General features: G+C 46.4%; 3 protein-coding genes and 2 long non-coding RNA genes across 9 annotated transcripts; 1 reads left to right on the plus strand and 4 right to left on the minus strand.

The window, feature by feature from the left end:
* Positions 1–7,308: 7,308 nt before the first annotated feature.
* Positions 7,309–8,756, minus strand: LOC123329067. The gene is made up of 2 exons (XR_006544209.2): positions 7,881–8,756; positions 7,309–7,620 (listed from the first exon to the last, which is right to left on the minus strand). It is a non-coding gene; the product is annotated as an uncharacterized LOC123329067 (long non-coding RNA).
* Positions 8,757–27,654: 18,898 nt separating this feature from the next.
* Positions 27,655–85,064, minus strand: RPRD1B (regulation of nuclear pre-mRNA domain containing 1B). The gene is made up of 7 exons (XM_006051740.4): positions 84,521–85,064; positions 79,340–79,469; positions 71,131–71,264; positions 62,718–62,830; positions 61,039–61,165; positions 54,942–55,117; positions 27,655–30,321 (listed from the first exon to the last, which is right to left on the minus strand). Exons 1-7 carry the CDS (start codon positions 84,669–84,671, stop codon positions 30,172–30,174), a joined length of 981 nt encoding a protein of 326 aa, XP_006051802.1. The 5' UTR covers positions 84,672–85,064; the 3' UTR covers positions 27,655–30,171.
* Positions 85,065–85,074: 10 nt separating this feature from the next.
* TTI1 (TELO2 interacting protein 1) lies at positions 85,075–126,901 on the plus strand. 4 transcript variants are annotated; one of them, XM_044927658.2, is made up of 9 exons: positions 85,121–85,211; positions 94,591–94,816; positions 96,558–98,900; positions 104,063–104,272; positions 107,160–107,308; positions 110,710–110,850; positions 113,143–113,347; positions 113,639–113,726; positions 126,168–126,901. In XM_044927658.2, exons 3-9 carry the CDS (start codon positions 96,599–96,601, stop codon positions 126,349–126,351), a joined length of 3,279 nt encoding a protein of 1,092 aa, XP_044783593.2. In that variant the 5' UTR covers positions 85,121–85,211; positions 94,591–94,816; positions 96,558–96,598; the 3' UTR covers positions 126,352–126,901. The 4 variants fall into 4 exon arrangements, with proteins under 4 accessions (XP_006051803.4, XP_044783594.2, XP_044783595.2 ...); XM_006051741.4 differs by lacking the exon at positions 94,591–94,816 and having other exon boundaries at positions 85,075–85,211; XM_044927659.2 differs by lacking the exons at positions 94,591–94,816; positions 126,168–126,901 and adding an exon at positions 123,418–123,679 and having other exon boundaries at positions 85,075–85,211.
* A 640-nt stretch (positions 126,902–127,541) lies between these two features.
* LOC112578715 lies at positions 127,542–132,345 on the minus strand. Of its 2 annotated transcripts, none has more exons than XR_003103035.2 (6): positions 132,219–132,345; positions 130,579–130,791; positions 129,186–129,248; positions 128,726–128,759; positions 127,900–128,073; positions 127,542–127,820 (listed from the first exon to the last, which is right to left on the minus strand). It is a non-coding gene; the product is annotated as an uncharacterized LOC112578715 (long non-coding RNA). The 2 variants fall into 2 exon arrangements; XR_006544385.1 differs by having other exon boundaries at positions 127,900–128,294.
* Positions 132,346–158,528: 26,183 nt separating this feature from the next.
* VSTM2L (V-set and transmembrane domain containing 2 like) lies at positions 158,529–196,554 on the minus strand. The gene is made up of 4 exons (XM_006051739.3): positions 196,209–196,554; positions 170,468–170,637; positions 168,498–168,548; positions 158,529–158,801 (listed from the first exon to the last, which is right to left on the minus strand). The coding sequence occupies exons 1-4, from the start codon at positions 196,327–196,329 to the stop codon at positions 158,529–158,531; spliced, it is 615 nt and encodes a 204-aa protein (XP_006051801.1). The 5' UTR covers positions 196,330–196,554.
* Between the last annotated feature and the right edge of the window lie 12,890 nt (positions 196,555–209,444).

The raw sequence follows: 209,444 nt of genomic DNA on the forward strand, positions 1-209,444 counted from the left end.
AGACATTAAGAAATGAAAATTAAAACCACAAAGACTCACCACTTCATAGTAACCAGATGGCTATGCTCAATAAACAGATAATAACAAGTATGGGTAGGATGTGGAGAAGCTGGAACCCTCCTACATTGCTGCTGGAAACATAAAATGGTGCAGCTGTTTTGAAAGAACAGTTTGACAGTTCCTCAAAAGGTTGAACATAGAGTTACCATTTGATTCATTAATTTTACTCCTACTGGAGTTAGGAAAAAAAAATTAAAAAACATAAGTCCACACATAAAGTTGAACATGAAAACTCATAGCAGCATTATTCATAGTAGCTTAAGAGTATAAACAACTGCCCCCCCAACAAGTAGGAAAAAACCTAAATGTCCACCAACTCATGAATGGGTAAATAAAATACGGTACATCCATACAATGGAATATTATCCAGCAATAAAAAGGAATAAAGTACCAATACATACCAGAGCATGAATGAAATATGAAAACATATCCTAAATGAAAAGACCACACATACTATGATTCTATTTATTCATGATGTGTCCAGAATAGACAAATAGATTAGTAGTTGCCTAGGGTCAGGGAATGGCACCCCACTCCAGCACTCTTGCCTGGAAAATCTCATGGATGGAGGAGCCTGATGGGCTGCAGTCCATGGGGTCGCTAAGAGTCAGACATGACTGAGCGACTTCACTTTCACTTTCACTTTCATGCATTGGAGAAGGAAATGGCAACCCACTCCAGTGTTCTTGCCTGGAGAATCCCAGGGTCGGGGGAGCTTGGTGGGCTGCCATCTATGGGGTCACACAGAGTCGGACATGACTGAAGTGACTTAGCAGCAGCAGCAGCAGCAGGGTCAGAGATGGGAGGGTGGAGGTAGGGTCGAGAGTAGGGTCAAGAGTATAGGGAATGACGGCAAATGAGTGTTTTCTCTGGGGGATGATGGACATTGTTCTAAAGTTATATTATGATGGTTGCCCAGCTCTTCAATACACGTAAAACCATTGAATTGTACACTATAAGATAGATAAACCTTATGGTATGTAAACTATATCTCAATAAAGCTGTTTAAAAATAAAAGCATATTCCATTCCTTTTTTCATACTTTTCCCATACCCAGATTGTCCCTACCTTCTGCTAGTTCTCTGAATGCCCCCAAAACAACCGATTCTAAGGCCCAACTCGAATGCCATTGCAAAGATCTCCTTGATCTATTTCCACTAGAAATAATTTCTCTCTCCTCCGAATGCCCACGTTAATTCACATCGTTCACTCAGGGATGATTTATAAGGCATATATCACGTGTCTGGCGCTTATTACATTTCACAGGATTATTTAAGACCTGATTTCATCTCTTTTACTCTGCTGTGAAATTTTGGAGGGAGGAGATTACATCTTGTTCCCTTTTGTGTACTCAGAACCCAGCTATGTGACAGGCACCCAAAAGACATTCAAGGAAGGTATGTAAAATTCATTCTACATTTCCTTTTTCTTTCTTTAAATAAATATTTTACTTATTGGGCTTCCTTGGTGGCTCATTGGTAAAGAATTTGCCTGCCAACGCAGGAGACAAAGGTTGGACCCCTGATCTGGGAGGATCCCAGATGCTCTGGAGCAACTAAGTTCGCCTGTCACAGCTAGTGAACCTGTCCTCTAGAGCCTGAGAGCCACAACTACTGAGGCCACATGTCTAGAGCCTGTGCTCTACAACAAGAGAAGCCACTGGAACGAGAAGTTGGTGCACCTCAAGTAGTGAGCAACCCTTTTCCCCGCAACTAGAGAAAAGCCAGTACAGCAACGAAGACTCGGCAGAGCCAAAAATAAATAAATAATATAGTATAGTATTTTAAGCATATTTTTAAAAATATATTATTTATTTATTTATGTTAATAATATTTTGTGTATTTATTTTTGGCTGTGCTGGGTCTTTGTTGCTATGTGTGGGCTTTCTCTAGTTGTGGTGAGCATGGGCCAGCCTTGCTTGCAGTGCTCGGGCTTCTCAGTTGTGTCGCTTCTGTTGTTGCAGAGCACAGGCTCTAGAGCATGGACTCAGTAGTTGCGGCACACAGGCTCAGTTGCCCCACAGCATATGAGATCTTCCTGGACTAGGGATCGAACCCATGTCCCCTGCACTGGCAGGTGGATTCCTAACCACTGGACCACTAGGGAAGCCCTACATTCCCTTTTCCTCAAATCAGCCTTCTCCCAGGATACAGCGTCTCAACATCAGGTTGAGGCATCATTGTCTCCTCCATAGGAACAGCCTAGCACTTAGTATATTTTTTTGTTGAGTAAACAGAAAACGATTAAATGATGAAGATGGCTTTAGTTTCCATTGTGACTATCCAGTGAAAGGTTTTGAAAAGAAATGAGACTTGTCTCCAGGTGTGGAGGATGGAGAGGGATAGATGAGGATTTGCAATCCAGATGGGGAACAGAAGAAGGAAGGAGTGTGATCCTGAAAATATCTGCATGGTACAGGAAACCGTAGAAGGTGCCCCAAATCCCACAGATGCTTCTAGGGAAAGTGTGGAGGTAGCATGTGCACGCTTGCTCAGTTGATCAATTGTGTCTAACTCTTTGAGACCCGCATAGACTGTAGCCCACTGGCTCTTAAATCCCTTAGCCCAGAAGTTACACATATCACTTGCATTCACATCTTTTGCTAGAACTGGTCACACGTTCTCTCCCATCTCTAAGGGTCCTGGGAAGTGTAGTTTGCCTATGTTTCCAGAAAAGAGAGGAAAACCAGGTAGGAGAGAGCATTTATACTCTCTACTCAGAGAATTTAAACAAAACAATGAACAAACTTGACCTAATAGACACATATAATTCTGCATCCAATGCCTTATTTTCAAACACAAAAGACAATTTACAAAATTTGACTATAACTTGGGCTACAAACCCAGTGTTACTAAATTTCAAAGAACTAAAATAGAGCTTATTATTTAACTAGTTATTTCTTATAATTAAGGTATAAATCAATAAGAAAGCATTAGAAATTTCCATATTCTAAGAAATTAAAATACACTCCTAGGGACTTTGCTGGTGATCCAATGGTTAAGACTCCAAGGTTCCAATGCAGGGGGCATGGGGTTGATCCCTGGTCAGGGAACTAAGATCCCACATGCTGTGTGGTGCAGCCAATAAATTCATGGGGGGAATTTTTTTTTAAATACACTTCTAAATAATGCATGAGTTGAAGAAGAACTGACAAAGAAAGCTAGAAAATATTTTGAATTTATTGATAATAAAGAAAATTCATATCAAAATTTGTAAGTGTAGGTAAATTGTACATATAAGGGAAATTTATAGTCTTAGACACATATGTCAGAAAAGACAAGAAGCTGAAAATTGATAAAAATAAACATCCACCCCAAGAAGTTATAAAAAGAATGTCAAGACAAATCCAATAAAAGTAGGAAGAATTAAATAATAAAGTCAAGAACAGAAAATAAAGTAAGAAAGCAAAGATTAAACCAGAGCTAAAAGATGGTTCTTTGGAAATACAGCAAAATTGAAAAACCCCTGAACGAAGTTAGTCTAGAGAAAAACAGAACTGGCACCAAAAAAACAATATTAGGAATAAAAAGTGGAACATCACTACAGTTGTTGCCAACATTAAAGGAAAAACTAGGGTACTTTGAACAACTCTGATCAACACATTTGAAAATTTAAATGAAATGGATAACAACTTAGAAAAGTACCTTATACCAACTTCAGCGCAAGACAAAATAGAAACTCTAAAGAATCCTCTAACAATTAAGAGCCCTGAGAATCTCTTTCATTAAGAAAACTTCAAGTCATCACTGGCATATTCTATCCAACATTCAAGGAAGAAACAATTTTAGTTTTCTGGAGACTAGAAAGAGAGTAATATAATCCCTAATTCATTTTAGCAGATTAACATAAGCCACAGACCAAAACAGCACAAAGATAAAGCAAGAAAAGAAAGTTACAGGCCAATTTTATTTATAAATATAAATGAAAATATTCTTAATAAAGTGTTAGCCACAAAAATCACTATGTAAAAGGATACTACAAAAGTAGGCTAATCCCAGAAACACAAAGTTGATTTAACAATAGAAAATCTACTCATACAAGTCAGCACATAAACTGACTAAAGGACAAAAACTACATCCAGAAAACCATTTGATAAAAAATTAATATTTATTCATTATTTTAAAGCTAAGAAGATGATAATCTACAACATTATGAACAGAAGGAAATTTCCATACTTTGATAAAGATGATGTCTGTGGCTATCATAATTAACGGTAAAATATTGCAAGCTTTTCCTCTTGAGATCAGGAAGTCAAGGATGCCTACTGCATCCGTTTTATTCAACATTTTACTGGCAGTCTTTTCCAGTGCAGTGAGACGGGAAAAAGAACTGAAAGATGTAAGATTTAGAAAAGAAATAAAAATCCTCTTTCAAAGGTGCTACAGTTAATATGTATAGAGGAAGGCAAAATGTTCTACAACTATGTTATCTAAATTAACGAGAAAATGTAGCATTTTTATTGGACTCAAAATAAACATATTGCAAATATGTTTCCATACAACCACCCACTGAATTATTGAAGGAAGCTACCACAGGGAAGATTTGCACTTGGAGGACAAGATCTTCTGAACATTCAGAGATAAACCTGTGGGAACGGTTTACTCTGTGTGTGAGTGAGCTTCCTGTCAGTGGAAGGGTTCAAGCAGGGACAGGATGAGCTGCGTCCAAGGGGGCTGAAGGCTGGTTCTCCCCAGGCTGGACCTCAGCTCTTCTCACACTTGGCCCCAGGAGGCAGCCTCTCTCCTTTCTTTTGGCTCTTGTCAAAATTAACTTAATGCTTCTGGCAACGTAGGTAAAACGAGCCAGGATTTACGGCTCCAGAATGCAATTGCTAATCTTATCCACTTCCCTTGCCTAGGCTCCCCTTTCAGACAAAACCCACAACGGTTCTCTTGCCCTGCCTCCTGCCTTACATCCCCACCCCACCAGACTTATCTACCAAGTCTAAGTTCTCTGGCAAACAAAACAGCTCCCCCTAGGGGGATGAGTGTTGGCCTAGGGGTTTTCCACAAGGGAAAACTGGAGGTTTACCCTGTTCAAAACCTTTAAAAGCTCCCTGATGCCTAGAGTCAGGGCTTTTTCCCCAACACCACAGACCCCTTGAGAAAGGCAAATCCTTCCTTGCACACAGCACTCTACTGAGATTTACTCTGTGTCCAGAACTGCGCTTAGGCTTGACTTCACTGACTACCCCCTGAGACTCCATGAGGTAGGATCTATTATTAGCTCCAGGTCACTAAGTGAGAGCTTGGGACTGGGTCAGTCTCACTTTAGGCCACACAGTCTGAAACACCATGTTAATCTGGGTTTGTTTTTTTTTTTTTTGGTTTTGGTTTTGCCCCCACATTATTGTCTTCCTTCCTTTTTTTTTCTTTCTTTCTTGGAGTATAATTGCTTTACAATGTTGTGTTGGTTTCTGCTGTTCAACAAAGTGAATCAGCCATAAATATACATATATTCCCTCCCTCTTGAGCCTCCCTCCCAGCCCCCATTCCACCTCTCTAGGTCATCACAGCACACCAAGCTGAGCTCCCTGGGCTACACAGCAGCTTCCCACAAGCTATCTATTTTCTCACTGAGAGTTTATATAAGTCAATGCTACTCTCCCAGTTTGTTCCGCCCTCCCTCCCTATGTCCACCTGTCTGTTCAGCATCTCTATTCCTGCCCTGCAAATAGGTTCATCTGTACCATTTTTCTAGATCCCGTATATATGTGTTAATATGCGATATTTGTTTTTCTTGGTTTGCTGTTTGTAACTGTTGTCCAAGTGAAGCTTGACATAGTCCTTTAAAGGCACAGTCATGCCTGGACTGCTAGACTTTTCCACCTCATTCTCCGAAGCAGCTCCCTCAACGGGCACTCAGCCACCAAATCCACCGTCCTCACAGGAGGGGCCCAGGAGGCAGAGACATATGGCTGCAGACTTTGGAGTCAGACCTGTGCTCTCTAGTTACCTGAGCTTAAGCCTTGGTTTTCTCACCTGAAAAATGGGGCTAAGGCCTTCCTGCTTTTGTAGGGTTATAGTGAGGATTAACCATGATCGCTAATGTAAGGGCTCATCACCCGGGAGGTGCTGCATACATACCGCCTGCAGTTATTGGCAGTCTATGCGGTTTGGGGTAGCTCCTCAGCACCTCCTTCTGGACTCCCTGATGGCTCAGATGGTAAAGAATCTGCCAGCAATGTGGGAGATCTGGGTTCAATCCCTGAGTTGGGACGATCCCCTGGAGAAGGGAATGGCGACCCACTCCAGTATTCTTGCCTGGAGAACTTCATGGACAGAGGGGCCTGGGGGGCTACAGTCCACAGGGTTGCAAAGAGTCGGACACGACTGAGCAACTTTCACTTTCACCTGCTGTTCTTTCAACACCATAAATCAAGGGCCATGATCTCTAGAAAATGCTGTGACCAGGAGCTGAGGCAGCCCTGACCCCTGCCGGGGACATGGCCACAGAGCCTCACTGGCTTTCCTTGCAGCTGTAGCATCCGGGCTGATGTAGGGAAGCATGGCTGTGAATAAATCTGTCAGTTTCCTGGATGCCCCCCATCTTCCCCACCCCTATAGGGGACCCCTGCCTCATAGGAGGGCTGAAGTCTAGCTGGCAGCAGAACCACATGTTGGCTGAGCCGCTAGATAACTCTGTAATGAACTGAAGGCGTTAACCTTGCTGCCTGGGCCCTGGGGTTAACCCTTTCACTTCCCAGCCCCAGAGAAGCTAAGAGCAGAGCAAGTGTAAGGGAGGACTATATTGATTATCCCTTGCTGCCGAACAAATTACGCCCACATTTAGCAGCTGGAAATAACTATTAACGTTCAGCTTCTGTGGCTCAGGAATCTGAATGTGGCATCACTGGGTGGTTCCAGGTCAAGAGATTTCATGAGGCAGGAAGCAAGATGTCAGACACGTCGAGGCTTGACTCTGCGAGGATTGGATTCCACCCTCACTCGTGTAGCTGTTGGCCAGCTTCCGAAGAGCTATGACCAAGTTCACTCACACGTGCCTGTCCACGGAACTGCTTGTGTCAAGGCAGCTGGGCTCCCCCCGTGCCCTCCCTGCTCCACCTCTGCATAAGAGGTGAAGAGGGAAAAAGACAAGCATTCAAGGTGGAAGGCACAGACCTTTAATAACTCACCCTCCTCACCCACCACTTGTGATGCTGTTGCAGGAAGGGGGGGATCCCTTCCTGGGCCGAGAGTGGGCTCTTGTCTGACACTCGGAAATGAATTGTCTGAGGAGACACACGTGTTGACAGAGCAAGAGACTTTATTGGGAAGGGTTGCCTGGGTGGGGGGCAGGAGGGTAAGGAGACCCAGGAGGACTGCTCTGCCATGTGGCTTGCAGTCCTGGGTTTTATGGTGTTGGAGTTACTTTCTGGGTTGTCTCTGACCAATCACTCTGACTCAGGGTCCTTCTTGGTGGTGCACGCATTGCTCAGCCAAGATGAATTCCAGTGAGGATTCTGGGAGGTGGTGGGACACGTGATATCTCCTTTGGACCTTTCCTGAACTCTTCCGGTTGGTGGTGGCTTCTTAGTTCCATGTTCCTTTCCAGTACCCCCTGTGGTAAAATGTAAAATAACTCAGGCAAATCGTTACTATGGTGCCGGGCTAGGGTGGGCAGTTTCAGTCAGTGTGTTTCCCCTGCCAGTGTTTCCTATTTCTTAGCTGTGAGTCAGAAAGCCCAGCCCACACTCAGGAGGGGAATGATATGAGGGTGGGAAAGCCAGGGAGCCGGGGGTCACTGGGGACCATCTCACAAGGCGCCCACTTCAGAGGGGCCGCAGCTAGGACACACAGGTAGACCTAAGGCTGACTCACCTTCAGATGAACCTGTGCAGAGCTGGGAGTTGGCCTCGACTCCTCATTCCATCTATCACCAAATCCTGTTAATTCAAAATCCTAAATCGTATCCGAGTGTGACCACTCTGGACTGTCATGGCTCCAATCAGGCCCCCATCATGTCTCACGAGGATGTCATCACTCCATCACCATCTCCTCACTGGTCCCCCTGTATCTACTCTGCTCCTCTCTGCCCTCACCATCCCTTCCACCATCACCTGTCCCTTCCTAATAGTATTCAGAGGAGGCAAAATGCTGACTTGATGCTGTCTTCCTTTGCTGAGAATTCTTCAGAGGCTCTCCGTGATCCTCAGCATGAGAATTCTCCACAGACAACAAGGTTCTGCAGGGTCTGACTCGCCCGGAACCTCGACAGCCTCACCTCACAACACTGCTGGCCCCTCTCGGTGCCTCGAACGGGCCCTGTGCCCTCTTGACCCAGGTTTCCCACATGCTGTGCCTCTTCTGGGAACACTTTTTTTTGTACCCTTCACCTAGTCAGACCCTCATTACCCTGGGGATATTGGTACAAGAGTCACTTCTTTGAAGAAGCTGACCCTGGCCGACCCTGACTGAGTTCAAGTCCTCTGTTGAAAACTCATCCTCTAGTCATAGCGTGTTGCCAGGCCCACTGTGCCTTTATCTGACTGGTCACTGTCTGTCCTTCCCTGAGACTCTTAAGTGCCATGATGGCAGGGACCGAATCTGGTTTTGCTAGCTGCAACCATTGTGCCTGTCACCAGTGGGTGCTTAAGAAACATATATTTAAGGGACTTTCCTGGTGGTTCAGTGGTTAAGAATCTGCACTTCCTTTGTAGGGGGGCATGGGTTCGATCCCTGGTTGGGGAACTAAGATCCTGCATGCCACTCGGTGCAGCCAAAACATTAAAGAAAAAAAAAAGAAACATAGAGAATTAAAAAAAAATTAAAGTCCTTGGGAAGATAAAACTACAATTTTAAAACAGAATTCATTAGAATCATAGAATTTTGGGGCTCAAAGCGGGCTCAGAGACTAGCCAGAGGAAATTAAGGCCCAGAGATGAGGAAGGGCTTTCTAGGCTGCAGAATGAGTGGAGACCAAGACAAAAAGACAGGGCCCCGGATGACCCCCTCGCCTCCCACTTTCCGTCTGCCATGAGCCCCACTAACCTCCTATTACCACCTAAACTTCACCAATGGCCCCTGACAAACACTAACAGATCACCTACGTCAGTCCTCAGACCTCAGCACAAAAACTCCAGAAGCTGCTGACAGAGCCTCCCTTCAGGTAAATTCTTTTCTTAGCTCTGCAACTACCAGTTCCAAAGATGCACAGCCAGTCTGAAAACAGCCATTTCACCCCACATCAAGAACAAGCCCTGCCTTTGAAAATTCTCCATTTGGGGCATTCTCCATTCCTTGCAAGTGGAACTTTCAACCTTTTGGTTTGGCCAGGACCTAAGAGGTTCTTGGCCAGTTCCAAAAGGGAAACTGAGGCCAGAGAAGAGCAGAGACTTTTGCAAGGTCACTCAGGGAATCAGTGACAGGGTGGGGACCGGAACCCAGGCCTCTCCACTCTCTGGCCAGCAGCCCCTGTGTCTCTACAGTAGGCTGCAAGAAGTTGGACTGGATTAACTTGAAGGTTCTTACAGGCTCTGATCTGAGGCTAATAGATTCTTCTTTGAACAGAGATTCTTCCTCAGACTGTGCTCAGCTGTGCAAATTTCTATCTCAGGTCTTTAGCCGAGAGTAACTTTCTAAGTTCTGAAATGAAAATATGGCATTCCAAAACAAATCAGCTTTCTGAGAACAAACCAACCAACATTCCAAAAAAAAAAAAAAAGAAAAAATTCCAAGCTGGTATTCAAATTAGTTGCCAACATTTAAAAACGAAAATATTTTTACATGCAAATCTAAGTTCCCACATTCTTATAGAAAAATCAGCCAATCTGGTATAATCCTGATCTTCCCCTCCAGTGTGTGACACTTGGCTAAACTAGCCAGCGGCCGTCACACTCTCGCCTGTCCACAGCTGGCCACATTGCCTGCTTCATGTTGCCTTCCCAGGTCCTGAAGGCATTTGAATTTGGAGCCCCTGTTCCTTCGGGGTTTACAAATTCCCTCTGTAACTATTCCCCAGGTAATGGGTCACATAGGCACTGTTTGATGCCAATAGAGACAAGTGGTGTCCTTCCAGTCTGTTCTGTGGCTGGCCAAGTAGATGGTGGTGGGGAGGGAGAGCTTGATTGAAACCATGGCTTATCTGAATCCATGTATAACAGGTCATGCTGTAAGGTACTTCCAAATTCTAATGAACTTTAATTACCTCAGAACCAGGACAGTCCATGCTTGTTTTGGTTGAGACAGATAAGAAATGACTCTAGGAAATGACTTCATAGACTTTCAGGCCATCAAAATGAAATCCACATGCCATCGCATTCTGGCCAAACTGGGGACCAGGTCGGGATGGTCTTTTTGAAGTTTTGAAGGAAATCCGTGCTGATATCAAAAGAGGGTTTGGAGGTCTGTCTTCGGGTTCTTGAGCAACGACAGTGCTCAGATAAACTGCCTTTCTATGACCCCGCCAGGATCTGTCATCACTGCCTGCCCCATGTTTCATAATCCATGGGTGTGGGGGGAGTAGAGGGTGGGGGTGAGGGAGGGTGCTTAGAGTAATGTTAGGCCACTGAGCACTTCATCAGGAGGTGGCCCAGAGAATCTGGGCAGATGCTCTTACAGAGCTCTTGGCAAGCTTCAAACTTTGGAACTTTAAAAGCAATGGCTCTGTTCTCACCACACTTATCAGTAGTCAAATCTCAAAGCCGGCGGAAACATTAGAGTCCAGGACTATATCTCAAAGCCGGCGGAAACATTAGAGTCCAGGACTAATCAATACGGGAGGGCCCTTGTATGTTTCAACTCATCTAACTCTCCACCTTAATTGAGTAGCTTCCAACAGCACCCCAGACAAGAAGACTCAGCCAACCTTGGTGGGACATCTTTCTGATAATGGGTCAGAAGCTCTCCCCATTGAAACCTCCAGCTTCTGTCCCCAGTTTTATCCTCAGAGTTAGGACCATGCTTATGCCCTTCTTCATCTATGTATATTGAGCATCACCATATTTACTCTCTCATCACCAGGCTACACTGTTTCAGGTCATCCTTCCTGGGAGACCTTGATAGAAAGACCTAGCTTCTCCCATACACTTGGCCCATGCCTCTCTCCAGCATCTTTTCACATCAGCTATGACTTTAAGAGGACACAGCTCTTGCTCTATGATTTCTAGAGAAGAACGGCTGAGTCCAGCTGTACCACATTTCAGGTTGACATGCCCAGAATTTGCACAAAGTGTTCCATATTGGTTAACAGCTTTTATTTACTTAACAAATACTCTTGTAGCTCAGCTTACTTTAGTAATATTCATTAAATCCCCATAATCCTAGGTGGTGCTAGTGGTAAAGAACCCGCCTGCCAATGCAGAAGACCTAAGAGATGTGTGTTCAATCCCTGGGTGGAGAAGATCCCATGGAGAAGGAAATGGCAACTCACTCCAGTATTCTTGTCTGGACAATCCCACGGACAGAGGAGACTGGTGGGCTATAGACCATTGGGTTGCAAAGAGTCGGGCATGACTGAAGTGACTTACAGCATAGCACATCATCATCCCCAGTGTACAGATGATGGAGCTGAGACACAGAAAAGTAAAGTCACTTGGCCAAGGTGTCAGTTAAGTGGGGAGATTGGGATTCAAACTCAGATCCTTGAAGTTTGGAGCTGAAGCTCCTAACCTCCCTGTGCTGCTTCTCCATGACGTTTGTTCATGTTAAGCTTGAGAAGAAAGATCTCCAGGGAGGTCTGGAAATCTACCTCATCCTGATAAGGTCAGCCTCACCCTAAGATGTGAAGCGACTTATCTAAAGTCACTCCATTCTGCAGTGATGGAGTTGGGACCTCAACTGGTTTCAAGTCCAGGGCTCAAACTGTGGAAAATTCTTCAAGAGATGGGAATACCAGACCACCTGACCTGCCTCTTACGAAATCTGTATGTAGGTCAAGAAGCAACAGTTAGAACTAGACATGGAACAACAGACTGGTTCCAAATTGGGAAAGGAGTACGTCAAGGCTGTATATTGTCACCCTGCTTATTTAACTTATATGCAGAGTATATCATGCCAAATTCTGGGCTGGATGAAGCCCAAGCTGGAATCAAGATTGCAGATGACACCACTCTTATGGCAGAAAATGAAGAACTAAAGAACCTCTTGAAAGTGAAATAGGAGAGTGAAAAAGTTGGTTTAAAACTCAACATTCGAAGCAACCTAGATGTCCATCAGCAGATGAAAGGATAAGAAAGCTATGGTACATATACACAATGGAGTATTACTCAGCCATTAAAAAGAATACATTTGAATCAGTTCTAATGAGGTGGATGAAACTGGAGCCTATTATACAGAGTGATGTAAGCCAGAAAGAAAAACACCAATACAGTATACTAACGCATATATATGGAATTTAGAAAGATGGTAACAATAACCCTGTGTACGAGACAGCAAAAGAGACACTGATGTATAGAACAGTCTATGGACTCTGTGGGAGAGGGAGAGGGTGGGAAGATTTGGGAGAATGGCATTGAAACATGTAAAATATCATGTATGAAACGAGTTGCCAGTCCAGGTTCAATGCACGATACTGGATGCTTGGGGCTAGTGCACTGGGACGACCCAGAGGGATGGTATGGGGAGAGAGGAGGGAGGAGGGTTCAGGATGGGGAACACATGTATACCTGTGGCAGATTCATTTTGATATTTGGCAAAACTAATACAATTTTGTAAAGTTTAAAAATAAAATAAAAAAATAAAAATAAAAATAAATGGATGAGCCACATGTAACACAAGCAGCTTTAAATTCAGGTTTGGGGAAGGACCTTACTATGCTGAATCTTTTGAAAAGTAAAAAAATAAAAGTTTATTAAAGCATTAAAAAAATAATAATAAATAAAACTCAACATTCAAAAAACGAAGATCATGGCATCTGGTCCCATCACTTCATGGCAAATAGATGGAGAAATGGTGGAAACAGTGGCAGCCTTTATTTCCTTGGGCTCCAAAATCACTGCAGATGGTGACTGCAGCCATAAAATTAAAAGACACTTGCTCCTTGGAAGAAAAGTTATGACCAACCTAGACAGCATATTAAAAAGCAGAGACATTACCAACAAAGGTCCGTCTAGTCAAAGCTATGGCTTTTTCAATAGTCATGTACAGATGTGAGAGTTGGACTAGAAAGTTGAGCACCAAAGAATTGATACTTTTGAACTGTGGTGTTGGAGAAGACTCTTGAGAGTCCCTTGGACTGCAAGGAGATCCAAGCAGTCCATCCTAAAGGAAATCAGTCCTGAATATTCATTGGAAGGACTGATGCTGAAGCTGAAATTCCAGTACTTTGGCCACCTGATGTGAAGAACTGACTCACTGGAAAAGACCCTGATGCTGGGAATGATTGAAGGCGGGAGGAGAAGGGGATGATAGAGGATGAGATGGTTGGATGGCATCACCAACTCGATGGATGTGAGTTTGAGTAAGCTCTGGGAGTTGGTGATGGACAGGGAAGCCTGGCATGGTGCAGTCCATGGGGTCGCAGAGTCGGACATGGCTGAGCAACCAAACTGAACTGAACTGAGAGCATGCTGTGTGCACTTATCAGATTCAATCTTACCTATGGAAGTGAAATGCATTCTAAACTGGCTTTGAGCCCACATGCATATATAACACACCACAGTTAACCCAGTAGGTTCCTGGGCCAGGGAGAGGAGAACTACCCAGCCTAGGCTTCTGATAGTCCTGGGCCCTGCTCTCCAGAACCCTGTCCCCCAGAACCCTGCCCCAGGCTGAGTGGGGGCCAGAGAAGGTCACCATGTACCACACACCAAAGAAGGGGGTCGGCCTGGGGGTGGGCCACATAGGCAGCTTCTTCAGCAGCCTCTTGGCAGCAGCCCCAGCCTTCCCAAAGCAGCAGTGCCCCCGGGCTGGGGCCCAACCTAGAAGGCAGGGGTTGATTTAACAAAAACATAACGTTGACTTTTTTTCCCCGGTGGGGCTTATTCTGTAACATGACTTGCGGATATTTATATAAAAACGAGTGTTACAATGAGAAAAAAAAAAAAGAAAGTGCCCATGTTAGAACATACATGGAGACCTCATTCATTCATAGTCCATTAATTCAGAAGGCATCATGGTCTCTGTTGGGTTGAAATGCACATTACATTAATCCAAAGATGGGCAAACTTTGGTAAAGGGTCAGAGAGTAAGTATGTTGAGAAATCAGTCATCCATTGCCTAGTGATTGTTTTGTTGTTGTTGTTAAGGTGTACCAATCCTTTTAAAAAAATAATTAATTTTTGGCTGCACTGGGTCTTTGGTACTTTGCACAGGCTTTCTCTAGTTCAGCAAGCAGGGGCTACTCTGTTGCAGTGCATGGGGTGCTCATTACAGTGGCTTCTCGTGGATACAGGCTCTAGGGTTCATGGGCTTTGGTCACATACAGGCTTCGATAATGGTGGCACACTGGTTTAGCTGATCTGCAGCACATGGAATCTTCCTGGATTGGGGATTGAACCCATGTCTCCTGCACTGGCAGGCAGATTCTTATCCACTGTGCCACCAGAAGTCTCAGGCTGGTGATTCTTGCACAGTTGCACAAAAGTGTTCCTGGGACCTGAAACATTTCCTTACGGGAAGGTAAGGAGCTCTCATAGCCAGTGTTGGGCAAAGCACTTGTTTGCAAATATCTTTTCCCTGCGAACAGGCTTGATGTGTATGTCTTTGTGCTGCTTGAGTGGCACCTGGCCAACCCCACTGCTTCTATCTGTTCCTGGGGAGAGGGAACAGGGTCCTCCCCCTGCAGCATGAAAGGGGAGCAGGCAGACCATCTTTCTGTGTCAGCTGCAGGATAGGACCTGCTGACCATGGGAACCAGTGCTCACTCTTAAAGCAGACTTTGCTCTCTTCTCTCTGAGTCAAGCATCATTCCATCTAATGCCTATGTGAGTCGTGTCTTACTTGGTGACTCCAACACCTGAAACCATACACTTTAAATTTCTTATTATTGGGAATTCCCTGTCAGTCCAGTGGTTAGGGCTGTCACTGCGAGGGCCTAGGTTCTATGCCTGATGGTGCTGTGCTGTGCCTAGTCACACAGTTGTGTCTGACTCTTTGTGACCCCATGGACTGTAGCCCGCCAGGCTCCTCTGTCCATGGGGATTATCTGGGCAAGAAAACTGGGGTGAGTTGCCATGCCCTCCTCCAGGGGATCTTCCCAACCAAGGGATCAAATCCAGGTCTCTCACATTGCAGGCAGATTCTTTACTGACTGAGCCACATCCCTGGTTGGGGAACTAAAATCCCACAAGCCATGATGTGTGGGTCAGTAAAAAAATAAGCAAATTTCTTAGTATCTGACTTTTAACTGAGGTATTCAGATGTTTAATGTGATTACTGATATGATCAGATTTTAACATATCATCTTGCTATTTGTTTTCTACATGTCTCCTCTATTCTTTGCTCTATTTTTTTCCCTTTAACTGCCTCCTTTTGGAATAATTGAATACTTTTAATGATTTCATTGCATCTCCTTTGCTTATTAGCTACATACAGTTCTTCAGTATTTTCATGGCTGTTTTAAACTTTTTAGTGTATATCTTTATCTTATCACTTTTTACCCTCAAGTGTCATTATGTCACAAATACTATGATCCTTTTAATCTCATCTCTCCTCCTGACTTCATACTATTGTTGTTGTAAGTTTTGCTTTCTTTCATAAAATTCTAAGTAGATTATTATTTTTGTTTAAATAGCCAATTATCTTCTAAGGACATTTAAATTATAAGAAAAATTATATACTCCCCCATGGAGTTATTTTCAGTGCTCTCCGTTCCTTTGTGTAGATCCAGATTTGTATCTTGGTATCGTTTTTCTTCAGTCTGAAAACCCTCCTTTAACAGTTCTTATTGTTCAGGTCTACTGGTGATGAATTATTTCAGCTTTTGTTGCTTTGAAAACATTTTCCTTTCGTCTTCATTTTTCTCACTTTTTAAAAACAAAGTAAAATTGACTTACACTATTAAATTAGTTTCAGGGGTACAATATCATGATTCAGTATTTTTATAATTACAAAGTGGTCATCATGATAAGTCTAGTTACCATCAGTCACCATCAAAGTTTTTCCAAAATTATTGACTATATTCCCTGTGCTGTACATTACATGACTTATATTTATTTTGTAACTGGAAGTTTGTACCTCTTAATCTCCCTCACCTGTTTTATACACCACTCCTTCTGGCAAACACCAGTTTGAGCTCTGTATCTCTGAGTCTGTTTCTGCTTTGTGATGTTTGTTTTGTTTTTTAGGTTGCACATATAAGTAAAGTCATATGATATTTGTCTTTTTCTGGCTTATTTGACTTGGTATAATACCCTCTAGGTCCACCCATGTTGTCACAAATGGCAAGATTTTTTTTTTATATAGCTTAGTAATATTTCATTATGTGTACATGCCTCATCTTTATCCATTCATCTGTTCATGGGCACTTAAGTTGCTTCCATATCTTGGCTGTTGTCAATAATACTGCAGTGAACACAGGCGCACATAAATCTTTTAGAATTAGTGCTTTTGTTTTCTTCAGAAAAATACCCAGAAGTGGAACTGCTGGATCATACAACACTTCTATTTTTACTTTTTTTGAGGATTCTCCATACCGCTTTCCGTAGTGGCTATACTCATTTACATTCCTACCAACACTGCATGAGTGTTCCCCTTCTCCAGTTCCTCACCAACGCTTGTTATTTCTTGTATTTTTGGCAATAGCCACTCTGACAGGTATGATACCATATCTCATTATTGCTTGATTTGCATTTTCCTGATGATTAGTGGTATTGAGCATATTTTCATGTATCTGCTGGTCATTTGTGTGCCTTCTTTGGAAAAAAAGGTATATTCAGGTATATAAGCCCATTAAAAAAAAAAAGGGGTTGTTTGTTCTATAAAACTCTTAGAGGAAAACATAGGCAGAACACTCAATGACATAAATCAAAGCAAGATCCTCTATGATCCACCTCTTAGAGTAATGGAAATAAAAACAAAAGTAAACAAGTGGAACCTAATTAAACTCAAAAGCTTTTGCACAGCAAAGGAAACTATAAGCAAGGTGAAAAGATGGCCCTCAGAATGGGAAAAAATAATAGCAAATGAAACAACTGACAAAGGATTAATTTCCAAAATACACAAGCAGCTCATACAACTCAATACCAGAAAAACAAACCCAATCAAAAAGTGGGGAAAAGACCTAAACAGACCTTTCTCCGAAACAGACGGCTAACAAACACATGAAAAGATGCTCAACATAGCTCATTATTAGAGAAATGCAAATCAAAACTACAATGAGATATCACCTCCACTGGTCAGAATGGCCTCCATCAAAAAGTCTACAAACAATAAATTCTGGAGAGGGTGTGGAGAAAAGGGAACACTCTTGCACTGTTGGTGGGAATGTAAATTGATACAGCCACTATGGAAGACGGTATGGAGATTCCTTTAAAAACTAGGAATAAAACCACCATATTATCCAGCAATCCCACTCCTAGGCATATACGCTGAGGGAACCAAAATTGAAAGAGACACATGTATCCCATTGTTCATTGCAGCACTATTTATAATAGCTGGAACATGCAAGCAACCTAGATGTCCATCGACAGATGAATGGAGAAAGAAGTTTGGTACATATACACAATGAAATATTACTCAGCCGTAAAAAGGAATGCAGTCCATTCTAATGAGCTGGATGAACCTAGAGCCTATTATACACAGTGAACTAAGTCAGAAAGAGAAAGATGTATATCATATTCTAACGCATAGATACCGGAGAAGGCAATGGCACCCCACTCCAGTACTCTTGCCTGGAAAATCCCATGGATGGAGGAGCCTGGTAGGCTGCAGTCCATGGGGTCGCTAAGAGTTGGGCACGATTGAGCGGCTTCACTTTCACTTTTCACTTTCATGCATTGGAGAAGGAAATGGCAACCCACTCCAGTATTCTTGCCTGGAGAATCCCAGAGACAGAGGAGCCTAGTGGGCTGCCGTCTATGGGGTCACACAGAGTTGGACACGACTGAAGCAACTTAGCAGCAGCAGCAGCAATACATAGATACGGAATCTAGAAAAATGGTACTGAAGAATTTATTTGCAGAACAGCAATGGAGAAACAGACATAGAGAATAGACTTATGGACATGGGGAGAGGGGAGGAGAGAGTGAGATGTATGGAAAGAGTAACATAGAAACTTACATTACCATGCGTAGAATAGATAGCCAATGGGAATTTGCTATATGTCTCAGGAAACTCAAACAGGGGCTCTGTCTCAACCTAGAGGGGTGGGTGGGGAGGGAAATGGGAGGGGGGTTCAAAAGGGAGGGGATATATGTATACCTATGGCTGATTCATGTTGGTGTTTGGCAGGAAACAACAAAATTCTGTAAAGCAATTATCCTTCAATTAAAAATAAATAAAATTTAACATTATATATATATTTAAAGAAAAAAAAAAGGCTTGTTTGTCTTTTTGATGTGAGTTTATTTTGATGCAAGTATTAACCCCCTTTGGCTATATGGTTCACACATATGTTCTCCAACTGAGGCTTTTTTTTTTTCTTTTAAACTTTTTATTTTATATTGGAATATAGCCAATTAACAACATTGTGATAGATTCAGGTGGACAGGCAAGGGACTCAGTCATACATATACATATATCCATTCTCCTCCAAACTCCCCTCCTATCTAGGCTGCCACATAACACTGAGCAGAGTTCCCTGTGCTATACAGCAAGACCTTGTTGGTTATCCATTTTAACTATAGCACTGTGTTCAGTAAATTCCTAACTCCCTAACTCTCCCTTCCCCCCAACCTATCCCCCTGCCACCACAACCATAAGTACATTCTCTAAGTCTGTGAGTTTGTTTTGTGAATAAGTTCATTGGTACCATTTCTTTTTAGATTCCACATATAAGGGATGTCATACACGCTATTTCTCTTTCTGACTTATTTCACTCAGTATGACAATCTCTAGGTCCATCCATGTTGCTGCAAATGGCATTATTTCATTCTTTTTAATGACTGAGTAATATTCCATTGTGTGTATGTACCACATCTTCTTTAGCCATTCCTGTTGTTGGACATTTAGGTCACTTCTAAGTCTTGGCTACTGTAAACAGTGCTGCAGTGAACACTGGGGTGCATGTATCCTTTCAGACCATGTTTTCCTCTAGATATATGCCCAGGAGTCTCCCACTCAAGTTTTTAAAAAATGTCCTCTTTGATTTCTTCAACAATCCATCATTTGCTTGCTTATTTATTTAGGCTGCACCCCACGGCATGTGGAACTTCCCCAACCAGGGATCAAACTAATGCCCCTACAATGGGTGACCTACCTGAGGGTGCGGGTCCTGGTTACACTGCATCTTCACCCCTCCTGCCGTCTTGTTGTAGTTCTCTACGTCTTTAGTTGTGAAGAACCTATTCTGCTAGCCTTCAAGTTGTTCTCATAGAGAGTTGCTCTCTAAATAGTTGTAATTTTGGTATGTCTGTGGGGGGAGCTGAGTTCAGGGTCCTCCTACTCCACCACCTTGGCCACACTACCCATTTTTGAGGGATGTTTTTGCTAAATACAGAATTACAGACTTTCCCCCTGTAATGGGGGGACTTTCCAACACATTAAAGAGGTCATGGCATTCCTTTCTGGCTTGCATAGCTTATGACGAGAAGTCTGCTGCCATTCAGATATTTGTTCCTCGGTGTATGTTTCTTTTGATTCATTCTCAGTGGTTTATCAATTTGACTATTATGTGTCTTAGGATGTAAGTTTTTTTTTTTTTTCCATATGTATTCTTTTTGAGGACTACTGAGTTTCTTGGGTCTATGCCTTTATCATTTTCATCGTATTTGGAGAACAGTCATTATTTTTTCAAGTATGTTTTCCTTTTCTCTCTCTCATCTCCTTCTGGTATGTATTTTTGATACTTGGTATTGTTTCACAGCCTCTTCTGTTCATTCCTTTAAAAGTATTTTGTCTTTGTGCTTCATTTTGAGTATCTATTTCTGGGCCTTCAATTTCACTGGTATTTTCTTCTGTGTGATTACTTGTGTCTGACTCTTTGTGACCCCCATGGACCATAGCCCACCAGGCTCCACTATCCATGGATTTTTGAGGCAAGAATGCTGAAACAGGTTGTCATTTCCTACTCCAGGGAATCTTTCCAACCCAGGTATCAAACCTGCATCTCCTGCGTTCCCTGCATTGGCAGGTGGATTCTTTACCACTAAGCCACCTGGGAAGCCCCCATTCTTCTGGGAGGGTCTAATTTCTTCTGCTGTCAATCCTATTCAGTTTAATTTCAGATATTTCACATATCATCTCCAAAATTTGACTTGGATTTTTAAAAAAGTATATGCCCTATGCCTTTCCTCATTACGTTCATGCTTTCCTTTATATATCCTTATGTGTTTATATTATCTGTTGAGGTCTTTGTCAGCTAATCCTATCATCTGTGTCATTCTGGATCTGTGGAATTATTTTTCTCCTGACTCTGATCATATGTTGCTAACGCTTTGCCTGGTGAATTTGTTTTGCACCAAACATAATAAATTTTACATTGTTGAGTGTTGGGTTTTGTTGTATTTCTTTAAACATGCTGGACTTTGTTCTGCCAAGCGGTTAAGTTGCTTGCAGATCAGTCTGAGGATTAACATTGAGCTTGTTTTATGGCAGGCCAAAAGCAACCTTTACCCTAGGATTACTTGAGCCCCACTTCAAAGGCATGACCTTTGCAGGACTCTATCTATCACTGTGTGTTAGAATGTCTCTTCTCTGGCTGGCAGAGACTTCAACTATTCCCAGAACTATGGGAACCCTGGGAATTACTTGGCATGCAACTTTCTCTTTTTTCTTTCCCTGGTCTCATGGAGTTTCATCCCATGTCCTGATCAGAGCTCACCTAGGGGTCCAGGAAACCCTGTGGGATTTTCTGAGCTCTATCTCTGTGCAGCTACCTTCTCTGTAATGTTGTTCAGTTGTTCAGTCACTCAGCTGTGTCTGACTGTTCGTGACCCCATGGACTACAGCACGCCAGGCTTTCCTGTCCTTCACCATCTCCCGGAGCTTGCTCAAATTCATGTCCATTGAGTCGGTGATGCCATCCAATCATCTCATCCTCTGTCTTCCCCTTCTCCTCCTGCCTTCAATCTTTCCCAGCATCAGGGCCTTCTTCAATGAGTCGACTCTTTGCATCAGGTGGCCAAAGTATTGGAGCCTCAGCTTTAGCATCAGTCCTTCCAATGAATATTCAGGGCTGATTTCTTTTAGGATGGACTGGTTTGATCTCCTTGCAGTCCAAGGGACTCCCAAGAGTCTTCTCCAACACCACAGTTCGAAAGCATCATTTCTTCAGCACTCAGCCTTCTTTATAGTCCAACTCACACATCCATATATGATTACTGGAAAAACCATAGCTTTGACTATACAGACCTTTGTCAGCAAAGTGATGTTTCTGCTTTTTAATATGCTGTCTAGGTTTGTCATAGCTTTTCTTCCAAGGAGCAAGGGTCTTTTAATTTCATGGCAACAGTCACCGTCTATAGTGATTTTGGAGCCCAAGAAAATATCTCTGTTGCATGTCCATGTAAATTTTAGCTGCCTCGGCCTTCCTGTACCCCTACCTCTGTCTCTTCAATTCAGTGATACAGTGGGTGTCAGTTTCCCCATCTCTGTGCTGAAGGTTGGAGGCATCCTAAATGAGTAAGATTGGTAATCACCCCTTCCTGTGCATTTCCCGTCTCTCAGGGAGTCACAGCCTGTGCTTCCTGATGTCCAATGTCTAAAAACATTTGTTTTATGTATTTCATCTGCTTTTCTGGTTGTTTATAGTGAAAGGCAAATCCCACGCACTTAATCCTTCATGGGTGGAACAGAAAATCTCTATCCTAGTTGTTTTCACCATTGGTTTATACTTTAAAATATCATTTATTTAATAGATGGTGGCTTCATTAAAAGTTGTTAGAGACAGTTTAAGAAAATTGTGTTGGGAGTTAGTTCATGAATATTTTTGAGTTTTACAATTCTATCAGGAAGTCAGGCTCTGTGAAGATTTTGTGAAAACCTGAACTAGGCAAAGATCTTCAAGGTTAACTCGAATTGATCAAGACACAATGCATTACTTAACCTTTAAATTTGTTTTCTTAAAGCATTCAAGATCTTGACAAGGATGCCAAAACCATTCAAGGGGAAAAAAATAATCTCTTTGGCAGATGGTACTGGGTGAGATAAATGGATATCCACATGCAAGAATGAAGCTGAACTCTCACCTCATACCATACACAAAAATTAACTAAAAATGCAGCAGTGACTTAAATATAAGAGCTGAAAGTATAAAATTCTAGAAGAAATCATCTGTCTCAATATCCTGATGATTTTCTCTGGAAAACCCTAATATAGCAGTTCTCATCCACTACTCATGGATATGTACATGGTGCCACCACTGTGGAAAATCATTTGGTGGTTCTTCAATTAGTTAATGGAGAAGGCAATGGCACCCCACTCCGGTACTCTTGCCTGGAAAAATCCCATGGATAGAGGAGTCTGGTAGGCTGCAGTCCATGGGGTCGCTAAGAGTCGGGCACGACTGAGTGACTTCACTTTCACTTTTCACTTTCATGCATTGAAGAAGGAAATGGCAACCCACTCCAGTGTTCTTGCCTGAAGAATCCCAGGGATGGGGGAGCCTGGTGGGCTGCCGTCTATGGGGTCACACAGAGTCGGACACGACTGAGGTGACTTAGCAGCAGCAGCAGCAATTAGTTAAACAGAGTTGTCATATGACCCAGGATTTCCACTCCAAAGTATATTGCCAGAAGAATTGAAAATAGATGTTCAAACAAAAATTTGTACAAGAATATTCATGGCAATACTACTGACAATAGCCAAAAGGTAAAAAACAACTCAAATGTTTGTTGACTGATAAATACTGATGAGTATGTGGCATATCTATACAATATTATTCAACCATAAAAAAAAAAATTCTGATAAATGCTATAACATGAACGTTGAAAACACTATGCTGAATGGACAAAACCAGACACAAAGATCACACAATGTATAATTCTATTTACATTATAAGTATCCAGAATAGGCAATGTCATAAAGACAAAAAAGCAAACTAGTGGTTGCCAGGGGCTTGGCACAGGGGCTTCCCTTGTGGCTTAGCTGGTAAAGAATCTGTTTGCAATGTGGGAGACCTGGGTTCAATCCCTGGGTTGGGAAGATCCCCTGGAGAAGGGAAAGGCTACCCACTCCAGTATTCTGGCCTGGAGACAGTCCATGGGGTCGAAGAGAGTCAGACACGACTGAGCGACTTTCACTCACAGGGGCTTGGAATTAGGAGTGACTGCTTAATGACTATGGGGTTTCCTTTTGAGGGTGAAGATATTCTAAAACTAAGCTGTGATGGTTGCACAATATCATGAATGTATTAAATACCAATGAATCATACACTTTTAAAATGGCTAAAATGGTTAATTTATACCATGTGCATTTTACTACAATTAAAAAATGTGTTTAAGTACACAGAGAAGGATAATTCTTGAAATTACTAAGAAACAAATTAAAGATACGGATGTGAACTTTTTAAGTTAAAAAAAAAAAAACAGTGAATGAAGAATTAGAGGGCGTAAAATAAATCACGTGTGTAACCGTAAGGAAATGGCAACCCACTCCAGTGTTCTTGCCTGGAGAATCCCATGGACAGAGGAGCCTGGCGTGGGCCACATGTAGTCCATGGGTCACAAAGAGTCAGACATGACTTAGTGACTAAACAACAACCACCGTTATGATAAACAGGCAGGCTTGTAGAGAATTACAATCACAAAGCAACTTTATTTTTGTCTCCTACTCTCCCTTAAAATCCAACTTGAGACTAGTGTATCCCTTAATTCTAGAAGAAAACTCGGGCCTCTGCAACTTCTCTTCAGTCATGTCCAACTCTTTGTGACCCCATGGACTGCAGCATGCCAGACTTCCTATCTTTCACTATCTCCCGGAGTTTGCTCCACTTCCTTAGTGCGTCTTAGTATCATCCTGTAGTCACATTTGGGGCCCACAGGTGGCACAGTGGTAAAGAACCTGCCTGCCAATGCAGGAGACACAAGAGATGCCGGTTTGATTTCTGGGTCTGGAAGATCCCCTGGAGAAGGAAATGGCAACCCACTCCAGTATTCTTGCCTGGAAGATTCCATGGACAGAGGAGCCTGGCAGGCTACAGTTCATGGGGTTGTAGAGTCAGATATGACTGAGCACGCACACACACACACAGTTACACTTAAGGTGTGTAACAGTCTCAGTTCAGAAATTTAAATGTCCAATTCCGTTGTAATCAAAATGGCTTATCACTTGAAGTTGAGGCTTCTCTGGGCCAGCTGCAGACTAGGGAACTGAGGTCTTGCTTGTGTACTAAGGTTTCTGACCCTTCCAGGATTAGGGCCGTGGGAGTGAGGAAATGAAGGCAAAGCAGGAACAATATCCTGAGTTGAGGTGTTGTGGTAACTGGACGCTGACCTGGCAAGAGTTTTAACTGTGTCTTTCTCCCGCGGACTCCTCCTTCACCCCTCAGGGCAGCTTCTCCCTCCCAGTCCTGCCATCTTCATGCCCAGAGATCCCTCAGGAGTGATGACCACCCTGTGGCTCTGCTTTCTACTCCTTTGTCCGCACCGTGAGCCGAAGTTCACCTCCTGGAGGAAACACTTGCCTCTTGTTCAGGCTCTGAGATGACTACGTGTCGGTTCCCTCGCACGCACACAGCCTACATCCGGTCCTGGGAGGTATGCACACACCCCCCTCTCCCGCTCTGCCCCATCCAGGCTCCAGGAGTAGAGGCCATACTCACCTCTGTCATCTGCTCCATCATCAAAGCACCCAGCCAGACACTGGTAGCTCATCCTTTAGATTTTTCCAGGCTGGGGTCTGTGTAGTCCACTGGATTGTCACCCTACAGGAGACGCTCATTAAGTTTCCATCCAGGCCCCCTTTCCTTGGCCTTGAGGTGAGGGGCAGCTAACACTCACTACTCTCCCTGAGGAGACTCAAAACACACGAATGGCTCTCTCAAAGTCACACCAAGAACTCTCCTCCTTCTAACTCTTCTTTTACACCTTCAGTGTGGGTTAGGGAGTTAAAGAGGGCTTCAGGTTTTTGACTATCTCCATTATAAATTCAGTATATGGTATAGGTATGTAGTGTCTTCCAAAAGACATGTATTTTAACACCTTGTTACACGCACATTTAAATAAGTACAACCATTATTGAATACAGTTAACAGCCACTGTTGAGCCCCTAATTTGTCCCAGACATGGTATTAGGCCCTATTTTACATCTCATTTAAAGTCGGAAGGACTGATGCTGAAGCTGAAGCTCCAATATTTTGGCCACCTGATGCAAAAAGCCAACTCATTAGAAAAGACCCTGGTGCTGGGAAAGACTGAGGCAAAAGGAAAGGGGGGGCGGCAGAGGAGGAGATGGTTAGATAGCATGCCCAATGCAATGGACATGAGTCCGGGCAAGCTCCAGGAGACAGTGAAGGACAGGGAAGCCTGGTGTGCTGCAACTCACGGAGTGTCAAAAGATCCAGACATGCCTTAGCGACTGAACAACATTTAAAGTTATTAGCAGTTTAAATTCACTGAAAGTTATTAATAGTTATAATTACCTTGATTTATCAATTTCATGAGTTCCCACAGATAAGTGGCATTAAAAATCTACAGAGTGAGGTGGTATTAATAAGATTCTCAATAGGAAGAAATATTTTGAAACCCTAGCTGCAGAACTGTAGATCTGGAAATGATGGCAAAGGTTATTCAACCTCACTCATTGCCCTTAAGAAGCAGCTGAGGTCCCGAGAGGCTGAGGGACGTGCCCAAGGTCATCAGAGTGACAGGAGATTGGAAGATGGGGGCTGCCATTTGCTGCAGCTCTTGTGTGTGTAAAGTATTAGATACATTCTGATGCATACTGCTAACTTTAATATTTATCAAACCAGTGGTAGAAATGACTTCTTAATTCAAAATAACTATTTCAGAGTCTTAAAAAATTGAACAATCTGGGCTTTCAACACGAGATAAAGCTGTGAGAATCCTAATCTACTGTACAGGAGAATAATGGATTCTTAATTGAATCTGTGCCTCAGAGTGGAAGAATGGTTTTTAAATGGAAAATCTCACAGAGGTGGTGATGAGAAATGAGTTTAGCTAGATGAATGATCTCAAGAGAAAGTAAGACAGCAAAGCCAGGATGGAGAGCGGCTTTTTCTTAAAGATTTCAAATAAACCAAATACAGGCAGTTCGTACCCAGATAGTGAACTACCGTGCTTACTCTCACCTTCCTAGTCTTGGCACTGTCTCATGTTCTGACCTTTATTGGCTACAGTACCCCAGGGTTTCACAGATATTTCTTAAGAAATAAGTATATATGGTATAATGATGATATTATTACTCTATTTATCAAGTACTGTTGGCAAGCCAGGACATGCCATTCAGCATTCTCAGACTTCAGTCCTGCATTCACTTCCTCAAACACAACAAATCATATGCTTCAGGGCTGGCAGTGTGTCTAGAAATAATTTCAACCAATACAATTCAAAGATGGGAAAACTGAGGCCCAGAGAGGAAAGTAACTTGCCAGGAAGGTCACACAGTAATGGCTCCCATCACAAAAGTAACGCAGTTTGACAGATTCATGAACTCTTGGGTAGTTCCACCCTCAGCTCTGAGGACCTTGGAGTCACATTTTGTAGCCTGAAGTGCTAATTAAACCTGAGGAATTATGGACTTATTATTTATAGGTAGGAGTGAAGACATTAACTAGGCCATGAAACCTGGGGACACAGAAGGAGATTGTCTCCTGAGATTCACATATTACATCAAGCCTTTATATTTTAAGGAAGAACTTGGTTAATGCCATAGTCTCAACTTTCCAACTCAGATCTTCATCTTGAGTTGCTACGTATGTAGCCCTGAAGGACCATGACTGCAGCAGTTTTTTGCATCATGAGATAAACAGGTAACTGCACTTCCGATAAAGGCTATTCTCACCAATAACAAAGGTTAAAACCATCCTTCTAAACGTATCAATTGCTTCAAAGGACTGTATTTCAAACCATTTTTCAATATTTTGAATTTTAACTGGTAATAGTCAATATGCTCTCATGAATGTAAAAGTGAAAAGGAACCCACAAAAAAATACTTTTTTATCTCCCATGTTTCTTTTTACTGTTCAGAGTGGCTTTCACTGTACCGCCAGCATGAAATCTCTCTTAGGAGGCCTGGTGGTGCGAACAAAAGCACTGAAATCAAAGAACTTCCAAGTTTTAATCTGTCAGAGACTGTGTGGTACTAGGGAAAGAGTCATGTGACCTCTCCATCAGTCCCATTTCTGTACAATGAGGATAAAACTCTGGAGGTACCTCTCCTGGATACTGTGTGGACTGGCTAACTGACCCCCTGGAAAGAACCAAAAATTCTATGTAACAGCTGAGTATTTATGGGCCACTAACAGTCACAAAAACTCCTAAGAGACAGGATTCTATAGAGATAGTACAATCTCTATTGGTGATTACTAATTACCCACTGATTACAAAGAAAGTTTTGAGGGTTCCCTAAGAGGGAAGGGAAAAGAAACACTGTACAATGTCGTTCAACAACACCATCTTTATTCAAAAATATATATCTATGAGACATTTCAGAATATACTGCTACCGCCAATGGCAGCCTATACTTCTAAATAAAGTCCTAAATTAATATACAAATTTAAGCTTTAAAAATATTCTTTAAGAAAAAAAAAAAACAAAAACAAAAAACAAAGGAAGATTGAAGACTTTCTGAGGAACATGACCTAAAGGAAAGGTCTTGGAGGCCGATGGATGTCCTAAGTGTAGGAAAACACAAAACAAACCCCCCACCCCCACCCGACCTGGTCACCTCATACATACAAGGAGAAAGGGTCATTTAAATTAAACAAATGAAGTAAAAAGTACACTTGGGGAGGATGTGGGAGAATTGAGAGTTAAAAAACAAAAGCATTTCATTGGGGAAAAAAAAAAAACAAAAACAGGACTAACCTCCTTATAGGAAGTCTACTAGTAACAGGTGTTAAGAGGCCAACACATTCATTTACATAATTGCTACAGTTTCATTTCTTGCTCTTGCTGTAATAATTATGCACCAATCTCTAGTCAAAGACTCAATCAGATAAAACACAGCAGTGGGCAAAACCCATTATGTTATATAACATTTTCATCTAGCTGATGAGACCAAATGCCTTCTCCACCTTTCTGGTTGGTTTGTGGCTGCTGAGATTCTGCTTCCTTTGAAAGCACAGAGTGCGTCCACGGCGATCTGTTTAGAAGCAGCTCGCCTGCAAGACCACAGCAGCACACCACATGGGGAGGGGCTTATATGCAGATACAGCAAAGGCTGGAATTCATTTTGCAATTGTGGTAAAGTCATTTACTGCCCTATGGCCTCTGGGAGAAACACTTTACAGACAGACCCATTAATTTAATAATGACAGGACGACAGGCAGTGTCGATATGTAACCAACACACAGTCTGTATTCAATCTGAAAAATAGCTTAAATGCTACGAGGTTCTACAGAGTTAAACTGCATACCTGCTGTGACTTTTCCTTGTTTTCTCTTCATGGCAGGCAGGAGAGCTTCCTGAAGGGAAGCCTGTTACACTTCTAAAAACAGACATCATCATGCTCTAACACGTTGAACATGTAGAATCACACGTAATTGGCTTTTTTGGTAATCCTGAAAAGAGCAACTCAAAATGATGGAAATTCTGAAGCCCCCTCCAAGGAATTCCTTTTATAGCTTTTGGATTTCAGCCTCCGGGCTCTAATTCCTATTACACTATTAGGGCGAATTGTTTTCTGCCCTTTCCAATGTCAAAAATCAGCCCGCCAAATGCGAATGATTTACAGACAGCAGGCCTAGCCTTTACTAAAAGTAAGATAAAAATCCTAACTACATCATACAGTCATAACGTCAGCTGGCATGATAATGGAATTAAGACCCCCCCCCCCCCAGTTAATATCCCTCACTCTCCCCCTTCCCGAGATGGGTTAGTCAGCGGCACCTGACACAAAGCACTCCTCCTCCCCGGGGCACAAGGACACGCACAGTGACGTGAACTGAAGGACAGGCAAGCATGCAGCGTGTCGGGTCTGCAGGGGAGAGTTTCAAGTTTAGTCACCATGCTGTGGACAAGCACCCACGCAATGAATTAATTGGTAGTGTGTGCCCTATTCCCCCAAAGAAGGGGTCAAAGCAACAGCAGAACCCGGACTCCCAGAAAGCCTTCAGTTTCAGGGGCCCACTGTGCCATTTCTAATAACTGCCTTCAAGCTTTCACAATGTGGGGCAAGGATGTTTCTAGAAACGTGCTCCTGACCAGAGGTTGGGACCCTTGATCAGAGCAGCCTGGGAAGGTTGATAGGAACCTTGAGGAAATACCTTATTTTTGATTCATGCTTGTGATCCCCGTGAGTCTGTCTGTCTCAGAACTGTGGCTTGATGTCCCAGATCAGCTTTGAATCTTTACTGCTCGATTCTCTAGTATGCTCACAGAACACATGCACCTAACCTCTGACAACACATTGTCAGAAGCCACAACAAGGGAGAATCTGAGATTTGGCAAACTCTTTATGGCGAAGACGCTCAAAACAGTTGTGCCTCCAACCTCTGGGGTGGATGGCAGCCAGGAAAGCCAACGATTCCAGACCTGAGTCCCTTGGCGGAAGCCTGCCCTGAACTTGAACAAGCCCAGCTCGAAAAGGAGCAACTGCTTTCATGACACAATGTCGTCATGAGGGACAAGATTCTTCTACACATGATTTTCATAACTTCTTAGGTGTACAGAGAGGGCTAAAAAGGGAAAACCAACAGGGGCATGGAAACATGAAGTGAGTTTGTATTCTTTCCAAGTATACACTGAAACTGGATTCCATTTGCCACTGTTCTCAATTGTGCTCGACAGAGGAGAGGCCGGAGAGGGAGGAGAATCAGAGTCTGTGGTTCTTTCTTGAGGATGGGGGCCGACTGAACGAGGGACAGAACCAGGGGCTTCCAGGTTATTTCCAACCATGACATGCCCTCTTCTTTCTGCTGGTACAGATGGAAATCTGGGGCATGACACCTGCCCTAGTCAGTTGAAAACAGGTCACCAGCAGAGGGCAGGGGGGCCAAGCCCCCTGTGACGTTGGGCAGCAACGAGAGGTCTGGCAAGCTCTGAATGTGGGACTTGAGTTCCTTGCGGACCTGGGTTACCCGAGCAAGCTTCTGTTTATATTCCTGAGGAGACAAAGAGTTATATTAAGGACAACGAGAAAACAAGCTTCTGTTTATGTTCCTGAGGAGACGATGCAGTTATGTTAAGGAGCTGATACAGATACTTTCAGCCTCCTGGCCTGTGCTCCTGACCAGAGAGCCCCTCACACATTCAGCTAAGCTACCAGGCTCAGGTTTTCAAATGCTCAAAAGCAAGACTGTACACAAAAAATGAAAGCTCTAGAAGTTGGATACTGGCAACAGTGAATTAAATGGTATTTAACTGAGTGCTTGAGATCTGGAAGTAAAAAGTGATGTTTTGTATTTGTAGTGTCTTTGGTGCTTATCTATTTCAAAATACTCTGTAAGATAATGCTTGAGCTTTACAATTATTTTGAAGGCTCCACCTAGACATGACTAGGAAAACCACTCTAAAGCTAACTGTATTTTCTGTGTTAAACTTAGATTAACCCAGAGTTAGCATCTTCATAGACAAGGACTTCAGAAACTCAAAATTCCCACCGCCACCGCCTGGTTCAGGACTTCCTCGTTCCACACGTAGGCACTGTAGCAAGGCCCTGCTGAAGCCTTCTGGCAGTCACCCCTAAACATGCCCCTGGACTTATCTTTCAGAAGCCCAGCTTTCATCAAGTCCCTCCTCTGATAAAGGGAAGCACGGTGCAACACTACCTCCATGACTGATCTGGGTGCAAGGTCTTCTAAAATTCGCTCCTGCCCACATGCTGCACAGGCCAGAGCCTGCACTGGCCGTTTGTTCAGGATCCCCCTAAACCTGAAGGGCTCTCTTTCTTCTCCTGGTCTCGGCAAGGTCCTGACTTTGCTCCTTCGCCAACTGCTGAGTCCTATCTCTCTAGGAAAATCTTTCCTCCTCATCCAATACACTGGTCCCTCTCTCCGCTGGCCTTCCTGGGCACTGCGCCCCTAACGGACTGCTCTGAGGTGCTCTCTCCCCATGTCAGAGTTCTACGTTCCTCTAAAATACGACTCCCTTGATGACAGGAACTGAATATACTATTTTCTTTCCTCAGCTCCCAGCTATAAGGTCTTGGGTAACAACTCTAGGTCAGAGGACATCTGTGGTTTATGGCTCCTTTGGGGCTAGACTTTTTCTTTTTTCACCCTCTTCGGTGTTTCTGCAAAGACAAGGCGGCTCCTGAGACTGGGCCCTTGCTGACTAAAACCTCTCCTACAGGAACATAACAGAGCACTGGGCTGCGACACAAAGCCCTGGGCTTAGTCCTGGCTCTGACTCCCAAGTTCCAGTGTGACTGTGGAGGTGTTCCCTCCTTTCCTCCATCCTTCTTTATCTGAAAATGAGGGAAGTGGAGCACCCATAAGGTTTTTCTTCATGTTCTAGATTCCTTCATGCCAGACACTTTCCATATACTTAGAGAGGCAAAAGGTTTGAAGAAGAGTGATAAGACAGGAAATAGGTTAAAAAAAAGAACACTTAGCTGAAGTTGTAAAGACAAATTCCAAGCAAGGAGTGGGAGAGGGAAATGGGGAAATGAGCAGGGAGGCTCTGCCCCCATATGACTGCTGGCGGTCAGCCTTCCCCCTGAAGTGAGAGCTGCTCACACAAGCCCTCAAACAGAGACAAGGGACAAGTAAAGAAAGGAAGCTCTCCTGACAGTCCCTTCCTTTCCTCTGAGACTTAGCACAACTAAAATAATGACTTCTATAAATTATTCCTAGTGACTCCCCCAACAAACCAGTAAGCATCAGAAGGCAAGGACCAAACCCAACTGCCTCCCCAGCATCCACCATGCCCAGCAGTGCCCTGCAAACAGTAAGTATCTACACAGCTGCCCAATGAATTAACAATATATAAAAGATAGGATTATGTACCAGTAATTACCTTTCATTCTTGAAACAAAAAACTGATTTCAAATCTGAGGATCTATTAATAAAATGTCAAAGTTCTCTGCTCTTCCTTCTACAAACAGTTTTCTCCTTTGGTTTTACAGATGTCACAAGAAGCTAACAGAGGACACCTATTCTCTATTACTGGACATGGATTCATTTATTGAACTTCTCCTGAATTCTAGGTACAAAAAGGGTAATAGTTACCCCTTGCTCCCTGTGACCATCCTCTGACCAAAGCTGACACATGAAAGCCACCTCAACTCAGAGCCATCCAGAGTAGACAGAGAGCACTTCAGTTGAAAGAGGAATTCCTCAAGGACAGTTTGAAAGTCACTGAGTCTCTGGAGAGGTGACCTAGGATCAGAATCCAAGGGTCCGTACTCTCGGGTGATCCTCAGACTAATTTAGCAAGTTCACCTGAGATCAAAAGGTGGTTGATTGGATTAACACTCCCACACCATCTTAAATTCAAACAACTCTCATCTTAAAAAAAAATCTTATTTGTTCCTCTTTAGGAGTACAAGAGGTGGGAGGATATCTCATCATGTTTCAGTTCAGTCGCTCAGTCGTGTCCGATTCTTTGCGACCCCATGAATCACAGCATGCCAGGCCTCCCTGTCCATCACCAACTCCTGGAGTTCACCCAAACTCATGTGCATTGAGTCGGTGATACCATCCAGCCATCTCATCCTCTGTCGTCCCCTTCTCCTCCTGCCCCCAATCCCTCCCAGCATCAGGGTCTTTTCCAATGAGTCTACTCTTCGCATGAAGTGGCCTAAGTATTGGAGTTTCAGCCTCAGCATCAGTCCTTCCAATGAACACCCAGGACTGGTCTCCTTTAGGATGGACTGGTTGGATCTCCTTGCAGTCCAAGGGACTCTCAAGAGTCTTCTCCAACACCACAGTTCAAAAGCATCAATTCTTCTGCGCTCAGCTTTCTTCACAGTCCAACTCTCATATCCATACATGACTACTGGAAAAACCATAGCCTTAACTAGATGGACCTTTCTTGGAAAAGTAATGTCTCTGCTTTTGAATATGCTATCTAGGTTGGTCAAACTTTCCTTCCAAGGAGTAAGCGTCTTTTAATTTCATAGCTGCAATCACCATCTGCAGTGATTCTGGAGCCCAAAAAATAAAGTCTGACACTGTTTCCACTGTTTCCCCATCTATTTCCCATGAAGTGATGGGACCAGATGCCATGATCTTCGTTTTCTGAATGTTGAGCTTTAAGCCAACTTTTTCACTCTCCACTTTCACTTTCATCAAGAGGCTTTTGAGTTCCTCTTCACTTTCTGCCATAAGGGTGGTATCATCTGCATATCTGAGGTTATTGATATTTCTCCTGGCAATCTTGATTCCAGCTTGTGCTCCTTCCAGCCCAGCGTTTCTCATGATGTACTCTGCATATAAGTTAAACAAGCAGGGTGACAATATACAGCCTTGATGTACTCCTTGTCCTATTTGGAACCAGTCTGTTGTTCCATGTCCAGTTCTAACTGTTGCTTCCTGACCTGCATATAGGTTTCTCAAGAGGCAGGTCAGGTGGCCTGGTATTCCCATCTCTTTCAGAATTTTCCACAGTTTATTGTGATCCACACAGTCAATGGCTCTGGCATAGTCAATAAATAAAGCAGAAATAGATGTTTTTCTGGAACTCTCTTGCTTTTTCCATGACCCAGAGGATGTTGGCAATTTGATCTCTGGTTTCTCTGCCTTTTCTAAAACCAGCTTGAACATCTGGAAATTCACGGTTCATGTATTGCTGAAGCCTGGCTTGGAGAATTTTGAGCATTACTTTAGTAGCGTGTGAGATGAGTGCAATTGTGCAGTAGTTTGAGCATTCTTTGGCATTGCCTTTCTTTGGGATTGGAATGAAAACTGACCTTTTCCAGTCGTGTGGCCACTGCTGAATTTTCCAAATTTGCTGGCATATTGAGTGCAGCACTTTCACAGCATCATCTTTCAGGATTTGAAATAGCTCAACTGGAATTCCATCACCTCCACTAGCTTTGTTCATAGTGATGCTTTCTAAGGCCCACTTGACTTCACATTTCAGGATGTCTGGCTCTAGGTGAGTGATCACACCATCGTGATTATCTGGGTCGTGAATATCTCATCATGTTTAGATTACTATTATATTCTAGATATCATTAGAGAAAATTCATTTTAATGAAAGGAACTATGTTCCACATTAAAGTCCTCTTTTCATAGCACTCTGAAAGTGGATGGATCAGGCCCAAACCTCCTCGTGACCCAGGGAGGTCTTCTTGTTTTCTACCCACAGACATTTCTATTTTAAGAGCAGGCTCATGAGCCTAGGAGGAGGGCATCACTAGACAAAGGATGAAAGCAGGAGCCAACCAACAGGATTAAAAAAAAGAGTTGCAAGATACAACATTAATATATAAAAGTCAATTGTTTTCCTATATATTGGCAATGAACTAGTGGAATTGAAATTAAAACCCAATACCATTTACATTAGTCTTAAAACAATGAAATACTTAAGTATAAAGCTAACAAAATATCTATGACATCTACAGGAGGAAAACTACAAAATTCTGATGATCGAACACAGAAGAGGTAAATAAATAGATATTCCATGTTTGTGGATAGGAAGATGCAATTCTCTTACAATGTCAGTTCTTCTCAACTTGATCTGCAGATCCAAGGCAATCTCAATCAAAACCACAGCAAATTATTTTGAAGATATGAACAAACTAATTCTAAAGTTTATATGGTGAGGCAAAAGATTCTGAAGAGTCAACACACTATTAAAAGAACAAAGCTAGACACTACTTAACTCTAAGACTTACTTTAAGCTGTTGTAATCAAGAACGCAATACTGGCAAAAGAACAGACAAAAAGATGAGTGCAACAGAACAGAGGGCCCAGAATATATAAACAGTCAACTGATCTTTGACAAAGCAGCAAAGGCAATACAATGGAGAGCAGATAGTATTTTACATACAACATCAACAACATGATCCATGAAACAAATGACAAACTGGATTTCATTAAAATGAAAAATTTCAACTCTAGAAAAGACTGCCAAGAGAATGAAAAGATAAGCCAGAGAGTGGGAGAAAATGTCTGTGAAAGACATCATATGTCATCAGGGAAATGCAAATTAAAACAATACCGAGGGCTTCCCTGGTGGTCCAGTAGTTAAGAGTCCACCTTGCAATGCAGGGGATACAAGTTTGATTCCTGTTCCAGGAAGATCCCACATGCCTCAGGGCAACTGAGACCATCTGCCACAACTACTGAGCCCGTGCTCTGGAGCCTGTGCTACTGAAGCTCACACACCCTGGAGTCTGTGCTCTGCAGACACTGCAGTGAGAAGCCCCCACACCACAATGAAGAGTAGCTCCCACTCGCTACAACTGGAGAAAGCCTGCACACAGCAACAAAGACCCAGCACAGCAAAAAATAAACATTAAAAACAACAACAGCATTGAGATACCACCCCATACCTGCTAGAATAGTCAGAGTGCAGAAAAGACATCACCACATGTTGGTGAGGATGCAGAGCAAGAGGAAGGCTCAAATACACCACTGGTGGGAATGCAACATGGTTCAGCCACTCTGGAAGACAATTTGGTAGCTTCTTACAAAACCAAACATACTCTTACCATACGACTATGCTTGCTGGTCTTTATCCAAAGGAGTTGAATATCTGTGCCCACACAAATACCATCACACCACCGTTTACAGCAGCCTTATTCATAATTACCCAAAGCTGGAATCAACCAAGATGCCAAGTAGAGGAGTGGATAAACTCTGGTACATCCAAACACAGTATTATTCAGCACTAAAAAGAAATGAGTACGTCAAGGCTGTATATTGTGACCCTGCTTATTTAACTTCAATTAAATAAGCAGAGTACATCATGCAAAATGCTGGGCTAGATGAAGCACAAGCTGGAATCAAGATTGCTGCGAGAAATATCAATAACCTCAGATATTGATGACACCACGCTTATGGCAGAAAGCAAAGAGGAACTAAAGAGCCTCTTGATGAAAGTGAAAGAGGAGGTGAAAAAGCTGGCTTAAAATTCAACACTCAAAAAACTATGATCATAGCATCCAGTCCCATTGCTTCATGGCAAATAGATGGGGAAACAATGGAAACAGTGACAGACTTTGTTTTCCTGGGCTCCAAAATCACTGCAGATGGTGACTGCAGCCATGAAATTAAAAGACGCTTGCTCCTTGGAAGAAAAGCTATTACAAACCTAGATAGCATATTAAAAACAGAGACATTACTTTGCTGACAAAGGCCCATCTAGTCAAAGCTATGGTTTTTCCAGTTGTCATGTATGGATGTGAGAATTGGACTATAAAGAAAGCTGAGCGCAGAAGAATTGATGCTTTTGAACTGCGGTGCTGGAGAAGACTCTTGAGAGTCCCTTAGACTGTAAAGATATCAAATGAGTCAATGCTAAAGGAAATCAACCCTGAATATTCATTTGAAGGACTGATGCTGAAGCTTCAATACTATCGGCCACCTGATGTGAAGAGCTGATTCACTGGAAAAGACCCTGATGCTGGGAAAGACTGAAGGCAGGAGGAGAAGGGGATGACAGAGGATGAGATGGTTGGATGGTATCACCAACTCAATGGACGTGAGCTGGCAAGCTCTGGGAGATGGTGAAGGACAGGAAAGCCTTGTGAGCTGCAGTCCATTGGGGTTGCAGAGTCTGGACATGACTGAGTGACTGAACAACAAAAATAAATGAGCTATCAAGCCATGAAAAGATAGGGAGAAACTTTAAATGCTTATTATTTAGTGAAAGAAGCCAATCTGGAAAGGTTAACTACTGTATGACTCCAACTATATGACATTCTGAAAAAGGCAAAACCATGGATACAAAGGCTGGAGGGAGGAGGTAGGGATGAATAGGTGAAGCAGATGATTTTCAGGGTAGTGGAAATACAACAGTGATGAATTACACATGGTCCAAACCCACAGAATGTCCAACTGCGATGTGAACTCAGGTAACTATTAATATAGTGTCAGCATAGGTTCATCAGGGCTTCCTTGGTGGCTCAGATGGTAAGGAATCCACTTGCAATGCAGGAGACCTGGGTTCAATCCCTGGGTTGGGAAGATCCCCTGGAAAAGAGAACAGCTACCCACTCCAGTATTCTAGCCTGGAGAATTCTGTGGACAGAGGAGCCTGGCGGGCTATAGTCCATGGGGTTGCAAAGAGACTGAACAACTTTTACTGCTCACTATGCAGGTTCATCAGGAGCAAAAATGTACCCCATCTGGAGGACGTAGACAGTGGGGGAGACAATACAGGTCTGGGGTAAGGGAGTATATAGGAAATCTCTGTACCTTCCTCTTAATTTTGCTGTGAACCTAAAACTATTCTGAAAAATGGTGAATTGGCCAACTGGTTAAAATGTATCAGCAAGAGCCACTAGGTATATACTCTGAATATCTAAATACAGGTAAAGACTGCCTTTAACACTGTTAAAACATCTCTGGACAGGGGGAGAATAAGATCCCACAAGCCATATGGCACAGCCGAAAAAACAAACATAAATAAACAAAAAAAACTGTTAAAATATGTAGCTGCTTAACTGGGACAGCTGAATGACCCCACTTAATACCTTGAGGAAAGACAAACAGGTTACAATTCACCCCAAGCTCTAATTAGGTCAAACTGAGGCTATAGTAATTTTATAGTCCCCTAAATAAAGGAAATGGCAACCCACTCCAGTATTCTTGCCTGGAGAATCCCATGGATGGAGGAGCCTGGGGGCTACAATCCACAGGGTCGCAGAGAATCGGACACGACTGAGCAACTCCACTTTCCAAATAGATTTAGTAGTAACTGACTCTGTGATATCCTAACCCTTTTTTTTTTAATTAGAGTCAGCCTTTTCCCAAGTGTATATATGTACAGCTTGTGTCAGACTCTGCACAACCCCATGGACTGTAGCCCACCAGGCTCCTCTGTTCATGGGATTATCCATGCAAGAATACTGGAGTGGGTTACCATTTTCTCCTCCAGGGGATCTTCCCAATTGAGGGACCGAACCTGCACTGGCAGGTAGATTCTTTAATACTGAGCCACCTGGGAAGCCCTTAATGCTGCCACTGACCAACAGAAAATTAAGCATGAATCCAAATAAAACTACTCCCCCAGACACAAATCCAGCCTTTACCTGTCTCCACTTCTTCCCTCAGTTGGGGCAGGGCACACCCTTGATAGCTGCCTTCCTGTTATTCTCTTAGGTTCTAAACAGGCAAAGGAGACAGACCGCAGGAGAATCCAAGCATCTTTTTCCTCAAGGTACTATTCGGCTTTCTGACAACTAAGACCCACAAACTCGGCAAGATTCCACACTGAGCCCTCGGGAACTCCTGTTCTCAGCAGAAATCAAGAATTCTTTTCAAGATACCATGAAAACCAACTTCCAAGTGATGAGACCCATTCAAATTCTTTTGACTCACTGAAGTGTGCTGCACCCCACAATCTCTTCAGCACATAGATAAATGATGCGACAAGGTGGTCACATGCTGCTTGCTTAAAATACCTTAGACTTGTATATAACAGAGGACTCAGCCTTTAATCTAAGGCTCCCACTACCCTGCCTGGTCCAGGAACTCGAGAGATGGAGCCCTGCACCATTTACACCAGCAGATGCCACCCCTGCCCTACTCCTGTTTCTCAGTCTTCTCTCCCCACCAGCTGATTGACCTCACCCACACGTCACACGGCTCTTTTTCACACTCGTATCTTCAGACACTTGCCTTTTCCTCCACTACCAGGCAAGCAAGAAAAGACAAGACAAACCCAGGAAGCGCTGTTGCTTTGCCTTCCCTGCTCATGCATAATTTACACTGGGGTGGTGGCAGAGGCGAAGCGTTGAGCTGAATCGCCGTTCGCTACAGGCACTCACTGCAGCAAAACACCCCCCCCACCGCCCCCCACCATGGGGAGCCATGAAACAGGCAGGTGTTCTACCAGACTTGCGGCTACTGCTGCCCTGGTGCAGGATCCTGGAGGGGAGGTAGTGCAGGGGGAAGCAGGCACGCATGATGAACTGCCTGGGTTTCTGTGATCGCCAAGAAATGCTGAAAACAGAGAAGGTAAAGGATGGAGGTGTGACTCTCAGACTGAGCCTAGGATTTATGTTCCTGGCCAAACTCTGGAATCTCGCCTCAAAGATTCTTCAAACCAGAAGTAGAAAATGTGTCCAACATCCCCCTGCTTCCTATGGATCCAGCTGACACTGTGGGAACACAGTCCAGCACAGCACATGGAGACAACTGGCCGAGGGAAGCAAGGCTGACACATTCTTTGCCTTTTTTGGTTAGAGGGGTAAGCCAGAGCTGACACGCTGCAGATGAGCTGGGGGATAAGACGGTTAGAAATGACAGGGGCCGACATCGCAATGACCTTTCGAGGGGAATTTCACTTTCAAAACAAACAAAAATTGTAAGCATTTCCTCTAGCAACTCGTGTAAGAAATACAGATCAAAATGTAAACTGTCAAACCTACTTTTTTCTCCTTGCTAAGAAGTATTTACACAACAAAAATTATGTTAGAAATAACACCAAAGGCAGGGGCTTGATTTGATAAGATTTCCAGTAACAAGATGTCTGTTTTCCTTTATCTTGCCCTGTTGTGCTATAGGACATATGGTATATAAAAATCACCCACTGCCCAGCTACTTCCAATTAAGAATTATAAAGGGTTATTATGCATGAAGAAGTTTATGAAGGGCCCTGTTTGAAACGTGACCTGCCACACTGAATTAACGTCAGAGAACGGCTTCATTACAGGAACTCCGAGAGAGCCAGGCAGAAAGGGAAAGCTGAATCTTGCCCCAAGGTTACTTAACATGCCCCCTCAGCCCTCTTGTCTTTCCAGGAGGCTTAACTCTATAGTTGCTGATGCTATAGACTTAGAAATCTACACTTAGAAATCACAGCTTCAACTTAAACTACAACTAATTAACTCATCCATTTTTTATGGGAAAATACAATATCTCAATCTTTGGGCTGAAAATAAGAATGCTGCTTTTAATTTTTCTTCAAGGATCTACATGGGAACATTAAAAACCCATCGCTGACTCGCACCTCTCCCCCAGCCAGCTCCATTGCTCCATGTGACTTGGCGGCAGCTGCGCCATTTCAGAATGGTCCCTTCTGAGGTGTCAGCAGGGCTGCGGCTGCTGAGTTAAGATGCTGGGAAGATACAAGGAAAAGAGAAAGCTGGGGCTCTGATTCTAGTCTTCAGTGGCTTTCAGCTCTGTTACCAAAACCAATAATAAAGGGACTACTACTGTTGGGGCTCCGAGTGGGCTACCCCAAAATGGCTATACCATGGCATATTAATTATTTGAAGTTGCATGAAAAGCACTGATATAAGAAATTAAAAAACAAGAAAAACTCTGATCCTCTTCTGTCTCCCTGAAAAGCAGGAAATAAATCTCTCGAGTGAAAGGTTCACTTTCTGCATCTGGAGGTGGAAAGACAGACACCCTTATTGTCAGAGACAGGAATTCAGAGCTGAGGAGCCTGTATAAACAAACTCTGTTACTTCTCTGATTCACTACCCCACACTCAAATTCTGTTTAGATTCTTTTCTAATTAAGCACCCAAAGCCTAAGTTTCTTTGTGCTGTCCATTCCTCACAAATTTACTGTGTAAAAAGTATAAAAGCTGCCTGCTTTGGTTACTTCTTAGGTCTCATTTTTAGAAGATCTCTGTGTATATGAAAAAAAAAAAATTTCTTTTTCTCCTCTTAATCTGCCTTCTGTCCTTTTTGTTTTTTGTTTTAGTAGTACAATCACAAGAACTCAAGAGGAGCAGAGGGGGAAATCCCCCCTCTCCAAAAGTACACACAGTGTTTCCCAGGAGGGAAAGTGACAAAATGACTAATTTGAAGTATTCGCAGAGCAATACATTACTTCACCAACAAAGGTCCGTCTAGCCAAAGCTATGGTTTTTCCAGTAGTTATGTATGGATGTGAGAGTTGGACCATAAAGAAAGCTGAGTGCTGAAGAACTGATGCCTTTGGAGTGTGGTGTTGGAGAAGATTCTTTAGAGTCCCTTGGACAGCAAGGAGATCAAACCAGTCAATCTTAAAAGAATTCAGTTCTGAATATTCATTGGAAGGACTGATGCTGATGCTGAAGCTCCAATATTTTGGCCACCTGATGTGAAGAACTGACTCATTGGAAAAAACCCTGATGCTGGGAAAGATTGAAGATAGAAGAAGAAGGGGATGACAGAGGACGAGATGGTTGGATGGCATCACCAACTCGATGGACATGAGCCGGAGCAAGCTACAGGAGTTTGTGATGGACAGGGAAGCCTGGCATGCTGCAGTCCATGGGGTCGCAAAGAGTCAGATACAACTGAGGGACTGAACTGATTGGCGGAATCAAATGGGAACTGGCTTCTTAAGCTGGAAATCATACCACAAAGTGTTTTTGGAGTATTTCTTTCTCCCCAGAAGACCCTCTACACAAAAGGTTTAAGGGAGCTTCTACTATCACAACAAAAACCCCCTTCTGAGAGGGATTTGCAAAAGCAAGGGAAGAAGAATGAAAAGTTACTATGTATCATGTCCAACTCTTTTGCAACTACAGCCTGCCAGGCTCCTCTGTCCACCCCATTCTCCAGGCAAGAACACTGGAGTGGGTTGCCATTCCCTCTTCCAGGGAATCTTCCCAACCCAGGGATCAAACCTGGGTTTCCTGCATTGCAGGCAGATTCTTTACCATCTGACCCACCAGGGAAGCCCAACACACATAATTAAACTAATAAAAATGAAACTAACAAAAATAAAATCCATTTTGCGTGCATGTGTGCGAAGTCACTTCAGTTGTGTCTGACTCTTTGTGACCTTTGGGACTGGAGTCCACCAGGCTCCTCTGTCCATGGGATTCTCCAAGCAAGAATACTGGAGTGGGTTGCCATGATCTCCTCTAGGGGATCTTCCCAACCCAGGGACTGAACCCACATGTCTTATGTCTTCTGTATTGGCAGATGGTTCTTTACCACAAGTGCCACCTGGGAAGGCCAAACTCCATTTTGGGACTGGGCAAATTTTCAAATCTTAATGTAATCATAAAGCTAAAATTTACAATTGAACAGATGCCTGTGAACGTACTCTAAAAAGAGACTAATTTTAAAATGCACCTGGGTCCCTCAAAAATGCTTACACCAGTTATACAATGGGTCCCTCATACAAAACCAGGTAAAACCAAACCACTAATGCACAGGAAGTATATTTACAATTAATTCATTTTTTAAAAAGTTAACCTTCAAAAAACACAAGCTTTATGCAAATAAAGCCCCCACAAACTGATTTCCTTAACAATCATTTTAATAAAAAACCAAGTTATTGATGTTGTGCAAACATGAAAGGTGCAGGCAGACCTTTCAGCCGTTTCTCTTGTCGAGCCCAATACTGGTGGAGTCAAGTATTCCTGCAGGGCAGCAGTGAGAAGCAAAGGGTAGAAAGGAAAAGGGCATTTTTCACACAAAATAACTTTAAGCAATGTTTGTGATAATTTAAAGTGCTGAAAGGTCTGCCTGGAGCAAGGTGGCCTGTAGGTTACTGCTTTGCATTTGATACAGCTCTCTCTACAAGCAATAAAAAGTTTTCACTTCCTCCCGTTAGCAAAAAAAAAAAAAAAAAAAAAAGGAAGTAAAATGCATTTCCTAACTCTCCCAAAAGACTGAGGGTACGTCACCCTCCCATGGGAGGGAGGTCTCCATAGTAGAACAGAAAAAACTTGGAGTCAGAAACTCCAGATTCAGGGATTTTCCTGGTGGCCAGGTGGCTAAGACTCCACTTGGTGCTCCCAATGCAGGGGACCTAGGTTCAATTCCTGGTCGGGGATCTAGATCCTACATGCCGTAGCTAAGACCCAGCTCAGTCAAATAAATAAATAAGAAAGAGTTGGACATGACTGAGTGACTGAGCATTCACACACTCAGGTGAGAGATGGTGTCAGTTTGGACTACACCGGTAAGTGGAGACAGAGATGAAGAGGAGGACAAATTCAAGAAAAACTGAGGAGATAAAAATCACAATGGCTTGGCAACTACTCCAATGTGGAAGAGAGGTGACGGGAGGCTGTCTTACAGAGCTGCAGCAGTGGAGCTGAAGAAGCGACTGGGACATCAGGTGAATGAAGTGACTCACGTGGGAGGTGGGAAAAGCACAAAGAGAAACACTGGATGAGGCCCAGTGTCTGGCTTTGATGAATGGCAGTTGGAAGGGAGAAGATGGTGAATGTGATCATATTAAGTATGAGGTGTCTGTGGAAATTAGATACATGGGTCTTAAGTACAAGGAAGGATATAGGTATAGACCTAGATTGAAGCCATCAGCATAGAGGTGGTAGCTGAAGCCACTTCAGAGAATGAGAATGAGAAAAAAGCTAAAGGAATATCCATTTATTGGGCAAGAATAGAGAAAAGCATATTAAAGGACAAAAAGCCTAGAACCAGCAGAAGGTGGGATCCAGAAACCAAGAGAAGGAAAACACACGAAAAGTAATAAACAGTATTAAATGCTATAGTTTCTAGCCTCTAGCCCTTGCTGGTCTGGTGGCTAGGATTCCTGGTTTTCGTGTAGATGACTGTTAGTCACTAAGTCGTGTCCGACTCTTTGTGACCACATGGACTATAGCCTGCCAGGCTTCTCTGTCCATGGCGTTCTCCAGGCAAGAATACTGGAGTGGGCTGCCATTCCATTCTTTCTCCAGGAGATCTTTCTGACCTAGGAATTGAACCTGGGTCTTCTGCATTGTAGGCACATTCTTTACCAACTGAGCCACCAGGGAAGCCCCCATTAAATGCTATGCTACTGCTGCTGCTAAGTCACCTCAGTCATGTCCGACTGTGTGACCCCATAGACGGAAGCCCACCAGGCTTCCCTGTCCCTGGGACTCTCAAGGCAAGAACACTGGAGTGGGTTGCCATTTCCTTCTCCAATGCATGAAAGTGAAAAGTGAAAGTGAAGTCGCTCAGTCATGTCCGACTCTTAGCGACCCCATGGACTGCAGCCTACCAGGCTCCTCCTTCCATGGGATTTTCCAGGCAAGACTACTGGAGTGGGTTGCCATTGCCTTCTCCAATTAAATGCTATAGAGAGGGCCAAAAAGAGAAAAGAAAAAGAGAGCCAGAGACTGAGAAATATCTTTAGGCTTTTGAGATTAGACTACTGGTGTGTGTGGGTGCTCAGTCATGTCCAGCTCTTTACGACTGCATGGACTGTAGCCCTCCAGGCTTCTTTGTCCATGGGCTTCTCCAGATGAGAATACTTGAGTAGGTTGTCATTTCCTCCTCCAGGGGATCTACCCAACTCAGGAGTCAAACTTGAGTCTCCTGAGGCTCCTGCACTGGAAGACTGATTATTTTACTGCCGAGCCATCTGGGAAGCCCTAGGCTACTGGTGGGGGATTCTAAAGACAGTAATGGAGATGTACCTGCCAAGCTGCAGTGGGGTAAGCAGAGGCAAAATGGGGAGCCACGATGCAGTGATGTGGTAAAAAGGGAGAGTAGTAATGACGCGGGGTGTGCTCGTGTGAACGTGATGTAAAAACCATATTAGAGAGGCAAGGCATGATACACCTGCTGAGAAGGAGCCCTTCAGCCAGCCTACTGGAGACTCTTTACACAGAAAGGAAAATAACTTGGTCCTAAAGGTCCTGTGCGCTAAGGAAAGGCAAACACTAACAAATGAGGTTGGACAAGGGCCGGAACCTCTTTGTTACAGGTGAAGGTAAAATTGTTATTTTATAAATGAAAAACCATGCCAAAGATAGGAGGCTGCCAAAACCACTGACTGGCCTCAGTAGAGAAAGGCACAAAGAGCCTGGAATGGGCACTGTGGATCCTCATCACTAAATCCTGACTGGGGTTAAATGGTATATTTCTGGGAATAACTCCTTATGAGTCTTATGTCCCACAGAGCAGAAACAATGGTGGGCAAAATAAAAGCACCAAACAGCGCCTACCAGACGCCATGAAGGAAAAGTGGGATGAGTCTATTTTAATCATTATCAAAACCTCAAGAATGCTTAGAAAGCCACCAGCAAATTTTTGCTGAATTGAAGTTCGCAAAGTTACTCTGCTTAAAATTCTCAAAGAACCTCATGACTGGAGTAAGAGAGATGTCCATACTTTTTCCTAAAGATGTTGAAAGAATCTGAATAAGGAGGAGAACAAATAAGGAGGCTTGCAGAGTCATAGAGAAAGTTGACTGGTACCATCACTTCTTCACGTGAAGCATGCCATACCTTTGGGAGCTCAGGGACTTTGTAAAGGTTTCATGTTGACTCCTTATTATAAGCAAGCAAATTTTTGCTCTAAACATGGAAAAAGACTCATTCTGACCTTACTTTAAGCCCTTCATTTTATAAGGGAAAACAAAGTCAGAGATACAACTTGCAAAATTGCAGAGCATGCCATAATCTAGTTTCACCTTCTTCAAAAACCACAACTTACGGTAGGAGCAGAAGGCCCACCTGAACAGGAGTAGGAACATTCATAAAAATCAAAATAGAGCTTTGCTCAACATAACATGCACCCCTTGGGTCAAACAGACCCTTAGACACAAGAGCTCAAATGTCTGTAATCTGAACTCTGCTCTCAAAGCTATGCTCACTCAAGTCAATGTTATAATAAGTAGTTGCCATCTTCACACAGCTGTTTCAAATATAAACAGTTAATTTAAAACCCAGAAGAGAGACCCATTTGCCTAATTTGTCTACTTCAATGTTCACTCCTTCATAAAACAAAGATTAATCCTTAACTTGTGGGTATATACACACATTACACACATACCTATGTATCTTCTACCTATCTGTCTATAAAGCTCAGTGAAGTTCTAGTCTACTTAAGATGCTTTGAAAAAGATCAAGAACCCATAAGTCAGAAATGCCTACTGAAGGCAAAGACCTTGAAATACATATGACCTGGAGTATACTTAAAGACAAGCAGACATCTGCATACATACAGAATCCATTTTTTAAAATTTCTAGGAATTAAAAAATCCAGATACTAAATGTTAGCCCAAAGTTAAAAAAAAAAAAACAACTTCAATAAAAGTAATTGAATATCAAACCATATTCAAGAAACCATTTAAAATGTTTACAAAGTTTTTTGCTAATAAGGGAAAATAACCACGTAAAGTTTTTAAAGGCACATATGATCATTTTAATTTTAAAACAGGAGGAAAAAATAAAAGAAATATATCAAAATTAAAAGTAGATATCTCTGAATAGTGAGATTACGAATTTTTTTTCTTTATATTCATTTTTTTCTAAGTTTCCTGTGAGTGCTTCTTTTGTAATTCAAAAAAGAAAAAGAACTGAATATTAGTTGAGTAAGAATGAATGTTTGGGGACTTCTCTGGTGGTGGGGTGGCTAAGACTCCAAGCTCCCAATGCAGCGGGCCTGGTTCAATCCCTGGTCAGGGAACTAGATCCCACAGGCTGCAACTAAGACCTGGTGCAGTTAGGCAGCTAGCCAAGTTAAGTTAGTTTAAACAAAAAAAAGAAAGAATGAATATTTTGGCAGACAAAGCAGTGATGCAGGGCTCAAATACTGTTTTTATTCAATGTATATATGCACTTCATAAATAAATCTGAAGAATTAGTGCTACACACACTAGCTAAAACTCAGTGGAGCTGTTCCAAGAAGGAGGAGGAACCATCAAAAGTTGATAAATAGGAAAACAATGCTGTGGCTAAAGGTATGGATTTACAGCTGGGAGAGCTTTGAATTCACGTCACTGTTTTCAAAGTAAAGTTTCAAGTGTCAGGGAACCATGCCCTTAGATCACCAAGTAAGTGAAGTACATTATATGGGGCCTTTTCTCTCCTGGAGTAATGAGAGATTAATATCGAAAGACACACACACACACCCGTAAGCGCACACACCAATAGATAAGAGCTCCAGCTACAAATCTGGCCTGAGCTAGAAGGGTCAGCAGTACCTAAAAAGAATGGAAGGAATCCAAGGATTAAACACAGCCTCCAAACTCCAAATCACTTATAGAACCATGCAACTCAAAAAGTCCCCACCTACTGGAGGGAAACTTTAAAAAAAAAAAGAAAAAAAAAAGGGGGGACATACATCAAAGCAGGGGTGAAAAAGCAGTGAGCGAGCCAAGGCCTGCTGTGTGGGGAAGGACACAAGTACAACCCCATCCCACCAGTCCACCATTGATCAAGTGACCAGTGTGAGCAGACTGGCCTGCTTCTGCCCATGGTGCTGACAGCCTGCTGGTCTGGGGGGGACACGCTAAGGAAGGGAGTAGAACAGAGGGCCCACAGGCAGGGCCTCTCAGTTCCCAGGGAACACGGTAGATGATCACTGGGGTCAGGATTCTGCAGACTGGGGTTCTCTCCTCACTGACTTCCTTCTGTGACCCTGAACTGCTCAAAGGAACACTGAGCTCTGTCTTCTCATCTAAAAGGGGGATTATATCGCCTGCTCCCATCTGCCCTGACTGTAATGGACAATGAGATATTGGCTTCCCTCACCATGGAGAAAGGGGAGGATTTGTCCAAAGCTGACCAAAAATGGAGCTCTCTATCTCTACATACTGCCCATCCCATTACTGGAATGAACACCTCTCACCATCTGCACCCTGCGGGGAGGTGGGGGATGCCGCCAGAAATAACAGATGCCGTTAGTGCCCCCTGAGCTGTAGCCCAAGAATCTTTCAAGTTTGTTGGAACCAAATTACAAACAGATATAAGAAGTCACAAGTCAGTGCTGGATTCTGGGCCATTTCCCCCTTCCCAGCTGTGCTGTGCTGTCTTAAGTGAAAGTGAAAGTGTGAAAGTGTTAGTCACTCAGTTGTGTCCAACTCTTTGTGACCCCATCGACTATACAGCCTGCCAGGCTCCTCTGTTCATGAAATTCTTCAGGCAAGAATACTGGAGTGGGTAGCCATTCCCTTCTCCAGGGGATCTTCCTGACCCAGGGATCGAACCCATGTCTCCTACACTACAGGCAGATTCTTTACCATCTGAGCCACCAGAGTCTCAAAGGAAAAGTCACATGTACTCTTGAGTATTCATTACAGTGGAGGGCGACCTACCAAGTTTGGGAGACACAGAAACAGGCCCAAGTTCAGTGACCAATTTCTCCCTTCTTCTCTGAGTAAGAGAATGCAGAGTTATCGCAGGAGGGTACTTAGAAGCTTGGTGGCAAAGTGCGCTCTCTCAAACTCAGAAAGGTTTTCTCAGGGGCCATTCCAGAATGCTTTCCTGCAACAATTTTAATGCCCCTATATAAGACAGCATGTCTCTAAAATAAGATTCTTGGGACTGCTGAAATGATCAACTCTGGCTACTCTTCTGTATAGAGTGTCTTTCTGCTGTGACCTGACCTAATGAAATAAATAAATAAAAATTTAAAACCACAATAAATAAACCAAAACACAAACTTGATAAAATGACAAGATGTCTGCTTTAAATTGTATTTCTGGTCTGGACTAACTCTGGGTCTGAAGAGAAGACTATATGATTCAGAAGCTGGACTATACACCTCCTGAGGTCCTATCCAGCTCCATAATCCTGTTAAAGACCTTACCTAGACATCCAGGCCTCTCCTCTGCAGAATAAAGCTGGCAGTCTTGCCTGTGCCCTGGTGACTTTGTTAAACGCACATGTGTACACACGCAGGCCTTCCAGAGGTGGGTAAACACTGCCTACTGTAAGGAGAGGCGCACACTGCCGTCCACTGCGGCTCCGGACACTGAGGGCCCCTAAACAAGGCCTCGTAAAACCAAATGCGCTGGGAAACGATGCTCTAGCATGTCTGAAAATTCTGCAGCAGAAATTAAAGAATTATCTAACTAAATGGGAAGACATTTCACGTTCAGGGACTGGAAGGCTTAAGACTTAAGATGGCAATAGTGCCCAGATTCAACACAACTCCTATGAAAATTCCAACAAACTTTATTGGAATGGAAAAGCTGATCCTCAAATTCCCACAGAACTGAAAGAGGCCCTGAACAGCCAAATGACACTAAAACAGAACGAAGTTTGAGGACTCACATTTTCTGATCTTAAAACTTACTATGAAGCTACAGAGATCACTTTAAAAGTAGTTGTGTGTGATACTGGCATAGGACAGACACACAGACCAGTGGAACAGAACAGAGTCAAGAAATAAACCCATACATCTATGACCAATCAATTTTTAACAAAAGTACTAAGTATTCAGTGGGGAACGACAAACAGTGCCAGGGCAACTAGGCATCTATATCAAATAAAGGAGGTGCGCTCACACTCCCCTGCCCACCTCACATCACATACAAAAATGAGCTCAATAACCTCAATGTAAAAGCTAGAACTAAAAAACTCCTAGAAGAAAACACAGGAATAAGTCCTCCTATGACCTGGATTTTGCAATGGATTCTTAAATGTAACACCGAAACGTAAGCAACACAAGAAAAAGCAATTTATTATTTTATTTATTTTTTTTTGAAAAAACAATTTAGATCTTATCAAAACTTACTGCTTCAAACAGCATACTGAAGAAGGTGAAAAAACAACTTACAGAATGGAACAAAATATTTGCAAAGCATTTAACTGGTAGAAGTCTGATATCCACAACATACCAAGAACTCTTACAATTCAAGAACAAACAACTCAGTTCAAATTTGGGCACAGGACTTGAACAAACACGCTCTTAAAAAAGATACACAAATGGCTAACAAGCACATGCTAAGATGCTCATCCTCGTTAGTCACCAGGGAAATGCAAATCAAAACCACACGATACGACTTCACATCCGCCAGGATAGCTAGAACTTAAAAAGGGCAGACAACGCCAAGTGTTGACAAGGATGTGAGAAAAGAAGCCTCATACACTGCTAGTGGGAATGGGAAATGGCACAGCTGCTATGGGAACCAGTTCTGGCATCTCCTCAAAAAGTTAAACATAGACTTCACTTTACGACTCAGTAATTCTATTCCCAGGTATACATATACCCAAGAGAAATAAAACATATGCCCGCACAAAAACGTGTACACAACTGTTTATGGCAACACCATTCATAATGGCCACAAGGTGGAAACAGCCCAACCGTGCATCAGCAGATGGACGGGTAGACATTTTTGCATATCTATAAAATGGACAATTCAGCCATAAGAAGAAATGAAGTACTAATACATGCTACAACCTGGATAAATCCCAAAACATGCTAAGTGAAAGAAGCCAGACCCAATTATATGAAATATCCAGTGCTGGCAAATCCATGGGCACAGAAAGCTGATTGGTGGTTACGAGGGGCTGGGAGGAGGGGCACACAGGGAGAGACTGGTTAATGGGGTACAGGGTTTTCTTTTGCTCTGACAGAAAGCGAGCTATTTTAGAATTTGATACAGGTGGTGGTTACTCAATACTATGAATGTACTATGTGTCGCTGAAATGCATATACTTTAAAAGGATTATTATTTTCATGTTTCACCTCGTATTTTTAAAACATCTGCAGACAGGAACACAGTTCTCCAGAGTTCGTCTCTGTGTGGCATACAGTCTGTGTGTGTACCACTGGCAGGGACATCACACACAGATCTGTCTCCTTTCAGTTCTAGAGCTTTGCTAGAATGTCAACAAACATCATGATGTTTAAAAAAAAGGACCAATGTGTCAAAATTATGAGCACCTTCCCCATTTTGATTTTTTTCTTCAATGCATGTACAAGTAAGATTTCCCTCCCTCTCTCTCTTTTCCCTTTGCATATGCCCAGATGGAATATACCATATCAGGCTTTCTCCAAAGTGACAAGGCTGGAACTCTGTCCACCCTACTCTATGGCTTGTGAGCTTCTAGCAATCACTTGGGGTTAATGGTCACCTCTATCCCCCAGAAACAAATTCTCCCTTTGCTCTAAGAACTGAAGTTTTAGAGGCTTTTCTGGCTCCTTTTCCTTTTTTGAATTCACTTTCTTCTACCTCTTCCACATTCCTGATCCTCCCTTTCAGGCTGCTATTTGTGCTTCCTGCTGCATGTCCTCTTTCCCATTTCTATGTTTTCTCATGTTCACGACAAAAGCATGACAAATATTAAGCAGCTTTCCTTCTAACTTGCCTGGAGTTTAAGGCCAATGTCTATTATAATATCCAAAAGCAATAGCATGGGGAAAAAAGAAAAGAAAAAAAGGTAAACAAAGAAAAAATGAATCATGATTCTCTTTAAAGGAAAAAAAAAATACAAAGCAGGAAACCCACAGTTTCCATCAAATACTCACCTTTCTTTACTAATATAGTCTTTACAACCAAGAATTAGTTTTTAAATGTAACCTAAAAAACCCTCTTCATTGAGTAAGGTTGTATCAGGTGATGAATTTCACTCCCAGAACAAATATTTACTGAAAAAAATTACGTTTCTGATACTGGAAGAGCTGCCAAAGAACACCTATTCTAGTGAACTCTGGAAGACCTGCTGAAGGCATTTTTGTTGAGTTGCTAGGTTGCATCTGACTCTTTGCAATCCCATGAACTGTAGCTTGCCAGGCTCCTCTGTCCAAGGGATTTCCCAGGCAAGAATACTGGAGTAGGTGGTCATTTCCTTCTCCAGGGGATCTTCCCCACCCAGGGATCGAACCCATGTCTCCTGCATTGGCAAGTGGATTCTTTACCACTGAGCCACCAGAGAAGCCCACTGAAAGCACAGCATTGTTCAAAAACTGTCTGTGCATTTTATAATTCACTTCTATTTTAAATAAATGTCTGATTGATAGTGTATTAAACAAATAACATTTTCAACTTTCCTCAGTTGATTTTAGCTTAGACATAGTGAGTTAAGGTATTCCCCTTATTGAGAACATTTGTCACATTCTACTTTAACTTCATTCTTGCTTCTACTAGAGTGGAAGCTCACTAAAGGAGAGCATATATCCTGCTCATCTCCACTTACCTCCTGCCTGGCATGGGTTCTGCTAACTTCATGGCTGAATGAGCAGCTGCTAAAAGAGTTTTGTTGTTGTTGAAAGAGTATGACACCTAATTCCCACAGGAGGGCCCTGGGACCCCGCTTCCTGTACCTTCTGTCTTTGTCTTCCTTTACTCATGTGTCTGCACCAGTGTGGTTGTTCTCCATTTACAAATGTATTTCCCTTCTTCAGTTGCTACTTCCTCTTACGAAAAGTCTTTACTGCCTGCCCGGAAGTTTAGACTTAACCTTAAACCACAATCGTAAGTGCAACCACAATCCTAATTGCCAGCTGCCTCCTTGATCTAGATTACATACAATCCCTTGGTTTGGTTTTACGTTCAACCATCCTGTTTATGCAAAAACATTATTTCCTTGAGGGCAGAAACACAATTTCTCTGGGAGCCATAACTCTTGTCTTCTACGTCTCAGGATCTGAATCATCCTAGGCTCTGAATCATTATACTTCCTATCCCAAAGTTCAGGAGACACTGAGAATCTAAGATAAAATTCTCAAGTGAAAGAATAAAGAGGTACACTCATTATATAAGGAAGATATAAACCTGTAGAAAAAAATGTTATGTGTTACCAAATTAGAACTCTGGGAAGAAAAGAGACTCTCAAGCAAGTAACAACAGTTCCAGAGTTCTAAGAATTCTATGTTCATACACTGATGGCAATGAAAAGATTAAAAAATAAAAGTAGATTTCATTACTCTTCTGATGTGGCAGTTTTAAAACAAGGACTAGTAATGTTAAAAAAAAAAAAGAATGTTAAAAAAATACATATACTTTATGTACTGTCCCTATCAATAAGACATTTTTGGAAGATTTAGAAGAAATCATAGTAATAATGTGTCTTTCAAGTGGCACATACTTATTAAGTTTTATCATCATCATAAAGATATAATGGAATTAAGATCAGTCTATTATGGGATATGAGAAAAAAATCTCAGATTCTAGGGAGCAGATTGTTCATATTTTTAGCAAACATGGATAAAGAATGAAAGCCATTTCTCAACATCTTATATCTAACAGTTTGCTTTTTTAAAATGTAGCAAATTTAGCTCCATTTTTACAATGAATAGTTTTCACTCATGTGGCTGACAGACATGGTTTGGGATAAGAACTGGGAGTTCAGAGTCTATACTTTCAGGTGATGGGACATACCTGTTCTGATTCTTAAAGTGATGGAATTCCAATGCCCAAGTGAGTAAAAAAATTGGGGCTGGAAAGCAACGGATCCAAATCTCTGATCCATTTCTGCCCTAATAATCTCCTGTGGCATTTAGCAAACCATTGGTTCTACAGAAACCAGGAAGATTCCCCCAGAAGAAATATAGGGAGGAAAGTGCAACCATGAGGAAAGGAGACGAACAAAGGGTTAATTCACTCTACCAACCCAATCTCCTTCTCAAAGACTCTGTCCTCTATGGTAGCCTGCCACGTTCCACCCAACAGCAGCTGCTCATGATAATCAATGTCTGACAGATCAGAGAAAGCCCTTAATGTGTCGCCAAGGGGCAGTTCAACAGATGGTATGGTGACTTACAACCAGAATCATTAATTACACTCTCTTATTAGTCCCGGGGCACAGGGCTGAAAATGCTTCCTCAGTGAAAGATGAGCATTTCAGATAAATGACCGTCTGGTACTGCCTATGAAACTCCCTTTAGGATTTCTGGTCAGTGTTGATTTCTAAATCTAAGCCATACTATTTTTATATCTCTTTCCCATCTTCCACTTTCAAGCTGGCTAGGAATATGAAGTTCCCCCTACCACTACCCATCACAGCTCCCGTAATCATTGCAGTAACGACATGGCAAGAAGCGCCATCTTTCATTTCCCTGCACAAGTCAAATGACTGTGTTGAAAGGCAAACATAATCATGGCAGCCTCAGGGCTAGCTCACTTTTCCGTCCCTCTGGGCCAGAGAAAGCGTTTCTTGAGTGCAGGGTTGGCAGATGGGGACAATCCCCTCCCTCCCTGATCTACTCTTGTTTCCTGTAAGAAGTGACTGATTCTTCACCTCAAAACTGTCTTCCCTTCCCAAGCCACTGGTTGCAACTCTTCTCTATATATATTTGAAAAAAAGAAGGGCAGACATTCCTTAAAAGGAAGCTTAGCTGCAGGATGCAAGCAAAAGTTCCCAGATATCCACACTTCTGGTTCAGTTATCAAAGGACTGAGATAAACCACCAGGTATTTAATTAAGCCAGACAAATGCATGGAGAGAAACTAGTTCTGGAGCTGCTCTCCAAGGGCATTCAGACAATGTCAACTCAGGGTAAAAATCAGCTCCTTCTCAACAGTTTGAGAACTGGGCTCCACAAACATTATTAGATTTATGTGGAATTTTAGAACAGACTGCAGACAGAGCTTGGAGGCACACTACTTACTGGCCTTAGAAAGGATACAAGTTGGAAATAAATCTCAATATAATCCAAAAGAAAGTTTTAAGCATTTCCCAAATGCAATCATTCCTTGGCTGTGCTGAATGCCTATTCTTCTCAAACCTCAATCTACAATTGTTTTTCTTGAAATATGAGTTCAAACTAAAGCAATGAGACCCTAAATGCTGTGATTTAAGACTTCATTGCTTGCTTTCTGCATTCCACTTTGTTCTTTCCTGGACATATAAAAAACATGACTTCAATTTTCAACTTGGTTTAAATCATTACAGTATCTGATGGATGTTCTCATCTCATGAATGTTTTAAATAAAAAAGTGCTAATTAAGGCATAATAAAACCCTCCTAACGTGGGCTCCAGGAAGGTAAACTTGGGGAGTTTGGGTCTGCCTTGCCGTGTACTCACTTCCAGTTTTTTCTCCTTTTCTGACAAAACGTCTTTCTGGTTCTGGGTGTACTCCACCAACATCCGAGCCAGCTGGCGTCGGTCTTCCAGCTCCGCCGCCAGGCGCCCGTTATATTCGGCTAGTAACAGACATGCTTCATCTACTGTTTTTGAAAGACGTTCAGCTGCCTCTTTGTCTAAATACAAGTGAGACCAAAAAGAAAGAAACAATAAATAATGACACAGGCATAACTGCAAAGACTTCTGGGGGAGGTTAGCAGTTTCTCCCCTAACACCCAAGTCCAATAGGCTGGAACCTGTAGACAATGGACTGGCTGGCAAAAAAATCAAAGGCACTTACTCCTGTCAACAAAATGGGACCTTTCTGAACTACCTGAAGTGAGGCAATTGTACAAAGAGGTGAATCTGACAAAGGACTTCAAAATGCCTATTCCTATAAAAGCTCTACAAATAAACAGAGAGATTTACAGTCATATATGAAATAATATTGCCCCATCTCTGAAAATTTCAAAACTGCTTTCTTCATATTACGTCATTAAATACTCTTTGCATATCCATCTGAAATACAAAAGTAAGCACCCATTTCTTGAGTGTGAAAACTAAGACAATAAAAGCCACACAACAGATTCAGTATCGTGGGCTTCGCTGAGGAGCTGTGGACTCAAAACCATAGCTCTAAAATGGACCTACAGGGACTTCCCTGGTAGTCCAGTGGTTAAGACTTCACCTTTCAATGTAGGGGGTGTGGGTTTGATCCCTGGTTGGAGAGCCAAGATTCCACATGCCTCATAGCCAAAAACCCAAAACATAAAACAGAAGCAACATTATAACAAATTCAGTAGACAAAACAAAAAAAACTCGATTAAAAATAAATAAATAAAATGGACCTTTAAGATTATATTTCTTAATCTGTGTAAGCATTAAACCTCTTGTTCAGCAAAATATACAGTCTGGTAAGACAGAAGTTTTTAAATGCTTTTGAATGTGACCCATGCTAAGAAATACACTTTATATAAATATATATTAAAAAAGAAACCAAAGTTTCATTAGACAATACTTCCTTCAGTGTGTGCAGAGCATTCTATCTGCCATCTCATTTAAAAAAAAGAAAAAGGTTGGTTATTATCTACCAGACTGACTTCAGGCCCAATTAATGGGTTGCAACTCATTGTTTGGGGAAGAAACTGCAGAAGAACCAAAGCATAAGAAAGGGTATCCTTGGGAAAAAGTGGTGAACCACACTCAACCTCAGGAAGTAAAAAAAGACAAAGGATGATTTGTGTTTAAAAAAAACTGATGTAATTAATTACATGTGGGGATGGTGAGATTAACACTGAAGTATGTATGTTGTTGTTGCTGTTGTTCAGCTGCTAAGTCGTGTCCAACTCTTTGCAACCCCATGGACTGCAGCACACTAGGCTTCCCTGTCCTTCACTATCTCCCTAATTTTGCTCAAACTCATGTCCATTGAGTCGGTGATGCCATCCAACCATCTCATTCTCTGTCGCCCCCTTCTCCTCTTGCCTTCAATCTTTCCCAGCATCAGGGTCTTTTTCAATAAGTCAGCTCTTCACATCAGGTGGCCGATAGTACTGAAGCTTCAGCATCAGTCCTTCCAATGAATATTTGGGGTTGATTGGTTTGATCTCCTTGCTGTAAAAGGGACTCTCAAGAGTCTTCTCCAATACCACAATTCAAAAGCACCAATCCTTTGGCACTTAGCCTTCTTTATGGCCCAATATTAGTACATGACAACTAGAAAAACGATAGCTTTGACTATACAGACTTGGCAAAGTGATGTCTCTGCTTTTTAATATGCTGTCTAGGTTTGTCATAGCTAAAAAGGCTTTAAAGGATCAAGAGAGTTCGGTGCTTTGAAACAAAGCACTCGAGACGCCAGTAGTTCCATGGGATAAACTGAAAGTGAGTGTCCGTGATACAGATTTTGCTTCCTCTGAATGCAGGTGGTCAAGGTGAGAGAGTTCAGCACAATCATAGGTAACCCAGATTTAAGAATTCCCCACAGAGTTTCTCTGGCAAACAGTGTCGGACTATTAGACGCTGCCTCAATATGAATACTGGAAGGTGAACTGTTGAGGGATTCCAAATTAGGCCTGATGCCAAAGATCAGGTACTTCTAGGCTCCTCGGGGACAAGGAAACAACAGCATGTTCTTGGTGGAAGGGGAGTGAGCCAAAGAGAAAACAAAGGAGAGAGACAATTTCAGTCACCGAGGGTAAAAAGGACAGTGAAACTTATTCTTCAAGACTGGTGGCACAGTCTAGGAACAAGCTGCTGGGGTCGTTAGGTTGGTTACCTTCATCACTGCTGAATTATTTTTGTAATGGTTAATTTCATTAAAATGTTTCAGGGCCTGTGGCAGAAAATGACAAGTAAAACACTACTTTTTGAGATTAAAAAAAAAAAAAAATCAATTCTCACACTCCATGAAGTTGTACAAGGGAAATAATTCATTCACACAAATAATTACAACCCAGAAAAAGAACCTGTGATAGTTTTATGAGCCAAAGAAAAAAATGCAGTTGAAACGCAGCAGTGAGATGCTCACTTTGGGGAACTTACCCATGGCCACCCTCAAATGCTCTGCCCTCCCAAGCCCACAGACAAGCGCTGTGTGCCTCCCTCAGCCACTCTGTCACTTATGCACGGGCACCCCATCTGCTGCCTCCAAGACTCAAGTGTCTGGGACTGGCACCTGCGGGTCCCCAGCCGTCTCTCCCTCCGGAAGCATTCCCACTAGCACGCACACACACTGCTCTACCTTCTGACCACGTGTCCCTCCCCAGCTACCGTGCACATGCCTGCTCCCCTTACAGCGGAACTACTCGACAGAGCTGTCTCTCCTCCTGGTCCCCACCCTCTCTCCTACCAGGTCACTAAACTCACTCCAATCAGACTTTTATACCCCAACCCTTCCAAGCAGCCTGACATATATGTGGACTCTTATTGTGTGTCCAACACTGTTCTAGGCTCTGAGCCAAAAGGTAACAAAAAGACCAAAACTTTCTGCCTTCAAGTTTACATTCAAAGAGAGAAAAGAAATAAATAATACACTATATTTTACTTATTTACCAGCTGAAGATAAGAACTCTAGAGAACAAAAAGGCAAAGCATTTGGAAGGAGGTGGTGCGAGAACAAGTCATGTGACCATCTGGGGAAGATCATTCCAGGCAGAAGAAACAGTCAAGTACAAGGGCCCTTGGAGAGTGCTTGGCAAGGAACCCACATGACTAGAGTGTTCTGAGCAGAGTGGGGCATGATCCAACTTCTATTTTAGTGGATCACTCTGGTTACTATGTTGAAGACAGACTGATGGCTGGAGGACAAGAGGCAGCAGGGAGAGCAGACAGGAAGCTACTGGGATAATTCAAGTGAAGATGGTGGAGACTCCCACCAGGTGGCAGCAGCAGAGGTGGTAACAGGTGTCAGATTCAAGCTGTAGTTCAGATCAACAGGAATGATGAGAGGGTCCATCTACTGAGATAGGGAAGACCATGAGACAAATTTGGGGGGAAGAGGAAGAGTCTGGTTTGGGACAGGTCAAGTCTGAAATGTCTTTCAGGATATCCAACTCAGTAACACTCAGAGCAGGAGGCTGGATGTATGGGTCTCAAGTTCAAGGAAGAGGTCAACCCTAGAGATGTAAATTAGGGGATCATCAGCACAAAAATTGTTATTTAAAGTCATCAAACAGGATGAAAGGAACTGTCAGTGAAACTAACTAGGGAAGAGAGCTAATTACTCAAAATTAAGAGGAGAAGAAGGGAAGAATCAACAAAGGAGCCTGAAAAGACAAGAGACTAGAGAGGAAAGTTAGAACATGTGGCGTCCCAGCCTCCTCCTGCTGCCAGAAACACAGCATCAGAAACCTGGTGGCCTAAAACAACATAGACGTAGCATCTTGACATTTATTGTAGTATCATGGCCCTTTCCTTCTATCTTCAAAATGCATCTCTCCAACTTCTGTTTCCCCAGTCACATCTCTTACTCCTGCTCTCCTTGCTCTTCTAAGGACCCAGACCACTTGACTAACCCAGGAGAATTACCTCCCCACCGCAAGATCCTTCACTCAACCACATCCACAAAGTCCCTTTTTCTATGTAAGACAATATATTTGCAGGCTCTAAGGATCAGAACATGGACATTTGGGGAGGACCATTATTTTGCCTACCACACCAAGTGAGAAAGTATTTTTAGGAAGAAGAAATGATCAACTGGGCCAAATTAAGAATGGGCAAAAATATATAAGGCCTTGATAAGACTAGTAAGGGGGGCACTCTCCGTCCCCCTTCTGATGTCTATGTCAGAAACTGTCTCTGTTTTTATATTTTAATAAAACTCTGTGCCCCCCACCCCCCCAGACACACACACACAAAAGAATGGGCACAAAAAGTTCACCACTGAATTTAGCAACATGGAAGTCATCAGCCAACACTGATAAGAGCAGTCAGTGAAGTGAAACCAAAGGGTGGTGGGGGGCGGTAGAGAATAGGGACAGATGAGTATACGCCATCTATTTAGAATGTTTAGCTACACAACAGAGAAAGGAGACAATAGCTGGAGGAAGGTACTAGGCCAAGAAATAAAAAATTTTCCCACATGAGAAAAAAAATATGTATTTTATGCTATGGAGAATGGCCCAGTAGCGGGGGTGGGGATGGACTGGAGATGCAGGAGAAAAGGGGAGGATTGTCAGAGCAGTGCCCTTGGGTGGGTAAGAAGAAATAGGCTTACTAGGCTAACGGGCTGCTTTAGAAAACAGCATGTTCATCCACAGAAATAGAAAGAAAAGTTAGCCAATGTTAATCATTTGTTTTGCCCAGCCACATACAATTGTGAGTGGCGGCCGCCAGGAGCTGGGGGGTGGGTGGGGATATTTATATTTTATAAAAATATAAAAACAGTGAATTGTTACTTTAATGATAGACAGCTTCAGTTCTGCAAGATGGAACGAGTTCTGGAAACTGGCTGCACAATGTGAATGTACTCAGCACTTCTGAATGGCGCACCTCTGAATGGCACACTTCAGAATGGTTAAGATGGCAAGTTTTGTTAGGTGTATTTCACCATAATTAAAAATCAAAATAAATACTTTTTAAAAGCCATGTAAGTCCTTTAAGTCAGTGAAAACAGACAAATGCAACTACACATGCTGCTGATTTTATGTTAACTTGTTTTCAGTTTTGCAGACTGTGATTCAAAAAGTTGAGTTTTTCCAGAAGACTATAGGGAGAAGGGAAAAAAGAGCAAAAGGCACTCAGGGTGTGTGTGAAGGGTGATTATAAAGACCCGAAGCCGAGTAACAGAGAACATGAGGCCAGGAGGGGGCTAAAGGCTGGGAAAAGGGGGAAAGATCAACAGCCTGTGCGCTCAACAGGTTGTTCGATCCAGTGGGTTTGATTGCTGGGGTGGGGGGAGTAGAGAGCGAGCCAAGAGGCCTGGCTGTGCTCTCCAGTAACCCACTCCTGCCTGAAGGGCTTCCCGCCCCCTCTGTCTGGGCAGCACTGCCTTCCCTCACATGTCCTCATAGCTTGCTTCCTAAATGGAGGAGGTGGGGAGTTCACGCTCACTCTTTCCTCTCGACTGACCAAGCATAGAGCGGGAAGAATGTCAACTGCCCCTCCCTGTTTAACTGGGGGTTATCATCACAAGGGCAAGGTGATAAGATTAACAATACAAACCTCAAGGGGGCGTGGTAGGGTACAGTATAAAAATCATGACACTGAGTCATACATTTTTTTTTTTGTTAAGAGGGTCATGAGTTTAATGCTTCCCCCTCCTTTGCCCTCCTGCACACAGTTTGTACCGATTTCAAAAGACCTTACTTGAACTGAGTACCACAGGCTGTGGCACGCCAGCATTTCTGCAATATTTCCTAGAGTCACTATTCAAGCTCAGACTATCCCAGCAGCTCATTTGTTCAGTCTGTGAGTTATGTTTGCAAATCTCAAGACAATAGAGTACCCAGCCCCAGGTAGAAGGTCTGTATCTGCAGACGTTGGCATGTCCTGGGGTCTGATGCACTGGAGATATGTTCCCCTTCCCTCATCCTTCACCTGACCTCTAACTTCTCACCTGTTATTTTTTCCAAAAGAGAAACATCTTGCACTTCCTGGGGTAAAGAAGCAATTTTCTGTCGGACAGTAGCATCCCCCGATGCAGCATTTTCTAGGTCCTGCAAAGCTTTGATCAGCTCCTCAGTCTGTACAAGGAAAACAAAGATAACACCATCCGTGAAGATATGTGGGGATGTGGGGTTTAGAGAAACTTAGCTGGAGTTCAACAAGGTGAAGGCGAATTCTAAAATTGATCATCCCTGACATTTAAAAAAGAACCACTGTCCCTACCCCAGAGTGTATACTGAATCAGTGATATAAATTCTAAGAGAATGCACATAGTATTTCTAAGTGTGAGGCAGAACACAAATGAAATTCTATATAACTGTGGAAAAGAATTTTTTTTAAAGAGTATGTTTTTGGAAACTTAAGAAAATGGAGTCTGGTTCACACTGCTTAGTTTCAAAGGATGCATGGTCTCTAGTATAGAACGGCCTCCAGTTTATAGTAAAGGAACACGTATCAAACGCTCCAGCAACCTGATTAAATGAAAGGACACTACCTACTTCAATTCTTTCCTGGATTTGCTCTACAAAATGAATGTCACAAAGATGATGTTTTTGATTTCGGCAGCCACTACCAAAACTAAATGTGTCAAGCTCATTAATTATAAACAAAGAGGAAAGAAAACAAAAACAAACAAAAAAAACAAACCAAGAATGCATATTCTGTGTATACCAAAAAAGGGTTTTTTAATTGTCAGGAAAACATACAACATTGACAGGTTAGCTAGTTCACAACGACCCCCAGAGTGCCCTGGAGACAGCAGTCAGGTTAGCTAGTTCACAATGACCCCCAGAGTACCATGGAGACAGCAGTCAGGTTATCCTGAAAGTTGGTCATTTGGGCTGTTCTCTTGCAAGTTTTTAAATGCAAAGATACATGGCCTAACACTGTTTTCATTTAACTCCCAGGCTAATTTGACATCTTACCATAACACAAATCAGACATGCTTTCTATTTACACAGGCCTTAAGCACACCCATGTGTAATAAAATAAAGCTGCATTAGGCAGAATGAGAGGCAGTGCAACTCAGTGAAATGTGTATGGGCTTTGAAGTCAGCCAGGCCCAGATTCAATTCAAACACCAAGTAAGTTACTTAATTTGTCTCCTTGAGACTCACTTTCTTTGACTGTAAATGAATACATAAATAAACAAACAGCTAAAACGAACCAACCATACAGAGTTCATGAACTAACTTACACAAGGGGGTCAAACAATGCAAATATATGGCTAAAAACTCAGTCAATGCTAGCATCTGGTCTAATATTTAAATAGGCTATAGTGTGGCAAATTTGCTGTTGCTACACACACTATCCTCAGATACTAACACCTTGTTTACTTATAAGACAAGCCATACTAGAGGACTTCTGAATGTCTTTGTAATATCTACTGGTTTACAAAAACTACTTTTAAAGAATATTTTAAATTTCTAGGAGTGAAAAAACACCAAATCCAATTACTCTGTAAAACACAAATCCAAAGCCTGCTTCACGAGTGGATCCTGCACCCAGTGCCAAGAGCTCCCGTCTGGTGATTCCACACTACTGATCACTAGCTCCACCTTGTGGCCAGAACCTTCAACTAGGGGTCACTTCAAGCCATTCAGCCCGATGCTCTGGGGGGTCCGGACGTACCAGGAGGGGCCCTGCAGAAGGATCCTGGGGAGAGTAGCTGCCAGGATAGTCGTCATCCTCCTCCTCTTGTATTTGCTGAAAAGTCCGCTTCAGAGATTTCTTCTCCTCTGTTGCTAGAGGAAAGAAAAGAGTGGCACACGTGGGTCACTGCAGCCTGAAGAGGTAGGTCAAATGCTAAGCACAACGGGTCACAAGTAAAACAGGGTAGAAGGGTGCACCTTTCCAGAGATGGCTTAACATTAACCCTAAATGCCACTTATTTTCAAGTGGTGGTCATTCCGTACATTATTGAGAAGAGTCAAAACGGCCTCAGTTGGTCGTCTCAGATTGACTCACTGGAAAAAAGCACCTAAAAGTGAAACTTACCAAACTAACATATTTCACTAAAAAACCTCATTATCTTTAAAAGAAAAGAAGTTAACAGGGAAAGTAAAAAGGTAACAAACCTCATGAGAAAACATAATGAAGCAAGCCAACGTGTGCCAAGGCCTGAATAGACTATACCGTGTGTATAGTGAGAGACTTGACGCTTTCTGGGATCATTTCAGAAAAAAGTAGTAGAGAGACCCATCGATAAGACTGTGTCAAAAGCTCTAAAAACAAATACCCTTTAAATCATCCTTTTAAGAACAAAACAAACCTAGTTTTACACTAAAATTTAAAATAACCATTGCTGAGCATGATGATACTACTAAGAGAAATGACCTAGGTCAACATTTAAAATTAACCACTTTTGAGGCTAATGGGTTACATTTTTTAATTATCTGTATCATGTGCTCTTAAATTTTTATGATGGATGTATTAATTCCAAAATCATTCCTTTTGCATCAAATTGGACAATACAAAATAAACACCAAACAACTGAGGGACATAAAGATAAACGAGAAATTCAGGTTTGGAAAGTAAAGAAACTACTGGACGCCTAACGTGTGCCAGGCATCCCAAGAGCCTCTTTACATTTGATCCTTTGAACAATTCTAAGGCGTGGTGTGTCTCCATTTTATAGGTGAGAAAATGAAGACCCAGAGAGGCTGAATAACTCATGTAATGGTATGATTTCAAAATCTGTGTGCTTTCCACCGAACTCAACTAAAACTTACTTAGTGCCAACACAACTATCCTCTCCTCTTGTCAAGGGAGGGGCACCATGCACCTGCCTCAGATTTCTGTGCGTTATAAACAGGACACGGATACTTCCTGCTTAATTCAACATTCTCTTCTGGACCCCAGGATGCAGCTTCTGTTCTCTACCTTACATATTAACTGAGCGAACTATGTTTGACGTGAAAGCCAAGTCAATATTGTGGGTTTCATTTTTTTTTCTTAATGTTTTGTTTGCTCTGCTAAAGAAGAGAAACAGCAGCATCTGTATGACGGGCAGTCCTGTCTTCGTGCTATTCTATTATGCACAGATTTATTACCATGGTTTGGTTAAATGACACCATTCCCCTAACAACACACTTTAAATTTCAGTTGTCATGGCGTATTTACTCGGAGTAACTGCATCAACAACAAACCTCGCTGCTAATTTCGGTCCACAAATCACTACGTACATAACAAAAGGGCATCATGATTAGTGACCGCATCACTTCTTTCAAGGTAAGTAACTGGTCACTGTTATTCAGTTCACACATAGGCAACAAAGTGTTTAGTTGTGTTGTTAGTCTCCCAGTGTCAAAATCCACATGACATTTTATAAAAATAAATAATCAAAACAGGGAACTGACTGACAAAGATGAAAGAGAAACAAAGAAACTAAAACTAAAATTAATGCTGGAAATGAAATTCACATGAAACATAAACAACATAAATGGGGCTGTACAAGAGACTGGGGCTGTAGGGATGCGGACCCTTGTCATGTTCTTCAGGAGACTCTGGATTCATAGCCAGAGGGAACTTAGTGAAGGCCAACTTATCAACATAAATGAAGGAAGTGGTTGTGATGAAAAGAATGTCCTAGAGGAAGTAATGTTGACAAAATTCACTTTAGAGGAACGCTTAAGAGATACTTCACAACACTGACAGCACAAAGGCTAAAATGTTGGAAACTGATCCAAAGTGAGAAAGGAGCATGACAACGATGGAAAAGATGCAACAAGCTTCGTTCAAATCACTCTTGGTAAGTCTGTTACAGAAAAATAAACATTGCAACTCATGTTTCTAATTTATGTTAAAACATGCTAAGTGAATCTTTATTTTACTTTTTTGTTTTCTTATACAATTGAGATCAACAGTGAGTTTTTCTTTCTTTGACAAAAAAATTTTAAAAGTCACAGAACAATTGTAATTTTCCACATTGATTATTAAGATCACTTTGATGGTATTCAGCTTGACCAGTCATTTTTACAGTCCTGCACTACGCAAAGCAAGGATGGCTGTATTTTTCAAACAGAAAACCTGTAAGGCTGTAATTTGCATATGAAATGTCTTTGCAGACACTGGCTGCCTAAGTAGTGTGTAGCGTGTGGTATGATCCTGTTGACATTCAGTCACCACAGCGTCAAAGTGGCTATGTTTGATTAGTGGCCACAAGAATGTAAGCACAGGAGCAAAAATGAATTTATAGTATTGTTCTGTTCACTTCCAAACACCTAGAAGAGAATGCTCAAAAAATAACTGTTAAAGACACTAAAGAAGGTAGAAAAAATTATAAAACTTCAATTTTCCAACTCTCATACAGAAATTATTACATATAAAAACCACATATCACTGAACATCTCAGGACACTAGGAACCACTGAATTCAGATAGTGGAAGCCCTTACACATATCTATGTCTTTGCTTTCCCCACTGCTCCCCACCTCATTTTTCATGAGAATGTCAAGGCCCATCAGCTGAGGTTTCTCTAAAGCCAGAGACCTTGTTTAGTAAGTCTGGGTCCCACAGCAAAAGCTTTCTGTCTCCTAAGCGGGAGTTCTTGCTGTCACTCACTCACAGCAATGCAAAACTGAAATCAAACTGATGACAATTTTTGGGCTGTTTCCATCCTTCACATCCTGATGGAAGAGGGTGTAATAGGAAGTAACCATCATCATCCTATGTTTCCGGTTCTCTCCTGTCTCCACTTAGAGGACCTACTGGAAATAAATCATTTATCATTTCCCCCACAGGGCTCCACCTTTCCTGAGCTATCTAGTTCCACTGGCTCCATCTTCTAAGTACCATGCCTTGGAGAATAGCAGAATCTCTCCCCGAGTCCCAACTTGTAACAGATTCCACACCTGTGAGGAATTCTTCCATATGCCCGCTTTCTGCTTCTTCCCAAAGCCTCTTATCAGCCACCTGTCCTCTCTCATGCCTCATCCAGACCGCTGTCCCAACTGCATCCTGCCTCTTCCAATCACTCCTTCTCCAACATGGACTATACTCTCTCTCTTACTAAAGCTGAGCTCTGGCCCCATCAGGCCTCTATTCAAAACCCTGGAAAGGCCACCGAGGTTCAGTCTACTTGGTAATGAATGGAAATGGCAGCATCACTCTCAGCACTCACTTTCAACCATCACCATCTCCCTCTAACCCCATGGGCCTCTCTTTGAAAGCAGTTGGCCCTGCTACTTTGCATGGCCGTTGGCAGGCCACAGACCTTCTGTGCTGACAGAAACCTTGAGCACCTTATTCCTTTACAGCCCTACGATGCTCAGGAAAGTATCAACACACCTGAGCCTGAAACCTCCCGAGGGCAGAGGAAGCACAGTGCTTGGAAAGCCCCAGGGCTGTGCCACAAATGACCATCCCCACTGTCCTTTACACGAACCAGACTCTCCTCTGCTCATGTACAGGGTTAGCAGTGAGGATGCCCAGAATCCTCAATTGAGTCACACAACCATTAAAACGACCCAGGCATCTGCCAGGCCCGTTCCTGAGTGGATTTCAGACCAGGCACCTTCCGCTATCCATTCGGCTCTGACCACAGCAGTTCCACTCATCCCCTTTTCACGCCCTCACTCACTCTGTTCATAGGCAGGCAAACACCTCGGGGGCAAAGTTCCTTCTGTCCTCATCTTGCACACCTTCTGTTCCATCCTCCAACTCATTCCCGTGTCTCCAGGGGGCCTTGCACTCCACTAACCATCAACTGCTCTGGTGACCGAAGGGTTTATAGTATGCATAGACCTGACTATGATAGAATTTCCGACAATAAAACTAATTCTAAGGCAAAAAGTTAGCCCGAATGGTCCCCAATCACATTAGAAAATGCAGTCATCTACCCAAAAAGCTGGACCTTCTGAAGATCTACTAAAAATTTCTAAGATTAAAAAAAAAAAAAGAAAAGAAAGAAAAAAAAACCCCACAGATTTTATATTACTTTTATAATGAAAAAAGAATCAGGAAATACTATTTCTAATAACTCCCTCATTCTTTGTTCCCTCCCTGCAAAAGAGACTTTTCTTTTAAAAAACACATTAACTTCTACTTGTGGGGAGAAAAAGATGTGCAGCAAACCAAGGGCTGACACTCAAGGCACAGTTCTGGAAACACCCGACCCGTCTCATCTCACTGGACTGAACCGCCAGGTCCAGCCCTGAACCCAGGAAGCTAAGCCTAGAGTGTGCGCTCTGAACCACCATGCTTTCCAACCTCGCGCAAAGTCTCAGGGACTGAAAATACTAACAAGATTCTTCCTACTTTTGCTATTGGCTTATATTTAGAAACTCAGAATATTAGATATTAGAACTGGGAGGGGGTGCCAAAAAGAAGCCATGTGATCACATTAATAACTTCATATCTACATGATCTCAAGTAATCCTCACACAGGCCTATGAGGTATTACTATCAATAGCCATACTGTACAGTGAGGAACCTGGGGCTCAGAGAGGTCAAATGCCATGCCCAAGGTCACACAACTTGCAAGCGACAGAGCTAGGATTCATACTCTGGAAGTTTGCTTTCAAACCCTTGCCCTGAATAGCTAAACTAACTATACTAAAGGTCCAGGGAAGCTGAGTGACCTACTCATGAATTCATAACCTAATTCAAATCAACTGAATCCATGTGCTTGCAAGGAAAAGTTAAGGTGTGAAGAAAATATGCTTAAAGTTATACAGACCTGAGTTTATATAGACTTACTTATCAATTGTATCTACTTGGACAAAAGTACTCTATCCTTTCGAGTCTTAATACTGTCATCTGAGATACAATACTAAATACATATAGTCCTTAAGTACCTAAAATAAATTAACAGGAAAAGAAGCCAGCAGAGAGACTGGAGTTGAATAAATGCTACTTCCTTTGTCCTTCCCTTTCCCTTTCAAAGTCTTCAACCATAGGATACTGTGTGATTCATGCGGGACTCAAGTAAATGGTGACGTTCCACCCAGACAAGCAACGACTTGAGTTTTCCCAAGAACAGAGAGACAACTTTAGAATCCCTGGGTCCTGTACCTGAGAGACAGGTGAGCGAGTCAATTCCTAGGCAGGTTGATAAGAAGTCCGGGGGTCCCCGAGGAGAGAGGGGTCTGGGGTTCTCAAGGAGGAAAGAACAAACTTTTTTTTTCTCTACATTCATTAGTCTTAGTCATATACAACGTTTTTTTCTTTAAGTCTGTAACTGATGATTACACAACAAACAACTCAGTTTAAACTCTGCTAAGGATTATATAACAATAATGTATCCTGCTTGAGGGCAGTTCTCCTTCCTGAAAACCTCTGGCTAATCCTGTTATCTTAAAATGTAAATTGTGGGAGTGGGTCTGGTAAAATTTTCACAAACTTGAGACAGTCTTTTGATTTATTGTAATAATTAAAAAGTATGTAACTCCCTTGCTAACACTAGCAAGGGGGGCATTCTCCATCCCCTTCTGATGTCTATGTCAGAAGCTTTCTCTGTCCCTTGTCTTACTTTAATAAAACTCTGCTACACAAAAGCTCTTGAGTGATCAAGCCCGGTCCCTGGTCCCGTATCTTCTTCGGAGATCAAGAATCCGACATTGTTCACCATAAGCTATCACAGGTATATAAACTCAAAAAAGGTCCAATTCTAAAAATTCCTAAACTCATACATTCTAAAAGATTAGAACTGCCAAAGTTCCACGAGAAAATTTTTATTCCAAGGGTAAACTCTTATAAAGCTGTCTGCAGACAAAGAATTACTCATGAATTAACACTGCAATATAAATGGACTATTTAATCCTGGAAATAAGCTTCTGGAAAAATTCATCAACATTCTGAAAGGACTGTGTAAAATATTCTGGTAACTGAAGTCTGAAGAAGACAGTGAGAAGACAGTGAGTTAGCTGAGACGAATACACACGTTGGAACCTTTTGATACGTGTTTTCATCTTTACAAACTAGAAAAAGAGAAATTATCTTTGGATCAGCATCATCCTCCACAGTAAAGGAATATTGTCTCTATTGTTAATGTCTAGACACTACAAAAAAAAAAAAAATCAGAAACCTAATGGAGCTATTTTCAAATCTACTGCTACCACAAATCCCCCAATTAGTCTGACTCCTCCCTGAGTGCAGAACTATTTCTCACTCCTCTCTGCTCTTTCCTATACTGTCTAGCAGAGCTGTTTACTCATAGCATATGTCTGGCAAATGTTTGCTGAATTGAAATTCAACACTTGGCTTCAAACATCATCTTTCAGAGCTCTCCTACTTGCCCAAAGGTGTTTTTAAGAAATCAGTACTGTTTACCAATGAACTTGAAGTCAGAGGAGAGAAAAGAATGCTGGATAATTCGCCGACACTGTGCAGAACACCTCCAAAGAACACAACACTAACACGGCCAGAATCCAAAGTAGGAAATATCTTGCTCTTCGGAGTGACCCCAAAATTGTCTTCTGTCAACTCCAAGTAAAACAACAATGATCTGCAATCTGAAAGCACTTATGCCATTCTTATCAAGCCTCTAAACTATAATTTCACAGGAAAGTTACCCTACCTTAAAACACATATAAACTCAGATCTGGAAGGGATCATGAAAGGTATACAATAAAGAGTTGTTGAATGAATATCATCACATATGCTGCTGCTGCTAAGTCGCTTCAGTCGTGTCCAACTCTGTGCGACCCCACAGACGGCAGCCCACCAGGCTCCCCAGGCCCTGGGATTCTCCAGGCAGGAACACTGGAGCGGGTTGACATTTCCTTCTCCAATGCATGAAAGTGAAAAGTGAAAGTGCTAATCATGGTTAAATTCTATTACAGACGCATGTACAAAATACTAGAGGAACAAGGAGGGAATTGGCTACCTGTGCCCAGTCAAGCTGGCAAAGATGTCAGAATGAGAGTAGCATTCTTGAAGAGTAGGTTCACCACGTACAAGGGGGCAGAAAGACATTTTAGGCAGAGGTAACAGCAGATGCAACGGAGAAGGCAATGGCACCCCACTCCAGTACTCTTGCCTGGAAAATCCCATGGACAGAGGAGCCTGGTAGGCTGCAGTCCGTGGGGTCGCAAAGAGTCGGATATGACTGAGCGACTTCACTTTGACTTTTCACTTTCATGCACTGGAGAAGGAAATGGCAACCCACTCCAGTGTTCTTGCCTGGAGAATCCGAGGGACAGGGGAGCCTGGTGGGCTGCCGTCCACTGGGCTGCACAGAGTTGGACACGACTGAAGTAACTTAGCAGCAGCAATAGCAGATGCAAAGGAAGGGGAACCACAGAGCATTCAGAAGGGAAGTTGTTAGGAATGGCCAAATATGGTACATGTGAGGAAATGGGAGAAGAATCTGGAAAAGGAGACTAGTTCACATTATAAAGAGAACACCATGTGAGGACTCGGACTTGATCCTCCAGGCAATGGGTATATATGCAGTCACATGAGAGCTGTGCCAACCAGAATTCAATCACAACTAACCAGAAGCCAAAGAACCAAATAATGTTTGGTCTTATTCCTCCTCTTCAAAGGAAAAAACAAAATAGCTTTTAAGGACTTGGCAAAATTCACATACATGCATGTACACATTACCTGAGGATATCCTTGGCTCAATAAAGACCAAAACCAATTTTTGATGACAGCTGACACCCGTCAAAAGTACATCACCAAACCACATGAGTATTTAATGAAACCAAGTTCCAAAAGGGCTAAAGGACTTATTCAAGAGCCTATAGTAGCTAACGGCAAAGCTAGGACAAAATCTTACCCAGGGTACTTCCTAGTTCCCTAGAACTCTAAACAAGTTTGTCGTTCGTTTCCCTTGCGCAAGGAAAGTCTCAGAAAGGCAGGAGCGACCCAAGGAGAATAGAGAGCAAAAGGCAGGGAACGAGATGATGAACAGCATGAATACGAGAACCAGGCTTACACGCTGCAAGCACTACATAAATTCTCACCATCATTTATGAGCATTTCTCTCTGAAGAATCATACAATCGCTGGTGGTTCACAGCAACCCCTACTGCAGCTTTTCATATTTGATTCGAAAGTAGGCAAAGACCAAGGGCTGTAAGCATGTGGTGATGTCTCTACCTTTGGGGGGAGGGCTCTTGGAGTCCTCCATAGACAGCTTCAGCTGCTGGATGAACTCGCCGCCATACACACTTCTTTCTTGCCAGATGTTCAGCAATCTTTCTAAAGGTTTTTTACAGCCTTCATCTGCCTCTCTGCCCAGAAAAGATGAAAAGATATATATAAGCTTAAGATTTTTTATTTTAATTAGGACACATTTACTTAAAAAAAAAAAAAAAAAACAGAAAACACCAACAACTGACTACATGATTTACATATTTAAAAACAGAAGGAAGAGTAAGGTACATACTGTAATTAATGGATACTCAAAACTTCACCAGAAACTATATTCTTCCTGTGGTGTGTAGGGAAGAGAGAGGGATTATGTTACAAAAGTAATTTGTGTCTTTTATCCTCTTTGAAAGGCAAATAGGGCAAAAGCCAAAGGCTCATTTTCACTGACAGAAAATTATCAAAACCCAATCATATCAATTGTGACAGCTTGCTTTTTAGAATGCATTAACTTAAATCTAGTGCCAGACATACTGCTGGAAAATTAAAGCAGGCCAAAACTTTTTAGGATGAGAAAAAAATTATTAAAATCAAATGTTTAAAATGGGGAATACATTTGTAACAACGCATCAATGCTAACACATCAACACCTCTAACATGCACAAATACAACTGTACACATACATATGTCAAGACTAATCTCAACTTTATACTCACTACTTCATAATTATTTTCATTCCTTGCTAGGTCTACATTCCAGGTTCACACAAAGGTGTGGAGCAGATAATCTTAGAACACACGGAGCATAATACAGTTCTTTGTAATTTATATCTGAATGAAAGAAGCTAGATAGTTTTATTCTTGACATATTACTCTTCTTAAAACAGACCATTTTTCAGGGCAATGACCATAGCTCACAAGCAGTGTTAGACAGTTGTTTACTATCAAGTGTCAGACAGCAAGTGGAGGCGTCGGGGAAAGACTTTTCGAAAGGAAAACAAATCCCCTCACCATACGCTGCATCACTATGAATTGTTCTGTTCCGTGAAGCACTGAGGGGCTTTACACAAGAAAAAATACCCCGACATTTTAGCTTCTAAGTCAATAAATAGCTTTAACAAGAACCTCAAAAAGTGGTGAGTGAAAGTCACTCAGTCCTGTCCGACTCTGCGACCCCATGGACAGTAGCCCCCCCAGGCTCCTCTGTCTAGGGGGATTCTCTAGTGGGTTGGAGAATCTGGAGTGGGTCGCCATGCCCTCCTCCAGGGGATCTTCCCAACTCAGGGAAGTTGGGAAGTCCTGCATTACAGGCAGATTCTTTACCAACTGAGCCACCAGGGAAGCCCTCCATACCAAGTTCAACTTAGGTGGGAATTTCACCCACCACCAGCCCTGACAACACTTTTAAAAAAACTTAAAAGATGAGCTGAGGTTTTGGCCTCATCTGGTCAGACTGTATTACTTACGAATTATTAGTGACAAATTTCGCTAAATTGGGGGGGTCAAAGTACTAACTAAATCAGGACACATGCAAAATTAATTGTTCTTTTGTTCAGCCTTTTTTTAAGTCAGAGGTCAGGATGAGGAAAAGGGGGGAAAACTTTCCACTGATAGCTTATAAAACTTAAAGATATGACCTTGATATTTATAACAAAAACATCTCTACTCCATCTTCAAAATACACCTAGAAACAAATTCCTTCTCTTTCTCTGCTATCAGCCTGGTCCAAGTCGCCATCATTTCTGGTCTAATGGCTGCAGCAGGCTCATTACTAGTCCCCCTACTTCCACCCTGTCCTCCATCTAGTCCCAAGTTTTCAAACTCCAATCCTACCTGTCTTGTGGAGGCAGTTCACGTCACTTTCTTTCTCCAAACTTTCAACAGTTCTTCCCCTTCTCCCTCAGAATAAAAGTGAAGGGCCTAACAGAGCTCACAAAGCCCTTCTCGGCCCAGCCCGTCATCTCCCCGACTCACCTCCCATCCTCACTCTCCCTTCCCTCCCCAGCAGCTCCCTGGCCCTCCTGCCTCAGCGCCTTGCCCAGCTCATCATCTCCCCAACTCACCTCCTGTCCTCACTCTCCCTTCCCTCTCCAGCAGCTCCCTGGCCCTCCTGCCTCAGCACCTTGCCCAGCCCATCATCTCCCCAACTCACCTCCTGTCCTCACTCTCCCTTCCCTCCCCAGCAGCTCCCTGGCCCTCCTGCCTCAGCGCCTTGCCCAGCTCATCATCTCCCCGACTCACCTCCTGTCCTCACTTTCCCTTCCCTCCCCAGCAGCTCCCTGGCCCTCCGGCCTCAGCGCCTTTGCACTTCGCCTGGAACCACATTACCCGACACAGCTCAGGCCCGACAAGGCCCCTCTGCTCTCCTCCTTCAGGTGTGTCTGTTCACACAGCACCTTTCCAGTGAATCCTTTGCTAATCTTCCTATTTAAAAGTACACTCCTTACTCCTGCTTAATTTTTCTCCACAACATTTAATATTTGGATGTGCTGTATGTATAGTTTCCCTGTTTATACTCTTTCCATTTGAATGTAATTTTCACAAGAGCAGGGATGTGTCTTCCCCCAACTGCTATATGCCCAAGAATAAACACAATAAATGTTGAACTGCCAATGTTTTTAATAAAATTTTAGATAAGTTTCACTAGGCCAGGCAATTAGTTAGCTTTCAAAGACTATTTTACCACATGGAGGTCATTCATGTCAGATGTCAATTCAATTAAATATTCATCTGCTCATTCACTGGGGTTTGTGAAATACCGTGCTTGGAATACACTGAACAAGGTCTAAGTCCTCACCTCTAGGGCTTGATCTAGCAGCACCCCACCTCTCCACACCTTCACATTCTAGAACACTCAACCGTATTCTCTACTCAGCATTTTGCTGCCACTGGTAAATGTGACTGTGTTCATGCTATCTCCGCTCCCTTGAATGGAACCCCCAAAACGGAACAAGGTGAAGAGCAAGAAGCTATAATTCAGGTAGCTGAAGTGTATAGGGAGTATGTAGAAACAGCAGAAGAAACTGGAGGGATAGAGACAGAGTGGCCTGAGATTACAGAGGACCTTATTTTGTTGTTAAGTCGTTATGGCCTTTATCCTGGAGGCAACAAAGTCCCTAATGTGATCAAATGTAGGCTTTAGAAAAATAAAGTCATTTTAACTATTCTAACAACAAAATCACAACTAACCAGAGTTTAACTGGTTGGTATTTTAACATGAAATCTGTTCTCTTGGGCTTCCCTGGAGGTCCAGTGGTTAAGAGTCTGCCTCACAATGGAGGGAATGTGGGTTCGACCCCTGGTAGAGGAACTAAGATCCCACATGTCAAGGGGCAACCAAGCCCACGTGCTGCAACTAAAGACTGTGTGCCCCAAGGAAAGCTCCTGCTGAGCAACGAAGACAGCTCACAGCCAAATAAATAAACATATGTATTTTTTAAATTAAACAAATAAATAAAATCCATTGTCTGCAAATTTTCCTAAAAGAGAAATCAATCATGTCAACAAATTCCTGAAAGGACTGAGGGACAGCTACCCAAACACCAGCGCCGCGCCTGAGGCCGCGCCTGAGGCCGGGGCCTGGTGCTCCACTAAGGCCGGCAGTGCAGCTGCAGTCTCAGCACCGACAGTGGGTACTGACGCCCAAACCTGTCATCACCAAAAGACCTTCAAAGGCTGTGGCCACTAAAGTGAAGCCAAGTTGCTCAGTCGTGTCTGACTCTTCGTGACCTCATGGACCGTAGCCTACCAGGCTCCGCGGTCCATGGGATTTTCCAGGCAAGAATACTGGAGTGGGCTGCCATTTCCTGCTCCAAGGGATCTTCCCAACCCAGGGATCGAACCCAGGTCCCCTGCATTGCAGGCAGACACTTTACCGTCTGAGCCACTAGCCCAAAAGGGCACTCTAGTTTAATGAGTGAACTAATTAACCGTGATAGGCTGATTCCTTGAGCACTATAGTAAAACAAAGTTTTGCCACCTAAGGTCCAAAGACAGAGACACAACAGTCAACTAATCTTTTTACAGATGGGGTTTTGCTATAAGTAGCTCCAATGAAGCTGAAGTCACTTTAGTACCTGAACTGGATACAACCAAAGCAATAAAATCATTTTATGACAGGAGGAGCTATCTTTTCAAGTTGTACTAATTCCATTCTAATTAGAGATATTTAAGTGAAAAAACACCAAAAAACCCCTTGCCACCTATCAATGAATAAACTGAGAGATAAGTATATATATAAGTTATTTTGTGGAACACAACTTAGTATGTATCTTAATTCTAATTATTATAAATTCAACCACTGAAAATCTGATCTAAAAAGTGAAAAGTATGTATTATACCCATGTGAGACTGCTGATTGGAGTGTCAGCTGGATACCCGAGGGCCTGCCAAGCCAGGTTACAGGTCTTCCTCTGCAGTGCTAAGGGCACTGCCTTCCTTGGCACACCCACCATAGCTCGTGTGTTTCTCTCTAATCCCATGCACAGTAGGCCAATGGCAGGCCTACTCAGGACAGAAATGCTAAGTATCCTCAGCACTTCCAAAAGCACCTCATGTAATGGCAGAGCAGAAACAGTTCTTTGCAATTGTGTAGAAAACGTGACGGATAGGAAAGCCTGGCGTCCATGCAGCCCATGGGGTTGCAAAGAGTCTGACATGCCTGAGCAACTGAACTGAGAAAAGAGTTAACACGGCAGGCCTGAGACTGCTGCCCTGACAAAGGCCTGCTCACAGGGCTGGCCCTTGACTGGCATCTGGGAACTTGGATTTCAGACATGGTCCCATCACGTCCTAATGGAAGAGGGTGGTTTTCTGTGCTTAAACTGTTTGTACAAACAGTATGGTTTTATGCTGAACACTTGCTTTTCTTCTGGGAGTCTAGAATTTTGGCCAGGAGTGCCTGTGAGCAACCCCAGCAAAACCCCTAGGTACTAAATCTCTAATGGGCCCCCAGGTAGATGACACTTGGCGTGTGCTGTCACAGCTCAAAGTGGGAAGAACTGAGTGTGTCGCGTGGGACCCACCAGGAGTGGACCCCAGGAGCTTATGCCTGGCCTCCTCTGGACTGCAGCCCTTGCCCCTTTTCCCTCTGCTCATTTTGCTTTATATCCTTTCACTGTAATAACTCACAGCCATGAACACAACTACCCACTAAGTCCGGTGAGTCCTCCTAGAAAGTCACCAACCTGGAAGTGGTCTTGGGGACCCATGATTGTTATAACAGTAAATAAATATGTATAGGGGGATAATTCCAAATTCATGTCTCCAGAAATTAATTTCCTACTGAGCTTCCAACTATTTCATCCATCTGCCTATCTGGCATCACACCTTGGAATATCTATCAGCCATCTCGAACTTAATACAGCCAAAACAAAATTCCTGATTTCCTCTACCAATTCTTGACCCCAATCTCCATCACAGTAAGCAGGGCCATCAGTCATCCATATACTCATGTCAAGAACCTAGAAATATGCGCTCTTTGACTTCTCTTTTCCCTCACTACCAGCTCCCCCTTAATTCCCACAAATGTTCTCTATTTTACATGGGAGTGGGCCACACAAATCTATCCATACATATTTAATAAAGCTGTAATTTTCTCAACGCTTCTGAGTCCTAGCCAATGTCATCTCTAGCCCATGCAAGTGCAAGACCCCCCATGCCCATGTCCCTGCCCTTTATAATTCATTCTCCACCCCAAAGTGGAGGGATGCTAGAACAAAAGTAATTGGAATACATCATTCGCCTGCTTAAAATCCCTCACTGACATCCCATCAGGACAAAATCCTAACACTCTGCCAAGGCTCACAGGGCATATGTGACTGTCACCTGGCTACCTCTCTGGTTACTTAAACTGCTATTCAAATTATATCTACTCCCAGGAGCTTGGGTTCCACCCTGTAGCTTAGATGGTAAAGAATCTGCCTACAATGCAGGACAGCCGGGTTCGATCCCTGGGTGGGGAAGATCCCCTGGAGAAGAGAATAGCAACCCACTCCAGCATTCTTGCTTGGAGAAGTACATGGACAGAGAAGCCTGGGGGGCTACAGTCCAAGGGATCAAGGAGAGTCAGACACAAATGATGGACTAACACTTATCTACTTACAAGCTTGGCAAGCTTTCCCTGACTTGAGAGGTTTGTTCCCCTCCCCCTACCCTAGGTGGCAGGGGGTTTGAAGGAGCAAGTAAGAAATTATCATCAAGAGATTCCTAATCAAAATTTTAGTCAATATTAATGGGTCTATCTTTGTTCATTAATTGGACACAAAAAGACAATACAGAGAGCATTTCTCATTGTTGATAAGGTGCCTTGGGATCAAAGTGGAGTGGCTGGACTTTCTATCCTAATAATGGCAGTGGGAGTAGGGAGGGAACTTAGAAACATGGGGATCTTGGAAATAATATCCAAACAGAACCTTAAAAGAACTAGAAGAATGCAAAGAGGAAAGCTAACAGGCCTATTTTATTTTTTTTAGGATCAGGTCTATTTTCCCCACGATGCCATGGAATTTGCCAAGACATGTTTACAATGTCTTGTAATTGTAAAACAATAGGTTTTAAGATGAAACCAAGTAGAAAAGGAATTTTTAATCTTGGTATTGCTCATCCCTCTTCTCCCACCCCTTTCTACTTATCCTTTTCTGATTTGGGGGCAGCTAATGATTACTGTTCAATGTTTAAGGAAAATGTGTGTTATCCCTACAGGAATTATTTTAGTCAATTTCCTATACTCGAAATTAGTTAACTTATTCAGTGACTGTTTACTGTATCCCTACTCTGTGCCAAAGCTGTGCAACAATATTGCTCAGCTCTTGGGATACCACTGATATCAAGACTAAACGGTGTCACCTAAGCTATGTAAGCCAGTAGCTCTATGCCAGACACTGCACTAAGTGCCTGGAACACAGCAAAGAACAAAAATGAAACAGTCCTTCTCTTCACAGAGTTAATAATTTAGTGCACTCCCATGAATGAGCAAAGACTGTTTTACTTTAACCTCACAACAACTCTAAGGAGATAGGTGGTAACATCCCCTTTTAACCAATTAATGAAACTTGGGTTCAAAAAGCTAAGTAACACATCCAAGGCCACTCAGACAGTGTTGGAGGTAGAGCTACAGCCCACATCTAAGAAACCGTTAACTAAATCTCCTCAAACAAAAAAATCGCCTCTCTCCAATTTCAGACGGCTACTCTAGTAGTCTGTTCTAAGTTTATTCACTGTTACGAGGATTCCATGTTTTCAAGTTCCTAACACATCCTGCTTTTTCAGTAGCCATGTTCACAAAAAAGGTCACTTGACAAACAAATATTTTGTTTCCATCTCTATAAAGCTAGATGTCATCTCTTCAAAATGTTCTGAATTTCTCATTTCATTCTTTCAAACTTTCCAAATCTTTCACGGAATGCCAGACTTATTTCCACACTTAAGGTCTTTCACTTACACTCTAGACCCTAGAACAGTTTCCGTTTAACCCACTAGTCTCCTCACTGCCAGTTTCCTTTGGCAAAGATGTTTACTTTCATATGTTTACTTAGTAACATTCTAGTGAAAAGTAACTTATCTTTGCTTCTTCTGGGCAGCTAAGTGTCAAAAGCAGTTTGCTTTTAAATGAATAAAAATGATTTATAACATTTTTAATGAAATGTATAATTTCCATGATCTCAGCTATAGGTATGCCCTATGCTCCGGTCCTCTGTCACAAAACACAACAGGGGCAGAGTCTCAGTATGATAGAGCCAGAGAAACTTTTAACACTAATAATTCCTATCTTTGCAGTTACAATAATGACTACTATTTTTAGTGAGTTAGACATCCAGACACCCAGAAGGAAGTAAATAAAAACAAAGGCACAAGCAATGAATTTCTTGCTAAGTAGCATGGTTTTGTTACCGGAAAGTTCCCTCGTACAATTTAGCTTTGTTTTTTGACCATAAGCTAATGAGGTAACTCAGCCAAACCAAGGAAAATACCATATTCTAGAAATAAATTCAATAGTGAGTACATCTAAGAGACAAGATGTGCTTCAAGTGCTAGACTGAATCCCTTCAATACAACAAAATATTTACATGTCTGAGAGAGTTCTCAAGGGCCCAGGCAAAATATAAAACCACACTCTCTATAAAGCACATCTCTTTTAAGTATGAAGTTGGTGAGTTACAAAGGCTATCACAAAAAAAGAACAAAAGGGAAAAAGTAATGCATTTAAAAATAAAACATACCTGGCAACGTGAGAAAAAGCATCCACAAGGACAGATTCAAATTCCCTCGTGAATTCGGGTCCTTTCCTTTTACTGTTTTGAATGACATCGTTGGCTAAGTATAGAAAAGTAAGCTTTCTATTTGATTTGGCTGGAAAAAAAGAAAAGATAACTTAGCTTACACCACGGAAATTCTCAATCCACAATTCTTTTGCATTACGCTACTCCTAAAGAATACTAAGACAAACATTATCCACTTGAGGTCTAGATGGCTATGTTTGAAAACAAACAAAAAAAAAACACAATTTAAGGAACTCCTGGAGGTGTGTCTAGTAAAATAGGACTGAGAATACAATTTTGAAAAAAACAGGAAACAAGAAAAGCCATCTTAATTTCTGTGTTATTTTAATCAGTGTAATTAATTGGCAATAAAAATGAAGATAATCCAAAGAAGATTCCTAAAAGATAAGCAGTCAATATTCTCCAGAAGACATGTTAAAAGCAAGATTTCCATTTATTCTGTTGCAAAGATGAACATTTCTAAGTGAAGTCGCTCAGTCGTGCCCGACTCTTTGGGACCCCATGGATAGTAGCCTGCACCAAGCTCCTCCGTCCATGGGATTTTCAAGGCAAGAGTACTGGAGTGGGTTGCCATTTCCTTCTCCAGGGAATCTTCCGAACCCAGGGATCAAACCCAGGTCTCTCACATTGTAGACAGATGCTTTACCGTCGGAGCCACCAGGGAGCATTTCTAACTCACTGTTAATTATCAAATACCACAGAATGAAAGACTGAGTTAGGTTTCAACTTTAAAATAGATTCTTGTAGTTTATGCTCCTGGACCAAGAACTTGAATTTCTTTTTCAACAGTTCAATAACCATAATCAGTCAATGATACCAACTCTACAATCCAGAGGAATCTCTAGATGTACCCGTGGATATTCATCTTAAATAAAAATACATGTGAATGCTACATAATCAGTGAAAATTTACACACGTCTGAAACCTGGATGTGCAAAATCATGGCTCCCACAAAAATTCTTCTCTCTTATACCTACTAAATGCAGCATTCTCTATTACTCTACATGGCATCATATATTAAACCATAAAAACCTCATGCAATCTATCTGAGTTACACTTGCTTAGTGGAACATACTGAATTTCCCAGCTTCTCTGCACATAACTTTTCAACCATGGAGTTACATCAATATCATTTTTGGTCCCAGCTTTCCTTTGTAAGAAATAAATAGTAACACAATCTGTTCAAAACAAAGTTTTCTTCAACATCAAAGTGCCTGAAAAACTCAAGCAAACCCTATGTCAAACTTTACACACTGAATTACTAGTCCTTATTCCTTGCTCTGAGAAACCATTTCTGTTTCTTTTGAAATGCACACAGCATGCATAAATTCTGACACAGCAGGCATAAGATCTGACATTTTAAAATGTAGTACAGGAGAATAACTCAGGTAAAAACAAGATTTTTAAGGCATGTTACAGTTTAAACTGATGACTTAAAATGCTCATAAAATTAAACATGGATACAATGAACTGTATTAACCTTCTGGTAATAACCTAGTTTAGACAGCCAGCTGATGAGAATATTGAAAACCTTGAGCTATCTTTAACTGTTCTAATGATTATTCAAAAGCAGAATGTAAGCGTCAATAATTTCAATATGCCACTGTTGCTACAAAGGTATGATTACAGCAAAAAGCGCTTTCTTCAAAAAGCGCTTTTTTTTAAAAAAGTAAACCTTTTTCTAGGATATTGCAGCAAATTAAACTATCATGTAAACAACACCATGAAAGCTGAAGATTCAGAAGTAAAACAGAACTTCTACAAAGCAAATCGAACTAAGTGAAGGTTTACAAATATGATATACTTTATGTTTAAAAAAAAAAAGCCCAGAATCCATATTGTAAAATGTCTATTAGGCCATTCAAGACCTGATACATTGTGCACTATTACAAATATGATAGCTAAGAAGATACAGAGCCAAGGTTTTCACCATCTATGATGCAATTAATTCTCATCACCCTCAAACTTAGCAATGGGAATTTGTTTAGGATAAAACTTCTTCCCTCCACATTCAATGTCCTGAATAGTCAACATTAGCACCATGTGTCAAAGGCAATATAACAAAGCCTTAGACGGAATTCCCTGGTGGTCCAGTGGTTAGGACTCTGAGTGCTCGCTGCCTAGGGCCTGGTTCTACCCCTGGTCAGGGAACTAAGATCCCACAAGCCACAGCCAAAACAAACAAAAACAACAACCCCTCCCCCCCCCCCACAAAACCCTAGAATATTTGAAAATACAGTCATAATACACAGAACACACACACACACACACCCCTGTCTACTCCAGCCCTGGGTGATAACTCACTTGTTCAGGTGTCTTTCCAATATGTCAGTACAGATTCTTTCACTCCCTACAGAGGCCCATTCCAAATTAGAGCAAGGTTTAAGTAACTGGCTGTCCAAAATTTTTCACTTGTTTGGCTAGTTCAGACATCTAGGGAAACTAACTTTTTTAAAAAAAGGTTTATTTACCTGCATTCAGGCTAGGGTACAAAACACTACTGAAAAATGTTCATCTAAGAGCATTTTCCCTGGAGAAGGAAATGGCCAACCACTCCAGTATTCCTGCCTGGGAAATCCCATGGACAGAGGAGCCTGGTGGGCTACAGTCCATGCGGTTGCAAAACAGCGGAACACGACTTTGCAACTAAATAACAACACAGAGTATCTTACACCAAATTGTTTCAAAAATAAAGGGAGTAGTTCTACCTAGAACAGAGTCCAAAGGGATAAATTAAGAATTATTCCTAAGAAATGGAAAGAAAATAACAGTAGGAACAGAAATAGTATTCTATTTCCAAGTAGGAAAAGGAAAAAGTTTAAAGTCTCATGAGTATTTGGAGGCAAAAAAACAATCTGTGAGTGTCTTAAAGAAATGACTACAGACAGAAATGCCCACTTTTAAAGACTCAGGTTGGGCTAGAACCTAAACGGATAGTCAATTCAAACGCTGGGGCACAAAAACCTTTTCCACTTTAGTGTGGAGGCATTTTCAATTCATGAAGGAAGCTTGGGTATTAGAAAACTGTATTCTGAGGCTTGGAAGACCAGCCTCTAGTCTATATTGTCCAATATGGTAGCCACTAGCCACATGCAGCTATGAATATTTGTTTTGTACCTAACAAAACTCAGGAACTGAATTTTCCATTGTATTTATTTGAAACTTCCTTAGTCACACATTGTGAGTGCTCATGGCAAGAGGCTACCTTATTGGACAGCAATGTAAAACATTTCTTTCATCACAGAAAGCTCATGTCCCAACTGGATAACCCTTAGCAAAGCATTTAATCTCTTCGTATCTTTATCTTTTCATCTATAAAACAGGGATAATAATGCTGACCTACTTACAACATAAGGTTCCATTATACGAGATAAGGGTTTAAGGAGCTTCATAAACAAAAGAACTCTAAATTGTTACTCTCAATAACTCAAATACGGTGAGATGGGGAATCAAGATGGCATCACAAAAGAAGTGACGTTTGAGATGGATTTTGACATGCCTCTGAGATCCTACTAGAAAGGATTCTATAGAGGCAATTCAGATTTTCTCCCCACATCTCAGATGATCTGAGTGGCACAGTGGGGTTCATGAATGAGGTTCTGGGAGCCCCAGGCTCTATTCTCCAACAACCTAGAAGGATGAGGGGGCTGCCCCCCCACATCTCGGTACAACACATATCTGGAGGGGGGTGGGGGGAGGGCCTCTGCCAGAGGACTAGAATTGGGTCTCCCCAAAGAATCCTGGATTTTGGTGTCTGCCAATCTGATGTTATCCGAGGCTCATGGGTTCTCTCATCTGCATAACAGGGTGACATCCTGAGCTCACAGAGAGCAGAGGACACATGTAAAGTTACCTCCTATGCTACAAAAGGTCTACCACACACAGGCTGTCCAAAACAGCGCTAAGCTTCATTTCCTCAGCTTTTTGCTCCGAAACTCAGCAGGGCGTAAGACAGCTATGTAGGTGCCCATCTTTCCTCACCTGAAAGCAACTGTGGCAAAGACCGTGTCGCACATGGAGTCACCAGTATCCCCCCTCACGGTATCCATCCAATGCCCACACTGTGCCTGACACCATGCTAGACGTCCATGTGGATTAGGCTGACCACTTTTCACCACACACCCTTTGAGCCTCCTTTTTTCTCACCTGCCAAGTTCCTACTTTATAGAACTCTGGGAATTTTAAAAAATGACATGTGTGTAAAGAGATCAGTACTGCACTTGGCACAGAACAAACGCACCGTAAGTATCACTTATCATCATCTTCATTTTACAGATCAGGAAACCGAGAAACAGAGAAGTTAAGCTGCCGGGGCTCAGTAAATGACAAAGTCGGGCTTAGATTTGAGGCAGTTGGCCTCTGGGGCCAACAGGCTTTCAAGCACCCAACCCAGTGCCTGGCACATGACAGGCTGAGCTCAATCAATGGCGGCCAGATCCTGAGCAGGATCTAGAACCAAGGAGAGCTGCATGAGAAGAGGAGCCTGAGAGGCTAGGTGTAGGTGGAGTGGCCTCTTAACTTCTCTGTAATGGCAGTGACTATATCCACTCCCCAGGACAGTGCTGAGCATTGAGTGCAAGGATGTACGAAAGGTCCTAGCACACTAACTGGCACAGAATAAAGCCTCTGTAAGGGCCAACTGTCCTCATTTGCGTTTGACAGATGAGAAAACAGAGGCTTAGAAGAAACTTGCCCGGTATCACTCAGCTAGTAAAAGTGGCTGAGCCAGGGCTCGATCTGGGCAATCTTACTTCAAATCCCTAGCCAGCTCCTGGCACACAACAGGCCAGGGCTTGGACCCTCCACCTGGCGCTCAACGGGGCCGAGAGAATAATAGCCACAAGTGTCAGAAAAAGCCGGAGGGGGAAAACGACTGGATGAACTGAGAATCCTGAGCCCCGGTCGGTGGAACTTAAGACAAGCACCTTAAACCTTCCGAGGCCTCGGTTTCCTTCTCCGAGAAATGATGATAACACTGTTTCCAACCTCAGCAAGCGCAATCGATCACAGGCCCGGGCCTGGAAAGCCAAGGCTCAGCAAAGCAGCTACAGGAGCCGCGGGAATGGGTGCGGACGAGGGCTACCCGGGGTAGGACCGGAGGAGGACGGAGGGGATGTTTACCTTTGCGGAGCTCGCGATGCCACACCGAGACGATGGGGCCCGCGTGCTTGCGGTGGTGGATGAGCCACAGGGAGAGGGTCTGCACGCTCTGCTGAGAGTTGCTCAGCTCCGAGAGCTTCTTCTCCAGCGCCGACTCGGAGAAGGAGGACATGGTGGCGGCGGTGAGGCCCGACAGGGAGCGGCCTAGGCCGCCCAGTGCGGCGGGAAGAGTGACGGCACGAGGCCGGGGCCTCACTCCACCCGCCTGCGGGACTCTTTACGGACTGACAGACGGCCGGGGGGCCCGGCGGGGGAGGGGATGGGTCTCTGCAGTAACAGCCACCCGCACCGCCGCCACAAGATGGCCACCGACCTCTCACCCCGCCGCGAGCGCAGGGTCAAAGGGCAAGCGCAGAAGTGGTGGGACACCGGGGGGCGGGAGTCAGAGTGTAGAAAACACCCTAGTGTTGAAGGCCTCTTTGAATCTCGCTCTTGAGTACTCCGAGAGCGGCAGACCGGGAAAAAAGCGCAATTCGACGGCCTCCGGAAGGCGCTTTGACCGCTCGCGCCCGCACGCCGACGCAGTGAGTCTCATCGGAACCCTTTCTCCCGCTCCCGCAGAACCTTTCTGGCGCTGGGCGGTGCGCGAATTATGCGTCACTTCCGGCGCGGCGGAGGAGGCGGGAGAGTGAGGGAAAGGCTGGAAGACGAGGTAAGGGAAGAGTGGCGCGAGCAGGAGGGAGCCCAACAACCGCGAGCCCTTAGAGGGGAATCCCAGGGAGACGATGAGGCTGAGAGATCATAACCTGGGAATGGAACGGGGCCTTTCTCCCTCACCTGGCAGGCCGCAGCCACACTCTTCCTCCTGCTTTCTGACCTACCACCACAAAAAGCTTTTTTTTGGTTCTGCCAAGCCACGCACGTGCACTTTTTCTGCCTCCACACCTTGGCTTTTGCTCTTCTTTCTCCAGAGGTGACGCCCCCCTCCCCACGTGGTGGGTTCCCACTCCACCTCCAGAACCACCCTTAGTGGCCAGTTCCGATGTTGAGTTTGTGACAGCACCGCTGTAAAACACACCTTTGTGCTCTTAGTTTTTGTGCGCACCTGCGTGCGTGCTCACTAGTATTTGACTCTTTGCAACCCCATGGACTGCCGTGCCAGGCTCCTCTATCCATGGGATCTTCCAAGCAAGAATACTGGAGTGGGTTTGCCGTTTCCTATTCCAGGGGATCTTCCTGCTCTTCGGGGAATTAAAGGCTGCCCTCTGGGGTGGGGTGGGGGGTCCATTTGACTGTGGCTCAAATTTAAGTACCATATGTTAACTTTGTGGGTGGATAAGGAAGTCAGTGGGTTCGTTAACCTCCTTTAAGAAACACTATTTGACACTCTGTTTTCAAAAACAGAAATACTCTGTACCCTTTTCCTATTTCAAAAAAGTTATAAATTTCAGTTATCAAATCAGCAGAGAAATTTGTCCTTTTAACTGATAATGGGGTTGGTGGTAGGGAGTTAGGTTATTGTAGACATAACAGAATTTTAAAATGTCCCGATCACAGTGGAACCGACCAGTTGAAGCAGATTCCACTTCGGAGACCCTTGTTCTATTATAGTCGATGCCTGTTTTTGCTCTTACTGCCCTGTTTTTTGCTTAGCTGCTTTTACTTCTCCAGACTGGAATCGTGATAATCATAGCCAACATAATGAGCTGCTGCTGTGAGCTAGACACTGTTTTCACACAGTGACTCATTTAATCGTCGCAACAAAGCTATGAGATGGTATTAAGTATTCCCATTTGGCAAATGTAGAAACTGAGGCTGAGAAAGTTTAGGTGACCTACCTAAGATCACATATCTAAGATTACAGGGAAGGGACTCGACCTATATTTTTTACCCTAACACCTTATTCGTAGCTGATTGAGTGAATTAAGATCAAAGAGGTGAAAAGCCTAAAATTACAGTCAATATCCAGTCATAATTATAACCTAGGGCCTTTGAGTCCAGTTGCTCAGTCGTGTCCGACTCTTTTCGACCCCATAGACTATATAGTCCATGGAATTCTCCAGGCCAGAATACTGGAGTGGGTAGCCGTTCCCTTCTCCATGAGATCTTCCCAACCCAGGAATCGAACCCAGGTCTCCCGCATTGCAGGAGGATTCTTTATCAGCTGAGCCACCAGGAAAGCCCAAGAATTCTGGAGTGGGTAGCCTGTCCCTTCTCCAGCAGATCTTCCCAACCCAGGAATCAAATCAGGGTCTCCTGCATTGCAGGCGGATTCTTTACCAGCTGAGCTTCTAGGGAAGCCCCAGATCTAGGCCATCTTTCTGTATTAAGTAACAGTGGCATATAGTGAGCACTTTTACACCAAGTTACTATGTATTAAGTATCTTACATACATTCTTTTATTTAATCGTTAACAACAGTCCTATGGGGTATGCGTATCACTATTTGATATATGAGAAAACATTAAACATGGATGAGTAATCTGTTCAGTGTCACTTGGACACAAGAAACAACGGAACTGGGAATCAAATTGAGGTTATCTTGTCAGATTCTTCACTCTCAAGCCAGGGGTTCATTTATTCTTTCAGCCAGTAATTTTTGAGAGCCTTTGTCTGAAGCACTATTCAGAATAGTGCAAACAGACTGAATCTTTGTCCTCGGAAGCTTATCTTCTGCACAGGAAGATAAACATAGTCGTGTGTAAAATGAGCCCAAAAGTTGTAAGTGCTTTGAATAAAAATAAAGGAGGGTAAGAGGGTTGGGAGGAGGGGGTTCTCTGGTAACTCAGTGGTAAAGAATCTACCTGCCAAGGCAAGAGACTTGGATTGGATCCTTCGGTCTGGAAGATGCCCTGGAGAAGCAAATGGCAACCCACTCCTGTATTCTTGCCTGGGAAATCCTATGGACAGAGGAGCCTGGTGGGCTACAGTCCATGGGGTCGTAAGAGAGTGGGACACAACTTAGCGACTAAACAACAACAACAAAAGTATAGCACCTTATCCTATACAGAGTGTCCCATTTGTCTTCCACACCTGTACACCATGGCACAGAGGTCTTATATCGCCCGTGCCTGTGACAAAGCAGAAAGAGACGGGGAGGAGGCGGAGAGGTTGCCAGGGAAATGGGTTCACGCAAACACTGATTGCAGTTCTGTTCTAGCACCTCCCCAGGGACTGCTTTCCACAACCCAGTAGGGCTCCACTGAACTTGGAAAAGATTAGAGTCGAGAACTGGTTTATTCAGTCATTCTCTGCCACAGTTGAACTCTGGGTTGTCTTCTCTGCTCACCCAGAGAATCAGCTTGTTCTGAGTGCCTCATCCCAGTATCACTTTCTGGGCAGAATGCCCCTTGCTATAAGTTATATAAATATCAGACTTTGCAGTGCTACTGTAAATAATCAGGGTTGCATTTTATAGGAGTAGAATCTAGGACACCTAAGCTTCTAAATCTCTAAACAGTTTCTTCTGTAATTGACATATTGTCACACAGGTGTGATTTCATGGCCATCCCATAAAGGTGTTATATATGAGTACCTTTTATAGTCATGCCAGAGTAGCCATTTGTTACACTCTCTTCCTTACAGAAAGCTGGTTTATGTATTTCTGAACCCATAACCCATTCTTTGAAGATCTCCACTTGTGGTAAATCTTCATCTGTACAGGATCCCATTGGGAGAATATACTGCTATTTATCCATTAGACTATAGAAGTGCAGTAGTTTTTAATGTGGAGGCAATTCTGGATAGGATATTCCAGAACACACCTATTGTATGCATTTCTGTTGGGTATATTTATCAAAGAATGTAATTACTAGATCATAGTGTGTATGTATGTTTATCTTTAGAATAATAGATAACTGCCTGAGTATTTTCCAAAGTAGTAGTACCACTTATACTCTTACCAGCACTGAATGAGAGTTCTAGTTGCTTCATATCCTTGCCAACACCTAGTATTTGCTTTTTTCTCCCCCTTTTTTCAGTTTAGCCCTTCTAGTTGTTGTGTAATGGTGTTTTGTTGTGGTTTTATATTGCATTTTCCGTACTAATGATGTTGCTGCTGCTGTAACTCTGTGCAACCCCATAGATGGAAGCCCACCAGATCCCCCCATCCCTGGGATTCTCCAGGCAAGAACACTGGAGTGGGTTGCCATTTCCTTCTCCAATGCATGAAAGTGAAAAGTGAAAGTGAAGTCACTCAGTCGTGTCCAACTCTTCACAACCCCATGGACTGCAGCCTACCAGGCTCCTCCGTCCATGGGATTTTCCAGGCAAGAGTACTGGAGTGGGGTGCCATTGCCTTCTCCGACTAATGATGTTAATATCTTTTCATATGTTTATTGGCCATGTGGATATACTCTATTGTGGTATGCTTGTTCAAGTCCTTTTCCATGTTTCTGCTGGATTGTCTTTTCCTTAATGATTTATAGAAAATCTTTATTATAAATATGGATGTGTTATCAGACATATCAGATATCTTTCCTCACTTTATGGGTTGTCTTCACCCTTTTAATGGTCATCATCCAATTTATCAATGTTTTTCTATGGTTAGCTCTTTTCTGTGTCCTGTTTAAGAAATCTTGGGCTACTCCAACATTACAAAGATTTCCTTTTTCTTTAGAAAGATTTATTATTTGACATTTCACATTTAAATCTAGTGTGAGATGCAATCAAGACCTATCCTTTGCCGGTTTATTTCAGTGTCACCTTTGTCACATATGTGAGCCTATATGTGGAGTCTCTGTTGAGGCGGTTAAGTCTCTTTGTGTGGGGGTTATTTCTGGACTGTATTTTGCTCCATTAATTTGTTTGTCTTTCTTTTTGCCAATAACACACTGCCTTTAATTATCATATCTTTGCAGTAAATCTTGAAATCAGGTAGTGTAATTTACCAGTTTAATTCGGAGAAGGCAATGGCACCCCACTCCAGTACTTTTGCCTGGAAAATCCCATGGACGGAGGAGCCTGGAAGGCTGCAGTCCATGGGGTCACTGAGGTTGGACACGACTGAGCGACTTCACTTTCACTTTCACTTCAAGATTATCTTAGCTATTATAGGGGGTTTGTATTCCCATATCAATTTTAGAATAATCTTGTAACTTTCTACAAAAATGCTACTGTGTTTTGGTTGGGATTGTGTTGACTCTGTACCAGTGGTTCTCAGCCAGAGTGATTTTTACCCTCCACAGGACATTTGGCACTAGCTGGAGATGTTTTGGTTGGTACTCTTAGGGGAGTGCTCCTGGCATGTTGGGGATGGAGCCAGAGATGCTGCTCAGCATCTGACAATGCATAGACCAGTGCTCTACCAATAAATTATCCAGCTCAAAAATGTCAATAGAGCCACTGTAGAGAAATTCAGAATTAACATAATCAGTGTTTCTTTGGGCTTCTGTCTACCGTCTTATTAAGTATTTGTCTTCTGTTTGACTCACTGGTTTTGCTTCCTTTTTTTCCTCATTTTTCACCTTCTTTTGGATTAATAAAAAATATTTATTATCCCTTTTCATGCTATTCATGGGGTTCTCAAGGCAAGAATGCTGAAGTGGTTTGTCATTGCCTTCTCCAGTGGACCACATTCTGTCAGAACTCTCCACCATAACCCATCTGTCTTGGATGGCCCAGCACAGCATGATTCATAGTTTCATTGAGTTATACAAAGCTGTGATCCCTGTGATCATTTTGGTTAGTTTTTTGTGATTGTGATTTTCATTCTGTCTGCCCTCTGATGGATAAGGATAAGAGGCTTGTGCAAGCTTCTGATGGGAGGGACTACCTGTAGGGGAAGCTAGGTCTTGCTCTGGTGGGCAGGGCTTTGCTCAGTAAACCTTTAATCCAATTTTATGCTAATGGGTAAGGCTGTGTTCCCTCCCTGTAGAACCAAACATGGAACAAGGCTCCATGGATCAGGGCTGTGGTCTTTCCAGTGGTCATGTATGGTTGTGAGAGTTGGACCATAAAGAAGGCTGAGCCCCTACAATTGATGCTTTCAAACTGTGGTGCTAGAGAAGACTCTTGAGAGTCCCTTGGACATCAAGGAGATCAAACCAGTAAATCCTAAAGGAAATCAGCTTTGAATATTCATCAGAAGGACTGATGCTGAAGCTCCAGTACTTTGGCCAGCTGATGCGAAGAGCTGACTCATTGGAAAAGACTCATGCTAGGAAAGATTGAGGGGAGGAGGAGAAGGGGGTGACGGAGGATGAGATGGTTGGATGGCATCATCGACTCAATGGACATGAGTTTGAGCAAACTCCAGGAGATGGTAATGGACAGGGAAGCCTGGCATGCTGCAGTCCATGGGGTCGCAAAGAGTTGGATGCAACTGAGCGACTGAACAACAATGAATTTATTATCCCATTTTTACTGCTCTCTGAACTTGTTAGAAACATATTCTTGTACAGTTCTTTTGGAATTTACCCTACAGATTTCAACATGCATTCTTGACATGTTAGCTAATACAGATTTTTTTTTTAACTACTTGCTGGTACTACTAGTCTCTTAATATCCTTATCTCCTTTTACACCATCCATGCACCTTTTGTGCATTATTGACTTGCATTTACCTTTAATTTTGAAAGATATTTTTGTAGAGTGTAAAATTCAAGGTTAGCAGTTACTTTCTTTCATCGCTTTAGAGATGTCATTCTGTTGTTTTGTGGATTTCATCATTTCTTTAGAGAAGATATCTACCACTTCTACTGCTGTGTTAAGATTTTTCTCTTTATTTCTGGCTTTTTGGCTGTATGATGTGTCTCTGTGTTTCTCTTTGTATTATCAGCTTAGAGTTTTCTAAGCTTCTTGAATCTGTGGGTTAATCTCTTTCATTTTGTTAGCCATTTCTCAGCCATTTGTCCCCCAGCAGCAGCCTCCTCTCAGAAGTCATGTATTTTGAGATTCCTGAAGACTATGGTTTTGCTTATAGGACCCCAATCCTATATGACCACATTAAAAGCATCATTGTTGCTTTTTCATCAGTGACAGCCCTCAGCCTGGGCCTCATCATAAGCTTGAGCCACATCCAGAAATCAGCAAATAGACCAAAGGAAAACAAACAAACCAGCTGTTGATTGTTGACTCACTGTGACTTTCATCCTTCGCTGGAGTTAGTCCATCTGGTCTTTGTTGCTTCTACAACTATTTGATGCTTTCAGATCAGATCAGTTGCTCAGTCGTGTCTGACTCTTTGCGACCCCATGAACCGCAGCACGCCAGGCCTCCCTGTCCATCACTAACTCCCAGAGTTCACTCAGACTCACGTCCATCGAGTCAGTGATGCCATCCAGCCATCTCATCCTCTGTCGTCCCCTTCTCCTCCTGCCCCCAATCCCTCCCAGCATCAGAGTCTTTTCCAATGAGTCAACTCTTCGCATGAGGTGGCCAAAGTACTGGAGCTTCAGCTTTAGCATCATTCCTTCCAAAGAAATCCCAGGGCTGATCTCCTTCAGAATGGACTGGTTGGATCTCCTTGCAGTCCAAGGAACTCTCAAGAGTCTTCTCCAACACCACAGTTCAAAAGCATCAATTCTTTGGTGCTCAGCCTTCTTCACAGTCCAACTTTGATTTAAGAAGTGGTTTTTAAAATTTCTCTGGGCTTCTCTAGTTGTCACCGGGTGTATTGGCCTGCTATCCTCTACTGGAGCTACTTGAAAGGAGAATCTGTACAGGTGTTTTTGAGCGCTTTGTCATATGCCAGATGCTCTTGCGGCCTCTAGGTGTATGGTTGCCTAGTCTAAAGTAGGTAAAACAGGCACAAACAAAATAATTCAGCGTGCTGAGTACTGTAGTGGCGGTGTGTGCAGCGCAAGGAGAAAGGCCGCTGCGACAGCACCACCTGCTGAGGGAACTGCGGGTTCTGTCATTTCACATGGTGCAGTTTCCACTTCAAGGGGCGAAGCAGCGAGAAAGGAAGTTGATGAGCATGGGCCTGATGGTGCAGAGCCCTGTACGCCATGCTACAAAGGCGTTTGTACTTTAAGCAGGCTACAAAGAACAGGTGATGAATTTTAACCATGGAAAAGAGTGATCCAGGTTTTTGTTTTAAAAAAATTACTTACATGTCAATGTGAAATGTGGGTTCAAGAAGGACATACACACAAGGCAAGGGTTGCCAGAGAAAAACATTTTGATCAGTCCAATATTAAATAGATGATTATAAGCATCAGTAGATTTGAAAGATATTGAAGGCGTAGAACTGATGAAGCTTAAGGGAAGAGTGGAATTAAGAGAAAGGTGAGGGCTTCCTCGGTGGCTCTGTGGTAAAGAATCCACCTGCCAACGCAGGAGACACAGGTTCAGTCCCTGGTCCAGAAGAATCCCACATGCCACAGAGCAACTAAGCCTGCGCGCCACAACTACTGAGCCTGTGCTCTAGAGCCTGGGAGCTGCAACTACTGAGCTCTCCCACCCCAACTGCTGAAACCTGTGAGCCGCGACCACCGAAGCCTGTGCTCTAGCACAAGAGAAGCCACTGCAGTGAGCCCAACCACCACAATGAGGGGTGGCCCCTGCTCGCCGCAGCTCTAGAAAAGCTTGGGCAGCAACGAAGACCCAGCACAGCCAAAAATAATTTTTTTTTTTTTAAAGGGAGGTGAAAGAATGCAGAGTCTAAGGTGTCTAGCCCAGGTGAGGACCATAAATCACGAAGGGAATACAGCAGAAAGAGCAGATGAGTTCAGTTTGGGACAGGTTGTGGTGTCTTCACTAGCTCTGTTACAGTTTTTGTCATGTAATCTGAGAACGTAGTTCCTGGGACCCCCAAGTTATCTTCCCGAAACTCCTGAGATGAATAAGAGAGATGCAGGATCCCAGGCCATCGCCTTCCACCCAGCTTTAACCAGACACTGATTTTATCAGTTTTACATGCTGGGCTTCCATTTAAACTGTTCTATTTGAAGGAAGTTTTCCATGCTAAAAGATAAAAAAGTTACTAAGCAGTGTTTCCTTCTTCGTTCATCTTCCCATTTTAAGTCTGTTTTGAGTCACTTACTTGAATGGAGTCCTTTGGTAGGACATGCAGTGCTACCCTCTCTGAATCCTTGTCTGTGGCTCTTTGACCTTGATGGCTGCATCTCTTTACTGTAAGTAGGGTTTGGGGGCCACAATCCTTTATTTGCAGTCAGTAGATGCTATTCCACTGTCTTCTATTGCAAATGAGAAGTCCAAAGCTGGTCTTTTTCTAAGTTATTTGTTGTTTCTTCCTGAAGGCATATGTGATTTCCCCCCCTTTTATCTTTTAGTGTACAGGAATTTTACCAGAATGTGACTAGATGTATATCTTTCAGTCTTTTCAATCTCCAGGTAAATCCTTTTGCAGCTCAGGGAATTGTTTCAGTTGTTTATTTGTTTTAGCTCCTCCATCTGTTCTTTTTTCTCCTTCTAGAATTCCCAGCTATTTATATGTGGGTTCTCCCAGATCTATCCTCCAAGCCTCACATTTTCTGTCTCTTTGTATTTCTGCTCAGTTTTAAGATAGCTCTACTTGATCTTGCTAGCCACTAATAGGATCACAGCGATTAACTGTCTTTAAAAATTTTTTTTTAATCAGTTGAGGTTTTTTGGTATGGAAAGGCATATTTTTAAAATTCTAAGAGATATCTTTTTGTCTTGTAATTGAATTTCCTTATTACTGTTTTTTGGATTTTTATCTATTTCCTTTTGTTGTTGTTTGGGTCATGTTAAGTGGAGTTGGTGATGGACAGGGAGGCCTGGCGTGCTGCGATTCATGGGGTTGCAGAGTCAGACACGACTGAGCGACTGAACTGAACTGAACTGAAGTGAAGTCCTGTCTGACTCTTTGCGACCTCATGGACTGTAGCCCACCAGGCTCCTCTGTCCATGGGATTTCCCAGCCAAGAATACTGGAGTCGGTTGCCATTTTTCTTCTTCAGTGGGTCTTCCCAACCCAGGGATTGAGCCTGTGTTTTCTACATTAGCAAGCGGATTGCTTACTGCTGAGCCACCAGGGAAACCTTGTATCTCCTTCAGTTGTTCTGTTACTCTAAGGTTCACCACCTCAGGGGTGCTCTGTCTGCCTTTCCTACTCCTGACCTCTGTGTCCCATTAAGGGGTAACTTCTTTCTTTCTGTTGTTACAGTTACTAGTACCTCTGGATCATCAGTGTGTGAGCTGGTGCTGCTGGAGCGTCGGTAGTCCTTGACTTAGCTTTCTGGCATCCATACCTGGCATTTTGCTAGCCTGGATTAGAGAGGATTTGAGCTTCTTCCCTTCCCTGGCTTCTTGGAGGTCACAGAGACCAGGAACCTCACAGACCAGCAGTGCCCTTCCTCTCGTGGAACTCTGGGGACCAAACTCTGTACGGGGTATGAGAACCTAATCGTTGCCCCAGAGCCCCTTCCTGACCCCAGAGGAGAAATCCAGGACCAGCTCTCTCTCTGGGCTGAGCAGGTTTTGCCCACACCTACCAGGCATCACTTGCCTGCCAGCTGTAATGGGACAGTGAGAAGCAACAGACACTTTTATATAAAAAAAAAAAATATTTGTTTGGCTGCCTTGGGTCTTAAGTATGGCATGCAGGATTTTTATTAGCAGCATGTGGAATCTAATTCCCTGACCGGGAGTCGATCCCAGGTCCCCTGCATTAGGAGCGTGGAGTCTTAGTCACTGGACTACCAGGGAAGTGCCAGCAGACACTTTCTTGTCATCATCTGTTCAGAAGCCCCCAGCAAATAGAGAGAGTGAGAGAGAGAGAGAGACACCACCAGGCTAGGTGATCTCTAAGCCTCCATCCATTGCCTGCCTTTTACAGCCACGTGTATTTATGGTCTCCAGCTTCAGCTCAATCCTCAGTACCCTGGGACCAGACTTTTATGTCTTCCCAGCATGCTTTGCTTTCCCCAGAGGGAATATAGGAGACTTTTATTTCTTTCCTCAAGCCCTCTGTTTCCCCTCCTTCTTGTTCACTGTCAGCCCATGACTTTGCATTTCCCCTCGTAGAGAAAAAGAGCTTCTCTTGTGTAAAGTTGCTGAGCTCCTTCGATTACCTATAAACCTGTCTCCTTTCCCTGCCTGCCTGCCATCCACCTCTCCATCCTGCCCCAGCCTCTCTTCTCCCGTGGTCTCTGTGATCATGTGCGCTCCTGGTTTTCCCGTCTCACTGGCCGCTCCCTTTCATTTTGTGTTGCTGTCAGTTCCACCCAGTTCTGAGTCTTCTCCTGTATTACTAGCTGCCAGGGAGTCTTTTTCAGTGAGTAAAGTTGATCCAATCACCCTCTGCTTAGAACCTGTCTATGATAAGAACAGGCATAATTAGTCCATACTGGTAAAAGTCAGAGTAACGGTTACCTCTGGGTAAGGAACCTATGGGTAGGGGAAGTGGGAATTGATTGCAAAAGGGAATGAGGGAGCCTTTCAGTGTGCTGTAAATAATTCTGTATCTTATTTTGGGTAGTGTTTCATGGGCCTCTGCATATACTTAAATCCACTGAGGTTTCTATTCACTCCTCCCTTGAGTCTTGCCTCAGCGTTTCCTCCTGTGAAACCCAGGCTGTCTGTCTGAGTGTTAAGATATGTAGGTCTTCCAGGCTCATGTAGGACAGTAAGCACAGGTCTCTCCTAATTCTTCATAGATCATATTGTCACTGTATATCTGCTTCCCTCACTGGACTGAGGGCTCCCAAAGACCAGGAACCGGCTCTTTTCCGAGAATGGCACCCCACTCCAGTACTCTTGCCTGGAAAATCCCATGGATGGAGGAGCCTGGTGGGCTGCAGTCCATGGGGTTGCAAAGAGTCGGACACGACTGAGCAACTTCACTTTCACTTTTCACTTTCATGCATTGGAGAAGGAAATGGCAACCCACTCCAGTGTTCTTGCCTGGAGAATCCCAGGGACAGGGGAGCCTGGTGGGCTGCCGTCTCTGGGGTCGCACAGAGTCAGACATGACTGAAGCGACTCAGCAGCAGCAGCAGCAGCTCCCTCAGCACCTCGTGCAGTGACTGGCACGTAGGCCCCTGCTGAACGTCTGTTGAGTGATGAATGCGAGTTCACTTTGTATTTGCTCTGAGCTTGGCCTTCTGTACTGAAAAGTCTCCTTCCCTCCAGCCTGCAGGATGTTTCCTCAGTGAGAGGAAGGCTGTTGCACAATGGCGGTGTTTGATACCCCAGAGGAGGCCTTTGGTGTCTTGCGTCCGGTCTGCGTTCAGCTCACCAAGACGCAGACGGTGGAGAACGTGGAGCGTCTGCAGGCCCAGTTACAAGCTGTGAGTGACTCTGCCCTTCAGGAACTTCAGCAGTACATCCTCTTCCCTTTGCGATTTACCCTGAAGACCCCAGGCCCCAAAAGAGAGCGCTTGATCCAGAGCGTGGTGGAGTGCATCACCTTCGTCCTCTCTTCCACATGCGTCAAGGAACAAGAGCTCCTCCAGGAGCTCTTCTCGGAGCTCTCTGCCTGCCTGTATTCACCCAGCTCCCGGAAACCCGCGGCTGTGTCTGAGGAGCTGAAACTGGCTGTGATCCGGGGCCTCGGCACGTTGATGCACTCGGCTTATGGGGACATCCTTCTGACTTTTTATCAGCCCTCCATTCTGCCTCGCTTAGGATTTGCCGTATCTTTGCTGTTGGGCCTCGCAGAACAGGAGAAATCCAAGGAAATTAAAATGGCTGCCTTAACATGTCTGCAGGTTCTGCTCTTTCAATGTGACTGTCCGGACCATCCCCGCACCTTGGATGCGCTCCAGCAGAAGCAGCTGGGGGATTTGTTTGCCTCCTTTTTACCTGGACTCTCCACTACCCTGACCAGAGTCATCACAGGAGACTTCAAACAGGGGCACAGCATCGTCGTGTCTTCCCTCAAGGTCTTTTATGAGACAGTGAGTTTCATTATGGCCGATGACCAGCTCGAAAGGGTCTCAGAGGTCCAGGCGAAGCCTGCCGTGGAGCACAGGGTAGCGGAGCTGATGGTTCACAGGGAAGCCAGCTGGGTGAAAAATACTGGTGACAAGTTGACCATCCTTATTAAAAAGATAACAGAGTGCATTTCAGTCCACCCACACTGGAAAGTCAGGCTGAAGCTGATAGACTTTGTCGAGGCCCTTCTCTTAAAGTGCAGTCAGTCACTGATCGAGTCAGCTGGTCCCCTTCTGAAGGCCCTGGTGAGTCTGATAAACGATGAGAGTCCTGACGTCCAAGCCCAGTGCAATAAAGCCCTGAGGCGTTTCGCAGACGAGAAGGTGGTGGTGGGCAGCAGAGCCTTCGCTGACGTCCTGTCAGAAAATCTGCACTCCCTGGCCACGTCCCTTCCCCGCCTGATGAGCTCCCAAGATGACCAGGGCCGATTCTCCACTCTCTCCCTGTTACTCGGGTACCTGAAACTCTTGGGCCCCAAAGTGGACTTCGTCCTCAACTCTGTGGCCCACCTCCAGCGCCTTTCCAAAGCACTTATCCAAGTTCTGGAGTTAGATGTGGCTGACGTCAAAATTGTTGAAGAGCGGCGCTGGAACTCCGAACATCTGAGAGCTTCTCCAGAGGCTCCAGCCGCGAGGCCCTGGGCTCAAATGCAGAGGAGATACTTCCGCTTCTTCACCGACGAGAGGGTTTTTCTGCTCTTGAGGCAGGTTTGTCAGCTGCTTGGCTTCTATGGGAACCTCTACTTACTTGTGGATCACTTTATGGAACTGTACCACGAGTCCATGGTGTACCGGAAGCAGGCCGCCATGATCCTCAATGAGCTGGTCGTGGGAGCTGCTGGGCTGGGGGTGGAGAATCTCCATGAAAAACGCACTCCAGCCGACCCGCAGGAGCTGAGGGAGATCGTGACCTCCATACTGGAAGTGTACACAAGCCAAGAAAACTGGTATTTGGTCACTTGCGTGGAAGCTGAAGAAGCGGGAGAGGAGCCGACGATGAGGTGGACGGGCCTTCAGGCCCTCGCTTCTGGTCCACACACCTGCCCACCTACCTCTTTCCCTGAATTCTCAAAGCCGAGTCCCACGGTCTGCTCCATGAACAGCAACATCTGGCAGATATGCATCCAGTTGGAAGGGATCGGCCACTTCGCACACGCACTAGGGAAGGACTTCCGTTTGCTCTTGATGTCAGCCCTGTATCCAGTACTGGAGAAAGCTGGGGACCAAACCCTGCTCATCAGTCAGGCGGCCATCGGCACCATGACGGACATCTGCCAGGCTTGTGGCTACGACTCCCTGAAGCACCTGATCAATGAGAATTCCGACTATTTGGTGAACGGGATCTCTTTAAACTTGCGTCATCTCTCTCTGCACCCCCACACCCCGAAGGTCCTGGAAGTCATGCTGCAGAACTCGGATGCGAGCCTGCTTCCTTTGGTGGCAGACGTGGTTCAAGATGTCTTGGCCACCCTGGACCAATTTTATGATAAGAAAGCTGCAACTTTCGTCAGTGTCCTGCACGCCCTGATGGCAGCGTTAGGTGAATTGAGAGCCCTTTTTAATGCTGATGGGAGGGAAGGACTAGTATCCTTGTTTGCTGCATCTTGTTTTTGTTTGTTTATTTGTGGTTATGCTATGGAGGACATTGTTTCATTATTTGTATAGTTGTTTATCTGGTCCCACATGTTATGCTAGGGTTCCATTGCTTATGTTCTTATGCTTATAACAGTCTCTTCCATCCCAACAGGCTCAATGCCCCTGCTCCATCCCAGGGACATAAACCCTGCACATTTTAAATGTAAACGTTATTTTTATTTTACAGAGAAGGAGAACTAAAGCTCAGTGAGCTCCTACTTAGCCAAGGTCACACAATTAATAAGGAGGAAAGTCAGGATTTATGACTTTTTTCTCTTCAATATACCAGACTGCTTCTGACAGTATTTAGAGTTAGCAGTATCTTTGCTAATGGAGAACAGAACTAGCATGAATTATTTAGTCCACAGATAATCCAGAACAGTACTGTCCAACAGAACTTTCTGTGATGGTGGCAATGTTCTATATCTGTTCTGTCCAGTACACTAACCACATGCAGCAAGTGCACCTGAGGGACTGAAGTATTTTTATTTAAATAGCCACACATAGCCAGCGACGGCCACGTCAGAGTAGGCCTAGAAACTTTAGCCTTTTAATTGTATGAGTTGGTTTGAATTTCTCTCCTTCCCTTTGACCTTGTTGGGTGTCTGTTGGAGGTATTAGCCACCATTGGCAATGGCAAAGTTTTGGACTCTTAAGAAAAAGAACCCTCCACTGGATAGTCCATCTTTGCATGAAAAAATAAAAAACTAAAAAACAAGCTATATACATGAGCTCCTTTTATACATCCAGTATTTATTTCAGTACTGCTAGTAGCTGCCAAAGTAGGTGGAAAGGTCACTGACCTCATTCTATCAGCTGGCAAAGCCAAGACCACGTAAGAAAAGTTTGTCAAGGAAGATAACTGAACAGGGACAGTCTTCTGCCCTGTAGCTGATCCCGCTTCCAGCGTTCATTCATGAACATGCAATGTAAATGTTCTGTGATTCATTCATTAAATAAAGGGTGCCTGTTAGATGTCAGACACTGTGCTAAATCAGGGTACAGCAGTGAACAAGATGGATAAACTCAAGGAGCTTTCCTGCTCCTGTGAGAGGGTAATAGGAACAGTAGCAGAGTGGTCAGGAAGGGCTTCTCAGAAGAAGGGACATTATAGTTATGACCCAAAGTTTGAGAAGGGCTCATCATGGAGCGTTCATGTCCTTTTCAGGGTTTTTAAGAATATTCAGGCCAAGCAAATAGTAGATGCAAAGGCCTAGAAGGAAGAAAGGGCTTGGGGTCTTTGGAGAATGGGAGAGGGGTCACTGTGGAGAGAGTGACACCAGATGAAATTGAAAGGGTGGGTAAATGTGAATCCCACAGGCCTTGTAGACCAAAGGAAGGAGTAGGGGTTGTATTTTGCAACCACGAAGAAGCCTGTGTCCTGGGCTAGTCACTGGGATAGCAGCCATGACCAAGGAGAACCTGGTGGTCCCTGCCCTCGTGGAAGTGCAGCTAACACTTGCTGACTGTTTATAGATTTTAGATTATGAATGCCTTCCATGGCCCAAATATTCCAGGGCCTAGACTCCTGCCTGTAGTGCTTTGGAGAACTCTGCTGCTGCTGCTGCTGCTAAATCGCTTCAGTCGTGTCCGACTCTGTGCAGCCCCATAGACGGCAGCCCACCAGGCTCCCCCGTCCCTGGGATTCTGCAGGCAAGAATACTGGAGTGGGTTGCCATTCCTTCTCCAATGCATGAAAGTGAAAAGTGAAAGTGAAGTCGCTCAGTCGTGTCCGACTCTTTGCAACCCCATGGACTGCAGCCCACCAGGCTCCTCCATCCATGGGATTTTCCAGGCAAGAGTACTGGAGTGGGGTGCCATTGGAGAACTCTACTATGTCTTAATTTGAGTTTTAAAAAATATATTAAGAAAAAGCCTATTAAAAATATCCTCGGGGACTTCCCTGAGAGTCCAGCAGTTAAGACTCCATGCATCCAGTGCAGAGGTTTCGGGTTTGATCCCTGGTTGAAGAACTAAGATCTCACATGCTGTGCAGCATACACACACTCATGATAGTTGTGCCTGCTCAGTTGTGTCAAACTCTTTGTGACCCTTTGGACTGTAGCCCACCATGCTCCTCTGTCCATGGGATTATTCAGGCAAGAATATTGGAATGGGTCACCATTTCCTCCTCTAGGGGATCTTTTGGACCCAGGGATCGAACCCTCTTCTTTCTGTACTCCCTGCACTGCTGATGGATTCTTTATCCGCTTTAGCCATCGAGAAAGGCCAAAGTGTGTTAGTCACTTAGTCACGTCTGAATCTTTGCAACCTCATGGACTGTAACCTGCCAGGCTCCTCTGTCTATGGAATTATTTATATATATATATTCTCTCAGGAGATATCTCATTTTGGGCCTTGAAAATGGAATTGCCTTGGATTGCCAGTGTCTTTGATCATTTCTAAAGGAGGGATCCTGTATAGCACCCTTTCCTTAAATTGTAGAAAGGATAATGAGGATGGCAAAAGCTTGACTTGATAACATCCTAGGAAAAGCTGCCAAAGTGGGGATAGCTATTCCAGAAGTTTCAAAATAACCCAGACAACACTTGCATTTTGGATGGTAAGCAGTTCTGTGGGGAACGCACATGTGGGGATCAGCCCCGCATGAAGCAAAGTAGCACTGTCTGCTGGCTTTCCTTCTTCTAATTGATGGTCACATTCTCTTAAGATGGGAGTGGAAGTGCGGTCTCAGGGAACTTCCGAAAGGTTTTAAAAGAACCCGGTATGCCTTTTAGGAAACCGAGTTACTATAAGCCCAGCGTTTCACACTCATTGACTAAAAAGCCATAAGGTTCCATAGTGAAGGCAAGAACTGTCAGTTAAATTACTGCTTAGCACCAGCTATTGGTTGGCTGATTATTTGTAACAGCAACAACAACAAAAAATGGAGTCTCTTTGAAAAATGAGAAAGCATCCATGCCACACACCTTGGCCCCCAAAGAACATGCCGCATGCACACACAGAGCTGCCGTATTATTTTGATGGCCACATAGTGTTCTGTTGCACAGCTGCACCATGATTTAAGCAGTCCTTTCTTGGTGGACATTTTATTTGTTCTGATCTTTTTGCTCCCCCCCAAAAATGCTGCAGTGAGTATCTTTGTAGGTCATTTTGAACATGTCTAAGTTTATCTATAGGGTAAATTCCTAAGACAATTGCTGGCTTAGAGAGTGTTACATTTGAGTCTTTGATAGAGAGATACAGTTTCAAATTGCTCTGTAAAGAGGTTACACCAATTTAAACTCCCATCAGCAGTATAAGAGAGCAGCAATTTTGCCACCCCCCACCCACCCTGTATATTACCTTAGCTTTTTGATCTTTGCTAATCCAGTAGGAGAAAAATTGCACCTTATTATAGTTTAATTTGCATTAAGAGTGAGGTTGAGCTTCTTTTCATATGTTTAAAAGCCGTTTGTGAGCAAAGACTTTTTAATGTCTGGCAGTAGCCTTAAATCTAGAAAATAATCTTCTCAGCGTGTCTGCTTTCAGCAGTGTAAATGTTGGGTGCTGGCTTTAACCCATTGGGAATGCAGTCCCTCAGAGTACAATAAGAACAGGTTTATGTCTGGGCGGTGAAGCACTGGCATAATCGATCCCTTCGTTTAGGAACCTTCAAATACTGAACCAGGGGTTCTCATGTCCAGCATTCGCTCTCTGCCACTCCCAGTTGCCTGGCCCGGGCATAGCCCATCTGCTACTGCTGTGACTCTTTGCAGATACTCCTTGATAGAAAGGAGATTGTTGCTGCCGTTGTCTTAGTTGCTAAGTTGTGTCTGACTCTTTGTGACCCCATGGACTGCAACCTGCTAGGCTCCTCTGTCCATGGGATGTCCCAAGCAAGAATACTGGAACAGGTTGCCATTTCCTTCTCCAGGGAATCTTCCTGACCCAGGGATTGAACCCACGTCTCCTCCTTTGGCAGGTGGATTCTTTACTGCTGAGCCACCAGGGAAGCAGAAAGGAGATTAGCAGGTGCCAAAGGTTATCAGAGACTTTCCCCTCCTGTCTGCAAAAGGAGGACAAAAATTCAGGCTACAGGGCTTTCTTATTGTTTTGTTCTTTAAGTATTAAGTGCCATTTTTGAATTGAAGCCCTGGGGGACCCCAATATATAAAAAGAGTTAAAACGAGAGCAGTGCTGGCCACAGAAGGTGTAGAAACCCTGTTCCCACCCTTTAACCTGCTGTCTCTGGGTGCCCTTCCTCTTGTGACCCTGAGACATTTCTGCAGAGCCCTCTGGCTCCTCAAGGCACAGTTTGAAAACCAGATTGGGTACCATTTGAAGCTTATTCCCTGGTGACACATCAAAAGTATTAGAGGATCACTGAAGAAGGAAAAGCTTTGGAGAGAAAATGCCAGCCTTCTGAAGCATTTTGTATCAAATACCTGTGTGAGACTTGTTAGTTCTCAAGGCTCTGCTGAACCTCTCTTGTGCTGATGAGCAATGTAGTCTGCACTCAGAATTTTGTCTCTTGTAGCTGTCCTTCAGTCTAGCGTATTTATTCATTCAGCGTGTGTTTTGAGCATCCACTCCATGCTGGGCAGACTGACTTTGCAGGGGTAATCACTGGAGCACAAAGTCTAATGGGAGATTCAGGCACTAAACAAGACATACAAAGTAAATACAGTAACTGCAAATGCTGATGAGTTGAAATGAAAGAACATTAGACATGAAAAGAACATATCTAATATAGCATATAAGAGACTGAAGTTGGGATGGGGTACGGGAGTCAAGGGATGGCTTTACTGGGTGAGGTGTATTTGTATTAAGATACTAAAAGTGAGTTGGAATTAACCAGATGTGACATAGGGGGTGAAAGTATTCCAGACAATGAGAACAGCATGTGCAGAAGTTCACAGGCGGGAGGACGCCTGACAGACTGGAGGAACCAGAAGATGGTCAATGAACAGGCAGCCAGGAGTGGTTAGAAGAGAAGATTGGAGAGAGGTAGAGACTGGATCCTGTGGTGGCCACACGGGCCATAGCAAAGAGCTTATTCTAGTTAGAAGGTACTAATGCCTATCGTCAATGACCAAGGTGATCGTTATAACACTTTCTTTACAGTTCAGTGGTTCCCAGACGCAGGTCATCTCGGGCAACTCCAGGAGCAAAGCGTAGGGGAAGAGGGAAGTCCTTTGAGCCAGAGACCAGCAAGTCTTGAGAAAGGCCTTGAGAACCCCACCACAGCCGAAGACATTGAGCAGTTCATGCTGAACTACCTCAAGGAAAAGGATGTGGCAGCTGGGAATGTCTCAGATCTTGATAATGAAGACGGTAACTATCATTTATCTTGGCTTCAACTGTTTTGTTTGTTGGTTTGTTTTCTTTTTGAAGCAGATTATTGTAAAAACAATGAAACATCATTATAGACAGTTTGGAAATAAGAAGCGTCATTCATAAGCCCACCATGCTGACGTAGGCATCCTCACTTTGTGTGTTGTCTTTTTTCCATCCTTTTCTGTTGCAGGCCTGTTTTTATTTGATTGCAGCCACAGTTGAAATGTATGATACCCTTTTTGCATTTAGTTATATAAGAAGGAACTCTTCACGTTGCTATGGAATTTTCATAATTAATGTTTTAATAGCTGCTTCTAAGCATCCATTCCCCTGTGGGAAGTTTAGGTTGCTTCTAGCTTTTCACTCTGATAAACAGTGCTTCAGTGTATGATTCTGTGCATGTGACCTTTTCCTTCCTTTTGCATATTTCTTTATAAATCCCAGAAGTGGGATTTCTAGGTCAAGGATATGAACATTATTTTACGCCTGCCAAATTGCCTTCCAGAAAGGTTGTGTCAATTTACGCCTTCCCCTTAGCAGTACAGGATTAATACTGGTTTTACCACAGCCTTGCCAACAACGACTATCACCAGTTTTACTCCTCGCTGAATCAAACTGGTTCTGGTTATTTTACTTTGCATGTCTTTGATCACTAGAAAGGTCGAACATCTTTCTGCACGCATCTTTCCTAACAGTTTTTTTTTTTTTCTTATGCCCATTATCTTTTCATACGCTTTGTCCATTTATTTTATTTATTGGTAGGAGGAGATTCCAGTGTTTTTCTTACCAACTGATATGATAAAGAAGAAGGGAGTTTAGGCCAGTTGAAGCTCTGGCCTGTTGTTTTATTCACAAGCTCAATCTGGAGCTTCAGGTCACGGAAGGATTAATAAATTATTAGAATCTCCTCTGCAAACATAAAATGCCAAGTCATAATGAGCTTGGTGGTCTCAGAACTATCCTAAATCGAACTGAGTCCCAAATTAGTTTGTTAGGTTGGAGTTGAGCAGATTTCTCTCTCTTTTTTTTTTTTTGGCAGTCTACTCTGAGGCTCTGGTGAACTGAAGCCAATACTTTTTCAGGATAACAGGAAATAGTAGTTCAATGCAGCTAACTACAACAAATTCCTTCTAAATAGCAGGGGAGCATCACAACCAAGAAACAATTTATGCAGAGCTGAGTTATTTTTCTCTCCAGAAACAGAATTTTCTAATCAGAAATCCATCCAGCTTTTTCTTCTCCATTTTGTTTCTGGAGCAAACCCAATCCTTGTAAACTGCACCCCTTAACCAAGCCTAGAAACCATGAAGGAGAGGCATCTTGATCCCTGGTAATCCACATTGCCCATTCCTGTTTGAAATTCTAGCATCGTCCCTGACTCCATTCTTTCACTATTAGGAGCTTCTGGTTCTAGTTGATGTTTGCCAGGAGCGGAATGAATGAATCAAATTTTTCTTCCAATAGCAAGAATCCGCAGCTCTCAAATAGCATTCCACAGTAGGTGAATTTCAAACAACCAGTCCTCCTCTAGAAGCAGAGCACAGCCTTGTCGTTCTTATCGTTATCATTCATCAAGTACACACCACACACTTGGCATTATAAGGAATGTTTAGATTGATAGTGGTTTGATGTGGGTGTTTTTGTTTTAGCCATAAACGCACCTTGGGTATCTGAAGCCCCTTTCACCAGGAAATCCAAGCATCCTATAAACACATTTTCCTTTATCTTTTCAGCATTGTTAGAGACAGATGTGGACTCTTAAGATTCTGTTTTTCCAGCAGAGGAAACTGAAATGGAAGAAAGTTAAGGGAGCAATGCTCAGCTCCATGGAAATGAGCACAGCTGATATTGAGGATCGGCGGGGAGAGGCTAGAGACTATAAGCAGAGGGAGGAAGAATTTCAGGGAAGGAATTTTGGCCTGGGTTTCACGCTACTCAAGTGTTTTTTGTTTTAATTTACAAACTTACACTTATCTCATGCAATGTAGTACTCCAGGCAGTGAAAGTAAATAACTGGTGACATTCATCTCATTTAATTCTCTCAACAAGCCAATACTTTATCCCCATTTTTGTCAGGTGAGGTAACATGGGGTGAGAGGAGCTGCTCGTAGGATGAGGAGGCAAGACTAGTCCTCTGACCAAACCCCATCACTGTATGTTGCATCAAGCTGCCCTGGTGTTACCCCTCATACCAGGAGGTACAAGGCTTCATCTTGGCCCTCCAAAGAGCTTCCAGGCTGGTAGAGAAGACAGACACGTACCCCCTTAGTCAAAAGGAGAGGAAAGAGAATAAAGGGCCAGAGGCCCACCAGGGAACTGCCCAGCCTCAGGGCTCCCAATTAGAACCTTGCCCTCTTATGTTTTTATTTTAAATATTTATGAATGGCAACTTAGAAAAGGCTAATGGTGTAGGGAAAAAATAAAAAATCTCGTGACCCCCATCTCTGTTAATATTTTGTACTTCCTCCTGTTTTTATATAAAACTTTATATAATAGTATTCACACTGTGTATGCAATTTTGTATCCTGCTTTTCTCTTTTTAACACAATGTTATTTCATAAGCATTTTCCCTTGTCCTTAAAGCCCTTGATAAACACAAATTTTCAGGCCTTCATAACATGCCGTTCATTTTATGGATCATACCATGGTTTATATAACCATCCCCCTACAGTGGACATGGAGGGTTTCCCTAGCTGTTAGAGGTAATATTTTGGTGACTATCTTGACTCAGAGCTTGACCCACCTTTTTTTTTACATGGTTTTCTTGGGATCAGTTCCTCGACATTTTCCCTCTGAAATCTTACTCCAGATCTGAGATTGGGAGGTTAGGTTGAGGTGCGGCATGTCTCAGAAAACACTGCCCCCAGTTACCCTTCTTTTCCAGAGGAGCAGTCAGACCCTCCCGAAGCGGAGGGGGATGGCACGGGTCCCCACGTGGAGCCACCACTGCCTGCGCACATCCAGCTAGCCACGGGCGCGGGGGAGCGCTGCGTCCACCTGATGGCAGACGAAAGCCTGAACACCCGCCTGAAGGTCAGTGTGCAGCCCTACCCCTGCGTTCACAGAGCAGCGGGATGAGGTTTGGTCTGTGGGCAGTGACTGCAGGGTGAGCAGGAGCCACCCTTATCTCCGGTGCATGTATGGTGGCCAAGAGAAGGCCCCAGGAGGAATTTATCTGTGGGATGCCATCTTATTCTTTCTGTATCGACCCAGATGCCAAAAGGGAGCTGAGTCCCCTTGATGGAATTAAAAAGCACAAAGTTTCAGAGAGTCATCGCATCTCCAAGGGTGGCGGTGGCGGGGGGTGGGGGAGGTCATAAGCTTTGGGAAGGATATCATTTTCTGTGCTGACTTAATGTGGGACACAGGTTTTAATACTTTAAAGTGGTCATTCTTCCAAGCCTGACTGTAGCCCTTATCTCTGTTTCCGCTTCCATTCTCATCCTAGGCCAAGCATCAACACTTTTCTTAATCTTACATCCTCACTTGCTGGCAGTTTCTGAAGCAGCAGTTTCCTCCCCATCAGCAAGGACTCAAACTATACAGTAGTGATTCTGATAACAGGCTGGGGGCATGGGGGCAGGGTGAGCATGGGAGACACAGCTTTCAGATCACCTGGGGGCAGATCTGACACCCAAAGGAAAGCACAGCCTGACCCGCTCCTGCCCACCCCCAAGCAGGAGTGAGAAACACAGCCGCCTCCATGAATTACTGATAGTGATGAGGGCACTTTGCCCCGACCAGGGGCAGTGGGCTGGGAAACCCTGGCCCACAGATTACTTCAAACTTCAGCATCTGGGTTTTGTGGACTTGTTTAGTCTTCCCAGAGATACTTCTTAGTATTTTCTGTTCCATTCAGGAGTCATTTTTCAGGTGCCTTTTGTTAGTGGTGTCTGGTTGATACATTAACAAAGTGTCTTCCCTCTTCTGGACACTTTGTAGCAGCCATGTATGAAAGTGAAAGTCACTCAGTCATATCAGACACTTTGTGATCCCATGGGCTATACAGTCCATGGAATTCTCCAGGGCAGAATACTGGACTGGGTAGCTTTTCCCATCTCCAGGGGATCTTCCCAGCCCAGGAATTGAACCTAGGTCTCCCGCATTGCAGGCGGATTCTCTACCAGCTGAGACACAAGGGAAGCCCAGTTGCCATGTAAACACTGTAGCTATGGAGACCGTCAGCACTGGAGTCAGATCGGCATACCTGAGTTCAAATCCCGGCTCTGCCCCTCACTAGGCCCATCACCTTTTTGAGCATGTTCTGCTTCATCTGTAAAGTAGACACTGCCTCACTGAGTTGTTGGCTATAAATAAAAAACAGCCTCAGGTGTGGCATTTATACTCATTCACTTATTCGCTCAGTACTTATTGAGGACTGCTACAGATCAGACAGAGGGTGTGTAGAAGGAAGTGAAGCAGACATGATCCCTGTCTTCATGGAAATTTCTGTCTCTCAAGGGGAAAGAGGTGATGCACAGATACACACATGTACATGGAGGAAATGCTGTGAAGGTAGTAAGAGGTTCTATGATAGAAAATTCACCCCTGTAGTAAACGTGTTTGGAAACCTACTCTCCCACGGCCTGTTGAATAAGAGGGAGCTTACGTTCTGATTTAGACCAGGTTGTTGGGTGATGTTTAAGCTTAAAGGCTGAGAAGGAGCCAGCCCTGCAGGGGCAAAAGGGAGAGGAAGAACATTCCAGGCAAAAGGGGGAAAACATGCATCTTTGAGTCAATGAAGTATGGTGTAACTTGCCCAGTTAGTGACGGAACACAAATCCAAAGCCAGTCAGCAATCCCAAAGCCATTTCCCCCTGAGTACTACCCTTCTCTCCTGAGGTTTCTCTTCTTCCCCTAACTATTCAGCCCTCAAGGGCAGGGCCTATTTTGTTCTCTGTTTCTGTTCCAGTCTTCCTATGACCAGCACACACTAGGCATCCAATCTGCGTTTCCTGCAGACCTCACTCTGTCTTCCTAACTCACATACGCACCCTCACCTCTGTGCTGGGGGAAAGCCTGCCCTGGTCATCATGGTGACCGCTGCCTGTGACCCTGAGCAGGCCATCTATCTTCAGTGAACTTTGAGACATGAGAGATCAGGAGACATATTTTCAGGAAAGGTAAAAAAACCAATTGACATCTAGGCTACCCCAGACCTCTCTTCTGAGGTCTTCCAGTGTCCCAGCTACCTACTTGACCTCTCTGCTTAGAGGTCACAGAACCCGATCTCCCTCCCCTCTCCCAGTTTCCTCCCCCTCCCCTGTTCCTGTCTTGTAAAGCTGCACCTGCATCTGTTCAGTTGCTAAGCCTGAATCCAAGCAGCTCGTTTTAATACTTTTCTTCACCTCCCCAAAGAGCAAGTCCTTCAGCAATTTAAGCCATTTTATCTCCAAAACAGATCTCAAACGCTTCACATCCCTGCCTCTGTCTCCAGCGTGTGGCCGCGTGACTCCACCCCCACGCCACCCAAGTGGACATACGTCTTGGCTTCCTCCAGGGCCTCCTCACTTCTTCTCACTCCCTCTTCAAGTCCCCTCTCCACTCAGCAGCCAGAGTGACCTTTTTAAAACATGAATTGTATCATGTCACGTTCCTGAACATTCCCCTGGCTCCCCACCACATTTAGTACCAGATAAAAAAGTCTTAACATGATGCCTCATGGTCCAGCCCCATCTTACCCTCCTCTGTCACACTCCATGCTGCCCTGCTCTAGTTTCTTTTTAATTTTATTTATTCATTTATTTGGGTGTACGGGCTCTTAGTTGCTGCACACAAGATCTTTGTTGTATCATGTGAGATCTAGTTTCCTGCCCAGGCATCAAACCCAAGCACCCTGCATTGGGAGTGCCAAGCCTTAGCCACTGGACCACCAGGGAAGTCCCAACCCTTCCACTCTTTATGTGACTAGCTCCTGCTCATCCTTTATGCCTCCTTGTGGAAGTTACTACCTTGTTTCTGCCTTGCTCATCTCCTTACAGCAACCTTGCAAGGAAGATACTGACATCCCCACTTTTGACAGAGGAGGAAGCCAGCTCAGCAGCCCTCCCGGCCGTTTGTATGGTGTAGATCCCTCCCTTTAGTGTCTTTGCATTTCTCCCTTGATTTTGTCCTTCGTAGCACTCGTCACAATTGGCAGTCATTCATCCCTTAATTTGTCTTAGCTAAGGTCTAAGACCTTGGGTCTTTCCCCAGTTGACCATAAGCCCCTCATGAAGGCAAGGAAACACATGTATTACTAACATACATATTTTGTCCCTGTGTGCCTCCCACCCAGTATCCTCACCAGTGGTTGACATGTAGTCAGGAACTCATGAATACTTATTTGACTTAATGAGTGTCTAAGTTTTATTCTTTTTAAGTGGCGACTTGATTGCAGATATTTGGTTTCAAGCCTTTATGGTCTGCTGCAATCACGTCCTCTTCCCTTTCAGGTCCTGGACGTGCTGGATCTGTGCGTGGTTGTTCTGCAGTCCCACAAAAACCAGCTGCTTCCCTTGGCTCATCGGGCCTGGCCCTCGCTCGTACACCGACTCACCAATGATAACCCCCTGGCGGTGCTCAGAGCCTTCAAGGTACCTCACCAGAGCCCCACTGCCATCAGTCATAGGGATGGGGAGATGTAAGCTGGAAGCTCAGCAGTGTTTTGGGGGGATTGGTTCTCTTTTTATCTGATGTGACCTACTATACCGTGAAGAAGGTACAGAAAAATAAGAAAAGCACAGAGGAAAAAAAATGAAAGTCAGTTTCCTTTGGAATTTGAAGCAGAATGAGTGAGCTAGTAGATGAAAGGGCCATCAGTATCCACTGAGCACCTCCTGTGCCCCAGGCAGCATGCTTGGCAATACTCCATGTGTGAGCTCATCTTACAACACCCTTGCAAGGAAGATACTAACATCCCCATCTTTGACAGAGCAGGAAACAAGCCCAGAGATATTAAGGAACTTTCTCAAGATCACACAGCTAGGGACTTCCCTGGTGGTCCAGTGGTTAAGAATCCGCCTGCCAAAAAAAAAAAAAGAATCCGCCTGCCAATACAGGAGACACAGGTTCAATTCCTGGTCCCGGAAGATCCCACATACCTCAGGGCAGCTAAGCCCTTGCGCCGCCACTACTAAACCCACAGTCTGGGGCCCACGCTGCACAACAGGAGAAGCCACCACAGTGAGGAGCCCACACACCACAACTAGAGAGAGACCCCGCTCACCACAGCTAGACAAAGCCCTCACGCAGCAGTAAAGACCCAGATAGTAAGTGATAGAACCTGAATCTGTGAGTTCATGCCCACCTCTGTGCACGGCACAGAGAGTCAAGGTGAAGAGGCCAAGGGTCTGCAGTCTAGCAGTGGGCATCCTCTATCCAGCTGAGCAGCTCTGGACAAAGCTTATGGCCACCCGGCCCACCTTTCTCATAGTTGTTGTCAAGGATAAAATGGGATTATTTGATGAAATGCTTCGAAAAGATGAAAGCCCTCTGTGTATGCATGGTATTATTCTCCCTGTGTTAGTTTGGCTTATGTTAGCACACATATTTTGGCTTATTTATTTATATCCTTCCTTGTTCTAAAAAGCACTTTAAGGCAGCTTACAGAGATACATTTACCATGGCAAGCTAACATAAATTAGAAGTGGGTGAGCAAGATAAGGCAAAGAAAAAAAGATGTGTAGGGATATAAAATGAAGCCAGGGATGCAACTGATATACTTGGCAGAAGTATATTGTGTTTCTGTAAAATTCTTCAACATATACTGGACCAAAATGCAAGCTTACATTGATAACGTACAAGATTGTTAATGTATTTTCAAAAGCAAAATGCGCAAGGTGACACACAGATGTGTTGGTGGTGGGGCGGGGTGGGAGAGAAGGAGGGGAGAAGAGAAGCAGGGGAAGGGAGGAGGAAGGAGAACTTGCTCAAATTGTACTCAGCTGTGCTGTTTCCTTTAAGAAAATTAATAGGTTATCTGAAATGACAGCAAGTGTGGAAAAAAATATAAAGGTGTATGCACGGTAACTGAGGCTGCTTTCCCACTGCCAGACCCATTGGTGACCCTTGAGCTCCATCGGGCCTTGTGCAGTCCAGCTGAGGGCGCTGAAATAAGTGCCTCGTTCTCTACAAAGTCAGCAAATGCTCTCTGTGCTGGATATGCCTTGCTTACCAATTTTTAAAGAAATTCTTATTATCCTGTACACTCAGTCCTGTGCAGTGGGGCAAAACGTTTCAATATGTTCTGCTAGAGAAAGTTTAAAACGAGACATGCAAAGAGACTGCCTGTTGTGAAAGTTGGAATGAGGATGACGTACATAAGAGATTGTGCCACGGAACAGAAGGAACTCTGACTCAGCTCTGCCCACCAGGGTCCCTGCCCAGACCCAGCCAAGGACCTCGGCCAGTCACTGCCCTCCCGACGCCTGCACATGGCAGCAGCTGAGCTGGGCCTGGGCTCCCGGGCCTGTGTGTGTGTGTTCAGCCAGCTAGAGTTAAAAAGCACAAGTCTTTCCTTCAAGGGCTGTTAGGAAGATTCGAGAGATGATCTATGTGAACTGCTTTAAGCTCTTTTTTTTTTTTTTTTAACAAAAAAGGGAGGAAAATCCAGGTATTAACTATATTATTCATCCAACCCAAGATTCCTTTGAATTATTCTCCACGTAATCTGTATTTATGGATAGAAGCAGCCATGCCTCGGGAACAGACACCTCCAAATTCATAACTGTCAGAATCACAAACCGTGGGCAAGGAATTAACAGCAATAATTCTATTTTTTTTTTTTCAAGCAGAGACTGAGATGAAATTGAATTACCAAACATTCTCTTAAACGCTCTTGCTGCCTTAGCGATGTTCAGTCACCGGATTAGGGACTGTTTCCGCAGGTTTTGCGTACCCTGGGAGGCAAGTGTGGCGATTTTCTAAGGAGCCGGTTCTGCAAAGATGTCTTGCCAAAGCTGGCTGGCTCTTTAGTCAGCCAGGCTCCCGTCAGTGCCAGAGCTGGACCAGTTTACTCCCACACACTGGCCTTCAAGTTGCAGCTGGCCGTCTTACAGGGCCTGGGCCCCCTCTGTGAGAGACTGGACCTCGGTAGGTACCAGCCCGTCTCGCCTGGACCCACACCCCATCCTCTCCGTCTCACCCGCTCTGTTGCCCTCTTTACTTGGCCCTGCTCCCCTCATCTCCCTTCCTGTGCACATCCTTCCATCTCACTTCGGCCTCATTTATCCATTTACCTTGCTGTGTTTTTTGACTTGGAGATGGAGTATAGAGCCCATGCATCTTGCCGAGCTGTTCCAGTTTCATGCAACAGCAGTGGGTTACTGCTCGTCCCTGATGAAGTCTGAGGGCCAACGCTTGTTTTGTTTTTCCTCTCTGCAGGTGAGGGTGACCTGAATAAAGTGGCGGATGCCTGCTTGATTTACCTCAGTGCCAAACAGCCCGTGAAATTACAAGAGGCGGCCAGGAGGTACGTCTGCTTGATCACCTGCATCTCTTTTACGTTTGTCCTAAATTATGGATGATTTGCTAATGGTGAGCAGAGTGGAGGCATCTCTGCTCCTTTCTCTTCTCTCTCTCCTCGCTAGGTTAAGATGGGTTCTTTAACTGTGCCAACATCCAGAGATGGCATTTTGACTAGACGCCTTTCTCTTTGAAAGTAACCTTTTCCTCTGCTGCAGCGTCAGCAACAGTTCCAAAGGGGCCAGAAGCATAAAGACAGTGTCCTGGAGGGGAGCAGGCAGAGGGTGATTGGCTTCTGGCTCTCCTCCCTGGTGACCCTGGCACCTCTCTCTCAGCTCCCCCACTCGCCAAGCAAAAGCATTGGGTTATTGATCTACCAAACCTTGGCTCCACAGAATGTCTTAATGGTCTTCAGGTGCCACAGACCCTCACAAATCATATGCAGCACTGTGTGTGTGTGTGTGCAAGCAGACACGTACATGTCTTTTTTTAGATGGAGTCTACATCATTCATCTGATATATAATAGGAGTCTGTGAACCAAGAATCGTTCAAAACCCCTAGACTAATGATTTAAAGGGCCTTTTCAACTCTGAAATTATGTGATTCTCATTTCTAAAAGATTTGCTTATTGAAGAATAGCTCTACCGCCTCTAACAGAAGAACCTATGTCTGGTTCCGAGAGTCCTAAGGAATATTCAGCAGAAGCTAAAACTGAGCACAGCAGCCTTCCCCTGACTTGAGACCCACAGTGCACCCTGACCCCCCTCTCCTGAGCCCTCATTCTAGCCTGCGCCCTGGAACTGCCATCCTTGGACGTCTGCAGTGGAGGCGAAAGCTAGCCGGTCTGCCTGGCACTGCCTTCTGGCGAAAGCTGGCCAGTCTGCCTGGCACTGCCTTCTGCCCTGGGCCTTACAGTTCCACCTCCCCAGGCAAAGAAACAGCCCCTCCCACTCCATCAGTTTCTGGAAATGTGCCCCTAATCTTCCTTGGTGGGCTCGACGTCACCTCGCTCCCTGAAGGGCTGGAAGGCTGCTCTCTGTCTGTGAGTGAGGAAAGCCCACTTGCTCCCTTATAAGCCTTGCACTCTCTGGGAGTGATGGAAATATCTCTTCGAATTGATTTATTATCCTTTGCAGTTTTCTGCTCTTGATTTTCCCAGTCTCCTTTTTTCTTTCTGTCCCTTTCCTGTCACATCCTCTAGGCCCAGAATCAGTCATGGTTTCTCGAGCACAGGGGCGCATCTCAACCAGCTTCTTGTCCCCAGACATTCTCGTTCCTTAAAGATGAAAATCGTCCTCCCCCAGGCAGAGTCCCTGAAGCTAATTGTGCTCTGATTTAAAGTAAAACTCACGAACATGACGGATCCATCTGGAAGCAGATTCTTCTGGGTGTCTGCTACGATTGAGAGTCTGAAAGGTCTGGTTTTTCTCATCTCCCATCTCATTCTACTTTTCCTCCACCCTCCCCATAGCTGTCCTTCAAATTCAGACCCATCAAACAGGCTAATATTCACAATTCATTATCTTTTCATTTCTAATTTTCTTTTTTTTTTTTTTTTTGCCACTGAAAGCAATCAAACCCAAACTGGACCTTGCTGACTCTTGAGCTGGAATTCCAGGTGCCTCGGGAGGAGGCAGGTGGGGAAGGAGGAGGTTGCTGCCAGCCTGATCACGGTGCCTTTTGTTTGCTCCACTGCATTCCACTCAGGGTTGAGTCAGATGACCTCCTTCTGCCGGGCGGGCCAGGCGGGGAGGAAGTACAAGGTTGATTGCTTCATGAACGCATCATCTGCAAACTTATTTTGAAGTCAGGGGAGAAAAATACCTGTGTTGTCCTTGATCCGGAGCTGATTTGGCATCTTGATTCAGAAATTAATAAGCTCTCTAAATGGGAGAAGAAGCGTGAGACAATAGGCAACCTGGTCCCTTTGTGAGTCTGATTGCAGAGCAAAGACAGGGAGAAGGGGGGGCCAGCGAGTATGAAAGCAGTCAGACCTCCAGGGACTAACGAACGAGGTCCCCTGAGTAAGACACAGGCCCCAGCTCAGCAAATGGCCGCACATCCATCCGGTTGTTTGTCCTTAATTCTCCTCTTTCCTTCACACGCCGCATCCGTTCCAGAAGTGAGGCCTGTCTATCTAACTTGCGATATCTCTCTTAACACTGTCTGCTTCTCCTTACCTCCAAGCTGCCAGGCCAGGCACCCTCATCTCTTTACGATCCCCTGCAGAAGCCTCACCCCAGCCCCCTGCTTCCACTCCTGCCCCTCAGTGTTCCCCCCCAACAACTGTCAGTGACACCCCTACCCACTTGGGGGAGAAGAAAAGGTGGTGTGTTCTTTGCCAGCGCCCACAGGGGAGTTCTGTAACCAGAGGGTTACAAAAACTCCACCCTCAGCTCCGTATTCAAGAGAACTAGTACAGACTAGAGCCATTCAGAGACGCCCCAGCTCCCTCCAGAGCAGTGACTTCCCGGCAGGCACCGGGCAGGTGACTGGCTGGGCTGTGGCGGGGCTGGTGAGGACACCTGGGAGGGCAGGTGGCTGCTCTGAGCCCACCCCCACCCCAACGCAGAAAGGAGATGGAGGAGCAGCTGTGTCTGTAGGTCTGGCAGGTGGGGGTTCGGTGAGACCTCGGCAGGGCGGCCTGCCTCATGTGGGGATGGAGGCAGACTCAGCAGCTCCAGGCGAGTTCCCCTTTGCGTGTATTCATGGTTGGATTTTTCCTTCCTCCTGTTTGCTCCTCCTGGCTCCAAAGAATGACCAAGCCTGTGTTTGCTTTTTTAATTTGTCATATTAAATATAGCCTTTGTGGCAGGCTTTTACATCCCGGCTGTAAACTCTAGAAATGGAAATTGATCAGGGGGTGGTTGATATAACCAAGGCCATAAATGCTAAGAACGGAGATGCCATTCCAGTTTAATGCTTTTATCTAGCGAATGTGCCTTGTAAGGAGGAACATAAATCTTGCAGCTTGGTTGGGGGGAGGGGGCGGGATGGGGGGCATGGGGGTGGGCGGTAGAAGTAGGGGTATAATCTTGCTGTTTGTTACCACCAGGTGTCACTGTTAACTGGCTGTGCAAGAAAAAATACCAACTCTCCCAGAGTTCACCTAGTTAAGTGATTTCAGTGGATAACAAATGAGAAAACCATGTTTGGGGTGTGGGAGGAGGGGTCAGCATGTCAGGAGCTATAAATAAGGCCCAGTCCCTGAGAATAAGCACTGGAGTACAAAATAACACGTTCTGTCAGCCACGCCCCCATCTCAGCCTTGGAGAACTTAACTGACATCAATTCCCCAGTGGCCCCAGTGGCCTTTGAGGCACCTCCTGGCATGCAGTGGGCCTCCACGGTTCTGTGCCTTTCTGGCCACGGAGCTTTTCCTTCTCCTACATGAAAGGAATCTGAGATGAGCACGCATTCCCCCAAATTCCTGTGTTTTTCCTTCCATTCAGTACCTGCTCTCAACCTGGTTCAATTCAGCTCCATTAAAACCACACTCCTCAGGCCTCTCTCCGAGCAGCCTCTGAGGTTCCCTGTCTTTTGCATACATCATCCAGTCAGTCTCCCACCCTCAGGCTAAACAGAACTAGAACTGGGCAATATCTGTTTTTTCAAACTTGGAAGTCCATGCCCAGCAAGGGAGGGACAGTGCTTTCAGGCCGCCCGGTTTCCACCCCCACAGTCCTAACTCCACCTGTCACCCTGAGGTGCCAGGCGGGGGTGCAGGGTGCCAGCAGTTAGTGACCAGCTGGTACACCTCCTGGTTGGGCAGGTGTGGGATGCTGTGGTTCTTGATGCGTGTGGTGGGAAAGGGAGAGAGCCTCCCCATCTCCTTCTCCTGGACATTGTGTAGACAGGCCCAGGGCTGCAGTCCCGAACGCAGGCAAACCCAGGTTCACATCTTCCTAGCTCTGCGACCTTGAGCGGGTGGCTTCGTTTCCTCGCCCCTCATCTCCTTTCCCTGTAAACCGGATTTGGTGATAACAGCTTCCTCCCGACATGTCACACCGATGCTTAGCATTAGTGTGTAAGACTCTACTCAGCAATCATTCATGCTGCTGATTGACTGAGTAGCTACTCCATGCCTGGCACTGTTCCAGGCATGAAAACTAGAGGGGAGCAGGAGAGAGAAGGCCTGTGCCCTCATGGTGCTCCCATTCTGGAGTTACATTTGTTTGTATGTGCACACCTGTGTGGAAAGCGTTAGTCGCTCAATCATGTCTGACTCTTCTGTGATCCCATAGACTGTAGCCCACCAGGCTCCTCTGTCAATGGAATTCTCCAGGCAAGAATACTGGAGTGGGTAGCCATTGCCTTCTCCAGGGGATCTTCCTGACCCAGGGATCAAACCAAGGTCTCCTGTGTTATAGGCAGACTCTTTACCATCTGAGACACCAGGGAATCATCCATGTGGGGAGATATATAATTTGCCAAATATATGATATGTTGTGTATTTGTTACACATACATGTATACCCTTGGGCATGGTATTTTTCTTGGAAGCCTGCTTCATCTTGACTGAAATCTGAAACGGGGTATTCACCTCAGAAGGATCTTTTTTAAGGTATTTTTTATTTTATTTATTTATCTTGACTGCACCTCGAAGCATGCAGGATCTTGGTTCCTGAACTAGGGACTGAACCTGTGCCCACTGCAGTGGAAGTGCAGAATCGTAACCACTGTACCTCCAGGGAAGTCCCTGAAAGATCTTTTTCATGTTAGTTGTTAAACCTTTCCCTTACCACTTTTGCTCGAGCAGCCAGGACCAAGTTTGAATGTTCATTTACTGACTGACTTCCCCGCATTCTTTCTAGCAGTAGGATCTCAGCCCATCAAAGATGCAGCCACTGCCTCAAACCCTGGACGAACTCAGACTGGCAGAGGCTTGTTCATTTCATCCCCGTCAGAGCCCCAACTCCTCTTTACCCACATGTGGGCTTATTATATTTGAATGGATCAGCAGCCACAGAGGTGATCCGTTAGTTCAGCTGAGCTTGAAATTAGCAGCTCACCCCCTTAAATGGTGTGGGCAATGTGTTTGAGCTTGGGCTGCCGAGCTGTTTCCCCCTCAGACTACACCCAGCATGGAAATGAGGGCACTTCTAATATTTTCCTTTTTGATATTTGATTAATAGTGGGCAAATCCAGACCCAGTAGTTAGCTTTCCTATTATCCATCTTTTGGCAGGCACTGCTGCTTTTCAAGTCTCATTGTTCTAAAAATGCACTCAGATCTGAAGCTGTTCACTGTGTGGATATAGGCATGATTTCCTGGTGTCAGAGATAAGAGACATCTGCCATGCAAATTACAAACGAAGTGGGTTGCTGGGTTTCAGATCAGAAGGCAGGGACCTCTGTGCCACCAATTAAATCAAATGCTACCAATCCTTCCCCTGCTTTCTCGGTGTTGTCACATGACTGATAATCTGCCAGGGTCATCCATTCTACCACCCAGTGGAAAAGCCCAGTGTGGGGCCTGCATGCACACTCATATGTGCCATATGGGTCGGGAACTATGATGCTCATGACGGGAGATCGAGCCTGGTAGCTGGACAGCCTGCACCAAGTGGATTTCAGATATCAGAAACCTTGGCCGACTACAGAGTGGTCATTTCATCCCTTTGCAGGGCATGAGGTCTGTCTTGAACACCTAAGAAGCAGGAATGAATGTTGACAATCTCAGTGCCAAGTGAAGTAGCCAGGGACATGGCCTCAATTGTCTTATTATATATTTATTTATTCAAAAGATGCTTTAGAGTCTCTTATTCGCCAGATACTGTGCTGAGAGTTCAAAGGTGAAGACCACGGTAGAGTTGGCCTCACATGACTGCTTAGCAGTGGTATCACCTTGGGCAAATTAATTTCCTTCTGGAAGTCTCAGTTTCCTCATCTACAAGACTAGAATAAGCATATCTTTTTTTTCTGTGTGATAAAATTATTACAAAGATTTAGCAAAGTCATGTATATTAGTCTGTAGCACAAAATGTCAGCCCAAAGTAAAAAGTCAATCAGTAGTATTCATTATCATTATTTAAACTTCCTCCTTATTCCAAAAAAGACCTTGAGTATCTTACAAACTGAAGTGTATGCAACAAGGTAAATAAGAACTGAAGACATTTTTTAAAGGAAAAATAAGAAGAGGGGAAACAAAGTGGAAGCCAGGGCTGAGGTTCATTTGTAAAACACAGACTTGGAGCTCTTCACCTGTGCTAGAGATGAGCCTGCAGCAGGCTCTGGGCTTCCTAACACAGGAGGCAGAGAGGGAGACACGCCTGCTGTGCGACTTCCAGTCATCACTCAAGTCAGAACAGAAAGCTTTTAGAAGGCAGCCCTCTGGAACTCCCTTGGTACTGAGCCCTGAGAAGATGCACCCCCTGGGTCATCTGAAAAGAACACTAGGTACCTGTGTGACTGATGACTCCTAACATCCTTGCAGTAAATACAGAAACATTTCCTAGAGCTGTTTCTTACAGCTCCATCAGTGGAGGCTGCTGGCTTGGTGCCCAAGCGTGGGTTTCAGGAAAAGAGTTCGAGGGTGGCAGGGAAGGGGGTGCAAAACAGGTAGGCTACCAGGAAAATGTCTTTTTCTGCAAGGGCGTGAATCTTCCAGGGAGGGCCAGGAAACTCGGCATGCAGCCGGGAAGTACAGACAGCCAGGGCCACTTTGAGATCCATGCCCAGCAGCGTTGCCATCATGGGATCTGGGCTATCAGTGGGGCCTGGAGCCGGGAGAGCTGGCCAGATGGGAAGGACTGCTTTTAAATCCGGCCCCAGTGGGACTTAAACCCTTCTCGGCTCTGGCTTATTTTTGAATTGTCGGTAACAGATTGGGCCTCTCAGTGCCATATCTTTTTAAATATGCACAAAGCCGTAGAGTCATTCCACTGCAACTATGATACTTTGTCTTGTGGTACTTTAGGGACTGCATTAGCATCGTAAGCTTCCACTAGTGTTTATGGTTTTAATTCCTATCCTGGTTGCATTTAAAAATGTTTTTAATACCGGGCTCTGCGTGAATGTGCGGGTTGGCGATCGATAGATGAATGGCTGTGAACAGGTAAATATAGTTAAGTCGAACGAGTATGTATAGCTGCAAAGGCAATTGGTGGGATTTATTTGGAGAGTAAATCGTTGCTCCAAGTCATAATCCTCCATTTCCAACATTTAGAAACAAAAAAACGGCCTCTGTGCAGGGGAAGATAGCTAAACTGAATAGCAAGAAAGGACAGGCTTGAAATACTGGTTAACCAATGAAGCGAGACCCATTAGAGTAAATTACCGAGTATGGAAGCATCGCCCCACTGCTTTGCTGACTCCAACACGTGGATACCCCTAGCATCCGTTTATTTAAAAGGAAACACACAGCCTCATTTGTAGCGTCAGCAGGTACAGAATCATGGGAGAGGAGGTGGCCCGAGAAGAGAAGAGCGTGGCGGCTGTTCTGCCAGAAAGGGAACCACAGGGAAGCCAAAATCACTTTGCAGTATGCCTGCTTTCCAACAAGTGAGTTTATCCTCCAGTTGCGTTTACTTGCAGCCACATTGAGACAGCCTGTGTCGTGTCCCTAAGGAGACGCCCTGAGTAACTTCTTTCAGTGCTCCAAATAAATAAATAAATAAACCTTCCAGAGCCACAAGTTCTTTACCACTGGCATTTATGCAGACAGCTCATGAGAGCATTTTATAAATCCAGAAGGAGACAAGGAGCAGCAGATCCCTCAAGCAAGTAATTGACAGAGAAAGAATAGCCTGTCACCCAGGAGAACTGGGAGCACTGAATTTCAGTTACGGTTTATTTAGCTTTGCCGAGCCTCGATTGGCCAGCGGTTTTCTAGAATTCCCCTTGAAGCCAGCGTGGTCTAGCACGAGATGGTGAGGACGCACTCCATAATATTCGTGTCTTCAGCAGAAGGGTGTCTTTTTGGTTCTGCCCCACTTGGGATGGACAGGCCCAGGACTCAGCCCCCAGATTTGAGAACTGCTGGGGCATGTTGGAGCTGGAAGGGGCTTAGAACCAATCTCACTGATGTCCAGGAAAGACTTGCCGGGTCCCCACCTCAGGAGTCCTTCCCCGGCTCCGGCCCAGCCGTGACCTGAGCCTGGCCCTCTTCATGTCACGCTGTGGGTGTCTGTGGTCCGTCTGTCCTCCCCCACCAGACAGGGAGCCCTGAGGCCAGAGCCTTTGTCCACCCATCTTTGTGTCCCACACACACCTGACACAGCTCCCTGCGCTGGACCAGGCGCCAGTAAACATTTGGTGAACCACACAGAGATGGGACCAGACCCAGCCAATCAGATTCCAGCAGCACATTTCCCAGCCCCCCAGGCGCCCTCACCCCCGGCTTTGTCACTCAGAGCACCTGATATTGATCGTAAAGGAATGAGTTGCTTCTGTTGGTTTGGTGTCTGGAGTTTATTAGGTACTTACTGATACCCGTCAACTGTAGATAGGGCTGAAGTGCAGGGAAATGGCTGCCTGCATGAAGTGAAATTCAATAAAACCGCATTTTAAGTGAAAAATCAGTATAAACACCAGGCTTCTTTGCCATGGAAACAGAGGTTGCTTAGAAACTGCCTAACGGCGAGTTCTAAATTTTTTAAAGTCAAGTTATCATTTAAGCTACACGGCCCTACAGGTTATTGAGAGATAATCACTCGCCTCAGGACACTCAGAGGCAGGAGGCCCAGCTGAGTGCCTCCCAGAACTCTGGGGACCAGATAATCTCTTGATAACTGTGCTCCCTGGAGCCACCGATTTGGGCCTGGGGGTAAGAGAAAGAAATTTTTGTGCAGGAGTTAAATGGTGTACATATATATTTATTTTCAAAGTATTTTTCTTTGGGCTTGAAAAAAGATGGAGTTGGCCATTTGGCGTGTTCACCAGCCATCCCGGCCATGTCTCAAGATGTATTGGGAACATTTTCCAGGCAGTTACTCCAATCAATTCAAAGCAGAGGTCTCCTCTTTGTCTTTCATGTTTCGATTATGCAGAAGGATGCTTTCAGGGTCTTTGGCTTTCTGCCTTTCCCTGTCTGGGTGCCCCTCTCCCCAAAAAGGCCAGGAACCCGGCCTGGGACAGGGTGATCCTAGAGGTTGGAGCAAAGCTGGGCCTCTGAGTAGTCAGACAACACCTTCTGGGTCTCAGGCTCAGCTCCCAGGGCCTCAGAGTGAGCGAGGGTTTGGGTTCAGAATTTGTCAGTGTTTAGAGTTCAGCAGGTCGCATGTCTTTTGCCAAGCAAAGAGCACAGCTCTGCCTACCAGGCACCTGGCACAGTTGCACGGCGCAGTAATTGCTCGCGACCTCAGGCACATGGAGGGCAAAGAACAGTGCATTCATTTCTTCCTGAAAATAATGGGCAAGATTACAACCCCAGTGGCTGAGAATTGGGACCCCTACCAAGTCAATATGAAGGAAATTATGACTGAAGCAAAAGACAAATGTTCTGCCCTTTTCAGAGCATCTGAGAATTTTCCATGGTGTGGCAGTCCTGCCGGGGTTGGTAGTGATAATTATTCCTGAGACACACACACTCTTTCTGGAAGGAACAGTTGTTTTCATCCTACACTTCAAAGTGTTTTCCTGCACCTCATCTCCTTAGAGCCTCCGAACAAACCTGTGAGGAGGGTGGGGCCAGTGTGATTATTTTCCTTTGGAGAAAAAGGAAAACAGGTTCACAGAGGCAAAATAATTTGCTTCCAGATGCAGAGAGAAGAAACCAGCATTGCCAACCTGCCATTCTGGGGATTCTATCACTTTAGGAGCTCAGGAATGAGACCCAAAATAATTCTTCCAAGAGTTTGGCCCTGGCTTCTAGAAGAAGATGAACTTTGCACGTGATTTTTCCTTTGCTTCCCTGTTAGTGTCTTACTTAGGGTTCTCGAAGGGCAGAGAGAGTGGTTTCCTTCCTTTTCCTTTCCTGCCAACGAGTATAACACCCGAATTTAGCAAGTTAAAAAGGGATGCCGAAAATGAACTTCAGCTTTGCAGAACAGAGGGATGACTGAACTGGGCTGCAGCACCACTTGGCTGGGTGTCGCCCAGATCAAAATACTCCTTGAAGTTGAGAGTGTGCACCCATGCTATCGCTTGAAGAATTGTTCCAGTTCTTGAAGGAGGAGAAAAAAAAAAAATCAAATGAAATCATTTACATTCTAACAGCCTTTGGCACCAGGGAAAACTGTCAGCTGTGTCACGTGTAAATAGAAATCTGCTTCCCAGTTTTGGTGCATTTTTTCATCACTTCCCTCGCCACTCTAATTATCAAAGATATTTTTGTTTTTAAACAAAAATTGTCTCCTACGCAGGCCCCATCTCCTTTCTGCGGTGAAGTGGAAACAATGCATTAGAATATTCTAATCACTTCTCCAGGAGCCACCGCTGAGGTTATAAACTCAAGATTATCCTGAGTAAAGAAAACTTCAGGCACTAGACAGGTCAGAAAATCAGAGTGCCCCCTCCACCTGCCTCCCTGGCCACCTGAGCCCACACCTGTTATACCCAAGGAAGGAAGCACAACTGGCCCACTGAAGTAAAACCTGAATCCCGTCCCCCAAGGGCACAGGCTTTTCAGATTAACAAAATTAAAAGCCAGAATTTAGCACCAGTTAGCAACCGTTTTGGACATGACTGAGCAGGCACGCCACAACTGTTTAAGTTCCTATCCGACATGCAGTAGTAGGGGAGAGGCTTCTCAGAATGGTCATCAAGAATCAAACGTGATCCATCAGACAGATTCTGTCCACTGTTAGCTGGTAGACAGGGACCCCATGCAGGCAGCCCTGTGTAGGGCCGGATCTGCGTTTTCCCAATTAAACCCCAGCAGAGCCCTGGGTGAAGTGTATCTCCCGTTTTCAGAAAGGAGGAACCTGAGATGAAGATAAGTCACGCAGCTAGTGACGTCTGTGGTAACGTGACTACCGTTAGTGACATTCGTGGATCCTTCCTTAGTGGTGAGCCATTCACCTCTTCTTTAGGTCATTTTACAGAATATCGCTATTTCAGCTCTAATATTTTGGTCACCTGATGCAAACAGCCAACTGATTGTAAAAGACCCCAGTGCTGAAAAAGATTGAGGGCAGAGAAGGAGAACAGGGCATCAGAGGATGAGACAACTGGATGACATCACCAATGCAATGAACATGAACTTGGACAAACTATGGGAGATGGTGAGGGACAGGGAGCCCTGGCGTGCTGCAGTCCACGGGGTTGCAAAGAGTCAGACATGAGTTAGCGATTGAACAACTATTTCAGCGAGGGATGCCATCTGAAGTCATTAGTGGGCAGCGTGATAAGTCCCTTCCTTATTAAACATGAAACCTGTTCAATCAAATGTTAGTTGAGTGCTTACCGTGTGGACACCAAACACCCAAGATACATCAGTGAACCAAACAGGCATCCCTGTCCTCAGGGGCTTGTGCTATAAGGAAGGGAGATGGTCAGTCAATAGGCGGAAAGAGTGTCCTGAGAAGGAAAAGTTGGGGCAAGCACCTAGGCATGGGGGTCGGGAAGGCCGCCCTCTCTGTGCAGGTGGTTCAGGTGCTGAGATGGGCATGATGGCTGCAAGAGAGCCACCCAGCTAGGGAAGGGCCTCACCCTTCCTAAGACTGAAAAGCCAGACTCTACATCACTGAGTCAGCCGAGCGTAAGAAGTTTACACCTGGGTTGCCCAGTGCCATGGCCCTGGGCATTGTTTAGAAATGAAATGTGAGCAGATAAGAGGCAAGGGTTGTGACCCCACAATTCAGACCAAGATAAAGAACCTCACCTGTGGTGGGTGTCTGGTAATGGGTAGCCCGGGCCCTTCTGCTGTGTTTGTGTTGTATGTTCGTGACCAGTACTTGGCATCTGCTAAAGGTCTCAGGGCAGGGCTTAGCCGATCCTGCCACGGGAGAACAACTGGATCAGATCTCTTTGTGGGTGAATCCAGACCACCGAAATGCCATGGCTCTCAGAGGCCTCGACTACTGAGTTCATCAGCTTGCCAGAGGGAAAAGATAAGGACCTGAGGCCCACGAGTTGAGGGTTGCCCAGGCTCCCCAAGCAGGACAGGGGAGTCCCTGCCCCCGACTGGTCCCATGAGCGGAGAGGACCATGTAATGGAGGTGGGCCCTATCCATTTCCTTCCTTCTAAAAACTGCTTTGTAGCCAAGAATTTAACTACTTTCTTTGCCAAGAGCTTGTTTGATGTCAATATGGTTCCACTCAAGACTAATTACTTTCCTTCTTTCTCTGTCAACGGAAATGAAACTCTTTACCTCTCTTTCTGTTAGACTTTGTGACCATCATAATGGTCTTCAGAACTAAAGCGGGTTTTGTTCTGCTCTTTGAAGTGATATGGTTATCAGTTGTTTTCACAAATAGCCCAGTACAGAGCCTCTGGGGGTGCAGGGAGCCCAGCAGCCGTCCCCCACCCCCCCATGCCCCCACACTCCTTTTCCATCTCTCCACAGCGTTTTCCTCCACCTGATGAAGGTCGACCCGGACTCTACCTGGTTCCTCCTGAACGAACTTTACTGCCCGGAGGAGTTCACGCCTCCCCACCCCAGCCTCCACCCTGTGCAGCTGCGGGGGGCCACCAGGCAGCAGAACCCCTACTCAGCCAACGTGCTCCGCCTGCTCCCGGAGCTGCAGTGACACCCCTCCCCTCCCCGGGCAGGCAGGTGGACGCCAGAGGAGGTCCCTTCCCTCCCCTGCCGAGGAGGACGAGGTCGTGGGGCCGACCCCACCCTGGCGAGGGCGGCGGCGGTGGCAGCGGAGAAGACTGCCAAGGTGGATTAGACAGCCGATCGATTTATAAATTGATCGATCACACAACTGCTCAGAAATTGGATTGAAGGAAAGCAGCCGACTGTTATTTATATTTCATACCTGGTGTTTTCAAATGACATTGTCTGGCAGCTCTAAGGGCTTAACTCCTTAGCTCACCACCTCTGCGGCCCCAGCTGCCTCACAGGCCACCCCACACACACACCCATACCCGAGAGTTTAGGGACATGTGGGGCAGAGGCCTGTGCATCGTGTGTGTCCTGTGAGTGCTCAGGGTGGAGCGACACCCATCCACGAGTTTTCCCGTCACTGGCCGGCAGCACCAACTCACACACCTCCTTCTCCTCAAATAAGGAGATGGAACCTCCCCTGTTCTTTGGAAGGAAATGAAATAAAGGCACTTCTTGAATGAAAAGTATGATCAAGACCTCACTTTGAAGTTTGTTATTTAAATTGGGTGACTTTTTAAAAATTAGTTTATGTTTGTAAAGGGATAACAGACTCATGGTATAAAATCCAAGTGGTACAAAACACTGAGAAGTCATTCTCCCCATCCTCATTCACCAGACATCTAGCTTCCCTCTCTAGAGGCAAACTCTCCTGATAGTTGTTTGGATGCCTTTTAAGTATTTTTCAACTGTCTACCATGGATAATGGTCTACTGACGGCCACGTGGCCATGACGCAGTTGCACCAGTCAGGACTTGGCCAGCCCTGCTTCATCCCTCCCCTTCCCAGTTACCTCCATGCTCCCACTCAGCCCCTGCGTTAATCCCAGATGTCATATCCAAACTGTTTTTTTTTTTTTTTTTTTAATGGACAACCAGAATACATTGGGCTTCCCTGGTGGCTCAGATGATAAAGAATCTGTCTGCAATGCAGGAGACCCCGGCTCGATCCCTGAGTTGGGAAGATGCCCTGGAGAAGGGAATGGCTACCCACTCCAGTAGTCTTGCCTGGAGAATTCCATGGACAGAGGAGCCTGGGGGGCAGCAGTCCATGGGGTTGTAAAGACTTGGACACGACTGAGCAACTAACCCACAGAATAGCATTAAAAAATTTTTAACAATGGTCCTTTAATATTATATTCAGTCAGTGTTCAGATTTTCCCAGTGTGTTTGAATCAGGATGCAAATAAGGTGTATACATTGCCATTGTCGATATGTCCCTTAATAAATCTCTCTTAATTTATAGATTCTCCACCTCTCTTTTCTTTTCCTGGGAAGTTTTTTGTTAAGGAAACAGGTCATTTATTCTACAGCACTTCCCACAGTCTGAATTTATTGATTACATCCCCTTGGGGGTCATTGCATAGGCTCCTCTTGTCACCTGTATTTCCTATAAATGCAAAACAAGAGATCAGGGCTTTTTTGTTTTTATTTTTTGGCAGCACTCCTCTGTGGGTGGTATCACTCACTTCCATCAGGAGGTGTATGATGTCTGATCTCTTCTTGTGATGTTGGCAGCCACTGGTGGGTCGCGCCTGGACCTAGTCATTCATTACAGACCGCAGAGCAGTGCTCTTCCCACCCCACCGTGCCAGCTGGCTTGTAGCTAGAGCCTTGCATCCCTTCATCAACCATGCGGTAACCTTGAGAGAGTTTGTGTGGAAAAGGCAGGATAAACACTTGATTTTCGTAGCTGGGAGACTTAAAACCCACAGATTATGTAAATTCAGGTATACAGCCGCACACACACATACACACAGGTGCTGAAGGACACATGTGCAGGAATGATGAATGCTTTCTCAGCAGATGCATGGTGAGGCACTAGCTAGATAACTCCTCCAGTGACATAGATAATCCCCAAGCTCTAAAAATAAAAAACAACCAGAAGACGGCTGGCATGGGGACCTCGTGGAGCAAGGGTCCCCAGCCCATTCCAGAGAGGTCCCACTCCTTGCCTTGCAGAGCCTCCGTGCAAGGGCAGCAGAGGCCCAGCTGGCTTCTGGTCTGGCTCTGTCATTGAGTCATCGGCCCCCACCCCCCACCCCCCAGCCCCCGCCAACAACTTTGGGCCTCAGTTCTCCCACCTGGAAAGTGGATGGAATGGGCCAGAGGGAGAACTCTTAAACTTGGACGATTCTAGACTCCGCTAGCAATCACCCCCTGAAAACAATCCTCCTCCTGTCACTCCCTGGAGGGTACAGCATCCTCTGAGCCTGCAGTCACGGCAGGCTCCACCTCCGCTGGGTCCGCTCAGCTGACCTCGAAAAATTCTGTGTCCAATTTCAGATACCTCACCTGTGACCCCACAGGGACTCCAAGTTAAGCAGCCCTGAAAAGAGAGAGATAATCACTTAACTCTCTTCCAGTTTGAAAATTCTGGAGTGATTTCCTTTGGGGAAAGGGAGGAAATGCCCTCTAATTGAGGGGATTGTCAAAGGATTCACAGAGCATTGTTCCCGATTCTGCTGGGGACACAGAGTGATAGACTAATTCAATCTCTAGGTCCTGACAAATGAGAAAAAACAGGTCAGAGAGGTGGCGTGACTTGTCGAGCATGACCTGGCTCCCAGAGAGATTAAAGCAGCCTGCCTTTCTTCACCAGGTGCCAGGGTATGGCAGGCCAAGATGGTGTGCCAAGGAGTCGGGGTACATGCACACCCACCCTGTACCATGATATTAGAAAGCTCATGCTCTGGGGAAGCCCTCTAGGGGATAACCTGCACGTGAGAATTTCCGTGATGTTCCGAAAACCCACCGCTTCCTCAAAGAGTTAAGATATCCCGAGTCACTTTCAGATTCCTGCAGGCAGATTGTTGAACTTGATTAAAAAAAAAAAAAAAAAAACTAATTAGAGTGCCTCTCCGGTTATTATTATATTCAGGCAACTTTAATTTTGAACCTGTCCTGCTGACTCAATCTAGTCCTTGTTAACGTCCGCTTCGCAAAGCGATCGTTTCCCCCTGTTAAAATTTCTGGTGCAGCAATGGTTTCTCCTCTCATTCAGGGTGTATCCTGAGTACCCTGAGTGACTGTGTGGCTGGAGTCAGGGGTAGGGGAGGAATGAATAGGCAGATGCTGAAAGGCCCTGCAGTTGGGGTTGAGATGTTTGAGCTCTGATCTGCAGGAAATGGAGGATTCAGGGATGTGTAAAGCTGGACCCAGGGGATCCTGAGAAGAGTTAGATGTGACCCTCGGTTGGGGCGGGGGGGTGGGGGGGCACCATACTCTGGAAAGAACGTGAATGTGGAGTTCATCAGAGCTGGGGTTGATTTCTGACTCTGCCTCTTCATAATGGCATGACCTCATTGGGTCACTTTACTTCATATTCCCATCTCTAAACTGGAGCTGCTGGGACTGCCCTGGTGGTCCAGTGGTTAAGAGTCCACCTTCCAATGCAGGGGGAGTGGGTTCCATCCGTGGTCAGGGAACTAAGATCCCACATGCCAAGGGGCAACTAAGCCCACGCACCACAGCTAAAGAAGCCTGCTTACCTCAATGAATATCCCACGTGCTGCAATGAAAACCTGATGCAGTCAAATAAATAAATAATTTAAGTAAGTAAAATGGAGCTGCTGCCACTGCCTCTTTTGGTGGCTGCTTCAGGAGGAGTAAATGCTGTAGTGTCTCTGGTGAGTAAGTAAGTGCCTGGCTCCCAGGACAACACACTGTCCTTCCCCCATCTCCCAACCCCACTGCTCGTGGCTTTGTTAGGGATGCAACACTACTCCTCCAAGACACTTAGAGCTGAGCAAGTAGATGGTTATGTCTCTGAATGAACTATCCAGGAACTACAGGGCACCGCAGCAGAGGAGGAGATAAGATCCTAAAAGATAAGCAGACAGGCAGAGAGGATAAAGGGCATTCCAGACAAGGTAATAACATGCCCAAAGGCATCGGGCATACCTGCCAATATCTGTACTCATCATAACTCCTTCCCTTGCAGCTGGCAGGAGACCCAACTCAAACTGGCTTCAGCAACAAAGAAATGTCTGGGCTCGAATGACCAATGGGCCTAGCTGGCTTCAGCTCCACAGCCAGCCTCTGCCTTTTGATTCCGCTTCCCCTAGTGTGGCCTTCTTTCTCAGGCAGCCTTCTCTGTTAAGTGCCTGAGGTGGCCACCGCTAGCTCCAGACATAGGTTCAACAAACCTGGGAGAGTGTGCCCGTCCTTCCGACAGATCCAGTTCTCAGCTCAGCCCGTCTGTCGCCACGCTCCAAACCAAGCACTGTGCATCCAAGCAGGTATCCACAAACTTTCTCTGTAAAGGGCCAGCTGGCAAATATTTTAGGCTTTGCAGGCAGGTTCTCTAGGACAGGGGTTCCCAACCTCTGGGATCTAATCCCTGATGATCTGAGGTGGAGCTGATGGAATAATAATAGAAATAAAGTGCACAATAAATGCAATTCGTTTGAATCATCCCCAAACCACTCCCTCCTCTTTGGTCTATGGGAAAATTGTCTTCCATGGCTGAGGACCACAGCTCTATGGCATCTTCTTCCTTGATATTTTTTACAACCTTTTCACATGTAAGCACTATTCTTAGCTCAGGAGCCCCTCAAAATAGGACAGGGGCCTTTTTTTCTTTTTCTTTTTTGCCCAGGGACCTTAGTTTGCCCTGATCTACATTTTCACAGGCAGGCCTGGAGGCAGGTGTCAGGTCAGCTCACCAAACTATATGGAGAGGGAACTGGGCTGGTTTCCCCTAAAAGGAAGTGCTGCATTTCCATTACCAGGAAAAGAGATGCGGGGTGGAGAGGGGCCAAGTCGACAGGCTGTGTCTGTGACAGGTGACAAGGGTGGCTTGGCTGTCTAGAGAAGGGGTGTGTGAGGAGGTTTTGGTGTCCGAGGCCACATGTACGAAGGGCCTTGACTTGTCAACCTGGGGATCCCAGCCTTAAAAGGTCAAGAGGGGAGGCCTTGGAGGGTTTTTGAATGGGTGAGTAATGCGCTGAAAGCAGCATTTTAGGAATAGTCATCTCGTGGCAGCGTGCAGGAGAAATTGGAAAGGAGAGAGCCTGGCAATGAAATTGTGTTTCTGAAAGTCCCAGGACGAGAAAATGTACCTCTTCCATCAACCCCAAACTGTTTGACACGCCGTGGTTCATGAGCAACTCGAGGCACATAAATATGTGCTTTAAAGTTTAAGAGTAAGAAGTGAGATGAATGGAACCTCTGATGAGGCTCCCTCCTTGTTCAGAAGCCCAGGGAGTGATTTTCCAAAAGCAGCTCCGGCTGCGATGAGCAAGGCAGGGCTCCTCTCCCTTTGTGTGACTCACCCCAGCCTCTGTGTCGGCCTTGATTGGAAGCAGAGTTGCCCCTGTTGCCTCGCCTCCAGAGTAATGAAGAGAGGCCAAATTTCAGAAAATAACTCTGAGTGATGGCTGCCTCTATGGAAGCGCTGATTGCTTTATAAATGGCCTTCCTCTCCCCACCCCCCAGCCCCTTCCCCACAGAAGTTTGGAGGCGGCAGTGGCTTTCCAAATTATGCTTGAAAAGCAGCCTGATTTCCCTGAGGAATCCTCTCCGAGATGAGGAGCTGTTCTCCCTTTTTTTCCGACACTTGCACCCAGAGTACAAAGCCTGTCTGCCAAGGGCTCAGAGGGAGCGGTGCCCACCTCCCTTCAGAGCCATCAGCACCAGCCGTTTATGATCATCTCTCTGGGCTGCCCGCCTGTGCGGCAGGAAAGGGTTAAAAGGCGCTGATGACCAGCTGCCTCCAGCACCCGCTTCTGTTTCCCCCCTTGGGTAATTCTCCATTCTTTTCGCACCACAGCTCCCGGGTCTCAACCTGCTCTCTCAGTCAGTACCCTCACGTCCTCAGCTTCCTCCCACACAGGCCGCTCAGAAGTAAGGAAGCACCTTCCGGAATCTCTGAGGCCGTTTCCAAGGGAAAAGATGGCGGGGGCGGGGGAGGTGGAGCAGGAAGGAGTAACGGAGATGAGTCAGAAGTTTCTTCAAGAAATAAAACACGGGAATTCCCTGGTGGTCCTGTGTCTAAAATCTGCCTTCCATTGCAGAGGGGCGTGGGTTCAATCCCTGGTCAGGGGACTAAGATCCCATGTGCCGGATGGCACAGCCAACAAAAAATATACAAGAACTAAAACCTGTTACGTTCCCCAGGGCAGAGGTGTGCCATGGACACAGACCTTCGTACACCCCGTTTCCCCTCCGCCCCACTTTCACATCCTTTCTTACCTCACAAACCCCACCTCGTGCTCTCACACGTTCCACGCGGGACACTGCCCAGCCCCCGAGAAGAAGCCAGAGAGGCCAGAAATGGGAATCTAACCATGCCACAGTTTACAGGTGACCTTGGGCAGACCCTCCTCCTCCCCAGGGCCTCAGTTCCCTGTCTGCTAGATGAAAGATTTGAACCAGTCTCCAAAATTGCTCCACCTCCTAAATGGTGAAGGACTTGATAATAACGTGTTGGCAAGTATGTGGGGGAAACAGGCATGTACGTTGGCACGAGCTTGGGGTTTCCCTGAGAGTCCAGTTAGTAAGACTCCTTGCTTCCACTGCAGAGAGCATGGGTTTGATCCCCGGTTGGGGAACTAAGATCCCACATGCTGATCTTGCATGCTGTGCAGCATAGCCAATATTTGTATGTATGTGTGTATATATATATATACATATATATATATACACACATACACACACACTCCTCTATCCATGGAATTCTCCAGGCAAGAACACTGGAATGCGTAGCCAGTCCCTTTTCTAGGGGAACATATATATATATATAATATGTATATTGGAGTAAGCTCTCTGGAGGTCAACTTGACCGTATCTCATAAGTTTCAGTGTACACACCTTCTGACCAGCAATTCTGCCTCTAAGAATTTAATACTGATGCATGTGCACAAAGGGTACCTGCTCAGGCATCACTGCAAGGTTGCTCCTGCTTTGCAGAAACCCACAATACTGAACGCCCAGCATGCACCAGGCATTTTGCTTAATGCTTTAAATTAATACCCCAAGAGACTGGGAGCGAAAGATAGGAAACAACCTAATCACAGGACTTCAAATCCACCCAGAGGAGGCTGAAAGACCCCCTCACCCTACCCCCCAAAAAGCCCCACCAGAAGTTCTAGTGAGCTATACTGAACAATGGTACATCAAATGTCATGAAATGTTAACTATTTCCTAAAAGAAAATACGGAATTAAAAAGAAAGCAGAAGGAGGGGTTGGGGAGGGAGGGAGGGAGGGATTGGTTAAATGAACTATGGTCCATCTGTATAACAAAATGAATGAAACAACAATGGATATGAGACTTTTAAATGCACATACTCTTTGACTCAGCAATCCTGCTTTTAGGGATTTCCTTGTCCATATGCAAAGATGAGGGCTTCCCTGGTAGCTCAGCTGGTAAAGAATCTGCCTGCAATGCAGGAGACCCCAGTTCAATTCCTGAGCTGGGAAAATCCCCTGGAGAAGGAATTGGCTACCCACTTCAGTATTCATGGGCTTCCCTGGTGGCTCATATGGTAAAGAATCCATCTGCAATGGGGGAGACCAGGGTTTAATCCCTGATCTGGGATGATCCCCTGGAGGAGGGCATGGCAACCCACTCCAGTATTCTTGCCTGGAGAATCCCCATGGACAGAGGAGCCTAGCGGGCTACAGTCCATGGGGTCACAAAGAGTCAGATATGACTGAGCAACTAAGCACAGCACAGCATGCAAAGATGGTGAACACAGTGTTCATTGAAGCAACATTTGCATTAATAAAAGTTTGGAAATGACCTCAAGGTCCATGCAGAGGGTCTTGGCTAAATAAGTGTCATACTGTTGTGCCAAATAGACTTAAAAAAGAGCTAGTTCTCTGTGTACATCACCAAGATTTATTATTAAAGAAAAAGGCAAGCAGAGCAATGCTAGTATTTATGGGGGACAGAGATACTTTATGTGTGGAATTCCTCTTAAAGAATACCCAAGTGGCAGCCTTCTAGGAAGAATAGCAGGATCAGTGATGAGAAATCTTTTCACATTGCACCCTTCATATCTTCACATTTTAAACCCATATTACATAATCATATGTGTAACTTCTTCACTCACTCAAAAAATTATTATTAAAATATAAGGCATTTGTGAGTCTGTTATTCTACTCACATTTTGGTGATAGGAGTATAACATCATCTGGGCTTCCTCTCATGTGCTTTGCATTTCTCCAGGGTAACCAGGCTTGGGAAGAGGAGGTATTGCTTCAGCCAACTAAGGAAAGGGATCTTGGCAAAGATCCCTTCACAGGATGGGTTGTGTACTGTACAGGCAACCACCGCACAGCTCCTGTGTGCATGGAGAAAGACCATCCCCCCCATCAGTGCCCCAGCTCATCTGAGTCCCTCAGAGCCCTAAAAGAAGAAGGTGGAGGCTCAGAGGCTTCCCTGGCTGCCTTAGTGCTCTTGGGCATTGCACATTGCCCTCTGCCCTAGCCTCTACTGTGGCTCTGTCAGGCTGGCAGCCTTGTCTCTATGGAGAGATGGCGGTCCTGGCTGCATCTTCAGCACCTTGGACAGGGCTGTGGCACGTACCTTCCTCTCAGTTAGGATGACAGCCACCTAGGCATGGGCCCAAAGGCACCAAATAGAGGGCAACCATAGAATTCAAACCGGAGGCAGCCGACATCCCATGATGAATTACATGATCAGTTACACCAGGTTACACCACAGAATTCAGAATCTGCAGGTTGAAAACTTCAATTCCGTCCAACAAGCATTTTTCAAGGCTTTTTATGTGCCAAACCCCAAGACAAAAAGGCATACATTCTGTCTCCTAAGAGCCAAGCCCAGAGGAGAGCTAAACAAGACAGTCATCATGAGGAGGCAGCGATAAATTCTGGATTGGAAGAAGGTTGGGAGCAGCAGTTAAGAGCATGGCCTCTGGACGTACAGCCTGGGTTTGACTTCTGACCCTGCTGCCTTGGCAAGTCTGTTCATTGCTCCAAGATTTAACAGAATGGGCATAAAAATCATACCTCCCTGAGAGAATGGTGAGAATTAGAGCCTGGTGAGAATAAAATCCTCGACTCAGAGCCTGGCCCCTGGGCAGTGCTCTGTAGGAGCTTGTTGTTGGGTGATGATGATACCTTAGAGGTATAAGTGCCAGCTCAGAACGTGAACTGAAAGGAAACTGGGAGGTGTCATGGAAGACAGGCCATCCAAGCTGGCTTTGCAGTATTTGCCCCTCAGACACAAAGGGAGGGGCCCCTCTGGGAAGAGGGAAGGAGGTGGGGACAGTAAACAATAAGGCTGGGGATGTTCCTGGTGGTTCAGTTCAGTTCAGTCACCCAGTCATGTCCAGTTCTTTGCAACCCCATGGACTGCAGCACGCCAGGCTTCCCTGTCTACCACCAACTCCTGGAACTTGCTCAAACTCACGTCCACTGAGTCGGCGATGCCATCCAACCATCTCATCCTCTGTCGTCCCCTTCTCCTCCTGCTTTCAATCTTTCCCAGCATCATGGTCTTTTCTAATGAGTCAGTTCTTCGCATGAGGTGGCCAAAGTATTGGAGTTTCAGCTTCAGCATCAGTCCTTCCAATGAACACCCAGGACTGATTTTCTTTAATTGACTATTTTGATCTCCTTGGTCTCCAAGGGACTCTCAAGAGTCTTCTCCATGGTTCAAAAGCATCAATTCTTCAGGGCTCAACCTTTTTTATGGTCCAACTCTTACATCCATACATGACTGCTGGGAAAACCATAGGTACCTGGTGGTACAGTGAGGATAGGAATCTGCCTGCCAATGCAGGAGACATGGGTTCAATCCCTAGTCCAGGAAGATTCCACATGCTGCAGAGTAACTAAGCCTGTGTGCTACAACTACTGAGTTCACACTCTAGAGCCCACGGCCTCAAATACTGAACCCACGTGTCACAGTTAGTGAAGCCCACTCACGCTAGAGCCCACGCTTCGCAACAAGAGAAGCCACTGCCATGAGAAGCCCACGCACCCCAAAAAGAGTAGCCTCCTCATGCCACAATAGAGAAAAACCTGTGCAGCAATGAAGACCCAGTGCAGCCAGAAATATAAATAAATAATAAATAAACATTACAAGCACAAAATGAGTTGATGTTATTTTTTTAAAAAGCATTGTGCTGAGGGGTTCAAGAGGAAGGGGATATATGTATACCTATGGCCAATTCATGTTGATGTATGGCAGAAAAAATCACAATATTGTAGTTATCCTCTAATTAAAATTTTATTCTGTAAAGCAATTATCCTTCAATTAAAAATAAGTAAATTTTTTTAAAAGAAAAAAATTTTTTTAAAGCATTGTGGTACAATACTTAAGAAATAAGTCTGAACAAAAGGATGAAACTTCAGGAAGGGAGACTAGTCTATTCCACACCCAAAGGCAGACACAACTCTACTTCCAGTGGGTGCTCAGTGTGTGCCTGAGGAAGGATCGGTAGCATTGCCCCGGGGAAGTTGTTCTCTGTGACTCTTCTGCAGGACTGGATGGAGGGCCGCTTTCCCCCTTGCCAGGCTCCCCCCAGTGCTCCCCTCCACTGCCCCTGAGGCCGCTTGTGGGGACAGAACTGTCCTTCATATGGTGAAGTGCATGGGGTCTGAAGGCAGCCTGCCTCTGCCATTTATGTGCTTTCCAGCCACGACCATGTGACAAGTCAGTTTCCCCATCTGTAAAATGGGAGTAATAATAGCAGCGCCTCTTGTCGAATTTTTGTGAGGACTCACAAAAATTTGATGTAGGAAAAGTGATCCCATATGTGGGATCTTAGTTCCCTGACCAGGGATTGAACTTGTGCACCCTGCATTGGAAGACAGGGAGTTAAGCCCTGAGCTGTAAGGCAAGTTCCAGGAGCCTGGTTGTTAACAAGAACGAAAGAGTTCAGGACACTGGGGCTGCCAGGTAACTACATTCTCAAGTAGACCCTCTATCAACCGGCAAGGAAGATAACACCAGGGTGTGAGCTGATACTCCTGGCTATACAGCTCTCTCTAATCTTCACAGCAGCCCTGAGACTGAATGTTGTGCCCATTGTACAGGGGCAGAAACTGAGCTCAGAGGGCCGAAGAAGCAGATTCCCAGGGTCCCACTGCGAAGCAGGGCTCTCCCAGGGCAATTCCAGCTTGTGAGTCCCTGCTTTCCTGACTTTGAGGAAGTCTGCACAAAGTAGCGGGGGCAGGGTGGGGGGAGCCCTAGAATTTACACTCCAGTGTGGGAGGCCAGACTTTTCTGAGAAACGTTTTCATTTACTAATGGATTTAATGAGGGTAGAACTTCCTGTTTTAAACAAACAAGTGATTAGCATTGACTACAGAAGTGAAAAGGAATCCTAATGAATTGCTAATTAGCCTCCTCCTCTTCCTGGGGTCTTTAACTGGTAAATTTTCTCTGGCTACTGGAAGTTCTAGTCAATGGGACTGGAATTCATTCATTTTTCATTCATTCACCTCACATCTATTTCTTGAGGACCTACTGTGTGTCGCTGTGAACAAGGACAAGCAAGATCCTTCCTTACAGTCTGATTGCAAGACAGTCTATGAGGAAGACATCAACTAACCTCACAAATATATAATGACACACTTACAGGACAGGGATCTGGGCTGGTGTGCAACAGGAGGGCTTGTACTTGTCCTAGGGTGGGGGTGTCCCTCAGAGAAGGCTACCTACAGGAAGGGATTTTTGAGCTAAGATTGAAAGACTAAGTAAGACTTGACTACATGAAAGGAGACAGGAAAGAGTAGCAGAGTGCTTCAGACATCTCTAGAACAACACATGCAAAGGTCGGTGGTGAGAGAGAACAGAGTGAGTCTGAGGAAAGGGAAGAGGCCAGCAGGAGAGGTGTGCAGGAGTGTGTGTGCGTGAGAGAGAGAGAGAGAGAGAGAGAGAGAGATGAGGCTGGGGTGAAGGATGTTGGTTCGCTCCTCTGTAGCAGACAGGGCCCAGTGTCTAGCCCACATCCTTCGTCTTACCATCTCAGTGTGCGCCCACTAACTTCCTGCTACCCCGTGTTTGCATCTCTTTGCCTGAAGACTTTGCATGGATAAGGAGGGCCTTCTTAGCAGACCAGAAGTCTTGGCATATTAACAGCTTGGGGGCAGCCTTTGGCCAATGACTGACAGAAGTTAATGTATAAAAGCCACAGGTCCCCCAGCCCTAGGGATGACTTTGAGGTCCATGCTCTACGCTGGCTCCCAGAACTCCCTGGTAGGACAGAGCCCCACTCGCTCACAGTGGCTGCTTGCCTGACCACTCACACTTTCCCTGTCTCACTTTCCCACTCCCTTTCTGGTACTTTCCGGAATCACCTCCCCCAGTAAACTACTTACCCTTAAGCCTTTGTCCCAGGGACTTCCCTGGTGGTCCAGTGGTTGAGAGTCTGCCTAGCAATGCAGAGGACTTGGGTTCAATCCCTGGTCGGGGAACTCAGATCCCGTATCCCACGCCACAACTACTGACCCTGAGTGCTCTGGAGCCTGTGCTGCAACGGAAGATCCTACAGGACACAATAAAGATCTCAAGTACCACAACTAAGACCTGATGCAGCCAAGTGAATAGATAAATAAACTTTAAAAAATAAATATTAAAAAAAAACCCTTTCTTTGTCCCAGCATCTGCTTCTGGAGGAACCCCATACTACAACACCCCTTAAACAAGACACAGATAGTTTTCCAGCCACCTCTGAATCCTAGCCTGGACGCCTTCCTCTCTCCCGTTTGCTTCCCTTGCAGAGTGTGGGGCCCCTGGACTGTGGTGGCCCAGCTGGGGTCTGCCTGGCACAGTGTACATCAGACCCATCACCAGCCTCTGTCTCAGTACTCTGCCTCTGTAATTCAACCTGAGCTGTCTCTCCTTCGAGGCGGCAAGTCCAACAAAACTTTCTTCAGTGATGGAAGTGTTTTATGTCTTCTCTAGCCAATTCGGTGGCTACAGGTGTCCATAGAGCACTTGCAATGTGGTTGGTACAACTGGGGGACTTAATATTTTATTAGTTCAGATGTAAATAAATACATGTGAAAGGAACGAATCTGAGTCGGTTGTAGTGAGGTGGATGAACCTAGAACCTGTTATACAGAGTGAAGTAAGTCAGGAAGAAATAAACAAATACCATATATTAGTGCATATATATGGTGCATATATATATAGTGCATATATATGGTATTTGTTTATTTCTTCCTGACTTACTTCACTCTGTATAACAGGTTCTAGGTTCATCCACCTCACTACAACCGACTCAGATTCGTTCCTTTCACATGTATTTATTTACATCTGAACTAATAAAATATTAAGTCCCCCAGTTGTACCAACCACATTGCAAGTGCTCTGTGGACACAGTGCATATATTGGAGAAGGTGACTGCACCCTACTCCAGTACTCTTGCCTGGAAAATTCCATGGACGGAGGAGCCTGGTAGGCTGCAGTCCATGAGGTCGCAAAGAGTCGGACACGACTGAGCGACTTCACTTTCCCTTTTCTCTTTCATGCATTGGAGAAGAAAATGGCAACCCACTCCAGTGTTCTTGCCTGGAGAATCTCAGGGACAGGGGAGCCTGGTGGGCTGCCGTCTATGGGGTCGCACAGAGTTGGACACAACTGAAGCAACTTAGCAGCAGTGCATATATACGGAATCTAGAGAAATGGTACACATGAACCTATTTGCAGGCAGGGACAGAGACACAGATGTAGAGAATGGACTCGACACGGTGCAGGCAGGAGATGGGGGAACGAACTGAAAGAGTGGCATTGACATATATACACCACGATGTGTGAAATAGACAGCTAGTGGGAAGCTGCTGCATGACACCGGGAGCTCAGCCCTGTGCTCTGTGATGACCTAGAGGGGTGGGATCGTGTAGGGGGTGGGAGGGAGGCTCAAGAGGGATGGGGATGTACATATACATATAGCTGATTCTCGTTGTTGTACAGCAGAAATGAATACAGCAATGTAAAGCAATTATCCTCCTATCAAAAATAAATAAATAAAATATTATGAAAAAATATGTGTGGCTGATGGCTATTCTATTGGACACACAGCTCTGGGATATGCCCTACTGTCTGTAGGTTGCTGTTTCCTGGACATCAAGTCTGATGGATTATGGGAGGGGCAGCCAAGTGGACCCAGCTCTCTGCACCCAGCTCTGCCAGTGGGCCCATCAGAGCTTCCGCAGGTAGGCCACCAGAAGGCAGCCACTCAGGTCCCAGGGTGGTCAACAGTGTGGGTCTGTCTACAGATGCCATTATTAACTCCCCCTTCTCTGAATGGACCACCCTTCAACTGCTCCCCACCCCACTTTCATCCCCTGTAGCTGGAGCAGAAAACCTTGAGGGAGAAGCTACCGTGGCTGATCTGGTGGTAGCAGGTGGGAGTTTGGAGGTGCTGAGTGAGACACCTCCTTACCCACCAGCCTGGCTTCCTTTTGTGTAGTGAATTAAAAGGTTCTCTTTGATTTTGAGGAATAATTGTATTTTTCTACTAAGATAGTATATTAAACTCAGAGTGCCTAGAGTTCAGGACAGAGGCAGGCTCAGAGTAGGGCCTTCTAGAAGTCATCAATAATTAACCTCCCCTTCTTCTAAATAAAAGAACCCTGCTATTAATCTAGGCACACAGCTGGTCAGAATAAAGGTCACCCTTTCCCACCTCCTTTGAGCCAGATGTGACCATGTGACTAAGTTCTGGCCCATGACAGAGAAGCAGAAATGATCTTCAACTTCAAGCAAGCATCCTTAAAGAGAGGCTGTGTGCCTCTCTCTCCCTTTTCCTCCTTCCTCCTGGCTGAAATGCAGACCCAGTGTTGGGAGGTGGAGTGGCCGTCTTGGGCTATGAAGAGATATCTGGCCAAAGGGATGGTAGGTCCCACAGTAATTAGAAATGCCAACTAGTTCAAAACAAGGGTCTTGTGATATTTAGGGAAGGAGAAAACACGGCTCCAAAACACTTCCTTTGTTTAAATGAGATACAGTCCAAACTTTGACCCAACCCTTAAAAGCTGTCAATGCCTGTCAGGGACAGATCTTTGTTCATCGATTCATTTATTGAGTGCATGCCATGGACCTCGAGACCTGTGCAAGGCACTGGGGACACAGCAGGGCACTGAAAGTCTGGGCCCTCACAGAGCCTTCATTACCATTCCTGACATTTTATAGCTCGGGGTACATTCTAAAGTGTTTTTACAGTCACCTACAGTGAAGATGGCATTGAGTTCATGCTTTAAAAATAACCTGCTCCTCAACCAGAACGCTCATATATTGCAGATGGGAATGCAAAATGGTGTAGCCACTTTGAAAAACAGTTTGGAAGTTTCCAGACATACACTTACTTTGCTGCCCAGCAATCACATTCAGGTATTTACCCAAAAGAAGTGAAAATGTGTCCACACAAAGATTTGTGTATGAATGTCCATGGCAGATTTATATATAATGGCCCCAGCCAGAAACAACCCAAATGTCCATCAATAGGAGAGTGGATAAGCAAATGGTGATATATACATACAACAGAATACTACTCAACAGTAGAAACAAATGAAAAGTAGCATACACAACCTGGATAAATCTCAAAATCACTATGCGTAGTGGGACTAGCCAACCACAAAAGAGAATATACTGTCTGATTCAATTTATATGAAATTCTAGGAAAGGGAAAACCAATGTATAGAAAGTAGATCACTGGTTACCTGGGGCTGCAGTTTGGAGAAGGGGATTGGTAGCAAAGGAGTACAAAGGAAGTTTTGGGGTTCATGAAATTATTCTTGATTATATACTGTGTATGTTTATCATATAATGGTGACTTTATGACTGTATCAAGTTATACACTTTAAATGGATGCTTTTATTCTATTAATACATTAGTCATATATACCTCAATAAAACTGACATAAGAAATATTTTTAAATTTTTATTTATTTTACTTACTGTTGGCTGTGCTGGGTCTCTGTTGCTGTGCGTGGGCTTTCTCTAGTTGTGACAACTCTCTAGTTGCAGTGTGTGGGCTTCTCATTGCGGTGGCTTCTCTTGTTGGGGAGCACAGGCTCTAGAATATGCACGCTTTGGTAATTGCGGTATGTGGGTTCAGTAGTTGTGCATGGGCTGAGTTGCCTTGCACAGTGTGGGATCTTCCCAGACCAGGGATAGAACCCTGTCCCCTGTTTTGGCAGGCAGATTCTTAACCACTGGACCGCCAGGGAAGTCCTTGACAAAAGAGAATTCAACCATATTATCCATAAATTAGTGAGGAAAGATAACCTGTTTATATACTGCAGCAACAGATAAATTATATTTTTAAAAAAATAAAATTACATAACCACATTCACAAAGATAGGGAATAGACCTGCCAAGCTCTGGATCTGGAAACAGGCAGAAGTGATCAGGAATTCAAGACCAATAGGATTCTTCAAGAAGTAGAGATAGCATATCAGGCTCTTGCTTGAATCCGTATCTTAGGTAATGAGGGGAACAGCCGGTCTGGCAATTAGAAACTGAACCATGCCACCTTGACTCATTAACTGTATCTGTGACATCTCTGATAGCACTGAACTCTGGGAATCCCTAAGCTCCAGTAGGAAGCACAGTTTGAGACTAGATGGGGATTTAGACAAGTGCAGAGAGAGAAAATGAGCATAAAGATTCCTCTTCAAAACAAGCTTGCAAACCAAAATTCTAAAGCACTTGAAGTAAACCAACAACCGACAAACTCAACTCTTAAGAGATGAATTTGCTCATGAGAAGTGCCAATAATAAAGCAATCTGAAAAATCCATTAAAGGTTTAGGATCCTAACAAAGGTAAGTGTTAGTTGCTCAGTCATGTCCAACTCTTTGTGACCCCATGGATTGTACACTGCCAGGCTCCTCTGTTGGTGGAATTCTCCAGGCAAGAATACTGAAATGGGTTGCCATGTCCTTCTCCAGGAGATCTTCCTGACCCAGGGACCAAACCCAGGTCTCCTGTATTGCAGGCAGATGCTTTACTGAGCCACTGGGGAAGCCCCCACAAAGGTAAAGGAATGAATAACATGTGAAAACATGTTACAAAACAAAGACAAACAACTAACTGCTGATGTGAAAAAGAAACAATTAGAAATCCTAAAAATGAAAAGTATCATTATTGAAGTGAATTCAAATGGGATACATTCTAAATAAAACACAGTTGAAGCAACAATTAGTATATCAAAAGAAGCGTGCATGAGTCCTCAGTTGCGTCGAACTCTTGCAACCCCATAGACTGTAGCCTGCCAGGCTTCTCTCTCCGTGGATTTTTCCAGGCAAGAATACTGGAGAGGGTTGCCATTTCCAACTCCAGGGGATCTTCCCGACCCAGAAATCAAACCCTCATCTCCTGCACTGCAGGCAGATTCTTTACCACTGAGCCACCTGGGAAACCCTAGGTTTGAAAGATATTCCTGAGTAATTCACCCAGAAAGCAGCACAGAGAGATAAAGAAGTGAAAAATAGAAAAGAATATTTAAGACATAGTGAGCACATAGAAAGAGTCCAACGTATGTGTAACAGAAATTCTAGGAGGATAGAATGCAAAGGTATAATGGAGATATAACATTTAAGAGATGGTGACTGAGAATATTTCAGAATCAAAACAAAAGTCCTCAGATGAAAAACACTTACTGTGTGCTAAATAGAATGGCTAAAAATCTCAGGAATTCCCTGATGGTCCAGTGGGTTAGCGCTGGATGCTTTCACCACAGGAGCCTGGATTCAATCCCTAGTCAAAGAACTAAGGTCCTGCAAGCTTCACAGTGTGACTGCCCCCCTCACCCCCAAAGAATCTCAACCAGAACCATTGTAATGGTAGAGTAGAATGTCAAAGGTAAAGAGAAAAATCTTAAGATTTAAGAGAATAAAGATAAATTGCCTACAAAGGAAACCCAGTTAAGCTCACAGCAGATTTCTCATCAACAGCAATAAATGACAGAAACAGAGAAATAATATCCAGATCATGCAGAGGGTAAAATTGTATCAGCCTACCTTGATACACAGCCAGATGAACACTGAAAAAGGAAATCAAATTACAGATCTTTTCGTAGATTAAGAGAGTTTACCACCTGTACTGTTACCACCTGTACCACCTGAGTATTAAAGCATGTACTTCAGCAGAAGGGAAAGTGAAAGAAGGAAAACGTTAAGTGCAGAAATTGGTCAAGTATATTGGTGAATCTGAATAATTTCTGATAATATAATTTCTGTGATAAATAGTGGAACTAACATTCTAACGAGGATGATGCAATGGGGGATAATTCAGCTCGTAGTTAGATGGTGTTAGAGGGGTTGTCTTGTCAAGAGGAAAATAAAGATACTGAAAAACTTTATATTAATGCTGTTAGGAAAATATATACTTAAGTATGTTAAAAAATTAAATCAGGGATTTCCTTGGTGGTCCAGTGGTTGAAAATTCACCTCCCAATGCAGGGGACGTGGGTTCAATTCCTGCTCAGGGAACTAAGATCCCACATGCTGTGGGGCAACTAAACCCTCACACTACAACTAGAGAAACCCTCACAGTACAACAAAAAATCTGCATGCGTCAAGGAAGATCCCACGTGCTGCAACGAAGACCTGACACAGCCAAAACACAAATATAAATAAATATTAAAAAAAAATATTGAAATAGTAAAAGAAATGTGATACACAGCTTTCAAATCAGTGAGGAGGATAAAGGATGGGATGCTAAAGAATGCTATCCATCAAAATTCAAAAAAGAAGAAAAACATTAAAGTAACCCTATGTGTTCCCCTCCCCCAAAAATGTCATGTTAATAGAAAACACACACAAAAATACACTGAAAATAAGATGGTAGAAAATAAGTCTAAATAAGTCAGTAATCACAATAAATGTAAGTGGATTAAACTTACCTATTAAAGACAGAGACTATGAGATTTTTAAAAGAATCAAAATCCAGCATCAGCTTTGTATAAGAGATATACCTAAGACAATGACACAGAAATATCCAAAAAGAAACAGATATCACAGGCAAATAGTAACCAAGAAAACTCATCTAAGAATGCTAATATCAGCAAAATAGAATATAATGCAAAAAAGGACTACTAGGGATAAACTGTGGAGAAGGCAATGGCACCACACTCCAGTACTCTTGCCTGGAAAATCCCATGGACGGAGGAGCCCGGTAGGCTACAGTCCATGGGGTCGCTCAGAGTTGGACAGGACTGAGTGACTTCACTTTCACTTTCCACCTTCTTGCATTGGAGAAGGAAATGGCAACCCACTCCAGTATTCTTGCCTAGAGAATCTCAGGGACAGGGGAGCCTGGTGGGCTGCTGTCTATGGGGTCGCACAGAGTCGGACACGACTAAAGTGACTTAGCAGTAGCAGGGATAAACTGAGTCATGACATTTATGATAAAATGAAGAATCCCATCAAGAAAGTGAAAACTCATGAACTTTTCCTAGCATTTCAAGGGAGGCCTTTTGCCACTACATTTATTCAAGGATTCGTTGTTCATTAAACTAAATCTGCACGCAGGCCTAAGTCCCTTAATGTAAAAAAGGGTGAGGCATGAGGACAAAGGAGATTGAAAAGTAAGGTTGCTTACTAAATTATTAAGTATACAGCTCTGGGCTAAATCAACATAACTGCAAGTAGAACAATAAAGGCCCAGCACATCCTAAATCACTTGTGGTACATTTGCATATTAAATTGGAACATTTATGTAGCTGAAGCCTAGAAAATGGCCTTTATTTAAATGTGCCCACAGTTAACACTTTCAGAAACCAAACTCATATGGCTCCAAATGCAACTCAGCAAACCTCCTTCTCTTTGTGGAAGTGAGGGCAGTCAAAGGGCTGATTTATAGGTGAAGGAGATATTGGAGGCTCAAGAAACCTGGGGCATTTGACAAAAATCACATTTGATGACCATGTAGACAAGAAAGAGAAATGAGCTAGATGAGGCACAATTAGGTAAATTTGTCTTGGGCCCCAAAGGGCAGCTGATTAATTGATGCTGTTAAGCAGGAGGAGAGTTCTTAATTGTAGAGTTCTATAACCCAGCCTCAAATACTAGGTCCCTCATTTATTTACCAGCTAGGTGATCTCGGGAATTGTTTTTCTTTATTTCTCTGAGCATCAGTTGCCCCAAAAGAAATAGCTGCCCGTTTCAAGGGTTGTCGTGAGAATTAAATAACTCCTTAAACATTTGGCATACAATAGGCATTTGACAAAGAATAGGGAGAGAGTTTAGGAGCCAGACAGTAAAGAATTTGCCTGCAATGCAGGAGATGCAGGTTCAATCCCTGGGTTGGGAAGATCCTCTGGAGAAGGAAATGGCAATCCACTCCAGTATTCTTGCCTGGAGAATCCCATGGACAGAGGATCCTGGCAGGCTACAGTTCATGGGGTTGCAAAGAGTCGAACACAACTGAGCAGCTAACACTCACTTTCATTTTAGGAGTCAGATGAATGATATAATTCATGATATCAATGATACAAAGTTTCAGAGTTTTGGTGACACAGAGTACAACAGTATGAAAAAACAGTTTGTAGTTTGGGCTGCAATAATAGGAGTGTGCTATTGGTACTGAGGGAGATACTAGCTCTGCTCTGTTAGCACTAACCAGATCCCACTTTGAGTAGCAGTTTCACTTTTGAAAGCCATGTTTTTACAGCGAACTAGATCAGTAGTTCTCAAACTGTGGTCCCCAAGTCCAGCAGCATCAGCATTATCTGGGAATTTTTTAGAAAATGCCAATTATTGGAATTCACTCCAGCCCTACTGAATCTGAAACTCTGGGGGTGGAACCTAGAAATGTATGTTTTAGTAAGCTAATGTTCCCTGATGGGTCAGATGGTAAAAGAATCTGCCTGCAATGCAGGAGACCTGGGTTCATTTCCTGGGTTGGGAAGATCCCCTGGAGAAGCGAATGGCTACCCACTCCAGTATTCTTGCCTGGAGAATTCCATGGACAGAGGAGCCTGGTAGGGTATAGTCTGTGGGGTAGCAAGGAGTTGGACTCGACTGAGTGACTAACAAACCTTAGCATGATTCCAACACATGCCAAAGTTTAAGAACCAGTGATCTGGATAGACATACCTGTTAGTGGTATATAAAGGTCTCAAAACTACACACAAGTTCCGTTGAAGGACTTGAAGATGTTCAGCCTCGAAGAAAGAAGATCTGACCAGTCTAAAAATAGGGATCAGATGGAAGATCTGATCTTCCATGTTACCTCAGTGATGGTTAGGACCAAGTGTGGGAAACGTGGCAGAACAAAGAGAGCATGTAGATTAGAGAATGTGCCCGTATCTGCAGATAAAACGCAACTTGCACAACAGCTTGAATGAGAAGTGATTTATTGATCGGTAACAGGAGTCTAGAGGTTCCTATCTGGCTAATCCACTGGATCAAAGACCCAGTCTTCTCCCATCAGTCTTTTGCATCTCAAGTGTATCAGCTGCTCTCCACATGGCTGTCCAGTGGTGGGAGATATTCCCAGCTTACATGTTCAGACGCTAAGTAGCAGAGGAAGAAAGTATGACTTCCCTGTGTCTCCTCTTAAGAAACCTTTCCGCAGAGGGACTTCCCTCTCCCTCCAACAGGTGGCCGCTTGCATCTCATTGTGAATGGGACATACCAGGTCACGTGACCCTTCCTAAACTAGTCTCCAGCTCAGAAAATGGAACTGCCAGCATTGGCATAGGCCAGAGTTAATCCACCTCTTCTGTGCCAAGGACCCCTTTGGTGAAACCTAGGGACCCCTTTCCAGAATACTCTACTTAACCTCATAGAATAAAAATGACAGGATTACAAAAGAAATCAATTGTATTGAAATACAGTTTTCAAAATTATATTTTTAAAGTGATTTAACAATAAAATTGCTTCTTTACTAGTGCACTAAATAACAAAATCTAGCAGCAAAATCTAATAACAACCATAATTTTTAAGTAGCGATGAGGGTAAACAATTTTCTGAGGTACCTGTAATAACTGTTTTGTGATATGAAAATATTTGTGATTTCCATTGGTGACAAAGTCACAAGTTACTGCTAATGATACTGTGGTTTGTTGCTTACATTTGTAATAGAAGGAAATGCTAAATTTCAGTTGGAGTTTAATGCAAAGAAAGACATCGTTTTTTTCTTTTTTTTCCCAGTGCAAGAGTGTGAATCTCAAGCATTCCATCCACAGACCCTTGACAGGAGAGGTCTGTGGACTCCACATTAAGAGCCTGTAGCTTGGATTAAGTGAGATTTGTATTCTGAGTCATGCTGTTGTTGTTGTTCAATCGCTCAGTCGTGTCCAACTCTTTGCGACCCCATGGACTGCAGCACACCAGGCTTCCCTGTCCTTCACTATCTCCTGGAATTTGCTCAAAACTCATGTCCATTGAGTCGATGAAGCCATCCAACCAACTCATCCTCTGTCGCCCCTTTTCCTCCTGCCCTCATCTTTCCCAGCTTCAGGGTTTTTTTCAGTGAGTTGGCTCTTCGCATCAGGTGGCCAAAGTATTGGAGCTTCAGCTTCAGCATCAGTCCTTCCAGTGAATATTCAGGGTTGATTTCCTTTAGCCTTGATTGGTTTGATCTTATTGCTGTCCAAAGGACTCTCAAGAGTCTTCTTCAGCACCATAATTTGAAAGCATCAATTCTTCAGTGCTCAGCTTTCTTTATGGTCCAACTCCGACATCCATACATGACTACTGGAAAAACAATAGCGTTGAGTATACCGACCTTTGTCGGCAAAATGATGTCTCTACTTTTTACTGAGTCTGGGAATGGCTAAGTCTTTACTGAGACAAGTGGCTTCAAAGGAGTGTGAATATCTGCACTAAATCAGGAAGAGGGACTTCCCTGGTGGTCCAGGGGTTAAGAATCTGCCTTCCAATGCGGGGGATGTGGGTTCAATCCCTGGTTGGGGAACTAAGATCCCACATGCTGAGGAACAACTAAGCCCCACACTGCGACTACTGAGCCCAAGTGGCAACTAGAGAAGCTGCCATGCCTCAGTGAAGATCCGACACAGCCAAGTAAATAGATAAATAGTTTTGAAAATGAAAAATAAACTAAATCAGGACTAACAAGCAAGGAAAAGAAGTGAGAGTGGGAAGAGGATGGGAGAGTAACGTAGAGGAGGAGTGAGTGTGAAGATGACTCCAGGGTCTGCTCCATGTAGAGTCAGCAAGGCCTTCTTCCAGAAGTATAACACTGGAGGAAGAAATGTTAAGGGGACTCAGACATTCTAGGATAGCTGTCAGCCTTGACATTTTACATTCACCTCATTTTATTTACTTTTGTTTCTTGGTCAATTTTCTTTACATGTTTGTATGCATTTCAAGGCACAGCTATTCAGCCCCCTGGAATATATCCCTTTTATCCCGGTCCTTAGAAGTGACCACAGCTCTCAGCTCAGTGGATGTCTTTTCAGACCACTTGCTACGCACACGTGATATCCCACCCCTTACACATTTTCATTTATTTATTTCTGGCTGCACTGGGTCTTCACTGAGGCCCTCGGGCTTTCTCTAGTTGCAGTGCGCAGGCTTCTTAACTCCACGGCTTCTCTTGTTGCAAAGCACAGGCTCTAGGCCCGTGGGCTTCGGTAGTTGCAGCATGTGGGCTCAGTAGCTGTGGTGCATGGGCTTAGTTGCTCTGTGGGATGTGGAATATTTTGGGAGGCAGGTGGAAAAATCCATTTATTTTTAAGTAGTCTTTATAAAAGCAGACAAAAGAAGTCCTAGACAAAATGAGAGGATATTACCAGGGAGAGGAGTATTTTTTTTATCATTTTTTTTTAAAGCTTTTTTGATGTGGACCGTTTTTAAGCTCTTTGTTGAATTTGTTACAATATTGTTTCTGTTTTATGTTTTGGTTTTTGGGTGGAGAGGCATGTGGGATCTGAGATTTTAGCTCCTCCACCAGGGCGCCAACCCGCACCCTCTGCATTGGAAGGCAAAGCCCTAACCACTGGACCATCAGGGAAGTCTTGGCGGGGAGTGTTGAGATACTATAGGAAGATGTTGTCATAAAAAGTAAGTTCTGGTCATGTTAATTTATAAATTTTCCTGATCCAACTAAAATAACAATCAAATTCTCTTTAACTAGACAAGTTGATCCTAAAGTTCACATGGAAAAGCAAAGAAGAATCCATGGAAGTTCTAGAAACAAAAATTAAACAGAAAGGGAAGTAGGAAACAGGCTTAGAATATATCAAAATATGTTATAAAGCCATAATAATTGAAACAGTAAAGTATTGACCCATGAATGAGGCCAGGGGGTAGAAAAGAAAGTTGTGAAACGGTCCATACGTATGATAATGATGGCACTTCAAATTAGTGGAGGAAAAATAGTGTTGAGATAAGTAATAGACATCTAGAGGGAAATAAAACGGGAACCTTACCTCATACTTTGAAGCAATTTGAATTCCTGAAGGGTAAAATTTACATTCATAGACATGAAACAATACAGAAATTACAAAATAATGCTTCGTAGATAAAAAGATTAATAGACTAATCTTATTAATAGATTGATAAAGATTAACAAATACAAAGTACTTAGCAAATTTTTGAAAAATTTAGTTGGGAGAAAAAAACAGCAAAAACAAAGCCAAAAGACAAATAAATAAAGACTGACAAAAATATTTGCCAATCATCGCACAAAGAGCTGCAAATCAATAGTATGACAACCAAGGAAAAAAAAATAGAAAAATGGGCAAGGATTATGAACTGTCCGTTCACAGAAAGGGAATACAAATGGTTCTTAAGCAAAAAGATGCTCAGTTTCACTCATTAGGAAAATGAAAATTTAAACCACCACGAGATCCTATTTTAGCCAACAGACTGATCAGGATCAAAATATTTGATAAAAGTGTTGGTGACATTGGGGGGGAATCAGGAAATAGGGCCTCTTTCTCAAGTATACAGCTTGTGGGTGTGTAAGTTGGCCCAGCTTCTGCGGAGATCAATTTTGCAATATTTACCAAAATTAAAAATGCAGAAACTCTTTGAATCAGCAATTCTAACTTCTAAATATTTATCCTACAGATATATTTGCATATGGATGCACAGATTTATACTCTGGGAAATTCACAATAAACATTGTTTATGATAGCACAAGATTAAAAGCAACCTCAATGTTCCATGCTAGGGGACTGACTACATAAATCATGGTTCATCCACATAATGGGCTATTCTACAGCCAATAAAAAACCCATGTGGAACCATCATGAAGGTAGATTGTTAGGTGGAAAAAGCAAGATTCAGACCTGTGTATATCACATTACATCATTCAAGTATTTTAACACACACACATGCACACAGAATGTAACTGGAAGGAGAGTAAGAAATTCCTAATGGGGAGACTTCCTTGGTGGTTCAGTGGTTTAGAATCTGCCTTCCAAAGCCGGGGACTCGGGTTCGGTCCCTGATCAGAGAACTAAGATCCCACATGCCTAGGGGCAACTGAGCCCATGCGCTGAAACTAGAGAAGCCCGTGAATCCCAACAAAGAGCCCAAGCAATGAAAGATCCCACATGCCACAACTGAGATCCCACCCAGTTAAATAAACAAATATTTTCTTAAAAAAGAGCTTCCTAGTGGTAATTGTTTCCAGGAAGAATTGGGAAATGGTGGATAAGTGGAAATAGAATGTAATTCTCTATAAACACTTTTAACATGCATATCATGTACCCTTATTACTTATTCCAAAAAAAAATTTTTTAAGATAGTCAAGGTTGCTTGGGGGGAGCAATTTGATACAATATCTGGTGCTAGCAATTTCATGTTTAAGGATTTCCCACACACTCTGAAATACCCTGAGAGTGCCACGCTGTTCGCAGAGCCATACTTGGGTGATCATTACCTGTAATAGTAAATCATTAGAAATAACTTAGATGCCCATCAGGAGGAGAGTGGTCAGGGTAACCGTGGTACATCCTCTGTTGAAATACTCTCCAGCAAGCAGCAAAAATGAGATAGGTCTGTATGTGGCATGCGGTTAAGTGAAACAAACACCCACCCTTATTAAAAAAAAAAGTATTTTTTTTTAAGTTATACATGTTTGTTTCTTTAAAGAATCACATAGCGCATTACTTCTCCAACTATACTCCTCTGGCCACCTCCATCAGAATCCTGTTGGATGAGGACTTCCCTGGTGGTCCAGTGGTTAAGAATCTGCCTGCCAGTGCAGGGGACTCCAGTTTGATCCTTTGATCCCTGGTCCAGGAAGATCCCACATGCTGCAGGACAGCTAAGCCCCTGCACCACAACTACTGAGCCTGTGCTCTGGAGCCTGTGAACCGCAACTACGGAAGCTTGTGCTCCATAAGAGAAGCCACAATGATGAGAAGCCCCTGTACCACCCCTGGAGAAAGCAGCACCCACCAACGAAGACCCAGCACAGCCAAAAATAAATAACCCCTCCAAAATTTCTGTTGGACATACTTATTCCTGGACTCCACTCTAGAGTTACTCAGCCCTAATCCTGGATGGTTCACAAGCTCCCGTGACTCAGATGGCCTTGGGTTTAGGTGATGTGTGGGCCCCAAGAGGGCAGGGCACCTCGCCCATTCTCAGGGTCCCTAACAGGGCTCATGAGTTCCTTCCTCCTCCCCCTGGACCAGGCCTCCAGCATCCCTGCCCCACGCTGGTCTTCACTGAACTGCTCGGATGATTCTGCGAGGTCCCTGGCTGTCTGGTTAGCTGATTTCACAGCCAGCACTGACTAGGGGCTCAGAGGGCAGTCAGTCCTGCCCTGTGCTGGGAGGGTCCAATCCCTGACTGAAACTCACTGAATGCTCTCTAATCCTTCTGAAATGGGGCATCCGTGCCTCCCACTTGGAATCCTGGGGTGAAGGAGCAAGAACTGGGGTGGGGGTGCAGAGGCCTGATACTTTGCTGTCAGTTTCTCCCATTCCCACCCAGCAGGGAGCAGAAAGGGAAGTTCTGAAGTAGAGTTGACAGGGGAGCCCTGAGAGGGTCCGCCCCTGAGGGCAGCTGGGCCGGCAGGATACGTGGGGACTGGGCCAGGATTCAGGGCCTCAGAGACCAAGGGAGCTGGGCCAGGGCTAGAGTCGCCCAGGAGCAAGAGAACCACCGGGGGCACTAACCATCGAGGTGGGTGCCATGGGTCTGAAGGCCAACAGGGGTCTGGAGTTCTGAGTTTACAACAAGCACCCGCCCTGGGCTACTCTTCTACTAGGGAGCAACTAACTTTGGGTTGCGAGGGGAAGTTTCTGAGCATTCAGGACAGGGCCTGGGGACCCTCTTTAAGAACTTCTCTCTCCGGACTTCCCTAGTGGCCCAGTGGTTAAGAATCCCCCTGGCAAAGCAGTCCCTGGTGCGGGAAGATTCCACAGGCCACCACAACTACTGAGTCCATGTGCCCTGGAGTTAGTGTTCCGCATGAGCAGCTTATGCACTGCAACTAGAGAGTAGCCCCCACTTGCTGCAACTAGAAAGCTCGTGAGCAGCAACAAAGACCCAGCAGGGCAGGGGAAAAAACAAAGAACTTCCCTTTCTCAGGGCTGCTGTTTCTCTGCTACCACCCCACCCCCTACCTGAGTACCATAGGCTGCCACTTTCAGCTCTGCTCTGAGGTCAGCACGATTTGGCTGTGGCTTCTACATAAAAAATCACAGCAATATTAACAGAAGCCAGAATTTTCCAAGTGCCTCCCAAGTGTCTGTTGTGGGCACGTGGGTGCTTTGCTATCGTTAAGAGGATCCCATTTCCCTCAACAGCTTTATTGAGATATCATTCACATACCATACAATTCACCCCTGTAAAGTGAAAAGTAAAAAAGTGAAAGTGAAAGTCACTCAGTCGTGTCCAACTCTTTGCGACCCCATAGACTATACAGTCCAGGGAATTCTCCAGGCCAGAATACTGGAGGGGGTAGCCGTTCCCTTCTCTAGGGGATCTTCCCAACCCAGGGATCAAACCCAGGCCTCCCGCATTGCAGGCGGATTTTTTACTAGCTGAGTCACATAGGAAGCCCATACAAATAGTTATGATGATTTACATTGTATATGATTTTCTGTGCTGTGCTGTGCTTAGTCGTTCAGTTGTGTCCAACTCTTTGTGACCCCATGGCCTGTAGCCTGCCAGGCTCCTCTGTCCATGGGGATTCTCCAGGCAAGAATACTGGAGTGGGTTGCCATTCCCTCCTCCATGGGGTCTTCCCAACCCAGAGATCAAACCCAGGTCTCCTGCATTGCAGGCAGATTCTTTACCATCTGAGCCATGAGGGGTGATATTAAAATTTCATTTTTTTAATTTACAGAGGTGTGTGTCCATCACCCCAAATAATTCCATTGCCCCCAAAGAATCACATACCCAATCAGTCCCCACTCTCTTTTCACCCAGCCCGGGTGACCACCAGTCTGCTTTCTGGTTCTATAGACTTTTCTATTCTAGACATTACATAGAAATGGAATCCTACAATATGTAGCTCTTTGTGTCTGGCTTCTTTCACTTAGAGTAACGTTTTGATTATCACTTAGAATAATCCATGGTGTAACAGGTATCAGTACTTGGTTCTTTCTTATTGCCAAATCTCAGTAATATTCCACTGTCTGGATATACCACATTCTATTCATCTATTCATCGGTTGATGGGTATTAAGGTTGTTTCCACTTTGGGGCTATTATTTATGAATGAATAAATAATATGAGTGAGTATTCATGCACAGGTTTTTGTGTGGACATATGTTTTCAGTTCTCTCGGGTACATACCTAGGCGTAGAATCGCTGGGTCATATGGTAACTCTACATTTAACATTCTGAGAAACTTCCAGACTGTTTTCCCAAGGAGCTGCATCATTTTATCATCCCACCAGCAGTGTATGAGGGTTCCAGTTTCTCCACAGCTTTGCCAATGTTCGTTATTCTGTCTTTTTTTATTAGGTGTTTTTATTTTTAGCTAATTAATTTTTGTGGCTATGCTGATCTTTTTTGAGGTGTACGGGCTCTTTGTTGCACCGTGTGGGCTTTCTCAAACTGCAGCACACAGGCTTCTCTGGTTGTGGCTCAGGCTTAGTTGCCCTGCACCATGTGGGATCTTAGTTCCCCCATCAGGGATCAAGCCTGCATGCCTTGCATTACAAAGCAGATTATTAACCACTAGACCACCAGGGAAGTCCTTCTCTGTGTTTTTGATCCTTGCCATCTTAGCATATATCAAGTGGTACTTCATTATGATTTTGATATACATTTCCCTGGGAGTGTTCCCATTTTACAGAAAAGGAAACTGAGACTCAGAGAGGTGAAGAACCTTCCCTGGGGTCCTGAAACAGTCATGGGCAGAGGCAGGATTCTATCCCAGGCATTATCTCTCCCCTGAGCTGTATTCCCAGCGGAGCAAGAAAACGCCCTCCAAGGAGGAGGGCACTCCCCTAAAGAGTGAGAGGGCTGTAGATGAGACACAGGCTCTTGGGAAGGTAAAAGGAGGTCCCATGAAGCCTCAGGATTTCCTGTGGAAAAGTCCTCTCCTGGCGCAGTATAGGCACTCAGGGTCTATGAGAATTGTTACCACGCTAGCACGAGCCTGTACCCCCTAGACCTTCCCAGAGGGACCTGGGCTTTTCAGGCCTGCCTTGCACTTGGGGATTTCTGGAAGGGACCATGTTCATTGAATAAAGGGACCATGTTCATTGACTGCTGGCCTGAAAGGACCATCGGTCACAGACCGTCCAGACCAGGGATCCTGTAACCAGTCCGAGCCCTGCTGGCTTCACAGCCTTGTTGATACACATCCTCATCCAGCCAGCCATCCTCCAGCCTGCTCTTCTCTGAACTTCAGCTTCCTCATCTCAAAACTGAGGATACGTGCCTCCCTTTGGGGCTGCTGTGGCGGTCAGCACCGTGCCTGGGGCACACTTAGTGCTCAGCCAACGTCAGTCATCATTCCAGCAGCTCCCAGACCCCGCCCTTGAGGAAGCTCACTCAGTCTTGCTGGCAGGGGAGCTCGGGGACAGGCAGATGCCCCAAGCTCCGTGTGGGTGATGCCAATGGTTTCTGTAGGGGCACAAAGTGGGTGCCATCTGGGCATGCTGGCTACAAAGGCTTGACTGATACACCCCCAGGCAGATTCTCAGCAGGACCGAAGTGGGCAGGACTCTTGGCTGGGATGAGCAAAGTGGAGTCCAGAGCCCAGGGCATGATGGAAGGAACAGTCAAGCTTGGCAAAACAGATTTCAATAGCTTAGCCTCTCTGAGCCCATTTCCTCAACTGTAATATGGGGGGGTTGATACCTGGGGAGAAAATGAGACCCCCTAAAGGGATGCCTAAACCTCCCAACTGAGCAGTCCACGTGCTCACATGCAGGGCCATTAATTACAGTGCACCCAGATGGGACCACAGATTCTTGTCAACAGTATTAATGGATGCATAAATTGATAAGTTGTAGGATAGTTGAAAGGTAATAAAAATGGACACATTACAGACACATGAAATAATCTAGGTGAATCTCACAAACATAGCAATGTATGAAAGAACAGATAGGGTATAATTCCATGCATATAAAGTTCTAAAAATGTAGACAAAACTCAACCATATTGTTTAAGATGACATACATATAGGTAGTAACACTGTAAAAAAAAAAAAAAAAAAAAAGAACACTGAGAATGGGATTACCTTAAAAATCAGAGTGGTGGTTCCCTCTGGGAGAGAGGAGGAGGTAATCTGGAAGACACACGGGCCAGGCAGGGGATTCTTTTCTGGGGTTGCCTGGTGAGCTGGTAACTCACCCTTACTTCATTTATAAGTTATTTATTCACAAAATAGTGTAAACATGTTTTTTGTTCGCTTCTGTATGGGTAATGATTTCAAAATCAGAATAATTCAAGCGCCCGGTAATTGGATTGGCGCTGGACGAGGGCTGGTTTTCTTTCTCCTTGAGCCCCCACTGGAGTTCGTTCTGTGCTTGGGGGGCCGAGAGCAGGTGTAAGAAGGGACCGAGTGAGGCGCGGGTATGGGCTGGCCTCCCCCTCCCCATCTCCCCCTCCCTGGTGGCACTGTTCCCAGACGTGAATGCCCCAGAAAGACTCTGCCCAGGGTTTTTTTTAAATCGCTTTATTCAGGTTGGCTGGTAGTCACGGACTGGATCGTGTGTACAGGGTAACCCACACCCCCCCAGGCAAAGCCTAGGCCTCTCCCACATCCCCCGACTCCATCGCTGAGGGGTGGCCAGAGGTTCCAGCCAGTTCTGAGGGGGTGTGGGGCTCAGTAGAAATATTTACAAATCACCAAGGGGGTGGGTGCCCCCCTGCTCAGGAGTTGTGAAAGGATTTGGTATGGGGGGGCCCTTGGCTCCCAACAGCCCCAGGCCCTTGAGGGGGGGGTTCAGCATGGGTCCTGGGAGGGGGCTGGGATGGTAGGAGCTGGCAGAGGGGGCTCCTGCGGAGCCTCGAAGACCCTCCAAAGGGTCCCGCTGGTGCAAGACTCTGCCTGGGGCCAAGGGGTCAGAGGGGAAAGGCCCTCCTTCTGACTTGCCATGTGAAGGGGCAGATCTGGGGTCCCCCGCCTCCCTGGTGGGTGGGACAAGGGGCTGATTCTTAGTGGGAGGAGGCTGAACATGACTGGAGACGGTGGGAGCGGTCTCCCTGTCCTCCTAGGGCCCCTGTGAGCCACTTGGCCAAGGGGTCACGGCTCTCCTGGGGGGCTCTGTGCCTCACTCCTTCACCAGAGGCCCTGGTTCTGCTCAGAAGATTCAAGTCCACATTTGGGAGGGGTCACCGTTCCACGCCCCGGGGTCCAAGCGGGGGATGGGAGATAGGAGGGAGAATAAGGCTGGGAGGCCCCCGGCTTGGGACGGGATGGGAGACAAGCAAGCAAAGCGAAACACTGGACTCGACCGAAGCTGGTGACAGACGGGGGCGGCTCGGTCCCGGCCTGGTGCCCCAGCCCAGCGTTCCGGGGCGGCTGTCCCCTGGGTGCCCCGGGCCACCTTCTCCGAGCCAGGTCCTGGCGGGGGTCTGAAGGGGGAGGGTTGGGTGGGGCTTACATGCTGAGCTGAGGGGTGGTGGGCGCAGGGCCGAGGAGGGGGCCACGGGCCGTCTCGGGGATGGGGAGGAGCTGGATCCGGGCAGCCCCGTCCCCGGCGGTCCAGCGGCTCCTCGTGCACTCGATACAGCCAGAGGGGCGCGGGGCGGGCCGGCGGCAAGCTGGGCATCAGTCTAGAGGCTGCAGGCCTCCTCGTCCACCGAGCGCTTCCGCAGCTCCTTGCCGGGCTTGGGGGGTGGCGGGGCGGGCGCGGCAGGTGGGGCCTCTGGCAGGTGAAGGACGGAGTTCTCCCCCGGCTGCACCCGCAGGTAGGCCTTGACCTTGTGGTGCCGGGCCTTACCGTCGCTGAAGTCGATGACACGGCACTCGTAGGTGCCTTCGTCCGTGGGCTTCACGCGCGACAGGCGCAACTTGTGGGAGATGTTGCTGCCCACTACCTTGACCACCTGGGGGCGACACAGAGACAGTGACCTTGGCCACTGGAATCCAGGCCCTGCTCCGCGGGTGGGGCCCCAGGGACACTCCCATCAAGGCTTGCGGAGTTCAACAGCAGAAAAGCCAAAGCAACTTAAGTGTCCATCAACAGATCACATAAACAGGTGCTGGTCAGTTCATTCAGTGGAATATTGCACAGCAGTGAAAAACCATGAGCTAGAACTAGCCATATTAGAGCTCAGGGATACATGGGGTGAAAAGATCTCATTGCGAAACTCTTGCCCTATGATGCCATTTCTACAAAGAAAGGCATGAAAACACTCTACACTGGTTTTGGTGACTTGTGTGTGGGCAAGTTTGAAAATAGACACCAGGGAACACAGTGTGGCCTCAAAGCTATGGTTATTTCTGGAGCAGAGCCCAGGGAAGGGCTGGGGTAAACTGCAAAGTGAATTCTTAGCCTTATTTGTCAAAATAAAATAAAATAAAGGCTGATCACAAATATATCAGGATGCTAATAATAGCTTACTCCAGTGGAGGTGGGGCACGGGAGGAGCAAGACTGTGATATTTCTCTTCATATTTTGGCTTTTTGCTCATTTACTTATTGGATGGGGTTTTTAAATTTTTACTTAAAATTGAAATATAGTTTATATACAATAAGGCACACACAGCTTAATGAAATTTTACGTGTATGCTGGGTGTGACCACCATCCAGAGCAAGGCATGGGACGTTTACAGCCTTCTGGAGTGCACCCTAGTGGCCCCTCCTTGTCAATTCTCACCCCCTTAGGTTACCTAGTACTCTGATTTTTATCACCCTAGACTAGTTTCTCCTGTTCTTGAACTCATTTGTATGTGTCTTCTTTCACACGACATACTCTCAGTGAGATTCCTTCATGTTGCCTGGCTCATGTTGCATGCCTTGTTCCTTTTTATTGTAGTGTAGTATTTCATCACATGGATATACTGCAATCTATTTATCCAGCCACCTGTTGATGGACATTTGGGTAGCTTTCAGATTAGAGCTCTTCTTAATAAATCTGCCACAAGTATAAAGCTGCTGTGAATTTTTTCAATTAAGAAGGAAAAGGCAGTTGGACAGTCATATGAGATACATCACTGGGGAAGCTAGATGAGGACAGGGGACTCTGTGATCTCTTTGTAACTTTCTATGAGTCTGCAATTCAAAATAAAAAGCTGAAATAAAAGCGAAGTTTGGCCTATAAAGTGGGGGTGTTGTAAAAGGGGGCTTCCATCCTTCTTGTCCCCTTCTTCCTTAGAGCCAAAAGAAGCCCCTCCTACAGCCCGCACTCAATCTAGACAGAACAGGGGAGAACAGTCCCTAATAGCCAGCTGCGACACCCTGCTCAGTGATGTCATTACCAGCTGGCACTGCAGGCTCGCCAGGGCCAGGGTGGAGCTGAGTGAGCTTCAGACTGGTGGCCCCAGTCCGGAGCCCAACTGGTCCTTCTTTCCAGGGGGGTTGGTGAAGGGGACAGATACCCAGCCTGCCTGTTCTTGCCACAACCCAAATTCTGTAGGAGGACACCCTTGCTGATCACCCTTGCAGTGAGGAGGCCAGGGTGAGAAAGAGGACGGTATCTGAGGTGATGTGTTCACCATGCAGCTGGGCCCTCACACAACATGACTTCTAATCATCCCATTAATTGGCTCTGGCCTCCCTGGTTCCTTCCTCCTGGATGCCAGGCTCTTTCTGACCTCACAGCCTTTGCTGGTCTCTCTGCCAGGATGCTGTCTCCCATCACCTCCTTGACTCCCATTCATTCTCAAACATCACCTCCTCCAAGAAGCCCTCCATCACATCCTCCTGTCTATTTCTTTCCTAACACTCATCACAACTGGAGAACCAAATATTTGTCTGTTTACTTGATTTTTGTTTTTCTGACTAAACTATAAACTCCACAAGGGCAGGAATGATATCTATCTTTTCCATCTCAGTGACCACTCCAGAGCCTGGTACCCTGTAAATAATAATAATGAAAAAATAAAACATATAAGTGTTTAAATGGACTTACTCTAGTCCCTCCTTTCTCCAAATGAAGTGGTACCCAGATATCATGCTTGTTAATTTTGGGTCACATATATATGATCATACCCACTTTACAGATGGTGAAGCTAAGCCTCTGAAAGACGTGGCTTTCCCATGGGCATCAAGTCAGTGAGCCCAGGTTGCCTTTGCACACTCTAACCCTTCAAAGGTGTGATGGGCCCACAGAGGGTCACCCAGAGGTAGCAGGGCCACAGGGCACTTCCCAGGCTCCGGAAGGGAAGAGAGCAGTGGGCAGCTGCTAGGAGCCTGGCTCACCCTCTCTTACTCTGACCTTCCTGGCTGGTCATCATCCCCCACAAAGCAAGAGTACATGGGCTTATGGCACAGCAGGAGGCAGGGGGTGGGACAGAGGCAGAACTGCCCACCTTCCCTGTAGAGCAAGCAGTGGGAGACTCTTCCAGCTGCCACCCTGGGTGTGAGACACCCCCTCCTCCCCGGTACTGGGGCAGGGCCCAGCTGGAGGCCATCAGCCCTGCTGGTTCCATCACCTCTGACCAAGGGCACAGAGAGGTCCTGGGGCCCTGCCACGCTCTCAGGCGAGTTAGGAGATGCCGTTGCAAATGCACAGCGGGGAGTGAATTACCTCAACATCTGTTTCCCTCACGGATATTAATTATCCTTCATTTGTCAACCCTACAAGGCGCTAATGGAGTAATAATGTGAAGCGCTGGGAGGAGTGCTGGGGAGGGAGCACCATGCATGGCCCACCCCTCCGCCCACACTTTCCCTTCCCTGGACCGGAAGCCCTGGTCACTGGCTCCCTCCTACCCCATCACCCCTGTGTGTGACCTCCCCCACTCAGGGAGGAGAAGGGAGACAAGGAGAACAGCAAACAGTTCTGGGAGGCTGGATCTGACCCTGACCTGTCCCGAGCACCCTGACCTCAGTTTTCTTGGGCTGGATTCATCCTTTCATTCGACAAGACCATGAGCGAGACCCACTCTGAGTCAGGCTCTGGGGGCCTGGGTGCTGCGAGCCAGCCAGACCCCTGCAACTCCCACCTAGGCTCCAGATCTAAGGGAGAATCCAGACCTTACATCCGTAACCAAGCACCCGGGGGAGCCGGCTTACACCAGGATGATGGGAGAGGACACACATCAGTCCTGGGGACCTGCATCTGTAAGCACCACCCAGAGAAAGCAAATAATAAAAACAGTAACAACAGTTAACAGCAGAGCTGGTAGCTAATATTTATGGAGCACTTGATCCCTGGGAGATGATGTGCTAGAGTCTACGCTTTATTTAAATCCCATAATAAATAACCCCAAGACATAGGCACTACTGGGATACCAAGATGTAGGCACATTGGGATACCCATTGTAAGGGTCAGGAAACAGGGCTCAGAGAGGTAAGGTGACTTGCCCAAGGCCACCCAGCTGGTGACAAGAACCAGGTCCTAATCATATCCCTGGGGATTCTCCCAGGACCAGTAAACAAGTCTGTCTTTCCACCCACCCTCCCCTGTCTTTCCCTAGGCCTCCAGCCTTCCATGTCTTCAGGCAGCCTGGCCCCTTCCTCAGAAGCATCTCTTACGTGAGGGAGCCATCATCTTACCCAGGCTTCATGGGGGTGGTGGAGCAGCCTGTTGGATTTCAACATTCACAGACTGGGCAGAAAAATCCTGCAGCCCAGCCCCCCAGCATGGGGCTGTGAGGCAGAGAGACCCCCACGTGGAGGCCTGGCTGTAAATCATAATCGCCTCGGCCTGGGCATCGACAGGCCTTAGCAGTGCAATTAAGCACCTAATTATGCTGAAAGAGACAAGGTGGCCAGTCCACGCCATGACCAAGCTCAGCCTCCTTCTTGCCTGCCCATGGCCCAGGCCTCGCTGGACACGGCAGGAGCCCACAGACCATGAGGTAGGTGGGCTGGGATCCTTCTCCCGAGCTGTACCAAGAAGAGTGGATGATGGCAAATTAATCCATGGTGCCAGACCTTTCCTCCATGTGTCCTCAGCCTAAGAGTGACGTGGTAACCCTGAGAAGGTGCCGGGTGGGGAGCAGAGGGTCAGGAGGTCCTTTCCCCAGGCCGGGCTCTGAGCTCTGCCACTCCTGAGCTTCCATCAGGAACACCCAGCCAATTCACCAGTGCCCAGCTGGTAAAGAATCCGCCTGCAATGCAGGAGACCTGAGTTCGATTCCTGGGTTGGGAAGATCCCCTGGAGAAGGGAATGACTACTCATTCCAGTATTCTGGCCTGGAGAAGTCCATGGACTGTATAGTCCATGGGGTCTCAAAGAGTCAGACATGACAGAGCAACTTTCACTTTCACTTTGGCAAGGCCAGACACCAACTCAGAGTCTCCCCAAATCTGGGCCCCAGAAGGCCTCACCCATTGCAGCTAGACCCTCCCAAGTCATGACCCCCATATCTCCCTTCACACGGGCACAATCTGTCTCTGAATCCCACTGATCTTCCTGCTAAACATCACTGGTCCTTCCTTTCTCTCCGGAACCCAGATCCCCACGCACTGGCCAGGGCAATATCCCAGCCTCCCCCAGGGGCTCTCCAAAGTGCTTTGCTGCTAAGTCACATCAGTTGTGTCCGACTCTGTGCAACCCCATAGATGGCAGCCTACCAGGCTCCACCGTCCCTGGGATTCTCCAGGCAAGAACACTGAAGTGGGTTGCCATTTCCTTCTCCAGTGCATGAAAGTGAAAAGTGAAAGTGAAGTAGCTCAGTCATGTCCGACTCAGCGACCCCATGGACTGAAGCCTACCAGGCTCCTCCATCCATGGGATTTTCCAGGCAAGAATACTGGAGTGGGCTGCCATTGCCTTCTTTGGCTCCTTCCAATCCATCCCCCTAAGACAGTCAGACATATCTTTCCAAAATGGCTCCAACTTAGAACCCTTCCTGTGATGGCTCCCCATAGTGGCTGCTGGGGGAATCCTCTACTTTCCCTCACCCACCAATCTCCAGCAGTTCCTCCAGCACACACACACACACACACACACACACACACACACACACTCAGAGAAGTTCCCTCTACTCCAAGTCAACCCCCCTACACTCCAGTGCTCACTTCAAAGAACACCTCCTCCAGGAAGCCCTCCAGACCCCTCAGACTAGGTCAGGTCCTCTGTGACTGGCTGCACTCCTTCTTATTTTGATAGTCACAGCTGTAATTTTACTTTTTATCATGTGTGATGGTTGAGTTATCATCCATTTGCCACACCGGCTGGGAGTACCCTGAGAGTGGGGACTGGGTGTGTGTGACCATGGCCTTCACAGAGTAATCTTTGGGGCCTCAGCCAAAGGCTGGCTGCTCTGTGCCTATTTCAAGGGATTCCCAAGATGCATGGAGTGATTTCGACGCCACATGAATCTTGCTTCCCTTTCAGACTTCAGAATTCCATGCCCTTTGTATACCGTGGATCACTGCAGGAATTTTCAAGGAAATAGAAATGTCTTCTACAGAAAATAAAGTCGTAGTACACCATGACCCACTGCTTGGCCTGTTAATCCTTCATGAAGAATGCAGAGCTCATGTGCTGCTCTCATCCCCAGCCCCTACTCCCTGCATCAGAAACCATGCAGTATTCATGCATGTATCACATGTATGGGGTGGGCAGGCAAGGCAGGCAGGGGCTTGATCTGACAAATACTGCTGCTGCCTTTTAACCATTTATGCAGGTTTGGGGGCCTGGGGTTGGGAGGTGCTGTTTGCTTTCCACAGTTTTTCAAAAATCCAATTAGATCCCAACAGTTAAAAATCAGGGGCTTCCCCTTTGCATTACAGGGGACACTGGTTCAATCTCTGGTCTGGGAAGATCCTACATGCCGTGGGGGCTGCAGTGTGCTTTCTGAGGCCTCTTTGGCTGCCCGTTGGCTTTTAGGACTTGGCTGGAGAGAAGGCAGGGCTTAGGCTAGCAGGGCTGGAGCACAAGGCCACATGTATATTGGGACCCAGGCTGCCCATGGCTGTTTTGGACTGAAACAGGTTACATGAATCTATAGCACAAACAACTGCAGTTAGACCAAAGAAGGGACTAACAGTAACAGAGGCAGGTGAGCCTCCTGGGAAAGAGGATGCATGTGGAGAATTTCACCTTATTTTCAAATTCAGCAGTTGGGAGCCATCTCTACTTACAAAATTGTTAGTTAAGGGGAAATTAATTCCAAAACACAGCACTTTAGTGAACTCAAAAGAAAGACTTCCAGAACTTGAAAATGGACACAGGCAGAATTTATCTGAGCCCCAGGAATGAGGTCCTGATGAGGGAATCCTTAGCATATACAAGCTCCCAAGGGAGATAATTTTTAAGGCCAGGGGATCCTTCCCCAGGCCTCAAGTTAAATGAGATAAATCACATTGTAAAGTACTCATCATGGTTCCTGACATATGGCAAGCACTCAATGAATGTTAGGTGCCTTGTTATTATTGTTATCAATGCTATTATTGCAGGTGCCTGTAATTTAAACGATCTCCTTATGAGATTCTGAGCTCTTTTCATTCCCTCTCCCGTTTTCTGCAAAGCTGGGCCTCCTTTCCCTGCTCCACACCCCTCCACCCCCAATTCTGGGAATAGGAATCATGTGATTTGAAAATTCATATTAAGTTTCCACTTTAGTAACCACTGTCATTTACACGGCCGAATCCAGAGGACTTTACAGTTTCCATAGCGCTTTTCATATATTTGTTAGACAGCAGTGAGCGGGGGAAGAGAGGCCCAGGGAGGGGGCAAAGCTGGACCAGGACTCGAGTGGTCCTGGGACATTTGGCGCTGGCCCCACTGTGTCCTCCCTGACCTACCCCTGCACTCAGCGCTGCCGTATCTCAACCTCCCCAGGGCCACCATAGTGAACCCAAGGAGTTACTGCACCCACGATGGAGCCCTGCCTCCACCAAACCCCCAGAGACTCATTTTACTTCCTACTCTGAACCTGGGGCCCCCAAGGTGCTGACGCTGCCCAGCCAGAAGACTGAGCTGTTTGTCTTCCACAGTTTTTCAAAAATCAAATTAGGTCCCAACAGTTAAAAAATCAGGGACTTCCCTGGTGGTTCAGTGGTTAAGAATCCACCTTGCAATGCAGGGGACTTGGGTTCAAGTCTGGGAAGATCCGGGAAGATCCCACATGTCTCAAAGCAAGTAAGCCTGTCTGCCACAACTGCTGAGCAGAGCACATGCTCTGTAACAAGAGAAGCCACCGCAATGAGAAGCAACTAGGGAGTAGCCCCCGCTCAGTGCAACTAAAGAAAGCCCGCATGCAGCAACGAAGACCTAGCACAGCCAAAAATAAAATAAATTAAAAAAAAATTGGGACATACTTCCTGGAATTTAGGATTTTTAGGTGACATGGGACTCTGGGGCCAGCACTCCTGCATGGCTCATCTGGCTCCTGCAGGTACAAGGCCTTCGTTCCCAGGCCCCACCTTCCCACATGACCCCTGTACACATACATGCACAGGCACGATGCGTATGGTGTTGGCATGTCCGTGTATCAAAATCTGTGTCTGGCTTTGTGCTGCCATTGGCCTGGGTGTGTGTTTGTGTGTGTGTAGCAGTCACTTGGTAAATATTTATTGGGCGCTGACTACCTGCCAGGCACGGTGCCAGGCTCCAGAAATCAGGCAGGCGCAGTCCCAGCCACACTGTCTTCAGGGAAGACAGGCCTGAAATGTCTTCAGGCAAAAGACAGACAAAAAAAGACAGACAAAAATGCAGCCAGCAAGGAGAAGGAAGGGGCGCCGGCTGAGTCCCAGGGTCCAGGGAGGCTTGATGAGCTGAGCTCTGAAGGAAGAGAGAGGAACTGTTTTCTAGGCCAAGGGACTGGCCTGTGTAAATGTCAGAAGGTAGGAAGGAATGCGAGGCTGGGAGGCAGCCAGGGTTGGGAGGGACAGGGGAACCAGGTCCAACAGATGAGATGGCCCAGAGGGTGAGCAGAGCGAGCTGCACAGAATCTTGAAGGCCATGGAGAAATCCGAGCCTTCTCTCGGGCTGCAGGAACCTAGGGTGTGCTGTTCACAGATGTCCGCTAACTGTGTGTCCATGTACTTAAGAACTATCACAGGAAAGGTGCTCTCTGCACATGGAAATGGGTCTGTGTTTGGGAATCTCCTAACCAGAGCCCCAGCTGGTACAGGAATCGCCAGGAATTGGGGTGGGGGGTGGGCATTGCATGATCATGCTGAGTACATTTATTTTATTTAACTAATTAGCATCTTTGCATGCCCCTCACATGGGGCCCAGCAGCCTTGAATTCTAATCCTCTAAGTCAATTAGATTATTTTCTCCTTTGCGTTAGATGCTTCTTAAACCCCAAGCAAAATCATCAGTGAGAGAGTTGCCATGAACGGGGTATATTAATGTACACAGAGGTCTCCACCTGGCCAGGCTTAACTGATGGGTGTTTGGGCAAGAAAAAGATGTTACACATGGGCGTGCTGTTGGCAGAGGATGAGGGTAAGGGGCCAGGGTCGGTGGGCCAGCAGCCGCCCTGAGCCAGAAATGATTTACGTTTTCCCAGCTCAGAAAGGCCCCGAGGGTAGATAGCACAAATGATGCTTTGAAGGCCTTTCTTCTGTCATCTGCCCATCTCCTGTCTGAGCCTCCGTGGGAGCCTCCCTCCCAGCCTCCCGGCCTCTGTTCTGCCACCTCCAGGGCCTGGCATGACACCTCATGCCTCCCGGTGCCCACTCTTTACACTGTGAATTCTGCTCTAGGTGATCCTCTGTGTCTAAGTGGCCTTGGGGCCCTGAGCTCCCCAACAAGTCCTTGATGGGCTTGGGAAGGAGCAGCAGAAAAGAGTGAATCTGGAGGTCACTCCCACCAACACGCATCCATACCCCTGTGAGCACCTGCATCTTCTGGGCATGTGTCCAGTTGACTCCCAGCCTCCTGCCAGGCTGACTGCATGCCCCATGCACAAACCCAACCTGGTCCCATGGCCACACGTGTCACCAGGTCACTCCCCTCTCCTCAGCCTCTTCCAGACTCTGCTTGGGGCACCCTTCTCTACAAAAACTGGCACTCCCTGAGTCCCCTGGGTGCCCTACCTCATGGGGCTCCAGCATAGCCTGGAGACAAAAGCTCCATGTGGCCCAGCCAAGTCATGACCTCCAGCAAAGCTTTGACCCCTCTAAGCCTCAGCTGCCCCATCTGTAAAATGGGCAAAAGCTTGCCTTTCCCTTGAGAGATGGAGCAATGATAAAAATGAGTCAATGCATTAGAAGGCCCGGCCAGCCCTGAAACCCTTCGGCTGTAGGTCCTCTGTCCCGCCTCACGTCCGGAGCCAGATGACCCAAGTGACCGTGAGAGGCCGCAGCCATCATTTGTGATGGGCCGAAAAAAGCCAACTCAGTCTCATTAGTTCCTCGTTGGCTTCCCAAATAAAAAATGCTGCTGAGACAGGCACGAAGCATCAGGGATGCAGAGCCTTGGCCCCGACAGGAGAGAATGCATCTTCTCTCCCCTGTCATTTGTTTGTGCCTGTCATTCAATGAACTTGAAAAATCTCTGGCTTTTAAAAAACAGCTGGGCCAATTTTTTCCCCTTCTTTTTTTTTATTTTTTCCTTCTCCTCCATCTTCTTGCCAAAGCTCCCTGCTGAACTAGACCAATTTTTTTTTTTTTTTTAATTACAGCTGTGTCCTCCATTAGAGCCCTTGTAAGAAGTCATTATCAAAACTCACACTTATTTTGGTGGCGTCCTTCCCTGCATCTTCCTGCTGAGATGCTTTTAGCTGTTGGGAGCGGGAGGGTAGAAAAAGCAGAGACAAGGCGTTAGCATCACAGGATGGGGATATGGGCCACAGCTAAGATTCTCGAGACAGCAGGTGATGCTCCAAGGACCACGGGTCTGGAGGCGGGGCTTGGGGGGGTTAGTCCTTCAGCTCTGCGTCCACTCAGGGATGGAGGTGAGTCAGAGCAAAGATAAAGGAGGTGTCTGTAAAACTGACTGCACATGCGCTATGCATTCTGATATGGAGGGTACTTGGAGATACACAGGGAGGGTAGTAGGTGTGAACAGGCAAAAATGTAATTCGGGTTTGGTGTGTCTGTAGGACTGTCTGTCTGCACACTTGCATCTCTCTCCATCTGTGGATGCGTCCTGTTTTCAGGTTTGTTTGCACAGATGCTGCCAGAGCCCTGCCCACATACTATCCCCTGCAAACTGACCTCAGAGGCTTCCAACTGCAAAGCCCGCAACTCTGTGCCTGAGAGCTTTCTCTGACCACTGGAGTCCTCTAAGCCAGTGTGCTGGGGAGTGGACACCTCCGGGAGCCAGATGATTTTAATATGTATTTGTGAATATGTTAGAAGCCATTTCATGAAACATGCAAGAATGTGTGAGCATGCCTGTGTGTGCATATGAGGGTGTGTCATGTATGTGTTCATATGTGAACAGGTGGGCAGACACATATGTGTTTGCATAATACCTATATACACACAAGCGTAAGAATGAGAGTGTCTTAGTTTGCTCCCCCAGAAGCAGACCTTGAGACAAAGATTCAAGTGCAAATGATTTATTTGGGAGGTGATGCCAGGAAACACCAGGAGGTGAGTGAGTGAGTGATACTAAAGAGCGAAGGAAGTTAAGGTTGGGTATGTCCTCAAGCCAGTTACCACCGTGGGCAACTGAACTTTCTCCCTCTGAGCACCTGGGGATGCTCTTCAGTTATCCCGACTGAAGAGTGAGGGAGCTGGGGTATTTACCCTCCAACTGCTGTCAGCCGTTGATGGAGACCTTTCCCAGCCTGCCTTCCGGGCCGGCAGGCTCTGTGGTCCAGAGAAAGCCCACAGGCAGTGTTGCAGGGACTGGCAGTGGGGCTGGTGGTAGGTGATTAGCACTGGCCAGGCAGGTGGGCGGGGACACCAGAAGCATATGCCTCCACGGGGTGTGTGTGTGTGTGTGTGTGAGTGAGTGTGCAAGTGTGCCATGACTGGGCTGCCTCGTGTGTCTGCAGGTATGTGGAAGGGCATGCATGCACGTGTGTGTGTGTGTGTGTGTGTGTGTGTGTGTGACCGAACTGGGCTAAGACTGCCCTGTGTTTAGAGGGCTTGCAAGAATCCGCCTGCAATGCGGGGGACCTGGGTTTGATCCCTGGGTTGGAAAGATCCCCTGAAGAAGGGAAAGGTTCAGATCAGATCAGTCGCTCAGTTGTGTCCGACTCTTTGCAACCCCATGAATCGCAGCACGCCAGGCCTTGGCCTGGAGAATTCCATGGACCCCATAGTCCATGGAGTCGCAAAGAGTCAGACAGGACTGAGCAACTTTCACTTTCACTTACAAAGCAAGTGCTCCCAGGGCTTGGAGAAGGTGAGTCAGGAGACGCGCCTTGCCCAGTAACCTGGAGCCAGCTTCCGTCCCTCTGGCATCAGTTTCCCCACCTGTACCTTAAGGGCGGGACTCTGCTCCCTGCAGGGCCCTACCAGCTGCGCGCATCCCAAGTACACAGCCTCGCTCCGCTCCCTACTCCGACCCCCCCACCAAGCTTCCATTCCAGGAAGGGAGGGAGAGTGCTGGGAGCTGCAGAGGACGAGCACAGCTGGAGCCCGTGCCCCTCAGAGACGATGAGGGGCAGAGACATACCCCCTCCCGGGGAGTTGGAGGGCCGGGATCCTCCCAGCCCCACTCGGATAAGGCTCTCCCGGGTGGTACCTGGTTCGAGGCCCACGCCTGCTTGTCCGTCCAGTCCCTGTGGCTCCGCACGTACCACCACTGGATCTCCAGCGAGTAGGAGGGGGAGCCGCTGCCGCGGAAGGAGCAGGCCATCTCCACGTCCTCGCCCGTCCGTGCCGTCATGTCGTGGGGCGTCTCTGTGAACAGGGCTGTGCAGAGACACCGGGGGAAGGGTAGCCAAGGGCTCAGGAAACCTCAGGGCCGGTGGCGGGGGCGGGGGGAGGGGAGGGGGTGGGGCGGGGTGGTCTGGCTGCTGGTGGGGCGCTTGGACCAGCTCTGGGAGGCTGGGCAAGAGGGCTGGGCAGTGGCGGCAGGTGGCAAGACTTGGGGATGAAGGAGGAGGTCGGGGGGCCCCGAATGTCCCACAGGGGCCAGCCCTCGACCCCCGAGACCGCGGGCAACAGATTCTCTGGAGAGGGTAGTGACAGATCCGAGGAGGGCTTGGTTGGAAGGTGTGAGCAAGAAGGCCAGGAGGCCAGGAAAGAAGCTGCTGCTTTCATCAATTCTTCCCAATTTCTCTACCTGCTCTGCCCTGGGGGCGGGGGGGGGGGGGCGGTCTTCTCAATCCCAGAGCACAGCATTCAGCACTGTCTTTGAGAAATCAGACCAGACCTGAGCCTCCGCCTCAATCAAGGAACCTTGCCGGGGTCCCCTCTGCCCAGGTTGGGGGGCAGGCCACTCCCACCTCCCCTTGGTCTCCATTCTGTCCTGTGAACAGGCCTCACTTTGGTCTCCGCTGTTCCCAGTGCCTGAAGTGTGCTTCCCTTGGTGCCTCTTTGGCCAGGCAGGTCACTCAAAGCTCAGCTGAAACCTGGCCCCCTCAGAAAGGCCTTCCCTGACCCACTGGGTCGGTTCCCCTCAACACCCCGGTCATGGTCACGCACATCCGCTGGCTGCGGGCACTGCCTGTCGCAGCTGCAGGACAGTAGGGACCAGAGCTCCCTCACTACACATTTCCTGGCACCTGCGAGATGCCCCAAACAGGTGGTACAGTCTCCATCCTCTCAAGGCCCCCAGGGGACGGTGGGAGACCCAGGTGCCTCCCGTCACCCGCGCCCCACCCCCCCAAGCCGGGTCCAGCTCCCCACCAAAGACGGAGCAGCGGTTCCCCAGACGCAGCACGAGCCCCACCCTACGGCCACCCCCACCACGCTAGCAGAGAAATGGGAAAACCAGTCCCTACTCGGTGCAGTCCAGCACTGCTCCCACCATATGTTCTGTCTCTTGTCTTTCCAAACAAACATTACTGTCCTGAGACGTAATTAGAATTCTTTCCTCTTCTCAGGACGGATTATCTCTCCCTGGAAAGATGCCTGGCAGCGGCAGGTCACCCAGGGAATGTTGCCTCCGTCGGTCCCTGCCACCCCAGGTCTGTTTTGCTGCTGCCAGGCGCCCCCACCCAGCAGGCAGACAAGCCCACCTTGCAGCCCCAGTGGTCCCTCGGAGGTGGAGGAAGACAGCCTGACTGGAAGCAGGGGTCCTGCTCTGAGGTCACCTGTTGCCACCCCGCTCCCATGATCCCAAGCACTTTGGGAGGGTCAGGATTGATAAAATCCTGCTGTTTCTGCTGTACACACAGGGTTTCCAAATGGAGCTTGACTCCAGCAATGAGCCTGTGGGCTAAGAGAATGTCTGTGACATCCTTGACCTCCAAGGTCATGGGTTTAGGCTGCCCATGTTCTCTGAGGTTTGCGAGGGACTGACTGCCGTTGCGTAACAAAGCCAGTTTAATAAGAACGGAGATGTTGTTTGAGTTACTGAACACGTGTCAAGGGTGGTGTGTCAGCAACTGAGAGCTGGGACTGTCCTTGTTTCCAATGGGCAGGAAACACAATGGGCTCCTGGAGGAAGGTACTTGCCCACCCACCTTTGACCTCCAAGTGACCCAGCCCCCCAAAAACTGTAGGGTCTCCCTTGCCTCCTTTGTTCTTTCCCTTATGCCCCCATTCGGTCTCTGGGGAGTTCCATGGGTTCTGTCTCCAGAACATCTCCTGAATCAAGCCCCTTCTCTCCGCTTTTACTGCCCCAGGCTGGGCCAGCCATCACAACCTCTGGCCCATGATAGCGGGGGAGCCACTGGCCTCCCTGCCACCATCCACCCTCCTCATTCATTTATTTTCAACACAGCAGCCAGAGGAAATTTGGCAAAACACCAATCAGTCCCTCTCTCTCTCAAATCTCCCATAACACCCTCGCCCTAAGATAAAAAACCAAAGCCTTTACAGTGGCTGACAAGGCCCTCCTTGTTCAGGCCAGTCCCCTGTGGAGGAAAAGTTTCTATTTTTCCCCTTGCTCATTCCATTCCTGACACAATGGCCTCCCTGCTGTTCCTTGGATGTTTAGCTGAGATCCTACCTCAGGACCTTTGCACTTGCTGTTCCCACTGCTTAGCACTCTCTTCACCCAGCTTATCACTGGGCTCCTTCCTTCCCCTGCATCAGGGCTCTGCTGAAATGTCACCTCTTCAGTGAGGCCTGAGGCCTTCCCAGGTGGTGCTAGTGGTAAAGAACCTGCCTGCCAATGCAGAAGACGTAAGAGATGAGGGTTCAATCCCTGGGTCAGGAAGATCCCCTGGAGAAGGAAATGGTAACCCACACGAGTATTCTTGCCTGGAGAATCCCATGGACAGTGGAGCCTGGAGGGCTACAGTCCATAGGGTCGCATGGAGTCAGACACGACTGAAGCGACTTAGCATAGCATGCACGTGCAGCGAGGTCTACCCTGACCACTTCACTTAAAGCTGCATCCCTGGGAATTTCCTGGTCCAGTGGTTAGGACTCAGTGCTTCCAGTGCCAGGGCCTGGATTTGATCCCTGTTCAGGGAAATAATATTCCACAAGCTGTGCAGTCAAAACAATTAATTAAAAATTTTTAAAAAAGAAGAGAAATTGCAAAATACAATTTGCATTGGAAAAAAAAAAAAAAGAAAACTGCATCTCTTGCCCCAACCCAGAGCTTTGAAACCCTCTTCCCTTCCAACATACTTTCAGTGCTGCCCACTAGAACTTCCTGCGATGAGGAAAATGGTCTGTATCTGAGCCAATACAGTGGCCACCAGCCACATGTGTCTGTTGAGCACCTGAGATATGACTAGTGTGAATAAGGAACTGAATTTTAAGTTTTACTTCATTTAAATTAATTTAACCTAAAATGTAAGGATTTCTGTGGTGGTCCAGGAGAATCGGCCTGCCAATACAGAGAACACGGGTTTGATCCTTGGTCAAGGAACTAAGATCTCACGTGCTGAGGGGCACCTAAGCCCATGTGCCACAACCACTGAAGCCCACATGCCCTAGAGCCCATGCTCTTGCAAGAAGAGAAGCCACTGCAATGAGAAGCCTGGGCTCCACAATCAGATAATAGACCCCGCTTGCTGCAACTAGAGAAAGTCTGTGCGAAGTAACAAAGACCCAGCACAGCCAAAAATAAATATTTTTAAAAACTTAAATGCAGATGGCCACTTGTAGGGGGTTGTTGTCATCCAGTCACGAAGTCGTGTCCGACTCTTTGCAACCCTATGGACTGCAGCACGCCAGGCTTCCCCATCCTTCACCATCTCCTGGAGTTTGCTCAAACTCATGTCCATTAAATTATAGATAACAGCTACTGTATTGGACAGCACAGCTAATACACTAATTTCATGTATGTTTATGGTCTGCTTTTTCTTCCAGGAGGTAGGGGTGGTGCCTGTCTTGTCTACTGATATATCCCCAGTTCCTAGAACAGTGCTTGGCACATAGTAGGTGCTCGCTAAATGCTGATGCCAACTCGCCAACTCGGGCAGGACTGAAGGGGGCCGCCGAGGACCTGAGCCACCAGGAGGACTGGGAGGTGCTCAGAGTGAGCCACTGGCCCCTGGCCCTGGGGACAGCCAGATTCTGCTTTGATCCACGCCCCTACCTGCCCAGCACCTTTGCAGATGGGGGAAGGAGGAGAGCGGTGAGGCTCCCAGTTGGATCCGAGGTAACTGGCAGTGTGAGCTTCCTGGCCAAGAGATAGTGGGAGCGACACTGCTGTTGTAACCCCCTCCAGCTGTCCCTGCCTGAGCCATGGGAATCCGAAAGTAACCACCATCTTCCCTCCTGCCAGTGGAGAACGGAGATCCAGAGCTACTGTGTGGAGAGGGGCTTGCTCCCCCCACCAGGAGCCGCCCCCCCAACCCCCCAGGATCACAGAGCTAGGAAGGGCAAAGCCAGCCCTGGAATCAGGGCTGTATATGACTCAGCCATGGCACTTCTCCTCCCAGGGCTGGGTGAGTCCGTCCCACAGGAGGATGGGAGATGGTATGGTGGGTCTCACGGGTGGAAGGAAGGGCAGCGATGGGTTTCCATCAGGGTGAAAGGAGGGGCTGGCCTCCATCCGCCTTCACTCAGCCTCCCCCTGCCCACAGGCCCCCCAACTGACTGAAAACCCTGACCTTGGTCCACCAGCTCTTCTTATTGGTGCAGAAATCTGGCCCAGGGCTACTCAGCAGCCAGGGGTGGGCAAGGTCAGGCCCTCCCCCGCCCCACAACAGCCCCTCTCCCCCAACGCGAATCCCAGTAATCGTCCCCTAGAGGGCGCTGTCCAACAGACACAGAATGCGAGCCCTGCACCAAGACAGAGGGAATTTTCAATTACCTGTCGCCATGTTTTTAAAGTAACCAAAAAAAAAAAAAAAAAAAAAATTAAAAGGTGAAATTAATTTTAATCATTTATTTTATTTAACCCAAGATATCAAAAAATTATTTCAACATGTATAAAATTATTAATGAGAAATTTTACATTCTTTTTTGTGCTAAGTCTTGGAAATCCACATGTATTTTACATGATTACAGCACATCTGAATTTAGGCCAGGCACTTCCCAGTGGTCAGTTGTCATGTACGGCAGGCATCCTGGCAGGTGGTGACTCTGCCAGCCTCAGCTCCCCACTGCTCAGAGGAGGCGGCCCAGGCCCAGTGTAGGGCAGTAACCCTTCCAAAGTCACACAGTGGAGCCTGGGTTTGAACCCAGGCCAGGCTTCCCAGATGATGTTAGTGGTTAAGGAACCCGCCTGCCAATGCAGGAGATGCAAGACATGGGTTCAATCCCTGGGTCAGGAAGATTCCCTGGAGGAGGGCCTGGCAACCCACTCCAGTATTCTTGCCTGGAGAATCCCATGGATAGAGGAGCCTGGTGGGCTACAGTTCATGGAGTTGCATGGAGTCAGACATGACTGAAAAGACTTAGCACACACACACACACACACACATGCACACACTGTCTGACTCCCAAGGCTGTGCTTTTTCCCACATAACTCAAACTCTTTGGGGTGGTAGGACTCTTTCTTAAAAAGGAACAGTCCCCAGTAGCCAACCTTGTTCTGGAAAGTCCTGAGGAAGCGCCTTCCTGTGGGGAGTCTGTTTTATTCTGAGTGTAAAGGCCTAGGCTGGTATTGAGGAGGTGTTTCACCCAGCCTGAGGCAATCAAGGGAGGCTTCCCAGAGAAGGTGCTGTTCCCCACCACCCCCACCAGCCCCAGGTGGGCCAGGCAGTCCTGAGCCAAAGTGGGGAGGGGCCCTGGCTGGGAGGATGGAGGGAGAATCTGCTCTGAGAACTCCTGGGAGCCAGGAGAGTTGGCTGTAGGTGCGGCCACCAGCTCTCCCTCTCCACAGGGGGCTCTGGCCCCTTGCTCTTTTTCGATGATCCCCTCAGACCCTGCCAGGAGCCACATGGTTGGGTGGGTTAAAGGAGGTCCCCTTAGGATCCCATTGGCTTCATCCTCTGTGATGAAGGGGGCAATGCATTCTCAGGACAGGTGGGGAAGCTGAGGCTCTAGGCGTTTGATGGCATATCTGAGTCCCCATATTCCAGAAGCAGCAACATGAGGGTTTGTTTGGGGCCCACCCCAGAGAACCCCCTTCCTGAAGGGAGAAATCACACCACACACAGGTGAGTGCCAGGACCTGGAGCCAGGGAGAAGGGACTGAGCCTGTTTCTGCCGTCAGACTTGCTGTGTGACCTTGGGAAAATTCTCCCCCTCTCTGAGCCTCGGTTTACTCCTCTATACAGTAGGGTTAGTCCTCACAGTCTGAGACCCCCACCAGCTCAGACAAACCCAAGGGAGCCAGGCCCTGGGCACTGGGAAGGGGAGGGGTCCCTTCCACTTGGGGGAAGAGGAGGTGACCTGGCCCTTCAGCTGCGCCCTGAAGGAGGGGTGAATACCAATAAGCAGAGGTGGAGAAGGATAGTGTGAACCCAGGAGGGAGGAGGGGAAACCCACAGAGCTTTGTTTAAAAAATAATAATCACACCTTTTAAGGAGCATCTACCAGCTTGATGCTGACATTGTCTCTAACAGTTTCTAATCCACTCACTTCCATTTGACAGATGAGGAAAGTGAGGCTCAGAAAGGTGACATCATTTGTCCAAGATACACAGCTGGATTTTGAACTTAGGGTCTGACCAGCAGGCGTGACCAAGACCCTGGGAGCCCATCAGCTCCCATCAGAATTTGATCTGAATTATCAGGTCAAGTTCAGCCACCAGATTCCACACTTCTGTGTCCCATTAGCACACCTCCAGAGACGGGGAGCTCAGCTACTCCTGCCTCCACTGAAGGTGGGCGGCTCTAGTTGTCAAGAGGTTCTTGCTCCCTCTGCTAATTCTGTGATGAGGACTCAGCATCAGCACCAGAGACCAGAAGCTTAGCCACCTTAATTTTGATGATGACGATGATGATCTTGACAAATATGGAGTGCTTGTTAGTATTCCATATTTGTCAGAGATCATCATCTCTAACAAGGCCCTCTGCCAAGCTCTTTACACACCTTTTCTCATGCTCTCATCAGGATGCTACAGGGGAGGTGTGATCATTATCATCCCCATTTTTCAGATGGGGAAACTGAGGCTCAGAAGGGTTAAGTGACTTGACCAAGGTCCCAGAGTCAGTGGTTATGTATGAACCCAGCTCTGGAGGACTCAGGAGTGGCAGCCCATAACTTCTAGACCATGCTCCTATAACTCTCTTCTTGGTCCCCTCACCCCACCACCTCCTTCCCTCTAGCCTCTCAGACCCCTCCCCAACCTCCACATCATCCTTGCTGAGTTTGGAACATTCAAATGCTCTTTCCTCTTTGACTTCCTCCCACCCCTCCCTGTTCAGGTAACTCCTCCCAGCCAGGGAGCTGGTGTAATTATAGATGTTTGAGAAGGATATGATTGTCCTCTCCAGCCCCAGGGCCCTGAGCAGGGCTGGGCTCGCTGGGAAGACAATTAAAACCGCTGTCCACAAATTAGGATTCAGCAGGAGAAGGAGAAAGGGGCTTGATTGAACACAACATCTCCTTCCTTTCTGCTTTTAATTGGGGGAGCGATGTATTAAGTAACCCCAGGCCTGGTTATCGGGCATCATCTGCAGGAAATAGTTTGTGGCTACAGCCGGAGTCGCTAAGTTTGGCTACTGGAAAAGGCAGGAGATGATTTGGAAGATCTCACCTGCCCTTCAAGAGTGGGACCCTGACCTCCTTCCTAACCTTTCATGCCCTTGTTCAGTACAAACATCTAGCACTTGGCCTCTGGCACGGATCTGAATCCTGTTTCCTTGAGTCCCTAGCTGTGTGACCTGGACAAGCCCCTTTACCTCTCTGAGCTTCAGTTTCTTTAGCTGAAAAAAGGGAAGAATGAGAGGATAAAGAGAGAGTTGCACAAGGCAACATACGCCTCATGCCTGGCACATAGTAGGTGCTCAAGAAAAAGCACTCCCTTCTCTCAGTTTCTAGCTCAAAATCCTACCATCTCCAGGAAGATGTTTAAAGATGCTTCCTTGTAGCTTCATCAGATTATGCAGTGGAGGCAAGATCTGTATTTCACTCACACCTGGACCATGACACCCCTCATCCATCAGTCCTGTACTCTCCTTCCAACATCCATGCTTGCTAAGCCAGGGAGATTCACGCAGGTCCCAAGGAGGCATGTTGACCCAGGCAACCCTATCCCAGTCCCATGTCCCTCCATCTCTGAGCTCAGGTTCCTCATCCCAGACACTCTGGTCCAGACCCAGGTCTCCCTCTGCACAACCCTCTCTGCCTTTCCAGTCTTCAGGTTTCTGGACTAAGACTGCCTCTTCCAGGAAGCCTGCAGGGACTGGTCCCCAGCCCACGCATCAGTCTTTGCTGGAGCTTGTATTCCCCCGGGAGACTGGTGGCAGGGGCAGCTCCTCATCAGGGGAACCAAGGCAGAGCTAGAGCTAAAGAGAGATGAAGCGGGCAGAACAGAGAGAACCAGTGCGGCCCGTGGGGTCCTGAGGTCATCTCTGTCCCAGATCTAATCTCCTGCCGGGAAATACCAAGTCGCTGCTTGCTTAAAACCTCCAGTTATGAATGGATAAGCAGGATGTGGCCCCTCCATACAATGGAATATTATAGTCTTAAAAAAGGAGATTCTGACATCTGCTCCAACATGGAAGAACCCTGAGGACATTAGGCTAAGTGAAATAAGCCAGTCACAAGAAGATAAATACTGTATGATTCCAATTCCATGAGATTTCTAGAGTAGTCAGACTCATAGAGATAGAAAGCAGAATGGTGGCTGTTGGAGCTGGGGGAGGCAGGCTGGGGGCATCACTGTTTAAAGGCTATAGCGTTTCACTTTGGGGTGATGAAACATTTACGTAAGTGGATAGTGGTGATGGTCACAGTAATCTGAATATATTTGATGCCACTGAGCTGTACACTAAGAAATAGTTGAAATGGTAAATTGTACATTATGACTATTTTACGATTGTTTTTAAAAAAGCCCTACCACCTCCTGTGGCTTCCCAGCTCTGCCACAATGGTTTTCATCAACAAAAATTTCCCTGCGCTTGTGTCTAGAAGACTCTCCCTGCCCCTGTATCCATGGGAGCCTCTCACTTCTTTTATCTTTGCTCCAATGTCATCTCTTGTATCGTCCCTGGCCTCTTCTCCCTCATATTTTTCCTTACTGCTTACTAATATATTATATTCTCACTTAGCGTCTCTTGTGTACTGTCCCTCTTCCACTCAGGGTGTAAGCCCCTCAAAGGCAGGAGATTTGGGTCTGTTTTGTTTACTGCTGCACCCTGCCAGCTAGAATGATGCCAGACACATAGTAGGTGTTCAACGAATACTCTGCTCTCACACAGAACATATGCAGCAGCTCTGGTGAAAGACCAAGAAAGGATCCCATCCTCCCCGCCCTGGAGGATGAGCAGGGCGCTCCCAAAGGTATTCATGCTTGGGATGCCCCATTGAGAAACCACCAGCTCTCAGGGTCAAAGTCAGACTCCCAAGTTGAGCATCCGAAGCCCCTAGCTCTGGTCCTGCCCAGAACCCAGTTCAGCCCCTCCTGCCCTTGGGCCATGTGTGCATATCTCCCTCAGGGCCCAACCTTGCATGGTTCCTGGAATCCCTGCTCATAAGTGGCCCTCTGCCTGGAGATGCCCCCTCTCCCTGGGCTAGGGCAGAAGCCCTCGTTGATGCTCCCGATGGTCTCCGAGTCCTCCATTTGCTGCCCCACTGGCCTGTGTTACATGGCAGGTATTAATCAGGGTGTCTGTGTCTCCCCCAAACCTGAAGCTCCCCCAGGGCAGGGCTCCATATTGGCCAGGATAGAGGAGGCGCACAGGCGGTACTGCTGGGCATGTGCTGAATGAAGTGAGAAAGGAAGGTTAGACAAAAACTTCAGAGACTTAAGTTAGAAACTTGAAAGAAAAAAACGAGACGTAGACATCATCCCTTCATTCATTCATCCCGTCATTCACCCACCCAACATTTACTGGGCATCTACTATGTGCCAGATTAGTGTTTGGGGAGACAGCACCCACGAGCGCAGATGTATGGACACAGGGAGGTCCTGAGTCAGGCCCCCCCAGACCTACCCTACCTCCCACTGGCCCTCACGACCACCAATGTCCAAGCCCAGTCTGGCCCATTGGGTCCAGCCAAGGGACTTCCCAGAAAATTGACAAGCTGGAGGGTTCCTGTGATGACGCATAAAGTTGTCATGTGAAATGTGACCAAGAGTGAACAGGCCAATAAAGAAAGGCTGAAGCTCCAAGAAGGGCCCTCAGCTTGCCTGCCCTTGAGGCCCAAGGACCAGCGCCATCAACCTTGTGGGGTGACCTTTTGACTGGAGGCCCACTAGGAGCCAGAAGGTTGAGATGCGTGTTCCCAGTAATCCTCGCACCGACCTGCTGGGCAGGGGTCACTGTCTCTTTATTACAAGTGGGGAAACTGAGGCTCAGATAACCTGGGGGCCATTGGGTACAGTCCCCTGCCCCGGTGTTGAAGGGAACCCCTCGATGTGGCAGACACTGTAAACAGGACCCCACTTCATCCTCCCAGAGAAAAAGGAAAGAAAGAAAGATAGCACTAAGTTGTGTCCGACTCTTGCGATCCTATGAACTATACAGCCTGCCAGGCTCCTCTGTCCATGGGATTCTCCAGGCAAGAATACTGGAGTGGGTTGCCATTTCTTTCTCCAGGGGCACTTCCCAACCCAGGAATTGAACCCAGGTCTCCCACATTGCAGGCAGATACTTTACCGACTGATCTACTTGATGCTAGTCAGATTTCAATCCCAAGGCTGACTGGAATTTCCCAACCCAAATCTGAGTCCTCTCTCATCCGCTGTCCTCTTGCAGCTCTAGAAAGTGAGAGTCACTGGGGGCTATTTCCAGAAAGCCTGCTTGGTGACCAGCTCAACAGAGTGCTGAGACAGAAAGGGTGTGTGACATGGGGGTCAGAAAAGCCCAGAGCCTCCTGAACTCCCTACTGGGAGGCAGAACAGGGAAAAGGACTGCAGAGGGAGTGTTGTTTGGGAAGCTCCATCTCACATGAGACTCTCACAGAGCTCTTGAAATCAGGGGATGTAAAATGCCCATAAGAGGAAAACCTAAAGAAGTGGGATGAAAAGCCTCCAGGGAATAAGAAGCCTGGCAGGGATGGGTGTGGGGTGTCTGCTCTGGGATGGGCCTGGGGTCGGGGGGCACCCAAGGGTTCCCTGTTTCCTCCTGGGCAGCCAACCCCCCACCTCGGGCAGGTGGCCTGCAGCAAGAGGGATCGAGGTCACAGAGGCTCTTTCATCTTGGAGTGGACAGGTGTCCTCTTCTCAAGAAGTGAAGAGGAGGGTACTTCCCTGGTAGTCCAGTGGCTAAGAGTTCATGCTCCCAATGCAGGGGGCCTGGGTTCAATCCTTGCTCAGGGACTAGATCTCACATGCATCAACAAAAAGATCCTTAATGCTGCAACTAAGACTCGGCACAACCAAAGGAATTGATAATAATAATTAAAAGAAGTGACAAGGAGTGCATTTTGTACAAAAGTCTGAGGAACTGAATGTGCCTTCTTGGGATGATAGGGGCCTGGGCATGTGGTAGGGACTAAAGTCCTCCCTGCAGAAGAAATGAGAGATCAGTTTTCATGGATGCCTACCCTGGGCCAGTCCCTGTGCTGGGCTTCCCAAGATGCTCAGGCCAGGCCCTGATCCTCAAGGGGCACACATTCTGCAGGAGCTACAGACACACAGACCAGTAACTATTGTTGGGACTGAGCAACTAGAGCTGGGACTGAGCCCGGATTGGCACGTACGGTTGTTCAGGGTGTGCACCATTCACAGAGCCAGAGATCCCAGTGCACTGCAGAGATGTGCGGCTCACAAGGTGTGTGCAGAGACTCTGGACGGAGGTGCACGTCCTCGGAAAGAAAAGGCTTCTGGGAAGAGGGGACAGGATTGGACTTGAACATTGATGGGATTTGCACAGCCAGGGTGCTCAGGGGCCAGAAAGGGCATAGGAAAGAGAGTTCTGCAAGTCCAACCTTTTGGGGTCCACTTTACCATTTCTGCAGGTTCCCTGTACCACCTGCACTATTATTTACTTAATATTTATTTTCAAAGCATCTTTCTCTTTTTTACTTAAATAAATTCCACTTAAAAGGAGACTTTTATTACTGCCATAAATGGAAAATCAGCATCACTTGCCATAAAAAGAGGGTAACAGTAAAAATAAACACTATGAAAACCAAACAGCGTTCGTAAATTCTAGCCAGAGAAGGTTGCCTGCTGAAGGCTACAAGCCTCCGTCCCCATTTCCTCTCATTAACAGGGGAGATGGGTGAGAGATGGGTGTTAAATTCGAGCGGCATCAGGAAGAGACTTCCTTCTCGATCAGAAGGGCTTGGGATGCAGGTCCAGCTGACGTTGCCCATCGGTGGGCAGCCACCTCCACCACTGTCACCGGCTCTGGCTGTCTTGGCCACTGGCCCAGCCCAATGATTCATCTTTGGTTGGCACCCTTGAGACCTTGCTCGCTCTGGCCCATAGACCTGAAATCCCACTCTGCTCGCTCTGGCCCATAGACCTGAAATCCCACTCACCTATACGGCACAGCATCCTGTCTGATTTGCCAGAAGGTTCCCTGTGTCTTGCGTGTGGGGAGGACTAACATCAATTTCAGGAACGAGGAGGCCTGAATGCGTGCTCGTAAAATGAATGACCAAAGAAATGAACGGAGGGCTCCCTTCTGGCCGTACTGAGGCTTTGGAAGTGACTTTCTGAGGCATCGGTTTCCTTCCCATCCCTCCACTGCCCCCACAAATGGGAAAAGAACATTACTTTTGTATTAAAACAAACATGAATATATTATGGCATGGAATACAGAACTCATGCATTTTGGATGAAACAGGAGACATCAAAGAAATGTTGCCCTTGGGTGGGGAGCTGTTTACTCTCCGGCACGAGGTGAACCCCTTGTCAAGGGCCTCCATCCCATCCAATTGGAGGCTGCCTTCATCTCTGCAGCCTCAGGCTCTTCAGACCATGCTCTGTGCACTGGAGGGCTGATGTGTTGGCAAAAGGGGCAGAGGACCCAGAGGAAAAAGAGGGACTGGGGGGCAGGTGAAGTCCAGGATTTACAGATGTTAGATGCCTTTTCATCCATACAACAGAGCCCTTTTCACAAGTCCAAGACCAGTGCAGGGCACGATCCATAATCCTCACAACAATCTTATGGTTTTTCACAGATAAAAAATCTAACACTCGGGGACAGAGGACTGTGTATCACAGGGCACAGATCCAGTAAATGGTAGGGCGAGGACGTGAACCCAAGTTCCAGGAAACACCAGAGGCTGTATTACTGTCACACAGCCCCCCTCCCTAGGATGTGGCTCCTCTCTTTCTTGCTGTGTGACACTGTGTAAGTTGCTTCACTTCTCTGGGCTTCGGTTCCCACGTGTGTCATTGGTTAAAGGCTTATTTTTGAGGATTACATGATCTATGCAGGTGAAGAGTCTGTTTCGGTGTTCTGGACACAGTAGGGCCTCAACATCCACTCACTGCTGAGTTTTAGGAACACACTAGCACATTGACCTAAGTAAAGTCCCTGCCCAGCCCCAGCTGATTGCCCGCCCAATAACAATTCAAACCGCTAACACTTAATGTGCCTCGGTTTCCCCATCTGTAAAATGGGGATAATAATAACAACCACTTCAGAGGCTGATGTAAGGATTTTTTAAAATTAATATTTCTTGTAGTTGCTAATGTGGGTAGTTTCTGCTATACAGCAAAGGGAATCAGCTGTTGTTTACATCTATGCCCTTGTTGTAAGGATTAAATCCATTAGCGTTTTTATAAAGTGAGTGACTCCAAGTATGTGCTTATAAAAATGTTTCCTTTTTATTTATTTATTTAGTGGTAATTGAAGTGAAATTCACATAACATAAAATTAACCATTTTAAAGTGTACAAGTCAAGGGCATTGAGTACAGTCACCAAGTTGTGCGACCACCATGCCTATTTAGTCCCACGACATCTTCATCCTCCCACTAAGCAGTCACTCCCCCTCCTCCCAGACCCTGGCAACCACCAATCTGCCTTCTGTGTCTACGGATTTGCCTATTCCAGATATTTCACATAAATGAAATAATAGAATATGTGGTCTTTGGGGACATGCTTTTTTTCACTCAGCATAATGTTTTTGAGGTTTGTCCAGATTGTAGCATATTATCAGATTTCATTCCTTTTTATAGAGTTGTTTCTTTAATGAAATATCTCACAGAATCCCTAGCACAACCTGGGAAGCAGCCACTGTCACCCTCCTCTTCTTCAGATGAAGAAACTGAGGCACAGAGAGGGTGGGGACTTGCCCAGGCCCCCTGCCAGGCAGCCCCCATGCAGCAGGGCTGGCAGTCTGGGGGCAGGATGCCTCCCAAGGCCACCAGCACATATTGAAGGAGACAGCCGTGGAATTACAAATCTGGGGAGATTTAAGGAGAGTGGAAATGTTCTGGCACTTGCAGGATTGTGGAAGTTGAGCAGGTTTCCCCAGTGGAATTCCTGCCTCCTCTTCCCACACATCTAGGCCATAGGGGATGAAAGGGCTTGAGAGGGAGAAACCAAGTGTGGGGACGTGCAGGGAGCCAGGGATGGGATGAAGGCTGATGGCTGTGCAGGTACCATTTCTTTTCATGCTCACCTGTACATCCTGCAAAGCTGGTGGGGTGAGCCACCTACTGCACTGATAGCTAGTGAGGCTCAGAGAGGTTGGCAGGGGAGGAGGGGCCAGGATTTGAGCCTGAGTGTCTGAGCTCAAAGTCCAGGAGTGTACCCATCCTTAATGCTTGTCACAGATTGCAGGGGGTGTGGATGGAGGAAGCACAGGGAGGCTGCATCAGCCGTAGAATGAGAGGTAACCCTAGAGCCCCAGAGAAAAGCTTCCCCAGATCCACCAAGAAGGGGAAAAAAAAGTCTGGAAGCACCCAGAGTGGAGCGAGAGAGGCCAGGACCAGAAAGGACAGAGCAAGACAGCAGCAGAGATGGGAGCACCTGAAAGCCAGGTGCAGAGATCAATAGGAAGAGAGAAACTGAGGCAGCATGCCCAGGGACGCTTCGGAGCAGAGCTTCTGGGGATGCCCAGAAGGCAAGGGCAGAGAGCAGAATGGCTATGCTACCCACTCCTCCACCCTCTCTCTGACAGGACCCAGTCAAACCCAGCTCCCCTTGGGACAGTTCCTGCCCCCAACCCAGTCCCTGCTACTCCTGCCCAACTGTGTCTGAGAAATCCAAGACTAGCAGTAAACACGTGGGCTCTGGAGTCAAGCTGACCTGGATTTGAAACCCAACTGTACTTCCCAGAGGTCAGCCAAACTCTGAACCCCAGTTTCCTCATCTGTAAAATGGGTATTGTGGGGACTCGAGGGGATCACACATACCTGTAAACGTCTGGCTGCTGCTATTCATGCTGACTCTCTGGGGGGTGGGGGTCTTACTCCAGCCCCGCCTCCCAAAGGTTCCTACCTCCTTTTCCCTCACCTAGAAGACTGGCCTTTAGGGAAGGCTTTTAAGCCCAATGACCATTCTAGAAGCAAATAAGCCCTAGCTGAAAGGGTTCTGCCCTACCCCAGGGCCTTTGCACTTACTGTTCTCTCTGCCTGGAATGGGATTTAATAGAAAGCAGCAGAGCTGGGATGGGGTTGGGGGCACCCAGTGCCTATGTGGAGTTCCGTGACCACTGCTGCAGTGTCTGGGGGACATGAGGAGACCAGCTGATGAGTCTCGGGGCCCCTGCCCCCAGAGCCCCGCCATCAGCCAGCCTGTCCGCCCCTCCCTCTCATCTGCCTGCCCGAGACCATCAGCGCCTTTGTTTTGAGCACTATTTCCACTACTGTTTGCTCTGGCCGCCAGGCCTCCATTAGGGACCCTTTCCTGGGGCCGATGACAGGCGGCAAACAGCTCCCCAGTGAGCCAGCTGTAATTGCTGCCGTCTCTAAGGTCGGAAATGATTTTTTTAAAACCTCACAAAGCAAAACAGACACCCTGCCGCCTGCTCTCTCCCTCCCCGCCCTCAGCTGGGAACCAAGCCTGAGGTTTCTGAGAAAGGGGGGTGCAGTTAAGATTCCCCTCAGCCCAAGAGACACCCTTAACATGCCAGGGTGGGGAAAAACAAAGTTTGGAGCTCCGATCCCTTGCTTTGAACTTGGTGTGGGGCCCTGGACATCTCTCTAAGCTCCCCCACCCCCCATTTCCTCCTGGGCAAGAGGAGCGTGTTGATGGGTGTCTGGGGTGCCTGCCGGGGTGACTGTGACGGGGCTCTGACAGGAGGTCACGGGCCTCTCTGTGAAGCAGAGAGAACCGCAAGGCAGGAGGGGAAGGAAGAGAGCCTGCCAAGGGGAGAAGATCACTCGGGAAAATGTTCTGAGGAGGAAGGAGCTCGTGTGTTCAAGAAAGGAAGCTAGCATACTTCTACACATGCACGTGCGCGCGCACACACACACACACACACACGTACACACACACCAGACACCCGGCTCCCATCTCCTTTCAAGCCCATATTCCCAACAATCCTTGGGCACTTAAAAACCAGCCCCCGCATCCTATGAGCCCAGAAACTCAGCCCTCTCGCCACAAACAGCCTCTCCTCCTCCATTAGCCCCTCCAGCCTCCAAGGCCTATTTAAGGCCCCCACTTCAACCCAGGGCCAGCCACACCCTGTGCCTTCACCACTCAGAGATCCTCCAGGCTTGCCCCTGCCCTGGGGATCAAAACCAACCCTCCCCAGCCTAGTCTCAGCCACAGCCTGCTTTTCCAGGTACGCCCGCAGGCCCCTCCAAATGAAGCCCCTGCCAGACCCAGACAGAGCCTCCTCTCAGCCCCAACGGTCCCTGGACGCAGGCAGAGAAGGCGCCCACCACCCCCAGGAGGTCTTCCCTGACTGCACCAGGACACAGCAACCACTCACTGGGAACCCCCCACCCCGAGACCTCCCTCCTCTGCGGCTCACCTGCCCTGTTTCTGGGGCTCCCACCTCTGGTTGAATGTCCATTATGTCTCCCTAAACTCACCCCCGCGGATACTCACCAAGGACCTGCCAGGGAAAGGGAGTGAAGCTTCTTCCGAGGCCACCTCAGGTCACAACACAGAACAGTCCCCGGCGATAGGGGAAGGACTCCCAGAGCCTGGCTCTGCTTCACGCCAGCCCTGTGTCCTGGGGCCAGCCTGGAACCTCAGTCACAGGAAGGCTGCTTCCCCCGAGGACCACAAGTGGGCTTTGGGGGCCCTCAACAAGCCCTCCTGACACTGGACCAAACCATGAGGTATTTTTCTGAGGAAACAACCCAGTTTTCATCAGCCAGTCCAATTCTCAAGAGGATCGTGACCTCCAAAAAAACTAGGAACCATTAGTCTAGACAAGGTCTAGCGCCCCTGGTAGCTTCCCCGTGTGGTCATTCACTCGTTTATTCCTTTAGTTCATTCAACCGGCATTTCCTGGGTGCCTGCTCTGTGTGGGTGTCATTGTGATCCACAGAATCCGTGCATGTGTAAGCCTGAGATGTCACCTGAAGAGAGGAGTGTGTGTGTGTGTGTGTGTGTGTACAGAGAGACAGAGGAAAAGGGCAGACCGAGGTGGGAAAGATGAGAAGAGGGAGGAAGGAGATGGAGCAGACACAGGGAAAGGGACAAAGAAAGATGGAGAGTGATCGAAAGATGGAGATAGAGATTGAGAGAGACAAACCCATAGAAAGAGATTCGGAGGAAGAGAAGCAGGTGAGCATGTGGCACTGATGGGCACTGCCAGCCCCCTAATTGATAACTCTGAGCAAGGCCCCCCTCCTGGCTCCAGCTCTAACCTTCCAGATGCTCCCAGAGCCTCCACACCTCAGTCCCAACGGCACCTGCCTGGAGGGGGCTGGGGAGGCCAGACCTGATGCAAAGGCAGAGGGCACCTGCCTGGCCCCTTAGGCCAGTCCGATAAAGGACCACCCAGGCCCCTTCCTCCCCACTGCCACAGCTCCTCCAGTCACACGTGAGCAAATACCCGAGCATTCACTCCAGACTCAGGCTCAGACAAAAACAGCAGCCCCCGTAGAATCCAGGCAGGCATGACCCTACTCCCACCACTCCCCACTGATGATGCCAGACTTGGATCCAGGACCCTAGACTCTCAGCCCTGAGCTCTTTCAGCCAGACTGGGCCTTCTCAGCCTTTTGGCATCATGGACCTTGAGAGAATCCCATGAATCCAGGGCACGCTGTGGAACAAAACACCGGCCCGCAAGCCCAGCTGGTTTGGCAACCAGCAGAGGACAGATGAGCGGGTTAAGAGCTGCAAGCTGGGCTCAGGCCTGGCTCAGCCATCCAACATCTGCGTGTCCTCAGGCAAGTCGCATCACCGCCCACCCCCGCAAGCCTCAGTGTCCTCGTCTGTAAAATGGGAGTGCCCTCTGCACAGAACAGGCGAGGACTGGATGAGAGGAGGTGGAGAAGGGGCAGGCACAGAGAAAATCCCCTGTGATTCCTGGCTGGTGTTTTGGTTCAGAGCCCAGAAGGCCACTGAGAGCTAAGCACCAGGTGCCAGATGGAATGCCAGGCCACCATCGGCTCCATCCTCACCTGTTGATGGGAGGACAAAGGACAGCACTTGGGAGGATACAGATGGAGGTGTTCCAGATGCTTAGAGCTTAGGAGAACTTGGCGCTGTTCAGGTGGGAAAATGAGGCCCAGAGAGGGGCAAGGACCTGCCAAGCCACCCAGAAGCTGGAGGCAGGGGGAGGGTGGGTAAAAACCCAGGTTTGACTCCCTGCCCCAATTCTGGCATTATAAGTGGGAGCAGAACTGATAAAGGAATCTCTACCCCAACCTCTTAACACTGGGAGTAGCGAAGGCCCCCACCCCCACCGTGTCCCCAGTGTGGGACCAGGCCTCCTCAGTGTTGGGAGCCCTGCCCAACTCAGCCCTTGTCCCAGCCCCATCACCAAACTGCTGGATGACACTTCTCATTAACACCAACTGTCTTCTGCCCACTTCACCAGTCTTTGCTCTTTTGGGAAAGAAGGCAGGTTTCTCCTCTGTGATACCCCCAGCTAATAACTGGTCCAGCTTGCATACCTCCTGTGATGGGGAGCTTACTCTTGGTACCTTCACTGCCCCAGGAGGGAGTGCCCTTCTCCAGGCTGAACATCATTCCTGCTCCTTAACTCATCACAATTTACACTTCCATAAATTTTACAAATTTAGTTGTCTGAGCAAGAGCCCTATCTGTCTTCTTCACTGGTATGTCCCCAGTGGCTAAAAGAGCCTGCTCCATGGTAGGTTCTCAACTATTGAGATATTTGTTGAATGAAGGAAGGAAGGAATGAATGATCTTGCAGCCCCTGTTAGGCCAGCAGTTCCCAGTGTGAGGAATAGGAGTATGAGGTGGGAGGGGGTGGCCTGCAGGCCGGCACTCCCAAGCATGGTGACCCACACACACGAATGCATCTGTGTACCACCTGTACCATTACGTCCATCATGCTTTTCTATAAACGAACTCACTATGTTTTAATGTCCCTGTTAGGCTCATTCTAAGCAATCATATTTGTGAAATCGCAGTTTTGATGTGCTGGTTATATTCTTCCAATCCACATTAAAATAAATGCATAACTATTAAAATGTAAGAGGTTTGTCTGTGTTCTGCCTAAAACCATCTCTCAGGTAGGACCCAATCTTGCCGAGAGGGGTCTTCTTGAAGAAGGGGATGGTGGAGCTGAGCCCTCTGCTGGCTTCAAGGAAGGGGAGGGGACACAGCAGTGAACAGGGGGGCCTGGAGCAGCAGCAGCCCCTCTGTCCACCCCCCTTCTCCACAGCAGCAGGTACCAGAGCAATCCTGGGGTCACCAGCTGGTAAAGGAGTGGATTTATCCCCCTAGCGAGACCATGGCCCCTTTTTCCATTGGAAGAATCCCACTGGGGGCTGGGAGAAGAGGCTACATCCTGGGACCCCATTACCCTCAGGGCTGAAGCATCTCATATGCACCCCAAGGGGCTGGGCCTAGGGGTCTACCCACTGCAAGAGGGAATCAGCCTTACTCACCCCAGATGCCCATGTCGTGGTCAGTAAGGATAAGGAGGGGGTTCGGGTTTTGTGATTTTTCTACTAATAACATGGATTTCTTATGAAATTAAAATTATATGAATGTTTAAAATGACACTGATTTGGCATGAACAGAAGTTTACATTCAGACCTTAGACTTCTAGCTTATCCTCCTTGCCACCCACTCCATCATTCCCTGCCGTCTCCGGGGGCTGGGCATTGTGGTGGTTACGAGGACACAAGGGACTCTGACCCGCTCCCACCGTGGAGGCCTGGTCATTACAGTGGGGGTGGTGAGAGTGCCCAGATGCCAGTCCCCATGTGCCCAGTTGGGCCCAAACTCCCTTGGGGCTGAGACACCCTTCCCATAACGCCCTCAACAGCTGGTTCAGTCCCTAAAGTCCAAGGTCATGGCCAAGCACCAGGAGGTGGGCTTGCCTCACGTCCCCTTTCCCTTCTTTCTGACACCTACCTCTCCCAAGGGCACCGATGTCACTATTCACACCACGTATCCACTCTCCTTACCCATCTGATTTTCTTAACCTATGACAGAAGCTAGGAAGTCACCAAGGCAGGTGCTGGTCTGGGGATGGCCAGGTCCCCTGCTGCACAGCTCGGGTGTGGAATGTAGAGGTCATCATCACAGGACCAAGGGCCTCTCCCTCCTCTCTGGGACACAACAGCATTGTGAACGTGGGCCCCATCTGGGCTCCAGTACTTGCTAGGTGCGTGACCTTGGGCAAGCCCTTTTAACCTCATGGAATCTCAGGTTCCTCATGAATACAGGGGAAGTCCCCTCCCCTTAGGATTCTGATGAGGATCAAATGACACAATGCCATTTAAAACCCTGACATAACAACATACCTTTGCTTCCATATAATTCTCACTCTTTTTAAAAAATATTTATTTATTTGGCTGTGCCAGGTCCGAGTTGTGGCATGCGAACCCTTGACTGTGGCATACAAGCTCTTGGTTGCAGCATGTGGGATGTAGTTCCCTGACCAGGGACTGAACTCAGGCCCTCTGCATTGGGAGCTCAGAATCTTAACCACTGGATCACCAGGGAAGTCCTCTCACTCTCTTTTTGTACCGAGGTGGGTCAGGTGATCCCCAAAGCCAAGCACTAACCTCCCAGGCAATCTGGGTGCATACTCTCTTGCCCAAGGCCTTGGTTTTCCCCTTTGTGAAATGGGTAGAAGATGGTCCCAAAGGCCCTGCTGACTTGGCCTGAGCCTCAGTGATTCTTTTATTCCACATGCTCATCTCCTGCCCTGATGGTTGGCGAGGACCACTCTCCCTGCACCCCAGACCCTGCCCACTTACTTGTCACCAAGAGACTTCCCCCAACACGCCTGCTGTCACGGTGGCAGCGAGTTGAATTCCCAGTCCTGCTGGCCGCCTGCGGCTCCCCTTGCTTGGGGAAAAGGCTGAGGGAGCCGCTGATAGGCAAAGTGTCAAAAGCAATTGGTGTGAAGGACTTGGGGAAAACTGCTTGCGAGGGCCAATTCCCCACAGGAGGCCGGGAAACCCTCAGCCCAGGGCGCAGTGTTTACGGGCGTAATTGATAGAATAATCACCAACACCCGAGACAACGCGAACACATTTTTAACATCATAACCTTCGGAAGACAGCACTCAATTTTCTCCATCTCCCAACCACCAAACTAGCCAGCTTATTGATGGGGAGATACCAACAGTTCGGGAAGGAACGCAAGAAAGCCTGGGTCATTTTTCAGTGCACGGGCTGATTGCCAAATGGCCCGGCAGCCCCCACCCGCTCCCGCAGCATCCCGCTGCACCCTCCTGGCAACAGAGAAAACCTCAGGACAGGGAATCACTGAATGGACAAAGGCCTGGCCAAGCCAGAATCCTTGTCTGCATTGGGGTGTATTAATAATTGAAGGTGCTAGCCTAGGGGTGTGTGTGTGTGTGTGGCAGGGTGAGGGCGGGAGGATGGATGTTTGCTGCAGTGAAGGGCTTCCTGGGGCTCCTCTGAGGGTCCACATACCCGTTCCAGTCGGGACCTCTTCCTCACTGGCAATCCAGCAGCTCCCCTACACCAGGCAATTTCTCATCAGGTTGGGTGAATACTTAAGGCAGTGACTCCAAGACTCCAGGCCTGGGGAGCTTATTAAAATGCAGATTCCAGGGTCCTCTCAACAATCATTTTGGCCAATGGATCTGCATTTTAACAAACTCCCTGGGTGCTAGCAACGCAGGAGATCCACAAAGATCCTCATTAAAGATCCTGCCTTCTGGGGACTTCTCTGGTGGTCCGATGGTTAGGACTCTGTGCTTCCCCTGTAGGGGACATGGGTTTGATCCCTGGTCAGAGAACTAAGATCCTGTGTGACTCAGTGACCTTGAGCAAGTCACTGGCCCTCTCTAACCTTTGTTTCCTCCTATTTTGGATGTCAGCGTTAGTGAGTAGGTGTGGCCAAAAAAATTAAAAAGATCCTGCCTTCCAGACCCCTACTGTGAATAAGATCTAGGAAGAGTCCTGGAGAAGAAGTCTAATCCAGTTTCCTGCTTCTAACTTGCACGTGGCCTCAGCAAGATCTCATCACCTTTCTGAGCTGCTGGTTCCTCTTGGTGGAACTCACTGTTTTCCCAGTTGTCCGGGGAGCTGGAAAGAAGTCCCTGGGGTAGCGACAAGCAGGGAAAGGAGTTCCATCACACGACTGGCCAAGCCTGCCTCACAGCTGTGTTGGAGGAGGCAGGTTTGGAACTGCCAGACACACTTTCATTGTAGGCTCGCCTTCCCAGCTCTCTGTACAGACTCAGTGACCTTGAGCAAGTCACTGGCCCTCTCTAACCTTTGTTTCCTCCTATTGTGGATGTCAGCGTTAGTGAGTAAACACTGGTCAGGGGTTTGGAAGCACCTACCACACAGTAGGAAGTTCATAAATGTCAGCTCCCTTTCCTCCCACCTGCGCTGTGCTCAGGGCAATGAGCTAACCCTATCTGATCAGAAAAATCAAATTAGCTGCCATTTATTGAATACCTACTTAGCATAGATACTGACCATCACCTTCCTTGCCTCCTGTTTCCCGATGTCTCCCTAAGACACAGGTACCAACCCCTCCCCATCACTCCTCATGTCTTTAAAAACCCCTCTGCGAAGTGGGCTGAGTGGAGGCAGCTGGGAGGTGGGAAGTGAGACCAATGTCCTTGTGGACCCATCTGACCATGGGCTTTCCCTGTGACAAGCTCCGGGGCAAGCAGGTGGAAGGCGTTAGCCTGGTGGCTGGGCTGGGCTGGGCTGGAACTAAGCTGGAGAGCAGCCACCAAGCGGTTGGGGTCAGTGGACTCCTCCCCGGGAGCCCCCTCTTCCAGCCTCCCACCCCCACCCAAGGCACAGAGACACCTCCCTAAGCCAGCCACATTTCCTGAATCAGCTGAGGACACGCAGAGCCCAGGAATAATGGAACGATCGGGCTCCAATCTGCTAAACAGCAATTTCTGGGCTTTTTCAGCACACACAGCTTTTATCAAATTGGTATTCTCCTCCTGAACACAAACGGCTTATTAGACATGACCCACTTATCCGCCGCGTCTCACTATCATTAATAACAGTTTCTTTTTGTGATTAAGTGAGTGGCTCCAAGCCCTTCCTGTGGTGTTAGGCGTCTGGCCCGGCAGAGGGGCAGCGGTGGGGGCTCCTTGGCATCAACCACTTGGTGACTTTGAACCTGGTAGTGTTGGGAGCCGGCAGTCTGGACCCTGTAGAGCGGTCCAGCCTCCTCGCTTCTTGAGGGACAGAAAGAGCCCTAGAGGGGTGACTCACTTGCCCAGAACTGCACGATGGGTCAGCAAGAGAAGCCAGGCTCCCCTGCAGCCAGTGCTGTGTCCTTCCCATCCAACCCCTCCTCTGGGCCCTTGGTGGACCTCCCCAGGGTGCAGTGGGGGCAATTACAGCCAGCGGGGCAGAGCTGTGCCCTAAGCACGCTTGGCACCAGGGGGCAGGCGGAGACTGCCACACAGGGGTGAACCCTGCTTCCCGATGAGGGGGCCATCTCGGGGCCTCAGGAATGACAGAGTGGCACCCACAGCCTGGGGGTCTGTGTCTGCACCCACAGCTCCAGGGATGGGATTGATGGTAAACCTCACAGCCCCACTCCTTGTGTCTCTTGGGACCGAAAATTCAGGAAAGCCCTTCCTTGGAACATCTTCCTAGTGTGAGTTCCAACCGTGCCAAGGATCTGAGTGGAGCCAGGAGGGGAGCGGGAGGAGGAATCCCTAGTTTCCCTTGAATGGGAGGGAGCCTGACAGGGAGATGAACGTCCTGGAAAAAGCACTGTCTTTGCCCGACAGACCCTGGGGCCAGTCTCGGTGCAACCATTCACTCACTGTGTGACCTTGGGCGAGTCCCTTTACCTCTGAGCCTTGGTTTTCCCATCTGTATACTAAAGATCAAAATAACCCTTCCCCTATTTTAGCACTGCTCCAGCCAGGTCGGTAGAAATTAGATGAGGGATAAGAAAGGTGCGCAAATGTAACAAATAGAGCAGTTACTATTTAACCTGGTCAGGAAGAAGGGTGTAGGGAGTCACAGTTCCTCAAAAGCAGAGACCCTGAGAAGGGCTTACTCTCCCAAGCAATTCCAACTCACACGTCACGCCCCAGTAAAGCCTTCTCTGAGCTCCTACCACCACAGCCCTTACTCTTTTCCATCAGAAGAAATCACCCAGTTCTCTGCCCTTTGTGCAAACCTGTCCCCAGTCCTGGGTATACACTGCCCAGCATGGGTGCTGCAGCCTCCCCTGCCAGCTTGGAAATCCTTGTAGGGAAGAGATGGATGGATGAAGTGTCTCCATTTTCATCTGTGCCCTGGTCCTCATACAGGAAGGAGTCCACCTCATGGAGGCAGGGGGAGCCCCTGCAGCTGCCGGCCTCAGACAATCCAACTCTACCGCCAACTTGGGCTCCTCTGGGGCTGGAAGGAGCTTCTGACACTCTGGCAGCCAGTGCTGGGAATGCTCACTTGCTCCCCAGCTCCCACAGTGGCTGAGTCGAGAGGTCCCACCTTTCAGTACTCCGGGGTCAAAGATGAGGATGAGAGGGGACCCTACAGAAGGATGGCAGGGGACCCTACAGAAGGATGGCAGGGGGCTTCCTGCCCACCCCTAGAGGCAGACAAAAGCTCCAGGCTTCCCTCTTCTTCCACGCCTCCGACTGGAAGCAGCAATGTCAACTATTCCAGCGTCTTTGAGGGGCTCCCACCAAGCCAAGATGCCACCCACCTGATGGGGTGGCTGCAGCCCAGGCTACCAGTTCTCAAGAAGCAGGCTCGTCTGTCCCCCAGGACCTTTCCCAGTGGGGCAGGTGTGGAGAGGGAAGGGACAAGGACAGCTACAGGGTTAAACCCACAAAGGGGAAAGGCAGATGGGCAGAGAGGGGTGGGTGAGCAAAGTGTGTTCACAAGTGTGTGTATTTTGCCAGTGTGTCTGCAGGAAAGCGGGCAGGCAAGAGTTGTGCTCTGGGGTGCCAGCTGGCAGGGTGTGAGCCCTCCGGCTGCGCCTGCTGTGTGTGTAGTGGGCACAGAAGTGAGGGTGATCCGAGAAGGTGTCTGGAGATGTGTGAGGGTAGGAGTTGTGTGAGAAAGCAGCGAGTGTGGCTGTGTGTCCGTGGCTGGTCGTGAAGGTGTATGTATCCAAGCGAGTGTAGAGGGTGGGAAAGGAGCCCTCCGCGAGAGTGGCATGGGGGTGGCACCCGGGGTGCACCCTGGTCCGCAGGAGTGGCCAGGGAGCCAGGGCCGGTCCGCAGACCCTGCAGGGGGCGCCCCCCCTCGGACTCCCACCACCGGCGCCGCGGGCTCGAGTCCGGGGACCGCCAAGTCGGAGCCGCGCTGCCCAGGGTGGGGTTTGGTGGGGAAGTCCGCGGGGGCGGCGACCCAACTCACCGTGGCCGGAGATGTGATTGTCCCAGGGCGCGTGGCCGGCGGGCCGCGTGGCGCCGCCGAGTTGCAGGAAAAGTGCCAGGTAGTGGAGGGCGCCCAGCGCCACGGCGAGCGGAGCCCCCATGGTGCGCGCTCGGGCCGGAGGGGGCGCCGCCGCCTCACATCGGGGCTCAGAAGACCGCAGACCTCGCGCCCTCCGGCCCCTGCCCGGTGCGGCCTGGCTGCCCGGCTGCGGCTGCTGCCCCTTCGCTCGCGGAACCCGGTCGGGCCCGGTTCCGGCCCCCGCCCGGCTCCGGCCCAGCCCCGGCTGCGGGAAGCGAGCGCACGCCCAGCCGGCCGCCTCCGACTGCGGGACTCTTCCCTTCCGCGGAAGGCCACTCCGCTCGGCGCCGCTGCCGCCGCACCCCTCCCTCCCGCTCCCCCCGCCCGCCCAGAGGAGGAGGCGGCGGCGGCGGAGGGATCTGCCGCTTGATTTATCATCAAAGTTTTGCCCAGGCTGGGATTTTTAAAGCGGTACCCGCAACTTCTCCCGGCCCGAGAGCGCAAGTCGGGGCGAGATGGGGTGGAGGAAGCCACCCCAGGGACCCGATTCCTGCCAAGCATAACACTACTGGTTTCACGAACTGAAATGCTCTCCAGTGGGATAAAGAGGAAAACCAATCGACCAGACCCAGCGCGCTCAAAAGGGACTCCTCAACTTTGCTAGCTGGGCGGTGCCGAGGTCAGGGAGGTAGGTTGGGGTGGGTGGGTGGATGGAGGTGAGGGGGAGGTGGGAAACCTGGGCTGAGGCACTGGAGACCTGGTTAGACCTGCCTGCCGCAGGCTGTGTGATCGTGTCCGAGTGTCTAGCCCAGGCTGAGCTTCAAGGTCTTCATCTGAGAAGTGGGAATAAATAGCTGCCTTCAGGGATCCTGGTGAGGATTACAAAGTCGTGTGTGTAAAGCGCTAAGCATAAATGCCGCCCTCGTGGTAGAAGCTCAATAGTTATGACTGATGTTGTCCCCCTCTCTGGGACTCAGTTTTCATGTCCGTGTAGTGGGTGTAAGTAAGGCAGGCCAGTTGCTGGGTCTCCGTCTAGATGAGAGAGGCTGCGCCTTGTGCAGTGGACTGGATCGCCCCCTTCTGGACTGCAGGGCTCCCTTCCTTGGACAGAGGGGCCTAGAGGTGGTGGTGAACGAAGTCACTTTCATTTCCAGGAGCAAGAATCCTAGGAGATCCTCCGATTCCTCCTCTGTTTTACTGGGGCTGTTGAGACAGACCTCCAGAACAGACATAAGGCGGACCTGTGGCTTCATTTAAAAGAAGACTAAGCACGTTAAATCAGAGACAGAGCTTCTCCGAGGACCTCAGCGAGTCTGGGGCCAAGTTCCTGCCTCCCGGGCAGGATCTCTCCTACTCTCATCCCTTGTGCTTCATCAGGCATCGTTCCGGGCACAGCCCTACCCGCCGCGGTTTCAGCACCTCGGAGGAGGACAGCGTCCACCCCGACACCCATCTTTTCAACCTCACCCACCGCACCTCTTCGGACTCTTAGATGGGAGGGTTCAGCACCATGGACAGACCTTCTGATTGTCTCCCTCGCCCCCGCAGAATAGGAGTCAGAGCTAGAGAAGGCCCACATCCCTCTCCAGACCATACACAGGTGGATCCAGCATTGTGGACATCACCACAATTTTGAGAATAAGGTTAGAGCCTGAGGAACAGCTTTCCTCCTCGCCCCCGTCTTTAATTTGTTCTTTCATACCCCTTTCCAATAATATGGCGGACAACACACCCGTTGGGGCCTGTGTTCTCCAGCAACAATACAGTTTATTCGAAACCATGGACAGCACCCTGAAGGGGCGCGCTCTTACGAATACCCAACTGACAGCATTCACAGGACCGGTGGCGCGGCGCCGCCTTCAGCACCGCGGATAAACCCCGTCGTCATCTAGCTCGTTCCTGTCCATATTCTCTGGAGTAAGGGCTTTTTTTTTTTTTTTTTGGCCTGATTAACTTACTTATCATTTCCCTCCCACGCAGAGGTAGTATTTATTTAGGCTATCCTGGAATGGCCTGGCGTCTTGGACCCTATGAAAGCGTTTCCTTATTCATTAATTCACTTTACCCTCCCTCCCAGTGAAATGGTTTCCATTGCCCCCGTTATAAAGATGGAGAATCTTTTGTTGTTTGGCTGCACTGGGTCTTAGCTGTGGCAGACGGGACCTTTGATCTTCATTGCAGTTGCGGCATGTGGAATCTTTAGTTGCTGGCATGTGGGTCTAGTTCCCTGACCAGAGATCAGATCCTTGCCCCTCTGCATTTGGAGTGTGAAGTCTTAGCCACTGGACCACCAGGGAAGTCCTGAAGCTGAGAATCTTCAAGATCACATAGCGGCTGGTGCTATGACTGAAACCCAGGACTCTTTTAATCCCAGCCTGAAGCCTCTCCAGGAGAATAGAATGCCAGAAATGGGGCCCAAACCCAGGGTTTTTTCCTCTTAAATTTCAATTGGAAGGAAGCAGGCAGAGGCAAGGGCACAGGGAGAGAGAGGAGAGAAGAAAAGAGAGAAAACAAGAGACTCTACTTTCAGACTGCAGAGGAACGAGGTCAGAGTGGGACAAGGGCCCTGCCCTTACCCACTGACTGACCTGCAGGCACCCTTTCTTCTCATAGTCTGTGCTTAGTCGTGTAGTCATGTCCAACTCTTCGCAACTCCATGGACAGGCTCCTCTGTCTATAGATTCTCTGGGATGGGGTTGGATCTTGTAACCCCTGAAGTTCCTTCAAGGACAGATTTCCAGGGATTTAATGCATTTGAAAAGGCTGTTGCTGTAATGGTTCTGCTCAAAAGCCTCCAATGGTCTTGTCTATTAGAGAAATCTGACATCTCTGGTTTGCATTTAAGGTCCCAGCCTACCTTCTGCTCCAGGCACCATCCCCCATCCACGTTGTCTTCCTGCACCCACGCTAGCTTCATCGTGGCCTTACCATTCCCTGTGTTTTCCCTCTACACACATGCCTTCCCCTCTGTCTAGCTGAGTCTTCCATTGGCCAAAGTCCCATCTGAATCCCTCACAGGAAGACATGCCTGCTGGCTTCTCCCAATCTCTGAGCCTCTGTTGGCCCATCACTGTTTACCCAATGTTATGCTACAAGTTTACTTATCCGACTTAATCCTCGGAACTACCAAGCCATATAGGGTAGAATAGTGTGATTTTAAGTGTGGAATCTAGTTTTGAATCCTGCCACCCACCCACTAGCTGTGTGACCTTAGATAAGTTACTTTGTCTTTCTGTGCCTGAGCTTCCTTATCTGTAAAATAAAGATAATAAAGCCTCCATCACAAGGTTATCATAAGGATTAAATGTCTTGCTACATGGAAAGCAGTTAGAACACTGCCTGAAGAAAGTGAAAGTGTGAGTCTCATTCACGTCAGACTCTATTCAACCCCATGGACTGTAGCCCTCCAGGCTCTTCTGTCCATGGGGTTTTCCAGGCAAGAATACTGGAATGGGTTGCCATTCCCTTCTGCAGGGGATCGTCCCGACCCAGGAATCAAACTTGAGTCTCCTACATTGCAGGCAGGTTCTTTACAGTCTGAATCACCAGGGAAGCCCAGAACACTGCCTGTTATTGTTGCTCAGTTGCTCAGTTGTGTCCAACTCTTTGTCACCCCATGGACTGTAGCCCACCAGCCTTCTCCATCCATGGGACTCTCCAGGCAAGAATAGTGGAGTGGGCTGCCATTTCCTTCTCCAAGAACACTGCCTGGCACAAAGTAAATAGTAACACATAGAAAATACATAGCCATATGCTGCTGCTGTTGCTGCTAAGTCGCTTCAGTCGTGTTCGACTCTGTGCGACCCCATAGACAGCAGCCCACCAGGCTCCGCCATCCCTGGGATTCTCCAGGCTAGAACACTGGAGTGGGTTGCCATTTCCTTCTCCAATGCATGAAAGTGAAAAGTGAAAGGGAAGTCGCTCAGTCGTGTCCAACTCTTCACAACTCCATGGACTGCAGCCTACCAGGCTCCTCTGTCCATGGGATTTTCCAGGCAAGAGTACTGGAGTGGGTTGACATTGCCTTCTCCAACATAGCCATATACATGCTGGCTATTATTATTATTTATACATAAGTAAACAGGTGTTCAGGGAGGTTAAATATCTTCTCCAATGTCTCACAAGACAATTGCAGAGTGTGGTATTTTGATTCCAGAGCTGATGCTCCTGGCATAATACCTAAGCACATCTAGTTCAATCCACCCAGCTTAGGAAACTAAGACCCAGAGATGATGAATGAATTCCTCAGAGTCACACAGCCAACCACGGCAGAACTAAATCCAGAACTTCTGTCTGTCAGCTCAGGGCTCTCCCACAATACCATATTGTCCTGTCTGCATTTTCTGCAGCAACTAAACTGTATTTTTTAGTTTATAAATACATTTACACCCATGCTCTCATATAATTTATGCAACAACCCGTGAGGCCACTATTATTACCTTCCTTCTTATTAAAAAATATTTATCTATTCATTTGGCTGTGTTAGGTCTTCATTGCGGCACATGGAATCTTTGTCACATCATGTAGGATCTTTCTTTTCAGCTCATGGACTCTCTAGTTGTGGCACTCAGGCTCTGGAGTGCAGGCTCAATAGTTGTGGCGTGTGGGCTTAGTTGCTCCCCGCCATGTAGGATCTTAGTTCCCCCACCAGAGACTGAACCCAAATTCCCTGCACCGCAAGATGGATTCTTAACCACTGGACCACCAGGGAAATCCCTACCTTCCTTCTTTTACAGATAAGGAAACTGAGGCTCAGAGAGATGAAGCAACCTGTTCAACGTTGCACGGGGAGGTGGGGCAAAGGCTGAATGTGAAAGGACGAATCCTCAGCCCCCTATTCCTCCTCTGTGAAATTTTGCCTCTTTTCTGCTTTGCGATCCAAGTGCAGACTGGAGACACTGTGGAAGCTAAAAGCCTACAGGAGGCCCAAGGTAAACGAAAACCGTTCCAGGAAACAGTCTCTAGGAATTCGCTAGGGCGGGAGGCTGTTGTCACTCATCTCACTCTGGGAATGCTCCAGGAGACAGTAAGCTTCCCATCCCTGGAGACAATTAAACAAGCATCTCGTGGTCACGTGGATGCCAGGAGGCAAATATCACAGCTATTTTCACCACTCAAATGAGGCTCAGAAGGTGAATATCATGTTAGGTATTTCAGTCAGGAAAGGCAATCTTTTTAAAGTTCGCCCCAAGCAGCGGAATTTGCACTGTCCCCTCCCCCTGACGCAAGCCCACTGGAGAGTCCCCAGCCTCCCCTTAACTCAAGGAGGCCGCCCTCCCCTTCCTCCTTGAGAGATGTCACTTGAGCACCACGGCTCTGTCAGTGGTAACAGCCGTAAGATTTGTCCTTTTAATCCAGAATCAATAACAAATTTCATTTAAAAATAAATTAAACCAGGCATTGGAAATCATTCACTGTGTGGGCCAGGGCCCTCTATAGTGCCGTCTAAATGGCTTCCTTCTGCTCATCTATCAATGCCAAGAGGGGGGAAATACCTAAGCTGCCTGATTCATGGAGAAACTACTTGAATGTATCAGCTCCTAACAATGAGCAATTGAGCCCTGAGTTGCACCTTTTAACACACCAATAACATGTGGAGCACGGGTTCATGAGAGCTTATCGGAGACCCCACGGTCACTGGCTTGGAGGGAACCCATTTATAAGGGGGAACAATGGCTTCAGTATGTAGCCACCTAATTTCCAGAATGCATTACTGAGCTCAGAGGAGCAATGAAATTCTATTAAACTCTTATCTGCCATGGGAGGGTATGAAACCGGAGGGGAAATCCAGACTCGGCAAAGACATGGCCAGAAAGGACTGGGACTGACCCTAGGAGGTGGGTGAGCAAACCCGGAGGGGAAGAGGGGCAGACGGGGCCCTGGATGGGTAAAAATATGTGCATTAATAGAGCTCTGGTTTCCAGCGATTACGTTTACATCAGCGAATAAAACTTGGCAATAAAACATTGGAGCTGCGTCTCAGACAGCATTTCCTTTTACAGTCTGGTGTATTTCATTCATTATAACAGGAGGCAAGGAGCTTGAGGTGTCCCCATTTCTCCCCCTTTAATTAAATTTTTAAATTACTGCCCAAGATTTGGATAAAGGAAAAGACTTACAGCTTTGCAAATCGCCATCCCATCCGATCGCAGCTCCCATCCTATCACAGTGGTGGCCCTGACTGTACCAGGATCCAATATTATTAAAGTGAAATACTGTAGGCATTGCCTGCTTGGGCTCTGGTCTGTAAAAGGAGATGCAAATTTGGGAGAGAAATTGGCTCAGGCTCAGAAAAGAGGCCTGGGTTCTGAGACTGGTTTTTGCCATCCCCTTGATGTGTGACCTTGGTCAAGTTACTAACCCTCTCTGAGCTTGACAAGTTCTCTTTTCCCTGACACATCCATCTGGAGGCTTTTAGAATTGATTAGGGGCCGGGGGTATCCCTCCCTCCCAAGTGCACACTGGGATGTCTTAGGGAGCTTTAAAAAAATAATAATATTCAGTGCACACGTGCTAAGTTACTTCAGTCATGTCCAACTCTTTGCGACCCTATGGATTATAGCTTGCCAGGTTCCTCTGTCCATGGGATTCTCCAGGCAATACTGGAGTGGGTTGTCATTTCTTCCTCCAGGGGATCTTCCCAACCCAGGGATCAAACCTGTGTCTCTTAAGTCTCCTGCATTGGTAGGTGCATTCTTTACCACTAGCACCGCCTGGGAAGCCATAATAATGTTTAGATCACACCCCCAAAATTCTGACCCAACTGGTTTGGGTGAGGCTAGTCCTGGGTATCTGTTTTTTTTTAAATTCCCCAGGTGATCCCAGTGTACAGCTGGGGTTGAGCACCACTAGCCTAGACACAAAATTATGTAATATTCATGGACTTTGGACTCTCTGGGGAGACTGGTTGTGCCTGTACTGGCCCAGGCCCCACTCCTGGGGCAACCCTCCTAGTCTGGCTGGGGGAGATTTCTGGGGATCTGCCAGCTCACCAAGCCCCAAGTGTACCTTGTGCAGGGATCCAGTGGGCCACAGAGAGGACCCCAATAGGATGGAAGGACCGGGGCTCCTCCTCCTCCGGTCTTTGAATTGGGCCCAATCAGCCTCTTGGGGTGAGGAGGCTACCTGCCCCAGCTCTTATCTGCAGGGTAGTGCTGGGCGCTGAGTTGTGACCTCCTCCTCCCACGTCTGGGACGCTCCTCTCCTCTGATGACCGATTTCTTTATCTGTTCCCCAACAAACTGGCCTCTGCAGTCAGGCCATGTCCCATTCACATGAGCCTCCAGATTCCGAAACTTCTCAAAGATGGCTGGCCATCTTTGAGGCAGACCCAGGTCCTCCTATCAGCATAAATTCTGAGCTTTCATCTTCATTCTGCCTCCCTCAGAACTTGTGGGCCACGTAGGAAGCCCCTAGCTAGGATGAGACCAGGGGCAAGGGGAGGTCAACTGGCCTGGCCCCTGTCCTTTCTAGGCTGAGTAAGCCCATGAAGACCCTTGGGACCACTCTGAGGTTTTCCTTCTAGATGGTAGCCTGGGTGGACCATATAGAGTGAAGATATGATCTGACACTCAGAATTTAAAATAGTTCCATTTTTTAACAGAAAAGGGTCATCAAGGATCAGGAGGGAGGTTCAAGAGGGAGGGGACCTATGCATACCTAAGCCTGATTCATGTTGATGCATGGCAGAAACCAACACAACACTGTAAAGCAATTATCCTCCAATTAAAAAGAAATAAAATTGTCAAGAAGAATCACCCACCATTGCCACATTGCATACATGGGGAAGCTGAGACGCAGAGAAGGGTGAAGACAAGCCTAAGACCTCACAGGGAGGAAATGGCAGAGCCAGACCAAGGACTCAGGGCTCCAGGCTCCAACCAGGGCCTTTCCTCCCCATGTTGTGAGAGGAGGAACTTCTGCAACCAGGCAGCTCCCCCAGAGGTGTTCCCCTCTGGGGGTTCCCAAAGGGGGCACCACTCTGAGATCCGGAGAACCCTCCACTTAGGCCTTGGCCCTCTGATTTGAACCCAAGCCTGTAAACTGTGCTCTACCAAGGCCGGTAGAACTCACACTAGATGCGTATCTGTGTTGTCCCAGCAAGGAGCCTGATGATAATCCCCATCAAAGGCAATTAATTGCATCAGAAAGACGGGGTTCCTAGGGCCCTTCACCCTGTGAACCGGGTGCTTATTAAACACGACAGGACAGCAGGGTCTCTGCCAATTTTGAGACTCTGCTTGTGGGAGTGTTTTAAAAATCCTGAAATGACTTTAATGGTGTGGTTAATGCCAGTCTAAATATGCCATGGCTGTAAATAATTAGCTAGTCCAATGCTGTCCAGTAGAAATAAAATACGAGCTGCATATGAAATTTCAATCTGGGAGGACTCCCTTGGTGGTCTCGTGGTTAAGACTCCACACTTTCAGTGCTGAGAACTCAGGTTCAATTCCTAGTCGGGGAACTAAGATCCCGCAAGCTTCATGGTGTGGCAAAAAAAAAAAAAAAAAAAAAAAAAAATAGCGGGTAAAGAACATGTCTGCAAAGCAAGAGACACAGGAGACACAGGTTCAATCCTTGGGTTGGGAAGATCCCCTGGAGAATGAAATGGCAATCCACTCCAGTATCCTTGTCTGGGAAATCCCATGGACAGAGGAGCCTGGCGGGCTATAGTCCAGTGAGTTGAAAAGAGTGGAACACGACTGAGCACAGACAAATATATGTACATGCCTGTGTGTGTGTGCCTGCATCCTCAGTCATGTCTGACTCTTTGCGACCCCATGGACTCTAGCCTGCCAGACTCCTCTGTCCGTGAAATTTTCCCAGCAGGAATAGTAGAATGGGTTGCCATTTCCTACTCCAAGGGATCTTCCTGACCCAGGGATCGAACCTGTGTCTCCTGCCCTGGCAGGCAGATTCTTCACCACTGCATCACCTGGGAAGCCACATACATGACAGTAAATAAATAAATGAAAAGTTCTAGTAGCCACAATACAGAAAAGTAAAAAGAAACACTGCTCAGCAGTAAGGAATCCACCTGCAATGCAGGAGACTTGCAAGAAATGTGGGTTCAATCCCTGGGTTGGGATGATCCCTTGGAGAAGGAAATGGCAACCCACTCTAGTGTTCTTGCCTGGGAAATCCCATGGACAGAGCAGCCTGGTGGCTGCAGTCCGAGGCATTGCAAAGAGTCGGACACGACTGAGCGACTAAACAACAACAAACAGAAACAGGTGAAATTAATAATATATTTCATGTAATACCCAAGTGTTATTTCAATGGGCAATCAATATAAAACATTATTCATGAGCTGCTTTACATTCCCTTTACGTGTAAGCCATTAGGATCCAGTGTGTCTCTCACACTGATGGCACACGTCTATTTGGACTGTCCCCATTTCCAGTGTTCAGCAGCCACTTGTAGTTCTAGACTCCCCTAGCAGACAACGGAGAGCTGGACCCCTCCAAGGGGAGGCCTAGGACTTGCATCTCCACAGATCCCACACAGGGGAAGGAAACAGGCCTCTACTGAGTACTTACTGTATGCCAGGCACCTGGATCGATGTCACTAAACCCCCACGACATATCTGGAAAGTAGGTGGTGTTCACCCTATCTTATGACTGGGATAACTGAGGCTCGGAGAGGTGAAATGACTGGGCTGAAGTCACACAGTGGCTGGGACCAAGGTCCACTACCCCAGGCTTCTGCTGAGGCTCAGTGAGGTGGCCTCACATGAGCCCCGAACTCTCAGGAGTTATTTCCCTCTTGTCTCCCCTCTGGGTCACAGTGTCTTTTTAAGATCTCTGGCTGCAGAGCAAAGGGAGCCTGTGGAAGGGGTTTGCCCGGCCTTGTCCTGAGCTTTGGACGGATGCAAGTCCTAGGCCTCGCCTTGGAGGGGTCCAGCTCTCCGTTGTCCGCTAGGGGAGTCTAGAACTGCACGTGGCTACTGCACACCGGAAATGGGGACCGTCCAGATAGATGCATGCCATCAGTGCCAGGGTGGCAGCAACAGAAGAACCTTATCACAATTTTAATTAAGTAGTTAGTTGTGCAGTGAGCTGCCTAGTGTCTGTCTCCCCTCCTAGACTGTGAGCTCTTATAAGGGAAAACAATGCCAATCTGATTTTCCACTGTATCCTCAAGGCCAAACAGAGCCTGCCCCAGCCAACTGCAGCTGTGGGTCTGGGCTCGCTTCTGGAACTTCCTCCACCCAAGGAGCCTGAGAGCTCCGGGGAGGCCCCTTCCATCTCTGACAGGCGCAACTTGATTGAAAAGGCAGCCCCATGCCTGGACTCGAGCTCCTACTTGCCCATTCACTTACATGTAGTATGGGACAAGTCACTTAAGCCTGCTAACTCTCAATTTCCTCAATTCTAAAATGGGAATAAAAGAGCCCATCTCGGGACCTTCCTGATGGCCCAGTGGTTAAGAGTACTCCTGCCATACAGAAGACACAGGTTCAATCCCTGGTCCGGGAACTAAGATCTCGCATGACACAAGGCAATTAAGGCCCTGTGCCACAACTACTGAGCCCACGAGCTGCAACTCCTGAAGCCCTCGCACCTAGAGCCCGTGCCCTGCAATGGCAGAAGCCACTGCAATGAGAAGCCCTTTCACTGCAACTAGAGAGTAGCCCTTGCTTGCCACATTTAGAGAAAGCCGGCCCGTAGCAAGGAAGCCCCAGCACAGCCAAAAAATAAATAAATAAGTGACAAATAAAATATTGAAAAAAAAAAAGTGGCCCATTAAAAAAAGAAAAAAAGCTCATCTCCTGGGATTGTTTTAGGACCAGAGGGAAAGACACGTGGGGAGCTCTTTGTTCTCTGCTGTATCTGTGTTAATTACTGCCGATGACTTTATTGATACAGGCAGGGCCTCAGTGGACCCTCTGGGCCAGAGCAGGGGACTCTGTGCCTCTCGGATATTTGAAGACAGGGACCAGGCCCCCGTGTTCTCTTGTTTGTGCCCCAGGCGTCCCCAGCGCCCTCCACCGCCCAACTGCCTTTGTCTGCTTTCTTCCCTTCCAAGTGTGTCTGGCGTGCCTGCACTGGAGCGAGTCCCGAGGCAGGGACTCTGCTGGTGAGTCCCCCACCATGGCCGGGGCCATGCTGGTGGCTCTTCACAGCGCTCATCTCCTCACTCAGGCCGAGACCAGGCTGCTCATCACACCTCACAGGACACATCAAGACCTGGGCTGGTCACGCAGCACCTCTCTGCCCGTATCCTCCCTGCCGTTCCCTTATCTCTCTGGCTCCAGCCGCCCTGACCTCCTCGCTGTTCCTCAAACATTCCAGGAACACTCCTGCCTCAGGGCCTTTGCATTTGATGTTTGTGCTTGCCAGAACACAGTTATTTCAGACCTTCCAGTCTCTGTTCAAATGTCTCCCCAACCATTTAATATAAAACCGCAGCCCCCACCCCTCTGAAGCCCCTGACTTTTCTGTCTTTCTGAGCAGTGACCATTGTCTGTCACATTACATGTCTATTTCTTGACCCTTTGCTGCCCTCACTACAATGAAAACCCTGTGAGAACAAGGGCAGCGGATGTCTTGCTCTCCAGCCTGGCTCCTGGGGCAGAGCGGGTGCTCAAGAACTAATTACTGAATGAACACACAAATGTGCTTTTTGAAACTTGTTCATGCTGGTCTCCCCCAGGGACTGGGATGTTCCTGAGGGAGGGGCCGGGCTGCTTTTGCTCATGACTTTGCTCCTGCAGGGCCAAGCACACAGTGGGCTCTCAGCTGCTACTGGCTGAATGGACCTGGGCACACCACACCCCAGGAAGGGGTATAACCTCTGTGCTATCATGACCCGCAGCTTTCGTTTGCCGAGGGTCTAGAAGGTGCCAGTTCATATGTCAAGTGCTTACCTGTCTTTCCTTTAAATCCTCCTAATGCTGAAAGATAGATATTTCATACCCATTTTGCAGATGAGGAAACTCAAGGCTTGAGAGGTGCTCTAGGTCTTCTAGCTGACAAGTATGGATCTGGGATCCCACTCGGCTCTTCCTGGCCTCCAAATAGGAAATAACACTCGCTGTGCAGGTCCTGATGGGCATGGACCGTGGTCACTCTCTTCCTCGCAGTCACAGAGACCCTGGGAGTTCCCACCACGGATATCTCTGCTTTTATTTATTTATTTATTTATTTTTGGCTGTGCTAGGTCTTCGTTGCTGCTCGGGCTTTTCTCTAGTTGCAGCGAGCGGGGTCCACTCTTCATTGCGGTCCACGGGCTTCTCATTGCGGTGGCTTCTCTTGTTGCAGAGTCCAGGCTGTAGGCGCGTGCCAGCTTCAGCAGCTGCAGCACAGCACTTGGGCTCAGTAGTTGCGGCACGCTGGCTTAGGTGCTCTGCGGCCTGTGCAGTCTTCCTGGACCAAGAATCAAACCTGTGTCCCTTGCACTGGCATGCAGATTTTTATCCACAGGACCACCAGGAAGTCCTGACATCCCTGCTTAAAGATAAGCAGCCTGAGACTTAGAGTGATCAGACTGTGCCAAAGATGTCACAGCTGGTGGCCGAGTGACCTGTCTGTAGGGCCTGAATAGCAAAAAGTTCCTTCAGTTTCAAGAGCATCATTTGGGGCCAAAATCTCTGTTGACTGGAGGGGAGGGGGTCCGCCTGGCCCATTCCTGCTGATCTTGGGGTTGGGTCCCTTCCATCAGGTGGACCTGGGGGTTGGGTATGCCCGGCCCTTGCCAGGCCCTCTTCCCCTGCATTCTAAGTCACCCTGGCAGCCATCCTCCTCTCTGCACCACAGTCCTTCCCATCTCGAGAGCAGGAGGGTATAATTCGATCTTCACTACAGAGCTCTTCCAGATCAACACTCTAGAAGGAAATGAGGACTTGTGACTTGACCAAAGCATACATTTCCAACATAGATTACTTTAGATACCTGGGCTGTTGTTCTCCACACTGAAGGAAATGCCCTTTAAAGCCAGAACTCTGGTGTTAAACCAAAGGAGTGGCATTCTAATGGTGAAATTTCAGGCAAGGATAGAGGTAGGGACAAGTCTTGGTGAACTTGACCCAGGCTCCTGGGGCTGGGACGGGGCAGAGAGGCTTCCTCGGGGGTCCCTGCCGAAGTGGAAGCCTCACCAGGCACCCCGGGTCTCTCATATCAATGATCTATTGGGAGAACCCAGTGGAGGTGCCGGGTAATTCTATTTAAACGGCTGCAAACTGCTCCAGGGTTTCAC

Source organism: Bubalus bubalis, chromosome 14, assembly GCF_019923935.1.
Source record: "Bubalus bubalis isolate 160015118507 breed Murrah chromosome 14, NDDB_SH_1, whole genome shotgun sequence".
Taxonomy (NCBI): domain Eukaryota; kingdom Metazoa; phylum Chordata; class Mammalia; order Artiodactyla; family Bovidae; genus Bubalus; species Bubalus bubalis.

Excerpts from the sequence above, each read along its gene's own strand:
- RPRD1B (XM_006051740.4), bottom strand. The coding sequence starts at position 84,671 with ATGTCCTCCTTCTCCGAGTCGGCGCTGGAGAAGAAGCTCTCGGAGCTG. Across the intron at positions 79,470-84,520 it reads GCATCGCGAGCTCCGCAAAG|CCAAATCAAATAGAAAGCTT; the intron begins GTAAACATCCCC and ends CTTTTTTTCCAG. Across the intron at positions 55,118-61,038 it reads TCTTTTGGAAAAAATAACAG|ACAAAGAGGCAGCTGAACGT; the intron begins GTGAGAAGTTAG and ends ACTTGTATTTAG.
- TTI1 (XM_006051741.4), top strand. The coding sequence starts at position 96,599 with ATGGCGGTGTTTGATACCCCAGAGGAGGCCTTTGGTGTCTTGCGTCCG. Across the intron at positions 98,901-104,062 it reads CGCCCTGATGGCAGCGTTAG|TTCAGTGGTTCCCAGACGCA; the intron begins GTGAATTGAGAG and ends CTTTCTTTACAG. Across the intron at positions 110,851-113,142 it reads CGGTGCTCAGAGCCTTCAAG|GTTTTGCGTACCCTGGGAGG; the intron begins GTACCTCACCAG and ends CTGTTTCCGCAG.
- VSTM2L (XM_006051739.3), bottom strand. The coding sequence starts at position 196,329 with ATGGGGGCTCCGCTCGCCGTGGCGCTGGGCGCCCTCCACTACCTGGCA. Across the intron at positions 170,638-196,208 it reads CAATCACATCTCCGGCCACG|CCCTGTTCACAGAGACGCCC; the intron begins GTGAGTTGGGTC and ends GTCTCTGCACAG. Across the intron at positions 168,549-170,467 it reads AGGCGTGGGCCTCGAACCAG|CTAAAAGCATCTCAGCAGGA; the intron begins GTACCACCCGGG and ends CGCTCCCAACAG.